The sequence below is a fragment of the Ranitomeya variabilis genome, chromosome 1 (genome assembly GCF_051348905.1).
Source record: "Ranitomeya variabilis isolate aRanVar5 chromosome 1, aRanVar5.hap1, whole genome shotgun sequence".
In the NCBI taxonomy this organism is placed as follows: Eukaryota; Metazoa; Chordata; class Amphibia; order Anura; family Dendrobatidae; genus Ranitomeya; species Ranitomeya variabilis.
This window is the reverse complement of record NC_135232.1, coordinates 637,789,785-638,033,577: the sequence shown is the minus strand read 5'-3', so window position 1 is coordinate 638,033,577 and position 243,793 is coordinate 637,789,785. Positions and strand designations below refer to the sequence as shown.

At 44.3% G+C, this 243,793-nt stretch overlaps 1 protein-coding gene and 1 long non-coding RNA gene across 2 annotated transcripts; both read right to left on the bottom strand.

The window, feature by feature from the left end:
* Window positions 1-1,513: 1,513 nt before the first annotated feature.
* Window positions 1,514-127,814, bottom strand: COCH (cochlin). Its single transcript, XM_077260936.1, has 12 exons — window positions 127,731-127,814; window positions 122,386-122,434; window positions 119,318-119,356; window positions 60,335-60,491; window positions 56,943-57,076; window positions 54,820-54,882; window positions 32,684-32,728; window positions 22,704-22,851; window positions 21,003-21,106; window positions 18,590-18,816; window positions 13,285-13,801; window positions 1,514-2,641 (listed from the first exon to the last, which is right to left on the bottom strand). Exons 2-12 carry the CDS (start codon window positions 122,414-122,416, stop codon window positions 2,466-2,468), a joined length of 1,641 nt encoding a protein of 546 aa, XP_077117051.1. The 5' UTR covers window positions 122,417-122,434; window positions 127,731-127,814; the 3' UTR covers window positions 1,514-2,465.
* A 33,086-nt stretch (window positions 127,815-160,900) lies between these two features.
* LOC143814435 (uncharacterized) lies at window positions 160,901-161,841 on the bottom strand. The gene is made up of 3 exons (XR_013223630.1): window positions 161,810-161,841; window positions 161,405-161,466; window positions 160,901-161,285 (listed from the first exon to the last, which is right to left on the bottom strand). It is a non-coding gene; the product is annotated as an uncharacterized LOC143814435 (long non-coding RNA).
* Window positions 161,842-243,793: the final 81,952 nt, after the last annotated feature.

Genomic DNA, 243,793 nt, shown 5'->3' with positions numbered 1-243,793 from the left:
CCGCAACAAAATGCAACATGTTGCGTTCTGCGCAGTTTGGTGCAGCATCAAAATGATGCAGGTGGAGGCATCCGCATACATTAGCATGGCCTGCGTACCCAATGTTAAAGATAGGACGCATGCCGACGTAGGCGGAGCTGAATGGAAGAGGTGCATCAGTGGGCAGGGCTTAACGGAGGAACTACGCAGCTCTCCGCAGCTCTGCCATATGCTAGTGTGAAACCAGCCTAAGGAAATCCGGACTGATGCAAACGATGTAAAAATGGAAACATCCTCTACTTTTAAAACATCTCGATTTATTCAGTATGAGCAGAAATCTCCATACTTACACGCCTTGTCTGCTATCAGTGAGTTCATTAATGGTTGTCTGAGGAACATTCTGCCACGATGAATGCACTTGGGCAAATCCTCCAAGATCCACTGCTGGCAGCTACCTTTGCAATTGCCGACTTCCCAGATGTGCTCAATGGGTGCCAAGGCCAGAGTCGCTGCAGGTCATGTTAGCACGTTTATACCATGCATGCTGCTCATTGTAACTAGCAATGGGCGAACGTGCTCAGATAAGGTGTTATCTGAGCATGCTTGGGTGCTAACAGAGTGTCTTCGGTGTGCTGAAATAATACGTTGGAGTCCCCGCGGCTCGTGGGTATTCAACAGCTGCAACACATGCAGGGATTGCTGGTTTGTTAGGAAATCTATACATGTGTGCTGGCTGTCGAACAGCCGGGAGACGTGCAGCAGAGGGGACTCGAACATATTATTTGAGCCATGCTTGGCATAGGTGGTCTTCCTTTATTGGATGCTGCCCTTCCCGTGGTTGTTCCTTCCCGGAGAAAGGCCTGGCTATTCATTGCTTGCGTTGAGAAACACGTGATGGTGTCTCCGCAGCTTACTTTACATGCGTTTGCAAATTTCCCATAAGGGATGGGGGCAGTGTTCTGGATCACTGCGTTGAGAAACACATGATGGTGTCTCCGCAGTGTTGGATGTTTTGGTCTCCCCGAGGTCATTCATCTGTTCCTTCATAGCCTTTCACCAGGCACTGCTCCTAATAGCCAGTTTCCTACTCCACACTGATGAGGGGCAAAAACCCCGAAACAGCTGTTTGTGGATGGATACCATGCTTGGCATAGGTGGTCTTCCTTTATTGGATGCTGCCCTTCCCGTGGTTGTTCCTTCCCGGAGAAAGGCCTGGCTATTCATTGCTTGCGTTGAGAAACACGTGATGGTGTCTCCGCAGCTTACTTTACATGCGTTTGCATATTTCCCATAAGGGATGGGGGCAGTGTTCTGGATCATTGCGTTGAGAAACACATGATGGTGTCTCCGCAGTGTTGGATGTTTTGGTCTCCCCGAGGTCATTCATCTGTTCCTTCATAGCCTTTCACCAGGCACTGCTCCTAATAGCCAGTTTCCTACTCCACACTGATGAGGGGCAAAAACCCCGAAACAGCTGTTTGTGGATGGATACCATGCTTGGCATAGGTGGTCTTCCTTTATTGGATGCTGCCCTTCCCATGGTTGTTCCTTCCCGGAGAAAGGCCTGGCTATTCATTGCTTGCGTTGAGAAACACGTGATGGTGTCTCCGCAGCTTACTTTACATGCGTTTGCATATTTCCCATAAGGGATGGGGGCAGTGTTCTGGATCACTGCGTTGAGAAACACATGATGGTGTCTCCGCAGTGTTGGATGTTTTGGTCTCCCCGAGGTCATTCATCTGTTCCTTCATATTATTTGAGCACACCGAAGACACCCGAGCATGGTCAATGTGATGCTGAGCTGTTATCTCCTCTGAAAAGAAGGATTTCTGTGCATGGAGCTCATACTCAATGAATCTAGATGTTTTGAAAATTTTGTTTCCATTTTTTTTAATTATTTCCGGATTTAACATGTCTATCCATCCTGTGATTTTTACAATTTATGATTTTTTCACTGTTGAGGCATAAATATGTATATGCATATACCGCCGCATAGCAACACTAACCGGCCACGTCAATACACTGGAGACAGAAACTGTGTAGTACACAATAGTGCATTCAATAAACCTACCCTCTATAATGTGTGTGCAGGTATATATGGCGGGAGGCTGATCAGATAATTGGTGTATAATCTGTATTCACATGGCCAGATTCCTGTACATTGTGTCCGAACCAGGATCTCAGCCGATCAGAGCAGAAGTAAGTGAACCTTTCCTATGGGAACGATGTCCCTGCTTCTCACACGTATGGTAATGGTTGTGTGAATACTACCTAAGCAAGAACAGTGAGTGGATTGTGTCAATCTACCTTTTATTGTGTAGTTGCCGTCATATATGCAAAGGTCTTAATGAAAGCCTAGAAAGATAGTTAACATTTTACAAATGATGCCAGCTTTCCTGATATCTCTACATATCACCTTTTCCGCTAAAATGTGTAAAGCTGCCTTTTTAACAATTCTCTCTAGGGAGATGTTTGGCCTCGTAATTTCACTTCTGTGAATCCAGATAATCCCTACAGATCCCACGAATAATGCTGGAATAGATTTGCTCCAGGCCGGGGAATTCTCTGGTGAAGAAGGTGTGGGAATTCTTGGGCTCTGATGCCATATCCTTCAGGTCTTCTAAAGGCGCCCATGCAACTCCCACAGAATACACTGTTACTCCTGTAGGAACATAGAAAGAGAAGACAATATGCAGGTTAGAAACAATACTAGTGTATACAATGTGGCAGATGATCAGTGAACGCAGCTTCCTTTTTAATAAGAAGCAACTCTACTTAATGGTGAGGGTCTTCCAGATCAGATTTTCTGGCTGATCATCAACATGAGCTTTCAGAGTTGCATAGATTGGAAAAAAAGATTTAGGTCCATCAAGTTCAACTTTTGTGACTCTGCATAAACGTAGCACTATGGTGTTGCTCCCCTTTCAGTCAAAAAATTTAAAATATTTCTCTTCATGTCTCTGTTTTTTATGAAAATTGTTACAATAAAGTGATAAATATATTACATCATTTGCTTTATTATCCATTTTTTCTTTTGGTTACTTCTGTATTTATGGATGAGCTCCTTTTTTGACCGAACCTACTTATTTGGGTTTGTTGGCACAACTATTAGAAAATGGAATAAACGCAAAATGACTGTCAATCTTCCTCAGTCTGGGGCTCCATGCAAGTTCTCACCTTGTGCGTAAGGATGATTCTGAGAAAGGTCAGCAATCAGTCCAGAACTACACAGGAGGATCTGGTCAATGACGGGAAGAGAGCTGGGACCACAGTCTCAAACATTACTGTTAGTAACACTATGCTCATGCCAGCATATGTCCAGGCCTGTTTGAAGTTCACCAATGACCATCTGGATGATCCAGAGGAGGCTTGGGAGAAGGTCATGTGGTCAGACGAGACCAAAAGAGAACTTTTTGGTATCAACTCCACTTGCCGGGTTTGGAGGAAGAAGGATGATTACAACCCTAAGAGCACAATCCCAACTGTGAAGCAGAGTGGGGGAAACATCATACTTTGGGGGTGCTTTTCTGCCAGGGAGGGGGGGACAGGATGACTGCTCCATATTGAAGGGAGGATGGATGGGGTCCTGTATGGCGAAATTTTGGCCAACAATCTCCTTCCCTCAGTTAGAGCATTAAAAATGGATCGTGGTTGGGTCTTCTAGTGTGAGAATGAGAACTAAGAAGTGGCTCCATAAGAAGCATTTCAAGGTCCTGGTGTGGTCTAGCCAGTCTCTAAACCTAACACAATAGAAAATCTTTTCAGGCAGCTGGAACTCGATTACCCAGCAACAGCCCCGAAACCTGAATGAATCAGGAGAAGATCTGTATGGAGCAGTGGGCCAAAATCCCTGCTGCAGTGCAGTGTGTGCAAACTTGGTCAAGAACTACAGGGAACGTCTAACCTCTGTAATTATAAACAAAGATTTCTCTACCAAATATTAAGTTCTGTTTTTCTATTGTATCAAACACGTATTTTCCCAACTGTATAAATAAGATCTTAACTTTTGCAACCTCTGCTCATATGAGAGGTCTCCAGCCCTTGTAATAATCTAGTTGCCGCCTTTGAAGTGACACAGATTTCAAATATCCTTTTTAAAATTTGGAGCCAAAAACTGGATTCCATATTCTAGATGTGGCCTTATGACAGTAAGTTCCCCATTTTCTTTTATTTCTGTGACATTAATCAGCTTCTCCTCTTTACTGCACCCTAAGTTGACTTGCTATTTAGGGTCTGGAACAGCTGCTTTTCGTTCTTCCAGGAAAAATGTATTGTCAACTATTTATGATTGCAGGTTCCGACTACATGATCCCCAGCAATTATAAGAACGGGTGTCCCCATGTGAATGTGTGGCACCCCAGGAGTTCGAGTACCACAGTAGTGCTGCCTTCCTCTTGGGGAGGGTAGTGCTAGGCCTGGAGACAAGTGAGATTCCCTTTGGCAGGTTATCACACACACAACACCTTCTAAATCCAGGCCAGGAGGGGGAGCTCAAAACCCTGTTTTAGGGCAGCTTCCCTGGATAAAGATCCTGGTTTGGAGGAGGAGTCAGTTCCGTTTGTACAGACAGTCTGTGAGCGAGGACAGACAGGAAAGGAGCAGAGGAGAGATTCAGGGCTCAAGGAGGCTGAGAATAGGCCTCCGAGGAATCAGTGCGCAGAGACCGGTTATCGGGAGCCCGAGGCTAGAGTGGAACTACAGGACACTCCACAGAACCGGAGGGCATAATATCATACAGACATTGCCCATACTACGCCTGTGGCACAGCAGCATCCTGGAGCCTGGAGTCACCGTGTAGAGACCCCAGAGAGTACGGCTCAAGCTGCCTGCCATACAGGTACCTGTCCCAGGACAGGAGAAAGAACCAAAGGAATTAGGACCTTGTTTGGAACACTTCAGGCAGCAAGGGACTTTAGCAAGTGCAGAGTAAAAGGCTACTAACCTGACTTGCCAAGGGGATTCCGCTTGTTTCCAGGCTGCCTGGACTCCTATGTATCTGTTGCCGGTGGCCTGCCAACTACAGTAAACCAGGTAAAGACTTACAACTTGTGTCCTTTACTCGTTTCCCGGCAACCCTCATCACCACCATACACCTTAGGACCCCTGGGGACCCCGCTTCACCTGTGGGAAGTGTACCATCAGTGCTGCAATAACATCCCCCAGAGGACCCCTTTAATGCAGCATCGGTCCCACTATTGACCAAACACCACAGTTGGCATCACAACAGACTTATTTACTGTTACAGAACCCCCCAGCACCCAGAATATGTTATGCAGCTATTTGCATATATAATAGGTTCCATGTGAGATATATGTCCCTAATGCATCAGCCACAGGCTGCGCCCCTGGGCAGAGGAGACAAGATATCCCCCTTCTGACCTCCCCCACCTTTGTAATTCCCACAGTAAATATCAGCAGGCTCCGGCCACCTGCGGCTATTGTAATGTATGTCTGGCCTGCCGCTTTTGAATGGGCCTGCCCTCTGTATCTGTTGTGATATACACTCACCGGCCACTTTATTAGGTACACCATGCTAGTAACGGGTTGGACCCCCTTTTGCCTTCAGAACTGCCTCAATTCTTCGTGGCATAGATTCAACAAGGTGCTGGAAGCATTCCTCAGAGATTTTGGTCCATATTGACATGATGGCATCACACAGTTGCCGCAGATTTGTCGGCTGCACATCCCAAAGATGCTCCATACAAGGCAGGATGGATCCATGCTTTCATGTTGTTTACGCCAAATTCTGACCCTACCATCCGAATGTCGCAGCAGAAATCGAGACTCATCAGACCAAGCAACGTTTTTCCAATCTTCTACTGTCCAATTTCGATGAGCTTGTACAAATTGTAGCCTCAGTTTCCTGTTCTTAGCTGAAAGGAGTGGTACCCGGTGTGGTCTTCTGCTGCTGTAGCCCATCTGCCTCAAAGTTCGACGCACTGTGCGTTCAGAGATGCTCTTAGGACTACCTTGGTTGTAACGGGTGGCGATTTGAGTCACTGTTGCCTTTCTATCAGCTCGAACCAGTCTGCCCATTCTCCTCTGACCTCTGGCATCAACAAGGCATTTCCGCCCACAGAACTGCCGCTCACTGGATTTTTTTTCTTTTTCGGACCATGCTCTGTAAACCCTAGAGATGGTTGTGCGTGAAAATCCCAGTAGATCAGCAGTTTCTGAAATACTCAGACCAGCCCTTCTGGCACCAACAACCATGCCACGTTCAAAGGCACTCAAATCACCTTTCTTCCCCATACTGATGCTCGGTTTGAACTGCAGGAGATTGTCTTGACCATGTCTACATGCCTAAATGCACTGAGTTGCCGCCATGTGATTGGCTGATTAGAAATTAAGTGTTAACAAGAAGTTGGACAGGTGTACCTAATAAAGTGGCCAGTGAGTGTATATTCTGTGTTCTGTGAATAAAGTGTTGTGAGACTGGAAATACGTGGAGAAGCAGTCAGCTTTTATATGCTCTCATGTTATCAAGGAATTCCAGCCAGCGTCCTTCATTCAGACTCCAGCCAAAGCAAAGTGGACCTCCTGAAACATGGGGTGGTACTGAAAGAGGTACCCCAGCTTGGTAGACCCCGTTACATTTACAATATCCCTTTAAAGACCGTTTCCCTTTAATTGGGCACAGACCGGGTCGCATCCACCGTAACATCGCCTTTAAGAAGCAACCGGACCCGGTGCCGAGTACTCCAGGCCCTGGTAGGGGGACTCAAATGTATGTGCCTGTGTGACCCCAGCACCGTACACAATCAATGCTTCCATGAATCCATAAAAATGAGTGGGGGCTCTCGGACATCTGCTATTCTCATATGTGTGAAGGAAAAGTCCATTCACAGTTTGAGCTGCGCTAAACGAAATGAAGATCCTTGATCCAATATATAATGAACTGGTTTTTATTCCACAACATACAGTACAGACCAAAAGTTTGGACACACCTTCTCATTTAAAGATTTTTCCGTATTTTCATGACTATGAAAATTGTACATTCACACTGAAGGCATCAAAACTGTGAATTAACGCATGTGGAATTATATACTTAACAAAAGAGTGTGAAACAACTGAAATTATGTCTTATATTCTAGGTTCTTCAAAGTAGCCACCTTTTGCTTTGATGACTGCTTTGCACATTCTTGGCATTCTCTTGATGAGCTTCAAGAGGTAGTCACCGGGAATGGTCTTCCAACAATCTTGAAGGCGTTCCCAGAGAGGCTTAGCACTTGTTGGCCCTTTTGCCTTCACTCTGCAGTCCAGCTCACCCCACACCATCTCGATTGGGTTCAGGTCTGGTGACTGTGGAGGCCAGTTCATCTGGCGTAGCACCCCATCACTCTCCTCCTTGGTCAAATAGCCCTTACACAGTCTGGAGATGTGTTTGGAGTCATTATCCTGTTGAAAAATAAATGATGGTGCAACTAAACGCAAACTGGATGGAATAGCATGCCGCTGCAAGATGCTGTGGTAGCCATGCTGGTTCAGTATGCCTTCAATTTTGAATAAATCCCCAACAGTGTCACCAGAAAAGCACCCCCACACCATCACACCTCCTCCTCCGTGCTTTACGTGGGAACCAGGCATGTAGAGTCCATCCGTTCACCTTTTCTGCGTCGCACACGGTGGTTGGAACCAAAGATCTCAAATTTGGACTCATCAGACCAAAGCACAGATTTCCACTGGTCTAATGTCCATTCCTTGTGTTCTTTAGCCCAAACAAGTCTCTTCTGCTTGTCGCCTGTCCTTAGCAGTGGTTTCCTAGCAGCTATTTTACCATGAAGGCCTGCTGCACAAAGTCTCCTCTTAACAGTTGTTGAAGAGATGTGTCTGCTGCTAGAACTCTGTGTGGCATTGACCTGGTCTCTAATTTGAGCTGCTGTTAACCTGCGATTTCTGAGGCTGGTGACTCGGATAAACTTATCCTCAGAAGCAGAGGTGACTCTTGGTCTTCCTTTCCTGGGGCGGTCATCATATGAGCCAGTTTCTTAGTAGCACTTGATGGTTTTTGCCACTGCACTTGGGGACACTTTCAAAGTTTTCCCAATTTTTTGGACTGACCTTCATTTCTTAAAGTAATGATGGCCACTCGTTTTTCTTTACATAACTGCTTTTTTCTTGCCATAATACAAATTCTAACAGTCTATTCAGTAGGACTATCAGCTGTGTATCCACCAGACTTCTGCTCAACACAACTGATGGTCTCAACCCCATTTATAAGGCAAGAAATCCCACTTATTAAACCAGAGAGGGCACACCTGTGAAGTGAAGACCATTCCTGGTGACTACCTCTTGAAGCTCATCAAGAGAATGCCAAGAGTGTGCAAAGCAGTCAAAGCAAAAAGTGGCTACTTTGAAGAACCTAAAATATAAGACATATTTTCAGTTGTTTCACACTTTTTAGTTAAGTATATAATTCCACATGTGTTAATTCATAGTTTTGATGCCTTCAGTGTGAAGGTACAATTTTCATAGTCATGAAAATACAGAAAACTCTTTAAATGAGGTGTGTCCAAACTTTTGGTCTGTACTGAATTTCCATACCGGACTAGCCTCTTTCTCTAGTGTAAAAAACGAACCGTACAGTGCACACAGGGGCAAGGGGGAGTTTAAAGGGATATTCCCATCTCCAAGATGCTATCTCAATATGTAGTAGATGCACGGTAATAATAATATTATCAAATACCTTCAATTAGAAATGTGGTATATTTTTTCTGATTCGCTATGTCTTTCCTCAAGTGCAGGCATTGCAAGACCTTAGGTATCAATGGTTATGACCACTGATATAGTGATAGGTAATTTGCTAGTTGCTAGTGGTCATAACCATGGATACCTAGGGTCCTGCAATGTCTGCACATGAGGAAAAAGACAAAGCGAATCAGAAAAACTATACTACATTTCTAATTGGAGGAACCGTAATTTGCTAATATTATTATTGCACCTATAACATTGGGATAGGTCTTGGATAAGGGAATACCACTTTAAATATTAAGGATAAATTCTCCTTCCTTTTTAAACCTGAATCCTTTTTATGTATGCATGTATGTGTGCGTATATGTATATATACATACATACACAAACATTAAAAAGTGGTTAGGATTTAAAAAGAAAAGATTATATATGTGTATATGTGTATATATGTATATGTGTGTGTGTATGTGTATAATATATATATTACACAGGTGCTTCTCACTAAATTAGAATATCATCAAAAAGTTAATTTATTTCAGCTCTTCAATACAATAAGTGAAACTCATATATTATATAGTCATTACAAACAGAGTGATCTATTTCACGTGTTTATTTCTGTTAATGTTGATTATTATGGCTTACAGCTAATGAAAACCCAAAAGTCATTATCTCAGTAAATTAGAATAATTAATAAAAAAAACACCTGCAAAGGCTTCCTAAGCGTTTAAAAAGGTCCCTTAGTCTTTTTAAGTAGGCTCCACAATCATGGGGAAGACTCCTGACTTGACTGATGTCCAGAAGGCAGTCATTAGAAATAAAACTAAAAAGGGGCGCACCAATCTATAATATCAAAATAACTACCAAGGGGTGCAATACTTAGTCTACATGTAGCACATGAACATATGGGAAGAGAAAGGAGTAGACTAAAAAACGTATGCACAACCCAAAAGAATTGCAAAGACAATGACTAATTACAATAAGCAAAAGCACCTTTATTCAACACCTCAAAAGACATTTAAAAACATTTAAAAACAAATATACAAATACCTATGCCCACCATGTCCCATGATAGATAAGAGTCCCATAAATGGGGAAATGATGATATCCCACCCTGGGTCCACCTGATCACATGTGTAATCCAGAAAAGATGTGCCTATATAGGCCACAGCGGACTGAGCCACCCTATGTCAATCTGCACTGCTGTAAGCCATGAAGTAATAAAGAAATAGGAACTGACATGCAATGCATCATCCCAAGATAAAGATATGACATGCAATGTAACTGCTGCAAATACAACCTGTCCAACGTCAATTCAGGTCTGTAAAAGTGCAGCAATGTCCAAAGGCACAAGGCACCACAGGGATAAAGTCCATATGAAATCAAGGAGCGTAACGGTCCCAAAAATGGCACCAAGGTGGGAAGGAGGGATAAGGTGGCACCTTCAGCATCACTTCCCCTGACGAAGCTGCAGAGGCAGCGATACGCGTGGGGTGCGCTCCCACCTTATCCCTCCTTCCCACCTTGGTGCCATTTTTGGGACCGTTGCGCTCCTTGATTTCATATGGACTTTATCCCTGTGGTGCCTTGTGCCTTTGGACATTGCTGCACTTTTACAGACCTGAATTGACGTTGGACAGGTTGTATTTGCAGCAGTTACATTGCATGTCATATCTTTATCTTGGGATGATGCATTGCATGTCAGTTCCTATTTCTTTATTACTTCATGGCTTACAGCAGTGCAGATTGACATAGGGTGGCTCAGTCCGCTGTGGCCTATATAGGCACATCTTTTCTGGATTACACATGTGATCAGGTGGACCCAGGGTGGGATATCATCATTTCCCCATTTATGGGACTCTTATCTATCATGGGACATGGTGGGCATAGGTATTTGTATATTTGTTTTTAAATGTTTTTAAATGTCTTTTGAGGTGTTGAATAAAGGTGCTTTTGCTTATTGTAATTAGTCATTGTCTTTACAATTCTTTTGGGTTGTGCATACGTTTTTTAGTCTACTCCTTTCTCTTCCCATATGTTCAGAAGGCAGTCATTAACACACTCCACAATGAGGGTAAGCCACAAATGGTCATTGCTAAAGAAGCTGGCTGTTCGGAGTGCTGTATCAAAGCTTATTAATGGAAAAAGTGATATATATGTAGTGATCTTCCTATATATAATATATATATATATACCGTATATATATATATTATACATACATATAGTATATGTGTGTGCGTGCATGTATTATTTAATATTTTTTACATATAGTCCCTTTTTATCATATATCCAAATCTTAATTCTCAAACAGTCCCTGTGGAATAGCCTATGAATTCAGTTAAATTGATTTGTTAATCCTATTAATAGATTTAACGTGTTTGCCTATATGTTTGTTTCTTTTATTGATGGTACTTGCACTTTATTCCATTATACCCTAGATATGCCAGTAGTTTATTCCCTTTTTACCCCTTGATGCCACTACTTGTTGTTCCCCTTCTCATAATGACTGTAGCTCTTATCCCCCCCTTTTTTCAACTAGTTATTATTTTACCATTTTTTTTTAAAGCACTATTTATTTTTTCAATTTCCTGTTCACATTTTTTTTCCGGTATGCATCCTTTTACAATCTTTCTTTTGCTCATTTTTTTTACAATCCCCTCTTTCTCCAATTTACTTACTTTTTCCCCACAAAAGTACACTTTTCCTCATATTATTGCTTTTCTCTCTCCTTCTGTATTCTACCTGCTGATCGCGGAGCTCATGTACTTGCTCTTTCCTTCACACTATAAGTTTGATATAATTCTTTACCAGTTTTCCTTATCCTTCACCTCTCCACTCCCTTCCCTTCTGCCTTTGCGGTTCTCTCCCTTATCTAAGTGAAATTATCCCAACTATTACGTGGCTCTACTAGATTATTCCCCTTTTTGTTTTTTTCAACTTTCCCCTGCTTTTCTACAATTGTGTTCTTGCCATCTTTTTTTCACCATTTTTTTTTACATTTTCTCTCTGGATGTCCTCACTGTGATGACACTGCATTTTATCTTAATTAACCACACATCTATTTTCAGTAAGCCAGGAGGAATAGACTGTTATCTATAAGTTGACTTTTGAATTTGTGCTTGTTCTTTGGTTGGTCAAGAAAAGACAGACTTTTGTTCGTATAAGCCTATAATATTGACTTTTAAGTTGCCGTTTGTTGTAACATATTGTGCTGTTACCCTTCATCTCTGTCATCCAGGATATTTGAACAATAATGTTTGCTGATATGTTGATTACACATTATCCCGGCCAGCCAGTTTGTTGGCTTGCAAAACAGAGGAGGAGAAACTATACAAATAGATTAAATAATCAAACAATGCGAATTAATCTCATCAACCCTTCCCCTTTACCCATGAATGATGGCTTGAGGAATAGTTTTGAACTTTACAAGGGGATATATGCCTCTGTAACAGGACACACTGACAGCCAAAGAACCAGAGACTCTTTACAAGACCTCATGGCTCCATCACAAGGGACACAGATTTGTCATTTTACAAGATGCCTGCTTAGGGCACCATGGCCCCGGCTGAAAGAATACAGATCTGCCCCATTGATGATCAGTGAACCCATGCATACATTTGGGGTAGTCAGGATTTGGACCCACTGGTCACTTGAGACCCATGGATACGTTTGTGAAAGCCAGGAATGGGACCCACTGGTCACCTGGCTCCATGGAGATGTTCGGATGAAGCCAGGTTGTGACCCTCTGGTTACCTGGCCTTGTATCTCAATGGACTGTCAGCTTCCTAAGCTTGTCGTTACTTCCTCTCTGTGCGTGGGACAGGAGGGGATTGTTGGCCCTGGAAGCTCTGAAGTTGCAGCTGCTCTAATCCCGGTGAGCCAGTGGAAGAGTGAGTCTCTCTATAATGTGTACCATCATGGATACTTGCTGGGACTGTTCTATGTTATTGTTTGCTGGTGCCTCAATAAATTATTGCCACACTGTTTTATCATCATCCTGTGTTTTCTGAGTAGTATTATGCCCACGGGAAAGGAGGGCGGGCATTCAGTGGGATGATCCCTGGTCCATGAGGTCTCGAGACAACTCCCACCTGGACTTAACTAAAGTTAACTCATTAAGTGTCAAATATTTGATTGCTAATATCTCCACTGTTGAGAGATGAAATTAAAACAAAATTAAAACTTTTCATTCCATTCTGCAGCCATTATTACATGCTGTGTCCAGTTCAGAATAAAAAATGTGGTATGCAAAAATGACTCGCTGTTCATGTGCTTTGGCTTTTGAGGTTCATTTAAAAGCTTCAGGCTTTCTAAAGTTGCTAAGAGTTTAAAAGAAGTAACATGTACACTATTCTGACATGTTCCACTGGGAAGGAGCTCAATAAACATTAAAAAAAACACTAATGAATGGAGCAAAAAAAAAAAAAAAAAAAAACTATAGTAAAAAAGTACTTCTGGTTGACAAAACTCAAGAGAAAATGAGTGATTGCCAAAGCATATTATGCTTTGGACATTTTTGACCACCGGAAAAAGATTGCGTGTGAACATACCCTTACATTATTTTTTGGACACTGCCTATAGAAAAGCACATTGCATTACCACATTGAAAACCAGTTACCTGATCTTTGTGCTGTGATGGCTGGACCCCTGACGTCATCGTACGACTGCCCATCTGTTATAATAACCAAGAAGTTTTTGTTGTGTCCATCCTTGGTCGGCTGGAATACGTTACGAACAGCAAAATTGATGGCATCCCCAGTGGCAGTGCCTCCGCTCATGTATCGGATATTGTAAATTGCTTTTAGAACGTCATCCTTGTTGGGGTAATCGTTCAGACTGAACTCTAAGCGTTGATCGTAGGTGAACTGGATTGCAGCTACTTTTGCCCCCACGTCAGAGACTTCAAATGAACGCACAATGTTACTCATGAATTCCAACATGAGACGGAAGTTTTGGTCGCCAACGCTACTAGAGCCATCAATCAGGAAAGCTATGTTGACGGAGTTGTAACAGGTCTTGCTGCAGAAAAGCTGCTCATGTGTGCACAACTTCTGGGCCAGAGGCTTTGCAAACTTTGCAGTGCCAAACCAGTTTTGCATGTGGAAGGAGAAAAAACTGTTGTTCTTGCAGACAGCCTGCAAAAAATAATGCAACGGGATTTAATAGTTAAACAAGATCCCAGATTTTTAAATAACAGTTGCAGAACCGTGAAAAGCAACATGCAATCACAGCCCTTCTGTGGATTTACCCTTTTTTATGTAGGGGGCATACTGTAGTGATTTTATTTTTATATAGGTGGCATATTGTATGAATTTTTTATTCAGGGTCAAGCTTGTGAAGCATATTTTGTACATATTTCTTATTTATAGAGAATATATTGGTGACATTTGATATTCAGGGGCACATTGAAAAAAGATACCCAAAACTGTGATCCCAAATAATAATATGATTCACAAAGGCACATTATAGAGTATATTTTTTATACATAGGCACAATAAGAGGCATACATTTTTTTTTATTCAGGATATACTATTTATGACATTGGCATGCAGAAGATATACAGTTGTGTGAAAAAGTGTTTGCCCCCTCCTGATTTCCTTTTTGTTTGCATGTTTGTGACACTTAAATGTTTCAGATCACCAAACAAATTTAAATATTAGACAAAGATAACTCTAGAAAACACAAAATGCAGTTTTTAAATGAAGGTCTTCATTATTAAGGAAAAAAGAAATCTAAACCTACAGGGACCTGTGTGAAAAAGTGATTGTCCCCTCCTTAAAACATAAGTTAATGTGGTTTATCCAATCTTTGGGAAGCGGAGTTCAAATACCCTAGCCATACATAGGCCTGATTACTGCTACACCTGTTCTCAATCAAGAAAGCACTTAAATAGGACCTGCCTGACAAAGTGAAGTAGACAAAAAGATCCTCAAACGCTAGATATCATTCCGCAATCTAAAGAAATTGTGGAACAAATGTATCAGTTTGGAAAAGGTAATAAAGTCACTACTAGTGCTTTGGGACTCCAGTGAAACACAGTGAGAGCTATTAACCACAAATGACGAAAACATGGAACTGTGGTGAACCTTCACAGAAGAGGCTGGCCAACCAAAATTACCTCAAGAGCGCAGCGATGACTCATCTAAGAGGTCACAAAAGACCCCACAACAACATTCAAGGAACTGCAGGTCTCAATTGCCTCAGTTAATGTCAGTGTTCATGACTCCACTATAAGAAAGAGACTGGGCAAAAATGGCCTGCATGGCAGAGATCCAAGACAAAAACTGCTGCTGAGCAATAAGAGCATAAAGACTCGTCCCCAAGAAAACATGCCAGAAAACATCTTGATGATCCCCAAGACTTTTGGGAAAATACTCTGTGGACGGACAAGACAAAAGTTGAACTTTTTAGAAGGTGTATATCCCATTATATCTGGCTTAGGAGTAACACAGCATTTCAGAAAAGAGACATTATACCAACAGTAAAATACGGTGGTCGAAGTGTGATGGTCTGGGGCTGTTTTGCTGCTTCAGGACCTAGGAGACTTGCTGTGGTAAATGGAACCATTAATTCTGCTGTCTACAAAAAAATCCTGAAGGAGAATGTCCGGCCATCTGTTCGTGACAATGCGGGTTATGCAGCAGGACAATGATCCAAAACACACCAGAAAGTCCACCTCTGCATGGCTTAATAAAAAAAATTGGGACTTTGGCGTGGCCTAGTCAAAGCCCTGACCTTAATCCGAGTGAGATACTGTGGCATGACCTTAAAAGGTGGTTCATGCTCAGAAATCCTCCAATGTGTCTAAATTACAACAATTCTGCAAAGATGAGTGGCCAAAATTCCTCCAGAGCGTTGTAAAAGACTCATTGCCAGTTATCGCAAACAATTTATTGCAGTTTTTGCTGTTAAGGCTGGCCCAACCTAATATTAGGTTTAGAGGTCAATCACTTTTTCACACAGGGCCGTATAGGTTTGGATTTCTTTTTACCTTAGTAATAATATGGCCTTCATTTTAAAACTGCATTGTGTTTACTTGTGTTATCTTTGTCTAATATTTACATTTGTTTGGAGATCTGAAACATTTAAGTGTGACAAACATGCAAAAGATAGGAAATCGGGAAGGGGCAAACACTTTTTCACACAACTGTATATGCTGTTTAACTTGTGTCTAGGAGAAGTATTTGTAAGCCAAAACAATAGTGGGTGAAAAATGCATATTATGCTTTTCCTCCAATTGTTTAACTCCTGGTTTTGGCTTACAAATACTGACCAAATACTGAATGTAGCCAAAAAGAGCAACTCCAATCAGAGAAGATTTTGCCTGTCAGATGTCACTGAAAATCATTGTTTATTCTGTCACGGACACCCTGACTGTTTACTATTAGTAATGTAGTTAAAAGTATGGTCTGCATAGTGCTGATTGGTGATACCATTCTGGTTTATGACACTGCAACTCTCAGCATGCCCTTTCTATTATTAGGGTATGTGCACACGTCAGGATTTCTTGCAGAAATTTTCCTGACAAAAACCGGACATTTCTGCCAGAAAACCGCATGCGTTTTTTTCGCGTTTTTTCATGCGTTTTTGACACGTTTTTTGTGCGTTTTTTTCCAAATGCATAGAATTGCGGGAAAAACACGGAAAATCCGCAAAATTAATGAACATGCTGCTTTTTTTTTACAGCGATGCATTTTTTTCACACCATGTGCACAAAACATGCAGAATGCATTCTAAATAATAGGATGCATAATGTATGCAACCAATCAGCGGCGTGGGATTTCCGTGACCGACAGACAGACAGACAAATAGACGGAAGTGACCCTTAGATGATTATATATGTATAGATAGGTGAAGAAACGCGTAGGGAGGCGTCACATACATTTGGTGGGGGGTGTCCAGAGTAGAGCTTACTTGGGCCTGTCCTTGTGAGGACAGGAGTCTGATACTGGGGCAGGACAGGGTAATAGGTTCCTGTCCCCTTCATTACTCTACTGTGTGGACCCTCCCTGGGATCATCCGATTCACCGTTCTGGAGATCCCTTGTCCATAATTGGTGAGATCAAGCCAGTTTTTTATCTTGAGCACAGTTTTCGGCGTGAGCACTTATTTGTTTGTTATGGTTTGTTTCAAATTTTAATACTATTTAGTAAAGGTTATGTTTTAACTAATGGGGATTTACTCTTCCTGCTGATATCTGTGTATATGTATAGATAGTCAAATCTAACATTTTGACTGAGGGCCAAACTCACTTGCAAAAACTAACTAGTTCTTTCTATTTCTGGGCTGATTTCCCATAACCATAGTAATAACAACGCTGGAATCTGAAGATGTATTTTTCCTGTTAAATTCAGGTGGTCCCTATCTTCTTTAGGTGGTCTTCCCAGACTTTTGCACGAAGCAATTATCCAACCAAGGGATTATATTACAGAAGGATTATTTCTATATACTGATGATGAGCACCATGTCTGTATATTGCCTATTTCCGGTCCACAATACCAGGTGCATCCTCTAGTCACACATGGGGGAAGGGGGAATGGATCCCGGTTTCTAATCCTATATAACCCCTTTAAGTATCTATCTCGTATCACCATTACAGGAGTAAATCATTATTATAAGTTTCTACTTCTTTAAAGGGGTTTTCCATTTACAAGTTTCTTCGCCTATAGGCTTGCACTTGCTAAAAAAATAAAATCAGTGTTACTCCCAATTCCCTACTCCAGCACTGACTATAGAGAAAGTTTGTTGTATACAAACCCCTGTAGGCATCTGTACCGGATTACCAGTGGCGTAACTACAAAGTTATGGGCCCCGGTGCGAACTTCCAAATGGGCCCCCCCCCACCCTACCCCCGCGACGCCCCCCCCCTTCCCCCGCGACCCCCCACCCCCTTCCCCTAGATAAGCCTCGGACTGTTGCAGGAATCTCCTGCACTGCAACATGGTGTTGGGTGCCAGCACAGCCCGCACAGTGGTATATCCAGCACAGCCCGCACAGTGGTATATCCAGCACAGCCCGCACAGTGGTATATACAGCACAGCCCACACAGTGGTATATACAGCACAGCCGGCACAGTGGTATATACAGCACAGCCCGCACAGGGGTATATAGAGCACAGCCCGCACAGGGGTATATACAGCACAGCCCGCACAGGGGTATATACAGCACAGCCAGCACAGGGGTATATACAGCACAGCCCGCACAGGGGTATATAGAGCACAGCCCGCACAGGGGTATATAGAGCACAGCCAGCACAGGGGTATATAGAGCACAGCCAGCACAGGGGTATATAGAGCACAGCCCGCACAGGGGTATATAGAGCACAGCCCGCACAGGGGTATATACAGCACAGCCCGCACAGTGGTATATACAGCACAGCCGGCACAGGGGTACATACAGCACAGCCAGCACAGGGGTATATACAGCACAGCCAGCACAGGGGTATATAGAGCACAGCCCTCATCTCATCTCCCCCCCCCCCCCCCCCGATAATGGCTTCACAGTCCGGTTAAAAAGAAAAAAAAAACTCCTCACCTTTCCTTTTGCCCGCGCTGCTCCTGGCGGCTGAAGTCTGCCCAGGACACTGCAGGTGCGCGATGATATGACGTCATCGTGCACCCGCAGTGTACTGTCAGAGGCAGAGCGGGGAATGATGGGAGAGGGAGCGTCAGGTGACGCTCTCCTACATCATTGCATTGAACTATACCGGTGTCATAGACGCCGGTATAGTTAAATGCGGCGGCGGCGGGGGGGAGGAACAGTGCAGCGGCCCACTACTGGCATCGGCTCTTCTGGCATTTGCCAGAAGTGCCCGATAGCCAGCCCGGCCCTGCTCTGACCTGCCGGCCCGGGGCCCCTGACCTGCGGGGCCCGGTCGCAATGGCGACCGCTGCGACCGCGGTCGTTACGCCCCTGCGGATTACCTTATCTATAAATGCCACGTCCTGCACCATTCCAAGCTCTTCTGGAGCTGGGGGAGCCACAGACACAATGAAGACATTAATGCCATATTCACGGGCTATCATGCCCGCCTCTTCGATGTTGTCAGAGGGCCAACCATCTATAAACACAACCATGACTTTTGGGATTCCTTTCCGTACTCCATTTGCATTGGTGAAGAAGCTTTGGGCAGTGTGTTTCACTGCTTTTCCTTTAAAAAAAAAAAAAATAGAAATGAAAATTCATCAGAAAATAATATTTTTCATTATCAAATTACACAGAATAATTTTAGAACTTAAGTCAACCTGTAGATAATTAAAGGGAATCTGTCACCAAGTTTTTCTACCCCACCTTAGAGCAGTATAATGTAAAGGTAGAGACCTAGATTCCAGCGATGTGTAAATTACTGGGCTGTTTTGATAAAATCCCTGTTTTATCTGCTGCTGCTGATATAGCAGTTCTCTGAATGAGCTCTGTGTAACCCTGCCTCCACCACTGACTGGCAGCTTTCTGTGTACACTGTTCATAGGCAGAAAGCTGCCAATTAGTGGTGGGGCAGGGTTGTACTGAGCTCATGCATACGTACAACTGCATAACAGCAGGGTTACTAGTCCTCTAGTGATCTTCTGCTAATAAATCAGTCATTTTATAAAAACTACAGCAAGCAGCCTAGTAAGTAGCACATCGTTGGAATTGGGGTCTTTCACCATACAACATGCTGCTCTCAGATTAAGTAGTCATAGAATGGTAGAGTTGGAAGGGACCTCCAGGGTCATCGTGTCCAACCCCCTGCTCAAAGCAGGATTCACTAAATCATCCCAGATAGATGTCTGTCCAGCCTCTGTTTGAAGACTTCTATTGAAGGAGAACTCACCACCTCTCGAGGCCGCCTGTTCCACTCATTGATCACCCTCACTGTCAAAAAGTTTTTTCTAATATCTAATCTGCGTCTTCTTCCTTTCAGTTTCATCCCTTTGCTTCTAGTCTTTCCTTGAGCAAATGAGAATAAAGATGATCCTTCTACAATGTGACAGCCCTTGAGATATTTGTAGACAGCTATTAAGTCTCCTCTCAATCTTCTTTTTTGCAAGCTAAACATTCCCAGATCCTGTAACCGTTCCTCATAGGACATGGTTTGCAGACCGGTCACCACCATTCTAGTAACTCTTCTCTGAACTTGCTCCAGTTTGTTGATGTCTTTTTTAAAATATGGTGCCCAAAACTGGACACAGTGTTCCAGGTGAGGTCTGGCCAAAGAGGAGTAGAGGGCAATAATGACTTCACGTGATCTAGACTGTATGCTTCTGTTAACATATCCCAGAATTGCATTTGCCTTTTTTTGCTGCTGCATCACACTGTTTACTCATGTTCAGTCTGTGATCTATTAGTATACCCAAGTCTTTTTCACTGGTGAAAGATTTCTATTTAAAGAAAACAGCATAGGTATCATTATACTCATGGAGGGAATTTAATTGAAAAAATGGTGTCATGGAAAAATAGTACACTTGCCCATAACAACCAATGCAAGATCTGACTACACGAGACATGTTTGTGGTCTGTTACCGTGGCACATCAGCTATAGACACTAAATGATAGTAGATTTAATCAAGACTACATTTTTATTGCATTGAAGTAATAGGAAAATGGTTGTGAAGATGGACAAAGCTTTCAGGCTTCTTTCTATACAACAGAGGAGACGATGCTGATTAATTTTTTCCCAAAATATTCTGAATATATACATTTTATGATAAAGTGGATCAGCTAAACACTTTTTTACTAGTGATGAGCAAACGTGCTGGAGTAAGGTGTTATCTGAGCATGCTCTGGTGCTAACCGAGTGACACCAAAGACACTCGATTAGCACCAGAGCATGCTCAAATAACACCTTACCCCAGCACTTTTGCTCATCACTATTCTTTACTAATGCATCATGTGTGGCCCCCAGTATATAGCTAGCGGCTGTGTAATATTTCTCATCTGCTAACATATCATTTCTAGTGATGAGCGAGTGTACTGGTTGCTCGGGTTTTCCTGTGCACGCTCGGGTGGTCTCCGAGTATTTGTGACTGCTCGGAGATTTAGCTTTCATCGTGGCAGCTGAATGATTTACAGCTATTAGCCAGGCTGAGTACATGTGGGGGTTGCCTGGTTGCTAGGGAATCCCCACATGTAATCAAGCAGGCTAATAGCTGTAAATCATTCAGCTGCCGCAATGAAAACTAAATCTCCGAGCAGTCACAAATACTCGGAGACCACCCGAGCGTGCTCAGGAAAACCCGAGCAACGAGTGTACTCGCTCATCACTAATCATTTCCAATCATGCTCTAGGTGAAAAGAAAATCACTGAGACTAACATTTTTCCAGTTTTATGTCTTCTCCCATTTCATGCATTATTACCTATGTTGGAGTTTCCTCCTCTGAAGCTGATCTCCTTTACTGCAAACACCACATCTTTTGCAGAGGTGAAATTTTTTAGATAGAACTCAGTCTTTGGTTGCTCACTAGGTAGGATAAAGAAATCGCAGAATTACACTTTTGTGGATAAAAATATTAGGATGCACTTTTTAATCATTAATTTAGGGTTTTTCAGTTTGTCCCATTGACACTGATAGGAAGTCACTGTTGCAGCACCTCAGTTTGTTCAATGTCTTCACTCCTAAGGAAGCATAAATGTCACCAATGCTCTGCTGACTATGGAGTCAAACCTACACTGGTGGTATTAAAGGGGGTGTCTGGTCTTGCAGACTTGTAGCTTAATCAAGGTACTCTGTTAGCACAGAGTGACTGTTTATTTGTTGAAACTAAGACCCACAAATGGGTGCTTCATGGCGTAGCCAATCATTTCTATACATACACCTTCCAACCTGCTTGTTTTCCCTCTATCTCCACTCCCCTTCTTCGATTGACAACTGTGGCTTCATACAGCCAGAGAAGGGCAGAGGCAGATGGAAATCAAGCAGGTGGGTAGGTGTATGTAAATGACTGGCCCCGCCATGCTGCACCAAGCACCTGTACTTGGTTTGAACAGTCCCTTTAAGAGTGGACAACCCCTTTAAAATCAGCTAAAAAGGCCACAACAGTGTCTGACATCACGAAAGGATTTTCAGAATAAATGGGAAAAAATTTCCACAGACACTACAAAAATTTTGTAGAAATACTTACCGTACCTTAAAAGTGAGCATTGTTTCAGCTTCAAAGTAGGGATCAACTCCATATTAACCCCTACTCAACCTATGATATACTGGTCCGTCATATATGGGGTGCCTGTGTATGGAGCGGGTTTAAGAGCTGAGCCTGCACCATAACCGGCACATGCTGGCTGAGTTACATAGCCAGCATCTGTCTGTATTCGCACCAATTGAGAGAAGAGAAGATGCAATGGCTGCTGTTAACCTCTTAAATGCCACTGCATATGAGGTGCAGAATGGGAGATGGACTGGTTTGTGCATCCACAATCCGCCCCCACCCACCTGCTGTTCCAATCTGATCCAATAAGTTGCCATAGCAGTTGGGGTGCTACTGAAGGCCCCCATGGCTGCCATGTTGGAACCCCTATGGAGACCAGCTACAGGGTGAGCTTTACAGAACACCATGATTTTAGCTATATTCTACAATACTATAAGATAATATGGAGAACAAGAAGTTAGACGATTGCAAGCTCAAGTCCGCTAATGGGACACGAGATGTTTCTTGTGTGACACCTTGGTAATGAGACACCTTTTTTATAGGCCATCAGTTGAACCAGCTGATATTATTTGTCAGTAAATTACAGAATTGCTTTGTAATTACTGATAGATTCCAGCTGATGTCCTGACTTTCCATGGATTTTCTTTGTGTGCAATACTTTTTCCATGTCATTTCCCATTATTACACAAAATTTATGAACCTCTGTGGTGATTTCTTTGCCTGTGTAGATTGGATGGGTTGCTACCGACTTCTGGGGAGAATTTCATGTCAATAGCACCTTAAGATATACATTTACTTAGATAATTGATGATGTGCTCAATACTTATTTCATCCGCTGTATGTAGTAAACAAATGTTTCAGTGAAGGCTACACCCAATATATAGTTCACCTGTGATATTAATGCCATATTACCTGGCCTGTACCACTCCCATATGAGGTCCTTCTGTTCCAATCCCCAGCATAACAGCTACTTTAGCTATAAAGTTCTTCTGTAGGTTGAAGCGACGCTGTCCAATATTGCTGCTGCCATCTAAGAGGAAGGCAATTTCTGCTTTGCAGTCTGTGGGCAAAAAGGTCAAGAAAAAACAGTCAGAGTGATTCATTATGTATTAAAGGGAACCTGTCACCTGAATTTGGCGGGACCAGTTTTGGGTCATATGGTCGGGGTTTTCGGGTGTTTGATTCACCCTTTCCTTACCCGCTGACTGCATGCTGGCCGCAATATTGGATTGAAGTTCATTTTGTGTCCTCCGGAGTACACGCCGGTTGTCCACTACTAGGTTGTCCACTACTAGGACAACCCCTTCTTAAACTTAATGTTCGGTCTCGATAACTTACTAAAGCCCAAGGGCGGACATACTGCATGTGCAGCCTGTGCGGCTGCAGCGGGGCCCAGAGGTGGAGGGGGGCAATCTGGCTCCTCATTATTGCCCTCATATGCGGCGGGCAGGAAGAGATCCCTGGCCACTCCGCTGCCCACAAGAGAAAATAGCAGCGGAGCTGCAGCGATCTGTCTTGCTTCCTGCCGACGCTTCCTCTCACATAGACAGCAGTGCCACTGGATGATATCATCATTCAGCAGCCGGCTGTGCCAGAGAGAGGAAGACGACGGTGATGCTGCAGCAGAGCATGCGGAAGGGTGAGAGGTCCTGTGTCTGTGTGTACATGTGTTGTGTGTGTTCGTGCATGTGTAGAGCTGTGGGGGAATGTGCAGAGAGGTGAATGGTGCTGTGTGTGTGTAAGGGGAGGAGAGGGCAATGATGGGGAGAAGGCGATGATGGGGTGATGGAGAGGGCAATGATGGGGATGGTGGGGGAGGAGGAAATGATGGATGTGGTGGAATGGGCAATGATGGGGGTGGGGGAGGAGGAAATGATAAAGGTGGTGGAATGGGCAATGATGGGGGTGGGGAGGAGGAAATGATTGAGGTGGTGGAATGGGCAATGATGGGGGTGGTGGAAGGGGCAATAATTGGGGTGGAGGGGGAGGAAATGATGGAGGTGGTAGAATGGGAAAGGATGATAGTGGCGGAAAGGACAATGATGGTGGTGGAGGGGGAGAAGGCAATGATGGAGGTGGTGGAAAGGGCAATAATGGGGTGGAGGGGGAGGAAATGATGGAGGTGGTGGAATGGGCAAGGATGGTTGTTGTGGAAAGGACAATGATGGTGGTGGAAAGGACAATGATGGTGGTGGAAAGGGCAATGATGGGGATGGTGAGGGAGGATCAAATGATGGATATGGTGGAAAAGGCAATGATGGGGATGGTGGGGGAGGAGGAAATGATGGAGGTGGTGGAATAAGCAATGATGTGGGTGGAAGGAGGACGTATAATGAACTTAGGAAAAGGGGAGGTGTAGGAAGACATTATTATCGCTTATTATGTCTAACACAGTCCCTTAGTATAGAGTGTACGTACTAATTCTGTATAACACCATCCTTAGTTTCATAGTTTCCTCTTTTATTATGTATAACACTGTCACTTATTACGTACCATCCTCTCTAGTTATATATGATGCCCTCCTTTATTATATAGCTTCCTCTGCTGTTATGTACAGTACTGTCTTTTACATAGTGTATTCTTGTTAATTTTCTTATTCACAGCGCCCTCTTTTATTACATAGTCCCCTCTCTTTTTAGATATAAAGTGACTGCTGATGGAGAAGGCGGTGACCAGAAGACCAGTCTATCAGCTCCTCCATTAGAAAATAAGCTTTCCCATCCTCCATCAGCCATCATTACATTATACAGCTAGCAAGACAGGACGGTATGTAATAAAAAACAGGGCTCTATATAATCCAATATGTAAGGGACAGGACTGTACATAACAAGAGAGGGCACTGTGTAATAAGGGACGGAAATATACATAATAAAGGAGACTATGTAATACATATACATGTATGTGTGTGTGGCCATATACAGTATATATATATATATATATCTACTATATAATTGTCTAAGGGTCACTTCCGTCTTTCTGTCTGTCTGTCCTTCTGTCTGTCACGGATATTCATTGGTCGCGGCCTCTGTCTGTCATGGAATCCAAGTCGCTGATTGGTCGTGGCAAAACGCCCACGACCATTGCCACGACCAATCAGCGACGCGCACAGTCTGGAAGAAAATGGCCGCTCCTTACTCCCCGCACTCACTGCCCGGCGCCCGCATACACCCCTTCGGTCACCGCTCACACAGGGTTAATGCCGGCGGTAACGGACCGTGTTATGCCGCGGGTAACGCACTCCGTTACCGCTGCTATTAACCCTGTGTGACCAAGTTTTTTACTATTGACGCAGCCTATGTAGCGTCAATAGTAAAAACATCTAATGTTAAAAATAATAATAATAAAAAAAATGATTATATACTCACCTACGCCGCCTTTCCCGCTCCTCGCGATGCAAGCGGCACGTTCTGGTGGCAAGGATGGTCTGGCAGAAGGACCTGCCATGACGTCACGGTCATGTGACCGCGGCGTCATCACAAGTCCTGCGCGCAAAGGACCTGCCATGACGTCACGGTCATGTGACCGCTACACGGTCATGTGACCGCGACATCATCACAGGTCCTGCGCGACAAGGACCTGCCGTGACGTCACGGACATGTGACCGCGACACGGTCACATGACCGCGACGTCATCACACCCTGGGACCGGAAGCTGCCGCCTGCAGCCCACACAGGCGACAGAGCTACAACGCGTCTGCAGAAGGTGAGTATATGTCTCTTTTTTATTTTTTTAACCTGTGTCATACGTGGCTGGGCAATATACTACGTAGCTGGGCAATATATTACATGGGCTGGGCAATATACTACGTGGCTCTGTGCTGTGTACTACGTCACTGGGCAATATACTACGTTGCTGGGCAATATACTACGTCACTGGGCAATATACTACGTAACTGGGCAATATACTATGTGGCTCTGTGCTGTATACTATGTCACTGGGCAATATACTACGTCACTGGGCAATATACCACGTAACTGGGCAATATACTACGTGGCTGGGCAATATACTACATGGCTCTCTGCTGTATACTACGTCACTGGGCAATATACTACGTCACTGAGCAATATACTATGTGGCTCTGTGCTGTATACTACGTCACTGGGCAATATACAATGTAACTGGGCAATATACTACGTAACTGGGCAATATACTACGTGGCTGGGCAATATACTACGTGGCTGGGCAATATACTACGTGGACATACATATTCTAGAATACCCGATACGTTAGAATCGGGCCACCATCTAGTATATATATATATATATATAGCTTTGTCACCATAAAAGGAGGGGGCCTATACACATTTCTTGCACAGGGGCCCCAAGCTGTCAGTGTCCGTCCCTGCTAAAGCCTATACCCCATTTATAAGGCAAGAAATCCAACTTATTAAACCTGACAGGGCACATCTGTGAATTCAAAACCATTCCCGGTGACTACCTCTTGAAGCTCATCAAGAGAATGCCAAGAGTGTGCAAAGCAGTAATCAAAGCAAAAGGTGGCTACTTTGAAGAACCTAGAATATAAGACATATTTTCAGTTGTTTCACACTTTTTTGTTAAGTATATACCTACCTACACGCAACCTCCGATCCTCACAAGATCTCCTTCTCTACTCCCCTCTTATCTCCTCTTCCCACAATCGTATACAAGATTTCTCTCGCGTATCACCCCTACTCTGGAACCTTCTACCACAACACATCAGACTCTCGCCTACCATCAGAATCTTCAAAAAGAATCTGAAGACCCACCTCTTCCGACAAGCCTACAACCTGCAGTAACCACCGATCGACCAAACCGCTGCATGACCAGCTCTATCCTCACCTACTGTATTCTCACCCATCCCTTGTAGATTGTGAGCCTTCGCGGGCAGGGTCCTCACTCCTCCTGTACCAGTTATGACTTGTATTGTTTAAGATTATTGTACTTGTTTTTATTATGTATACCCCTCCTCACATGTAAAGCGCCATGGAATAAATGGCGCTATAACAATAAATAATAATAATAATAATATAATTCCACATGTGTTAATTCATAGTTTTGATGCCTTCACTGTGAATGTACAATTTTCATAGTCATGAAAATACAGAAAAATCTTTAAATGAGAAGGTGTGTCCAAACTTTTGGTCTGTACTGTATTTTTTCATGCACTCATATGAACTTTTTTGTTCAGAATAGTCACTATATTTTAAGATCTAAAAAAAACAAAAAAAAAGTTTTACATTTTGTTGTAACGTACCCATATATTTAGCGACTCAACATAATCTGCGAACAGCCTTATAGACTCTAGTCCTCCCTAATTCAATTTTTAGTTTTTATTTTTGTTAATAGAAAATGTAAATTTGTCTATCCCATTTTCTTAACTTATATTCCCAATTAGAATGAATACAGAAATCAGTGAATTTGTCTATCCTATTTGTCCATGCTTGTGTAACGCCCCCACTACCGCAGGGCCGAGGGGTACCCGGTACCGGGCCTCTGAGTCTCTGTTCTGGGGTTGTCACGGTGGCTAGACCCGGTCCGTGACCCTGCTGAGGGGCGTACAATGAAAGTGGAGGTATGGTGATGATGTTATGGTGCGGTGAAGTGCCGGTCGCAGTAAATAACGAGGACACCAGGTTGCAGTCTCTTTACCTCTTTACTGAAGGCTTCAGGGTCCTCAGTCCGGAATACGGTTAACCAGGCTGCGCAAGTCCGGCCGGTCCGATGGCACCTCCAGAGTTCCCTTTGCAGGTGGAAATCTGTGCCTACCTTCTAGCGCTTGTGTGTTGTGGTCCTCCCCTGCTGTGCTTACGGGATAGTACCCCACAACTGTTGTGTCTGTTTCTCGTGTTCCCTCACAACTCGATTCTGATGTTCTTCCACGTCCCCCAGATCTTATGGTTAGGACGCACCCGTATGACGGGGAGGCTCGGAGCTCTTCCGGGACTCTAGCGTCGCCCCACTCCTGTTGTTACCCCCCTGTGTCTTCCTAGGTCAATTGGGTGAGACAGCCCGCCTCTAACTGACTGTCCTGCCGTAGGTTTGAAGTTTGGCCTGGAGCTCTATACTTCCTCGGCGTTCCGGCCACCGGTTATGCGCCTCAATAGGATGTTGCCTCGTCTTACAGCACGACTCCTACTGGTATTCTCATTGTTGCGTTGATCTCGTTTCTCACTCAGCACAATAAACCTCGCTTCTTATCCTTTCTTGGGGTACCGCCGCTATATCGTGCAGGCGCGGTCCCGTAACGTTCTCTCTGGTTGCTAGGCCTCTGTCAGGATCCCACCCCTGACAGGGACCCCTCCGAATCTTCCCCTACAACACCCTCTGCCACAAGGTGTTGCCTGGTTCCAACCCAGTCAGCTTTCTCATCTAACTTCCTGCCTAACCCCCAGTTTTATCAGATTGTGAGGAGTGGCCTAATACATAGAACCCTTAGCTCCCCCTGGAGGCCAGACTGTGAAGTGTATTGGTGTCTGTGATACCTGGTCAGATGAACTCCTTCAGTGCCATCAGACGTACCATAGCTCCCCTTAGCGGCGGAGCTCCAGTACTGCAACGACCAGGACTCTGGGGCGCTGCACTCCCCCCCGGTTAAATCCAGTACTCCTGGACTGGGAAGAGAACAACAATACATGTCAGCAAAAAGACATACAATTTTGAAAATGCAAGTACAAGTAAACTTTTTAACAGAGCTTCCCTTTATGGGAGGTGAGGACACTTGAACGTTACAAACATAGTTAAATACTTTAAATAACCTTGCTATGAATAACTTTTCTTACCCAACCGGGTATTCTACTAAGTGCAAATTCTTTGAACAATAATTTAACTTTGCCTTTAAGGACGTACTCGCTAAATCCACTAAAGACCTTCTTATAAAACATTATAAGGCTAATCAACTTTTATGCATTCTCCTTCTTTACACCTGCAGGACCGCCTGTCCTAACTGCTCCAGGAATACTGCCTCTCCTTTCTGTTACAGGACCGCCCCTTTCTGCCCGGGCCTACTGCCTTTCTACTACTATACACAGTATAGAACATATCATCCATCTTTCAGTTCAGGATTACTGAGCCATCTCTGTATGGCTCCTAGGAGGACTCACTGACTAACCCCGTACGGGTTCACTTTCTGTCCTCATTCTTCTATCAACATTATTAAACATTTCTTACAATTAACTAGCTTTCTACATATAACTTTTACATATCAGCATTATTACTTCTTCTTTTAAAGCATCATCATTCCTTAAGTGCTATCGATGAACATCCCCTTTAAGAGGGGACCAAGTCTCTATGAGGTAGTGCAACTTCTCAAGCTGCAAGCCCGTATGCAGCAAGGACTCCGGTACTGCTTCCAGGAACAGTTTCTTCGCAAAGAGTCCTTTCTTTTATAAAACCAGTAGAGAGCACCTTTAAGAAGGTGCAAACTATTTACAACATCAGTTTTTGAATCATTCACCGTCCATGATTCGGCAGTCTCTTGATAACTGAGGCAAAAAGTAGAAACAACCAAAAGGCAATAGGGATCCCGGGTCAACAAAGGGATCCCTTTAAGAGTTAACCCTGGACGGGTTTTAGCAGCATAACAGCAGAAAACAATGAACTATTTACAATCAATAAAGCATTTTTGCTTACTCATTACTCAGTTTCTGGCAGCCCCCACCGAGGCTTTACCTGGCAGGTGGCCCTCTGCGGCCCAGACAGGCTGGACTCCAAGTTTACTCCCGCGGCCAGGTGTACCCCGTGGGTTCGGGTCTTCTGCACGACCAGGTCATGCGCTGCGATGAGTGTCTGCGTGTGTCGATGGATGATGCTGGCGGTGGCGGAGGCTGCAGCAGCGGCTTCAGCGGCAAGCTCCTCCCCCTCGGTTCGGGATACCGCTAGAACGGCCGTGCAGCGCTGCATATCCCGGGCCCACCAGCTGCTCCCCTTTAGGTGCCGGCGATACGTTACCACATCCCCCGGCTTCAGGAAGGACTTGGCGCCGTCTCCACACAGGCAGGGCTCCACTTCGTCCCGGGTGATGCGGACTCTCAGAGCCGTTCCAATCTCCTGCACAAAGCCCTTCCCTGCCTGGGGCTGGTAAACAATTACGACGCCCCACTTCGGCAGGGAGCCCTCCAGCAGCTCACCACGCGCCTCCCGCTCCACCTCCCGCTGGAACTCCGCAATCAGGTGGTTCCTGTATTCTCCCCAAGGGAAGGGCCCCATGTCTGGGCCCCCCGGTTCTTTGGGACCAGGCGGCGGGAATGCTGGGGCACCAGTGGCCGTGGCGGCGGCCGGGTCTGGTGCAGAGGTGGGGCGGTCTCCCTGGGGGTCGCGGCACTCAGTACCCCTACCTGGGGTGACTCCTCCGGCATCACTCCATTCCCCTGGGGGAGGCACACGGGCTGGGGACCGCGCAGGCAAAGGATACCCCATCGACAGCTCCCACGGATCCAAATCCTCCAGCGGGGGCATATCGGAATAATCCTCTGGTGACGGGGGTCGATGCGGGGCCATCCTTTTCTGCAGGCCTTCTCTGGTCTCCAGTCCCACCTCATCTGAGTCATAGTTTCGTTTCTTCGGTCTCCGCCCGCCATAGAAGATCAGGAGGCGGATCTCCCCTGTTGACGGGCACGTCCTCAGGATGCAACAATATTTAAACTGGGCGGCCATTGTCTTTCGCGCCCTTCAGCTGGTCCACGCCTACTCCACGCCCCTCTTCTTCTCCTGCACTCTCAGCGCTGTAATGGCGGCGGATTTTGGCGGCAAGTGGCACAGCACAGTCTTTGCAATAAGTCACAGTTCAAGTATAATAAATCACAGTTCCAAGGCACACATGACCCGATTTTTCAGGCTTAAGTAGATCCTGTTCGTGACGCCAAGTTGTAACGCCCCCACTACCGCAGGGCCGAGGGGTACCCGGTACCGGGCCTCTGAGTCTCTGTTTTGGGGTTGTCACGGTGGCTAGACCCGGTCCGTGACCCTGCTGAGGGGCGTACAATGAAAGTGGAGGTATGGTGATGATGTTATGGTGCGGTGAAGTGCCGGTCGCAGTAAATAACGAGGACACCAGGTTGCAGTCTCTTTACCTCTTTACTGAAGGCTTCAGGGTCCTCAGTCCGGAATACGGTTAACCAGGCTGCGCAAGTCCGGCCGGTCCGATGGCATCTCCAGAGTTCCCTTTGCAGGTGGAAATCTGTGCCTACCTTCTAGCGCTTGTGTGTTGTGGTCCTCCCCTGCTGTGCTTACGGGATAGTACCCCACAACTGTTGTGTCTGTTTCTCGTGTTCCCTCACAACTCGATTCTGATGTTCTTCCAAGTCCCCCAGATCTTATGGTTAGGACGCACCCGTATGACGGGGAGGCTCGGAGCTCTTCCGGGACTCTAGCGTCGCCCCACTCCTGTTGTTACCCCCCTGTGTCTTCCTAGGTCAATTGGGTGAGACAGCCCGCCTCTAACTGACTGTCCTGCCGTAGGTTTGAAGTTTGGCCTGGAGCTCTATACTTCCTCGGCGTTCCGGCCACCGGTTATGCGCCTCAATAGGATGTTGCCTCGTCTTACAGCACGACTCCTACTGGTATTCTCATTGTTGCGTTGATCTCGTTTCTCACTCAGCACAATAAACCTCGCTTCTTATCCTTTCTTGGGGTACCGCCGCTATATCGTGCAGGCGCGGTCCCGTAACGTTCTCTCTGGTTGCTAGGCCTCTGTCAGGATCCCACCCCTGACAGGGACCCCTCCGAATCTTCCCCTACAACACCCTCTGCCACAAGGTGTTGCCTGGTTCCAACCCAGTCAGCTTTCTCATCTAACATCCTGCCTAACCCCCAGTTTTATCAGATTGTGAGGAGTGGCCTAATACATAGAACCCTTAGCTCCCCCTGGAGGCCAGACTGTGAAGTGTATTGGTGTCTGTGATACCTGGTCAGATGAACTCCTTCAGTGCCATCAGATGTACCATAGCTCCCCTTAGCGGCGGAGCTCCAGTACTGCAACGACCAGGACTCTGGGGCGCTGCACTCGCATGGTGGAAGCAAAGCTGAACTTTGGGATCCTGAACAATGCAGCAAGAAAAGCAGGAAAAAAAAAAGCTAGCAAAACATGCTTTATGTTTGCAGCTTTTTACTGTAAATAGATCAGGTTTGGGATGCAGGAAAAAAGCAGCGAAAAAGCAAAGTATGAACATAGCCTAACACTCCTTGCTCCTGTTTTAACAATAAACTGGTGATGTGGACCCACAAGGTAACTAAGAGATTGTGAGTCTTCATCCCAAACACTTGTAAGTTGGTGTGGACTTTATATCAGGAAATCCCCAGGTGAATTTCCGTGGAGAAGGCATAGATGAAAAGTCAATTCCAAGAAATCATAGTAAGGGCTTGTTTCCACTTGCGAGAAACACGTCCGTATCTCGCATGTGGAAACCAAGCTCTGGCGTCGGCACTCCAGAGTGGAGCGTGCGGCCGCATAGGAACACATGGAGCTGCACAGCTCCGCTCCAAAGTGCCGACGCCAGAGCTTGGTTTCCACATGCGAGACACGGACGTGTTTCTCGCAAGTGCAAACAAGCCCTTAGACAGAGCAAAGCAAGTAGAGTTGGGTTGAAAATAATAGACTGGCGAAGGTGAGGGTGAGGAGCAGAAAGGTAGGCAATGTCATTACCATTAGCGGGGGGTCAGTAAGAGGAATATCAGGAGACAACACACTTTATCAGATAAGAAGGAAGCTAATAGACCTTATCTCACTGTGACCCAGAGAAGGCAGAGGGTCCCTTAGAAAATCCAGGTCATCAGAGCGTTAATGACAGCAGCACTGGCCCTTTATGAAGCCATACTTAATGGGTGCAGTCCAAAGCAGGACAGGGCAACATGGCCAAGTAGACGACATGGAGCAGAGTGACACCAGTATTTACTGCTTTCACTATTGCATTGTACCTTTATTGCCAGTTGACTTCTCTGGTGTCTTCTTTTGGCGCCGTGCTGCAGAAACCACAAAAGACAGTACTTAAAATTGTATGTCCTTCTCCATAATCTGCATATTGTAAGCTAATAATTAAAATTACATTATGTTTAATTAAAAAAAGTCAAAGGCATAAAATAAGCATGAGAGCTACACTGGCCCTGGAAAATTCTTATGGGTTTCATCTTAAGGTACCTTCACACGAAACGACGCTGCAGCGATAGCGACAATGATGCCGATCGCTGCAGCGTCGCTGTTTGATCGCTGGAGAGCTGTCACACAGACCGCTCTCCAGCGACCAACGATGCCGAGGTCCCCGGGTAACCAGGGTAAACATCGGGTTGCTAAGCGCAGGGCCGCGCTTAGTAACCCGATGTTTACCCTGGTTACCAGCGTAAAATGTAAAAAAAACAAACAGTGCATACTCACCTGCGTGTCCCCCGGCGTCCGCTTCCTGCACTGACTGACTGACTGAGCGCCGGCAGTAGCAGGGCACAGCGGTGACGTCACCGCTGTGCTGTGCTTTCACTTTCAATTTGCGGCGCTCAGTCAGTGTGGGAAGCAGACGGCGGGGGATGCGAATGTAAGTATGTACTGTTTGTTTTTTTTACATTTTACACTGGTAACCAGGGTAAACATCAGGTTACTAAGCGCGGCCCTGCGCTTAGTAACCCGATGTTTACCCTGGTTACCAGTGTAAAATATCGCTGGTATCGTTGCTTTTGCTGTCAAACACAACGATACACGGCGATCGGACGACCAAATAAAGTTCTGAACTTTATTCAGCGACCAGCGACATCACAGCAGGATCCTGATCGCTGCTGCGTGTCAAACTAAACGATATCGCTAGCCAGGACGCTGCAACGTCACGGATCGCTAGCGATATCGTTACAAAGTCGTTTCGTGTGAAGGTACCTTTACTAAAGTACCAGATCCCACTGATAACATTACAATGTATTTTGGACTATAACATGCACATAAGACACACCCCAGATTTAGACAGCAGAAAATAGGAAAACATATCTGCCATTAGTTAAGACGTCCCTGGAGGTGTAAAGAAGTGGAGAGATCAATATCACCAATATTAATACTGTAGGGTAAAGTAGGAGGTAATAGATTTAGGGATCCTCCGCAGCATGTGCATTGTACACACATTTCTTAAGGCCGGTTTCACATTTGCGGTTGTGTCCGCAACGTTTCTTCCGCAAATATCCGCATGCGTTGTGTATTCCTATATTTAACATTAGGGACGCATGCGTCTGCGATCGGTTGCTTTTTGCCGCGTTTGATGACGCGTTTCATCGTCTGCAGTTTGTCACGGAAATGCAACATGTAGTAATTTTTAGAGGCGTCAATTTGCCGCCTAGAAACGTATGCGGTCGATTGCGAAAGGAATGCGCCAAAAAAACGCATTGCTGTCTATGTGAATGCATGCGTTTACAAGCACATGCGTTTACTTGCGTTCGTGAACGCATGCGTTGCACGAGAGAAAAACATGTCTAGACACTGATAAGCCACCCCCCACATACAAGGTGATAAAGGGAGGGAGTGGACATTTGCAGGTCACTACTCAGCAGACAGCCAAGCAGAGCAGACAGACCACAGCACCTTGGAGCAAACAAGCCTCTGAACAATGTGAGTATATCCTAGCCAATGCCTTTATTTTCTATTTTCTGTCTCTACATGTCCTAATTTCTGCCATTTCTTTCTTTCTGCATGCATTAGAATGTCTTCTTCTTCTGATGAGGAGCAACGTCCAGGGCCTTCTGAAGTAGAACATGTCAGTGAAGTGAGTACTCACCTCCTCAGATTGGTAAGTATTCACTGTCACATCTACACATATGACAATTTTTGTTTTTCATTTTTTTAGAGCACTTCTTCTACTGCGGCAGAGACTGGGCAGGAGCAGCGGAGTCACGGTCGAGTGGCAAGGCGGCAGCGTGTACGTATACAAGGCTGACTGTTTACTGTATCCTCACTGTAGTATTCTTGAATCTTCCTTTCTTTACATTCCTATTTCTTTACATTTTTCTTCTGGAATCCTTTTGTATCTTGACTTTCCTTATTCATGCCATTTCTCAGCCTCTGTTTTCTTTCTTTTCCTTATGTTAATGTATCCAACATTAATGTCTTTATTTAATTTTTAGGTTCCAGAAAGGGATGAAGACCTCATAGAAAATGACCTCCTCATCTCCCTGGTCCAGGAGCGAGTCCCGTTGTGGAACACCTGGGTTCCACAGCACTCGGACAATGTGACAATTCGGCGCCTATGGAATGAGGTGGCAAAAGAGATGTGGGATGGCTGGGACAACGCCCCGACTCGGGTCCGAAATGCATTTGGTAAGTATTGCAATGCCGGGTGAAGCAGCAGACACCTTGGCCGTGCTCAAACAACTGTGTGTGATGAGATAAACTCTCAGGAGTTTCTCTCATCACACACAGTTGTGTGAGCACGGCGAAAAGTCCATTGTCTGACCATTATGTTTTGTTTTTTCAACAGTGGCCAGAGTCAAAACACGTTGGCGTTCGATGAAGGACCGCTTCAACAAGGACCTGCGTCAAGAGAGCCGTGTTCCCAGTGGTTCAGGAGCAAGGATCAGAAAGTACAAATACCATTGCGTTCTGGCATTTTTAAGACCGGTCCTTGCCCAGAGAACGTAAGTATTTCTTCTGTGCATTAGGTTGTGTTGTATTGCCATAATCTGTATGTTTCTATTCCACAGGAGTTGGCGTCTGGTTAATTTTTGTTATAAATTTTTTTTTTCCTTTTTTCACAGCACATGGAGCAGCACTGTTGGCCCAGGTTCTGGAGCGGTCCTTCATCAGACAGCCACGGACCCGTCCCAGCCATCCAGCAGCGCTGCAGCAAGTGGGCCTGCCACACAAACTGGAGACCAGGAAGCTGGTCCATCAGGTCTTCCCCTTTCCCAGTCCTCTGCCACTGCCCCTTTTTTTGTGGGCTCCTCCCAGCAGCGGCAGAGGGCATCGGACAGGTCCCTCATGCCCGAGTTTTTGCACTTGAGCTCGGTTTTTCACGAAGGACTCAAGGCTTTGGGTGACCGAATGGATATTTCACTTAGCCACATGAATACACATATCCAGGAGGTCACCAAAAGCCTTGACCAAGTAAAAGCCGACCTCCAGAGGCCAGCACATAACTTTTTTAACCAAATTGAGCAGGGCATGTCGGAACACCTTACTCCTGATCTCCAGCTTAGTGTCATGCAGGCCTGCAATGCTGCTTACGTGCAGGCTATGCAGCAGAGTCGGTATTTTCAGCAGACAGTGGTGGCATATCCACCTGTGCCTTCACTGTCACGTTTAACCTCAATGCCGAACTCTGCTGCATACCACTGCACGGCCACTTCTATTCCTAGCACTGCCGGATACCAGTACAGCACCACCACCATGCCAAGTGCTGTTGGACAGCCCACTGCCACCACCATGACAACCGCTGCTCCTGCTTGGACCTCCTCCACTGACACCACGATGCAGCAGGACCCAGGCATGGCCTTCCGTACCGCCACCACCACGATGCAGCAGGACCCAGGCATGGCCTTCCGTACCGCCACCACCACGATGCAGCAGGACCCAGGCATGGCCTTCCGTACCGCCACCACCACGATGCAGCAGGACCCTGGCATGGCTTTCCGCTCTACAAGCGCTATGGACTCTGGCATGGCTGCACGCTCTACGAGCACTATGGACTCTGGCATGGCTGCATGCTCTACGAGCACTATGGACTCTGACACAGTGCAGCCGGACCCTGAGAGGTCACCCACCATGACCATGCCACGACATATGAGCCCACCAAGGCTTACCAGAACCCGGCAATCCCAGAAAGGAAAAAAAACAAACAAACAGCGGACTCTTAGTATTCCTCCCCCTTCACCTCCCAGTGTGTCTGTAATGTCAGGTTTGTCTCACCCTTCCAGTGCATCTCAAGCCTCTCATGTGTCAAGCCCTATCCCCGAACTACCAGAAGACCCCACAAGTTTCATTGCTTCTTCTCCTGCCACCTCTGCGTTGTCCACGGTTAGCCAGGCCTCACTGCTTCACACCCCCCGTTTACATCACTCTACCCCAAGCAGGCGCAGTAAATAAAAATTTTGTCTGTAACAAAATAAATAATATTGTTTTTTGCCCAAATTAGGTGTGGTTTACTTGTGTATTTCACCACCGTCAACACACCGTGCGCCGAACACTTAATTTTGTGGCCACATCATAGCTCCAGTAGTTAGCAAATAAAAGACTGCAGCTTTGTGTGTCTTTAGTATAGAGATATGAGGTGGGCCAAAATATTTATACTTGTATTATCTCCATAATCTCTTCCTTCTGCTTAGTCTGTGACTAGTGTTGCAGAGTGAAGAGAAAATGGCGGAAATAAAATGCAGAACTATACTCAAAAGGTCATGTGTCCACAAACTCATTAGTTTTAGGACACCTGACCTGGTGAGTGGAGAACTGCCTTGTATAACCTCCATTTTCTCTTCTGTGTATGTAATCTATTTCACACAAAAGGAAGGGACGATGGTGGTCATACACAGCATGTCTATGCTCACCTGCACAGGTGTCAGAAATAGTGAATTCATGAGGCTGTTATATGTGCATCATGAATTCATTATTTCTGACACCTGACTTGATGAGTATAGATCTGTTTTGTATGACAGTCATTGTCTCTTCAGTCTGTGTCCAGTAGATACTGCAGAACAGAATCCGGACGCAATGACATCAACAACCTTTAAAACAACATGGCTGTCGTCACATTAACAGTATGTGGTCAGTATTTTATATCAGTAAGTCAAAACAATGATTGGAACAATTAGAGGAAAATGTTAAGAGGAAAATTATAATAATAACATATCTAGCACCTCAGCTATTATCACCCACTCCTGGTTTTAGATTAAAAATACTGATATGAAATACAGACCAAATACAGCTAGTGTGAGGACAGCCTTGGTTTGTAGAGGACATAGGAGACACGGTCAAGACACCAAAAAAGAAAGTTTATTGACGAGAAATATTAGTAACATTTTAGAAAATAACTGGTACAGATAAAATCCCAACAGGACATTTACACAACATTGTCCTGCCATGACACACGCCCAATATCCGAATCAAAAAAGGCAGCAAATTGGTCCCGCATGTGGCCAACTTCAGCTGTTGACCGCAGCGGGTGACGTTGGTAATCGGGCAGTGGGTGTTCAACTGGTTCATCCAGTTCAATGTTGGGTCGCTCCTTAGCCATTATGTAATTGTGCAGAACCACACAGGCTTTGACCACCTTGTCGACTGTCTCCATTTTTAGATTAATGGCTGATGCAAGAATGCGCCATTTTGAGACCAGAATCCCAATGGTACACTTTACTGTTCTTCGTGCCCTGGTCAGTCTGTAGTTAAAAATCCTTTTAGTGTGGTTCAAGTCACGACTGGAATATGGCTTCAGTAGGTTTTCACACATCTGAAAGGCCTCATCACCAACCATAACAAATGGCATTGGTGGACCTTGAGTGTTGGGGAGCGGTCGTGGCCGTGGAAAATTTAAATTTTTGCCATACACACGGCGGCCCACATCAGAGTTCTTAAAAGTCTGTGAATCGTTGCCACGGCCAGCTCCAATGTCCACGGCGATGAAGCGACAGTCCGCATCGGCTATTGCCATGAGCACAACAGAAAAATATTTTTTGTAATTGAAGTACTCCGATCCTGTTCTGGCTGGTTTGATAATGCGGATGTGCTTTCCATCCACCGCTCCCAAACAGTTGGGGAAATCACACACACTCCAGAATTTTTCCGCAATTTCAGGGGAATAAACTCATCCCGGAGTACATTCCACAAAGCCCGGCAGGTGTCCGCAACTATTCCAGACAGGGTGAAATTTCCAAGCCGGTATTGGAAGTGGAGGGATGATAAACTCTCTCCGGTTGCCAGAAATCTGGGGGAAAAAAAAAAAAATCAATTACAATCAATTCTATTTATGGTGTTGTTATGCTAAAAACATAAAGGAAAATACAAAAAAAAAACATGTCAGAACACCAAAAATTAGCACTGCCATTGGTTTAGATTTGTTACGTACCTTAATGTAACTAGCAGACTTTCCTCCGGTGGAATCGCTCTACGGAGCTGGGTGTCCTGTCTACGTATGGCTCCTTGGACACGAGCAAGCAAATCCCGGAACGAGTCTTGTGACATCCTTGTATATTCTGGGAATTTGTCCGGGTTGTCATTAAGCTCGCCATACAGCGTGTGATAGGCTCCACGGCTCTCACGTAGTTCGATAATGGGGTGTCTCCAAAAACGCCTACGACGTCTCCTTCTCCATCTTTCGCGATTTCTGTCTTGCTCCCAAGCAAACGCACAGGCAAGAAACAGCTTGATGCTTAAATCCAGGTTGAAATAAAAGCTCTCCATGCGAAGATCCATCATGACACAGGATACAGGAGCAAAATCTGAAGATTTCAGCTGTTCAAGGGTCTATATAAAGATATCCCATAATACATGCCCTCTGTAGTCCCATTGGCGGTGTCTGGTTATCTAGATTTTTCTCCTGTAAAATTTGTCACCATGCGCACCAAAAACGCAAACGCAGGAAAAAACGCATTGAGAAGCGTGCAAACGCGGCGTCTTTTTAACCGCATGCGTTTCCGCATGCGTCTAAAAAACGCCGCGTTTGGACGTGTTGCTATGCGTTTTTTCCTGCACTTGAGCATGCGGATTAAACGATGCGGATTCTAACGCAAATGTGAAACTAGCCTTACTGCATGTACATTTTGTACAATATCTGCAGAGCACACACATACACAACACTGTTGCAAGCACAACACATACAGTGTCTTGCAAAAGCATTCACCCCTTGGCAATTTTTTGTGTTTTTCTATCTCACAATCTGGAATTTAATTTTTTTTTAAGTGTTTGCATCAGCTCATGTAAATAACATGCCTTCAACTGTGAACATTTGGTTTTCTGTTTACTGTGAAGCAAACAACAAATAGGACAAGATAACTGAAAACTTCAGTGTGCTTTACCATTCACTAGTGATGAACGAATATACTCGTTACTTGAGATTTCTCGAGCATGCTCGGGGGTCCTCCGAGTATTTTTTAGTGCTCGGAGATTTAGTTTTTATTGCCGCAGCTGAATGACTTACATCTGTTAGCCAGCTTGATTACCTGTGGGGGTTGCCTGGTTGTTAGAGAATCCCCACATGTACTTATGCTGGCTAACAGATGTAAATCATTCAGCTGCGGCAATAAAAACTAAATCTCCGAGCACTAAAAAATACTCGGAGGACCCCCGAGCATGCTCAAGAAATCTCGAGTAACGAGTATATTCGCTCATCACTACTTTTCACCCCCTATAGTCAGTACTTTGTAGAACCGCCTTTTGCAGCAATTACAACTGCAAGTCACTCTGCTACATACACACACACAGCTCTGCTACATACTCACCATAGTTTTGCTACATTATTATTATTATTATTATTATTATACATCAACATACACTCACATACTCAACCATGTGTGTACATTAACCCTTTTTTGAACTTCCAGGCATGTGACTGATCACATGACATAAGAGGTTCTTCAGCTACTCAGGACCTGCAGCATCCATACAGCTTAAATGAAGGCAGGTCCTGGTAGCTTTCTCTCCTGCCCTGCACCGATCAGACTGATTACTGTTGGGCTGGAGGAGAGAGAGTTGTGTTGCTGCATAGTTCTTTCAATGATCGACACCGTCAGTGTTTTCCGCCATTATAGGAAGCTGCCTCTGAACTATAAGATGTAGACTTTTTTGCAAGTTTTTTTTCTTGCTAAAAATTGGGCCTTATAGTCCAAAAAATCAGTAATCTCCATTATCCTTATAGATGAGGATCCCAGAGGTGACCTTTATGGCTTATGTTTTGAATGTTAACTTCACATGCAGTGAGCATAGCAGGAAAAACCTGTGCCAACATTCAGTCTTACCACAAAGTTTCATGATTCTTAAAGTGATTGTTAAAGGGATTGTCAGTTACTTAACAACCCCTTAATAATAGACCCAGGGAGGGGAAAATAATACAAAAAAAGTTTTGATACACATTTTCTGGACTGGCTCTGCTCTCCCATACCAAGCCTTGCATCTCCCATCAATCTGCTAAGCTGAACATCCAACGGGGGTGTCGCATGAGCATTGCAGCAGGTCATCGACTGCTGATTGGCTGCAATATACACATTTCATCCAAGTGAAAGAAACAGACTTTTTTTCTGCCTCTGAAAAATGCCAATGTTGCAGCCAAAGTTTGGCTGCAGTACTCGCATAATAACCCTGCTGGATACTGATGGGTATGGAGGAGCAGCACCAGTCAAGGAGAGAAGGTTCAATTTCCACTAGTGGACAACCAAAGGTCACATAATTTTGCAGCAATTTTACCTGCTAAACCACATGGCCTTTAACAATCATGTCTGAGGTTTTTTTTAGCTATGTCTCAGCAACACTGGCTGCATCTCTGAGGGGAACTATTATTTTCAACAGGTTCTGAAGGTCTTTGAGTGTTAGAGCAAGCGGGGGTTTTAGGAGTGAGTCCCATGGAGGGCAAAGGATTGACAAAACTGAAAAGAAAAAGCTTTTCTTTCATTATCTAGTACACAGTTGTGTGGGGTCCATTATACTGTGTGGAGTGTTGTGTGGGGGTCATTATACAGTTTGCAATGCTATGAAGGGGGCCATTATACTGTTTGGAGGGTTGTATTAGGCTCATTATACTATGTGAAGGGTTGTGTGAGCGTCATCATGCAGCGCCCCCACTGCCGCAGGGCCGAGGGGTACCCGGTACCGGGCCTCTGAGTCTCTGCTCTGGGGTTGTCACGGTGGCTAGGCCCGGTCCGTGACCCTGCTGAGGGGCGCTCCAAATAAAGAATAGGTGTGGATGGTGTTGGTAGTGCGGTGTAGTGCCGGTCGCAGTTAATAACGAGGACACCAGGTTGCAGTCTCTTTACCTCTTTACTGAAGGTCTCCAAGTCCTCAATCCGGAATACGGTTAACCAGGCTGCGCAAGTCCGGCCGGTCCGATGGCACCTCCAGAGTTCCCTTTGCAGGTGGAAATCTGTGCCTTCCTACTAGCGCTATGTGTTGTGGTCCTCCCCTGCTGAGCTTACGGGATAGTCCCCACAACTGTTGTGTCTGTTTCTCGTGTTCCCTCACAACTCGATTAGATGATCTTCTGCTAATCCTCCGTCCCTCCCTGGTGTTATGGTTGGGACGCACCCGTATGCCGGGTAGGCTCGGAGCTCTTCCGGGACCCTAGAGTCGCCCCTCTCCAAAGGTTGCCCTCTATGTCTGCGTAGGTGATTTAGGTGAGACAGCCCGCCTGTGACTGACTGTCCTGCCGTTAGTTTGAAGTATGGCTTAGAGCTCTGTACCTCCTCGGCGTTCCGGCCGCCGGTTGTTTGCACCTCAGTAGGATGTTGCCTCGATCTTACAGCACGACTCCTACTGGCATTCTCCTTCTTGCTTTGATCTCGTTTCTCACTCAGCACAATAAATCTCGCTTCTTGTCCTTTCTTAGGGCACCGCCGCTATGAAGTGCAGGCGCGGTCCCGTAGCTTTCTCTCTGTTTGCCAGGCCTCTGTCAGGATCCCACCCCTGACAGGGACCCTACCGAATCTTCCCCTACAACACCCTCTGCCACAAGGTGTTGCCTGGTTCCAACCCAGTCAGCGTTCTCCCTAACTTCCTGCCTAACCCCCAGTTTTACCAGACTGTGAGGAGTGGCCTAATGAATAGTACCCTTAGCTCCCCCTGGAGGCCAGACTGTGAAATGTATTGGTGTCTGTGATACCTGGTCAGATGAACTCCTTCAGTGCCATCAGACGTACCATAGCCCCCCTTAGATGCGGAGACACAGTACTGCAACGACCAGGACTCTGGGGCGCTGCACTCCCCCCCGGTTAAATCCAGTACTCCTGGACTGGGAAGAAAACAACAATACATGTCAGCAAAAAGACATACAATTTTGAAAATGCAAGTACAAGTCAACTTTTTTAACAGAGCTTCCCTTTATGGGAGGTGAGGACACTTGAACGTTACAAACATGGTTAAATACTTTTTAAATAACTTTACTATAAATAACTTTTCTTACCCAACCGGGTATTCTACTAAGTGCAAAATTTTGAACAATAATTTAACATTGCGTTTAAGGACGTACTCGCTAAATCCACTAAAGACCTTCTTATATCACATATAAGGCTAATTAACTTTTATGCATTCTCCTTCTTTAAATCTGCAGGACCGCCTGTCCTAACCGCTCCAGACCTACTGCCTCTCCTTTCTGTTACAGGACCGCTCCTTTCCGCCCGAGCCTACTGTCCTTCCACTACTATACACAGTATAGAACATTTTTCTTTCAGTTTAAGAGCACTGAGCCATCTCTATATGGCTCCTAGGAGGACTCACTACTAACCCCTACGGGTTCACTTCCTGTCCTCATTCCTCTATTAACATTATTGAACATTTCTTACAATCAACTAATTGGTTACATTTAACTTTCACATATCAACATCATCAATACTTTCTTTTCAGGACATTATTGCCATTCAACCATCTTAAGGCAACACTGTTCATAAGTGCAGGATGTGAACATCCCCTTTAAGAGGGGACCAAGTCTCTATGAGGTAGTGCAACTTCTCAAGCTGCAAGTCCGTATGCAGCAAGGACTCCAGTACAAGTTCCAAGAACCGTATCTTCGCAAAGAGTCCGTCTTTTATATAAAACCAGTAGAGAGCACCTTTAAGAAGGTGCAAACTATATACAAGGAGTTTGTATCATGCATTGTTCATGATTCAGCAGTCCTGGATAACTTGTGCAAAAAGTAGAAAACAAACAAAAATAAGAAACAATAGGGATCCCGGGTCAACAAAGGGATCCCTTTAAGAATAACCCTAGACGGGTTTTAGCAGCAAAATAGCAGAGGAAAACAAGGAACTATTTACAGTCATTAAAGCTTACTCACTACTCAGTTTCTGGCAACCCCCACCGAGGCTTTACCTGGCAGGTGGCTTTCTGCGGCCCGGATAAGCTGGACTCCAAGTTTACTCCCACGGCCAGGTGTACCCTGTGGGTTCGGGTCTTCTGCACGACCAGGTCATGCGCTGCGATGAGGGTCTGCGTGGGCCGATGGATGATGCTGGCGGCGGCGGCAGCAGCGGCTTCAGCGGCAAGCTCCTCCCCCTCGGTTCGGGATACCGCCAGAACGGCGGTGCAGCGCTGCATATCCCGGGCCCAACAGCTGCTCCCCTTTAGGTGCCGGCGATATGTGACCACATCCCCCGGCTTCAGGAAGGACTTGGCGTCGTCTCCGCACAGGCAGGGCTCCACTTCATCCCGGGTGATGCGGACTCTCAGGGCTGTCCCAATCTCTTGCACGAAGCCTTTTCCTGTCTGGGGCAGGTAAACAATCACAACGCCCCACTTCGGCAGGGAGCCCTCCAGCAGCTCGCCACGCGCCTCCCGCTCCACTTCCCGCTGGAACTCCGCAATCAGGTGGTTCCTGTACTAAGGGCCCCATGTCTGGCCCCCCCGGTTCTTTGGGAGCAGACAGCAGGAATGCTGGGGCGCCAGTGGCCGCAGCGGCGGCCGGGTCTGGTGCAGAGATGATGTGGTCTCCCTGGGGGCCGCGGCACTCAGTACCCCTACCTGGGGTGACTCCTCCAGCGTCACTCCTTTCCCCTGGGGGAGGCACACGGGCTGGGGACCGCGCAGGCAAAGGATGCCCCATCGACAGCTCCCACGGATCCAGATCCTCCAGCGGGGGCATATCAGAGTAATCCTCTGGTGACGGGGGTCGATGCGGGGCCATCCTTTTCTGCAGGCCTTCTCTAGTCTCCAGTCCCACCTCTGTTGGGAATTCTGTTTTTGGCTCCCTCTGGTGGCTACTGGTGGTACTGGCTTACTTTTGTCTTTTATTTCCAGTGCACCTGTTCCCATCAGGAATTGGGAGTTTCCTATTTAGTTTGGCTTCTCAGTCATTCTAGTGCCGGCAATCAATGTTACCAGAGCACCTCTGTTGCTTGCTACCTGCTCCAAGTCTGCAATTCAGCTAAGTTGGATCTTTTGTATTTTTGTGTTTGTTTGTCCAGCACGCATTAATATTCTCTTGCTGCTGGAAGCTCTAGTGATCTGAAATTACTACTCCGGTGTCATGAGTTGATATCGGAGTTAAAGGTAATTTCAGGATGGTTTTTTAGGGTTTTGAGGTGACCGCGAAGCCCTCTTTCGTATTTTCTGCTATCTAGTCAGAGGGCCTCTCTTTGCTGAACCTATATTCATACTGCGTACGTGTTTTCCTCTTACCTAACCGTTATTATATGTGGGGGGCTACTATCACTTTTGGGGTTTCCCTGGAGGCAAGTCAGGTCTGTGTATTCCTCTACTAGGGGTAGCTAGATCTCCGGCTGGTGCGAGACGTCTAGGGATAAAACGTAGGCACGCCCCCCGGCTACTATTATTTGCGTGTTAGGTTCAGCATCGCGGTCATCTGAGATTCCATCTTCCTAGAGCTAGTCCGTTTTTACCTGAGTCCCTGCCATTGGGAACCATGACAGTATTGCCGGCCATAATGTATTAAAGGTATTGGCTGAAGAAAGAGAGAAAAAATAAGTTTCTGACAATTTTTTTTTTTTTTTACTCAGAAGTTCTGTCTAGCCATAATTGCAATCTGCTGCTTTTTTCTCTCCTCTTAACCCCTGAATGGCTCAGATCTCAGCTGTTGAGAAATGGATATCCAGAGTTTAGCTTCAAACCTGAATACTCTTGCTTCTAAAGTTCAAAATATCCAAGACTTTGTTATACATGCTCCTATGTCTGAACCCAAGATTCCTATACCTGAGTTTTTTTCTGGAGATAGATCTCGTTTTTTGAATTTTAAGCACAATTGTAAATTGTATCTTTCTCTGAGATCTCGCTCCGCTGGAAACCCCGCTCAGCAGGTTAAAATTGTTATTTCCTTGTTGCGAGGTGACCCCCAGAATTGGGCATTTGCATTGGCACCAGGGGATCCTGCGCTGCTCAATGTGGATGCGTTTTTTCTGGCACTGGGGTTGCTCTATGAGGAACCTAATTTGGAGATTCAGGCTGAAAAAGCCTTGATAGCCCTCTCTCAAGGGCATGATGAAGCTGAAATATAATGTCAAAAATTTCGAAAATGGTCTGTGCTTACTCAGTGGAATGAGTGCGCCCTGGCGGCGAATTTCAGAGAAGGTCTCTCTGACGCCGTTAAAGATGTCATGGTGGGGTTTCCTACGCCCACAGGTCTGAATGAATCCATGACTATGGCTATTCAGATTGATCGGCGTTTACGGGAGCGCAAACCTGTGCACCATTTGGCGGTGTCTTCTGAGCAGGCACCGGAGAATATGCAATGTGATAGAATTCTGTCCAGAAGTGAACGGCAGAATTATAGGCGTAAAAATGGGTTGTGCTTCTACTGTGGTGATTCTGCTCATGTTATATCAGCATGCTCTAAACGTACAAAAAAGGTTGATAAGTCTTTTACAATTGGCACTTTACAGTCTAAGTTTATTTTGTCTGTAACTTTGATTTGTTCATTATCATCTTTTACCGTGGATGCCTATGTGGATTCTGGCGCTTCCTTGAGTCTTATGGATTGGTCCTTTGCCAGGCGCTGTGGGTTTAGCCTAGAGCCTTTGGAAGTTCCTATCCCTTTGAAGGGTATCGACTCCACACCATTGGCTAGGAATAAACCACAATTCTGGACACAAGTGACTATGTGTATGACTCCTGACCATCGGGAGGTGATTCGCTTCCTTGTGTTGCATAACTTGCATGATGTCTTAGTGCTTGGATTGCCATGGTTGCAAACCCATAATCCAGTCCTTGACTGGAAAACAATGTCTGTGTTAAGCTGGGGATGTCAGGGGGCTCATGGGGAAGTACCTTTGGTTTCCATTGCTTCATCTACTCCCTCTGAAGTTCCGGCATTTTTGTCTGACTATTGTGATGTTTTTGAGGAGCCAAAACTTAGTTCTCTCCCCCCTCACAGGGATTGTGATTGTGCTATAGACTTGATTCCTGGCAGCAAGTTTCCTAAGGGTCGTTTGTTCAATCTGTCTGTGCCTGAGCATGCTGCTATGCGAGAGTATATTAAGGAGTCCTTGGAAAAGGGACATATCCGTCCATCCTCATCCCCTTTAGGAGCAGGTTTTTTTTTCGTGGGTAAAAAAGATGGCTCCCTGAGGCCCTGTATTGATTATCGCCTGTTGAATAAGATTACAGTCAAATACCAGTATCCTTTGCCACTATTGACTGATTTATTTGCTCGTATTAAAGGGGCAAAGTGGTTCTCTAAGATTGATCTTCGGGGTGCGTATAATTTGGTGCGGATTAAGCAGGGAGATGAGTGGAAAACTGCATTTAATACGCCCGAGGGCCATTTTGAGTATTTGGTAATGCCTTTTGGTCTTTTTAATGCCCCTTCAGTCTTTCAGTCCTTTATGCACGATATTTTCCGTAAATACCTGGATAAATTTATGATTGTGTATTTGGATGATATTTTGATTTTTTCGGATGACTGGGAGTCGCATGTTCAACAGGTTAGGAAGGTTTTTCAGGTTTTGCGGGCCAATTCTTTGTTTGTGAAGGGTTCAAAGTGTATTTTTGGGGTTCAGAAGATCTCTTTTTTGGGGTACATTTTTTCCCCTTCTTCTGTTGAGATGGATCCTGTCAAGGTTCGGGCTATTTGTGATTGGACGCAGCCTACTTCCCTGAAGAGTCTTCAGAAATTCTTGGGCTTTGCTAATTTCTATCGTCGATTTATAACTGGGTTTTCAAGTGTTGCTAAGCCTCTGACTGATTTGACTAAGAAGGGTGCTGATGTTGCCAATTGGTCCTCTGCGGCTGTGGAGGCCTTTCGGGAGCTTAAGCGCCGCTTTTCTTCTGCCCCTGTGTTGCGCCAGCCTGATGTTTCGCTCCCTTTTCAGGTCGAGGTTGATGCTTCCGAGATTGGTGCTTCCGAGATTGGAGCGGGGGCGGTTTTGTCGCAGAGAAGTCCCGATTGCTCAGTGATGAGACCATGTGCATTCTTCTCTCGAAAGTTTTCGCCCGCCGAGCGAAATTATGATGTCGGTAATCGGGAGCTCTTGGCTATGAAGTGGGCATTTGAGGAGTGGTGTCATTGGCTTGAGGGTGCTAGACATCAGGTGGTGGTCTTGACTGATCACAAGAATCTGATTTACCTTGAGTCTGCCAGGCGTCTGAATCCTAGACAGGCGCGCTGGTCGTTGTTTTTCTCCCGGTTTAATTTTGTGGTTTCATACTTGCCGGGTTCGAAAAATGTGAAGGCAGATGCCCTTTCTAGGAGTTTTGAGCCTGACTCCTCTGGTGATTCTGAGCCTACGGGTATCCTTAAGGATGGGGTGATTTTGTCTGCTGTCTCCCCAGACTTGCGACGTGCTTTGCAGGAGTTTCAGACTGATAGGCCTGATCGTTGTCCGTCTGGGAGACTGTTTGTTCCAGATGAGTGGACCAGTAGAGTCATCTCGGAGGTTCATTCTTCTGTGTTGGCAGGCCACCCTGGAATTTTTGGTACCAGAGATTTGGTGGCCAGGTCCTTCTGGTGGCCTTCCCTGTCTCGAGATGTGCGTACTTTTGTACAGTCTTGTGATGTTTGTGCTCGGGCCAAGCCTTGCTGTTCTCGCGCTAGTGGATTGTTGTTGTCCTTGCCTATTCCAAAGAGGCCATGGACTATGGACTTTATCTCGGACCTCCCGGTTTCTCAGAAAATGTCCGTCATTTGGGTAGTGTGTGTTTTTCTAAGATGGTTCATTTGGTACCCTTGCCCAAATTGCCTTCTTCATCGGAGTTGGTTCCTTTGTTTTTTCAGAATGTGGTTCGTTTAAATGGTATCCCGGAAAACATCGTTTCTGACAGGGGATCTCAATTTGTGTCTAGGTTCTGGCGAGCGTTCTGTGCCAGGATGGGCATTGATTTGTCTTTCTCGTCTGCATTCCATCCTCAGACTAATGGCCAGACGGAGCGAACTAATCAGACCTTGGAGACTTATTTGAGGTGTTTTGTGTCTGCTGATCAGGATGATTGGGTCGCCTTTTTGCCATTGGCAGAGTTTGCCCTTAATAATCGGGCCAGTTCTGCCACTCTGGTTTCTCCTTTCTTTTGCAATTCAGGGTTTCACCCTCGTTTTTCATCTGGTCAGGTGGAATCTTCGGATTGCCCTGGAGTGGACACTGTGGTGGATAGACTGCACCAGATTTGGAGTCATGTGGTGGACAATTTGAAGTTGTCTCAGGAGAAGACTCAACAGTTTGCTAATCGTCATCGTCGTGTGGGTCATCGTCTTCGTGTTGGGGACTTGGTGTGGTTGTCTTCTCGTTTTGTCCCTATGAAGGTCTCTTCTCCTAAGTTTAAACCTCGGTTCATAGGTCCTTATAAGATTTTGGAGATTCTTAATCCTGTATCTTTTCGTTTGGACCTACCAGCATCTTTCGCCATTCATAATGTCTTCCATCGGTCGTTGTTGCGGAGGTACGAGGTACCGGTTGTTCCTTCTGTTGAGCCTCCTGCTCCTGTGCTGGTGGAGGGTGAATTGGAGTATGTTGTGGAAAAGATTTTGGACTCTCGCGTTTCCAGACGGAGACTTCAATATTTGGTTAAATGGAAGGGATACGGTCAGGAAGATAATTCTTGGGTGACTGCCTCTGATGTTCATGCCTCTGATTTGGTCCGCGCCTTTCATAGGGCGCATCCAGATCGCCCTGGTGGTTCTCATGAGGGTTCGGTGCCCCCTCCTTAAGGGGGGGTACTGTTGTGAATTCTGTTTTTGGCTCCCTCTGGTGGCTACTGGTGGTACTGGCTTACTTTTGTCTTTTATTTCCAGTGCACCTGTTCCCATCAGGAATTGGGAGTTTCCTATTTAGTTTGGCTTCTCAGTCATTCTAGTGCCGGCAATCAATGTTACCAGAGCACCTCTTTTGCTTGCTACCTGCTCCAAGTCTGCAATTCAGCTAAGTTGGATCTTTTGTATTTTTGTGTCCAGCACGCATTAATATTCTCTTGCTGCTGGAAGCTCTAGTGATCTGAAATTACTACTCCGGTGTCATGAGTTGATATCGGAGTTAAAGGTAATTTCAGGATGGTTTTTTAGGGTTTTGAGGTGACCGCGAAGTCCTCTTTCGTATTTTCTGCTATCTAGTCAGAGGGCCTCTCTTTGCTGAACCTATATTCATACTGCGTACGTGTTTTCCTCTTACCTAACCGTTATTATATGTGGGGGGCTACTATCACTTTTGGGGTTTCCCTGGAGGCAAGTCAGGTCTGTGTATTCCTCTACTAGGGGTAGCTAGATCTCCGGCTGGTGCGAGACGTCTAGGGATAAAACGTAGGCACGCCCCCCGGCTACTATTATTTGCGTGTTAGGTTCAGCATCGCGGTCATCTGAGATTCCATCTTCCTAGAGCTAGTCCGTTTTTACCTGAGTCCCTGCCATTGGGAACCATGACACACCTCCTCTGAGTCATAGTTTCGTTTCTTCGGTCTCCGCCCGCCATAGAAGATCAGGAGGCGGATCTCCCCTTTTGACGGGCCCGCCCTTAAGATGCAACAATATTTAGACTGGGCGGCCATTGTCTTTCGCGCTCTCCAGCTTGTCTACGCCTACTCCATGCCCCTCTTCTTCTCCTGCGCTCTCCTCAGCGCTGTAATGGCGGCGGATTTTGGCGGCAAGTGGCACAGCACAGTCTTTGCAATAAAGTACAGTCCAAGCACAGTAAATCACAGTTCCAAGGCACACATGACCCGATTCTTCAGGCTTAAGTAGATCCTGTTCGTGACGCCAAGTTTGCATCGCCCCCACTGCCGCAGGGCCGAGGGGTACCCGGTACCGGGCCTCTGAGTCTCTGCTCTGGGGTTGTCACGGTGGCTAGGCCCGGTCCGTGACCCTGCTGAGGGGCGCTCCAAATAAAGAATAGGTGTGGATGGTGTTGGTAGTGCGGTGTAGTGCCGGTCGCAGTTAATAACGAGGACACCAGGTTGCAGTCTCTTTACCTCTTTACTGAAGGTCTCCAAGTCCTCAATCCGGAATACGGTTAACCAGGCTGCGCAAGTCCGGCTGGTCCGATGGCACCTCCAGAGTTCCCTTTGCAGGTGGAAATCTGTGCCTTCCTACTAGCGCTATGTGTTGTGGTCCTCCCCTGCTGAGCTTACGGGATAGTCCCCACAACTGTTGTGTCTGTTTCTCGTGTTCCCTCACAAGTCGATTAGATGATCTTCTGCTAATCCTCCGTCCCTCCCTGGTGTTATGGTTGGGACGCACCCGTATGACGGGTAGGCTCGGAGCTCTTCCGGGACCCTAGAGTCGCCCCTCTCCAAAGGTTGCCCCCTATGTCTGCGTAGGTGATTTAGGTGAGACAGCCCGCCTGTGACTGACTGTCCTGCCGTTGGTTTGAAGTATGGCTTAGAGCTCTGTACCTCCTCGGCGTTCCGGCCGCTGGTTGTTTGCACCTCAGTAGGATGTTGCCTCGATCTTACAGCACGACTCCTACTGGTATTCTCCTTCTTGCTTTGATCTCGTTTCTCACTCAGCACAATAAATCTCGCTTCTTGTCCTTTCTTAGGGCACCGCCGCTATGAAGTGCAGGCGCGGTCCCGTAGCTTTCTCTCTGTTTGCCAGGCCTCTGTCAGGATCCCACCCCTGACAGGGACCCTACCGAATCTTCCCCTACAACACCCTCTGCCACAAGGTGTTGCCTGGTTCCAACCCAGTCAGTGTTCTCCCTAACTTCCTGCCTAACCCCCAGTTTTACCAGACTGTGAGGAGTGGCCTAATGAATAGTACCCTTAGCTCCCCCTGGAGGCCAGACTGTGAAATGTATTGGTGTCTGTGATACCTGGTCAGATGAACTCCTTCAGTGCCATCAGACGTACCATAGCCCCCCTTAGCGGCGGAGCCACAGTACTGCAACGACCAGGACTCTGGGGCGCTGCAATCATACTATGTAGAGGCCATTATACTTTATGGAGGGCTATGATACTGTATGTGTAGGGGCCATTATATTGTGTAGATGGCTGTCGGGGCCATTACATGGTGTGTGGGGCACTGTAAGGCCATCTTACTGTGTTGGGGTCACTGTGTGGGTATCATACTTTGAATGTGTGGGGGGCTTACTGTAGGATCAACATACTGTGCTTCTGTGGGTACTGTGAAAAAATTCACTGCAAGGGTATCTTATGGTGCTCGAGGGGCACTTTTGTTGTCACCATACCTCATGGGGACCATGAAAGGGGGTATATTAGTAAGTGGGAACGCAGGCTTCAATAGGGGCAATATTACTTTGTAAGAGCTGCAAAGTTGTGAGATATGCTCTTCTGAGCCCACAGTACTTTTTTTTTCTGGCAGAGACCCAATTAGGACTTCTGCTGTAGGGCCCCATGATTTCTATTGTAGGCCCCTGGTGGCAGGGCTTGGTGGGAAATAGAGCCTGAGTGGAAGTGGCTTTTAATAAACTTCCATGCTCTGAAAGAACTTTAACCTTTTTGTATATAGATTTAAATACTGATTTCTCAGTAACGGAGGACTGGACTGGCAATGTAACGGTATACCTGAACTCGTCTTTGAAAGAGCTACAGGTGCATATAAATAGTTTGTGAGTTGAAATCCTGCTGACAGATTGGTTTAAAGGGGTTGTTTGGGCTGAAATAAAGTCTACAGTCATTCTATATGTGATGTACACACTGTCACGACTGCCCTGTGTAGACTGTGTGGCGGGTGGTTACATGACCCCATGTGTGTAATTTTCATACTTGCATTCACATGCTGACTACGTTTCAACACTTCTCTCAATTCTCTGTTATTAAAAGGGAACATTTCACCAGAAAAAATACTATTATCCTGCAGATATGGGGTTAGTCTGCAGGTTAATAGCGCTACAAACCTGCCTGGCGCCCACACTGCCGAATGCTGAGGGGAGAAAATAAACTTTATTTTTCCTGGCAGCATCCGGTTTCAGTCATGCGGCAGCACCAGTGTGGGTGCAGTCACTGCTCTGAGTATGCAGAGCGTCTACTGTAACTGCGCCCTGGGCCCTAACATTGGCTCTACATTGAGGCCGGCTGTCACTCAGGGCCAGAGGCACAGTTAAAGCCACCGCTCTGTATAATTAGAGCAGTGACTGAGCCCACGCCACCACCACCCCATTGTGACTGAAACCTGTACACTGCTGGGAGGAATAAAGTTACCTTTCTCCCCACAGCATTCAGCTACGTGTGGGTGCTGGACAGGTTGGTAACGGTATTAAAACTATAGACTAACCCCATATCTGCAGGTTAATAGCATTTTTTTCTGGTGACAGTTTCCATTTAAGAGAAGCTGGGGAATACAGGGGAATTGCAGAAGTATGCACATCACACAAGGTCACAATTTGGCAACTGCAGACTTTCATTTCAGCTAGACAGCACATTCAACATACCTCTCAACATTTGAAGAAGGCAAAGAGGGACAAAGGTAGCGGCACACGCAGCGGCAAATTTTAGGCCACGCCCAATACTGTGTAATGGCCACACAGTGCTCCATACTGTATAATGGCCACACATGATGCTCAATACTATATAATGGCCTCACAGTACTCCATACGGTATAATGGCCCCACATGATGTTGCGTACAGAATAATGGCCACACATGATGCTCCATACTGTAATATGGTCACACAGTGCTCCATACTGTATAATGGCCCCACATAATGCTCAAAACTGTATAATGGCCACACAGTGCTTCATATTGTATAATGGCCATACATGACAATGCCAGTGTACAGTCGGGGCTGTAGATGTGTCCCAGCAGCTCTGCTTACAGTGCAGGCAAAAATTTCACCACCTGTCACTGTCCACACTGCTGCCTCACAGATCCTGCACATTGCAATGTAGCCCAGCTCTGCGAACTCTGCATGCACTCAGGCAATACCACTATCTAGTGGCTCCACTCCATAACTGCTGTAGTATATATGTGCCTATGACTAACACTGGATTGCTCTATCTGCTGCCACTACTCCTGGTTATAATGCCTTGTACTGTAAACACAGCAGGGCCAGCTGCATGTATGTGTGCAGTACACACACACACGTACCTTAGAATGTCCTCTATCCCTCTCTGAACCACCGCCCCAGAAGAAGAAGATACGGGAATGGTCGTGGCCTAATACAAGGGGCGTGTCGGTTGCTTGTCCTGCTGGAGCTGTGCGGGAGAAGTAGAGTCCCGTGCCGGACTGTGGGGCACAGCCTCAAAATCGGGACAGTCCCACAGTATGAGGGACGGTTGGGAGCTATGTATTCAATGTGAAATACTCATCAAGGAATCTGCCCAAATGGCAGCAGGCATGAGGAAGAATTGTTTTAATTTGATAACAAATTGCATCTCTGATTTAAAGTCTTTTTCTGTTTTGGATCAACTAGGCATTCTAAGTATAAAAAAGGTTGAACTTAATGAACCTAGGTCTTTTTTTTCCATCAATCAACTAAATATTTACCGTAACTATGTTGGCATGGCACTCTCCACAAGGAGAAAAATTCCTAGTCACAGGACTCTCACCCACCAAATCAAACTTCCTTCTATGCACTGATAAGGGGCAAATAACCTGAAACACTTGTCTGCAAATAGTGTCTTGCTTGTCTTCTTTTCTTGGCCATATGGCAAGGTTCATTAAAGGGTGGATCTTAAGTTCAAGTTCTCTTCCTCACTGAAGAAGATATTTGCATATTTAAAATCCCTTAGAGCAGGAAATCTCAGCACAATGTGAAATGCCATTCATCTGGTTTCTCTGTGGTGCAGCTGAAGAAACATCCTCAGACTTATTATAGCCTCCCACACACTGAAGAAGGTGCACTTCTTAGATAAGCTGCATGTACATTGGAGGTGGGGGTGTGGGTGAAACTTCCATTTTTTGGGAAACTGTTGCCTTCTGATTCTAAAACATTATAAAATTTGACTTTTTGAAATTCAACGTGACTGACCCTAATTTTTCTAAAATCAACTGTCTGGGAATAGTTTGGATCCCATATACATTACGCTAATTTACATTAATGGCGGATGAATTGCACATGACCTATTACTCACATGCAGCAGATGCCTTAGTGGATACAGGTTTCCCAGAGACTTCCATTTCTCGAGTCTTATACTCTATTAGAAAAAAACAACAAAATAAACTGTATTATTATCACCAAGATGTTCTTAACTCTTCTAAACTTGGCTTCGACATATCACTCATTATTGTAAGTTTCCAGATTAACTTCTTCAAATCAATTTGGAAATTATTTTAATGGCATGGCAGACCAAAGACATGACACTTCATGAAAAACGTCAAAAGGGGATGATATTTGCAGCAATTTTGGATACCCATCTGCAAGGGGTATTACTGTTGACAATTACAAATTTGCAAATGGCCCCTTGTCTAAAAGGTATAAAAGCATAACATGAAAGGCAATAGCATAGCCTAATTAAAACTCGTCGTTTATTATCTAGAAGATCCACAAGAATATCTATATGCTAAGGGTGTGTTCACACTGCATCATTTTTCAACTGCAAAAGCTCTAAAAATGACACAAAAAAAGCACTAACAAAACATGCAAAGGGTATGTGCACAGAACGTCTCTTGGGGTATGTGTCCACGTTCAGGAAACGCTGCGTTTTTGATGCAGCATTGAGCCACAGCGTCAAAAACGCAGCGTCCAGATGTTACAGCATAGTGGGGGGGATTTAAAGAAATCCCGTCTCCACTGTGCATTAAAAAACGCATGCGTTTTTCCCACAAAAACGCACATGCGGTGCGTTTTTTCAGAACGCAGCATGTTTCTACAATGAGCAAAACACGCAGGAACACCGCAGGTGACCTGCCAGTGACCTCAGGTGCATTTTTGGTCAGGATTTTACCTGCATAAAATCCTGACCAAAGCCTGAAGCAAACCTGAACGTGGACACATACCCTTGGGCGTGTACAAACCCATCAAATTTTTCAAGGGTAAGACGCTTCAGGATACACCTTCCCCTTTGGCCTGAAGCAACATTTTTGTCGTCTTTTTGGTCATTTTTGAGCCACCCGAAGAATGGACCAGAAAACTTTTTAACTGCTTTAAGTCTTTGGTAACCTGAAGTGGTTAAAAGAAGTTCAGAAGACTGAACATATGAACAGTAAGTAATTTTTACATTGCAGTGCACATCATTGTTTTTAGCTTTTATTTAGTGCTTCTTCAGGTAAGTTGCAGAACGAAGCTGACTGTAAAAGACGTTGTGTGCACATATGCAAAAGACTGTACAAATTGATTTCTATGTAAAAACAAACTGCTGTTTGTGTATTCAGGCTTTTGAGCTTCTTTTAAACAATTATAGTTTTCAAATGACCCGAAGAAAAAAGTGACGTCTCTATTCTTCTGATGCTTTCCGCTAGGAAGGCGCTCAATATTTAGAATTCAAGACAATGGAAAGGGTTAAAAGACAACTAAAAAAAAGTCCATTTATTTGCTCTATTTTTTAGCGTTTATGATGCAAAAATGCCACTATTTGCTTAAAGGAGCTCAAAAAACACCCAGGAAAAATCCTCAGATAATGACCACAGAAACGTTGAACAAATATATTTTTATGTAAAAACAAATTGCTGTTCATGGATTAATGCTTTTGAGCTTCTTTTATATAATTATGGCTTTCAAAAGGCTCGAAGAAAAAGTGACGTCCATTCTTCTGACGTTTTCTGCTAGGAAGATGCTCAATATTTAGAATACAAGACAATAGAAAGCAAAATGTTCAGGAATTTATTTCTGGTATTTTTTATTGTTTCCAGTATAAAAATGATAGTTTTTTTTATTGCTTAATGGAGTTCAAAAAACACCCAGGTAAATAATTTTGATAATGACCACAAAATCTCTAGCAAGAGACATTTCAGGTTTGACAAATCAAGATGAAAAGAGTAGAATTTTCTGAAGTGTCTTCTTCTTGTAAAATGGAAATGAAAAATTCTCCCAAAAACTCCTCAAAGGGTATGCGAATATGAAGTGTGCACATACCCAAAGAAGGAGCGTTTCCTGAAGCAATTTTAGGAAGTACATATATTACTATATTAGTAACACTCACCAATTATTCTTCTTAATTTGTGTTAATTTTATCATCTTTTTTATACAATAAAAGTTACAGAATTGTGTGGAATAAAATTAAAACCAGCTGCTTGCAAATGAATGTACCGTACTCACTGGATACAGAGAAGGATGAAGACCACTTGCTCAGTGACTGGGACTGCACTCCATTTGCATAGAACGCATGATAATTTTGATTTCCAGGAAGCCGACGTAGCGACACTGTTCCACCGTTGCTGCCTATAACCCCCCTAGAAAAAGAAAAAAATGTTTTCTGTTATGTTACATTTTATTTATTGTTCAATAATTTTCTTCAAGAGGAAATAGAAATTAATTTTGAACGCCACGGCCACTGGTGAGTTTTTGATGTTGCAGATTTTCTGCATCATTTCTAAACCTATTGCTCAGCACCACCCTACATCTCCTCTCTGGTCTCAGTCTACCATCCTACCCGTGCCCTCCGCTCCGCTAATGACCTCAGGTTAGCATCCTCAATAATCAGAACCTCCCACTCCCGTCTCCAAGACTTTACACGTGCTGCGCCGATTCTTTGGAATGCATTACCCAGGTTAATACGATTAATCCCCAATCCCCACAGTTTTAAGCGTGCCCTAAAAACGCATTTGTTCAGACTGGCCTACCGCCTCAACGCATTAACCTAACTATGCCTGTGTGGCCTAATAAAAATAGAAAACAAAACCAAAACACATAATCAGGTTCCTCTCATCATGTTCTCATACACTTTATGCAGTTAATAGCCCTCTGTGTCTGTACTGATACACACTTAGGCAGTTAACTGGTTCATGCAGCTTTACATGAACACCCGAGCCTTACACTATGGCTGGTCCAAATAACTAAAGCAATTGTTACCATCCACCTCTCGTGTCTCCCCTTTTTCCTCATAGTTTGTAAGCTTGCGAGCAGGGCCCTCATTCCTCCTGGTATCTGTTTTGAACTGTGATTTCTGTTATGCTGTAATGTCTATTGTCTGTACAAGTCCCCTCTATAAGTTGTAAAGCGCTGCGGAATATGTTGGCGCTATATAAATAAAAATGATTATTATTATTATTATTATTAGCTAAATTACATTGCTTGTGCTTTTTTCATTGCATTTTTTGGTTTGTTTTTTACATGGGTTTTTATCAGAGGTTTTTTTGTCATGTCATTTTTTTTAAATACTTCCTGGTATTTAGCTTTCACAAAACCATGACTCACCCGGAAGAAGGCACTCCAGCCGAAACGCGCGTAGCTGTGGTGGCACCGCAGGTCTGAGGTAACTTACCATCTTCATGTTCCTTTTGCCATCAAATTTCTCTATATCTTTTTCGTATATGTCTAATACTGGTCTTATTATTTTTTTGTTTCACATTAATTTAACACTTACCCGTTACATAGATGTACTCATGTAATTCTAAACAGGCAAACTGAACCTTCTCCTTCCTCTTTTCCTCTGACCTGCGGTTCCACTCTTTTGGTATTCCTCACTGTCAAACTACCTTTTGTTTTGGATTAAAATAAGTGTATCTTTTAATACAATCTTTGTCAATAAAATATGCTGTTAATCACTTCCGGTTCTGTTCCGGTATGTGCATTTTTCTCTATATATATTTTCACCTTATCAATGCAGTCAAGTGCGCAGAGGTAACACACTAAAAACTATTGTTTTTTACCTGCTCATTTTCCGCATCTGATGCAAGTCTATGGGGTAAATCCACACATAAATCTCATTGTGCTTGCAAGAAAAATTGATGTTATGGATTTGAAAACGAACCGCAGGTCGGTTTAAGGCTATGTGCACACGTCATGATTTCTAGCAGAAATTTTCCTGACAAAAACCGGACATTTCTGCCAGAAATCCGCATGCGTTTTTTCATGCATTTTTGACGCGTTTTTTGTGCGTTTTGTTTTCCAAATGCATAGAATAAAAACGCGGAAAATCCGCAAAATTAATGAACATGCTGCTTTTTTTCCGCGATGTGTTTTTTTCAGGGAAAAAAACGCACCATGTGCACAAGACATGCAGAATGCATTCTAAATGATAGGATGCATAATGTATACGGTTTTAATAAGTTTTTATAGCGCTTTTATCGCAAAAAATGCAAAAAAACCTGAACGTGTGCACATACCTTGAGCCTCATAAAAAAAAGCAGAGTTGGCAGGAGATTTGCATGGCGAAAATATGCAGCATCTAAAACTCATCATGGAAACTTAACCTTATTCTGTTAGTGCATTTACTGGAGTGAACTGAAATTTGAAACTTTAGTTTTCCATGTGAAATAAAAGTAAATTTCGAGACTACTCAGGTCTCTTCATCAGGCATAGACTAATACAAAATCCGAAGAATCACATATTGGCCATTAAAAGGTATCAACCACTGAGGACTCTCGATTGTAAATATTTTTCTATCTACTGGCTAACACGGTACAAATATACGTATATCTTTCCTGTAAAAAAAAAAAGAAATTCGTACTTCTCAAGAAATCAGGAAGATGAGTTAGGAAGTTCTGCTGGAACTTCTGCTGCAGCAGAGAACAAATGCACGCCTATGGTGTCACTCTACACTCCTAATGGAGTCAAAGAAAATCTTTGAGGCCACGTTCATACGTTCAGTATTTGGTCAGGATTTTACACCAGTATCTATAATACTGAACGTATGAACTTGGTCTGGCAAAGAGATGGAGGATATTGAATAAAAACAGCTGGAGTAACATTTCTGGTGCGGAAAGCACACCCACATTTGATGACGGGGGGTGTAGACACACCTTCGCCCTGCCTCTTACCCAGCTCTGTCCATTTTCGTGGAGCTGATCCAAAGAGGAGTGAAATCGCCAAAATTTTCAAATTGTTTTCGCAAGTTTTTTCAAAGCTTTTATGACACTCTTGTGGCTCAAGCGCTTTACTGAATCAACCCCAATCAGTTTTCCAGTAGAAACTGCATCAAGAAATGCGCCTTCATTGGGGAACTTTTGGAGGAGTTTTTGTTTTGTTTCCTGAAGTGCCTTTGAAGTGTTTGAGAACAGTTTTTTCTCAAGCATTTTTTGCAGCCTTTTGATTAGCTAATGCCTAGTTTGGAGTGTATTCCATCAATAGCCGCTTCAAAGTAGTGACATGCACTTTTCCCCCCAATAGGTGTTTTTCGAAGAGACAGAAACAAAAGCACTCAAAATACTGAACATGAGGGCAGCAAAGTAGTTTTACTTTAGAAATTAATAGGAAGAGCCAAGTTATTTTGAAGCAGACCCGCTCCAATATAACTCCTTAAAGAACTCTCTTTGCACATAATTCTGCAATTATTTTTGACGATTTCAAAATGGCTGATGAAGTGAATTAGAGTTTTTACTAACTTTACATGCACGACACAATTATTTATAAAAATAAACTACATTTTATTAAGCTTAAAATCTTTTTACTGCTACATTTTTCACAAAAGAAACTTCTGAGTAGGAAACCCAAATGTATTGTATAATATCAATAGTCTTAAGACAAAATATCCAATATATGCAACATACCGGTGAATTGCGGCTCCACATATGCTGGATACTGCAGCATAAATTGCATTTCCATATACAGAGAGTTGCTGCTCGGTGCACCCTGGGGGACATTGTACTTGGGCAGATTCGCTTTTTAAATCCATTCCTCTCATGGAGCAGGTTACAGGCACTGGAGCTGAAAGTAATATAGACGTGTTATAAGCTTGGTGATGCATCAGAATTAGAGATGGGCAAACCTGAAGAGAAATGTTCGAGGTTCGTACCGGGCAGTGACTGTTCGGGCCTTCTCTCTTTTCCTTTCTTACCAGTTCGGGTAACTGTATTTTCAATGGGGTTCAGGTTCTGGTACCCAAACCAAACTTTCTAAACAGTTTAGCTCAGGTACGCTGTCCGGAACACCCAACAGTCTGCCCATCCCTAATCAGAATAGTTTATAATAATGTATATACATCATCCTACTTTTTATTGCTAAAGGCAGCATGGTGCTCCCAAGCACTGTTCCCTCAAATCTAAAAATGATAGTTAAAATGCTAAACCCCTTATTAATAATAATAATAATAATAATAATAATAATATGTTTTATTTATGTAGCATTATCATATTCCTACAATTCAGTGGGGCGAGAAAGATAATGAAAACTATACAGCATAAGACATTTCAACAATTACAGGTGGAATGAGGGACCTACTCGCAAGCTTACAATCTATGAGGAAATAGGGGATACACTATAGGTAGAATGTGTTATGTACAGTCTAGCCATCATTATTATAATAACGGTTTTCATATTAAGCTGCATGATCCGGTCACCAGCCAGTATCTGTCTAGGTACAGTTACCGTGGCTATTGGAATAGGAGGGACCAGATTCCGATTAACATTTGGAAGGAGGGAACAGGGAAAGTTAGGTTAGTAATAGTGATGAGCGAACACTAAAATGTTCGGGTGCTCGTTGTTCGAGTCGAACATCTCCCGATGTTCGAGTGTTCGTTTCGAATAACGAACCCCATTGTAGTCAATGGGAGACTCGAACATTTTTCAGCGGGACCAAAGCTCTGCACAGGGAAGGTCGCCTAAAAACCTGGGAAGCTCAGAAAATGATGGAAACAACACTGGAATGGACAGGAAACAGCAGGGGCAGCATGCATAGTTGCCTCTGAGGCTGCCCAAATGCACCATTACGCCAAATTATGGCCAACAGCTTTGTGGTGACAGAGTGACCCACTTTGATGAGGTAGCAGGTGAAACACACCGAAATTGAGCCTGACACAGCATGGCAGCTATGGGCACGGCATGCGGAGGCAGCATCAGGCCGGAGAGCGGCACAGTGACGGACCCTTGAGGAGGCGGCAGCAGCATCATTCCTTACACATTGAGGCCACAGAGTGGCACAATTACATAGTTTGGAGGTAGCGAAGACCCAGCATGTGGAGGCGTCAGCACGGAGAGTGGCACGGTGACGGACCCTTGAGGAGGCGGCAGCAGCATCATTCCTTAATCCTTACACATTGAGGCCACAGAGTGGCACAATTACATAGTTTGGAGGTAGCGAAGACCCAGCATGTGGAGGCGTCAGCACGGAGAGTGGCACGGTGACGGACCCTTGAGGAGGCGGCAGCAGCATCATTCCTTTCACATTGAGGCCACAGAGTGGCACATTTACATAGTTTGGAGGTAGCGAAGACCCAGCATGTGGAGGCGTCAGCACGGAGAGTGGCACGGTGACGGACCCTTGAGGAGGCGACAGCAGCATCATTCCTTACACATTGAGGCCACAGAGTGGCACAATTACATAGTTTGGAGGTAGCGAAGACCCAGCATGTGGAGGCGTCAGCAGCGTCAGCACGGAGAGTGGCACGGTGACATGACAGACTTCAGTTTGAGCTGCTTTAACACGGTGGCGAGTGGAAATCTGTAGAAATCCATGCTTTATTCATCTTGATAAGCGTCAGCCTGTCAGCGCTGTCAGTTGACAGGCGTGTACGCTTATCGGTGATGATGCCACCAGCTGCACTGAAGACCCGCTCTGACAACACGCTAGCGGCAGGGCAAGCCAGCACCTCCAAGGCGTACAGTGCCAGTTCTGGCCACGTGTCCAGCTTTGAAACCCAGTAGTTGTATGGAGCAGAGTGATCATGCAGGACGTTGGTATGGTCACCTAGGTAGTCCTTCACCATCTTTCTGTAAATCTCGCCTCTACTCTGTCTAGACTGTGGATTGGTGGCATACTCTTGCATGGGTGACATAAAACTGGCAAAGGCCTTGGAGATTGATCCTCTGCCAGCGCTTGACAAGCTGCCTGCTCCCCTCCTCTCCCTCGCTTGTTGGCCCTCAGAACCACGTCCTCTGCCGCTAGCGGTGTCAGATGGGAAGGCTATTTTCAGCTTGTGCACCAGGGCCAGTTGGTATTGATGCAGTCTCATACTCCTTTCCTCTATAGGAATTAGAGTGGAAAAGTTGTGCTTGTACCGGGGGTCCAAGAGGGTGAACACCCAGTAATCGTTGGTGGAAAATATTTTTCTCACGCGAGGGTCACGGGAAAGGCAGCCTAACATGAAGTCAGCCATGTGCGCCAGAGTCCCAACACGTAAGAATTCCCCCTCCGCAACAGGCCGACTCTCCATTTCCTCCTCCTCCTCCTCCTCCAACTCCTCCTCCTCAGCCCAAACACGCTGAACTGAGAAGAGGGAATGGGTACCGTCTTCAGTCTCGCCCACAGTCTCCTCCTCTTCATCCTCATCTTCCTCCTCCCCCTCCTCAGTTACACTCTGAGAAACAGACTGGCTGGTGTTCTGGCTCTCAGTCAACTCTTCTTCCCCCATCTCCTGTGACAATCGATGCACCTCAGACTTCATGCTGAGCAATGATTTTTTCAGCAGACAAAGCAGCGGGATGGTGACGCTGATTATGGCGTCATCCCCGCTGACCATCAGTGTTGACTCGTCAAAGTGGCTTAACACCTTACATATATCAGACATCCACGTCCACTCCTCATTGTAGATTTGAGGAAGCTGACTAACTTGACTACCGGTTCTGGTGGAAGTGGTCATCTGACAGTCTACAATGGCTCTGCGCTGCTGGTAAACCCTGTTTAACATGTGTAGGGTGGAATTCTATCTCTTTGGCACGTCGCACAACAGTCGGTGAGCTGGCAGTTGTAAGCGCCGTTGCACTGCCCTCAGGGTGGCAGCATCAGTGGTGGATTTGCGGAAATGGGCACAGATGCGTCTCACCTTGGTGAGCAAATCTGACAGATTGGGGTAGGTCTTGAGGAACCGCTGAACCACCAGATTGAACACGTGGGCAAGGCATGGAACGTGTGTGAGTCTGCCCAGTTGCAGAGCCGCCACCAGATTACGCCCGTTGTCACACACGACCATGCCTGCTTTCAGGTTCAGCGGCGCCAGCCAAAGATCCGTCTGAGCCGTCATGCCCTGTAACAGCTCCTGGGCAGTGTGCCTCTTGTCACCTAAGCTCAGCAGTTTTAGCACCGCCTGCTGGCGCTTGCCCACTGCGGTCCTGCTGCGACTGCAGCTGCCGACTGAAGGTGGCGTGTCCACGGATGGAAATTTACAAGTGGTGTTTGTGGAGGAGGAGGAGGAGGAGGAGGAGGAGGAGGGGGGAGAAGTATAGTAATCCTGGGAAACAGTCACCGAGGTAGGCCCCGCAATCCTGGGTGTGGGCAACACATGAGCTGACCCCGGTTCAGACTCTGTCCCAGCCTCAACCAAATTAATCCAATGTGCCGTCAGGGAGATATAGTGTCCCTGCCCCCCAGCACTGGTCCACGTGTCCGTGGTTAAGTGGACCTTTTCTGTAACCGCGTTGGTCAGGGCACGGTTGATGTTCTGAGACACGTGCTGGTGTAGTGCTGGGACGGCACATCGAGAAAAATAGTGGCGGCTTGGGACGGAGTAGCGAGGGGCAGCCACCGCCATCAGGTTGCGGAATGCCTCCGTCTCCACCAGCCTGTAGGGCAGCATCTCCAAACTCAGGAGTTTGGAGACGTGGACATTTAAGGCCTGTGCATGTGGGTGGGCGGAGGCATATTTGTGCTTGCGCTCAAATGTTTCATGCAAAGACAGCTGAACACTGCGCTGGGACACATTGGTGGATTGTGGGGGGGATGGTGAAGGTGCAGGGGTGGTTGCATGGCGGGAGTCGCTGGTGCCGGGCTCCTGGGCTGGGGAGTTACTGGCAGAGCCAGCATGTGACACAGGGGAAGGAGCAGCGGTGCGACCAGAAGGAGGTGAACGGCCTTGATTCCAATGAGTTGGGTGTTTAGCACTCATATGCCTGCGCATGCTGGTAGTGCTTAGGTTGCTAGTGGTGGCTCCCCTACTGAGCTTGGTGTGGCACAGGTTGCACAACACAGTCCGTCGGTCCTCCTCACTTTCTTTAAAGAAGCTCCAGACTTTAGAACACCGAGGCCTCGACCAAACTGGTTCACTTGTTGAACCTCTGTCTGATGAAATTACTCTGGCCCTGCCTCTCCCTCTGGTCGCACGTCTACCTCTTGCAACGTTTTCTGATGTTACACTTGCCTCCCCCTCCGAAGCACTCTCTTGACTAGGCCTAACAACCCAGCTGGGGTCAGTCACCTCATCATCCACCGGCTCCTCCTCCTCCCATTCATCAGCCTGCTCCCCCCTGGGAATTACTGCACTGACAAGCACCTCACTGTCTGACACCCGTGTCTCATCCTCAGACACCTCTCCACAGACTATTTGTAAATCCCCACTTTCATCACCCACAGACTGGGAAAGCTCTCTATTTTGGGCATCGGGACAGACCCACTGGTCAGGTTGCTGCTCAGCAGTGCTTTGTGAATCTAGGAAGGGTTGGGAAAACAGTTCCTGGGAGTATGCAGGATTTGAATCACTAATTTCCAAGGAGGGGCCAGGCTGGGCGGGAGGAGGTTGAGCTGAAAGATCCTGAGGTCCACTCCCTTGGCTAGCGTTGGTGGACTGCGTGGAAGACTGGGCGGTGGATAAACTACTGGATGCATTATCCGCTATCCAGTTGATCACCTGTTCGCACTGCTGGGGATCCAATAGGGGTGTGCCACGTGACACTGTAAATTGGGACAGGAAGCTAGAAAAGGGTACTCTGCGGCGTTCCAGTGCTCCATCAGAAGCAGGTACTGTGTCACCCTGCCCAGGACTACGGCCTCTGCCTGCAACCTCACTTTGACGCCCACGACCACGTCCTCATCCTCGTCCCTTACCCCTGGGGTTCACCATTGTAAAGGTTATGCTAGAAAAGCTAGTTATGAAGGTGAAATACACTCTATTTGTCCAAACAGAGGATATATTGCGTGTTGCAAAAAGGACTATTCGGTAAAGAGCGTATTTTATGCAACCAAACCTTGGTTTACAGCAAACTGATGTGTATCAGTAACAGATATAAAACTGTGTTTTATATTTGTGGTATTTCTTCAGATCAAATACCCCTTCTTTATGTAACTATTAGATATGGCGTGCACAAAACTGGCCACAGGCCTAGTCACTAAATACAGAGCGTATTTTTGGACCACAAAACTTGGGTACCAGTAACAGATATAAAACTGTGTTTATATTTGTGGTATTTCTTCACATCAAATACCCTTTATTTCTTTAACTATTAGATATGGCGTGCACAAATCTGGCAACAGGCCTAGTCACTAAATACAGAGCGTATTTTTGAACCACAAAACTTGGGTACCAGTAACAGATATAAAACTGTGTTTATATTTGTGGTATTTCTTCACATCAAATACCCTTTATTTCTTTAACTATTAGATATGGCGTGCTATAAAAATGCAATTTTTATCTAATGCGGTTTTTTGGACACACAAAACCTTGGATTAGAATGTAGGGTATTCTATACTATATATATATATACTATATATGTGGCAGAATTGCGTATTCTGTACACTGCGCTTATGTGTACGCTAAACAAATATTTTTGGGCCAGGTGTGGTATATCTGTATCACTCAAAAATGCATTTTTATATCTTATGCGGTTTTATTTTTAGGCCGCAAATATTTCCTTTTTTAATTTATTAATTATTGTTATTAATTAATATTATTATTATTAAATGAGGTGACAGCGTGTGCTGTACCACTCTACGGAGTCTGAGGCACTACAAGTCCCAGACAGCAGCACAAATGAGGTTACAGCGTGTGCTGGAGTCTGAGGCACTACAAGTCCCAGACAGCAGCACAAATGAGGTTACAGCGTGTGCTGGAGTCTGAGGCACTACAAGTCCCAGACAGCAGCACAAATGAGGTTACAGACAGCGTGTGCTGGAGGCTAAATGGAGTCTGAGGAACATCCAGCAGCCGATATTCTAATAGTGCGGCGTTCGCCCAAAATGGCGGACGCCGCACTATAAAGCCCAGCCTAATGCACACACGATCCCTGCCTAATGCCTATAAAGATTGACTTGGAGACTGAGATTGAGACTTGGCACTGAGACAGTGAGTGCGCAGCTAAGATGGCGGCCGCTGCACTCCTGGTCCCAGCTGCCACACAGCTAGCCAGCAAATACAAGAGAGGACTAGTAGTAGTAAACGTAGATTAGCCCTGACAAGGGCTGTTGATTTCTGCACCCTGCCTGCCTGATTAATTCTGGTCTTTGTCCCTGCTCTAGTCCCTATCAATTCCCAGTCCCCCCAGCACGTCTGTCCCTATGCTCTTTCACACTGCAAATGGCTGAAAGCGCCGAACATAATGAAAGCAGTCTATTGGCTGGTCAGGTCACCTGATCTGGCCAGCCACTCACTGCTCTCGTCTTGTACATGTCCCTACGTCATGCTAGTAGCTTAGAAGGCTCACCTAACATGATTGGCTCCTTGAAAAACCGCCAAAAATGAGAAAAACAAAAACGAGATTTCACTCAAGTACCGCGAGATGTTCGGCCGAATACCGAACACCTTCGAACGCCCTAATGTCCGATCGAACACCAGGTTCGAGTGAACACGTTCGCTCATCACTAGTTAGTAAGTTAAGGTGATAAGGCTGTCTGAAGAGGTGTTTTTAAAGCATGCTTAAAAACATGGGGGCTAGGTATTAGTCAGATTGTTTGGGGTAGTGCATTCCAGTAGACTAGCGCAGCACAAGAGAAGTGTTGGAGGTTCGGATTACGGAGGATGTTAGTCTTAGATCAGTTGCAGAATGGACGGGACATGTAAGGCAATAGACATAAATGATGGAGGAGATATAGGTGGTGCAGAACTGTGGAGAGCTTTGTGGGCGAGAAAGATGAGTTTATACTGGACTCTGTAACAAATGGTTAACCGGTGCAGTGACTGGCACAGGGTTGAGGCATCGGTGAGGCAGCTGGATAAATATATAACTCTGGCTGCTGCATTCAGGATGGCTTCTAAAGTTTGATTAGAGGGAGACCCATCCAAAGAGAGTTTTATAGTAGTCCACACAAGAATGAATAAGAGTGACAGTAAGAGTTTTTGCAGTTTCAAAGGTGAGAAAAAAGGTCAGATTCTGGAGATGTTTTTAAAGAGCAGGTGACACAATCGAGTGAGCAATTGGATATGCGGAATAAAGGAAAGTTGTATGTCAATCATGAAGTGCAAGACAGCGAGTTTACCACTTAGGAGTTATGATTGAAACACCCAAGGAAATTTTAAAATCTGGTCTAGGTAGGTTAGTAGAGGGAGGAAACAAAAGAAGCTCTGTTTTGAAGAGATGGTTTCAGATAGAGGGAGGACGTGATGTTAAAGACAACAGGCAAACAATCACTGGTATTTTGTATTAAAGTGTGGGAGTAAGTGTTCAGAAGGGTGTCATCACCAGCGAGATAACACTGGAAACCAAATCTACTGATGGTTTGACCAATAGGGGCAGTATATAAGGAGAAGAGGAGAGGGGCCTAGAACTTAGCCTCAAGGAACCCAGATAGTAAGGGGAAGATTAGAGGCTGGCAAAAGATACTGTGACAGAGCGGTTAGAGATATAGGAGGAGAACCAGGGGAGAACAATGTCCTTGAGGCCGATAGAGCGGAGCATGGTGAGGAGGATCTGGTGATCCACAGTGTCAAATGCTACAGAGACAAAAAACAAAACCAAACAAACCCTTCTCTACTCACCCTTCCCAGGTCCAGCATTGAGTCTCTGCTGCTGCTAGTTTCTGCTATTGTTTACAGTGCTGATGTCATGTTGACAGCACTGCAGCCAATCAGTGAGCTCAGCGGCTCTGAGCTGCTTGTGCCGTGCTGCTGAGCTCACTGATTGGCTGCAGTGTTTTCAACGTATCATCAGTGCTGCAGGCAATAACATATCTGGAGCGGCGACTCAGTGCTAGACCATGGGAGAGGGAGCAAAGAAGAGTTTGCTTTTATAAAATCAACCTGCAGCTTAGGACAAGAAATCACCTGTAATATTAAATTAAAGAGACTACTGAAATGATCAATAGAATTGAGGGTCAACAGGATGATCTAATATTCTAGTGGTGGGAGTCTTGTGGAGGACGTTCAGTGCGACATCTGTCTTAAAGGATTGCTGGGCTCAGTTTCTTAGAAACCAGGATGTTAATGAGTCTCCTGGAACTCTGCCACATGGGCTTACAATGAAGATAAAGACTGCCTGAGTCTGCACATACACATAGACAGGGCCGGCGTTAGCGGCAGGCAGACCAAGCAGCTGCCTAGGGGCCCTGCTCCCCCAGGGGCCCCAAGCCAGTGGCGTGCCGCTAATAGCGGCACATCACGCAGCCGCTATGCGCTATGGGACCCGTGAGTCAGGGGGGCCTGCCTGCTGCCAGCGCCGATTCCCCCCCGCCGCTGCATTCAACTATGCCGGCGTCTATGACGCCGGTACAGTTCAAAGCAATGATGGAGGAGAGAGCGTCAGATGACACTCCCTCTCCCATCATTCCCCTCTACCTCTGACAATGCGGGTGCGCGATAATGTCACTTCATCGCTCACCTACTGTGTGCCGCCGCTGAGACCGGAGCCGAGCCTGAAGCAGCATGGAGCATGAGGAGAGGTGAGGATTGGATTTTTAAAAAAAATATATATCAGTGAGTGAGGACTGGACTGTGAGGCCATTCTGGGGGGAAGCTGTATTCTATGGGGGGGCGGGCCACATTATTTTCTATAGGGGACTGTATTATATTCTATGAGGGAGGATTGCATCATAATCTAATCTTTGATGGGGCTACATTATATTCTATGGGGAGGTGGGCTGTATTATATTCTATGGGAGGCTACATTATTTTCTATGGGGGTGTTATATTATATGAGGGAGGATTGCATCATACTCTGAGGGGGCTACATTGTATTCTATGGGGGCTACATCATATTCTATGGGGGGCTGCATTATACTATATGAGGAGGGCTACATTGTATTCTATGGAGGTGCTACATTATACTATATAAAGGGGCTGCATTATATTCTATGGAGGGGCTGCATTATACTGTGAGGGGGGCTACCATATATTCTATGGAGGGGCTGCATTATACTATATGAGGGGGGCTGCATTACATTCTATGGGTGGGTTATATTATATTGTCTACCTTGAACTGTCCTCCCATCTCTCTTCTTGCTCCCTCTTTGACCGCTTACAATCTGGCTTCCGGTCACACCATTCCACTGAAACTGCCCTAACTAAGGTCACCAATGACCTCTTAACTGCCAAGAGCTAGAGACACTACTCTGTCCTCCTCCTCCTCGACCTGTCGGCTGCCTTTGACACAGTGGACCATTCCCTATTATTACAGACCCTCTCATCCCTTGGCATCACAGACTTGGCCCTATCCTGGATCTCATCATACCTAACAGACTGGACATTCAGCGTAACCCACTCACACACCACCTCCTCACCTTGCCCCCTATCTGTCGGAGTCCCACAAGGTTTAGTCCTAGGGCCCCTGCTCTTCTCCATTTACACCTTTGGCCTGGGACAGCTCATAGAATATCATGGCTTTCAGTATCACCTCTATGCTGATGACACACAGATCTACATCTCTGCACCAGATATCAGCTCCCTACTAACCAGAATCCCTCAATGTCTATCCGCTATTTCATCCTTCTTCTCTGCTAGTTTTCTGAAACTTAACATGGACAAAACAGAATTCATCATCTTTCCCCCATCTCACGCGACCCCCCCAATGAACTTATCCATTACAGTAAATGGCTGCCCACTCTCACCAGTCCCACAAGCTCTCTGCCTCGGGGTAATCCTTGACGCTGATCTCTCCTTCAAACCACATATCCAAGCCCTTTCCACTTCCTGCCGACTTCAACTCAAAAATATTTCACGAATCCGTACATTCCTCAACCAAGAATCTGCAAAAACCCTAGTCCATGCCCTCATCATCTCTCGCCTTGACTACTGCAACCTCCTGCTCTGTGGCCTCCCCTCTAACACTCTCGCACCCCTCCAATCTATTCTAAACTCTGCTGCCCAACTAATCCACCTGTCCCCCCGCTATTCCCCGGCCTCTCCCCTCTCTCAATCCCTTCACTGGCTCCCCATTACCCAGAGACTCCAGTACAAAACCTTAACCATGACGTACAAAGCCATCCACCACCTGTCTCCTTACATCTGTTACCTCGTCTCCCGGTACTTTCCTACACGCAACCTCCGATCCTCACAAGATCTCCTTCTCTACTCCCCTCTTATCTCCTCTTCCCACAATCGTATACAAGATTTCTCTCGTGTGTCACCCCTACTCTGGAACCCTCTACCACAACACATCAGACTCTCGCCTACCATCGAAACCTTCAAAAAGAGCCTGAAGACCCACCTCTTCCGACAAGCCTACAACCTGCAGTAACCACCGATCGACCAAACTGCTGCATGACCAGCTCTATCCTCGCCTACTGTATTCTCACCCATCCCTTGTAGATTGTGAGCCTTCGCGGGCAGGGTCCTCTCTCCTCCTGTACCAGTTATGACTTGTATTGTTTAAGATTATTTTACTTGTTTTTATTATGTATACCCCTCCTTACATGTAAAGCGCCATGGAATAAATGGCGCTATAGCAATAAATAATAATAATAATATTGTATGGTGGGGCTGCATTATACTCTTGAGCGGGCTACATTATATTCTGTGGGGTGGCTGCATTATATTGTATCAAGGACTATGGAGAATACATTATACTATGGGAAGTGAATTGTACTACATGGATGACTATGGCGGTGCATTATACTATATGGAGCAGTATGAGAAGTATATTATACTATATGGAGGACTGAGCAGTGTATTTTAATTTATGGAGGACTATGAGGAGTGTATTATACTATATGGAGCACTATGAGGCGTGTATTATACTATATGGAGGACTGAGGAGTGTATTATACTATATGGAGGACTGAGGATTGTATTATACTATATGGAGGACTGTGGAGTATATTATACTATATGGAGGACTATGGGGAGTGTATAATACTATACGGAAGACTGAGCAGTGTATTATACTATATGGAGGACTATGGGGAGTGTATAATGCTATATGGAGCACTATGAAGAGTGTATTATACTATATGGAGGACTATGGGGAGTGTATAATACTATACGAAGCACTATGAGGAGTGTATTATACTATATGGAGGACTGAGGAGTGTATTATACTATATGGAGGACTATGGGGAGTGTATAATACTATACGGAAGACTATGAGCAGTGTATTATACTATAAGGAGGACTATGGTGAGTGCATAATACCATATGGAGCATTATGAGGGGTGTATTATACTATATGGAGGACTATGGGGAGTGTATAATACTATATAGAGCACTATGAGGAGTGTATTATACTATATGGAGGATTGAGCAGTGTATTTTAATATATAGAGGACTACGAGGAGTGTATTATACTATATGGAGGACTGAGCAATGTATTTTAATATATAGAGGACTATGAGGACTGTATTAAACTATATGGAGGACTATGGGAAGTGTATAGTACTATATGGAGGACTATGGGAAGTGTATTATACCATATGGAGGACAATGGGGCACATTGTATTGTATGGAGGACTATGGGATGTGCATTTTACAATATGGAGGACTGTGGTGCACATTATAATATATGGAGAACTATGGGGTGTATTATACTAAACAAGCAAAATGCTGCGTATTCATCGAGTGATTGGATTGTTTATGCTGAAAAAGAAATCATTGTTCCCAGTAGCACATCACCGGTGTAAACTGTAGATGTGCTGCTGATAACATGATACTGTGTGGGGACAAATTGATCTACTAGTGATTGTTCTGTTCCCATCATTCTTTCTCAGTTGGTGTAAAGAAGCCAGAAAACAAGAGTTGAACGACTTCAATATTGTTGATCACACTCGTTTAGCGGCCTGAACTCAGCACATATAAATACAACCGAAGTGCTTCTGTGTGATGTGCAATATGTTAGCATTTGGGGCCCCATTTTAAACTTTTACCTAGGGCCCCACTTTGCCTAAAACCGGCCCTGCACATAGAGATATGCAGAATTGCAAATTCGGAATGGTATCCAGTGATTTTGCATTATTCTGTACTTTAACTACAGTATGTGAACAGTTCTTATTTCTTAAAGGCCACACTTTCATGTACTGGGATTTCTGGCCTCTTTTTTTATTGTATTTCCTGTAAAATCCATCTGAAGTTTGGTCATTGGAGTGCAAGCACGAGCAAAATTCTGCTTGTAGGATCATATGTTCTGCTCCAAGACCACGAGCTCCAGACACTGATGCAACTGTCTGGAGATATTCATTGTTCTTGATCATAATCTTTCTGTCCTACATGAAGGTGCGGTCGGGATGGTTCATATTTCTTGCTACATGGATGTCAATATTGTTAGGGTTGGCAGAACGCACCGAGTATATTTATATATGTATTATTTGGTGCGTTCGCAACCCGGGGTCCACCGTGCAGGAGAGGAACCTGCTGCTGGCAAATGGCAGCGCTATATGGTGGTATAAGCAAACTCTTAACTCCACAGTTGCTAGGAACAAGATGCTGTGCCATGCTAACCTCACAGAGGTACACAGCTACCAACCAGAGCAAACTGTGGTCATGCAGTCAGAGAAAACAGACAAACAACTCCTCACCGGAGGTGCCGGTATTCTAGCGGCTTATTTCAGCGAAGGCCCTGAATACACTCATACAAACTCCTCACTGGAGGTGTCGGTATTCTAGGGGCTTATTTCAGCCAAACCCTAACCGCATCCAGACATGACCACACTGGCGCTGAGCTCATAGACATTGGTTTGATTCTAGCGCATGGCCGTGCGGCCATGCGAACCTTTTATAGCTGCAGCAACTTCAGGACCTTCCTAGAGGACCAATGGGAGCTGCTGCGGTATCTGAGCATGTGACCCCCGACCTCCAATGAGAGGTCTTACCCTGGGCATGCTCAGAAGGCGAAAAGCAGGACTTAGTCCCAGAGCCATCTGCTCGCTGCTGACCAGTACTGGCTACAAAGGCAGAGCCTGGAAGAACAGTAGTAACCAGTCGCCCAGTATCAGCCTGAGCCAGATGCTGGGACCGATGTCTCCGCTGAGCAGGCTCCACTGTGGCTGGAGTAGAATGGGAGACCGCAGCGGAGGTGGCTCGAGATTCCCCCTGTGCAGAGGCGGGCACTCGACACCTAACAAATATTTTGTTAAATATGGGTTTGAGAATTTGACAAGAAACAAGTATCTTCAGTGTCCAATTTTCTGTGAACTAGGAATTAGATACTTGCATAAAGGAGCCTCTGTATAAAACCACAAGCACAGGTGCAGCCAGACTCGTACTCTCCACCCAGTGCCAGTTGCTCCCACTTCCATCATGGCAGGGACTAATTTGACTTTTTGTGTAGCCCATAGCAAAGGCCTGAAGGGCGGCAACAGTTTAATGGTCTTTCCTTAGGTCACTCTCGCACGTTTAGCATTTGGTCAGTATTTTACATTAGTATTTGTAAGCCAAATCCAGGAGTGGGTGATAAATACAGAAGTGGTGATGTGTTTCTATTATACTTTTCCTCTGATTTTTAGGCAAATGTTCAATTTAGGCCACGTACATATATTGAGTGCTTGGTGAGTTTTCTACCTCAGTATTTGTAAGTCAAATGCAGGAGAGGGACAATCAGAGGAATAGTATAATAGAAACACGTCACCACTTCTGTATTTCCCACCCACTACTGGAGTTGACAAATGCTGAGGTAAAAAAGTCACCAAATACTCAATGTGTGTAACTGGCCTCAATGATTTTTGGGCAAATGTTCAATTAAGCCACGTACACTCGTTGAGTGTGTGGTGATTTTTTTTACCTCCGCATTTGTAAGTCAAAACCAGGAGAGGGACAATCAGAGGAAAAGTATAATAGAAACACGTCACCACTTCTGTATTTATCACCCACTCCTGGTTTTGGCTTACAAATACTGAGGGAAAAAACTCAACTTGTGCATGTGATCTTAAATGTTACAGGTCCCTTTATTTGAATAATAATAAATAATAATAATAATAAAAACACATGGATTAAAAAATCTAGCAAAATCAGTATGTAACCCAAGAGCGACATATCAGAACTCCGCAAATTTTGATAGGGGACTGTAAAATATAAGCATAAAGAGCACGATTCATCAAACAGGTTCCACCAGAAAGTTGGCATAAAACTTCTTGAAATGTCGTCATTTTTGTACCACTCATATTTGAGCAAAAATGTTGCAACTTTTGGAGTTTTACATTGGTACCAGACAGTTCCATCAACTATTTAAAAAGTGGGTAAAACATAACCAGGAGGGGTCTTACATGGATATGTATATACATTGATATATCCTGATATAGGTATTTTTTCATCATGTCCTTATTGTCAACTTTTCACCCCACCTGGAAGATGTTAGTTTGGTTCTGGCTTTCCAACCATAAGTCCGTGGTCTCCAGTGACATCCCTACATTTGTCCCAGGAGGAAAGGTGGTCAAATAATACTGGTGTGAGGTGTTTATGGAGTGCCCCCAGATGCAGGGCCGCGGGGTACTCAGTACCGGGCCTCTCTGTCTCTGTCTTGGGGTCGTCACGGTGGCTAGGCCTGGTCCGTGACCCTGCTAAGGGGCGTCCAATGAAAGGTGATGGTGCGTGGTGCAAGACGCGACGAATAACGAGGACACAGGGTTGCAGTCTCTTTAACTTTTTACTGAAGGCTTCGGGGTCCGAAATCTAGAGCACCGTTAACAGGGCTGGCTGAGACCGGCCGGTCCGAAGGCACATCCAGAGTTCCCTTTGCAGGTGGAAATCAGTGCCTGCCTCCTAGCGCCTGTCTGTTGTAGTCCTTCCCTGCTGAGCACCACGGGATAGTCCTCACAACTGTCGTGTATGATTCTGTTCTTTCTCTCTCCGTCCCCCAGATGAAAATGGCTAGGACGCACCCGTATGACGAGGTAGGCCTGGAGTTATTTTATATGGACCCTAGAGACGCCCCTCTCCCACAGTTGCCTCCTTTGTCTTTGTTAGGTGTAAAGGGTGAGACAGCCAACCTATAATTAACTGTCCTGCCGTGGTTTGAAGTAATATGTAGAGTCTGTTACTTCCTCGGTGCTCCGGCCACCGGCTACGCGCCTCAGAAGGATGTTGCCACGGTCTTAAGGGCACGACTCCTTCTGGTTCTCTCGCCTCTGTGCTATGATCTCGCTTCTCACTTCTCCGCAATATACTCCGTTTCGTGTCCTTTCTAAGGAGCCTGCCGCTATACCTTACAGGCACAGCTTCGTAACGATCTGTCCTTTTCGCTAGGCCGCTGTCAGGATCCCACCCCTGACAGGTCCTCTCCCGAACTCTCCCGGGCTGCTTTCTCTCTCACTTCCTGTCCAACCCCCAGTTTTACCAGAGTGTGAGGAGTGGCCTAATAGATAGAACCACCCCCCCTGGTGGCCGGAGTGTGGAATGTAGTGTGTCTGTGATACCTGGTCAGGTGAAATCCTTTGTGCAATCAGACGTAACATCACTCCCCTTAGTGGCAGAGCGACATTACTGCAACGACCAGGACTCTGGGACGCTGCACTTATGTAGGTGTAAGGGGTAATACAACTTTGGTGTTGTATATAATTATATATATATATATATATATATATATAAAATGTTCCTGATGCTGCTATGTACATATATGTATATGTTGTATAGATAGGTAAAGTACAGTACCTCAAGATGGACGCTAGATGGAGTACAACAGTGTAAATGGTTTACATAGGAGGAGCCAACCATGGATAAGATAGAGGGTTTTCCTGTTCCTAGTCAGTAGGGGGCCATAGAGCCCAGTGAGGGCAGTCGCCTCCGTAACGTTACAAGCAAAGAGCCCAGCCGTCCAGGGAAAGTGGGCCAGAAGTGCAGCAGACTAAGTACGCAGGTCGCTCCAAGATGTGGCAGAATTGTACATGGGCCCTCATGTCTGGTTTGAAAAGGACAAGGGAACTCCTGAATGTAGTGAAGCTGATCAGGGAGTACGAGTACGCTGCAGTACCGGTCGAGATGGGACGAATCGGGTACAAACTAAAGGACATAGGGAAGAGCACAGGGAAAGTGAAAGATGTGAACGGTGCAGAACTCTGTGTTGATGCTGTAACTGATGTGGACGTGCTGCGATTGAAAACGAGTAACGTTCTACTTTTAAAGTTGGAATTGGACTCTGTCTCTTTATGTGCCAGATCAAAGGAAGGAGTGTCTCTGCATCTAAGGGAGGCCTCGGAGAACCAGGCAAGTGAGACAGTGGGACTGTATATACAGCTCTGGCAAAAATTAAAATTTTCAGTTTGTCTTATTTTTCTCTTTATAGGTATATTTTTGAGTAAAATTTAAATTGTTCTTTAATTCTATAAACTACTGAAAACATGTCTCTGAAGTTCCAAGCAATAAATTTTGTATTTATTTTCTGAAAATGAGGAATAGTCAAAATAACAAAAAAATGCATTGCTTGCAGACCTCAAATAATGCAAAAAAACAAGTTCTTAATCATTTAGAAACAACAATACTAATGTTTTAACTCAAAAAGGGTTCAGAAATCAATATTTTGTGGAATAACCATGATTTTAAATCACAGTTTTCATGCATCTTGGCATGCTTTCCACCAGTCTTTCACACTGCTTTTGGGTGACCTTATGCCACTCCTGGTACAAAAATGTAAGCAGTTGTGTTGAGGAGAGCCATAAGATCAAATACTTAATTAACCTCAACACATAAGGTAATTGAGGGAAGCAACCTATAACATGTATTGTTTAACCTTACATAAGTTTTCCTCAGACAAAGTAAGACACTTAAGATGGCTGCCATCTCCTATACCAGAGCCATGTGCTCTGGTATCCAAGATGAACAATGAAGACACTGAAGATGGCCGCCATTTCCTGTTTTAGCATGCCGCATGGTCTGGTATCCAAGATGACGCCCATCCTGATGACCTCATGGATCCACCCACAGCGACGCCCACCCTGATGACCTCACGGACCAACCCACCTTGATGACCTCATGCATCCGCCCATGGACTTGCTCATGCCCAACCCACTAACCAATGGAATACATCCGATCACTCCCATTTTAGAGCTAACCGAGCCCCCTTACAGGAGATATATAACATTGTGTTTGACTAATAAATCTCTTCTTGGAGCTGAGCCACACATTGATCAAGGAGAGTTACAGCTGACTGTGTCTGGTGTATTTCTTTAGTGCACATGATCAATATCCATTAGGCCAGGAGTAGGCAACTAGAGAATTGAACATTTATATTAATTGTTCAACCCTAATATTTGGCCGCCCAACCTGGGGCCAGCAGAGGAGAGCCCTGAACCCTGTAAAACCGGCGGGTGGAACAGCTGGATGCACTGAGTACCCCGAATCTGGAGACTGATCACCTCTTTAACAGAACACGGTAAGTCTGCTGATTTTTTATAATCTGTAGTCTTTACCTGTGTCTTTCGGGGTATCCAGTGCAGATTGCCTGACCGTGTCCGGTTTTCTTGGTATCTGTAAGACGGCAGAAAGGGTATCTCCGCTGCTGGTCATTTAATTGCAAGAACCGTCACATGTTTTAGTTGCCTACTGCCTGTTACATGTTGTGAAGAGGGGAGATGAATAGTAGTTAGAAAAAAAAAAAAAAAAGCAAGTGTTTACAGAGGGCTAGAGGCAAGTGATAAAACAGGAAAAATGGGTTTTTACACTGGTAGTTAGGAGAAGCATTGTGCTTGGAACAGGACAGGTTTCTAGGAAGGAATAAGCAAGTGTTTACAGAAAGAAAAGCATGTGGTAGGACGGGAAAAACAAGTTTTTTTTTTTTAGGGAAGGAAAGCAAGCGAGTGTAGAAAAATAATTTTTGTCTGTGGTATACGGTTGTCGCCTGTGATAAGATTTTCAGTTCTGTACAAGAGAGACTAGGACCTGGAGTGAATTGACTCGGCCTAGGAAGGCCCGGTAAAGCTTGGAGCGAATTGGCTCAGTTCGGGCATAATAAATTGTGTAGCGGCTCATTGAAACTTGGAGCGAATTGGCTCAGTTTGAGCCAATTAAATTTATAGTTTTTCTTTTTTTTTGCCCCGTGACATCGAGTGAGTTGACTCTGCACGGGGACCGGTAAGTTAGGGAGCAATTTGACAAAGTAGGGAATAATTGGTTTGTAAAGTACGGAGCACGGAAGTCAGACAGGGACCACGTGACAAGAAGCAATAGGAACTGAGTACTGCAGACTCAGTTCCCTTTAGAATCTCAGGTTTGAGTCATCTCCCCCGTCTTATTGTTTGTTTGGTGTTTGTTATCTTGATAGATATATATACTGTATATCTATAGAAAGATGGAGAAATTAATGCAGTTCTGCCGTATGGGCACTAAGCCAAATTCAGATGGCAAGTTAGACTCATGCACATTAGTGGAAATTGTGTGGAATGCCAGAAGGGGGGATGGTTACAGCCCCTGGAGTGGAAGCTTGTCTTGAAAGAAAGAAAAGGTATCCTAGAAGATAATGGATTGTTGTCTACTGCTAGGGCATGGGAAAGAGTCTCTGAAAGTCTGTATAGAGAAAATTGGATAGAGGAGGAAAGGAAAAAAAGAGGTAGAGTTTTGACCTATGTGTATTACAAAAATATATCCTGTGAGCGGCCACCACCGTATAATGGTGGCCCAGAGCCATGTGGTAAATGTAATGGTGGCCATTTTGTTAATGGCGAATGTGTTAAATGTAATAGCAGCCAAAATGGTGGCCCAGAGCCATGTGGTAAATGTAATGGTGGCCATTTTGTTAATGGCGAATGTGTTAAATGTAATAGCAGCCAAAATGGTGGCCCAGAGCCATGTGGTAAATGTAATGGTGGCCATTTTGTTAATGGCGAATGTGTTAAATGTGATAGCAGCCAAAATGGTGGCCCAGAGCCATGTGGTAAATGTAATGGCGGCCATTTTGTTAATGGCGAATGTGTTAAATGTGATAGCAGCCAAAATGGTGGCCCAGAGCCATGTGCTAAATGTAATGGCGGCCATCTTGTTGGTGGTAAATACAATTCTGATGGCGGCCATCTTGTTGGTGGTAAATATAATTCTGATGGCGGCCATCTTGTTGGTGGTAAATACAATTCTGACGGCAGCCATCTTGTTGGTGGTAAATATAATTCTGACGGCGGCCATGTTGTGGATGGCGAATGTGCTGGTTCTGGTGGTGAACATCTCAGACTAAGGCTACACACCACATCACCAAATCCTTGTTACCCAGTAATGACCACTAACGGCCAATACTATATTCCTTCGGGAAGTGAACAGGCTTTACCCATGTTTCCTATCTCTGTTGTTTCCAATGGGGCACCAACCCTTTCCTCTATCACTCCTGTTGTGAATCCAACAGTCCTCCCACCTGGATCGTCCCCAGCACCTACCCTTTCTACTGTCACTTCCACTGCCAATTTAGCCGCACACCCACATGAGATGCTCCAAGCAGCGGCCTCTCCTCCCAATGCTTCCACAACAGCACTCTCACGCAGCCTACATAACCCTATGCCCAGTACCTCACAGGCTGTCTCGCAGCCAAGCGCACACCTGTATGGGACGGTGGCGACTGTATCAAGGGGGGGCTCAATGTGGGAGGGGGATACCAATAGCACAGGAAGCACAAAGGGGAGGGAATGTTGGCAACCTATTTTTGAAAAAGAACTTCCTGAGGGACCCTTGTTAGTGGTGGGAAAGGGTGACATAACAACAATGGAGACAGACGCTATTGTTAATGCTGCCAATTCTCGGTTAGAGCACAATGGAGGTGTAGCTAGAGCTATAGTGGAAGCAGGAGGGGCGACTATTCAAGCTGACAGTCAAATCATTGTTGAGTCACGTGGTCAGATAGCTGTTGGGGACTTAGCGGTGACTAAAGCTGGCAATCTCCTGTGTAGAATGATCATACATGCTGTGACCCCTACTTATGACCCTATTCATCCAGACGTTAGTGCTCAACAACTTCGTGACTGAAGTAGTCTGCAGATATGGGGTCCCAGAGGTAATTGAGAGTGACCAAGGACCTGCGTTCACTGCAGCACTGACTAAGGAACTATGGACACTGGTGGGAGCGGATTTGGGTTTACATACTCCATATCACCCTCAGAGCAGTGGGAAAGTAGAAAGATTGAATGGCACCTTCAAAAATAAATTACTGAAAGCCAGTTAGGAGGTCAGATAGACATTTTGCCCGTTGACTTATACTCAGTCAGAAACACTCCAAGGGGTTCCACTAAACTCACACCATTCGAGATTCTTTTTGGGGGGCCTCCAAGATTGGGTCAATATTTTCCACAACAGCTAGCCTTGGGAAGTGATACTCTTGTAAATTCTGTAATTGTTGTTAATTGTTGTTACTAAAGAACTGTCAGTAACACATGTACGAGTTTTTTTCATCCATTCCAGGTCCAGATTCCAGTGAAGGTACCCATACTTTCTAACCTGGTGACTACATGCTGGTAAAGAAGTTCATCAGAAAGACATCCCTGGAGTCGAGATTTAAGGGTCCCTACCAAGTGCTCCTGACTACTCCTACTTCGGTCAGGGTTGCTGAGCGCCTCCTGGATCCATCTCTCACATTATAAACTTGTTAGACAGTTAGGGACAGAGTAGGATCTGACCTGCTTGTCAAAGTCCAGCTACAAAGGGAGGTTTTCCACAAGGGAAAACTTGTCTCAAACTGGTGAAAACTCCAATTCCCCCTCCCGGGCAAGACGGTCAGATCTAGGATGTGTACAACAGGGTTAGTCGCACATGTGTATTTTACTCTAAGTAACCATGGAGATGGGAGATTGGAGAGTAATAGATCCAGCAGGTTGGAAAGTCCCGAGGACATGGGTAACGCGCTCCGATATACCTCCTCAGTATACCCATAATCGGTCACACATTCTCTGGTGTCTATAGCATCCATATTGTCATGAAGCCTCTGATGTCATAATAACACTTAACATTGATGGGTTAGGGAACCACGGTGGGATCAAGATAAAAGAAAAGGTTAATAAAGTATTTAGGGGGGACTGTTGAGGAGAGCCATAAGATCAAATACTTAATTAACCTCAACACATAAGGTAATTGAGGGAAGCAACCTATAACATGTATTGTTTAACCTTACATAAGTTTTCCTCAGACAAAGTAAGACACTTAAGATGGCTGCCATCTCCTATACCAGAGCCATGTGCTCTGGTATCCAAGATGAACAATGAAGACACTGAAGATGGCCGCCATTTCCTGTTTTAGCATGACGCATGGTCTGGTATCCAAGATGATGCCCATCCTGATGACCTCATGGATCCACCCACAGCGACGCCCACCCTGATGACCTCACGGACCAACCCACCTTGATGACCTCATGGATCCGCCCATGGACTTGCTCATGCCCAACCCACTAACCAATGGAATACATCCGATCACTCCCATTTTAGAGCTAACCGAGCCCCCTTACAGGAGATATATAACATTGTGTTTGACTAATAAATCTCTTCTTGGAGCTGAGCCACACATTGATCAAGGAGAGTTACAGCTGACTGTGTCTGGTGTATTTCTTTAGTGCACATGATCAATATCCATTAGGCCAGGAGTAGGCAACTAGGGAATTGAACATTTATATTAATTGTTCAACCCTAATAGTTGTTCTTTGTTTTATGGCTTGTGACTATCCATCTTCCTCTTGATTACATTCCAGAGCTTTTCAATGGGGTTCAGATCTGGAGATTGAGCTGGCCATAACAGGGATTTGATGTGGTGGTCCTTCATTCACACCTTGATTGATCTAGCTGTGTGGCATGGTGCATTGTCCTGCTGGAAAAAACTGTCCTAAGAGTTGGGGAACATTGCCTGAGCAGAGGGAATCAACTGTTTTTCCAGGATAACCCTGTATGCGGCTTGATGGCTTGATTCATACATCCTTCACAAAGATTAACCTGCCCAATTCCAGCCTCGCTGAAGCATCCCCAGATCATCACCGATCCTTCACCAAATTTCACAGTGGGCGCAAGACACTGTGGCTTGTACGCCTCTCCAGGTCTCCATCTAACCATTAGATGACCAGGTATTGGGCAAAGCTGAAAATTAGACTCATCAGAGAAGATTACCTTGCTCCAGTCCTCTATGGTCCAATCCTTATGGTCTTTGCCAAACTTCAGCCTGGCTCTCCTTTGCTTCTCATTGATGAAAGGCTTTTTTCTAGCTTTACATGACTTGAATCCTGCCTCTAGGAGCCTGTTACGAACTGTTCTTGCCATGCATTTCACCCCAGCTGCCATTTGCCATTCCTTTTGTAGGTCACTCGATGTCATCCTGTGGTTGCTGAGTGACATTCGAATAAGATGACGGTCATCTCGGTCAGTGGAGAGTCGTTTTCGCCCTTTGCCGGTCTGTAGCTTTGTTGTCCCCAATGTCTGCTGCTTGACCTTGTTGTAATGGATTGCCATCTTAGAAATTCTAAGGATGGAGACAACACGATGTTGCTCACTGTGTCCTTCTGCTAGTAAAGCCAGAATTGAGCCCTTCTTTTCCTCACTCAAGACTTTTCTTTTCAACTCCTTTGGCATGGTTAATGTTATTTTAGTTATTTTTTCATTTCTATTACTTTTGGGATATTACTAGCACTTGTTTTGCCATCCAGCATGTCCTATTGCAAGAGGATTGTGAACACCACAGCAGTGTTTTTTATGCTTTCCTTTGTTAAATAAGATTTGGTTCAGGTGATCACCTAATCAGAAGCACAGTAAGTAGAATGAGGTGTACTCTGGTTGGAATTCAACTGACACTGGAATGGAATGGCTGTCAGACATGTAGAGAAGCTGATTTTTATAAAACTGTGCAGTGGTCTCTTAATTTTTGCCAGAGCTGTATGTGATGAGGGTGGTCAGGGCGTGCTAAAGCAGACACCTATGTGGGCCATGACAACGGCCCTGGCTGCCGCTCACATAGGGGTGATATATGTGGGTGTGCATGACATTTGTTCACTGTATGAGGTTTATAGATGCAGTGTCCACAGCTAGATAGGTATCTTTATATTCCCAGGCGGTGGGTAAACTGTCAGGCCATGTGCACACGTTCAGTATTTTTCGCGTTTTTTTCGCGTTTTTTCGCTATAAAAACGTGATAAAAACGCGAAAAAAACGCTTACATATGCCTCCTATTATTTTAAGTGTATTCCGCATTTTTTGTGCAAATGTAGCCTTTTTTTCCGCGAAAAAATCGCATCGCGGAAAAAAAAGCAACATGTTCATTAAAATGCGGAATTGCAGGGGATTCCGCACACCTAGGGGTCCATTGATCTGCTTACTTCCCGCACGGGGCTGTGCCCACCATGCGGGAAGTAAGCAGATTATGTGCGGTTGGTACCCAGGGTGGAGGAGAGGAGACTCTCCTCCACGGACTGGGCACCATATAAGTGGTCAAAAAAATAAGAATTAAAATAAAAAACAGTCCTATACTCACCCTCGATGTCTTCCCGCCTCCACTGCACGCTGCCGTTCGGTTCCTGTAGCTGGTGTGCGGCGAAAGACCTGCCGATGACGTCACTGTCCTGTGATTGGTCGTGAGCGGTCATGTGACCGCTCACGTGACCGTGACGTCACGGAAGGTCCTGTGCGCACAGACCAGCTATAGGAAGAGGAGCCGGACGCCGCTGAGGAGATGTCTGGGTGAGTATAAGCATTTTTTTATTTTTTTTATTATTTTTAAACATTCTATCTTTTACTATAGATGCTGCATAAGCTGCATCTATAGTAAAAAGTTGGTCACACTTGTCAAACGCTATGTTTGACAAGTGTGACCAACCTGTCAGTCAGTTTTCCAAGCGATGCTACAGATCGCTTGGAAAACTTTAGCATTCTGCAAGCTAATTACGCTTGCAGAATGCTAAAAAAACGCGAAAAAAACGGAAAAAAAACGCAAAAAAAAAAAATGCGGATTTCTTGCAGAAAATTTCCGGTTTTCTTCAGGAAATTTCTGCAAGAAATCCTGAACGTGTGCACATACCCTCAGGCACATAGGGAGCTGATCCTTATCATTCACAAAAACAATTCTTTTGTGCATCCAAATCACACCTTGTGGTAGCAGCTTGGGGACAGCCATAAACAACAGAATACAATGATGGCATATTACAGCTTTCCTTATTTGGACATACACAAACATATTCCATCAGAATAAAGTAAAGAGACCAATCAGGACAAGACACATTATAGTCAAGACTGAAATGTAGAAAAAAACATGGCTCAGGAGGTAGACAAAGCTCAGGTCACCACATGAGCTGGGGAGATGGACACAGCTCAGGACACCTAGGAACCTCAGGTCACAGAAGGAGTTCAGGGTACTCACAGAGTTCAGGACACCCAGGGAGCTCAAGAACAGACACACTGGAAAAGAACAGAATCCACCAGAACCACCTCCTGGACCAGAAGCAGACTTGCATCTTCATAAGTATCAAACTCAACTCTTCTGTCTTTCACACCTAACCCTTTCTTATACCCTGAACCCTGAGTCCCCTTAGGAACAGGGACAGCTTGTATTGTCAGGTGGGGGAGGCTGTTTGTGTTAGTGTGTATGTCTTTATAAGTGAGTGGGTGAAGGTGCTTTTACTGATGTTTTCATATATAGCAATCATGTATAAATTTTAGTATATAGATTTCACATGGATTCTAATAAGTATTGACACATGCTAATATTATACTATTTACTGTTATTTAAGCATTGTCTTGTTAGTCAATAAACTTGTTACAGTATATTTTATTATAACAGTATTTTGAATCCTTGCCTTCACATACCCTTTCAAGTGAAAATATTGGAAATATTTTAGTAAAAGGTGGGAAACTACTAAACCACTAGAGACCCATAAAGAGAGGGAAAATACAAATTATTATAATTTTAGAATTCTGATTCCCCTTTAACATTTTTCACCTTTATCAGCAAATGTTGCATTTTTCTACCACAACTGACTCCTGTCTCTGCCTGAGTAGAGTAAGGTTTCTACATGAGCTTTCTATTTCGTGCAATATTATACAAACGTGTAACTTTTTAAAGGTTTTGCGACTTTCAGTGGTAGAAAGCCATAAAAACTGGTTAAGAGGGAAAAAAAAAGCATTTTTGATTTTGCACCAAATTCGTGAACCGTGTAAGGAGGTGGCAGAAACCCTCGGCTGCTCCCTCTCTCCTTCCCTGATGTGGTTTCCCCCCAATGCGGTGTTATGACAGTAGTTTGTGCCTTAATGTGTTAGTGCTGTGTTTGTGTTGTCCTAATATGTATTTTCTTACAATGTGTGTGGAAGGAACAGGCTGCCAGGACTGTCAGGCAGTGGGCACAGGGACTGGATGTGTACCCCACCAGAGATTTTTGGAGCTGGAGCGCCTACTGGGATTTATTGCCTGGTCTGCTGCAGCCGTTGCTGGACATAGTGACAGCTTAGGAATTGTACCTCTTTCTCTTCATCACCTTTATTAAATATCAGTTGCCACTGTTAGGCCCTGCAACGCCTGACGTGTGGTGCGTCTGTTCCAGTATGGAGAGTATCCAGATGTCTGAGGTAACCCACTGTGTCTCAGGGCTGGGACTAGAACTGCCTATTCATGTGCAAGGGGCCGGGGTGCTCACTGACTGTCACCTAGTGAACTCAACCATGATTACCACCCCGTGCCACCTTGTTACATTTGGCATAGTCGGCAGATCGACCCCAGCAGCCCTGCAACCCTGAAACTGATTGAGAAGGTTTCTGAGATCTGTGAGTTGTTGACCGCCCTGAAAGAGTTAAAGGTGGGGGCTGACAGTGATTTTGAGATGCTGATATAGAAGACTCCCGAGATTTGTGAATTGTTGACTGCCGTGAAAAAGCTAAAGATGGCGGGTGACAGTGATTTTGAGATGTTGACCACTGTGAGAAAGTGAAAGATGGCGGCTGACAGTGACTGTAAAATGGCGCCAATGACAAGAAGTCAGAGGCAGTGGCGTGAAAATGGAGGATGCCACCTTTCGTGGGCATCATGCCAGAGATTTGGTGCCAGAAAAAGCACCCCCACCCCCGCCGCAGAATCAGGAGAAAGGGTGGAGCCACAGGAAGTGAACCCACCCACGAACAGGAGGAGCCTGGCAAAGAGTGACTACACGCTAATGGACGATATGCCATTGTTGGACATGATGGAGAGGCGCAGCACATCTTTCCGCAGCGGCATCCGCCGCCAGGACTGGAGGTGATTTATGGCCCAGGCAGAGACGGGTCTGCGTTTCAAGGCCTGGTGGTCAGAGGAGTTGGAGGAATGGCATCCTTTCGGACAAGTGGCCAGTGGAGAGCTAGGAACCTGCGGAATTGAAAGAGCCAGAACCAGAAGGAGCACGGAGGACATTTGAAGCTTCACTGAGGGGGATTGTTGCGGCTGCAATCACTGGTTCCCATGGTTGCGCAAGAGGACTGTCACCGGAGGCAGTGGTGGTGAGTAGGAAGTATCTGTCAGAATGACCTACCGCCCCGACTGCTGCCCCTGCACCTCCTGTGGCCCCACCATCTCCAGACATGCCCTGTCTCCTGACACCACCATCATCCCGGTTTTGGTGGCATCTATTTCCTCCTGGCCTGCGCCTGGCCTGTCCGGCATCAGCGGTGCGCACGTGGAGGAGCCCCAGTGGGTCGTTGCCGGTGAGGCTCAGTGGATCTGGAGCGTGATCCGGGAAAAGAAATAGCGAAAAGCGAGAGCGCCACATTATCAGAGAATTACAGCACCCCGGCGGGGGGAGCTGTAACTGGCCGGATGACCAGTGGTGTGGTCCGGCATCTTGATATGGCCTGAGGATATAGCTTCATTCAGGTGGCCAATACTGGAGAAAAGATTTACATAAATGCTGGGTCCATTGTCTCCTGGGGTCCCCTGCAGTTATGGGACCGTGTAACCTTCGTTAAGGAGCAGGGGCCCCAAGGGCCATATGCGGTGGCCATGAGGAAGGCCGCTGATCGGGAGGACTACCGACAGCAGGAGGTACAGCATGGAAAACTGATTGCCGCGGCTGCAGGTCCTGCCGCTAATCAGGAGAAAGCGGCGCCTGGATGCAGTGAGTCGGCTGCAGATGTAACAACTGAGCCGGAAGCTCTGGGAGCTGTGGGACTGCCACTGGAGGAGACACAGAGCTGGAGAATTAGTGGTGACTCCTCCTCCAGCGGATCCTCATCCCACACATATATTGTGGTGCATGGCCCGCATGCAGCCCATTACAGTAACCAGCGGCTGTGTGTTGAGTGACATGACCCGTTTAAGAAAAAAGTGTGTATGGTGTCAGTTGCACCTGGGAAAAGTACCAGGGACCATTCTGCTTTCCTGAGAAGGCAGTGAGCCTTGTATGGCGCCAAGGGACTGAGGCGTCAGGAGTGGCCACCGCGGTCACAAATGAAGAACTGCGTATTGTTTTCCCCCTCCTCCCAGTTTGTTTGCACCCGTTGGTGCACCCCTTGACAGATCGCAGGGCTGTAACCCCACAGGGGTTGATAACGGTGGACTATGTGGGTGGTTGCTTCAGAACTGGACTGTGTTGCCCCTGTTTTTTGCCCCTGGACTGGCCCCATGTTATATGCAGCCCCTCACAGTCAAAAGCCCATGGTCCACTAAAAGGAGGGAGGGGGAGACCTTGATCAGGAGGACCCGAGGACCAAGCCAGGTCAAGACTGTCTGTCGAGTCAGCCATCGGTCCGGGATACAAGTTTTATTGGTCCCAGGAGCAAGAGGACCGGGGTCAGGCGGACCCACTTCAGGAGAGACTGAGACTCCTTGTCCTGTTCTTACTTTTTTTTTTATATACGTACTGTCTTAACCCTGTTGCGGTCTTCATGGTTGGGGAAAACCATATTTTAGGAGGGAGGGGTGTAAACAGGTGGCAGAGACCCTCACCTGCTCCCGCTCTCCTTCCCTGATGTGTCCCCCCCCCCATGCGGTGTTATGACAGTAGTTTCTGACTTAATGTGTTAGTGCTGTGTTTGTATTGTCCTAATATGTATTGTCTTGCAGTGTTTTCTATGTGTGTTAATGCAATGTGTTATGCTGAGCTTAGGGATAGGAGATAGCTAATTTAATCCAGGGGGCTGGCTCAGCAGCCTTCAAGCAGACAGGAAGTCCCTTTCTGCAGAGCAGAGCACGGCATTTGGTGGTGCTTCTGTTCCAACATGCAGAGGAGCCAGATGTCTGAGGTAATCCACTGTGACTCAGGGATGGGACTAGATCTGTCTATTCATGTGCAAGGGGCCGGGGTGCTCACTGACTGTCATCTAGTGAACACGTCCATGACTACCACCCCATGCCACCTTGTTACAAACCGAACACACCATTTTAAAGAATATTGATCAAAAATGATATAAACAAGAAAAATAAGAAAAGTGACTTCAAGAAATCCTGAGTGTAAAAAATGGTTCAGAGTTGCATCCAGAAAACTCAAACAATTTTTTTCTCGACTGTCATTCGTGTGCAGTCCGTATACAATCAGTTTTTTACTCAGCAATTCTTAATCATTTCCAGTTTTTTATTTTACAGAAATGCAATGTATCCATAAAAATCAGATGTCATACTGTGGCTCTGTATGGGATCCGATTTTTTTTTTTCCACATCCATAGACTTGAATGGGTGAGTCTCATTCAATTTTTGGAAGAAAACTATGCATGCTGCAATTTTTTCATATGAAGATTCAATCTGTGAAAAAAAATCATTCATCTACCCCACTGAATAACATTGGTCTGAGAATGATCCATTTTATTTTTTAACGGATAGCACATGAACCGAAAATACGGTCATGTGCACGAGCCCTTAGGCCTTATTTGGATTTCAAAGTTGCACATATATGTTGCATACTTTTTTTCATGGATATAACATGGAGCGCCCCCACACCGCCGCAGGGCCTAGGGGTACCTGGCACCGGACCTCTGGGTCTCAGTCCTGGGGTTGTCACGGTGGCTAGACCCGGTCCGTGGCCCTGTGTGTCGGTGAGGGACGTCCGGTAGAATAAGTGGTGGTGTAGCGGTGCAGTTGTGGGGTGCAGGTCGCGGTAAATAACGAGGACACCAGGTTGCAGTCTCTTTACCTCTTTACTGAAGGTTTTGGAGACCTCAGTCCAGAGCGCTGTTAACTGGGTTGTCAGAGACCGGCCGGTCCAAAGGCACATCAGAAGTTCTCTTTACAGGTGGGAATCAGTGTCTACCTTCTAGCGCTGGGTGTTGTAGTTCTTCCCTGCTGAGCTCCCGGGATAGTCCTCACAACTGTTTCTGTCTGTCTCTATTTGTTCGTTCTCTTCGTCCTCCAGGTGATATGGTAGGACGCACCCGTATGACGGGGTAGGCCTGGAGTTCTTCCGGGACCCTAGAGTCGCCCCTCTCCCACAGCTGCCTCCGTTGTCTGCTTAGGTGTTAAGTGAGACAGCCAACCTGTAATTAGCTGTCCGGCTGTGGTTTGCAGTGTACTTAAAGTCTCTTACTTGCTCGGCGTTCCGGCCACCGACTGTTTGCGCCTCAGAAGGATGTTGCCTCGGTCTAACAGCACGACTCCTTCTGGTCCCAATACTTCTTTACTGTATTCCCGTTGTGCACTGGTTAGTTCTGCTCTGAGGAGTCTGCCAGGATCCCATCCCTGACAGGTCCTCTCACTAGCTCTTCCCAGCTACTTCTCCCTGTCTTCCTGTCCAACCCCCAGTTTTACCAGAGTGTGAGGAGTGGCCTAGTAGATAGGACCACCCCCCCTGGTGGCCGGAGTGTGAAGTGTAGTGAAGTGTTACCTGGTCGGAGAAACTCCTTTAGTGCAATCAGACGTACCATAGCTCCCCATAGTGGCGGAGCCACAGTACTGCAACGACCAGGACTCTGGGGCGCTGCAAACACATACCCGTTAAAATCTATATTGCTATTGACATGTCTTTTGTTTCCGGCAGTAAAGATATTAAGGGCCAACATAAGTCAATGGGTCTGTGAAAAAAAATGTACAGCACACGGATCGCATCTGTGTGCCGTCCATGTTTAACGTTGCAAAGTATAGGAGAAGCTTTGTAGCATATTTATTTCTTTTTCCATCCATTTCTTTATCCGTGAAAAATACTGATGACCACACTGATGGCAAAAAAAGGACACACAGATGAAACACACATCAATGACGGACGTGTGAATGAAGAATGAAGAAACAACCCAGGTGAGCAGACACCTTCAGGTTAATCTTTCTACATAAATTATTTCTATGCACTTCCTCACATGAGTTGTCCTTTTCCTAGAACATATAGAAAACAGACGACACCGATTCTTGACCTAGACAACCCTAACTTCTAGTCTGTAGAAATAAAATATACTAAGTACTGAGTGAATACATTGACTGCGTGGTACTCTGGGCCATGTGTTGGCATCCATTCTGCCACTTCCTCTCTCCGGCGCAGATGTATTTTACATTGATGGGTTGTCTTTCTGAGCGGATACGGATTGGTTTCCTTTATTTTTCTTCTTTTTCCTGTGCTGCTGTTTTTTTCTAAGTAACGTGTCTCCTGCAGTGAGCTCTCTAATGAAAGCTACTGGCAAAGAAAGAGCCCTGCACTGTTTTCTATATTTATACATTCCTTTTTTCTATGAAAAAAAAATTCACCCTGGATAAAATTACATCTGATCGTAGCATGAAAATAAATCTCTGTCCTGATGGTATTGGAAGGAAGAATTTTCATTCTTACAATTAGAGATGAGCAGACCAACCTGCGAAGGGTCGAATTCTAAACAAATTTCCTGAAATCCACTGTTTCACTCATATTTAAACATACTGCGGCTCTATTAGCGAGGATCGGCAATAAAAAAATAATGCCCAGCATTTGCACAGTAGCACAAGCTTCCCTATAATGACCTGCAGAAATCCGATCACGTGGTGTAGCACAGCCAGTCAGAAGGGCTATCATAGGCAGTATAAGACAATAGAGCCATACAAGGAACGCAATGTTATAATTGTACAGTATAGGATATGACGTTCAGAGCACACAGGTTAGGGATAGATAAAGGCCTAATGATATAGTGGTGATGTGCCAAATTGAAAATTGGAGAGAGAGCCTCAGTCTTTGAGTAGAAATCCAAGATTCAAGTGATATACAGTGAACTGTTGTAGCGTCTCATCATCAACACTCAGTGTGTGACTGTAAATTACTACATTTGTTATGTAACTAGATGGTGGCCCGATTCTAATGCATCGGGTATTCTAGAATATGTATGCGTAATGTATAGCACAGCCCACGTAGTATATTGCACAGCCACGCAGTACATTGCGCAGCCCACGTTGTATATTGCGCAGCCCACGTTGTACATTGCGCAGCCCACGTTGTACATTGCGCAGCCCATGTAGTATATTGCGCAGTCCACGTAGTACATTGCGCAGCCCACGTTGTACATTGCGCAGCCCACGTTGTACATTGCGCAGCCCACGTAGTATATTGTGCAGCCCACGTAGTATATTGCGCAGCCCACGTAGTATATTGTGCAGCCCACGTTGTATATTGCGCAGCCCACGTAGTATATTGCGCAGCCACGTAGTATATTGCGCAGCCCACGTAGTATATTGTGCAGCCCACGTTGTATATTGCACAGCCCACGGAGTATATTGCACAGCCCACGTAGTGCATTGCACAGCCCACGGAGTATATTGCACAGCCCACGTTGTATATTGCGCGCCGCAGCCCACGTTGTATATTGCGCAGCCCACGTTGTATATTGCGCAGCCAACGTATATAGCAATGTGGGCATGATATCCCTGTTAAAAAAAAAAAAAAAGGATTAATATAAAAAAATAGTTATATACTCACCTTCCGTTGGCGCCTGGATCCAGGAAGCGGTTACCGACGCTTGGGATCCTGCGAAGCTCCGCCGAGCCGCTCGCGCCGGCCGCCATCTTCCGTTCCCAGGATGCATTGTGAAATTACCCAGATGACTTAGCGGTCTCGCTACCTAGATTTTCTGGTCTCATCCTATTTTGTAAAGGGACATGGCAATTTTTTCAACTTTAATATTAAGGGTCTCTTCTTATTTTTGGAATTCCTGTTTTAACCCCATCATGACCTTTGAAGTATCCATACGTCCAGGTTGGCTGGTACTTACCGAACTTGGACGTATGGATGCCTCGTGGCGATTTTGCATCGACACAGGGTGGCAGCTGATTCTGGCAGCTGACACCGAGCACTCAGTGCAGGAGCAGTGCCTGCACCGCTCCCAGCACTTTTATACCCTCCTAAACACTGTGACCGCAGCATTTAACAGGCATGCAGAGGGAGGGAGCCTCTCTGCACTCCGATCGGCGCTCCCGCGATGTCATCGTGGGGTCTGATTGTTGCCATTGTGACCCAATGTCATCGTCTATATACATAATTGTCTAAGGGTTTTTCTGTCTGTCCTGGAAATCCCGCGTCTCTGATTGGTCGAGGCCGCCAGGCCTCGACCAATCAGCGACGGGCACAGTATCGACGTAGATGTCATAATGGTTGCCATGGCGACGATGATGTCATAAAGGTTGCCTCGACCAATCAGCGACGGGCACAGTCTGCCGCAAATTCTGGAATCATCATTGTCCATATACTACGGGGACATGCATATTCTAGAATACCCGATGCGTTAGAATTGGGCCACAATCTAGTGACAACATATGGGTCACCAGGCACTAGCAAGTTAGTTAAATCATGTGCAGTGCATGATCTAACAAACTTGTGTCTCCAGCACTGACAGTTCTAGTGCATTGCAATGAATTAGAACTGCCATCAGACTACAGAAAGTGAAAGTCCCATAAAGGGACTTAGTAAAAAAGTTAAAAAAAAAAAAAAAAGTAATATAATAATATCACAAATAATAAAAAAATATATTGTACCCATAAATATTTTTATGCAAAAAAATAAAAATAAACAAAAAAGTACACATATTTGGTATCACCATGTCTGGAATGACCCATCCTATAAAACTTTCCCACCAGTTAACCCCTCCAGTGAACACTGTAGGAAAAAAATGAGGCAAAAAATTATGCTTTTTCATTATACCACCAAACAAAAAGTGGAATAATACGTGATCGAAAAGACAAATGTAAATAAAAATGGTACAGCTAAAAACGAAATCTTGTCCTGGAAAAAAAACAAGCTATCATACAGCTCCATCAGCATAAAAATTAAAAAGTTTTAACCCTCAGAATAAAGCGATGCACAATAATAATTTTTCTATAAATTATCTCGAAGAATAAAGCTGCCTTATCAATTTTACCACACATGGAAAGGTGTTTAAAAAAAAAAGAGACAAACAATTTCTGAATTGCTGGCACTTGTTCATTCTACCTCCCAAAAATTAGAACAGAATGCGATCAAAAAGTGCTATGTGCCCTAAAATGGTACCAATAAAAACATCAACTCGTCCCGCAAAAAACAAGCCCTTACATGACTCTGGGTCGAAATATGGAAAAATTAAAGCTCTCAAAATATGGCGATGCGAAAACTTGTTTTTGCAAAAAAAAAAAGTGTTTTTTAGCATGTGACAGCAAATAAATAAAACCTGTTCTTCACCTACTGTTCAATTGTTAATTCTGCCTCCCAAAGATCGTAGTAAGGCTTGGCGCATATTTATCCTACGTTCTGCGCTGAGCGCTTACACCAGGGTTTCCATGGTAAATCTCTGAAAAACGTGATTCAAATGGAACCCCTGGTGGAATATTCCCTATAATAAGGACAGTGTCTGTCCTATGATCCTACCGTGTCCATCTTTTTAGGCGTGCATAAAAGTGCCGTCGGTCACAGTTTTGAGCACCTCTGAAAAGAGGGACATGGCTGAACAGAGGCCATACAGAGTTTAGAGTAACTCTGCTGCCTCATTATAGTGAATGGATCCCTCAGGGGTTTCATCTGAATCACATCACTTGGAGCTTTAGATGGAAACTCCGATCTACAGTGGGTACGGAAAGTATTCAGACCCCTTTAAATTTTTCACTCTTTGTTTCATTGCAGCCATTTGGTAAATTCAAAAAAGTTATTTTTTTTTTCTCATTAATGTAGACTCTGCACCCCATCTTGACTGAAAAAAACAGAGATGTAGAAATTTTTGCAAATTTATTACAAAAGAAAAACTGAAGTATAACGTGGTCATAAGTATTCGACCCTTTGATCACTATTGAGTAGAAGCACCCTTTTGACCTAGTACAGCCAGGTGTCTTATTGGGAATTATGCAACAAGTTTTTCACACCTGGATTTGGGGATCCTCTGCCACTCTCCTTGCAGATTCTCTCCAGTTCCTTCAGGTTGGATGGTGAATGTTGGTGGACAGCCATTTTCAGGTCTCTCTGGAGATGCTCAATTGGGTTTAGGTCAGGTCTCTGGCTGGGCCAGTCAAGAATGGTCACAGAGTTGTTCTCAAGCCACTCCTTTGTTATTTTAGCTGTGTGCTTAGGGTCATTGTCTTGTTGGAAGGTGAACCTTCGGCCAAGTCTGAGGTCCAGAGCACTCTGGAAGAGGTTTCCATCCAGGATATCTTCGTACTTGGCTGCATTCATGTTTCCTTCAATGGCAACCAGTCATCCTGTCCCTGCAGCTGAAAAACATCCCCACAGCATGATGCTGCCACCACTATGTTTCACTGTTGGAATTGTATTGAGCAGGTGATGAGCAGTGACTGGTTTGCTCCACACATACAGCTTAGAATTATCCCCCAAAAAGGTATATCTTTGTCTCATCAGACCAGAGAATCTTATTTCTCATCGTCTGGGAGTCCTTCATGTGTATTTTAGCAAACTATGTGGGCGCTTTCATATGTCTTGCACTGAGGAGAGGCTTCTGTCGGGCCACTCTGCGATAAAGGCCTGACTGGTGGAGGGCTGCAGTGACAGTTGACTTTGTGGAACTTTCTCCCATCTCCCTACTGCATCTCTGGAGCTCAGCCACAGTGATCTGGGGGTTCTTCTTTACCTTTCTCACCAAGGCTCTTCTCCCACGATTGCACAGTTTGGCTGGACAGCCAGGTCTAGGAAGACTTCTGGTGGTCCCAAAATTCTTCCATTTAAGGATTATGGAGGCCACTGTGCTCTTAGGAACCTTGTGTTCTGCAGAAATTCTGTTGTAACCTTGGCCAGATCTGTGTCTTACCACAATTCTGTCTCTGAGCTCCTTGGCCAGTTACTTTGATGTCATGATTCTCATTTGGTCTGACATGCACTGTGAGCTGTGAGGTCTTATATAGACAGGTGTGTGCCTTTCCAAATCAAGTCCTATCAGTTTAATTAAACACAGCTGGACTCCAATGAAGGAGTAGAACCCTCTCAAGGAGGATCACAAGGAAATGGACAGCATGTGACTTAAATATGAGTGTCTGAGAAAAGGGTCTGAATACTCATGACCATGTGATATTTCAGTTTTTGTTTTTTCTTACGTTTGCAAAAATTTCAACATTTCTGTTTTTTTTTGTCAAGATAGGGTGCAGAGTGTACATTAATGTGACAAAAACTTTTTTGAATTTACCAAATGGCTGCATTGAAACAAAGAGTGAAAAATTGAAAGGGGTCTGAATACTTTCCGTGTTCAGCGTACAGCACAGGACAAATGTGATCCCAAATGTTATGTAAAATGTTCAGAACAAAATCTTCAAATCAATCCACAAAAAAGGCAAGTCCCCCACTCACTGTGGTCCATCATCTGTCAATGGAAATATGGGGTGCTTCAATGTAACTGGTAGTAAAAAATCTCTGGAAATGAAAAATGGCTCCTCCCCAGCAAGAGAAATCTAGTCAATTCTGCACTCCCAAATCCAAATGCCCCTCTGCTTTCTGAGCCCCGCAGTGTGCCTAAACCACATTTAGTGTCTACACGTTTGGCATTTCTGTAGCGATGAGTGCCCGCCTAATTTACGGGTGTGTGTCTCCAGAAGCACGAGCTGGGCACAATGTACTGGTCACTACAGCGTACTGCTCACTTCAGAGGCAGATTTGCAATTTTCACTCAGCAACATCCACTGCTTGTTTCTGGAAAACACCCATGGAGTCAAAATCATTACTACATCTGTAGATAAATTCCCAAAGGGGTATAATTTCCAAAATCGGGTCACTTGAAGGGGAATTCTTCTTTTTTAACTCTTAGGAGTTCTGCATATGGAGTCCGCAAAGTATTCTAGGAAAATCTGCATTCCAGGAGGCAAAGAGCGCTCCATTCCTCCCAAGTCTCTCCATATGGCTAAGTAGTACTCTACAGCCACATATGGGGGTATTGCCACGTTCAGTAGAAGTAGTGGGACAAATTATGGTGCCATTTTTGCTCATTTCCCTTGTGAAAATGTAAAATCTGGAGCTAAAGCTAAATTTTGGTGATAAAAATGTAATTATTTTTTCTTCACTGCCCAATGGTATAAAATTCTGTGACACACCCGTAGTGTCAAAATGATCACTGCACCCCTAGATAAATTAATTGAGAAGTGTAGTTTGTAAAATAGGGTCACCTATGGGGGGGGGTCTGTTGTTCTGGCACCTTAGGGGGTCTGCCAATGTAACAAATGCTGACAAAGCAACTGTGAAACGCATGTGGGGTGCCTTGTAGATTTCTTGGAATCCTATTCCCCAATTTGGATTTTCGAACCAGAGATGAATCCTGCTTATCTAAACTAAATTTATTCATTTCAATTTACAGGCACCTGATGTCGCTCAGAGGGAGTTCTTAACCCCTTCACCCCCAAGGGTGGTTTGCACGTTAATGACCGGGCCAATTTTTACAATTCTGACCACTGTCCCTTTATGAGGTTATAACTCTGGAACGCTTCAACGGATCTTGGCGATTCTGACATTGTTTTCTCAAGACATATTGTACTTCATGATAGTGGTAAAATTTCTTTGATATTACCTGCGTTTATTTGCAAAAAAAATGGAAATTTGGCAAAAATTTGGAAAATTTTGCAATTTTCCAACTTTGAATTTTTATGCCCTTAAATCACAGAGATATGTCACACAAAATACTTAATAAGTAACATTTCCCACATGTCTACTTTACATCAGCACAATTTTGGAACCAAAATTTTTTTTTGTTAGGGAGTTATAAGGGTTAAAAGTTGACCAGCAATTTCTCATTTTTACAACACCATTTTTTTTTAGGGACCACATCTCATTTGAAGTCATTTTGAGGGGTCTATATGATAAAAAATACCCAAGTGTGACACCATTCTAAAAACTGCACCCCTCAAGGTGCTCAAAACCATATTCAAGAAGTTTATTAACCCTTCTGGTGCTTCACAGGAATTTTTGGAATGTTTAAATAAAAATGAACATTTAACTTTTTTTCACAAAAAATTTACTTCAGCTCCAATTTGTTTTATTTTACCAAGGGTAACAGGAGAAAATGGACCCCAAAAGTTGTTGTACAATTTGTCCTGAGTACGCCGATACCCCATATGTGGGGGTAAACCACTGTTTGGGCGCATGACAGAGCTCGGAAGCGAAGGAGCGCCATTTGACTTTTCAATGCAAAATTGACTGGAATTGAGATGGGACGCCATGTTGCGTTTGGGGAGCCCCTGATGTGCCTAAACATTGAAACCCCCCACAAGTGACACCATTTTGGAAAGTAGACCCCCTAAGGAACTTATCTAGAGGTGTGGTGAGCACTTTGACCCACCAAGTGCTTCACAGAAGTTTATAATGCAGAACCGTAAAAATAAAAAATCATATTTTTTCACAAAAATTAATTTTCGCCCCCAATTTTTTATTTTCCCAAGGGTAAGAGAAGAAATTGGACCCCAAAAGTTGTTGTACAATTTGTCCTGAGTACGCTGATCCCCCATATGTGGGGATAAACCACTGTTTGGGCGCATGGGAGACCTCGGAAGGGAAGGAGCGCCGTTTGACTTTTCAATGCAAAATTGACAGGAATTGAGATGGGACGTCATGTTGCGTTTGGAGAGCCCCTGATGTGCGTAAACATTGAAACCCCCCACAAGTGACACCATTTTGGAAAGTAGACCCCCTAAGGAACTTATCTAGAGGTGTGGTGAGCACTTTGACCCACCAAGTGCTTCACAGAAGTTTATAATGCAGAACCGTAAAAATAAAAAATCATATTTTTTCACAAAAATTATCTTTTCACCCCCAATTTTATATTTTCCCAAGGGTAAGAGAAGAAATTGGACCCCAAAAGTTGTTGTACAATTTGTCCTGAGTACGCTGATACCCCATATGTGGGGGTAAACCACTGTTTGGGAGCATGGGAGAGCTCGGAAGGGAAGTAGCACCGTTTGACTTTTCAATGCAATATTGACAGGAATTGAGATGGGACGCCATGTTGCGTTTGGAGAGCCACTGATGTGCCTAAACATTGAAACCCCCCACAAGTGACACCATTTTGGAAAGTAGACCCCCTAAGGAACTTATCTAGATGTGTTTTGAGCGCTTTGACCCACCAAGGGCTTCACAGAAGTTAATAATGCAGAGCCGTAAAAATAAAACAAAAATTTTTTCCCACAAAAATTATTTTTTTAGCCCCCAGTTTTGTATTTTCCCGAGGGTAGCAGGAGAAATTGGACCACAAAATTTGTTGTCCAATTTGTCCTGAGTGCGCTGATACCCCATATGTGGGGGGGAACCACCGTTTGGACGCATGGAAGGGCTCGGAAGTGAAGGAGCGCCATTTGGAATGCAGACTTAGATGGAATGGTCTGCAGGCGTCACATTGCGTTTGCAGAGCCCCTAATGTTCCTAAACAGTAGAAACCCCCACAAGTGACACCATGTTGGAAAGTAGACCCCCTAAGGAACTTATCTAGATGTGTGGTGAGTGCTTTGACCCACCAAGGGCTTCACAGAAGTTTATAATGCAGAGCCGTAAAAATAAAACAAAAATTTTTTCCCACAAAAATTATTTTTCAGCCCCCAGTTTTGTATTTTCCCGAGGGTAACAGGAGAAATTGGACCCCAAAAGTTGTTGTCCAATTTGTCCTGAGTGCGCTGATACCCCATATGTGGGGGGAACCACCGTTTGGACGCATGGAAGGGCTCGGAAGTGAAGGAGCGCCATTTGGAATGCAGACTTAGATGGAATGGTCTGCAGGCGTCACATTGCGTTTGCAGAGCCCCTAATGTACCTAAACAGTAGAAACCCCCCACAAGTGACCCCATTTTGGAAACAAGACCCCCCAAGGAACTTATCTAGATGTGTTGTAAGAACTTTGAACCCCCAAGTGTTTCACTACAGTTTATAACGCAGAGCCGTGAAAATAAAAAATCCTTTTTTTTCCCACAAAAATTATTTTTTAGCCCCCAGTTTTGTATTTTCCCAGGGGTAACAGGAGAAATTGGACCCCAAAGGTTGTTGTCCTATTTGTCCTGAGTACGCTGATACCCCATATGTTGGGGTAAACCCCTGTTTGGGCGCATGAGAGAGCTCGGAAGGGAAGGAGCACTGTTTTACTTTTTCAACGCAGAATTGGCTGGAATTGAGATCAGACGCCATGTCGCGTTTGGAGAGCCCCTGATGTGCCGAAACAGTGGAAACCCCCCAATTATAACTGAAACCCTAATCCAAACACACCCCTAACCCTAATCCCAACAGTAACCCTAACCACACCTCTAACCCTGACACACCCCTAACCCTAATCCCAACCCTATTCCCAACCGTAAATGTAATCTAAACCCTAACCGTAACTTTAGCCCCAACCCTAACCCTAACTTTAGCCCCAACCCTAACTGTAGCCTTAACCCTAGCCCCAACCCTAGCCCTAACCCTAACCCTACTGGGAAAATGGAAATAAATACATTTTTTTTATTTTTCCCTAACTAAGGGGGTGATGAAGGGGGGTTTGATTTACTTTTATAGCGAGTTTTTTAGCGGATTTTTATGATTGGCAGCCGTCACACACTGAAAGACGCTTTTTATTGCAAAAAATATTTTTTGCGTTACCACATTTTGAGAGCTATAAATTTTCCATATTTTGGTCCACAGAGTCATGTGAGGTCTTGTTTTTTGCGGGACGAGTTGACGTTTTTATTGGTAAGTTTTTGGGCACGTCACATTTTTTGATCGCTTTTTATTCCGATTTTTGTGAGGCAGAATGACCAAAAACCAGCTATTCATGAATTTCTTTTGGGAGAGGCGTTTATACTGTTCCGCGTTTGGTAAAATTGATAAAGCAGTTTTATTCTTCGGGTCAGTACGATTACAGCGATACCTCATTTATATTATTTTTTTATGTTTTGGCGCTTTTATACGATAAAAACTATTTTATGGAAAACATAATTATTTTTGCATCGCTTTATTCTCAGGACTATAACTTTTTTATTTTTTTGCTGATCATGCTGTATGGCAGCTCGTTATTTGCGGGACAAGATGACGCTTTCAGCGGTACCATGGTTATTTATATGTCTTTTTGATCGCGTGTTATTTCACTTTTTGTTCGGCTGTATGATAATAAAGCGTTGTTTTTTGCCTCGTTTTTTTTTTTTTTCTTACGGTGTTTACTGAAGGGGTTAACTAGTTGGCCAGTTTTATAGGTCGGGTCGTTACGGACGCAGCGATACTAAATATGTGTACTTTTATTGTTTTTTTATAATTTAGATAAAGAAATGTATTTATGGGAATAATATTTTTTTTTTTCATTATTTTGGAATATTTTTTTTTATTTTTTTTTTACACATTTGGAAATTTTTTTTTTTACTTTTTTACTTTGCCCCAGGGGGGGACAATACAGATCGGTGATCTGCCAGTTTGCATAGCACTCTGACAGATCACCGATCTGAGAGAAGTGCAGGCTGCTTCACAGTGCCTGCTCTGAGCAGGCTTCTGTGAAGCCACCTCCCTCCCTGCAGGACCCGGATCCGCGGCCATCTTGGATCCGGGTCTGGAGCAGGCAGGGAGGGAGGTAAGACCCTCGCAGCAACGCGATCACATCGCGTTGCTGCGGGGGGGCTCAGGGTAGCCCGCAGGGAGCCCCCTCCCTGCGCGATGCTTCCCTGCACCGCCGGCACATCGCGATCATGTTTGATCGCGGTGTGCCGGGGGTTAATGTGCCGGGAGCGGTCCGTGACCACATAGTGCCGGATGTCAGCTGCGATAGGCAGCTGACACCCGGCCGCGATCGGCCGCGCTCCCCCTGTGAGCGCTGCCGATCGCGCTGGACGTACTATCCCGTCGGTGGTCATACGGGCCCACCCCACCTCGACGGGATAGTACGTCTGATGTCAGAAAGGGGTTAAAGATGTTTGGTGGAACCAGGTATCTTTGGAAAATTATGTCAGAAACAAAAGGATTCCTCGTGGTCTCCATATACAAGTTTTTCCTGCATATGCTATTGATGACATTGAATTTAAAACAAAATGGGAAGAATCCTGTACAATATATTCTACTAAATTTTCACATAAATGCCAGTTATCTCTTTGGAACTAAAAATATCTACATTACAGCAACTACTGACTTCTGTGTTATGAACTATACTTTTTGGCTCCCTCTTGTGGTCACTAGCGGTCTGGCTTTTGGATGTTCTTTCCCCAGGTTGGTAGTCACCTGATTCGTTAGTCCCTGGGTGTTCCTATTTAAACTTCCTGGATTCTTAGTCCATTGCCTGGCATCAATGTAATCAGTCCTTGTCTGGTTGCTCCTGTCTACTGGTCCTGATTTTTGCAACATAAGCTAAGTCCTGCTTTCTTGTTTTTTGTTTATTTGTATATTTCTGTTTTTTGTCCAGCTCGTTCATAATGTGATTCCTGATTTTGCTGGAAGCTCTAAGGGGGCAGATATTCTCCCCCCACACCGTCTAGTCGGTGCGGGGGTTCTTGGATACTCTGCGTGGATATTTTTGTAGGGTTTTTCGCTGACCACATAAGTTCGCTTTCTATATTTCTGCTATTATTTAGTGGGCCTCTCTTTGCTGAATCTAGTTCACACTTACGTTTGTCCTTTCCTCTTACCTCACCATCATTATTTGTTGGGGGCCTGTATCTACTTTGGGGTACCTTTCTCTTGAGGCAAGTGAGGTCTGTATTTTCTCTGAAAGGGTTAGTTAGATCTCCGGCTGGCGCGAGACGTCTAGAACCAACGTAGGTACGTTCCCCGGCTGCTATTAGTTGTGGGCTAGGATCAGGTATGTGGTCAGCTCAGTTACCACCTCCCTATGAGCTAGTTTTTGTTTGCAGACTTTGTTGAAGACCCTGAGATCCTTTGCCATTAGGATCACAACAGTATGCCAGGCCAGTGAATAGTTAATGCATTGCAGAAGTGGGATTAAAAGAAAAGAAGTTCTGAGTTTTTTTTTTTTTTTTTTCTTTCTTCCTTCCCCTTTATCTCTGAATGGCTTGAAACTCTGCTGCAGACATGAATGTGCAAACTCTGATTACTTGTGTGGATCAGCTTGCTGCTCGGGTGCAGGGTATTCAGGATTTTGTTACTAGCAGTCCTATGTCAGAACCTAAGATACCTATTCCTGAGCTGTTCTCTGGAGATCGATTTAAATTTAGGAATTTTAGGAATAATTGTAAATTGTTTCTATCTTTGAGACCTCGTTCGTCTGGAGACTCAGCTCAGCAAGTTAAGATTGTTATCTCCTTTTTGCGGGGCGACCCTCAGGATTGGGCTTTCTCATTGGCACCGGGAGATCCGGCATTGGCGAATATTGATGCGTTTTTTCTGGTGCTCGGATTGCTTTATGAGGAGCCCAATCTTGAAATTCAGGCAGAGAAGGCTTTGCTGGCTATTTCTCAGGGCCAGGATGAAGCCGAAGTGTATTGCCCAAAATTTCGGAAATGGTCCGTGCTTACTCAGTGGAATGAGTGTGCTCTGGCCGCAAATTTCAGAAATGGCCTTTCTGAAACCATTAAGAATGTGATGGTGGGTTTTCCCATTCCTACAAGTCTGAATGATTCTATGACGCTGGCCATTCAGATTGATGGGCGTTTGCGGGAGCGCAAATCCGCTAATCCTTTGGAGGTGTTGTCTGAACAGGCACCTGATTTAATGCAATGTGATAGAATTCAGACTAGAACTGAACGGCAAAGTCATAGACGTCAGAATGGGTTGTGTTTTTACTGTGGTGATTCCACACATGTTATATCAGCATGCTCTAAACGCCTAACAAAGTTTGTTAGTCCTGTCGCCATTGGTAATTTGCAGCCTAAATTTATTTTGTCTGACTTTAATTTGCTCATTGTCTTCCTACCCTGTTATGGCGTTTGTGGATTCAGGCGCTGCCCTGAGTCTTATGGACTTGTCGTTTGCCAAGCGCTGTGGTTTTGTCCTGGAGCCTTTAGAAAATCCTATTCCTCTTAGAGGAATTGATGCTACGCCATTGGCGGAGAATAAACCGCAGTATTGGACACAAGTGACCATGTGTATGACTCCTGAACATCGGGAGGTGATTCGTTTTCTTGTTCTGCATAAGATGCATGATTTGGTCGTTTTGGGTCTGCCATGGTTACAGGCTCATAATCCAGTTCTGGATTGGAGGGCTATGTCTGTGTCAAGTTGGGGTTGTCAGGGAATTCATTTCAATTCCCCGTCGGTGTCTATTGCTTCCTCCACTCCTTCAGAAGTTCCTGAGTATTTGTTTGACTATCAGGATGTATTCAGTGAGTCCAGGTCCAGTGCTCTTCCTCCTCATAGGGACTGTGACTGCGCTATAGATTTGATTCCTGGTAGTAAGTTTCCTAAGGGACGATTATTTAATCTGTCGGTACCTGAACATGCCGCGATGCGTTCTTATATAAAGGAGTCTTTGGAGAAAGGACATATTCGTCCATCCTCTTCCCCTCTTGGTGCGGGATTCTTTTTTGTGGCCAAGAAAGACGGATCTTTGAGACCTTGTATAGACTATCGGCTTCTGAATAAAATCACGGTTAAATTTCAATACCCTTTGCCACTATTGTCGGACTTGTTTGCTCGGATTAAGGGTGCCTGTTGGTTCACCAAGATAGATCTTCGTGGTGCGTACAACCTTGTGCGCATTAGGCAGGGAGATGAATGGAAAACTGCATTTAATACGCCCGAAGGTCATTTTGAGTACTTGGTGATGCCTTTTGGGCTCTCTAATGCTCCTTCAGTGTTCCAGTCCTTTATGCATGACATTTTCCGGAAGTATCTGGATAAATTTATGATTGTTTATCTGGATGACATTTTAGTTTTTTCTGATGATTGGGATTCTCATGTAAAGCAGGTCAGGATGGTGTTTCAGGTTTTGCGTGATAATGCTTTGTTTGTGAAGGGCTCAAAATGTCTCTTTGGAGTGCAGAAGGTTTCCTTTTTGGGTTTTATTTTTTCTCCTTCTACTGTGGAGATGGACCCAGTCAAGGTCCGAGCTATTCATGATTGGACTCAACCCACGTCTGTTAAGAGTCTTCAGAAGTTTTTGGGTTTTGCTAATTTCTACCGTCGCTTTATTGCTAACTTTTCTAGCGTTGTTAAACCTCTGACGGATATGACCAAGAAAGGTTCTGATGTCGCTAATTGGGCTCCTGCGGCCATTGAGGCCTTCTGGGAGCTGAAGCGCCGGTTTACTTCGGCGCCTGTTTTGTGCCAGCCTGATGTCTCACTTCCCTTTCAGGTTGAAGTGGATGCTTCTGAGATCGGTGCAGGGGCTGTTTTGTCGCAGAGAGGCTCTGGTTCCTCTGTGATGAAACCATGTGCTTTCTTTTCCAGGAAGTTTTCGCCTGCTGAGCGGAACTATGTTGTTGGTAATCGGGAGTTGTTGGCCATGAAGTGGGCATTTGAGGAGTGGCGTCATTGGCTCGAGGGAGCTAAGCATCGTGTGGTGGTCTTGACTGATCACAAAAATCTGATGTATCTCGAGTCTGCTAAACGCCTGAATCCTAGACAGGCTCGTTGGTCATTGTTTTTCTCCCGTTTTGACTTTGTGGTCTCATACCTGCCTGGTTCGAAAAATGTGAAGGCTGATGCTCTCTCTAGGAGCTTTGTGCCTGACTCTCCTGGAGTCTCAGAGCTGGCTGGTATTCTTAAAGAGAGAGTGATTTTGTTGGCCATTTCTCCTGATTTGCGACGTGTGTTGCAGAGATTTCAGGCTGGTAGACCTGACTCTTGTCCACCTGACAGACTGTTTGTTCCTGATAAATGGACCAGCAGAGTTATTTCCGAGGTTCATTCCTCGGTGTTGGCAGGGCATCCTGGGATTTTTGGTACCAGAGATTTGGTGGCTAGGTCCTTTTGGTGGCCTTCCTTGTCACGGGATGTGCGTTCTTTTGTGCAGTCCTGTGGGACTTGTGCTCGGGCTAAGCCTTGCTGTTCTCATGCCAGCGGGTTGCTTTTGCCCTTGCCTGTCCCGAAGAGGCCTTGGACACACATTTACATGGATTTCATTTCAGATCTTCCGATGTCTCAGGGAATGTCTGTCATCTGGGTGGTGTGTGATCGTTTTTCCAAGATGGTCCATTTGGTGCCCTTGCCTAAGTTGCCTTCCTCTTCCGATCTGGTTCCTTTGTTTTTTCAGAATGTGGTTCGTTTGCACGGCATTCCTGAGAATATCGTGTCTGACAGAGGATCCCAGTTTGTGTCCAGATTCTGGCGATCTTTTTGTGCTAAGATGGGCATTGATCTGTCATTCTCGTCTGCCTTTCATCCTCAGACTAATGGCCAAACGGAGCGAACTAATCAGACGCTGGAGGCTTATTTGAGATGTTTTGTTTCTGCGGATCAGGATGATTGGGTGACCTTCTTGCCATTGGCTGAGTTTGCCCTTAATAATCGGGCTAGTTCCGCTACTTTGGTTTCGCCATTTTTCTGCAACTCTGGTTTTCATCCTCGTTTCTCCTCGGGTCATGTTGAGCCTTCTGACTGTCCTGGGGTGGATTCTGTGGTTGATAGGTTGCAGCGGACTTGGAATCATGTGGTGGACAACTTGAAGTTGTCACAGGAGAAGGCTCAGCGTTTTGCCAACCGCCGCCGCGGTGTGGGTCCCCGACTTCGTGTTGGGGATTTGGTTTGGTTGTCTTCTCGGTATGTCCCTCTGAAGGTTTCCTCTCCTAAGTTTAAGCCTCGCTTTATTGGTCCTTATAGAATTTTGGAGGTCCTTAATCCGGTGTCTTTTCGTTTGGATCTTCCTGTGTCGTTTGCCATTCACAATGTGTTCCATAGGTCTTTGTTGCGGCGGTACATTGTGCCTGTGGTTCCTGATGTTGACCCTCCTGCTCCGGTCTTGGTGGAGGGCGAGTTGGAGTATGTGGTGGAGAAGATCTTAGATTCTTGTCTCTCTAGATGGAGGCTTCAGTATCTGGTCAAATGGAAGGGCTATGGTCAGGAGGATAATTCCTGGGTGGTCGCCTCTGATGTTCATGCGGCCGATTTGATTCGTGCCTTTCACGCTGCCCATCCTGATCGCCCTGGTGGTCGTAGTGAGGGTTCGGTGACCCCTCCTTAAAGGGGGGGTACTGTTATGAACTATACTTTTTGGCTCTCTCTTGTGGTCACTAGCGGTATGGCTTTTGGATGTTCTTTCCCCAGGTTGGTAGTCACCTGATTCGTTAGTCCCTGGGTGTTCCTATTTAAACTTCCTGGATTCTTAGTCCATTGCCTGGCATCAATGTAATCAGTCCTTGTCTGGTTGCTCCTGTCTACTGGTCCTGATTTTTGCAACATAAGCTAAGTCCTGCTTTCTTGTTTTTTGTTTATTTGTATATTTCTGTTTTTTGTCCAGCTCGTTCATAATGTGATTCCTGATTTTGCTGGAAGCTCTAAGGGGGCAGATATTCTCCCCCCACACCGTCTAGTCGGTGCGGGGGTTCTTGGATACTCTGCATGGATATTTTTGTAGGGTTTTTCGCTGACCACATAAGTTCGCTTTCTATATTTCTGCTATTATTTAGTGGGCCTCTCTTTGCTGAATCTAGTTCATACTTACGTTTGTCCTTTCCTCTTACCTCACCGTCATTATTTGTTGGGGCCTGTATCTACTTTGGGGTACCTTTCTCTTGAGGCAAGTGAGGTCTGTATTTTCTCTGAAAGGGTTAGTTAGATCTCCGGCTGGCGCGAGACGTCTAGAACCAACGTAGGTACGTTCCCCGGCTGCTATTAGTTGTGGGCTAGGATCAGGTATGTGGTCAGCTCAGTTACCACCTCCCTATGAGCTAGTTTTTATGTTTGCAGACTTTGTTGAAGACCCTGAGATCCTTTGCCATTAGGATCACAACACTTCTGATCTTTCCTCGGAGGAAATTAAAACTTTCAAAAAAGAATTGGGTACTAGTGTGGACTAGTATGGATGAATGTGACAAAGAACTCCAATCAGCTAAGAGTAAGAAGCTCCAACGACATCTATCTAATTTTCAGAATAACAAGGTATATCGTTGGAAAAATCAGGTAATCAGCTACTCCGATCATTCTCTACTGCTTCTGTGGTATCACCAAGCACGGAATCTAACATATCCACAAACAGTACTATCCATTCAGAAACAGGATGTGCTAAATGAACTCATAGGGATCTAATGTTCTAAAGAAAATTGATATATACAAGAAGATTTATTTCAAAGAAACCCATGATAACTTCTTTCCCTCAACCATTGAACAAAAGGCTCTTAATGACCTAGAAGAACTATTACAGGAACTAACAGACCAGGAGGGAGACTCATTGACTTCTATTTGAAACCCAGTGTCGAATCTTTGCCTTCATATATCAAAGAAACGGGAAATGTACTCTTAAAATTGGACGGTCTATATATTGAGAAAGACATGTTACTTGCTACATGTGATGTGGAATCGCTCGATATCTCAATTAGACATCAAGATGGAACAGAAGCGGTGATGAATCTGGCTACCTGCAAACTGACATCTACTGTACAGAAAGTAAACTGCGGCCAATACACTTCTTCACATCTTCTTCATTTAATCAAAAATATTCCGACGGGTCAATTTTTGCAGGTCCATAGGATTTGCTTGGATGACCTAAGATATGACTGACAGGAATTGGAATTGGAGTTGACCAGTCGCTTTCTGGAACACGGGTATAGTTGGCAATACATTGAGAAAGCAAGGAATCAAGCCGAAACACTAAATGCCCAGATCTCCTTGTCTCAAAGAGAAATCAGAATAATGATATGGACAATATTCACTTCATCTGTGATTTTCAGTTGCGACATTACCAGATTTATTCACAGCCACTTATTTCCCCCACTGTAGGAATCAATATTCGATCCCTTGCTGATTTTGTAAGTTTGCCCACTGACAAAGACATGAACAGTCTATAATTTTATGGGTAGGTTAATTTTAACATTGAGAGATAGAATATCAAAAATAAAATCCAGAAAATCACAAGTCACATGATTGATGGACCTTCAGTCGCTCTGTCGCTATGATGCATGGGTCATCTGACGCGTGATGCGACCTGGTAAGAGATGTGTGCCTGTGCGAGGTGCTTCAGCATATTGAACCTGTGACAATGAGCATGATCATGGCCATGAACTGGATTTTGCCAGGCTGCGTCGTGCTTACGCGCACCATGAACTTTGTCCGCGTCACCATGTGACTTGACTGTCACGTGACCAGATGCATTCTTTTAGCGCATGCATGACATCCCTTTATGCAGGCATAATATCTGATGGATCTGCCCATGCACCGTTGTCAGCGTGCACGTTTGTAGATACCTGGTTGTTTAGCTGTGTTCATTATATGTTATTTGGTACACCTGTTCTCGATTTTAATGTTTTTTGATGTATGTTTCTGATGTACTTTAAAATGTTAGGTCAGTAACTCGCCAGTCGCCCCTGACGAAGCAATTTTGAAACGTGCATTGGGTGCCGGGTGGGTGAGTATCTCTGTTTATATTTTACTTTAGATTCAATGTACTTGGCAACCGATATAATTGGGTATCTGTATCCCTTTAAATAATGATTCCTTGCATTTGATATATTCAGTAATGTAATAGAGTATACCATCTGTGTCTGTGGGATTCACTTCTTATTTTTTTTTATGTCTATAAGCATAACTTCACAGTGACCGTATGACTAGTCATACTGGAGACATCTCTCTATACTAAGTAAACACTATATTGTTTTGTCACCTCATACTTTGGCATCTGAAAACGCTCAGGGTTCCCACAATCCAAATAGGTTTCTTGCCCACTGGACTGTCTTCTTTGTAATTCTTGGAATTTTATAAGTTTTTTTTAATTTAGATCTAATTTAATTATTATTATTTTTTAATCACTTCATAATTATTGTTCTGGCATAATATTTCTGTTTTGGTATTGCCATGGTTGCAAGGGCCTTGTGGGGGGACCCATTACCTATACTTGGACTTACAAGTTTTTGATGTCAATGTGACATGGCATCCGCAAACCAGTCCAGAAAAATCCTAACTCCAATAGGGCGCTCCTTCTCTTCTGACCTTTGCACTGTACCTCAAAAGTAGTTTTTGACCACATATGGAGTATCGGTGTACTCAGGAGAAATTGCACAACAATTTTTGGGGTTCATTTTGTCCTTTTACCCTCTTGAAAATAAAAAAATTGGGGCTAAAATAAAATTTTTGTGGGAAAAATGTGATTTTTTTTTTTTTTTTATCTTCATGGCTCCACGTTGTAAACTTCTGTGAAGCACCTGGGGGTTCAAGGTGCTCAGCACACATCTAGTACATTCTTTGAGGGGTCTAGTTTCCAAAATTGGGTCACTTGTGAGGGTTTACATTGTTTAGGCACATCAGGGGCACTCCAAACACGGCATGGTGTCTGCTAATTATTCCAGAAAATTTTGCATTCAAAAAGTCAGTCCTTCCAAGCCCTGTGTGTCCAAACAGTAGTTTTCTCCCACATTTGGGATATTGGTATACTCAGCAGAAACTGAAAATTCCAAATTTGGAGCTAAAATACTTTTTTCAGGGAAAAATTAGATTTTTTTTATTTCCACAGCTCAATGTTTTAAACTTCTGTGAAACATCCTAGGGTTAAAGGTGCTCACCACACATCTACATAAGTTCCCTGAGGGGTCTAGTTTCCAAAAATGGTGTTATTTGTGGGCAGTTTCCACTGTTTAGGCACATCAGGGGCTCTCCAAATGTGACATGGCGTCCGCTAATTATTCCAGCAAATTTTACATTCAAAAAGTCAAATGGTACTGTTTCCCTTCTGAGCCCTGTCAGGCACCAAAAGAGGGGTATCTGCATGCTCAGAAGAAGATGCACAACAAATTTTGGGGTACATTTTTTCCTGTTACCCTTGCAAAAAAAAATTGTGAATAAAGTGAATTTTTTTTTAAAAAAAAAGTTAAATTGTTCATTGTTTCATTCCATATTACAAAAATTCCTGTGAAGCACCTGAAGGGTTAATAAACTTCATGAATGTGGTTTTGAGTACCTTGAGGGGTGCAGTTTTTAGAATGGTGTCACTTTTGGGTATTTTCTGTCATATAGGCCCCTCAAAGTCACTTCAAATCTGAGGTGGTCCCTTAAAAAATTGTTTTGGAAATTTTATTGTAAAAATGAGAAATCGCTGGTCAACTTTTAACCATTATAACTTCCTAATGAAGAAAAATGTTGTTTCAAAAAGTGTGCTGATGTAAAGTAGACATGTGGGAAATGTCATTTATGAACTATTTTGTTTGACATATTTTTCTGATTTAAGGGCATAAAAATTAGAAAATTGCTAAATTTTCCAAATTTACACCAAATTTCCGATTTTAACACAAACTATCAAAGAAATTTTACCACTAATGTGAAGTACAATATGTCACAAAAAACATTCTCAGAATCACCGGGATCTGTTGAAGCGTTCCAGAGTTATTACCTCTTAAAGGGACAGTGGTCAGAATTGTAAAAATTGGCCCGGTCATTAACGTGCAAACCACCCTCGGGGGTAAAGGGGTTAAGCAGATCTGTGCAAACCTTCTACTTGACAGATTCAAAGGGATTTGTTCCAGAAGAGAGATGCTGGGTACTTAAAAAAGGATTTCATAGCAAGATTTCATAGCAAGCATCCTATTTCTTCTATTATTGACTCTTTTGAGAGTGCCCCTAAAAAGGGGTGAACTGTTATGTCCCTGTCTCAGCTCCAAAGAAAAGCTCTGCCTCCTTCACCTATGGCTGCTGTCCTTTGCTGTGCTCAACGTCAGGTTTCACAAGTTGTTTGGTAAACTCCAGTGACATCACCCAAGGCATTTTAAGGCAGTCTTGCGTACTTATATGTGTCTGAGTATTACCGGTAAGTGGATTTGTGTCTTAGAGGTTTTCTTCACTAAATCTCTCTGGAGCTGTTCATACTACAAACGCTCCCGTAACTCCTGGACTGAAAGCTATACATCTTTAGTTCCTGTGTATGTCTACATTCCTGGCTCTATATCTTCTGGTGTACCCCACTTCGCTTGTCTGCTTGTTGTCCTAGTTCCTGTTGTTCCACGTGCCATACGGCAAGTCCTACCAATGTGCCATCTCCGTCGTTCCGTGTTGTCCACCCTGACCTGTGGCTTAGATAATCCACCTCACCAGATGAGCCCATGACAATCACCTTCGACTCTGCATCTATGCATGGAGATTTTAAATTCTGTATAATAAAGAAAACAAACAAGCTCCAATAGCTATAAAAGAAGTGATTTCAATTCCGAGGTATATGACAACAATTTTGGTGAGAAAAACTTTTTAACATTGTTATTTTTGCTTGAAACACTTTTGGATTATTTACAGAAAGCATCACTTGTTTTGTTCTAGAATATTTATCTTTATTGTTGAGATTTTATAGACCTGAACCATCTGCACACTGGGAAACAGACAAGTAGTGAAGTCCCAGATTATACACATGGAAGCAGTGCCTGATTTTGGTGTTGGATTACAGATTGTACTTCACACACATTATCCATATTCATTCCCCGATTATATTCACAGAACCTTGAAAATTGTTGACATTAGACAGGCTCCCTGCAGTTCATGGAAATAGTTGCTTATACTTCCAAGTTTACTATTATCCTTGGAGAGCTGCAGCTGGATCCAGTATTCGTGCTTTGCATCAGCTTGTATTTATGAATGAGTTTTTCATTAAAGGCGTTGTCTAGTCTAAATTGATAAGTCTGCAGTCACTCTCATCTCACTCCCCCCCCCCCCCCTCAGCTCCTGCAAAATCTCCAATCCCCACCATCCGCAGCTTTTAGAGCAGGTCTCCTACTCATGGTGCTCACTTTACTTAGCCATGGGCTTGTTTATTTGCCCTGTTATCTCTATATGCAAGTATTGTGACAGCAGTGTATACTCCAGAGCAAGCCACTGATAGATGAATGTGTTATAGCAGAACTTGTGCTGAGCTTTAGGCCATGTGCACACGTTCAGTATTTTTCGCGTTTTTTTCGCATTTTTTCGCTATAAAAACGTGATAAAAACGCGAAAAAAACGCTAACATATGCCTCCCATTATTTTCAGTGTATTCCGCATTTTTTGTGCAAATGTAGCCTTTTTTTCCGCGAAAAAATCGCATCGCGGAAAAAAAAGCAACATGTTCATTAAAATGCGGAATTGCAGGGGATTCCGCACACCTAGGAGTGCATTGATCTGCTTACTTCCCGCACGGGGCTGTGCACAGCATGCGGGAAGTAAGCAGATTATGTGCGGTTGGTACCCAGGGTGGAGGAGAGGAGACTCTCCTCCACGGACTGGGCAACATATAATTGGTAAAAAAAAAAGAATTAAAATAAAAAATAGTCCTATACTCACCTTCGATGTCTTCCCGACTCTCCGCTGCATGCTGCCGCTTCGGTTTCTATAGCTGGTGTGCGGTGAAGGACCTGCGATGACGTCGCGGTCTTATGATTGGTCGAGACTGGTCATGTGACCGTGACGTCATGGAAGGTCCTGAACCACACCGGCATCTATAGGAACGGACGCCTGCAGGTGAGTATAACCATTTTTTTTATTTTTTTTAAACCTTCTATCTTTTACTATAGATGCTGCATAGGCAGCATCTATAGTAAAAAGTTGGTCACACTTGTCAAACGCTATGTTTGACAAGTGTGACCAACCTGTCAGTCAGTTTTCCAAGCGATGCTACAGATCGCTTGGAAAACTTTAGCATTCTGCAAGCTAATTACGCTTGCAGAATCCTAAAAAAAGCGAAAAAAACGGAAAAAAAACGCAAAAAAAAAAATGCGGATTTCTTGCAGAAAATTTCCGGTTTTCTTCAGGAAATTTCTGCAAGAAATCCGGACGTGTGCACATACCCTTATAGTTCTACTAACACTAACGATCTGCTACTCACCAGAACTGTCACTCAAGGGGTAGTGCCAGCCCTGCCAGACACCAGGAAGTGAGGAGACTGCAAAGCTTGGAGCTGCACAAGAGACAACTAGAGAATAACCATTTAAAGGAAATAATCAGAAAATTACCTAGGTTTTATTTTTTTAAAAGGTGTAATTTGCAAAAGTTCACAGTTAATTATAATTTTTCTGGTAGTTCACAAAATGATTTAGTTTTGTCCTGTTTTTTTCTGCAGCCTGGGTTCTCTGGTTTAGAAAAGTAATTTTTGCGCCATTTTCCCTTGCTGCGAAAAAATGGTCTTCTTGGAGTGATGAGCTGTTTTGGTTAGATTTTGGTCTCATCTGATGACATCACCTTCCACCATAAATTTGGGGAGTCTCCCACATGTATTTGGCAAATTCAAAATGAGCCTTACAATTTTTGTGAGTAAGTAAAGGCTTTTTTCTGCCACCTCTATGGAGTGTACGGCATATTGTGGTCATATGGACAGATACTCCAGTCTCTTCTTGGGAACTCTGCAGCTCCTTCATGGTTACCTTTGGTTTGTTTGCTGCCTCTCTGATGAATGCCCTCCTTGTCCGGGCTGAGAGTTTTGGTGGACGGCCCTCTCTTGGCAGGTTTGTTGTGGTATCATGTTATATCCATTTGATGATAATAGATTTGATGGTGCGCCGGGGATCATCCGAGATTGGGATATTTTTTTAGAACCCAACCCTGGCTTGTACTTCTCAGAAACGTTATCCCTGACTTAATACACATAAAGAATCGCCCAATAACATTTTGGATGGCGGTATTACATAATAGTACACCACCAAACCCAAAGCAACTTAAACGCCATAAATGTGATGAACATTTCTGTTTTTGTGGATGTATTCAGACTTTAATAAAATTTGTACTTTTTTTTATCTTATTTACTCAATACTCCGTTTTTCTCCTGCTTTTATCCCTGACTTGTTTGGAGATCTCCTTGGTCTTCATGGTGTTTGATTAGTGGCGCCTCTTGTTAATGTGTTGTGGCCTTTCAGAAAAGGTAAAATGTATCTACTGACAGACATGTGACACTTAGATTGCACACAACGGGGGGACGTCCTGTCAGTAAGCATGTGACCAGGGGCGGATTATCAGAGGGTCAATATGGGCGGTAGCCCAGGGCCCAGTGGCTTGGGGGGGCCCTGGGCCACCGCAGATTGACCCTCTGATAATCCGCTGGAGTGTGACTGAATGCCCGGCCCGCCGGCATTTATGTGCCCCGCCCCCCGGACCCGGTGGGCAGAGAGAGGGGGTCCGCATCGGGCCCCTTCTCATCTGCTCACCGGGCCCCTTCCGGCGCTGCGGCGCTTTCCTATTGAGGTGCGTGCGCGCGCCCGCACCTCAATAGTTGACAACAGCCGCCAGCCAGCCAATTGGAGGCTGGCAGCTGAAGTCGGCCACAGCTCACACGTCGCCGGCGTCTGACGTCATTGTCAGTCGCCGGCGAGTGTGCGCTGCTGGAGGGAGCTCGCCGCGTGGAGCGCTGGTAAGGTGAGGAGACTGTTTGTTTTTTTTTGTTTTGTGTTTTAATAAGCTAACGGTGGACAGTGGACACACTGGGGGAAATGCTGGAGGACACACTGGGGCAATGCTGGAGACACTGGGGCAGATTGCTGGAGACACTGGGGCAGATTGCTGGAGACACTGGGGCAATGCTGGAGACACTGGGGCAATGCTGGAGACACTGGGACAATGCTGGAGACACTGGGGCAGATTGCTGGACACACTGGGGGTAATGCTGGAGACACTGGGGCAGATTGCTGGAGACACTGGGGCAGATTGCTGGAGACACTGGGGCAATGCTGTAGACACTGGGGCAGATTGCTGTAGACACTGGGGCAGATTGCTGTAGACACTAGGGCAGATTGCTGTAGACACTGGGGCAGATTGCTGTAGACACTGGGGCAATGCTGGAGACACTGGGGCAGATTGCTGGAGACACTGGGGCAATGCTGGAGACACTGAGGCAATGCTGGAGACACTGGGGCAGATTGCTGGACACACTGGGGCAATGCTCGAGGACACACTGGGGCAGATTGCTGGACACACTGGGGCAATGCTGGAGGACACACTGGGGCAGATTGCTGGAGACACTGGGGCAATGCTGGAGGACACACTGGGACAGATTGCTGGAGACACTGGGGCAGATTGCTGGAGACACTGGGGCAGATTGCTGGAGACACTGGGGCAGATTGCTGGAGACACTGGGGCAGATTGCTGGAGACACTGGGGCAGATTGCTGGACACACTGGGGGCATGGGCAGAATGTAGACACGGGGCAGAATGAAAGACATGGGGCAGGATTGGATCATGGGGCAGGAGAATACGATGGAGACAGATGGGGCAGGATGGGGAGATCACATGGGGTAGAATGGATACTCATGAGTGCAGGATGGGAGAACATATGGCAGGAGCCAGGAATGAGACACACGGGGCCAGGGTGGGGAATATTATTACCATAGGGACTAATTAAGGGATATTATTACTGCAGTGATGTATTTATTTTATTTTTTGAGTATACTGTTTTAAATGGGGGGGCGGTCCTGTTACTGTGCAGAGTGACTCTATATTGCCTTTTTTTCTCCATGTGTAATGTAGAAGTTGTGAAAAATTAAGTAATGTGTTCTGCAAGCAGAGCTCGAGATAACTGTGTTATTTCCTGCAGAAACGAGTCCTGGCTGGAAGAAATGATGGCGGTCTGTGCTGGATGAAAGATGAAGGACTTCACCTAGAGACGTCATTGGTGAGTCAGTGTTACCTATACATTGACACTATATACACTATACTATATACAGAGGTCCTGTGTACAATGTCACCAGTGATCACTGTATTACCTATACACTATATACAGAGCTCCTGTGTATAATGTCACCAGTGATTTCTGTATTACCTCTACACAGACACTGCATACTAAGTATAGATCTCCTGTGAATACTGGCACTTATGGTGATAGTATTGTGTTGTTTTTTTTTATTATTACTGATCAGTATTGTAGTATTCAGTCACTATGTGGTGGTAATATGTGGTCTGGAAATGGTGTTGTGGTATTTGTCCCTTGAATGTGCTATTTGGTCACCAAGTGGTGGTAATATGTGGTCTTGACCTGGTGCGGTGGTATTTGTTCCTTGTATGTGATATTATTCGATCACTGTGTTTGTAATTTGTGGTCTGGTCATGGCACGGTGGTATTTGTTCCTTGTATGTGATATTATTGGTCAAAATATACCTAAATTATATTGCAGATTTTAACAAATATTTAATAGGTTACAGTAGAGTAGGGCCCGGCCATTTTTCTGGAATAATCTGGTTCGGGTATAATATGACCCCCCCCCCCATCACATGACCCCCCGTCACATGACCCCCCCCCCGTCACATGACCCCCCGTCACATGACCGGGGGGGCCCACAGTGTCTGAACAGGGGCTTCAAAACAAAAGGGTGAATACATATGCACATGACAATTTTTATTTATTTGATCCCATAAATTTAATTTATGCCTATATTTTTCTCATTTCACTAACTATTTAGCGCTGATGGATCACAGACAAATCGGATTACAAAAATATGTAAACACAAGTTGTAATGTAACTCAATAGATGAAAGGCAAGGGGGAATATATACTTTCGCAAGCCTCTGTATTGGCCATTATATGTAGAATACAGGCTTAACTACACAGAATTTGTGAATAATTAAGGTTTCTTTCACTATCTCACAAACCGCTACATGGATAAATCCCTTTCACTACAGAAAATGAATGGAAAATAACAAATCATGTATCAGGAACTAGTCATATTATATACAACATGGGTATATACACATAATAATGTAATAATGAATCATGATATTTCACATAGCAATACATGAAATGCAAAAATCCTATAGAAGTTGTTATTCAAGCAGTGCTCTTGAAGCAAAAGATATCTAGGTCCTTTTGAACATATATTTCATAAAGAAGCCCAAAAAATAAATACTTTTTATACAGTCTTTGTTCTTCAGCAATAATATTATATTAAATGTTTAGTGTCGCACATCAAGGAGAGAGCAGGGAAGGAGATGTAACTGCAAAAAAGAAAAAAGAAAATGTTCCAGCTCCTGGTAAAATTTTCAGAGGAATCTTTATTCCATCCAAAAACAATTAAAAAAAATAGAGATGGACAGGAACAGAAGCAAGCGACGTATTTCGAACACGGTTGTTCTTTACCTAAGATGGGTGCACAGTACCTGCAGATTGCTTATGTGTCCCATCATTGGACGTAACATCCCCTCCCCCGTCACCTCTTAATGCAAAAGTAAATACAGAAGGAAAAACTTTAACATTACATTTCATGTTATGTATCAAATAATGTAATAAAATAAAACAATTTTTTACAAAGTTAGTTATATTTTTAAAGCTTTGATTTAAAGTATTGCATGCTTAAGTGATGGGCTGTGTATGAAATTTCTAATGCCATCGAAAATGCATTCTTTTTGCGTATTTCCTAAAAATTGAGGTTTTGACTTCTGTCAAGCTCAGTATACTTAAAGGAGTAGTCTGAAGGCAAAGTAATTTTCATTCTAAATGGATATCTATTTAGTGTCATAATCTAAACTATTTTCTAATATACTTTCATTAAAAATTCCTTATCATTCCCTCTCTCCACTATCCAAGTGCTATTCTATTTTTTTCCTCTTCTTCCTTTCTGTTTATTCTTCATTTGAGAATCCCAGTGCATGACTCATTAGGGGCAAAGGCTATGGTCACTGCTGCAGCCTCTGACCCCACCTTGCAACAAAGCATAGTCAGTGATGGTCATTTCAGGGGCTGCGCTAGTCCCTGCTAGATGTGCACTGTGCAATGTGCACAATGACAGCGTGCTCTCTGTTGCTGGCTTAGACCAGCAGTAACGAGCCAGCAACAGTGTGAGTTGTCAGAATTCTTGGCATGCAGAGAACAGCGTTACTCTCGCAAGAGACATCACTCTTCTCTGCACGCTGGCTATTCTGCCAAAGCTCTGTTGCCAGCTCGTTACTGCTGATTTGAGCCAAAAACAGAGAGCGTGCTATCATTGTGCACATCGCACAGTGCACATTACACTAGGACTAGCGCAGCCCTTGAAACAAAGTTCACTGATGACGCTCGTCAAGGGATCAAAAGCTGCAACAATGATCCAGCCTCTTCCCCCTGATGACACTTCATTTGAGTATTCCAGCATGCACTGGGATTTGCAAACAAAGCATCATGAGAAGGGAAATAGGGAAAAAATAGAATAGCAGTTAGATTAGTTAGGGAAAGGTAGGGAATTTTGAATGCAAGTATATTACAAAAATAGTTTAGATTATGTCACTAAAAAGATAGGGATTTGGAATGAAAATTACTTTGCCTTCGGACCAACCCCCCTTTAGCTTCTGTAGTGTACTAGAAAATAAACTTGGCACACTCACATTCTCCTGGATCAGCGTTTGTTGATTGCACCAGAATGCCTAAAAAAGGAATTATCAGATTTTTGTCAGATAACATATAAACATAGTTTTCTTAACTTTATAATACATTTTAGGATAGGTCACCAATATCAGATTGGTGGTGGTTGGCTGCTGGCTCAAACTGCACAATCTTCAGTGATGCTAGCACAGGCAGTTTTGCCTGTGTAGCATCGGAGTGATTTGGTCAGCTTCAGAGCAGCGATGTGTCACTTACTGGGCTGCTTAGTGTAGTTGTCATAAAATCACTGTTTTATCAGCAGGATATTATCACTTGAGGACTAGTAACCCAGCTGCCACATAGCCCATCCAAGACCTCACTAATGATTGGCAGCTTTCTACCCATGCACAGTGTACACAGAAATCTACCAATCAGTGGTGTGGGTGGGGTTATACACAGCTCAGCATTCAGAGAATTTCTAGATCTGCAGCAGATGAAATTGAGATTTTAGCAAAATGAGAGCAAGCAGCCCGGTAAGTGACACATCGCTAGAATCAGGGTTTCTCCTTTAACATTATGATGATCTCAGAGGAGTAGAAAAAACATGGTGATAGATTCACTTTAACTGAATTGCTATGTGAAAGAAAGCAGGGGATTTGGATCAATGTAATAAAACAAAAGTATGTTAAACAGTTTTGTAAGTTATCTATATAACGTGAACTGGAATCATTCAAACGTATTGTTTTCACATTCTGAAAAATCCATGGCAAAGCAAATGCCTCATACTTCATATCTTGATACGTTTTATGCATACGTTTACATCATACATTCAATTTTAAGATGTCTTTTTTAATTTAGATTTAAAGAATTATGATTAATGCTATTGAAACTAAAAAGGCTTTAAACATAAGGTAATATACGTATTCCAAAGCCATAACATTTTTTTTGTTATCAATGTAACTGTATAAAAGCTTGATTTTTCTAAATAATTTGTATTTGTTAATTGCACCATTTTAGGCAATGCAGGGATGCTTTTTCAAGCTAAATATTCCATGATTCTGATGTTACTTTCTGCAAATTACTGTCTTTCATGACATGTGTAAGAAGGTGGACAAAAAGAGAGGTTCCCGAAGAGGAAGAAGCGCGAACCACATCAGCAGGAACTTTAAAATAACATACATGGTTTCTGAGGGTAAGAGGTTGAAGGAGACACCAGGTCAGGTGGTAGCTGTGGATCAGTTAATAATCATAAAAAGCTCAGGAGGGCAGTGAAGAGGAATCATTGACACCTGGACCTGTAGCAGGACAGACGTGTGAGTTCATGGAGTTGGCTTATATCCGACAGTTTGAGAGACCAGATCCGAGTGAAGGAAACGAAAGACCAGATCAAAATGAAGGAACCGAGAGACCAGAGCTGGGAGACCCAAGCCGAGTAAGCAGAACCAGGTTGCAGAAAAGGGATGTCCCTGTGAGCTGCAATCTCCAGTGCAGATTTACAGTACAAAAACACATGGAAGGAGCGGGCGTGCAAAGTGACTCACAGATCTGAGACTTGCAGGATAATGGTGTAGTACCGTTAGGGCCTGTATCACGATTCATATTGCCTAGACTGACGATGGTTACGAACCCGATAGTCAGTGACGCACTTAGGTTTAAGACATTAGGACTAAAATGCCTTTGACGATACTAGTGTTTAGTTGTAATAATAAGAATAGGAGTGTGCAGTCAGAATTGTGTAGCCAAATTTTCACTCTTTATTCATTGATTTTGTGCCATAGGCACCAATTTGAGTATGTTAATAAAATAAATAAGTGTTGGTTAACTTGCCACGGTCTCCTCATTCTCTGCCCTGGTGCAACCGCACACCTGTTAACCCATGCACCATGTTTACTATGTGTTTTAGGCACTTTTTCAGTCTTGGCCAGCAAGGGTTTGTGGCATTACAGGAAAGTCTGTGGTTTACCAGGAAAGGGGTGTAGTCTGACATGTTACACCATATGGAAAAAAAATTGGCATAATGTAAGCAAATATCATGAAACACTTTGATAAATCTGGCATATCTTAGGACTGCCTAGGTAACGTTAAAGATTAAATAGTCTAAATTAATTTGCCCAATGTTTACAGTTATTACAGTTTAGCACTTTTGCACAACATGAGCTATTAGTAAAGTAATTTTTGTATTGATGAATTATAACTTAAATTTTGGGAAACATGTAATTTATTGAATAATTTGGATAATTTTTTTACGGAAAAAAAAAAAAAAACAGCAAATCCATGTTAGTTTTTTATTTTACTGAATGTTTCTATTTTACTAGAGAACTGTTAGAGGATGCAGTGGATGCTTAAATAATGCCTTATAATACTCAGTTATTTTTGTCAGGGTAATATTGCCAATCTCTTAGGACACACCTTTGCATGGTCTAATAAGTAGATCTGTGAACATTTAAAGGGCCCAATGCTAACCCCTCATCACCTCCTACAATTCTGTCATGACTAGACGAGCTGTTTCTTCGCATCTTAGATTCTGTGGTCACCATTGAACATAAAATTAAAAAATGCATTCACCATCATTCAATCCACATGATGGAGGATAAATGTATGATTCAAGTGACCCAACCTAATCACTAAAATGCGACTCCCATTATTTTATACACCTGGAACCAATTAGCAACATATATTCTGATACGTCACAGCCTCACTGAGTTACACGCGCAGATACCCTCCAGACTTATTCCACTAAACCTTATCTGAACAAAGCCTAATAAAGCCATACAAATAATGCAGTGGATTACTTATTGTGGCAGTAACTTGAAAAACTATCAGTCCATTAAATTCTTTGGATCAATTAGACAAATTGCACAATCATTTTTACAACATTTGGGCAAATCAACCTGTCCCCATAAGGTGCTTTTGATAAACAGGACAAGATAGTTTAGAGACTGATGCACTATAATTAAATCAATTAAGGGGTATTTCTATTAAAGGGACCCTGTCAGCTGATTGATGCTTCCAAAACCATGAGCAGAATGAATCGGAGACCGTCTTCTGCATTGTAAACACTGAGGCATTTCAAGAAAAAAAGCTAACCTACCAAAGATCACCAATCCATAGATGGAATGCATCCTGTTTGTGTGGGGGTCCTGAAAGAAAAAAGGTCAGAAATGGTTAACTATATGTAACATGAGCATTGTATGTACATATAATATACAGGTATAGTAACTACAGACTTGGCATAAGTCACACCAGAAAACCTATTCCAGTGTGGATTCACTATTTATTCCATTCTGTCTATTTTATCTGTGAGAGTCCACCACCTCTAAATTTGTAACTTTGTGTTTTACTTGAGCAAAAAAAAGTTTTCTGGAAGTCTACATGGTAAGTTTAACAATAAAGACAGCCTGTACGCACCTCCAGTGTCGGCGCCATTCCGGTGTAACAGACATCTGGAGGAAGTCAGAGAGCAGTTCTCACTTCTTCCGGTTGTCAGTTTCATCTGAAGGAAGTGAGAGTAAAGCGACCCATTAAGTGCCGCTAATTGGCTGGAGGGCTTAAGTGTCATAACAATGTCCCAAAGAGACCCAGCACTGTTGTCACCGGAACCGTACCTGCACCGGAGGGGAGCACAGGCCATTTTTTTTTTAGGGGGGATATAGTAATTGAAAAGGGGTTATCTGAGTAGTGAATGCCCATTTTAATGTCCACACATGTTTTTTTAATCAATTTTTCATTGTCACATTTCAGGAGCCATTCAGGATATGTTAACTGGCTCAGACCAACCGCCCCACGATTCCGTGAATTGACAGAGCCTGGGAGGCAAGAAGGGCACTTATAGGAAAATCCAAAATACTTGGCTTCAAAGTAACATTAGGATTTATTAATACTGTAAGGCAGTGGTGTTTCCACCAATGAATTTATAGAGACAGTGACCCAGGCAAGTTTAAAAAACGTCCTTTATTGTCCAAATAAAATACTTCACACGTGGAATTGTTCATCCCCGGATCAGAGGTAAATAAGGTCCAGTGCCGATGGCACTTGCACCCCCGTAAGGCTCACGGGTGCTATTGTGGTTGTCCATGTCGCTGGCTCTGGTCTGTGTAAGCCTCACACATCCAGGCATACAGCCACAGCACCTTTTGTTCTGCTACATGTGAAAATCCAACACAAAAACTGACATACCCAAACCATTACTGCAGGTGTAAATGAAAACCGTGGCCATGGGCCACTTACAAGACCCAGACTGGAGGGAGAGATCCGTCCCACTACCATCCTACAGATTTCTCCAAAAATAAAAGCCCAAGACAGGTTTTCCTAAACTGACTTGGTCAAATGAGTTAACCCAGTCCACACTTTTATTTTGCATGGTAACCACAGCCGTGGCTGTGATTATAATGCACTCCACCAGGTTCAGTATGCTTCTAAGCCCATTTTTGGGTATACATAATGGCCCTCGTATATGATTTGCCTGACTGTCTCACAACACATATTAAGGGACTATGAGCAACATCAGAATAGATTAACCCCTTGTGAATATTTACTATTTCAAACTCAAACATTTTCAACCGTTCTTAGGCATGGTACCCATGTCACGATTCATGACTAAGAACGTTTAAGTTTAAAACGCACGAGTTTACTAAGGAATAGTCTGTTCTGATGTTGATTGTTGTCCCTTAACCGGTTCAAGACTGAATCATTTACACCACTTCCTGACCATCTTATTTTGTTTTTTTGCACATGCGATATAAATGGTTTCTAAACTGTGACCCTATGCACTGACGTTTTACAACATCACTACGGAATAGGACCATAGGACCAGGACCGGCCCAAAAGTTTAAAGTCTATGGGTGGTCCAGAAACAGTTAACATGCGTTAACAGGTTTTTGGACTGATAAACTAATGTGGCTGTAAAGCTGGATATTTGAGGATTTTTCTATTATTTCATGAGCCATAACGTCTTCTTGTAGACGTAGTTACAGGGGAACTTATTTTCTTAGGGATATGGTGCATTTGTCAGTGGCACCATTTTGTGGTAGAAGAAAAATAACTTTTATTAAGTTTTTAGAGAAAAAAAGAGTAAAAAACCCTACAATTCTGCTTTTGGTTTTAGACATTTGATATTTTATGCTTTTCATTTGCTGCACAAACTAAGTATTAGCTTTATTCTTTTTGTTAGTACTATTATGTTGATACCACATTGATGTAGGTTAATTTATGCGTTATTACTTTTTTGCTCTGTTTGAAAAAAAAATATTTCCGAGATTCATAACTTTAGCATACTGCATTTCTGGAAACGTATCTGTATGAGGCTTTATTTTTTGTAGTTTTAAATGGTCCTATTTATGGGTACACATGAGTTTTTAGCTCTTTTTTATGACAGTTAATGAGAGAAAGTATGAGCAAAAAGGTAGTACTTCTTGATTTTTTTCTTTTTAATCAAACTCACCATTTAGTAATTACCATAACACTTTTTTTCTGCAGATTGATACAATATTGAGATTACTACACTATTTTTTTTATTTGTTTTATTACTTTTGCTAAGAAAGAAAACAATTAATAAGCACTTTTATTTTTTCTTGTCAGTTTAATTTTCTGAGGGACAAGCTATAGTTTTCACTGCCATCATTTTTGGGTTTATATGACTACTGATCATTTTTATTTTATTTTTTTTGCAGTGGGAGTGGAAAAAAATTGCAATTCTAGCCTGTTTTTTTTTTGCATTTTTTTTTTGTTGTTCTCCATGTTGGATTAATAATGAAACAGTTTTGTAGTATGGGTTGTTACGATGACAGGACTACACAATTTCTATAGCTTGTTTTATGTTTTAGTACTTTTGCACAAGAATTTTTATTTTTTGCATGTTATTCTGTGAGCCATGACAATTCAGAGCTCAATGAGGACTTTCTTCTTGTGTAAGGAGCTGGGGTTTTAACTGCCACCATTTTGGTATACATATGACTTTATGATCATTTTTAACTTCCTTTTAATGTGACGTAAGATGGACAAAAATGACAATTTTGTTGTAGTTTTCTTGTACTGTTTGATACAGATATGGTGATACCAGATATATAGTCTTTTTTAGGACCGTTTTATGAGATTAAACAACTTTTTTACTGAAGATAGTTTTTTGGGGGGGATGGGGTAGGGTTTGTTTAAACATTTTTTAAACACTAAAAATATTTCCAATACTTATTAGTCCCATAAAATGACTTTAACACTCAATCCCTTGAATTCATTGATAATACACTGCACTACTTATGGAATTCAGTGCATAATCTAGCAGGTGAATGTTGTGGCTCGTGCATACGACCAATTATATAGGACGAGTGCTGTCTGTTGTTTTCATGGATAACACTCATGCCCATGATATTCTATGGGGTGACGCACGTGTACATTTTTTTTCCTCTGACCGAGTGTCAGATCAAAATGTAACATCAATGCAAGACTATGGGTCCGTGAAAAAAATTGGACCGCACTCGAATGACACACAAGTACAGTCCACTTTTCACAGACTGAGAATGTTGAGGGTGGAGAAACATTTTTTTTCTCTCCACCTCCGAGAAAAACTGATGCCATACTGATCAAATTCTGATCAGAATAATAATCAGACCATTTTTCTAGGGCGAAGAGAAAACGATTGTGTGCACCTACCCCCTAGAGTGACAGGCTGCCTAATGGATTGTGCCTTTTGTACAGTCTATTAGGCTACGATATATGGAAGACATTGTTTGGCCTCCAATTGCTACAGCAATCATTGGCACCAGTTGATCGCACTGCAGGGAGGCGATGGAGTGACAGAGGGAGGAAAATGTAAAGCCTGACAGCGCTCAATTCAATCTGCTATATTTTTGTTGGCAGGTGGGATTCAACATTGTTAGTTAAGCGACAGTCCCAAGTTAATGGTCCTAACTTTAAAGTAGGACGATTATAAGTACGTGAAAAGCCAGTAAGGTGACGGGGTGGGGTTTGACACTACATTACACTACTATGGACACCATCATTTTATGTATTACTAATATGTTTTCTCATCCAATAGAATATAGAATTCTACTTTTCAGAAATCTATCATTTGTCACTACAGATGTGGGCAGGTTGTGTTCAGATATCTATCTATCTATCTATCTATCATCTATCTCTCTATCTATCTATCCCACATCTATCCCATACCTATCTATCTATCTATCTATCTATCTCATATCTATCCCATATCTATCTATCTATCTATCTATCCCACCCCACATCTATCCCATAACTATCTATCTATCTATCTATCTATCCCATATCTATCTATCTCACAGCTTTCTTTCTATCTATCTATCTATTCCATATCTATCTCTCACAGCTATCTATCTATTTATTTATCAATCTATCTATCCCACATCTCTCTATCTATCTATCTATCTATCTATCTATCTATCTATCTATCCCATATCTATCTATCTATACATCTATCCCATATCTATCTATCTATCTATCTATCTATCCCATATCTATCTATCTATCTATCTATCTATCTATCTATCTATCTATCTATCTATCTATCTATCTATCTATCTATCTATCTATCGGATAGGGAAACTAGACTTTGCAATCCACTGGATGGGAATCATGTGAAAGGATTCTTGGAACACTCCTGCAAAACATAAGCTATAAGTGTATGGTGACAAGTTGCGGACTTTCTGTGACTGTCCCATGCACTTGCTGCAGAAAAAACACCATTCAGATGTCCACATTTTCAGTGACAGAACATTCTGCATCACATCTATTGCTTGTTAACACTCCCTACAAGTACCCCGTAAGTAAATTAAGCCAATGCACTTTATTAGCTTTCGTTACAGGCAGTTTAACCTGTTCTTTTGTAAATATTTAAAAACTGAAGTTTTAAGTCATAGTAAAAACATTTACTGTTTCAGTCAAAGCGAAACTTTGCTTTTGTCGTTTCTGTACTTTTATACAATTCTCTTATTGATCATAAAGTAAAATATAAGGAACAAATGTTTCCTCTGTGTGCGGGAATGTTCTAATCTTTTAAGTCATCTACTTTAAAAATAACCCAGATTTCCCTACTTTTTCTACATCTCATCCGCACATTGGACTGTCGGGCACACATGGCATAAAGCTCAGCATTTTACTGCACACCATAACAGAAAAAAAAGCCTATAAAGACCTCTAAATATTCTGAATGTGGATATTATGAATGATGACTTATTTGTTCAGACAGAAATGGAAATAAAATTCTAGATATAATGGAAGTAGTGAATGACATTAAATAGGTCATAAATTTGCTTTACATTTATTTTTCAACATCTCAAGTGCCAAGAAATACTTATGACACCAGAGCACTAAATTGTGGTAGTAATAGAACAGCCTGCACACCTCCCGGCTGGCTCTCTTCTCTCTGTCTTAGGACACACCAAGGCCAATGTCAGTGCAAGCACTCACCTGTGCTATATGCTGCTGCGGTCAGATGATGTGGAGCAGGGTGTATACGGTCTGTTGTGTCCTTGCTGATGTATCATGTGTGCTACTTATAAGAACATCAGGACCACAGTGAGGAGGGCTTGCAGGGGGAGGCACTATGATGGGGCGGAGGCGATGAAGGTGTGCTGCACCCCTCTAAAAAAAAAATGTTTCTAGAACTTTAACCAAATTTATTACGTAGAACTGTTTTTAACTATGCAGTGTAGTTTCGTATTGTATAATGCATTATATCGCATGTAATATGCATACATAACATTGTAACCGGACCTCATGTCTGGATATAATTACTGTGCTACAGTCAGATATAATGCAGTAGGCAAGCGCTCTCTGCCCTGTATTGTATGGATGCAGCATTATATCATTCTATAAAGCACACATATGGGAATATTTTTGATGCAGTTAATATAACTTGCTTTGTGTTTATAGTGTCATAATGAGCGGCGGACAAATCAGTAATGTGTTCAGTGCAAATACAGTTCACACATATAGTATGTACCATATTACATACAAAAATGGTAGTCAGGTTTTCTTAATATAAGGTACTGCCACCATCTTTACCGACTGTTTTACAGCATCCTAGGAATATGTATATGAGTCTCCAACCCCCTCTGCACAGCCCAAAAATGCCTTTTATAATGGCCCCATACTGAGCAGTCCGACCTGATGAACATCTCTGGTCTTGATCCGGCGCCTCCTCTCTGGTTGCAAACACCATCTTTCTTACCTGCAGAGACCCCAGAAAGAATGGCTCAAACTGCCTATCATACAGGCACTGTCCCAGGACAGAAAAAGGACCAGGACCTTGGTAGGACCTTGGCAGGACACTTCAGACAGCAAGCGAGCGCAAAGTGGAAGGCTCCCAACCTGACTTGCCAAGGGGATTTCACTTGTTTCCAGGCTGCCTGGACTCCTTATATACTTGTTGCCGATACCCTGGACTGAGGCCTGTTACAACTTCAGTAAACCAGGTAAAGACTGCAAGGTTGTGTCCCTTACTCATTCACCGGCATACACCATCATCACCATTCACCTTAGGAGCCCTGGGGACCCAGCTTCACCTGTGGGAAGTGCAGTGCCCCAGAGTCCTGGTCGTTGCAGTACTGATGCTCCGCCGCTAAGGGGAGTGATGGTACGTCTGATGGCACTGAAGGAGTTCACCTGACCAGGTATCACAGACACCAATACACTTCATAGTCTGGCCTCCAGGGGGAGCTAAGGGTGCTATGTATTAGGCCACGCCTCACAATCTGGTAAAACTGGGGGTTAGATAGAAAGTTAGACAGAAAGCTGACTGGGTTGGAACCAAGCAACATCCTGTGGCAGAGGGTGTTGCAGGGAAAGATTCAGGGGGGTCCCTGTCAGGGGTAAGATCCTGACAGAGGCCTAGCGAACAGGAAAGAACGTTAAGGAATGGCGCCTGCACTACATCGCGGCGGTATCTCAAGAAAGGACAAGAAGCGAGGTTTATTGTGGAGAGTGAGAAACAAGATCAAAGCAAAAAGGAGATAACACCAGTAGGAGTCGTGCTGTAAGATAGAGGCAACATCCTATTGAGGCGCGTAGCCGGTGGCCAGAACGCCGAGGAAGTATTAGGCTCCAAGCAATACTTCAAACAGAGGCAGGACAGTTGATTTTAGGTTGGCTGTCTCACCAAAATCACCTAAGAAGACATAGGGGGCAATTGTGGGAGAGGGGCGACGCTAGGGTCCCGGAAGAACTCCAGGCCTTCCCGTCTTACGGGTGCGTCCTATCCATATCATCTGGGGGACGGAGAAGAACATCAGAACAGACATAAGTTGTGGGAAATAACATCAGAAACAGACACAACAGTTGTGAGGACTATCCCGTGGTGCTCAGCAGGGAAGTACTACAACATACAGGCGCTAGAAGGTAGGCACAGATTTCCACCTGCAAAGGGAACTGTGGAGGTGCCATCGGACCGGCCGGTCTCTTACAGCCCTGTTAACCGTACTCTGGATTGAAGACCTTGAAGCCTTCAGTAAAGAGGTAAAGAGACTGCAACCCTGTGTCCTCGTTATTCATCGCGACCTGCACCACGCACTACCATCACACCTTTCATTGGACGCTTCTTAGCAGGGTCACCGACCGGGTCTAGCCACCGTGACAACCCCAGGACCGAGACAGAGAGGCCCGGTATTGAGTACCCCGCGGCCCTGCGTCTGGGGGCACTCCAACTACAAGTCATAGACAGCAAATCTCGGTTTTAATGCTTCAGGAGACACATTTTAAAACTGGAGCTATACCGCAATGCATTTCAAAATATTATCCCAAATGGTACCACCATAGTTCTAACCCATATGCCAAGTCCAAGGGAGTCTCAATCGCTTTCCATAAAATTTTTATGCCTGAGGTGTTGAATTCTTTAATAGACCCAGATGGTAGATATATCTTTTTAAAAATTTCTTGGGCTGCACATCAGTTGGTCATAGCTAATGTGTATTTTCTGAATCAAGGACAACAGAATTTCGGGGCAGAGTGCAAAAGACACCTTGGGGAATTAGCTGGCTCCTCTCCTGTGATACTAGGTGACTTCAACATCCCCATGAACCCTGTGGTAGACGTCTCCTCGGGTAAGACTTGATACTCCTCCTCTTCCATTGGTCGAATAAGGAAACAGATGCATGGCTTGAGACTGGTGGACATATGGAGAGTTCTCCACCCTGACACTAGGGACTATAGCTTTTCACACAAATATACAATACATATAGCAGAATAGACTATTTCTTCATATCACACAGCCTATTGGACCTACCGGTGGAGGCTAAGGTGGGCTCGATACTGTGGTCGGATCATGCCCCAATTTACTTCTCAATCTTGTTACATCCAAGTGCAAAATCGGGCTTCTCATGGCGTCTAAATGAGAATTTACTCCAAGACGTATTATGTAAGTCCGAAGTAGAAAAAAACGATCTCTAATTTTATAACAGACCATGGTGGCGACTCCACATCTCCTCCTATAAAATGGGAAGCTCTAAAAAGTGTAATAAGGGGTGTACTTATTTCACATGGTGCACGTCTGAACAAAAGAGAGAATTGCAGAAATAGCTAAATTATCGGACCAGATCCATAAATTGGAAACACAGCATAAGAAAGATCTTAAAGGGAACCTGTCACCACGTTTTTGGAAGATGGGATAAAAATAGCGTTAAATAGGGGCAGAGGTGGGCGTTATATTAGTGTGTTTGTTATGCGTTTATTACCCACCTAAGTTGCCGAAATACCTTTGCAAAGTCTCCGTTTTCGCCTGTCAATCAGGCTGGTCTGGTCAAAAGGGCGTTGTCTTCCCCCAGATTTTGCGTAGTTTTCCGTTGGTGGCATAGTGGTGTGCGCATGCCCAAGGTCCCGAATCCACTGCCAGGGGATTTAAAAGAGCGCGCTGTTCGTTATTTCCTTGGTGATCGGTGGGCGCGGCCATCTTCCTTTGGCCGCGCGTGCGCAGAAGCGGCGCTCTGCTGGCCGCGGCTTCAGGAAAATGGCCGCCGCGATATCCATCTGCGCACGCGTGGCATCCCGCAGCCATTTTCCTGAAGCCGCGGCCAGCAGAGCGCCGCTTCTGCGCACGCGCGGCCAAAGGAAGATGGCCGCGCCCACCGATCACCAATGAAATCACGAACAGCGCGCTTTTTTAAATCCCCTGGCAGAGGATTCGGGACCTTGGGCATGCGCACACCACTACGCCACCAACGGAAAACTACGCAAAATCTGGGGGAAGACAAGACGCCCTTTTGACCAGACCAGCCTGATTGACAGGCGAAAACGGAGACTTTGCAAAGGTATTTCGGCAACTTAGGTGGGTAATAAACGCATAACAAACACACTAATGTAATGCCCACCTCTGCCCCTATTTAACGCTATTTTTATCCCATCTTCCAAAAACGTGGTGACAGGTTCCCTTTAATGCGGGCACATTCGCACATCCTTCTACAGCAAAACAAAAGTTGCTCGCCATATTAGATCAAAAGTCACGATGTCTTAGAGAACGGCTCAGGAACCGTTTTTATCAATTGGGAAATAAAAGTGGCAAGCTTTTGGCCAGAACCATTAATCCACGTAGCCCAAACACATTTGTTCCTTTTATTAAGAACAAAGAAGGAAAGAAGGTGCATAGCACTAAAGACATTCTTTTGGGCTTTAGCGACTATTACAAAGCTCTATACAACATAGCTGGGCATTATAGAGACATGTCAACACCTTTCTTCCACAGTAAAATAAATGCATATTTACAACAGAATAACATACCCCACCTACCAGCAGATAAGCTGTTGGATCTAGAAAGGGACTTTACATTAGAGGAGATGTCTGAAATTAAGGATCTAAAACAAGGAAAAAGTCCAGGCCCGGATGGGTATACAGCTGGTTTCTATAAATTGTTCAATACATCACTAAGCCCAATTTTCCTTACAGTGTGCAACTTTGTCTCCTTGGGTGGCTCCTTTCCTCCCCAGGCACTAACTGCTCACATCACAGTGCTACCGAAACCTGATAAAGACCTCTCCATGTGTAGTAATTATCGCCCAATATCTTTAATAAATCTAGATCTTAAAATATATGCAAAAATGATTGCAAACAGGTTGGGTCCCCTTCTTCCAGATTTAATAAATCAAGACCAGGTTGGTTTTGTCCCAGGGAGGGAGGCTCGAGATAACACTATACGGACCATCTCATTAATAGATCGGGCGGGAAGGGAAGGAGATCCCATATGCAGCCTGTCGATTGATGCTGAAAAAGCCTTTGACAGGGTGCACTGGGAATTTATGTTTCAGGCCCTGAGGAGGATTGGTTTGGGGGAGAACATGCTCCATAGGATTAAGGCATTGTATACCTCTCCCAGCGCACAGGTAAAAGTTAATGGTGCTCTCTCCGACGCCTTTCTAATTAGGAACGGCACGAGGCAGGGATGCCCACTTTCCCCTCTTATATACATCTTGACGATGGAATTCCTGGCCACTGCAATATGCAACAATCCCTCCATCAAGGGAATTAAATTAAGATCAGAGGAGCATAAGCTGGCTCTCTTTGCAGACAACATTCTTTTATATATCACCTCTCCGATTACCAGCATACCGAATGTTGTTTCAGAGCTGCATAAGTTTGGTCTCTTGAGCAACTTCAAAATGAACTCGCATAAATCCGAGATCCTAAATATTTCACTACAATTATCTGTGGTAGATCAGTTGCGTACCTCTTTCCCTTTTAAATACGTTATAATAGATGAATGTGGATAAAATCCGCACTGCTGTGACAAATAATGGATCCAGATATAGTTGTAAGGTGTTTGGGTGGTTTATTCAACGCGTTTCGAAGCTCATGGCTTCTTCTTCAGGAAGTTTCCACACAGAGATACCTCTGTGTGGAAACTTCCTGAAGAAGAAGCCATGAGCTTCGAAACGCGTTGAATAAACCACCCGAACACCTTACAACTATATCTGGATCCATTATTTGTCACAGCAGCGCGGATTTTATCCACATTCATCTATTATAACGTCTCTAAGAGGTCGCAGCGCCGACCTGTGGATCTGCAGCAGCTGACAAACTACACGCCTTTACTGTGTACCACCAGGTGAGCAGTTCTCTCATAATTGATTAGAAGCAATCCTGAGGATAAGACCCTATTTGCGCTTTTTTTGTCTCCTACGTTTCTATACTAGTATTTCCCTTTTAAATGGCATTTTGATTCACTTACATATTTGGGAGTTAAGGTAACAGCTGAAGTCTCTGGGCTATATGACGCAAATTTTAAAAATGCGCTACATAAAGCAGAATTAGACTTAGAGAGGTGGCACAGACTTCAGTTGTCTTGGTTTGACAGAGTCAATATTATCAAAATGGACCTATTGCCACGTCTCCTATATTATTTTCAAACGATTCCATTATACTTACCTGCTTCTTTTTTCTCGCGTCTTAAGAAGGCAATCATTCGATTTGTTTGGTCACATACCAGACCACGTTTATCATATTTTTTACTAAGCAGACCTAAGCAACTGGGGGGAATTGGATTACCAGATTTTTCAGTTTATAGCCGCGCATCAATAGGAACTTGTATCTTGGACTTATATCATAGCAGGAGCAGTAAGAAGTGGGTTAATCTGGAAAATGACCTTAATAGGTGCGACCCCCCAAAAATCCTATGGACCACAAAGGGAGGAGAGGGCCTTATATACCCTTTATGACTAAAAACATGATCTTATTTATCCAGCAGAGCAGTAGGGGACTCCAAACCTCAACATCACCTGGGCCACTAACCCCAATATACGACAACCCTAATTTTCCCGCCGGGTTCCACAGGGAGACCTACTTAAACAAATGTAGACCTGCTTCAAGACCTATCATTTATGATAGGAACTTGGAAAAGTTCCCACGCTCGAGTTCATATGAGTTCATCCACCAGAGGGCGCCTCACCGCAACTCAATGTAAGTACAGATCACCCAGCTTTCTTTTCAGCACCCGGGGTTTATAGGCACGAGCGAGTGCTTTAGCACAGCTCCTGCCTGTAAAATGATTTAACCCCTTCAGATGGATTTACTTCGTGGGACCTGACAGTTCATCAGAAGGTATGTATATTGTTGGTTTATTATTTTGCCAAGCGAGGTCTTACTGTGCTTTTTTGTGTCTTCAAGTTTCTTGGTGGTGTGTGAACATGTTCCTACAGACTAGTTCACTGTGCAAGTAGCCCATGTGTTCCTGTTTCCATAATTGTTCTCTTGTGTCTACAAGACTGGGGAGTTACCCACCACTCCTTGATGGCCATTTGCACAAAAGCTGTTCCATTCAGTGTGTCCACATGGACATTTCCTCTCTGAACCCTGCTTATACAGGTAATATACAGATGATCAGGTTTTTAAATACATCAGATAGGGATTGCATACATCAGTTAGGACTGCTCTACATGGGTATACCTTGACGTTTGGTGGAGCAGCTTAGTATACATTTTTTGCAAAAAACGTATCAACCAAATACCTTGTTTTTTCCATCTTTTTACTAGCACTTGCTTATTACTGTGATTTTTTTGCAACAGAGCATTTTTGGTCTTACTGTGCTTTTTTGTGTCTTCATAATTTGGGTACAGTAGTTCAATGCAGTTTGTGGGAAATATTTTTTTATAAGAATTTGGGAAAATTATGAAATGTCCTATAAATGTCTATCCTATTGCTGATCTAAGGTCTAGACTTTTAGCTGAGATGAATCTGTGCTGCAGTTTATGTTCACGATAAATAGTGAAGCTCCTCCTCTACAGATAAGGAGAAAAAATAAATACACAGGGAAGGAATGCCTGCATTCATCTCAGAATTTCTGGAGAGAACAGGAAAGCAGGATTAAAGAAGGTAAGTACTTCCTAAAGCATATCTAAACTTTCAATAAACTGTGCTTAAATCAATAGTCCAGCATACAGTATGTTGTCTCTGTATGCTTGATGTTTTAGTTTGTTTTTCCTCTTAGCTCATGTTTGGAGAAATTAGCTGCTCTGATGACTTATATACCCTATACATAGAATATAAGGGGAAAAATGTTTTCTAACATCTCAAATTCAGAAATACAGTAACAGGATCGATGAGGATATATATATATATATATATATATATATATATATATATATATTTGTGTTTGTGTGTGTGTGTTCTGCAATATGATTCAGCAAAAACATGCTCCCTCCCTCTCTCCTCCCCTCTTCATAGACTATGAAGAAATATGATGTGAAGCATTTAGTGAGCTGTACCCTGCTGAGACAAGCCTTGACATTGAAAGTTCAGAGTAAAGCTATTTAACAACACATTTTACAAACTTTATACTTATCATCTGTCCTATTGATTTATGCAAAGATTGTTTTATTTCTATCCCAAATTATACAGTGCATGATTTCCTATTCTTGCAAGAATTATAATATACTTTATTGTTTTATAGGACAAAATTATTTTGAGAGCAAATTTACAGAATTACAAAATGTCTAAGAAGCATCTTATGAAGTCAGCTGTATTTGAGCATTTCACAGTGACTCAAGATAATAAACATATTGTGTGGTGTCAGTGTATAAGTGACCCAGATAAAAGCAAATGCTGTGATGCCAAAATCAGTGCACACTCAGGCAGTGATAAAAATGCTCCTTCAAGAACTTCCAATCTAAAAAGACATTTACAACGCTGCCACGCAGAAGTTTACAATGCTGTAACTGAAAAAGATCACAGCAGCACCAAGAAACCAAAGACCAGCACTTCCCGCCAGGCAAAGGAGGAGGAAAGAGCATCTCAAACGTCAGTTACAAGATATCTTGTAAGTGACAAAGTTACTGTAACAATGACAGCAGATGTGTTTAAAAGACAGTTTATCGAACTTGCTGTGAAGTACTGTGCACCATTATCATTATTTGCGCGACCAGCTTTTACAGAGAAATGGCTCGCAAACTTGGTGTTTCTCTGGAAAGAGAAAGTATTAGAAAATTAGTGATTGAAGAAGCCCTTAACCAAAAGGAAGATCTTAAAAAGACTCTCAAGAGACACTTTGCATTTCTTAAAATGGATGCCTGCAAACGTCACAGAGTGAACTATTTTGCTATCAATGTTCGATATGTTTGTGACAAAAAAAAATTGTTACTAAGACACTGGCAGTAAAAGATACTAAAGCTCATCACAGCAGCCAGTTTCTCTAGACCTTGGTGGAAAAAGTTCTGCAAGATTATGAACTACAAAAAGAACAGGTTCTTGCTATTGTAACTGATAATGCTTCAAATCTAATAAGTACAATTAAGCTGATGAATAAGAATAATGAAGGTGAACAGCAGCTAGAAGAACATTTCATATTCAGTATGTTGGAGATGGAAGGCCACAGTCCTGTTCCCATAATGGAGGAGCAAACAGATATTACTACAGAACATGAAAAAGATTCTTTACCATTGGATGATCTTGTTGAAGCTGCTTCACACCTCTTTCCTTTTCATCACATGTACTGTGTTGTGCACACGCTGCAGCTGACAATAAAAGATAGTCTGCAAGAGGGACATGCTGGAACTCTTGATTACCAAAGTGAGGAAATTGTCTATTGCTGCCAGAACCCATTTCATCTTGAAGAGACGTGCTGGAAAAGGGGCAATTGTGGATCAAGCCAGTCGGTGCGGCAGCACCTATTTAATGATCATGCGATTGCTTGAGCTGAAACCCTTCCTTGTAGATATGGCCAACCCTCAGGTAACACTACATGAAGGTCAATGGACACAGGTGGCTGAATTGAAGGGATTGCGTCATCACCCATTTACAGTGACTAAAATGTTACAAGCTGAGGATTTAACTCCTGGAATTTTTATAAAGGAGTGGAAGAACTTGTTGTTTTGCCTGTCCCAAAGAGGAGGTTTAATCGCAGATGGCATTGATGCTTCAATGAAACGGAGAGAGACACTGCTATTAGAAAATAAACTTCTTCTGGCAGCGGTTTATGTGGACCCGAGTCATTGTATTTTGCTGGATGATCAACAGCTTACTAAAGGAAAAGAAGCTTTGATTGAGGTAGCAGTTAGGATGAGTGGACTACAGGACGGCCAAGAGCAAGAGGACTTGGGTCCTGCCAGTGCTGCTGCCTTTCCTTCATCCTCATCAGAATGGGTGTTTAATAAAAGAGGGCCAAAAAGTGTGTGTAATTAATTCATTATAATACTTTATTCTAATGTCTGTGTGCTTTATTAACCTTTTAATACATTGGCTTATTAATGGATAGGTGTCTTATTGACACCTCACCATTATTAACTGGGCTTAATGTCACCTTACAATAGCAAGGCGACATTAACCCCTTATTACCCCATATACCACTGCTACATGGCTTTGGGAAGAGAGAGGCTAAGTGCCAGAATTGGCGCATCTTACAGATGCGCCTTTTCTGGGGTGGCTGCGGGCTGGTGATTGTAGTCGGGCGGGAAATATCTATGGCATCTTCCTAGGCTATGAATATCAGCCCGCAGCTGTCTGCATAGACTTTCTGGCTAATAATTTTAGGGGGACCCTATGCCATTTTTTTTGGGGTCCCCCGTTTTTATAGCCGGTAAAGGCTATGCAGACAGCTGCGGGCTGATATTCATAGCCTGGGAAGATCCATGGGTATTAAGCCCTTCCCAGGCTATAAACATCTGCAACCAGTTGCTGGCTTTCCCTCTCTGGTGCATAAAATTGCGCGGGAGCCCACACAATTTTTTTTATAACCCCTTTTGTGAACACCATAAAAAAAAGGAAAAAAAAAAAGCTATAAAAACCTGATATAAAATAGTAAATCAAACCCTCCCTTTTATCACCCCCTTAGTTATGGCAAAATAATAAAATAATTTTTTTGTATTTATTTCCATTTTCACATTAGGGTTTGGGTTAGGGTTTGGATTATGGTTAGGGGTGTGTTGGGGGTTAGGGTTGGAGTTAGAACTGGGGAGTTTCCACTGTTTAGGCTCTCCAAACATAACATGGCATCTGATGTCAATTCCTGCCAATTTTGCATTTAACATTCAAACGGCGTTCCTTCCCTTCTGAGCTCTGCCTTGCGCCCAAACAGTGCATCACCCCCAAATATGGGGTATTAGCAAACTCAGGACAAAGTGGACAACTTTTGGGGTCCAATTTCTCCTGTTACCCTTGGGAAAATAAAACAAATTGGACCTGATGTGATTTTTTTGTCTAAAAAGTTAAATGTTCATTTTTTTTAAACATTCTAAAAATTCCTATGAAGCACCTGAAGGGTTAATAAACTTCTTGAATGTGGTTTTGAACATCTTGAGGGGTGCAGTTTTGAGTATTTTCTGTCATATAGACCCCTAAAAGTGACTTCAAATGTGATGTGGTACATAAAAAAAATTGTGTTTTAAAAATGAGAAATTGCTGGTCAACTAACCCTTCTAACTTCTTGACCCTTTAATCCCATTTGACGTTCCATCCCATCAAGGTGACCTGGGAGTTAAGTCCCAGGGACGGGATAGTACATCATAGCGATCGGCCGCGCTCACAGGGGGAGAGTGGCCAATCGCGGCACATCAGGGGCTCCCTAACGCAACATGGCCAATTTTGCATTGAAAAGTCAAATGGCGCTCCTTCCCTTCTGAGCTCTGTCATGCACACAAACAGTGGTTTACCCCCACATATGGGGTATTAGCGTACTCAGGACAAATTGCACAACAGCGTTTGGGGAACAATTTCTTCTGGCAACCTTGGGAAAATAAAAAATTGGGGATGAAAAGTTCATTTTTGTGAAAAAATATTATTTTTTATTTTTATGGCTCTACATTATAAACTTCTGTGAAGCACTTGGTGGGTCAAAGTGCTCACCACACATCTAGATAAGTTCTTTAGGGGGTCTACTTTCCAAAACGGTGTCACTTGTGGGGGGTTTCAATGTTTAGGCACATCAGGGGCTCCCCACCGCAACATGGCGTCCCATCTCAATTCCAGCCAATTTTGCATTGAAAAGTCAAACGGCGCTTTTTTCCTTCTGAGCTCTGCCATGCACCCAAACAGTGGTTTACCCCCACATATGGGGTATCAGGGTACTCAGGGCAAATTGTACAACAACTTTTGGGGTCCATTTTCTCCTGTTACCCTTGGTAAAATAAAACAAATTGGAGCTGAAGTAAATTTTTTGTGAAAAAAATTAAATGTTCATTTTTTTTAAACATTCCAAAACTTTCTGCGAAGCACCAGAAGGGTTAATAAACTTCTTGAATGTGGTTTTGAGCACCTTGAGGGGTACAGTTTTTAGGATGGTGTTAAACTTGGTTATTTTCTATCATATAGACCCCTCAAAATGACTTCAAATGTGACGTAGTCCCTAAAAAAAAATGGTGTTGTAAAAATGAGAAATTGCTGGTCAACTTTTAACCCTTATAACCCCCTAACAAAAAAAAATTTGTTTCCAAAATTGTGCTGATGTAAACTAGACATGTGGGAAATGTTACTTATTCAGTATTTTCTGTGACATATCTCTGTGATTTAAGGGCATAAAAATTCACAGTTGGAAAATTGCAAAATTTTCAAAATTTTTGCCAAATTTCTGTTTTTTTCACAAATAAACGCAGGTAATATCAAAGAAATGTTACCACTATCATGAAGTACAATATGTCTCGAGATAACAGTGTCAGAATCACCAGGATCCGTTGAAGAGTTCCAGAGTTTTAACCTCATAAAGGGACAGTGGTCAGAATTGTAAAAATTGACCCGGTCATTAACGTGCAAACCACCCTCGGGACTTAAGGGGTTAATAAAAAAACAATTTGGTTCCAAAATTGTGCTGATGTAAAGTAAACATGTGGGAAATGTTACTTATTATGTATTTTGTGTGACATACCTCTGTGATCAGGGCCGGACTGGCAATTCTGGCAAATGCCAGAAGGGCCTGTCTGGTCAAGGGCCATCTTGTCTGCTACATTGTTAACAGAATCGGTGTTCTCAAGGCACCCATACTGTTAAGGCTGGGTTCACACTGCGTTGAACCCGTCCGTTAGATGGACTACGTTACACCGTGGCATAAACGCGGTGTAATGTAGTCCGTAACACCACCATTAAGTTCTATGTCGGACGCATCGCTAGCGCACGCCCACAATGGGCGTGCGCTAGCCATGTGCCGTCATTGAGTGACGGACCCTAAGATGTGGGCTGCAGCATTTCCGGGTCCGTCACTGCTAGTGCAGATAGAGCTAGCAGATGCTCTATCTGCGCTAGCGATGGTGCCAAGTCAGCACGTGCGTTACAGCAGCCCGTTTAACGTATGTGTTGAACGGGCTGCTGTAATGCAGTGTGAACCCAGCCTTAGAGTTGTGACGGAGCACAAACTCGTTGACTCCGTCACTTACCCCAGCAGGCCATGGGTATTATTAGAAATATTTGTCTTAGAGCTCATACTCACATGAGAAAAACTCTGATGAGTCTCACATGTCAATACCCGGCAGTGCACCCGGCACTCAGATCGGAGCATGCGGCTGCATAGCAATACATGCAGCCGCACGCTCCGCTTCTGAGTGCCAGGTGCAGTGCCGGGTATTGACGTGCGAAACTCATCCGAGTTTCTTGCATGTGAGTATGAGCCCTTATAGTGAATCTTGCTTTCCTCCATGCAGGGTAATATTAGTAATATATCCCATCTGGTGCTTGGGGACGGGAACAGCATGGGCCTGTGTGGTTTCACATGCCAGGGCTGAATTTCATCCTCAATCCGTAGCTGTCTGTGATAGATAGATATACGGTATATAGATATATATTTTTTTCCTTTTTTTAATATTATTTGTGTTTTGAATATCATATCTAATGACATTATTGTATACATTGTAGGTAAGGGATATTCCAGCTATCTGGGACCTGGCAGCAGAGTCCTACAAGGACAAATTCTTTCGGGACATTTGTTGGAAGAGTATTTTGTGAGGTTTTTGATGCTGCAGATTTTCTGCACGATTTCTGTATACATTAATTAGGTTACTTGCATTTTTTTAAAATTACGAAGCATAAAAAAACTCACTACAAATTCATCATGGGAACGTAGCTTAAGGATAGCTTCACACTATCGTTCGGCAGGGCTGGAAACGGCAGCTTTCTTCCTCCGTGAAGCCCCACCCACTGCCGCGCCTCTTCCTTATGCTCTGCCTATGTCTGCATGCGTTCTGTGCACCCTATCTTTAACATTGGGTACACAGGCCATGCTGGTGCCTCGCATGCTTCGTTTTGAAGCTGTGCCCACCGCAACAAAATCCTAACATGTTGCGTTTGACGCAGGTCAGCGCAACCTCAAGACGACGCATGTGGAGGCATCCGCATACATCCGCATGGCCTGCCAACACAATGTTAAAGATATGGTACGCAGAACGCATGCAGATGTAGGCGAAGCTGAAGGAAGAGGTGCGACAGTGGGCGGGGCTTCACAGAGGAAGAAGGCTGCCGTCCGCAGCCCTGCCGAACTCTAGTGTGAAGCCTGCCTTAATGAAATAAAAAAACACAGGTAACCTAATTTAGCTAACATGCAGAAATGCTACACAAAATCTGCAACATCAAATACTCATCATGGGATGGTAACCTAATGCAATTCTATAGGAAAAATTCACACTTAAAATTTCAGCATACCCGCAAGAGAAATTGACATGCTGCGGATTTGAAATACGCACCACAGGTTACTTTATGCCGCAAAAAAAAAGCATAGTGGGCAGGAGATTTTCTGTTAATCCCATCCAAAAATAACCAAGAAACCTCACAATCTTTCAAAGCATTGCATGTGTAGATTTTTCAATAAATTGTTATATACATTATACAGTGAAATTTTGCTGCAGTATTTTTGACTCCAAAAATCTATTTAAATACGCCAACAAAGGTGCCGCAAAAACTGCTACGCCAGGTATGAAGCCAATCAAGTTTAATATCTCTGGGTTAAAGTGAATCTTTCAGCACGATTGTGCTCAGTTACCTACAGACAGTGTCAAGTCAATACCGTTATACTGATTACAATGATACCTTGGTTGATGAAATCTGTCTTGTGGTTGTTGTTTAATCTTTATTTTCAGTTTTGAGTTAATGATATGCTCGTGCTCCTGGGCGACCTGGAGGGGAGGTCTGCATATGGTGCTCTGATTAGCTATTCATCTGTATGGCGTCTGACAGGTCACTAATCCCTCATTGACCTGTCCCTTATTTTACATAATGAATATATACTGTGTATATATATATATATATATACTTGATGGCAGCCCGATTCTAAAGAATCGGGAGTCTAGAATCCATATATACTTTATTTATTCAAATGTAAGAATAATACAATTAATAAATAATAGTAAGAAAGAACAAAAAATGGCTGCACTCACCAGCTCTTGACAATTCTTGACAGCACAGCACATTTCTGATTGGTCGCTCGCGGCAGGCGGCAACCAATCAGAAAAGTGCCGCGCACCACGAAGGCATATATCTTTGTTCACCCTGAGCGGGTGTAGGACGCTGGTGACGTCACTTATCTCCGGACATTATCTCCGGACAAAGCCACGGAAGTTGGCACAAATTGCCGGAAGTAGTATTCTAGGCAATTATATATTAGATTTTAATGTTATCAGTGTTTACCTTTGAACGTTTATATTGTATTGTCCTGTCACCAGCCATGTGTACGATTATCGGCCGAAAGCCTCTCTGGAACCAATAATCACCCCATGTAAAGGTATCTTTATAAGTTAAAGATTCAGAATACTATGACTTTTATCATATCCTGAACAGTCAAGTTTTTTATGAACCGTTAAGGTTTTCTGGTTGAAGTAAAAAAAACTCTGAGTGTTTACAGTTTGAAACCATAAAATGTTGAAAAATTATGTCATTCTTGAGTATATCACTCAATGGTGCTCATAAACGTGTCAAATTTGATCTATAATATACTTTAATATACGTTACTTTAATCTTTAATATACTTAAGAACAGGGCCCCAGACATCACACAGGGGGTCTGAAACACCGCACAGTGGTCCAAAATATCGCTGTGCTCTGCCTGGGGCCCCATATGCTGCCTGGGGCCCCTGTGCTCTGCCTGGGGCCCCATATGCTGCCTGGGGCCCCTGTGCTCTGCCTGGGGCCCCATGTTCTGCCTGGGGCCCCTGTGCTCTGCCTGGGGCCACTGTGCTCTGCCTGGGGCCCCATATGCTGCCTGGGGCCCCTGTGCTCTGCCTGGGGCCCCATATGCTGCCTGGGGCCCCTGTGCTCTGCCTGGGGCCCCATAGGCTGCCTGGGGCCCCTATGCTCTACCTGGGACCACTGTGCTCTGCCTGGGGCCCCATATGCTGCCTGGGGCCCCTGTGCTCTGCCTGGGGCCCCTGTGCTCTGCCTGGGGCCCCATGTTCTGCCTGGGGCCACTGTGCTCTGCCTGGGGCCCCATAGGCTGCCTGGGGCCCCTGTGCTCTGCCTGGGGCCCCATATGCTGCCTGGGGCCCCTGTGCTCTGCCTGGGGCCCCTGTGCTCTGCCTGGGGCCCCATATGCTGCCTGGGGCCCCTGTGCTCTGCCTGGGGCCCCTGTGCTCTGCCTGGGGCCCCATGTTCTGCCTGGGGCCCCATGTTCTGCCTGGGGCCACTGTGCTCTGCCTGGGGCCCCATAAGCTGCCTGGGGCCCCTGTGCTCTGCCTGGGACCACTGTGCTCTGCCTGGGGCCCCATATGCTGCCTGGGGCCCCTGTGCTCTGCCTGGGGCCACTGTGCTCTGCCTGGGGCCCCATATGCTGCCTGGGGCCACTGTGCTCTGCCTGGGGCCCCATATGCTGCCTGGGGCCACTGTGCTCTGCCTGGGGCCCCATATGCTGCCTGGGGCCCCTGTGCTCTGCCTGGGGCCCCATATGCTGCCTGGGGCCCCTGTGCTCTGCCTGGGGCCCCTGTGCTCTGCCTGGGGCCCCTGTGCTCTGCCTGGGGCCCCTGTGCTCTGCCTGGGGCCACTGTGCTCTGCCTGGGGCCCCATATGCTGCCTGGGGCCCCTGTGCTCTGCCTGGGGCCCCATATGCTGCCTGGGGCCCCTATGCTCTGCCTGGGGCCCCTGTGCTCTGCCTGGGGCCCCATATGCTGCCTGGGGCCCCTGTGCTCTGCCTGGGGCCCCTGTGCTCTGCCTGGGGCCCCATGTTCTGCCTGGGGCCCCTGTGCTCTGCCTGGGGCCACTGTGCTCTGCCTGGGGCCCCATATGCTGCCTGGGGCCCCTGTGCTCTGCCTGGGGCCCCATATGCTGCCTGGGGCCCCTGTGCTCTGCCTGGGGCCACTGTGCTCTGCCTGGGGCCCCATAGGCTGCCTGGGGCCCCTGTGCTCTGCCTGGGACCACTGTGCTCTGCCTGGGGCCCCATATGCTGCCTGGGGCCCCTGTGCTCTGCCTGGGGCCACTGTGCTCTGCCTGGGGCCCCATATGCTGCCTGGGGCCCCTGTGCTCTGCCTGGGTGTAGGACACTGGTGACGTCACTTATCTCCGGACATTAGCTCCGGACATTATCTCCGGACATTAGCTCCGGACAAAGCCACGGAAGTTGGCACAAATTGCAGGAAGTAGTATTCTAGGCAATTATATATTAGATGGGCATTTCCTGAAGGAAATACATGGTGCTTGAACAGCGCTACCAGCTTTACAGCAGCACTTTTCACACACGGGACTGGGGGGCGTGCTTAGTTTTGCACCCGGGGCCGGGGGCGCGCTTACTTTTGCACCCGGGGGCGCACTTACTTTTGCACCCGGGGGCGCACTTACTTTTGCACCCGGGGGCGCACTTACTTTTGCACCCGGGGGCGCACTTACTTTTGCACCCGGGGGCGCACTTACTTTTGCACCCGGGGGCGCACTTACTTTTGGTGGGCGGGGCTCCTCGGCCTCCGATTTGGTGGGCGGGGACCCCCGGCCTCCGATTTGGTGGGCGGGGACCCTCGGCCTCCGATTTGGTGGGCGGGGACCCTCGGCCTCCGATTTGGTGGGCGGGGACCCTCGGCCTCCGATTTGGTGGGCGGGGACCCTCGGCCTCCGATTTGGTGGGCGGGGACCCTCGGCCTCCGATTTGGTGGGCGGGGACCCTCGGCCTCCGATTTGGTGGGCGGGGACCCTCGGCCTCCGATTTGGTGGGCGGGGACCCTCGGCCTCCGATTTGGTGGGCGGGGACCCTCGACCTCCGATGTGGTGGTCGGGGACCCTCGACCTCCGATGTGGTGGTCGGGGCCCCTCGACCTCCGCTTTGGTGGGCGGGGCCGGGCCCCTCGGCCTCCGCTTTGGTGGGCGGGGCCGCTCGGCCTTCGATTTGGTGGGCGGGGCTCCTCGGCCTCCGATTTGGTTGGCGGGGCCCCTCGGCCTCCGATTTGGTGTGCTCTGCCTGGGGCCACTGTGCTCTGCCTGGGGCCCCATATGCTGCCTGGGGCCCCTGTGCTCTGCCTGGTGCCCCATATGCTGCCTGGGGCCCCTGTGCTCTGCCTGGGGCCCCTGTGCTCTGCCTGGGGCCCCATGTTCTGCCTGGGGCCCCTGTGCTCTGCCTGGGGCCACTGTGCTCTGCCTGGGTGTAGGACACTGGTGACGTCACTTATCTCCAGACATTAGCTCCGGACATTAGCTCCGGACATTAGCTCCGGACATTAGCTCCGGACATTAGCTCCGGACAAAGCCACGGAAGTTGGCACAAATTGCAGGAAGTAGTATTCTAGGCAATTATATATTAGATATATATATATATATATATCACCTTCTGCAGAGAAGCAGGCCGGTGGCACCTGCGCTGCAGCATGATTGTATTTACAATGTGCATTTAATAATTATTTGTTGATATACATTAATTCATAAAAAAATCCGATAGCTGTTACTTCGCAGGCGCCGGCGGCGCCATCTTGCTAGAGAAGAAAAAATTGTCTCCTCCAAGATACAACCTCCTGTGCAGGAGGTTCCATCGGATCACCGATAGATGCTACTGCGTAAGTGCCAACATGCTAGAGGGAAAAAAAATTGACTCCACTAAGATGGCACCGGGGGACCGATGCACCTGCGCAGTATCAGGTATCAGCAATCCGATAAATGCTACTGCACAGGCACAGGCAGTTCCATCTTGGAAGAAGCAAATTTTTTTGGATCTCTGATAGATGCTACTGCACAGGTGCGGCTGGTGACATTTTCAGACTGACTTTTTTTAATGAATTAATGTATACCATAAAAAAAAAATTAAATACACATAGACGTGATCATACTGCAATGCAGGTGCTCGCACCTGCCTGCAGAAGGTGTGTTTTTTTTATATAATATATAATATTCATTATGTAAAATAGGGGGCAGGTCACTGAGGGAACTGTCAGAAGCCATACAGATGGCTACATAAGCACTCACCATTACCAAAAGTGGAAGTCTTTATTTCATGGATAAAAAGCATAGGCTCGGGAGTAATGCAGAGAGTGCGGACAACGGCCGTTTCACGCTCCTGCGCTTTAACGGCCGTTGTCCACACTCTCTGCATTACTCCCAAGCCTATGCTTTTTTATCCATGAAATAAAGACTTCCACTTTTGGTAATGATGAGTGCCTTCCTTTTTTCTTGTACTGTGCCATTGGACTCTATATTCATACAGGATTGAGCACCTGTTCCTTGGGGTGTGTGCCGTTAATATAGTGTGTGAATGGTCTCTGCAGACTTGTTCAAGAGCCCATGGTAGTGCAACAGTGCCGAATTTGCTTTTCTCTGTTTTTGGACTTTATTCAGATGGCTACATATTCAGAGCACCACATGAAGACCCCCCCACAGGCCACCCCGGAGCATGAGCATATAATTAACTCAAAACTGAAAAAAAAGATTAAACAACAATCACAAGATGGATTTCATCACCCAGGTTTCATTGTAATCAGTATAATGACGCCAACCTGACACTGTCTGTAGGTTACTCAACACAATCCTGCTAACAGGTTCTCTTTAAAGGGAATCTGTCAGTAGGATCGACCCTCCTAAGCCGTCTATATGGGCATGTAAGCATAGGAAGCTGATTAAAATTATACCTTGATATCTGATCTGATGTCTTAATCTAGAGAAATCCATGTTTTTCCTAATTTGTAAATCAACTACTAAGATCTATGGGCCAGACATAGATCTCCCTGAGAATCTGCCTCCAGAGATTATTCTAAATGAAAGGAGGCGTTACCAGTGTGAGACATGTAATGACTGACAATTATAATAACATTTATAAAAACTGATCTTTGTTTCATTACAAACATATCTACAGCTACAGTTGTGCTCTCACGTTGTTGTCAGCTCTGCTGTGCCCGATTTCAACTTTCATTCAAAATAATCTCTGGAGGCAGAGTCTCGAGGAGATCTATGTCCGTCCTGTAGATCTTGACTCCTTTACATATTAAGAAAATGGGGATTACTCTAGAATAAAAAAATTGGATTGCAGATATCAAGGTATCATTTTATTCAGCATCCTATGACCTACATGCCCATATAGGCAGCTTAGGAGAATTAATCCTACTGACAGATTACCTTTCAGGCATAAAACCTATTCTTATAATCCATGTACAAAACTTTCTATGGGAGGATACCTGCATAATACAGTATCCAAAGCATTTTTAGGGCTGTTGTGTTACAGATCAGTATATATTAAATCTCTAATAGGGCAAGGAAGACATATCTATTTAGCATTTTACTGGAGTTAACAGTGGACCTTACTTTCTGGGCCTAAGAGCAATACTTCAGAAGAGGGATGCCAGCTTATGTTTTGAATTTTCTGGCACTACAACTTTGGTCATGGAAATCCAGTAGCTAGTCAATAATTGCACGATGATCTGTATGGTTAAATAACAAACTGTTATTTCCATATGAGAATATCTTTCCAAAACAGCAAGCGCTGTTGGTAATCCCTGTGTAAAGTGGAAGAAACATGCTCCTTAGTGCAGGGATGCTAATTTCCTGCAGTAGAGAATTGATGAAAGAGGTGATGGCAGTTAGTAATAACATCCTTCAATAGGCTTTTCATTTGAAAGTTTGTACGAAGGATTCTGGATACAGTAAAAACATTAAACACCAATCCTCAGCAGAAATGTGTCAAAACTGAAGAATAAATGCTAAGGGTATGTGCACATGTTGCAGATTTGCCTGTGGATTTTTCTGCACTGATTCCGCATCTCTTGGCAGAAAATGCAGGTGCGTTTTTGATGCATTTTTGGATGCTTTTTTTTTATGCAGTTTTTGCGCGTTTTTATGCGTTTTTGAAGGCTAAATAAAGATGTATTATTGAAAAAAAAAAAGATTTGTGATGTCATTTATTGTCCAACCTCCTCTTTTACATTTGTCCAACCCACACTCCATTACACACACAGATAGATAGATAGATAGATAGATAGATAGATAGATAGATAGATAGATGGATAGATATTTTTCACAAAAGAGAAAAAGAGCCAGAATGGCACCAGGTTATTTGGCTGATTATATCGAAGATACAGTCTATGTACTCCTTCATTGGTGGTAGTATTTACACTACTGCAACGTGGTGCTCAACATCATGTGACAATGAATATTTCCATGCATAGTAGAAAAAAGAAGAAAGATGTGGCACTCACCAAGTAGTGTTGCAGCAAAAGTCCTTTATTTGCTCTTGTTTGGCTTGAGCACATTAAGCGGAGATGGCAGGGTAGGGCAAGGGTGCAGGATCGTGAAGGTGAACGATGGCAGTTTCGCGCAAACTGCGCTTCGACGGGTCCAGGTGTGTGATGAAAACTGATGTAATTTCCTTTATAGGGAGTATCGACAATCATACATATCTAAACAACATTAATTTTGTGCAAATCATGTAACAATACACAATGATAAATAAAAACAAAATCACATTACCATTGCAGAGTAATCGTATGTTATTATAATAAAAAGACCGACATATCTAATCTGTCGTTTAATCCTACTGGACCTTGAGCATTAGTTTTCATTATCTATCTAGCTTCATGCTGTAATAGTATCTTGTTGTGATTTCCACCTTGCGGGGGATATTTAACTATTTCCAGACCAGCGAATCTTAGTAATTTGGGGTTGGCATTATGTTGCTCCTGCATGTGTTTTATCAGTCTCAATGAACCTTTGCCAGAGGTAATGGAGTTATAGTGTTCCCTAAATCTTGTGGTCATGGGCCGAATTGTTTTTCCTATGTAATAAAATAAGCAAGGGCAATATAAAATATAAACCACATATTTACTTTTACATGAGATGAAATCTCTGACTCTATGTGTAATAGGACCAATTTGCAGAGGATTCTCAATCTCAATAATACGAAATTGACAGTAGTTACAGTTACCACATTTGTGATTGCCTTGAAGGGAGGCTTACTTTAGCCAATTATTCTCCATCGGTAAAAGTCGATTATGTACCAATACATGTGCTAAATTCTGTGTACGCTTGTATGTGAACTGAGGATTATTGGTGGTTATTTTCAATAAATCTCTATAGGACTGTCATACGTGGCAATTTTTTCTTATAGATGCGTGGATCACTTTGTCCATGGGACTGTGTTTAAAGCTAAATATAAACTTCTGTTCTGAATTGTCTTTTTTGACACATTTTTTCTGTTTATTTTTCTGTTTCCTTAGTAAATCTATCTGTTAAAAACTTTCAACCCGTTTTTCTGCATCCTGTAATAGGGATCTCGGATATCCTCTGTTCATAAAGCGTTCTTTTAATTCTCCAATTTCTTCCCTGTAATCATCATGATTATTAATGATTTTTCAGTATCTTACCATTTGACTAAAGGGTAAACCTTTTTTTGGTATGAATAGGATGTGCGCTACCATAATGCAGCATGTTATTTGTTGCTGTAATTTTTCTGTGTACCTAAGTGTTAATTTTGCTATCAATTATATCAATTTTTACATCTAGAAACTCTTTTCACCAAAGCACAACGTAAATTTCATATTTTCATTATTCACCTCCTTTAGATATACCACAAAATTATCGAACTCTTCTTTAGAGCCGTCCCATGTGATAAATATGTCATCCACATATCTCCAAAAACTACGAATGCGCTTGAGATGCGGATTAGAGATATTAGTAATATATTTTTCCTCAAAAACCGCAAGAAAAAAATTTGCGAAAACGCATGAGACAGGTGTACCCATTGCGGTACCAATTTTTTTGCAAGTACCATTTATCTATACATTTAAATGCATTATGGGAGAGAACAAATTTTAATCCTTCAAGAATAAAAGAGATCCGATCAGGATCTTCATCACTATTAGTCAATATTTTATATATAGCTTCTATACCTTTATCTTGGGGAATTCTTGTATATTAATTGACCACGTCAATAGACTAATGAAAAACTGGTTTGCCAATCAATTTCCTTTAGAATTAACAAACAGTCTCCAGAGTCTTTTATAAAGGAAGGTATTTTCTGTAACAATGGTTTTAATAGCCAGTCCAGATATTGAGAAAAGGGTTCCGGATATTACTGGACGTCCGGGAGGCGGTTTCGTGCACTTATGTACATTCGGTATGCTATACCAATGTGGAATAATAGGGAATTCTGGAAGCAAATTTTCTTTTTCGTAAAAATTCCTTTTTCCACATATTTTTTAAATAACATTCTCAATTTCTCTTTATATTTTGTTGTAGGGTTACTATCCAGAGGTATATAAGTGTTCGAATCATTTAATTGTGTCAAAGCCTCCTTTATGTAATATTCCCGATCTAAAATTACTAAATTTCTTCCTTTATCCGCCTTACGAAATATCACATCTTTCCATTTCTGCATGTCTTGTAATGCCTTAAGTTCATTATTAGATAGATTCATGTTTGGGGAGCGATATAACACAGCCTCTACTTTTTTATCACTAAATCATGAAATAAGTCAATGACATTGCCCGGAGAAATAGGGGGCATATAGCTGGAACTTGCCCCTCTTTTAAATGGTTCAGTACTGGACTGCTCTACATTAAGAATTGATTGTGGTTCTTCACCGCTGTATAAATTTGTCAGCAGCAATGTGTCCTCAATATCCTTACTATCTGCGGGTGGATATATCATAAAACCCAAAGTTCCAATGGAGACTGGACTTTCCATTTTATTGGAACATGAAGCATTCAAATCTTTATTTTTGCTGTTAGCAAAATGTTTTTGAAGGTTGATGTTTCCTGGTACTTTTGAAAAGATCAATCTTAAATTCGGTTAAGTCACATTTTTTTATGGTATGCAGAAATTTAATCCTTTTGTTAATACAGCGATGTGATCTGCTGTTAGAGTTTTCTTAGACAAATTTAGAATTTGAAGATCATCATTAGTTGATTTTATTTCCTCCAGGAGACCTGTTTGCGTTTTCTCCAAATATTTGCATTTTCTGCCACCCCGTCTGATCTTACTCCTAAAGGGGGTATAGGTTTTGAGGAAGTCGTGGCTGTTTCATGATCTTCAATTTGATCTTCTGTGGCACTCGACTCTGAGTCTGTTATCTATCCGTCCGTGCGTGGTTTACGTTTTCTCATAGTTTTATTAGTCCGATTTCTAAAAAATGATGATCATTTTTTATTTTTGTTCCATGTAAAAATATGTCCATTTTCAAAATCCTTCTTATCTCTCAAACATTTTTCTTTTTTTCTTTTGTTTTGTCTCAGTTTGAATGAGAATTAATTTCTTTCCTAGTTTTTTGAAAAAATTATTATTTTGAGTTTCTGTTAGTTGAGAAGATAATTCTGATTTGGATTTTTCTAACTGTGTGCATAGATCCAAATATTTATTTTCATTTTGCTTTATGACTAGTTCTAATAAATTCCGTGAACATTGTAAATGTATCTGTTCCCATTCCTTTTGAAAGTTTTGATCTTCTTTAAACTGTGAAATTTCTTTAAACACCCGAAGTCCTCTGGGCACTCGTTCACATTCAACATAAGATTTCAAAGATTTTATAGTCCCGAAGAGGCGGATTTCTCTCTCAGCTAGTGAATAAATTTTCGTTTCTAATGTTTGTCTTCCAATTAGTTCTAATTGGTCTTTAAGATTACATTCTGCAAAAAAATTCACCTGCACCCTCTCGTCCTGCCATTAGTCCTTGATTTTCTACCACCTGTACAGTCAGATTTGTATTATCTTGGATTAAAAGCAATAAAAAATATGTAAAAAACCCTCTGATATGTACTTTTAATGTTATTTAAATGCAAGCAATTAAGTAGGTGCAAGTGAATAACCAGGACAGTGGTGTTACTACCTTTAGTGGTCATATTTGTGACACTTTGACCCGGAGGGGTTAATTGTAACATTTAGACACTATGTGACTCCCGGAGACAGCCTGAATAAGGTGCCGTCCGGTGCGTCAGGGTGGGATCATACACCTACTAAGTCCATAAGGTAATTAACACTGCACGAAGAAGGCTTGCATTGAATCAGAAATTGATTAGAATATGTGTGCATATCGCGTATGTATTGATAACTTTGAAATGATGGATAATGGGAGAGAACGCGTTATAATTAAAATGCCACAACAAATATGGCGATTCAGATCGTATGGGCGCATGTGCAGTCTGTGAATGCCACACAGAGGAGCTTATTGGTTAGGCTACGTTCACATTTGCGTTGTGCGCCGCAGCGCACAACGCAAACAAAAACGCGGCAAAACGCACGCTAAAACGCTGCGTTTTGCGCCGCATGCGTCGTTTTTGGCCGAAAGTTGGACGCAAAAAAAATGCAACTTGATGCGTTTCTTGCGTCCAATGCTTGCGACCATGCGGCGCAAAACGCAGCACAACGCATGTCCATGCGCCCCCATGTTAAATATAGGGGCACATGACGCATGCGGCGCCGCTGCGGCGCCCGACGCTGCGGCGCTGACCGCAAATGTGAACGTAGCCTAAGTAATCCATTCCAGGATGATGACGTGCTCGGACATGCACAATAGGTTAGGTAGAACGCCGGATAATGGATACTGCGTCCTCCATGATCACCATGCGTCCTCCAGGGTGAGTGTAAATATAATGTAATAAATACAGCGGTTTATTGTGCAACATAAAATGCAATCTGAGGAGGCAATAAGAAAAGTATATGATATTTTAAGTGAGTACTTGAACACCAAGCACGTTTGCACTGATGCACTTTATATCAATATGGTAATATGTAATGATGCACTTTAACCCCTTCATGACCTTGGGATTTTCCGTTTTCCCGTATATAACTTTTTTATTTTTCCGTCAATTTGGCCATGTGGGGGCTTATTTTTTGCGGGACGAGTTGTACTTTTGAACGACATCATTGGTTTTACCATGTCGTGTACTAGAAAACGGGAAAAAAATTCCAAGTGCGGTGAAATTGCAAAAAAAGTGCAGTCCCACACTTGTTTTTTGTTTGGCTTTTTTGCTAGGTTCACTAAATGCTAAAACTGACCTGCCATTATGATTTTCCAGGTCAGTACGAGTTCATAGACACCTAACATGACTAGGTTATTTTTCACCTAAGTGGTGAAAAAAAATTCCAAACTTTGCAAAAAAAAAAAAAAAAAAGAAAAAAAGCGCTATTTTCCCATACTCGTAGCGTCTCCATTTTTCGTGATCTGGGGTCAGGTGAGGGCTTATTTTTTGCATGCCGAGCTGGCGTTTGTAATGATACAATTTTGGTGCAGATACGTTCTTTTGATCGCCTGTTATTGCATTTTAATGCAATGTCGTGGCGACCAAAAAAACATAATTCTGGCGTTTCGAATTTTTTTATCGTTACGCCATTTAGCGATCAGGTTAATGCTTTTTTTTATTGATAGATTGGGCGATTCTGAACGCGGCGATACCAAATATGTGTAGGTTTGATTTTTTTTAATTGATTTATTTTGATTGGGGCGAAAGGGGGGTGATTTAAACTTTTATATTTTTTTTATTTTTTTCACATTTTTTTTAACTTTTTTTTTTTTTACTTTTGCCATGCTTCAATAGCCTCCATGGGAGGCTAGAAGCAGGCACAGCGCGATTGGCTCTGCTACATAACAGCGATCATCAGATCGCTGCTATGTAGCAGAAAATCAGGTGTGCTGTGAGCGTCGACCACAGGGTGGCGCTCACAGCTGCCGGAGATCAGTAACCATAGAGGTCTCAAGGACCTCTATGGTTACCATTCTAAAGCATCGCCGACCTCCGATCATGTGACGGGGGTCGGCGATGACGTCATTTCCGGCCGCCCGGCCGGATGCGGTAGTTAAATGCCGCTGTCTGCGTTTGACAGCAGCATTTAACTAGTTAATAGGCGCGGGCTCGCGCAATCGCAATTGCGAGATCGCAATTCTGCTTTGATGCGGGCTCACCGCGGAGCCCTGCATCAAAGCAGGGGAGCTGACTCGGACGTACTATCCCGTCCGAGGTCAGTAAGGGGTTAATAAGAATGCTAAATGCACTTTTTGTAATGTATATTATAATTAGATATAATTAAGGATGGTTAAGATACCTATAAATATACACTATGTGGATACACCCACTGCTTGAGAAAAGCTCATTTGGAGCTGAAACGTCGCCCAGACATGTGGGTTGATTAAATCCTGCACGTTTTGTCACTGAAACAATGGATTGCTGCCACTTTTTTTGAACTTTATGAAGTGTGGACAATCATTGGACAGATTGCCGGGGGGGCTTGCACCCGAAGATAAGTATAATATTGCGCTGTTCCTCTTTTTTTCTATATCTATAATATAACGCTGGGAGCGTCACTCTGTCCGAAGCCTTTATAGACTGCGCAAGCGCAAGCGCCAGCGCAGTCTGGACCCCACAGAGTGACGCTCCCAGGAGATCGCGGTATGCGTAAGCACTGAACGCACACCGCGATCTCCAACGGAGAAGCAGGTACGAGCCAGGAGGGGGTGAGTATGCTATATTTACCTGACTGTCCCGTTCCACCGATGCGCGCTGCTCCATCCTCTGCTTGTGATGTTCAGTTCAGAGGGCACGATGACGCCCTCTGACTGAACAGTCACAGCCAGAGGATGTGGAGGATGGAGCAGCGGGCATCGGTGGAACGGGACAGTCAGGTAATTATAGCAAGTGCCGGGGGCCTGAGCTAGCGGCGACTCCGGCACCTGACCCCCACAGCGTGCCGGTGTACCCGCCTGCTCAGGCCCCCAGCACTCGGCGCCCAGCACAGCCACGCACAGCCGCCCGCACTCACCACAGCCACGCACAGCCGCCCGCACTCACCACAGCCACGCACAGCCTCCCGCACTCACCACAGCCACGCACAGCCGCCCGCACTCACCACAGCCAAGCACAGCCGCCCGCACTCACCACAGCCACGCACAGCCGCCCGCACTCACCACAGCCACGCACAGCCGCCCGCACTCACCACAGCCAAGCACAGCCGCCCGCACTCACCACAGCCACGCACAGCCGCCCGCACTCACCACAGCCAAGCACAGCCGCCCGCACTCACCACAGCCAAGCACAGCCGCCCACACTCAGCACAGCCGCCCGCGGGCAGTAGAGCCGGAGAGAGAAAGATGGGAGCAACATATGGCAGAATGGAAACAGGAACAGGCAGAATGGGAGCAGCACATTACAACAGAATGGGGGTGCAGGATGGGAGCAGCACATGATAGAATGGGGGCACGGGATGGGAGCAGCACATGACAGAATGGGGGCGCGGGATGGGAGAAGCACATGACAGAATGATTGCGCACGATGGGAGCAGCACATGACAGAATGGGGGCACACACATGACAGGATGGGGGTGTAGGATGGGAGCACATGACAGGATGGGGCGCAGGATGGGAGCACATGACAGGATGGGAGCAGCACATGACAGATTGGGGGCACAGGATGGGAGCAGCACATGACAGAATGGGGGCACACACATGACAGGATGGGGGTGTAGGATGGAGCAGCATATGACATGGATGTGGATGTGGAGGATGGAGCAGCGGGCATCGGTGGAACGGGACAGTCAGGTAAATATAGCAAGTGCCGGGAGCCTGAGCTAGCGGCGACTCCGGCACCTGACCCCCACAGCGCGCCGGTGTACCCGCCTGCTCAGGCCCCCAGCACTCGGCGCCCAGCACAGCCACGCACAGCCGCCCGCACTCACCACAGCCACGCACAGCCGCCCGCACTCACCACAGCCACGCACAGCCTCCCGCACTCACCACAGCCGCCCGCACTCACCACAGCCACGCACAGCCGCCCGCACTCACCACAGCCACGCACAGCCGCCTGCACTCACCACAGCCACGCACAGCCGCCCGCACTCACCACAGCCAAGCACAGCCGCCCGCACTCACCACAGCCACGCACAGCCGCCCGCACTCACCACAGCCACGCACAGCCGCCCGCACTCACCACAGCCAAGCACAGCCGCCCGCACTCACCACAGCCACGCACAGCCGCCCGCACTCAGCACAGCCACGCACAGCCACCCGCACTCAGCATAGCCATGCACAGCCGCCCGCACTCACCACAGCCACGCACAGCCACCCGCACTAACCACAGCCGCGCACAGCCGTCCGCACTCAGCACAGCTGCGCACAGCCGCCCGCACTCAGCACCGCCACGCACAGCCGCCCTCACTCAGCACCGCCACGCACAGCCGCCCTCACTCAGCACCGCCACGCACAGCCGCCCGCACTCAGCACAGCCGCCCGCACTCAGCACAGCCACCCACACTCAGCACAGCCGCCCACACTCAGCACAGCCGCCCGCACTCAGCACAGCCGCCCGCGGGCAGTAGAGCCGGAGAGAGAAAGATGGGAGCAACATATGGCAGAATGGAAACAGGAACAGGCAGAATGGGAGCAGCACATTACAACAGAATGGGGGCGCAGGGTGGTAGCAGCACATGATAGAATGGGGGCACGGGATGGGAGCAGCACATGACAGAATGGGGGCGCGGGATGGGAGAAGCACATGACAGAATGATTGCGCACGATGGGAGCAGCACATGACAGAATGGGGGCACACACATGACAGGATGGGGGTGTAGGATGGGAGCACATGACAGGATGGGGCGCAGGATGGGAGCACATGACAGGATGGGAGCAGCACATGACAGATTGGGGGCACAGGATGGGAGCAGCACATGACAGAATGGGGGCACACACATGACAGGATGGGGGTGTAGGATGGGAGCACATGACAGGATGGGGCGCAGGATGGGAGCACATGACAGGATGGGAGCAGCACATGACAGATTGGGGGCACAGGATGGGAGCAGCACATGACAGAATGGGGGCACACACATGACAGGATGGGGGTGTAGGATGGAGCAGCATATGACAGGATGGGGGCACAGGATGGGAGCACATGACAGAATGAGGACGCAGGATGGAGCAGCACATGACAGGATGGGGCGCAGGATGGAGCAGCACATGACAGGATGGGAGAGCAAGATGGGAGCAGCACATACCAGGATGGAGACCATATACCAATATAAATGCTCACCACCCGGGCGTAGAACGGGTTCAATAGCTAGTAAATATATATAGATATAAATATAGATAGATAAATAGATCTATAGATAGAAGGAATGAGATGGATAGATAGATCTATAGATAGATATATACATACATAGATCGATAGATATTATCTATCTATAGATCTATCTATCATCTATCTATATATCTATCTATCTCATTCCTTCTATCTATTCTATCATCTATCTATCTCATTCCTTCTATCTATCATCTATCTATCTATCTACCTATTTATCTATCTCATTCCTTTTATCTATCTATAGATAGATAGATAGAAGGAATGGGATAGATAGATATCGAATAGATAGAAGGAATGAGATAGATAGATATATGAATAGATATATCTATCTATCCATCTCATTCCTTCTATCTATCCCATATCTGTTGTATGTATGTTTAATGTGTCAATCACTGTCACTGTAGCAGGCATAGTCCGATGGGACACAGCCCCGGACAGCCCATAGACCCCCCGGACAGCCCTGCAGACGCCCCGGCAGACCCTCGGACAGCCCACAGACCCCGCCTGCACACACATACACGCACACAGTCACCGCCCACACAGTTCCCTCCTCCCGATCTCCAGCGTTTCACCCGCAGCTAAACCGCAGATCTTTTTTACATCTGCGGTTTTGCTGCGGATGTGCCTGACTCAATGCAAGTCTATGGGTGCAGAAAAGCTGCAGTTCTGCACAAAAGAAGTGACATGCTACGGGAAAAAAAAGCTGCGTCTCGGTGCGGATTTTTCTGCAGAATGTGCACAACAAGTCTGCGGTTCCCATAGACCTACATTGGTTGTGCACTACACTGAGGATTTGATGCAATTCCGCGCCGCAAAAAACGCTGCGGATCCGCAATCAAATCCACAACATATGCACATAGCCTAAATGTGTGACACAAAGAAAGAAAAACGGGGACATGTACCAAGTTATTCCTAGCATACTACTATAGTCAGTTGGAGCCCTTAGGGCTCGTTCCCTCCCACTTGCGATGAAATCGATCAAATGCAATCCGATGAAAAATTGGATTGAATTCGGACCAATGTTATTCTATGAATGTGTCTTCATCTGCGTTTTTTTTCCAGCTCAGATCGGCTCACGATTGGAATTCGGACCGCATCCCACAATAGAAGTCAATGGGTATGAGAAAAAAATCACACAGCACTTGGACCATGCGAGTGCTGTCTGATTTTACACACCGATCGCATTTGAAAAGCCGGCAATTCATATGCGGGTACAGTAAAATCACACTGACAGGTTAGAATAGAGTAGATAAATATATACACATAGAATATATATATATATATATATATATATATATATATATAATATAATATAAATGTCAGTGACACACATCTATACGTATTTATATTAGAAGAAAAAAGTGGACAAGCCAGCTCACCGGTTGTTGGAAGCACGGAACTCCGTCTTGAAAGGCAATGGATTCACAGCAGAAAAAAACACATGTTCCAGCTTCTTAGAAATAAAATTGCAGATTTATTGAAAAATTCTTAAAAAGTGCATGCTCCACGGATCTCACAATAGCCCCGGGAGGAAAGCGACGCGTTTCGACTGCAACCGCAGTCTTTATCCAAGCTGATCTATCCCAAAGCCCATGCGGACATATATAGTACTATGCACCAATAAACAGGAAGTAACACATCACATGATTAAAAGGTCCTGAAAGGCTATAGCAATTACATACAAATGAACACATGAGAAAAAAAAAAAAACACAAATAAATTTCTTATAACACAATATAATATTGATTACTGAATTTTACACAGATTTCAATAATGAAACATTATCTCATTTCTACGATTCAAGCCGCCCGGAAAACGTGTGCCCAAAACAAAAATCCAATAAGCTTCCCGGGTTAATAACATTCTATGGATATCTCCACCCTGGTAAGGTTTTTTTATTTTCTCCAGACCCAATACACGAAAAAATGAAGTATTCCGTGTGTGATGATCAATAAAGTGTTTAGCTGCAGATGAAATGTTGCGATTTGTATTTTTTGTAATGTCATATAGATGTTCTGTAATGCGATTTTTTCATTTTCGTCCAGTACACCCTATATAGGACTTGTCGCATGCGGTACAGTCAATTTTATAAAATCTTGTATTTGGAAGGAGTTAGTATGCTTATAATTTTGAAAAGACTTCATAGTAACCATGTGTTTGCATGTCGAACAATTAGTTGTGTAACACTTTAAACAGCCTTTGCATTTTAGCCATGTAGATTGCGGTCCATCTGAGACAAAAACACTTGGTGATAAAAGGCTCCCCAAAGTGGGTGCTTTTCTGGCAACAATATTACAGCCATTGTGTAAAATTTTAGCAAGGGTTGGGTCCTCAAATAAAATTGGTAGAGACTTATGAATTATTTTTTTAATTGCATTGAATTGTGGGCTATACTGCAGACATACAAAAGGTTTTTCCGCATATTGTTTTTTGATACTCACTGGAACACTATTACCAGCAGGAGATTTTTTTAGATCGTTATGATTTTTCTTTGACACAATACCAATAGCGCGGTTCAACATCCAATTTGGATAGCCGCGTTGTTTAAGTCTGGTGCAAGATTTGACCAGATCCTGTTGCAGAGCAACCTCATCATTACAGTTGCGTTTTAGTCTGGTAAATTCTCCTACCAGAATTGACTGAACGGTGTGCTTTGGATGGCTGCTGTTTGTGCGTGAAGAATGGTGTTCCCTGCCAACGGTTTGGAGAAAGTGCGGGTGGTAATTGTATGTTTGTCTACTCCCGTGAGTTCCAGATCTAAAAAAGTAATTTTGAAATTTTCATGAACATATGTGAATCTGATATTAAATTCATTATGATTAATGTAATCAACAAAATCCTGTACGACTGATACATCCCCCTTCCAAATTATAAGGGTATCATCAATATATCTCCCGTACCAGGCAATGAAAGGAACAAATTTATTAGATGTACTGTACAGAAAATGAAATTCCCAAAAAGCCATAACTAAATTGGTTAAGGATGGCGAGAACTTGGCACCCATCGCCACACCCGTGTGCTGTAAATAAAAATCCCGATTGAATGAAAAAAAATTATGTGTCAACAAAAAAAATGTAACCTGTAAAATATATTTAATTAAATCTTGGGAATAACCGCTGTATTTCTCCAAATGAAATCGTAGAGCTTTTAATGCTATGTTGTGGGGTATGCAAGTATAAAGGGAAACCACGTCACAACTGAGCCAAGAAAAATTAGATGACCATTTTTGGGGGGACAAAATGTTACATTACATAGATAGAAGAAAAGCTGGCAATTCAGCAGCCGCATAGTGTAAAATCACAATCACTTGGCACTCAGAGATTTTTGTTGCAAGAAAAAATGAACATTCCGTTTATTTGTGCATCCAGTTCAAAGATTTAAACGTTTTCGGTCCAATCACAAGACCTTCATCAGAAATATCTTTAACAAAACTGAAATACAGGTAAAGCATCAAATACAGATTAGTGACAATATCCACATGATGCACAAAAGAGAGAAAACAACGGAATTATGGTAATTCTGTTCAAATCCGTCCTATAAAAGAGAGAGGTGAGCAACCGTGGTGGCCAGAGCAAATCCAGGTTGGTGTCCCGTGAGTCGTGAAGATTCCAATTATAAAGAATACAAAGCTGTGAGTATTGGTAAGGAAGAGAACATTACTGAAATGGAAGAAGACAGTTATGACACAATACAAAATCCTGTGAAGGGACTATATACGTGACTGAAGTCAATATAGCCTAAAGGATACTAGGTAGAAGGTATTCCGGTGCTTGATCAAAGTGCTGTAAACAGAGAGTGCCTAGTGACAACCTACAATGAAGATGTGATAAATTATGTTAGTAATTCAAATGGTCGTGTATATACCAGATATCAGACTATGAGGAAAATGTGACAGTATAACCAGTACGCTATATGAGCCCACTGCTGTACGTAACATGATATTTAAAGGATATGGTAATAGTATGCAAATAAGGGTTGTGATGGCAGAAAAGAAACAGTACAAAAAGGATGCCAAAAATTGTAAGGTGCAAAAGAGGGTTTGAGTGGCAACCACAAAAAGCGTCATGCTGTTGTACCGTGGGGCATTTGACTAAAACTTAACCGATTGCTCTAATTGTGTGTTTAAACTTGTACCATGAAGACAGAAAATTACCTGGAAGTAATACACAAAAGGGGTTGTAAAGGTCTGAGCTTAGGCAACCCGAGACCAAGGTGACACCTGGAGCGTCTAAGGGAAAAGTATATGCGTGCTAAGTCATAAATGGACAATCCCAGGGGCTAAAGTGGCAAGTGTTAAGGGCTAAAATACCTCAGGGATCCTGGAGAGATTCACGGAGGAAAGGTACTGAGGAGAGGCGAGAACACACCACTAGGGGTAGCGCTGTGGAGAGAAATACATATATATAGGGAAGCTCCCTTAATCCAATGCAAATAGGCGCTGTAATATAAGTAGGAGAAAGCGCTGTAGTGAAACCCCCTCTAGTTACCTTGGATAGCCAGGTCCGTGGCGCTCTGTCAGGTGTTCCCGGGGCCGCTGTGTAATGGTGATGCTTCCGGGTATATATGCGTTGTGTAATCGGGTCACGTGACCCGCCGCGTCATCGCGGTCATGTGATCGCGGCGTCAAGCGCGCCTGCGCATATAGAGCTGTATCGAGCTCAATGGGCCAGCATGAACAGGAATCTATGTGGGGGGAGCGCACTAAGTGAGATGTGTATGTGCGGATCAGGAACTCCTGTAGAGCTCGTAGAGATGAGCTGGTGAGCAATCCTGTTTAGACTGAGGCCAGTGTCATGGTTGAAAAAGGGGGCGATGTTGCCACTCAGCAGAGAGATTAAGCTCTCTCAAGGAGGGGATAATAAAAGGGTTCAAGGAAGAAGATGATGAATGTTAGTAAGTAATAACACATAAGGGAAAAGGTTAAACAGCCTGCGTTGTGGAACTCAAATCGCAGTACATATATACTCTACCATCTAGAGTGCCGTGTACAGCCACCAGTGCCATGTATGTGCCGTGAGACTATCGATTCTAAAGAAAAGAAAACATATCAAAATTAGACAAATACATTTAAGAGCTTGGTACACAAATTAAAACAGTCAAGAGCTTCACATGAATTAGATATGGAACGAACTACATTATAAAAATGCTGCTACGTCATAGTCCCTGTTTAATCCCTTTGGCTCTAGGGTCTGTAGGGTGAAGATCCAGAATGCTTCCCTTCTTTTAAGTGTTTTTATGCGATTCTGGCCTCTTCTTAGGGGGTCTATCTGCTCTAGTACCTGAAATCGAAGTTGGGAAATGTTATGATTTTTTTCAATGAAGTGGTGGGGGAGAGTTTTTTTGCACCGGATTATTATTATTATTATTATTATTTATTGTTATACCGGATGGTAGATTTCTGTTGGGACACTCTGTCCCGAATGGCTTGCGTAGTTTCCCCCACATAGGCGAGGCCGCACGGGCATTTGATGACATAGATCGCATGCGTGGACTCGCAGGTATAGAACCCCTTGATTGGTAGGGCTTTGCCTGTTTGTGGGTGAAATACTGTGGGGCCCTTTTGAACATTACTGCACTGTAGACAGTTTAGGCATGGGAAAGTACCCCTTCTTTGCGTTTGAAGGAAGGTTTGTCTAGCCAGGGTTGTTTCTGGGCCTATATCCGCTTTTACCAACCTGTCTTTTAAGTTTTTGGCTCGTCTAAAGCACGAAATAAATGGTGATTTAAATTCTGGAATGAGTGGATAACTTTTAGTCAAAATGTTCCAGTGTCTCCTAATGGTGGATTGCACCAGGCCAGAAAATGGGTGAAAGGTTGTGACAAAAGGAATTCTCTTGATGCTTACGTTGGACTTCCTCTGAGATGTATTTAATTTAGCCTTAGTGAGTACCCCCTGTGGGTAACCCCTATTAGAAAACTTGCCCTCCATTTCTGATAATCTCACTTTCTTCGTGTTGTCATCAGAGACAATCCGGTCCACCCTTTGAAATTGAGATTTAGGGATGGAGTTTTTTGTGGAAGGGGGGTGACAGCTGCTGAAATGAAGCAGACCATTGCGGTCTGTAGGTTTGGTAAACAAATCAATGGCCAGTGAACCCCCCCTCTCCTTATAAATTAAAGTGTCCAGAAAACTAATTCGATTTGTGTCATGCTGTATGGTGAATTTAAGTTCTGGCCAAATGTTGTTTATGTAATTGTCAAATGACAAGAGTGACTCGATTGGTCCATCCCATATGCAAAAAATGTCATCAATGTATCTCCGCCAGATTTTACAGTGGTCCAAGAACAGAGGATGGGTATAGACGAAATCGCTCTCAAAGGCTGCCATGTAGGCCACCGCGAAAGGGGGCGCTACATTTGAGCCCATGGCTGTGCCCTGCTGTTGAACATAGAAGGAGTCTTGGAACATAAAATAATTTTCCTTCAGTACCATGTCAAGAAGGTCAGCGCAAAAATGACGGATTTTAATATCAACCCCTGCTTCGCTTAGAAGCCTATCTGTGGCCTGTAACCCCTTCTCATGGGTTATGGACGTGTATAGACTGTTAACGTCCCAAGTAATCAGGAGGCATGTAGATGAAAGTGGGCCCAAGGATCTGATGACTCTAATAAAATCATTAGTGTCTAACAGAAAAGATTGGGTGGTTTTGACTAAAGGTGTGAGAATCTTCTCTAGTACAATAGCCAGTGGTGATAAGACACTAGCAAGAGTGTATAATATCTAAAAAAAAATAAAAAAAAAAAACAACAAAAAACAAAAAAAAACTTACTTTTGCATTATGGGCATATTAAAGAGGTACAAAAATGCCATACTTTTCAGAAATATGCATAAGCACAATGAAATTAAATCTATCACATTGGTTCAGTCCATGAAACCTATTTAGTTTTATTCTAAAATTTGTAAATATTCCCAATCAAATCCAGCCTGCTGTGAATTCTCCAATTACACAGAAAACATGGGATAAAACAATCCTGACAATTTATTCATGTTTCATATGAAAAATTATTTTAGAATGTAATCATGTTCTTATGATTCAGTTCAATTTAATGTATTTAATGGATGTAATGGATTTAATGGATTTAATGAATTTAATGGATGTGCCATTTCTGGGATGGCTGAGGTCTGGTGTTAGGCTATGTGCACACGATGCGGATTTGCTGCGGATCCGCAGCAGATTTTTCCGCTCAGAAAAGCTGCAGATCTGCACTGTGATGTACAGTACAATGTTATTCAATGGGGGAAAAAAAAAAGATGTGCAGATGGTGCGGAAATGTGTCCCCTCACACCGTGTAACCGTCCCAGAGATGGGACTTTCCTTCGTAATGGGACGCAGCACAGCTGTCACAGAAGACGGCCACCAAATGATGTCAGAAGACGGGCAGCACTAACTGCGCATGGCCAAGGGATAACATAACAGCGCAGGCTCCGGGACAGAATCAAACAACGCTGAGGAGGCAGCGCACGTCGCCAAGGGGGGAGGAATGACGGCTGTGCTGCGTCCCATTATGAAGGAAAGTCCCACCTCCGGGACGGTCTCACGGTGTGAGGGGACACATTACATAAGTGTCTAGTTTTGCGTTTGCAAGGAACATAATAAAAAGAGCCACCTTTTCCTTTTCCAGCATTAGTGCTGTACAAGATGGCTCTTTCAGCTACAAACGCCTGGGGGGGGGGTTAAAGGTTCCCTTTCAACTTGCTCCAATTAGGCCTCGGCTCCTCCTTGATTCCCTGGGCTCTAACACCGCCAGTTGGTGCTCGGAAGTGCTGGCTGCACAGAGAAAAACACTCGCCACTGTGTCAGTGGGGTTCAGTAACGTCAGCTGTTCCCCTGCTGTGTAGCCAGCAACGTGTCCTGCAAACGCCACGCAGACACAACAGACACTAAGCTGCCTCTAGTGCAGGCTTTGGCCTACACTCTGCTCCTCCTTGATTCCCTGGGCTCTAACACCGCCAGTTGGTGCTCGGAAGTGCTGGCTGCACAGAGAAAAACACTCGCCACTGTGTTAATGGGGTTCAGTAACGTCAGATGTTCCCCTGCTGTGTAGCCAGCAACGTGTCCTGCAAACGCCACACAGACACAACAGACACTATGCTCCTCTGCTCCTCCTTGATTCCCTGGGCTCTAACACCGCCGGTTGGTGCTCAGAAGTGCTGGCTGCACAGAGAAAAACACTCGCCACTGTGTCAGTGGGGTTCAGTAACGTCAGTTGTTCCACTGCTGTGCAGCCTGCTGCACAAGGTGGCTCTTCTACTTACTAACGCCTGGAGGGGTTTAAAGGTTTCCTTTCAATTTGCTCCAATTAGGCTTCGGCCTACACTCTGCTCCTCCTGCTGACCCTGGGCTCTAACACCGTCAGTTGGTGCTCAGAAGTGCTGGCTGCACAGAGAAAAATGCAGCGCCCCAGAGTCCTGGTTGTTGCAGTAATGTCGCTCTGCCACTAAGGGGAGTGATGTTACGTCTGATTGCACTAAAGGAGTTCACCTGACCAGGTATCACAGACACACACTACACTCCACACTCCGGCCACCAGGGGGGTGGTTCTATCTATTAGGCCACTCCTCACACTCTGGTAAAACTGGGGGTTGGACAGGAAGTCAGGGAGAAAGTAGCTAGGGAGAGCTCGAGAGAGGACCTGTCAGGGGTGGGATCCTGACAGCGGCCTAGGACAGACAGAACGTTACGGAGCCGTGCTTGAGTGTTACAGCGGCAGACTCCTAAGAAAGGACACGAAAGCGGAGTATATTGCGGGGAAGTGAGAAGCGAGATCACATCACAGAGGAGATAGAACCAGAAGGAGTCGTGCCCTTAAGACCGTGGCAACATCCTTCTGAGGCGCGTAGCCGGTGGCCGGAGCACCGGGGAAGTAAGAGACTCTACGTATTACTTCAAACAGCGGCAGGACAGTTAGCTATAGGTTGGCTGTCTCACCTAAATCACCTAACGAAGACAAAGGAGGCAATTGTGGGAGAGGGGCGTCTCTAGGGTCCCAGAATAACTCCAGGCCTACCCCATCATACGGGTGCGTCCTAGCCATATCATCTGGGGGACAGAGAGAGAAGAACATCAGAAATAGACACAACAGTTGTGAGGACTATCCCGTGGTGCTCAGCAGGGAGGTACTACAACACACAGGCGCTAGAAGGTAGGCACTGATTTCCACCTGCAAAGGAAACTCTGGATGAGCCTTCGGACCGGCCGGTCTCAGCCAGCCCCGTTACCAGTGCTCTGGATTGAGGATCCCGAAACCTTCAGTAAAAAGGTAAAGAGACTGCAACCTTGTGTCCTCGTTATTCATCGCGCCTTGCACCATGCACTATCCCCTTTCATTGGATGCCCCTTAGCAGGGTCACGGATCGGGTCTAGCCACCGTGACAACCCCAGAACTGAGACTGAGAGGCCCGGTACCGAGTACCCCGCTGCCCTGCATCTGGGGGCGCTCCAAAAACACCCACCACTGTGTCAGTGGGGTTCAGTAACGCCAGCTGTTCCCCTGCTGTGTAGCCGGCAACGTGTCCTGCAAACGCCACGCAGACACAACAGATATTAAACTGCCTCCAGTACAGGCTTCGGCCTACACTCTGCTCCTCTGCTCCTCCTGCTGACCCTGGGCTCTAACACCACCAGTTGGTGCTCGGAAGTGCTGGATGCACAGAGAAAAACACCCGCCACTGTGTCAGTGGGGTTCAGTAACGCCAGCTGTTCCCCTGCTGTGTAGCCGGCAACATGTCCTGCAAACGCCACGCAGACACAACAGATATTAAACTGCCTCCAGTGCAGGCTTCGGCCTACACTCTGCTCCTCTGCTCCTCCTGCTGACCCTGGGCTCTAACACCACCAGTTGGTGCTCGGAAGTGCTGGCTGCACAGAGAAAAACAACCGCCACTGTGTCAGTGGGGTTCAGCAATGCCAGCTGTTCCCCTGCTGTGTAGCCGGCAACGTGTCCTGCAAACGCCACGCAGACGCAACAGACACTAAGCTGCCTCCAATGCAGGCTTCGGCCTACACTCTGCTCCTCCTGCTGTCCCTGGGCTCTAATACCGCCAGTTGGTGCTCGGAAGTGCTGGCTGCACAGACAAAAACACCCGCCACTGTGTCAGTGGGGTTCAGTAACGCTAGCTGTTCCCCTGCTGTGTAGCCGGCAACTTGTCCTGCAAATGCCACGCAGACACAACAGACAATAAGCTGCCTCCAGTGCAGGCTTCGGCCTACACTCTGCTCTTCCTGCTGACCCTTGGCTCCAACACCGCTAGTTGGGGCTCTAAGACGACAATCTTGAATAGGTCCCCCTGGTTCCAGTACCGTCAGCTGGTTCCGGGCAGAGCCTTTGGCTTAGGTGCCTCCTTCTGGGTATCCAAGTTCCACCAACGTCAGGTGGTCCTTGGTAGTGCTTTCTGGCACGGGTACCTCCTACTTAGTAACCGGGTTCCAGTAACGGCAGCTGGTCCTCGGTAGTTCCATTGGCTCTTGGACCTTCGGGTAGCCATCCGAGTTCCAGTTCCATCAGCTGGTTATCGGCATTTTCTCAGCCTTCTTGTACCTTTCTTACTACATTTCCAAGTTCAAGACCCTAAAGACGACGACCTGGAAGACCGAGAAGCAGAAGAACAAGAGGCTGAAGAACAAAGAGCAGAACAACATTAAGCACAAGACTAAACATCAGAGCAAAATATATTATCTAAATTATAAGCAGAAGAAGACTAAGCAGTGTATGGGGGTGAGTCCATTCCTCCTCGTGGTGCCCCTGGAAAAAACCTGCTGCTGCAGGCCTAACTGAATGCGGACAAATCCTGTTGATACTCTTTTGTGACAGGCAGAATGGAAGGTGTAATCTTCAAACTGTTATAGATAACTACTACAGGAATGCCTGCCACAAATAAGAATATGATGAAGAAGTAGAATATGAAGAAGAATAATAGTTTAATAAAAAGAATATGAAGAATGTAACAAAAAAAAATAATAGGTAGAAGATGAAGAAGAAGATGAATAAGGTGAAGAAGAAGTTGATGTCAAAGATGCTGCTGCTGAGGATGATGAAGAAGAAAGAGTCGGAGAATTAAAAAAGAAGGTGAAGGGCATGGAAGTAGTGAAACATCAATATCTGACAAAATAAAAAAAATCTTAACATAGTCAATATCTTTGTAACTCCGAACGTCTTAAAAACAAAAATTAAAATTCCTGCTATTCTATTTGATTGGGCTAAACCTCTATGCCTTTAATATCTCCTCCACCTCCCCCAATACATCCTACATTATTCTTAGTTGTTTTCCTTCATGTAGAATGACCTACAAGGAAAGAAAGGGTTTATTTTAATTCCAATATTTTGGTCCCATTGTCTTGCATTGGTATCGGGTATCGGTATCGGCCATAGCCGATATTTTTTTAATATCGGCTGATCCAATCCGATACCGATACTTTCCGATATCGGAAGGTATCGCTCAACACTAAAAATTATTCTAACTATTGGTAAAGGATGAAGGCCAACAGTGAAAATGTTAATTGTTAGTTGAGATACAGCGCTTTGGAGCGACACTGGTATTCAGTCCAATTAAATCTGCAGCTTGTTTCCGCTAAAACTTTTATAAGATTTGAAATTGTCCTCCATGGATTTTGCTATTTTCATCTTGGCTGGATGCAGAACTGTTATAAATTGCTTCCTTGGACAGATTCCTGCGAGCTGCACAATAATTTCAGGTCACTGGGGTGGAAGCTGATAGCTTCTATTTTTGTTATCCTATTATTAATCAGATTTTAAACTAAAGAGCCACATACAGGCATCCGCAAGTCAGACTCGATAGGAAATTATTAATGCATCGCGTGTAGATGACATATCGGCCTCAATGTAAGGTTTGTTCATCTTTCATAGCCTGCTGTTTGCAAGACATGTTACTAAGTTTATTGGAAAAGTTTGACTCATCATCAGTCCAGTGACGTGTGTAAATGTTTTTGACAGATTCTCTATTATATAAACATACTTTTTTTTGAATATACATTTAAGAATATAATCCACAATTCCTCATTTGTAGGGGGGTTTTGAGTCACTTGCTTCTTTTTGTCTTTTGGTATTCGTTGCACTTTTGCACCAAATTCGTTAAACTGGCACATGGAATTCATAAATTTTGCGCAAAGGAAAAATTGTGTTTTGCTTTAGTCTTTCACTTTTTTGCAACATTTTAAATAAAATCGCTGTACGGGGGGAGGAATGCATTTCTGACAATTTTATAGCGACATTTCAAAAAGTCACAAATGGTGAAAACATCTGGAAAACTTAAACTCCACCTATAATGGCAAGCATAAAAATAAATTAAATAAAATGAAAAAAAACAGACAAACACATATAAAATGGACTGAAAAAGGCAAAGATAAACGGCGCAAGCAAAAAAGACGCAAAACACTAAAATACTGAAAACTCAACAAGAAAACTGCAAATGCAGTAATGAATCAGGCCTATAATCTTTTTATTAACTGATAGAACCAAAATAAAAAACAGCAACAACAAATTATACCCTGACACCATTGCAATACCAAATACACCTTTGTACAGATGTTGCACTGTTTTGACAGAAATCAGCTATGTATTTCTAATCCCGGACGACTATTGTGTATTGAGGGCCAAAAAAATATCCTTCTTCAAGACATATTAGAAAAATAGAGGTGCAGAGGGAAAACAAATGTGATGATTTATGCCACTTACCCAACATCAAGAGAGGGCTTAGAGTTTCAGCCAATGTTGCCATTAACCTTCATGAATTTATGGTTTGTCTGACAAACTCCATACTCACTATCCTGCCATAAATTAAGATATTATTTTTATTTTTTTCACTTTTAAAAATGTTGTAAATTTGTTTAAAAAAACATAATTTGGCTAAGAGTGTTTCAATGCAATGTCTTATTTTGTTTTCTCTGTTTTAAGTAAAAGTAAGAACAGGATGGGCCATTTATATGGATACACCTAAATAAAATGGGAATGGTTGGCGATATCAACTTCCTGTTTGTGGCACATTAGTATATGGGAGGGGGAAAACTCTTCAAGATGGGTGATGACCATGGTGGCCATTTTGAAGTTGGCCATTTTGGATCCAACTATTTTTTTCAATGGGAAGAGGGTCATGTGACACATCAAACTTATTGAGAATTTCAGAAGAAAAACAATGGTATGCTTCGTTTTAACATAACTTTATTCTTTCATGAGTTACTTACAAGTTTATGACCACTTATAAAATGTGTTCAAAGTGCTGCCCATTGTGTTGGATTGTCAATGCAACCCTCTTCTCCCACTCTTGACACACTGATAGCAACACCGCAGAAGAAATGCTAGCACAGGCTTCCAGCATCTGTTGTTTCAGATGCTGCACATCTCGTATCTTCACAGCATAGACAATTGCCTTCAAATGACCCCAAAGATAAAAGTCTATGGGGGTCGGATCAGGTGGCCATTCAACTGGCCCACGACGACCAATCCACTTTCCAGGAAACTGTTCATGTAGGAATACTCAGACCTGACACCCAAGATGGTGCACCACCACATTATGGGTGTCACATCCGAGCATTACAACAAATATTTTTCAAACTTTTCTCTTTTACTTTTTTTTACCTAGTCCAACTATGGAACTTTAACTTTTATTACTCTGATCATTGGTATAATGCATTGAAAGGCCACCATAGATGGAAGTCCCAGGGTCGCCATGATGACAATTGGGCCCTCACGATGACAGCGCAGGGCACCAATTGGAAAGGACAGGAAGCCTGCTCACTGTCTCAGCCTCTTAAAGGGAATCTATCACCTCATTTTTCGCATATAAGCTGTGGCCACCGCCATTAGGGGCTTAACTACAGCATTCTGTAATGCTGTAGCTAAGCCCCCAATGTAACCTGAAAGATAAGAAAAACAAGTTAGATTATACTCACCCAGGGCGGTCCGGTGCAGTCGCAGGTCCGGCACCTCCCATCTTCATGGGATGACATCCTCTTCCTTGCTTCTGTCGCTCATGCGCAGGTGTAATTCTCTGCCCTGTTGAGGGAAGATCTAAGTACTGCAGTGTGCAGGCGCCAGGAAAGCTCAGAGAGGCTCAGCGCCTGCGCACTGCATTACTTTACTCTGCCCTCAACAGGGCAAATCAGTACGCCTGCGCAGGAGCCACAACATGAAGCAAGGAGGATGATGGCATCGCATGAAGATGGGAGGTGCTGGACCCGGACCGCACTGGACCACCCCTGGATATCTTGGGCAGGAAGAGGAGGAGGGTGACTCCAAGGGCAAGGAATGTGATAACACAGAGGGTGATGGGGTGTTAGATCCCATTAGGCATGAACATAGAGGCACACAGCTGAGTAGGTCATCTGAGGAGGAAGACGAGGAGGTTATGCTGCGCCGCACATTGCAGACACGTTGAGCATTGCATCCTCAGCCACAACTGTGGCTGTTACCAGCAGTGTCCGCAGGTCTACAGCTCGCAGGGTTGGCAAGGGTTGCCTAACCTGGGCCTTTTTTTTACACTGCAAAGGATGAGCCAACTCATGTAATCTGCCAACTTAGCAAAAAAACTGAGTCGAGGTAAAAAGTGCAATAATTTGACTGTTACATGTATGAACCTTCACATGCACAATCAACATGCTCTAGACTTCCAACCTCCAGTACGTCAATTCGTCAATGCCAAAACATCATCAACAGCAGTGGTATAAGTGGAAGAAGCAATTTCTGTGAGTCCTTTGACACTTTATCTTAGTGCACCAGCACAAGTTCTTGTCTTACACGTGGTGAACGAAAGGAGAGGATAGTGCAGGAGTATCTAGAACTGAATATCAATACCATCAGGGAGGGTTTGGACCCTTTCACATTTTGATCTTTCAAAATGGATGAGTGGCCTGAGCTTGCCTCACATGCCTTGGAGGTTTTATAGTGCCCTGCAGCCAGCATTCTCTCAGAACTAGTGATGAGCGAATGTGATCATTACTCGAGATTTCTGAGCATGCTCAGGTGGTCTCCGAGTATTTTGGGAGTGCTTGGAGATTATGTTTGAGTCGCCGTAGCTGCATGACTTGCGGCTGCTAGACAGCCTGAATACATGTGGGGGTTGCATGTTTTTTAGGGAGTCCCCACATGTATTCAGGCTGTCTAGCAGCCGCAAATCATGCAGCTGCGGTGACTCAAACATAATCTCAGAGCACGTCCAAAATATTCAGAGAGCACCCGAGCATGCTTGGAAATGTCGAGTAAGGTGCACACTGGCTCATCACTACTCAGAATGTGTCTTCAGCACTGCTGGTGGTGTCCTGACTGAAAAGCGCAGCCGGCTGTCCCCTGAAAGTGTAGACTGCCTAACTTTCATCAAGGTGTACAAGTCATGGACCTCCTAGCACTTTTGCACCCCAATCGCAGACTGTACAGACTAGGTGATATTGCATTTTTAGTGTGATTCATTAATGTCACGTAACTGCACTCTGTGATATCTTTAGTGTGGCTTCTGTGCCTGCTGTGGCTGCTGCTGAGGTTAAAGGTACCTTCACACTAAGCGACGCTGCCGCGATATCGACAACGATGCCGATCGCTGCAGCGTCGCTGTGTGGTCGCTGGAGAGCTGTCACACAGACAGCTCTCCAGCGACCAACTATGCCGAAGTCCCCGGGTAACCAGGGTAAACATCGGGTTGCTAAGCGCAGGGCCGCGCTTAGTAACCCGATGTTTACCCTGGTTACCAGTGTAAATGTAAAAAAACAAACACTACATACTTACATTCGCGTCCCCCGGCGTCCGCTTCCCTGCACTGTGTAAGCGCCGGCAGTAGCAGGGCACAGCGGTTTTTTTTTTTATTTTACAATGGTAACCAGGGTAAATATCGGGTTACTAAGCGCAGCCCTGCACTTAGTAACCCGATATTTACCCTGGTTACCATTGTAAAACATCGCTGGCATCGTTGCTTTTGCTGTCAAACACAACGATACACGCCGATCTGACGACCAAATAAAGTTCTGAACTTTCAGCAACGACCAGCGATATCACAGCAGGATCCAGATCGCTGCTGCGTGTCAAACTCAACGATATCGCTATCCAGGACGCTGCAACATCACGGATCGCTGTCGTTATCGCTGCAAAGTCGTTTAGTGTGAAGGTACCTTAACACAAATTTGTGGAAATGTGAACAGTCATGGTTGGTCTACATCTGTTGGGTTAGCTGTAGTGGAAGACGTGTCGGTCCCAATTATACTGTTTCTATTCTTGTGACAGTTACTCAACTCTGGTGGTGTCAGGCTGTTAAATATTAATTATTGATTATTACACTCAATTCTGTACTGAGCCTCGGGGAAGGTTTCGCTGACATTACATTTGCTATTTCTGTATATTTAGCTCAGAGTAAAAGTTAACACCATATAGAGAGAACATGTGCTCTGTGGGACATATATCCAGGGCTCTTAGGAGGGGGGGTTGTCACTTGGGGCCTCCTCCTTCACTCTCTACGGACTTCAGACTCCACACAGATGGAATGAACAGCTGGTATGTGAGTTTACAATGATGACTTCTACCATACTCCATGACAGAGACAGACGCCATTTACCATTCAGAATATCAGGAAAGATGGGGAACAACCTATTTAATGTTTTGCTGCAATGATGCTTTTTGGTGAACAATCCAATAAACCACTACATTTTCTTTAGAGTGTCGCATCTGGTAAAGAGTCCTGATTAAATAAATATATGAAATAAGCATATTTAATACAGGCCCTCATTTTTTAAAATGTGAAAACTCCAGGTTGGATGTCCATCTGCTGCATTGAGTGTAGTCAGTAAAAAATTGGAAGAAAATAAAAGTGCAATCTGGGTCTTATCTGGGTATAGGGAGATAAATTCTATTCAAATTTACTCACCAGATCGAACCCTTAGGCTATGTGCCCATGTTCCAGATTTTATAGCTTTTTGTAGTGTTTTTGCAGCTGTTTTCAGCCTAACCCCTCCCCCTTTTATGACCTTTTGTTTGACTCTGAACATGTGTTCTGGCCACACACCCCCACATGCACTCACAGCTGAATCCTCTTACCAGCACATATATTCAGATGCAGGAGTCTGCTCCAGACGTAGTCTGATCCATGCATCTTTCCGATTCCATCTTTTAAATTACATATTTTTAATTACTTTGAATTAGACTGAATTGGACTGGAATTGACTGGAAGGTAACAGAATACCAAACCACTACAATGTTTCGGTTTCTTTTCTCTTTCACCCCCATATCACTTTCCCTCTTACAAACTCCTGCAATCCCTCCACCTAGTAAAGAACTAGTAATTTCTCCCTCCTTCCTCCCCAGCCATCTCACCTTCTCCTCAGAACTATTCCTCCACATACAATCCTTTTTCTCCAGACACGGCTGCATGTCCTATCCTGCTCCCACCTTCTAATGCTCTGTCTGCTACTCCTCATCTCTGGTGACGTATCCCCAAATCCCGGCCCTCCTCAACACATTCCCACACTCAATTCTAACCCCCTGCCACGATCCTCTGCACATTTTCCCAACCATGATAACCTCATACCCATTCATGCAGCCCCCACTCCCCTGGCCCCCCTACCTGGAGCATTATGGAACGCACTCTCTGTCTGCAACAAACTGCCATTTATCCATGACCTCTTCATCACCAACAAACTCTCCTTCCTTGGCATCACTGAAACCTGGCTCACCCCCTCGCCCCAGCAACAAATGTGGTGGATGGGTTGGCTTGCTCCTGTCCGACACCTGCTCCTTTACTCCAATCCTGCTACCACCTTCCGCTACTCTTCCCTCGTTCGAGGTACACTCCGTCCGTATCTATTCCCCCTCCAACCTCCAGCTGGCTGTCATCTACCGCCCCCCAGAACTAGCCATCTCCACCTTTCTTGACCACATCACCACCTGGCTACTTCATTTCCTCTCTGATGACGTCCCCACTATCATCATGAGTGACTTCAATATCCCCATTGACACTTCCACCTCAGCTGCCTCTAAACTTTTATCACTGACTGCCTCCTTTGGCCTCAATTAATGGTCCTCTGAGGCCACTCACAAAGATGGCCACACGCTGGACCTCATCTTCACCTGCCTGTGCTCCCTAACTAATCTCACTAGCTCACTCCTCCCCCATCTGACCACAACCTACTGACATTCTCTTCTGTTGTGAATTTGGATTCTGGGCTCCCCCGGTGGCTACTGGTGGAATTGAACTGGTGTCTTCATCTTCTCTGTTCACCTGTTCCCATCAAGATGTGGGAGTCGCTATATAACCTTGCTGCTCTGTTAGTTGCTTGCCGGTCAACAATGTTATCAGAAGCCTCTCTGTGCTTGTTCCTGCTCCTAGACAACTACTAGATAAGTTGGACTCTTGTCCATGTTTGTTTTTGCATTTTTGTTCCAGTTCACAGCTGAAGTTTCGTTACTGTGTCTGGAAAGCTCTTGTGAACAGGAATTGCCACTCTGGTGTTATGAGTTAATGCCAGAGTTTTAAAGTAATTCCTGGATGGTGTTTTGATAGGGTTTTCAGCTGACCATGAAAGTGTCCTTTCTGTCTTCTGCTATGTAGTAAGTGGACCTCAAATTTGCTAAACCTATTTTCATACTACGTTTGTAATTTCATCTTAATTCACCGCCAATACATGTGGGGGGCCTCTGTCTCCTTTCGGGGTATTTCTCTAGAGGTGAGCTAGGACTAATATTTTCCTCTGCTAGCATTATTTAGTCCTCCGGCTGGTGCTGGGCATCTAGAATCAACGTAGGCATGCTACCCGGCCACTGCTAGTTGTGCGTTAGGTTTAGTTCATGGTCAGCTCAGTTCCCATCTTCCAAGAGCTAGTTCCTATATATGCTGATGCTATGTTCTCTTGCCATTGAGATCATGACACTCTTCCCTCTCCTCTCCTAGTGTGCAACCCCCACTCCACAAACACTCGCAGAAATCTCAAACACCTCAACTTACAATCACTCTCTGAGTCCCTTCTCCCTCAGACATACAGACATAGCCTCCCTTCATGACACAGATATTGCTGCCACTTTTTATAGCACCACAATAACAGCAACACTCGATTCGGCCGCCCTGCACATGCATAGCAAAACTCTTACACTCAACAGGCAGCCCTGGCTGACCAGCCTGACCAAAGAACTGAGACAAGCTTCCAGGATCACTGAGCGGAGATGGAAGCGATCCCTCTCTGCTGAACACTTCACTGCATACAAGCAGTCCCTCGCCAGCTTCAAGTCCACGCTCACTGTCGCAAAACAAACTTACTTCTAATCTGTCATATCCTCCCTGTCTCACCACCCTAAACAGCTTTTCAACACTTTCAATTCTCTACTCCATCCCCCCGCACCCCCTCCCTCTCCTCTCATTTCTGCTGAAGACTTTGCCTCTTTCTTTAAACAGAAGATCGATACTATCAGAGAAAGCTTTGACCCACAGCACCCAACACCCCTCTTAGCTGCTCAACCCTGTTCCTCCAAAACCAGCTTCTCCACCATGGCAGAAGATCAGCTCTCTACCCTCCTGTCAAGATCACACCTCACCACCTGCACGTTTGACCCGCTCCCGTCCCACCTCATCCCTAACCTTGCCGCAGTCTTCATCCCAACCCTCACACACCTCTTCAACCTCTCACTCACAACAGGTGTCTTCCCCTCCTCCTTTAAACATGCCAAGATCACACTCATCCTCAAAAAGCCCTCTCTCGACCCATCCTCTGTGTCTATCGCCCAATATCTCTTCTCCCTTATGCCTCAAAATTACTGGAACAACATGTCCATCTTGAACTGTCCTCCCACCTGTCCTCCTGCTTCCTCTTTGACCGGTTACAATCTGTCTTCCGACCCCATCACTCAACTGAAACTGCCCTAACTAAAGTCACCAATGACCTACTAACTGCCAAGAGCAAGCGACACTACTCTGTCCTCCTTCTCCTGGACCTGTGTTCTGCCTTTGACACTGTGGACCACTCCCTTCTGCTACAGATCCTCTCATCTCTTGGCATCACAGACTTGGCCCTATCCTGGATCTCGTCATATCTGACAGACCGAGCAGTCAGTGTCTTCCTCCACCTCCTCACTTCGCCCCTTGTCTGTCGGTGTTCCTCAAGGCTCTGTTCTAGGACCCCTGCTCTTCTCGATCTACACCTTCAGCCTGGGACAGCTCATAGAATCCCATGGTATGCAGTATCATCTCTACACCGATGACACGCAGATCTACCTATCCGGATCTGACCTGACCTCCTTACTTGCCAAAATCCCACACTGTTTGTCTGCTATCTCGGCCTTCTTTTCTGCTCGCTTTCTAAAACTGAACATGGACAAAACAGAATTCATCATCTTTCCCCCATCTCACTCTACCCCTCCACCAGACCTATCCATCAATGTCAATGGCTGCTCACTTTCCTCAGTCCCACACGCCCGGTGCCTTGGGGTGATGCTCGACTCTGCCCTCTCTTTCAAGCCACATATCCAAGCCCTTGCCTCCTCCTGCCATCTCAAACTCCAAAATATTTCCCAGATGCACGCATTCCTTGACCGCGACACCGCAAAAACACAAGTGCATGCCCTTATCATCTCCCGCCTTGACTACTGCAACCTTCTACTCTCTAGCCTCCCCTCTAGCACTCTGGCACCACTCCAATCCATCCTACACTCTGCTGCCTGACTAATCTACCTGTCTCCCCACTATTCCCCAGCCTCTCCGCTATGCCAAGCCCTTCACTTGCTTCCTATCACCCAGAGACTCCAGTTCAAAACCCTTACTATGACATACTGTACAAAGCCATCTACAACCAGTCTCCTCCATACATCTGTGACATGGTCTCCCGGTACTTACCTACATGCAACCTCCGATCCTCTCAGGATCTCCTTCTCTACTCCCCTCTCATCTCTTCTTCCCACAACCACATCCAAGACTTCTCCCGTGCTTCCCCCATACTCTGGAACTCTCTACCCCAACACATCAGACTCTTGCCTACCATAGAAACCTTCAAAAAGAACCTGAAGACTCACCTCTTCTGACAAGCCTACAGCCTGCAGTGATCCTCAACCTACTGAATGGCCACACAACCAGCTCTACCCTCTCCTAGTGTATCCTCACCCATCCACTGCAGACTGTAAGCCCTTGCGGGCAGGGTCCTCCCTCCTTATGTACCTGTGTGCCTTGTTTTTTGCTCATGTTTAATCTATTTGTCTATATTTGCCCCCTTTATCTCATGTAAAGCGCCATGGAATAAATGGTTCTATAAAAATGTATAATAATAATAATCTTCTACTCAAACCAAGTTTTCTTACACTAGGTAGGACATTTTGCTCTAAAATCTCTTGATAATTCACTGATTTCATGATACCTGTGATACGGTCAAGGCCTCCAGTACCAGACGCAGCAGAGCAACCCCACAGCACTACGGATCCTTCACCATTCTTAACTGTTGGTAGGGTGTTCTTTTCCTTATAAGCTTCATTGCACAGAACATTTTCCCAGAAGGATTGTGGTTTCTCAAGGTACTCTTTTGCAAATAATAATAATAATAATCTTTATTTATATAGCGCCAACATATTCCGCAGCGCTTTACAGTTTAACAATTTCAAACACAACAGTCATAAGTAACAATGTTAACAATACAATAATTAAAGCAAAATAAGACGACCCTGCTCGTGAGAGCTTACAATCTACAATGAGGTGGGGGAGATACAAAGTACAGGTGTGTATTTACAATGATGTATTTACAATGATGGTCCAGCCATCTTCAGGAGGTGGGGGAAAGATTCAGATAGTGAATGAGCTACACACACACAAACATAAAATGACTGATTAGGGAACGTGATAGGCCGCTCTGAACAAATATGTTTTGAGGGAGCGACTAAAACTATGCAAATTGTGGATGGTCCTAATATCTTGGGGTAGAGCATTCCAGAGGATTGGCGCAGCACGGGAGAAGTCTTGGATTCGGGAGTGGGAGTTACGGAATAGTGCAGAGGTTAGTTGAAAGTCGTTTGCAGAGCGCTGTGGTCGGTTAGGCCGATAAACAGAAATGAGGGAGGAGATGTAAGGAGATGCTGCACTGTGGAGAGCTCTGTGGGTGAGAACAAGTACTTTGAATTGTATCCTGTAATGAATGGGCAGCCAGTGTATTGAGTGGCGAAAAGCGGACACGTCTGAATACCAATTAGCTAGATGGACAACCCTGGTTGCTGCATTAAGGATAGACTGGAGAGGGGAAAGTCGAGTGAGGGGGAGGCCAATTAATAGAGCATTACAGTAGTCCAGGCAGGAGTGGATCAGGGCAACAGTGAGGGTTTTTGTTGTTTCCATGGTGAGAAAAGGGCGGATTCTAGAGATGTTCTTTAGGTGTAAGCGGCAAGAGCGGGCAAGAGAATGTATATGGGATGTGAAGGAGAGATTGGAGTCAAATATAACACCCAGACAGCGCGCCTGCTGCTGGGGTGTTATTACGGTGCCACCCACAGAGAGGGAAATGTCAGATTTAGGGAGGTTGGTAGACGGCGGGAGCAGAAGAAGTTCAGTTTTGGAGAAATTAAGTTTCAGATAGAGTGCGGACATGATGTTGGAGACTGCGGACAGACAGTCACTGGCGTTCTGTAGTACAGCGGGGGTAAGGTCAGGGGATGATATGTATAGTTGTGTGTCATCGGCATAAAGATGGTGCTGAAAGCCAGATCTGCTGATGGTCTGTCCAATTGGGACCGTGTAGAGAGAGAAGAGAAGGGGGCCAAGGACTGAGCCCTGAGGTACCCCAACAGCAAGAGGAAGAGGAGATGAAGTGGAGCCAGCAAACAAAACACTGAAGGAGCGGCCAGAAAGGTAGGAAGAGAACCAGAAGAGAGCAGTGTCCTTAATGCCTAGTGACTGGAGCCTAGAGAGTAGGAGAGGGTGGTCAACTGTGTCAAAAGCTGCAGAAAGGTCGAGAAGAATGAGCAGAGAGTGGTCACCATTGCATTTTGCTGTCAGAAGGTCATTGGTCACTTTGATGAGTGCAGATTCTGTCGAATGTAGGGGGTGGAAACCGGACTGTGAAGGGTCTAGGAGGGAATGAGTAGAGAGGTAACAGGTAAGGCAGGAGTAGATCAGGCACTCCAAGAGTTTAGAGATGAAGGGGAGATTGGAGACTGGTCTGTAGTTATTTGTGCAGGATGGGTCGAGGGCAGGTTTCTTTAGTAATGGTTTCTTTTGCAAAGATGGGTCATTCTTCAGCAATGGTTTCTTCCCTGGTCTTAGCCCTTAATGCTCCGCTTGGTTTAGTGTGCAGCGTATGGCACTTGTTCAAACCATAACCCCAAACTGTTGCATTTTGGCCTTCTCGTCTTTGGGTGTTTGACATGGTGTTTTTTCCACCATTTGCATCAACCATCTCTTGTCAATGTTCCTCTTTCTCCCACATCCAGGGAGGTTCTTGACTGTTATATGCTTGGCAAACTTCTTAATAATACCAACTTCTTGGAATACCAAGTTCTTTGGAGATGGCCTTATACTGTTTGGAAGTCTTGCATTTGCTAATAATAGCAGATCTGATGTCCTCAGACAGCTCCTTTGTCCAAAGGAACAGGACCTACCATGTGGCTTTTTAAAATACTGAAGTCATCATTCATTGGTTAATTCATTTCACATGGGCACCAACAATTAATCACAGGTGATTCTCATTTGTGATTTACCATAGGTGAGTTAAAATGTGTTTCCATTCTAATTAAATGTAAAGTGTGCCAATACCAGTGTCACAGCAAGATTTAGCGGATTTCTATTTTTCCCTACCATTGTCTTTTGTTTTAAATTATTGTTTATCATTTGGTCTTTTTATTTAACACCAGTGCTCTATACAAAAAAAACTTCCACTTGATTCATTGTTTTCAGGAGATATTCCGCATTATGTACTTAAATTTCATGGGTGCCAGTAAAGATGAGCAGGACTGTATGTCCCCATAGCCAGCTCCTTGTGTGCCCATAGCCAGCTCCTTGTGTCCCTATTGCCACCTCCTTGTGTCCCCATAGCCAGCTCGTTATGTCTACACCGGCCCTATGTATAATAGCCACCGTTTATTAGGAAAATAATTGAAAAAAAGAAAAGGGTATACTTGCTAATCCAGGCTTCCTGGGAGCTAGACGGCACGATAACGTCACCACATAGCGACATCCTCAGCATGTGCCGTAGGGAACTGATTAAAGCTCCACTGTCCCTGTCCCAGGTGGCAATGACATAAATTGTATTTGCATCTGTAAAACGGGAATGCAATTCAGTGTGGGAAAGGAACCACGGAGCAGGCAGAGAAAGGGGTGAGTGGTGACAGTGACTGACATTCCTCCCCAATGTGCCCGCTCCCCAGCTATCACTGTGCTGAATGCCTGCAGCCGGAGGAAGGTTACGGGTGGGTGATGTCTTTTTCCGGTAGGTTTCAGAGCAGACTTGCTTGAAAAAGATGTCATGTGAACATACCCTTAACACTGCTACAACAAAAAAGGCCTTAAATGTAATAATGTTCAAAGCACACCAATAAAAAAACATGAATTCGTGTTACCAGATGAAAATTACATTTCCAGTAAGTTAAAGCTTTTTTTTTTTGTCAAACAAAATATGCTTGAATTCATGGTGGTTAACTAGATGAAAGTGGGACCAGAAAATTACAAGGAACAGAACATATCATGCTACATGTATAAAAAGGATCACAGTTACAAATCAGCTTCTCTGTATTTATTGGACTCTTAAATGACATTTAATGTTTGCTTTCTGAACTGTCACCAAACCTTCTGCAATGAAAAACAATCCCAGCACATTAATACTATTACATGGAGTGTTTTCTATTCTGACGATAAACAGTACTTGCCTACTAAAGCATCAGCATCATTCTCCTCTGCGCCCTGATGGGCTTGTTGATAGGAATGCAGCAATTATTTCATCTCTACAGTACATGACGTGAGGGGCAGGGGCGGACACAGACAGCTTAGGGCCCCTGTGCAAGAAATGTATCTGGGCCCCCCTCCTTTCATCGCGACCAAGCTACAGATATACATATTTTTTTTACAGTCTCCTCTCATATATATTGCAACCCTTATTACACAGTGCTCTCTCTTTATGTATAACACCGTCCCGTATCATATAGCTCCCTCTTGTTATGTACAGCACCATCCCCTACATATCAGATTCTCATTATTTTTGTTATTTATACCTCCCTGTTCTTTATTACATATCATCCACTCCTGTTAGATATAAACTGAAATGATGGCTGATGGAGCATGGGAAAGCTTCTTTTGTGTTGGATGCGTCTGATGGACTAGTCTTCTGGTCAGATGTTGCTCCCTCAGCAGTCATTTTACAGGAGAGGACACCATGCAATAAAGAGAAGACGTTGTGAATAACAAAAATAATGAGAATACTCAATGTAAGGGACGGTGCTGTAGATGGCAAGAGATGATACTTGGTAATAATGGACGGCGCTCCACATAACAGGACGCTGTTAGTGATGACTGATGAGCGAATCTACTCATTACTCGAGATTTCTCGAGCATGCTTGGGGGTCCTCCGAGTATTTTTTAATGCTCGGAGATTTACTTTTTCTTGCCGCAGCTGAATGATTTAAATCTGTTAGCCAGCATAAGTACATGTGGGGATTCCCTAGCAACCAGGCAACCCCCACATGTACTTAGCCTGGCTAATAGCTGTAAATCATTCAGCTGAGGTGATGAAAACTAAATCTCCGAGCACTAAAAAATACTCGGAGGACCCCCGAGCATGCTCGAGAAATCTCGAGTAACGAGTATATTCGCTCATCACTAGACGCTATATAATAAAGGACGGCACCATACATAAATAGGATGTTACGTAATAAGGGACGGGAGGGTACCGATACCGCAGATGCGATTTCAGGATACGGTCACCGCCCGAAGCAGTCACAGGAAGCGAGCACTAATAACAGTAAACAGGGTATGGGATATGGGATACTATATCAGACTAGGGATGGGGGACCTGGCAACATACAGTTGCATACACACCAACTACCTAACATACTGTAACTACAGGGATTGCTCAGGCACCTCGCTACTGAGGAGGGTGCTTTTTATACAAGATGTCTCCACGCTTTTGGCTGGGAGACACGTTGCAAGTGAACACACATTTAACTAAATGCTTCCCAGCTGAGCATTTACCATGTGTACGTGCTGCCCCTTTTAGAACAGGGGAGTGCACACAGATGCACCCTAGGCACCCCATCGGGACACAGTGCAGCATGCATAGTGGAGGTAGAAGGCAGGAGCATGCTGGAGACAGTGCCATGGGCCGGTGATTAAGCTGGTGTCCCTGCATAGAGGGAGGAGGGGACACCATGTCAGGCATAGCGCTACATGCCCCTTTCTGAATTTGTCTTGTTCTTCTGCAACACATGGAATAAAACTCGATTCTACTCACCTTTCTCCACTCCCATGCCACACGGCGTCCTCTTCTGCAACCGGCGCAAGAGCCGCCAGCTGACTTGTCTTCACTGCCATATGCCCCCCAGTCATGGACACACCGAGGTCAGGTGCTGGATGCAAATTGGTCAGCGGCGTGTACTGCAGCGGAACTGGCGATCACCGGTGCTGCAATATATTCAGCTGAATGTGCGTCCAAGGATGCAGATCGAGCTGAAATATTCGCTGGTGTCAGTGGCCGCACTCCACTTCTGGGCCCAATGCAGCTGCGACTTGTCTGGCCCGGGAATGCCCCGCTAAAGGGAACCTGTCACCAGGTTTGGCAGATATAAGATACAGCCACCACCTTTCAGGGCTCATCTATAGCATTCTATAATGCTGTATATAAGCCTCCGATCCGACCTGTAAGAGAAGAAAAATAAGTTTTATTATACTCACCCGGGGGCGGTCCGGTCTGATGAGTGTCACAGCTCCGGGTCCGGCGCCTCCCATCTTCTTATGATCGCTGCCGTGCTGCTTGCATCATGGCTCCCCGGCTCCTGCACAGTCGTACTTATCTGTGCAAAGTACTGCAGTGCGCAGATGCGAGGAAAGAGAGGCACAGCGCCTGTGCACTGCATGACTTTGCTCTGCCCTCAACAGGACAGATAAGTACGCCTGTGCAGGAGCGCGATTCTGGGGAGCCATGAAGCAACAGGAGGACAGCATCGCAAGAAGATGGGAGGCCCCGGACCCTGAGCTGCGACACCCATCGGACCGGACCGCCCCCCAGGGGAGTATAATAAAACGTATTTTTCTTATCTTTCAGGTTGGATCGGGGGCTTATCTACATAATTACAGAATTCTGTAGATAAGCCCTGAAAGGTGGTGGCCGTACCTTATAGCGGACAAAACTGCTGACATGTTCCCTTTAAGTGATATTTACCTTTACACTTACTACCGTGTCTCAGATACTAATATATATATATATATATATATATATATATATATATATATATATATATATATATATATTGTACATACATGCATAGATAACCAAAGTACACATCAATACATGAAAACACTTTGGCCATGACTGTGTGTATGTGTGTGCATTATATGTAGCATATACAGTATACTGTATATATATAATTATAGACACACAGATAACTACTGTTCACTCAGGTTCTAATACACACACATACATATATATATGTATACATATATATATATATATATATATATATATATATATAGTGTACTGTGATTACAGATACATACAGATACATATGAGCACTGTGCATAGGTACATATACATACACTAGATGATGGCCCGATTCTAACGCATCGGGTATTCTAGAATATGCATGTAGTGCGACGTAGTATATAACACAGGCCACGTAGTATATTGCCCAGCCACGTAGTATATTGCCCAGCCACGTAGTATATAACACAGGCCACGTAGTATATTGCCCAGCCACGTAGTATATTGCCAGCGACGTAGTATATTACCCAGCCACGTAGTATATTGCCCAGTCACGTAGTATATTGCCCAGTGACGCAGTATATTGCCCAGCCACGTAGTATATTGCCCAGCCACGTAGTATATTGCCCAGCCACGTAGTATATTGCCCAGCCACGTAGTATATTGCCGTGACGTAGTATATTGCCCAGTCACGTAGTATATTGCCCAGCGAGGTAGTATATTGCCCAGCCACGTAGTATATTGCCCAGTCACGTAGTATATTGCCCAGCGACGTAGTATATTGCCCAGCCACATAGTATATTGCCCAGTCACGTAGTATATTGCCCAGCCACGTATATTGCCCAGCCACGTAGTATATTGCCCAGCCACGTAGTATATTGCCCAGCAACGTAGTATACAGCACAGAGCCACGTAGTATGTTGCCCAGCCAAATAGTATATTGCCCAGTGACGTAGTATATTGCCCAACCACGTAGTATACAGCACAGAGCCACGTAGTATATTGCACAGCGACGTGGTATAAAGCACGGAGCCACGTAGTATATTGCCCAGCTACGTAGCATATTGCCCAGTCACGTATGTCACAGGTTAAAAAATAAAAAATAAACATACTCACCTTCGGATCCGAGGGCCCCTTGTAGTCACCATTCTCGTCGCTGCTCCTCAGCGTCCTGTCTCTCCGCCTCCTGGGATCCAACGGCGCTGTGCCGATGGGCGCGAAATCTTCCGTTCCTAGCGAGACCACTAGGTCTTCTGGGTAATTTCGCAAAGCATCGCTGGGAAAGGAAGATGGCGGCAGGCGCGAGCAGACAACGGAGGGTGAGTATAGCAGGTTGTTTTTTTTTTTAACATTACTTTTTTTACTATTGATGCCGCATAGGCAGCATCAATAGTAAAAGGTTGGGGACACACAGGGTTAATAGCGGCGGTAACGGAGTGCGTTACCCGCGGCATAACGCGGTCCGTTACCGCCGGCATTAACCCTGTGTTAGCGGTGACCGGAGGGGAGTATGGAGTGGGCGCCGGGGACAGTGACTGCGGGAAGCATGGACCGGAGCACCGGGGACAGTGCGGGGAGTATGGACCGGAGCGCCAGGGACACTGCGGGGAATATGGAGCGGAGCGCCGGGGACACTGACTGCGGGGAGCGGAGATAATGGAACAGATCGCCGGGGACACTGCGGGGAGTAAGGAGCGGCCATTTTCTTCCAGACTGTGCCTGTAGCTGAGTGGTCGCGGCAGCCATGACAGGCAGCTGGTGAGACCAATCAGCGAATGAATAACCGTGACAGAAGGACAGACAGACGGAAGTGACCCTTAGACAATTATATATACATATATATAGATACTTATATATAGACTTTTACAAACAGGTACACAGAAGTATGGTAATACACATAGGTGATAGTAAGTCTGTACACATTTTGTTACTTACACGTGCCGTCCCTCTGGCAGGTGCATTCTTCCATCTCCAGCAGCTCCATCCTGGAGGTCTTCAGTCCTCCATCAGCAGTTTGTAGCCAGATCTCCAGCTCTCGCCAGTCCTCCTGCCTCTTCACTACCTCTGATAGCTGCAGAGTGTTCTCCCCGTAGTCAGTGGATCTGAGACTTCTTCCTCCTGAGAAGTTCTGTCAGGTGCCTGACCCATGTGAACATCGTCCATCACATCAACCTCCCCTCCCCCGTAGCCACTTACCACCCCTGTACTGAGGGGTCTTTACTGGGCCACTCTTCAGCATTCACACTGCAGCTCCTGCATCTGAATGGGCCAGTGCCGCAGTTTTACAATAAAGCCCCCTCGGTACAGGTGGAGGTAGCTACAGGGGGATTGATGTGATCTCTCATGTGAACATTGATCAAGCAGTTCAGTTGTCAGAACTGCTCAGGAGGCAGCAGAGGTTACAGATGTACTGACTGCTCAGGGCCTGCCTGCCCTGCACGAACCAGGAAGAGAAGCTGGGGGCGTGTCCAAGGATTCTGGGGGGGCGTGTCCAGTGATCCCGGGCTCCTTCATCATATCAAAGAGCCAGCGGCAGCATCAACTCAGAGGAGAGGAAGAGGCCCCTCTCTGACAGCAGAAGACTCGGGTACGGCCCCTTCCTCTCCTCTTAGTGTAGATGCAGCCGCTGGGTCTATGAGAGAGTAAGATATTTGAGCAGCTGATCAGGCCCCCTGTCCTCCTGGGCCCCTGTGCAGCTGCACAGGCTGAACATGCAGTGTGTCCGCCCATGGTGAGGGGTACATGTGACTCATGACCGCCTTACTACCGGCCTAAATACCCAAAACTTTAATGACGATGCAAACGACTTATCAAAACTTAACCACCATACTAAAACCCAAATAACTGACATGATACTGAGTTTTGGATTAAATTGCCACAGCAGCCTTTTTATTAAACATAAAATACAAACCCCGTGGAGGGGTGGTCCTCGAAGCCTCAAAATAAACACAACATATATGCAAATTTTTTACCTTGGCCTCCAGGCTTAGTCTTACCCCCAGACACTATGCACCAGCTCGGAGGCAGATAGTGACCAAACCCAGCCAAACCAACCGATTACCAAGCCCTTTAATCATCCCTTCCATGGATCTACCACATCCACTCGAAATCCACTCAGGGGGAGTCCAGGACCACTAGAGATCCCCCCCTACAGTCCACCTTTTCACCATCTTCGAGGACCTCCCTCCCCTGCCACACTGCCATGACACAGTTCAACTTCTACGTATTCAACCCAAAATAGATCCCATTCTTACCTGTAAAATAAAGGGAAGGGTGGGTGGGAGCTTCATATGCTTCCCAAGAATGAGGTAAGTATAACGGTTACCTCTGTAGGATGGCGGGCTTTTTCTGTCAGCCAATCACTATAACCCGCCTCCCATCCTCCTACCTCGCCCCCAGGCTACAACCCTCCCCTTCTTCTCAAAAGCTGGCTAAGCCCAAATTTAACCCCCAAAATGCCCAATTAACCCAAGGCTCCTAACATTCCCACGCTACCCCATCATCTTGGCCTCCCTTGAGGGCCAGGGGCCCAGTACGGCCTCTCTTGACGTGAGGGGTACACGTGACTCATGACCGCCTTACTACGGGCCTAAATACCCACCACTTTAATGACAATGCACACGACTTATCAAAACTTAAAGGGACACTGTCACCTGAATTTGGAGGGAACAATCTTTAGCCATAGGGGCGGGGTTTTTGGGTGTTTGATTCACCCTTTCCTTACCCGCTGGCTGCATGCTGGCTGCAATATGGGATTGAAGTTCATTCTCTGTCCTCTGTAGTACATGCCTGCACAAGGCAATCTTGCCTTGCGCAGGCGTGTACTATGGAGGACAGAGAATGAACTTCAATCCCATATTGCAGCCAGCATGCAGCTCCCTCCCAAATTAATTACCACTACATCCGGAGCCCTATCTAAACGCACAAACTGGTGAAACTCCGGTAAAAACCGATTCCAAACCATCCCGCATTTTCCGATCCAACGTAGAATCGCTGTCTCTCGCGGGAACCCAAGCTGCCGCCCTTCAGGCTGAACCGCTGCTCGCAATGCTAAAAAACTAAAGAATGGCCCATAATCCAAACAAGCCGGTGCCCGCAGCCTGCAACAAATAACAAAACATTAAGTAACAATAACCTAAACACAAACCATCCTCAAGCTAGATTCGGGCGGATGCAAGATCTAAACCTCAATGACTCCCACCGCCCAATTCTCTTCACATCTTCCCTCAGTCCCCTTTTGGCCGCCTCTGTCGCTGCGCCGATCCTAAATGAATGCCCACTGTAATCTACTGGCAAAATTCCCCCTGAAACCAAGCATTGTTTGAATACCACAAGGAACTGGAAACGGGATAAAAAAGAATCATCTTCATGAACCAATAAAGGGTTAGACAAAAACCCACCCCGTACTGTCACGACTCCGCACCTCTGCCACCAATATGTCACGGATTCACACCGTGACCGTTACCCCTACGTCACGGATCGGGGTGACTTTAGGCCAACAGTTGGCTATCACATGTGCAGGGGGCTTATCTTAGTTATCCCTCCACTGCTACAATGTGATGAAAAACACACACAAGGCTATTGACCTCTTAGCTTACAGCAGGGGCTTATTTTAGGTATCCCACTGCTCTTCAATATACCACGAACTGCAGGGATTTATGTATATCCCGCTTACAGTTTCACTTGAAACCTGCAGCTCTCTGGCGCCCCCTTTACCCTCAGGTCAGATTAGGTACTGCACCTAGGATAATTAGTTGCCAGAAAGGTTGCCTGCTATGTATTGGTTATTGGGCACGCTGCAGCGAGGCGATTTAACTACTCCCGCTCAATGTCGCCGTCGCTACAACGACTCCCAAAGGCACAGTGCACGATATTGCTGCCACCAGCTTCGATTAAACGGGTCCGAAGCTAACCCAAAACAGTAGCGTAATTCCCTTCAGAAGACTTAGGGTACGTTTTAGAACAGGAAGAACGAACTAGTATTAAATATTATACTCCATAAAGTTTAGGCAGTGTTTATAGAAAAATATTACAAGGATGTTACAAAATGAGACAATTGCAAATATGTGCAAGGTAATTATAACATAAAGGGATTAAATGAGAAAAGGTAAAACTCACATGTTCTCAGTTCATTTCAGGCAACCAGGCTAGTGGGCGGAGTTCCCAAATGTCCCAATTCATCAGGGCTCTGGAGTAAGTTCAGGCTCACACAGACTCCAGCAGACAGACAGCAGGCTGGGGTGCCTGGCAGACTTATAGCTCAGCCTGATGACATCATAAAAAGGTTGGTTTTCCCAGACCCTCCTATCTCTTCAGTTTAACTAAATTCAACCTAAATTTGTCTAATGCCTATAACTCTGCTACAGAACATGTCATAGTCATAACAAACCCAGCATTCATCTCGTATTAACGTTGGCATTCTAATGAGATCAAATATGTCCTATTTGTGATGCCTAATTACAGAGAAATCCCTATTTTTTACCTGATGGAGTTAGAAGCACATGTTTAGAGTTGCTGATAGGTCCGCCGAAGGACATTAACAATATGTATTTATTATTTTCTTAGCCTAAATGGTTGGCCCAATATCTTACTAAAACAAAACAAAGACCATCATGGATTAAAAGGGAGATCAGACCAGTTTCTGCTAGCACAACTTTTCCACTGTAGTGGACATCTTTCTTCAATAAAACTCTCCCACATACATTGACAAGGCGAGCTCTTGGCTGAGTGAAAGCCTGGGCTAACAAGAGAAACTAAACTTATATGATATTTCATACAATATCGTGACACGTTCCATAAAATTCTTTATGCATAAAACAGGACACAGAGGAGAACCTGCTACCCTAAACATCACCACTTTACAACCCTTTCCTTGCACATCTGTTTTGGAAGATCGCAGAAACACTACTACTCTATCATTATATACATCCACCTCTTCTCTCAATACGCCCCCTTTTCTAAATTTAGAAGGGCTAACCAATTCCCCTAAGCAAAAAGCTCCAAAGAAAGCTAGCGCAAAAGCCGCCTTAAAAAGATCCACCTCCCACCGTGATAAACACACAGCTGACAGCTGCTTGCCCAAAATTAGTAATACTTCGTAAGAGTCAGGGCGTCTCTTATCCATTACCGACCAACCCTTTCTCCATCCTTTTAACGTTTGAGTCACCAAAAAGGATTTTTGTCACATCTCTGAGGCCTCTAGCTTTAAAATCAAATGCAAGACCTGCAAATAATTTATGAAATTTTGACACAGACCAACCCGCCTCTTTGCAATGACCGATCAACAACAGCAATCTGCTCTCATCCTGCAAACCCCCGCCCAAAGATACGGTCCATTCTTCCCAAATACCTCATGCTTGCTCATATTGCCTCCAAGACCTGCACGACAAAGAATTTGCAAACAATTGATCTACACTCCGCCAGGAAGATTCCACAGTTCCACTGGACATTCCAAGCCTTCCGAATCTGCTTGAGGTACCAGTTCTCGACAACGATCCCCCTGGAGATGAGAAAGAGCAACGACAGGGTTAAGTGCCATCGGCCTGACCTCTGCCATGATCCACAAATTGAACGATAACCCCAAGAACACCAGACGTTGCAACACCTTGACCACAGCCGGAGAAGCTGCCGACAATGAATTTAATGCAACAGCCACACCTTCGGCCACACATGGAAAATGGATCTTCTTATTTTAAACCCTAGTGCCCCACACAGATAGCGCGACAACAATTGGAAACAAATGAAGCAAAACCCGATTCACCAACCATCCCAGCTCTCTCCAGAAAACTGGCCACTCAGCCAACAACCAACTCCCCTGAAAAAACAAACCAAAACCGCGATTGTCCACCACAGTGATGAACAAACCTAATGTCTCAGCATTCACTACCGGATTGATCCAGATAGATTTTCCGTTATAGCTCTGCAAAAGTTCTGCCCAAACTGCCAAATCGCCATGCAATTCTTTCTTTAATCTGATGAAATGAACAGGCGATCTGATGCCTACAGTTGCCAATGATAACCTTCGACAGAAAGCTCGGCCCATCGGCATGATCCGGCAGGTGAAATTCAACCTGCCCAGCAAAGATTGTACCTCTCACAGTCTTAACTTTTTTGCCCTGCGCGCTATCAACACTTCTTCGCGCAACGTGATAACCTTGTCTGTTATGATCCCAGTGGCTTAGGATCACAAATCTAACCAGGTAAGTCAGAGAAAATAGGACAAGCTCTGGGGATGTGGTAACTGGACTGACCGCAAAACCTGATCCTAACCAAACACACTAAAGGTAGCCGTGGAACGTTTCCTGAAATCCTAGACGTCTCTTCACGGCCTGAGAAACTGACTACCCCTAGAGATAAAGTAAGACCTCACTTGCCTCAGAGAAATAACCCCAAAGATATAGAACAGCCCCCCACAAATAATAACGGTGAGTTAAGAGGAAAAGACAAACGCAGAGATTAAACAGGTTAAGCAAATGAGGCCCGCTAACACTAGATAGCAGAAAATAGCAAGGGATCTGTGCGGTCAGTAAAAAACCCTATACAAAAATATCCACGCAGAGAATGCGAGAACCCCCACACCAACTAACGATGTGGGGGGAGCAACTCAGCACCCCAGAGCTACCAGCAAGCAGAGAAATCACATATTAGCAAGCTGGACAAAACTAATAATATTCTAGGAAACATATTGAACATAGATGAGCAAGAATAAGCAAACAGAACGTAGCTTCTCATGGAGAGACTGATTACGGATGTAGACAGGAGCAATCAGAATAGCACTGAATACAACGACAGCAGGCATAGACTGAGAGTCCAAGTGAGCTTAAATAGAAAACCAGCCCACAGATAACGAGACAGCTGATGCCAGTCACAAACCTGCAGAAAGACAGCACTCACACAGTACCACTTGTGACCACAAGAGGGAGCCCAGAAATAGAGTTCACAACACTTGTCGTCGGGTAATCTACAAACCATCTCTATGGTATCAATCTCGATCCCCAGAAAACTCAAAACAGTGACTGGACCCACAGTCTTGTCTGCAGCTAATGGAACCCCAAAACTATTAGCCACTCTCTCCATCGTATGCAATAACAACGAGCAATCAGCAGTCTGTGCCGAACCTATAAATAGAAAGTCGTCTAGATAATGAATACACGATTCCCATCCCGACACATCCTTAACCACTCATTCCAAAAATGTGCTAAAGGTTTCAAAATAAGCGCAAGACAGAGAACAACCCATAGGAAGACAGCGGTCAACAAAAAATCCTCCCTCCCAGTAACAACCCAATAGATGCATACTATTAGGATGAACTGGCAGTAGCCTAAACGCTGCTTCAATGTCTGTTTTTGCCAAGTTTGCACCTTCACCACATAAGCGGACCCAATCCATTGCCGTATCGAAAGAGGTATAAATCACTGAGCACAATTGAGGATCAATACCGTCATTTACCAATGACCCTTTTGGAAAGGACATGTGATGTATGAGTCTGAATTTATAGGTTCCTTCTTAGGGACCACCCCTAACAGGGAGACCCTCAGATTAGGCATGGGGGCTGTCGGGAACGGACCAGCCATCCTACCGAGGGTGACTTCTTTCTTTAACTTATCTGTGACTACCTCAGGAAATTGTAATGCCACTTCAAATTCTTTGTGGAAAAACTCGCTGTTGACTCAACAAATGGGATCCGAAAACCCTCCCTAAAACCCCCTCCCAACAGAGCAGCTGCCTCTGCATCAGGGTATCTATTTAGAAAGTGCACTATCTTTTCCAGACGAATTGGAGTCGCTCCTTTTTTCAACTCCATCCCCCCTTTGTCTACCTCCCTTAAAACATTTTGATGAGCCATGTGTGCCCCCACATGATGCACACTCGTGTTTGAATTTACATTTCGCACCAAATCTGCATGACCCTTCATTAAATGCGAAACACAGTCCTCTCTGCATAGCCGCTGAGTGTCCCGACTGTCCTGAACCCCCAGCGTTCCCTTGAAAAGACTGGATACCTGACCCCAACCGAGATGGGACCATTACCCTCATCCAAAGAGCTATGTCTTTGTGGTCCCAACTAATGTTAGGCCTGATCGCCTTTCGTTGACTAAATTGTTCATCGTATCTCAACACCCTTGACCCCCGTAAACCCGATAAACTTCCCCATGGCATCCATATAACAAAAAAGGCCTGAACAATTCTCAGGGGCCCTCTCACCAATAACACTAGCCAAAATGGCGAACGCCTGGAGCCAGTTTGAAAAAGACCTGGGGATCAGTCGGTACCTCCTCTTTTCCTCATCTTCCTTTTTAGAATCGTCTTTCCACAATCTATTTCAATTAAAACGATCCAAGGGGAGTAAAGAAAATATTTCAACGTACTCCCATTTCCATATTTTTTTCCCTCATCTCATTTTTTAGATGTGCTCCCAATGGGCCTTCGAAACATACATATACTTCACCCCGTGCCGCATCATGTAAGCGTATTGAAACCTCTTTTTCCTTCTCCCCTTCCGATGCATTAACCGACGGCAAACTGACACCCGACACTACATTATCATTCCGTGAACCCTCTGACAGACCATCTCTTGAGCTTACGCTACTGCCCAGTGGACCCCCAAAACCTGAAGTCTCTCTGGGATTCCCGATCCACGCCGCAGACGGTGGCGCCCCTACTTGAGCAATCCCGGACCCCCATAGTGAAGCCAAGTCTCTAAGCCCCTGCATAATTAAACCCAAACCCCCGCCAACTCCCCCTGTAAACAAATCCCTGCTACTATTCACAGAGGAAGTTAACACAGGAGTATAAGAGAAAAAACGTTCGCTTTCACCTAGCTGCCCGAGTGATGTGGACCTGGCAGCCGCATATCCTGAAGCCTGACGTCGTTGGTTGTCTTCCGGACTCCCTCCACGCTGGTCCCCTGTTAATTTAGACAGCCGACCGCTGTCCTGCGGTGCCCCCTCCAAGCAAAGTGAGGCCCCTGCTGCTGGTACGCCTGCGTATTGGTGCCTAGGCCAGCATAGCGCTGCCCGTGCTGATAATCGCTGCTTGCAATGGAGGGTGAGTTGGGGCCGCCAGACCGCCGCGCCAAAACTTCATCTGGCCTGTGTAGCTGCGCCAAGGTCTGCCCTGATGCTCCCTGCTCTGTCTCCTGCAGAGCGCTGCTGACTGGGCCGGCAGGACGCCGCCCACTAGATGCTCCCCGCCGAGAGGCCTGATAATAGGGCCCCCGTCTCCTGGGTCCACCCAATGATCCCCGCCGAGCAGGCTCACCTGTAGTGGTGCTACCCGCCGCTCCAGCTCCGGATACCCAGCACACACTTTCAGAAGAAGGGGAGGCCGACACCTCCCCCTGTCGCAGGCCCCACCGTGCTGTTGGATTCCTCCCAGCTCTGCCGCGGGCCGGCGCCAGCCCGCTGCTTGCATCACCAGCCAGTGGGTCCCTGGAGGAGCTCCTAATTCGGCGCCGGGCTCGGGGGATGACCTAGGGGCTCAGGCGCGCTGGAGGCCTGGACCTCTGCGGTCGGCATCCCCCCGCAGGAACCTGGGCAGATCCCATCACTGCCCCACCGAGAAGGCTACTTACAGACTGCTGTAGCCAATCTGTGCCCTGAGTGGCTGCCGCATCGCGCAAGCTTTGCAGCAAGGCCTCCACCTCTCTGCTCGCCATATCTCTGCAGAGCTTCGTACGCTTCCCAACAATGAGGTAAGTATAACGGTTACCTCTGTATGATGGCAGGCTTTTTCTGTCAGCCAATCACTATATCCCGCCTCCCATCCTCCTACCCTGACCCCCCGGCTACAACCCTCCCCTTCTTCTCAAAAGCTGACTAAGCCCAAATTAACCCCCAAAATGCCCAATTAACCCAAGGCTCCTAACATTCCCACACTACCCCATCATGTTGGCCTCCCTTGAGGGCCAGGGGCCCAGTACGGCCTTTCTTGACCGCTTGTCCCCAAACAAGTTAATAATAAGTGCTCTGATCTGCAGAATAAAGTTCTCAGGTAATTTTTATTAAGTAGCAAATGGGGTAGCAGTGGAGCCCGAGAAACGAAGGTTGGGCTTTTGTTCTCGATTTTACACCACACAGAATTCATTCCCCATGCTTTTCTATACATTGTATGGTAAAGTAAATGTCTCTCAAAACTAAAACTCATCTTGCTAAAAAGAAGTTGATGCATACAGTGGGTACGAAAAGTATTCAGACCCCTTTAAAATGTTCACTCTTTGTTTCATTGCAGCCATTTGGTAAATTCAAAAAAGTTCATTTTTTCACATTAATGTACACTCTGCACCCCATCTTGACTGAAAAAATAACAGAAATGTAGAAATTTTTGCAAATTTATAAAAAAAGAAAAACCAAAATATCACATGGTCATAAGTGTTCACACCCTTTGCTCAGACACTAATATTTAAGACACATGCTGTCCATTTCCTTGTGATCCTCCTTGAGAGGGTTCTACTCCTTCATTGGAGTCCAGCTGTGTTTAATTAAACTGATAGGACTTGATTTGGAAAGGCACACACTTGTCTATATAAGACCTCACAGCTCACAGTGCATGTCAGACCAAATGAGGATCATGAGGTCAAAGGAACTGACCAAGGAGCTAGAAGACAGAATTGTGGCAAGGCACAGATCTGGCCAAGGTTACAACAGAATTTCTGCAGTACTCAAGGTTCCTAAGAGCACAGTGGCCTCCATAATCCTTAAATGGAAGAAGTTTGGGACCACCAGAAGTCTTCCTAGACCTGGCCGTCTAGCCAAACTGAGCAAACGCCGGAGAAGAGCCTTGGTGAGAGAGGTAAAGAAGAACCCTGAGATCACTGTGGCTGAGCTCCAGAGATGCAGTAGGTAGATGGGAGAAAGTTCCACAAAGTTAACTATCACAGCAGCCCTCCACCAGTCGGGCTGTTATGGCAGAGTCGCCCAACAAAAGCCTCTTCTCAGTGCAAGACATATGAAAGCCCGCATAGAGTTTGCTAAAAAACACATGGTCTTCCAGACTATGAGAAATAAGATTCACTGGTCTGATGAGACAAAGATAGACCTTTTTGGTGATAATTCTAAGCGGTATGTGTGGAGAAAACACAATCCCAGCAGTGAAACATGGTGGTGGCAGCATCATGCTATAGGGGTGTTTTTCAGCTGCATGGACAGAATGACTGGTTGCTATTGAAGGAAACATGAATGCGACCAAGTACTGAGATATTCTGGATGAAAGCCTCTTCCAGAGTGCTCTGGAACTCAGACTTGGCCGAATGTTCATCTTCCAACAAGGCAATGACCCTAAGCACACAGCTAAAATAACAAAGGAGTGACTTAAGAACAACTCTGTGACCATTCTTGACTGGCCCAGCCAGAGCCCTGACCTAAACCCAATTGAGCATCTCTGGAGAGAGCGGAAAATGACTGTCCACCAACGTTCACCATCCAACCTAACGGAACTGGAGAGGATCTGCAAGGAAGAATGGCAAAGGATCCCCAAATCCAGATGTGGAAAACTTGTTTCATCATTCTCAAGAAGACTCATGGCTGTACTAGCTCAAAAGGGTGCGTCTACTCAATACTGAGCAAAGGGTCTAAATACTTATGACCATGTGATATTTCAGTTTTTCTTTTTTAATAAAATTGCAAAAATTTCTACATTTCTGTTTTTGTTTTTTTTTTCAGTCAAGATGGGGTGCAGAGTGTACATTAATGAGAAAACAAATGAACTTTTTTGAATTTGCCAAATGGCTGCAATGAAACAAAGAGTGAAAAATTTAAAAGGGTTTGAATACTTTCCGTACCCACTGTAAATTAAAAAAAAAAAGTTATGGCTCTTAGAAACTGGAAAAAAAGGTAAAAAATGAAATTTGGGAGGGTTCAAAATTTCAGGTGAATCAACTTATGTTATGTATTGTCCGAAGTCATTTGTTCTGAATTAGCTCCAATTGGTTTTGACTTTTGATGGATCTTTGATACCCATAACTGTGGAAGAATTGTGGACCACTAGAGAATTCAATCATGGAGACTTTATTCACTAATTATCTCTGTTGGACATTTTTTACTTACCAAATGGAGAAATGTCTGTACATGTAGTAAAAAAACAAGCAAACAAATCAAGGTCCTTGTAAAAAATAAAAAATTAAATTAAATAATGATGAGAAATTGAGGCAATGAACAGAGTAGCTGGTCCATAGCATAGTCAGTCAGTGAACATAATCCCTTAAAAAGCTTTGTATATTCCCAGAAATGTTCTGTAAATGTTAAACTCCAGTCTGGATAGTTTGATATATTGTTGGCTGCTTTAGGGGATGTGATGGTCACCAGTCAGATATGTCTATGTAAGAAATAAGTGGCACAAAGTCCGTTTATGCAGCTGGTAACCTGTTTAGATTGGTGCCAGGCTGTGGGTGACTTTTACGTCTATACTCCATATGATGATGCCAAGAGTTCCCATATCCTATAAACATAATTATTTCCATGAAAGACATCTGAGCCTAAGTGTTACACCATGGTCACAAATCATCTTTTGATTAATTCAGTAACTTCTGCCACAAAGAACCATCACACACCCTTAAATCTCCCCTTTTACAACTTTAGCAGATGTGACATTGAAAACACTAAACACGCACTTGTGGCATATGTAATACAAGATCTTATTTTACATGGAAGCTCAAAAATATATAGCATATATAAAAACAAGTGGGTTGTTTCCCTTTGGGGACAATTGTGCATAAATTTGGGACCAAAAATTATTTTTTGCAATTGCGTTTCATTAAAAATATTGTACCATTTGGCTTTTACAGGCTCTTTGGTTTTCTGAATTGTTGAACTCTGATGATGTCCGTGGCCATAAATCAGATGGAGCTCAGAAAAAGACTGATAAAAAGTTACAAACTCTCCTGTCAAAGCATTAGAATGAGCTGACTGATGGATTCTCAGTTATCTTATTCTGAAGCCAGCAATAGACAGTGAAGCCTAGAGGCTATGGAAGGCAAACCGTGCAACAATTTTAACGAAACCCAATTGCAAAAATAATTTTTAGCTCCAAATACATGCATTTAAATAAGAATAAATTAAATTGTCCCCAAAGTCGGACAGCAACTTTACAGAAGCACTCCTATTATTATTCTTATTATCATTTTCCTTCCATAAACCTGTGCGAATATTAAGGTACTACAATGCCAGTGTGTTTATATACTCACCGCTCGTCATTTTCTCCGATATTCAGCACCATTTCGCTCCTCTTCCAGGTCACTTGACAACGATTCATAATCTACAAATCACACTGAGCTCTGTGTAACCCGGAAGTGGCTTTCACAATGTAAGTCTGTGGAGCGTCAGAACGAGACTCCATATCATAAGAGACATCCGGCTCACAAAGTGGAGTCTGAAGAGCGGTGATGTGACTCAGAAGAGGAGTGGAACGGCCCTCGATTTCATAGAAAGAAGATGGCAATAGTCTTGAGTATATGAATACACTGACACTACGCTAAACTAACATTTGCATAGCCAAGGGAAGACGGAAGAGACGGCACATCCAAAGGTGAGCAAAAGTCAAGAATTCTTTAATCTTGTATCCATTAAAATGACACAAGGAATTTAAAACCAACGCTTTTCGGTGAGTCACTGGCCCTTAATCATGGTATAACAAATGTATTACAACGGTCTCATTTAAAACACAATGAAGCTAATACATGACACAAATGACACATGACAGGAGAGTCACACGACTGGGAACACACCTGAAGTTTCTCACAGTTTTTCCATGTATTTCATGATTCATTGCTTTAACATCTGTTTAAAATTTTGGAACATATTTCAGGGCACAGAACTTCCCTCTTTTGTAATTTTGCATACATGATCTAAACCCCACATTATCGTTCAGGTGTGTTCGTTATTGCTGTGCTGCACCAGGCTGAGACATGGCACTCTTCGGTCCGATCCTCTTCCCTTTCTCCTTCATAGCCTTTACACAAATTTAGGGAAGAAGAAAATGAACTGAACTTCTTTAAGTTTATTATTTTTTTTAGTGAAATATATTTTGTTTAGTTCTGCAAAAATGTATGTTCAGTTGTGATGGAAGTTTAGGATTTGTCAGCTTTCTTTACATGTCGGTATTGGTAAATTCCTTTCAAAGTAATCTATAGTTCAGCCTCATTTCTTTGACTATATTAACATTTCCATTTGTTTTATTTTTCCGTTTAGAGGATCAGACAAACAAGTCATGTGAAAAATGGATCTATTGCAGAATTGAAGCAAATTAAAGCAGAGGGGCTCCATTGATTATTATGGGGTCCATCTAGGTTCTGCTTTGTGGACAGAAGACAAAGTTGTCCATGAGGTGCTGTTTGTTCCATTCTAAAAACTTGCTCAATGAACCCTAAAATAATCAAAGAGGCCCCTCTGCTTCTGTTTGCATCAGTAATGCAATATGTCCATTTTGCAAGTGAATTTTATTTGTCTGTTCCTTTAAAAGGAAAAGGTAAATGAAATGTGCAAGTGTAAATGTGAATTTACAATTGTGCATTGTTCCTCTCCTCTGGTATTCTGTATGAATAAAGGAGTTCACAGCAGTTTCGGTGTGCTGAAACACATACTACTGACAGGCTGAATGGTAGCTCTCAGTTGCCAGTGCTTTTATACATTTCCACAAAGGTATAACAGAGGAGCACCCAATCCAAACTTCTCAGAGACAGTGCATCAGATTTATTAGGGTTTTTGGTTGGAGTATGGGGGGAATATAGGTGTATAGTGCAATAGACTTGTCAGGAGAGCAGCTACAAATATTGCATGTTTCTTATTTACATTTTTAGTATTATTTTAAAAGTTAGATACATCTACAGTACAGACCAAAAGTTTGGACACACCTTCTCATTCAAAGATTTTTCTGTATTTTCATGACTATGAAAAATGAACATTCACACTGAAGGCATCAAAACTATGAATTAACACATGTGGAATTATATACTTAACAAAAAAGTGTGAAACAACTGAAATTATGTCTTATATTCTAGGTTCTTCAAAGTAGCCACCTTTTGCTTTGATTACTGCTTTGTACACTCTTGGCATTCTCTTGATGAGCTTTAAGAGGTAGTCACCGGGAATGGTCTTCCCACAATCTTGAAGGAGTTCCCAGAGATGCTTAGCACTTGTTGGCCCTTTTGCCTTCACTCTGCGGTTCTGCACACCCCAAACCATCTCGATTGGGTTCAGGTCTGGCGTAGCACGCCATCACTCTCCTTCTTGGTCAAATAGCCCTTACACAGCCTGGAGGTGTGTTTGGAGTCATTGTCCTGTTGAAAAATAAAATGATGGTCCAACTAAACGCAAACCGGTTGGAATAGCATGCCACTGCAAGATGCTGTGGTAGCCATGCTGGTTCGGTATGCCTTCAATTTTGAATAAATCCCCAACAGTGTCACCAGCAAAGCACCCCCACACCATCACACCTCCTCCTCCATGCTTCACGGTGGGAACCAGGCATGTAGAGTCCATACGTTCATCTTTTCTGCGTCGCACAAAGACACGGTGGTTGGAACCAAAGAGCTCAAATTTGGACTCATCAGACCAAAACACAGATTTCCACTGGTCTAATGTCCATTCCTTGTCTTCTTTAGCCTAAACAAGTCTCTTCTGCTTGTTGCCTGTCCTTAGCAGTGGTTTCCTAGCAGCTATTTTACCATGAAGGCCTGCTGCACAAAGTCTCCTCTTAACAATTGTTGTAGAGATGTGTCTGCTGCTAGAACTCTGTGTGGCATTGACCTGGTCTCTAATCTGAGCTGCTGTTAACCTGCGATTTCTGGGGCTGGTGACTCGGATAAACTTATCCTCAGAAGCAGAGGTGACTCTTGGTCCACCTTTCCTGTGGCGGTCCTCATGTGAGCCAGTTTCTTGGTAGCGCATGATGGTTTTTGCAACTGCACTTGGGGACACTTTCAAAGTTTTCCCAATTTTTCATACTGACTGACCTTCATTTCTTAAAGTAATGATGGCCACTCGTTTTTCTTTACTTAGCTGCTTTTTTCTTGCCATAATACAAATTCTAACAGTCTATTCAGTAGGAGACTATCAGCTGTGTATCCACCAGATTTCTGCACAACACAACTGATGGTCCCAACCCAATTTATAAGGCAAGAAATCCCACTTATTAAACCTGACAGGGCACACCTGTGACGTGAAATCCATTTCCGGTGACTACCTCTTGAAGCTCATCAAGAGAATGCCAAGAGTGTGCAAAGCAGTCATCAAAGCAAAAGGTGGCTACTTTGAAGAACCTAGAATATAAGACATATTTTCAGTTGTTTCACACTTTTTTGTTAAGTATATAATTCCACATGTGTTAATTCATAGTTTTGATGCCTTCAGTGTGAATGTACAATTTTCATAGTCATGAAAATACAGAAAAAGTTTTGAATGAGAAGGTGTGTCCAAACTTTTGGTCTGTACTGTATGTATGTCCATTGGGTGTGGATGGTGCTCTGGTGTATCTGAAGCAGCTACCTGGATAAACTCTTGTAGGGATCTGTAGGTTGGGGTCGGCTTGTGTTCATTGTTACTCTTTTTTTGCATCTATCTGTAGGTACAGTTTCGCACAGGACACTCATAGAATAACGTTGGGTATGTGCACAAGTTCAGGATTTCTTGCAGAAATTTCCTGACAAAAAACAGACATTTCTGCCAGAAATCCGGATGCGTTTTTTGGGCGTTTTTTTCGTGTTTTTCCCCAATGCATTAAATAGCATCATGTGCACCAAAATTGCAGAATGCATTTTAAATGATAGGATGCATATGTATGCGGTTTTTATGCATTTTTATCGTGTTTTTATAGCGAAAAAACTTGAAAAATCCTGAACGTGTGCACATGCCCTCATTGTTACTGAACTTCTGTCTTACCACAATACTGATGGTCTCTACTGACTTTGTGATTACACTCCATTTATTGGAAGGTCCACTGTATACTTTGTACACACACCTGTAGGACCATATGCATACTTCTCTTACTATGGGAACTATTCTTCCTGTCTGTTAGATATACTAGTGATTTCGTTTTATGGTTTCACTGACCAAAAAAGATAATATATACAGATGTAATCAAAGTTATTCAACCGCCATTGCACATTAGATTTGTTAGCAAAATTCACAAACTTTCTGCAGTGTGCAACATATCAAACAAGAACAATGTACATACATGGCTCAAGACAACTAAAGTAACGAGTGGTTAAATTCTACATTTAATGTCAACTACGGTCTCAGAATTATTCAACCCCCTTCATGACAAGCATCTTTGGCTGTTATCATCTGCTGCGAACTGGATGCGTATCTGGATGCTAGTTTCTGGCAGCTTTTGTGAGTTTCTTAGCTTATTCTTCATGACCAATTAACTAATTTAAATTATTTTTGTTTCATTGATTTATTTTAAACCTCTATAGGTAGACTATTCATGCAAGCTGACAATACAGGCTACTATAATAGTATACACATATAATTAATAAACACAGGAAACCAAAAATTAACCAACCTGTTCATAGCCCGTAAGTGTCCATATGTACTATGGCTGGTGATGGTATCCAACGTTTGTAATCTGCCGTATAAGTCCATGAAATGTATGTGGATGGTGCTCCGGATGGTGACACTTTCCACAAATATCGTTTTTTCAAATAATGGAGTTGTAGATTCTTGTGTGACATCACAACTAAGGTACTGTATCATGCACCAAATAATCTGACGCATTTCCGAGAAGCCCTCTCTCCATCATTGGGGGAATAAGAATACTATTCAGCTGAGGGTGCAGATTATTAATAGCACCAGTCGACAAAATATATATATTGTGAAGGAACTAATTAAGAAAGATTCTCCATTTTGTGCTTTTGACTCCATTTTCTTGTTGCTTAAAGATAAATTCTGTTATTTAATTAGGTAAAACGTTATAGCTGTCATGAAGTAACTTTATCTTGTTGTTCACAAGTCTGTTATTCAACTAGGCTATTGTTCATGTTCTGCTACAAGGCCAGAGTGTTCTAACTTGAACCAGATAAGAGACTTGGGGGTGTATCGCTATACAAGACTCTGAGGCACCTGTTGGTATGCTTTTTCTATGCCAAGTAGACACGACCATATATGTAGTTTCTGTTTTTTTCTGTATCCTCATAGGTTAAGTTTTTCCTGCATTTTTATAGGTTAAGTGCTGAAAGTGTGTTCTTATGCTGATTGGTTGAAGTATAACTTCTATGATTATGAAAAGTGATATACAATAAACGGAGCCAGAGATCTGCTCGATCCTCCCAAACAGAGACACATGTCTCCATCTGGTCATTTTCAGTTGCCGGAAACGCCCTGTTAATTAATTTGAAAAATCACTAGGTCAACCGTGAAGGGTCACTTTAGATCCTCCCTCAACAATATGTTTATGTATAAAACCTAATTTGCAATATGAGTTATATAATTTTGATTGTAAGTGTATTCGTAATACTTTTTGTCTAGTACTTTTTTATCTTTTTTTGGTAGTTCAAATTATAATCAACTCAACCATTTATAAACATGACTAAGGCTAGTTTCACATTTGCGTGTCTTCTGCAACCTTAAAAGCACGATAAACTGCATGCAAACACGTGCAAATTCAGCGGTTTTTAGACGCATAAGCTTACACTTGCTGTCAAAAAAACGCAGCATTTGCATGTTTTTTCATGCGTTTTGCATGCGTTTGCATTTTTTGTGCGCATGGTGGAAAATTATACAGGTGAAAAATCTAGATAAACAGACACCGCCAATGGGACAACAGTGGGCGTGTTTTATGGGATATCTTTATATAGACTCTTGGACTGCTGAAATCTACAGATTTTGCTACTATATCCTGTGTCATGATGGATCTTCGCATGGAGAGCTTTTATTTCAACCTGGACTTAAGTATAAAGCTGTTTCTTGCCTATGCATTTGCTTGTGGGCAAAAAAAAATAGAGAAAGACAGAGAAGAACACAGCGTCAGCGTTGGAGACACCCCATTATTGAGTCCGCGAGAGCCGTGGAGCCTACCAAACCCTATACAGCGAGCTCAATGCCAACCCGGACAAATTTCCGGAATATACCAGGATGTCTCAACAGACTTTTCTTGATTTGCTTGGTCGTGTCCAAGGAGCCATCCGAAGACAGGACACCCAGCTCCGTAGAGCGATTCCTGCAGAGGAACGTCTCCAGGTCATGCCTGTCATAATTATTATTGTTCTGCCTTGTATGAATTTTTTTGTCCTCTATCTGTTTAACTTCTTGATTTATTTCTTTCTCTGTTTGGCAGATTCCTGGCTACCGGAGAAACCCTATCGTCGCTCCATTTTCAGTACCGGCTAGGAATTTCCACCCTGTCTGGAATTGTTGTGGACACCTGCCTGGCTTTGAGGAATGTTCTCTGGGATGAATTTATCCCCCTACCCACCGCGGAAATGTGGCTGGAAATTGCCAACAAATTCTTGCGAGTGTGTAATTTCCCCAACTGTTTGGGAGCAGTGGATGGAAAGCACATACGGACTACCAAACCCGCCAGATCTGGATTGGAGTGCTTTAACTACAAGAAATATTTTTCTGTAGTGCTTATGGCAATAGCAGATGCGGACTGTCGCTTTATCGCCGTGGACATTGAAACTTTTGGCCGTGGCAATGACTCCCAGACTTTTAAGAACTCGGATATGGGCCGCCGTTTGTATGGGAAAAATTTTAATTTACCCCTGCCACGACCTCTCCCCAACACTCAAGACCCACCCATGCCATTTGTTATGGTTGGGGATGAGGCCTTTCAGATGTGTGAAAACCTACTGAATCCATATTCCAGTCAGGACTTGAACCACACTAAAAGGATTTTTAACTAAAGACTGACCACGGCCCGAAGAACTGTTGAGTGTACCTTTGGGATTCTTGTCTCAAAATGGCACATTCTTGGACAGCCATTAATCTAAAAATGGAGACAGTCGATGAGGTTGTGAAAGCATGTGTGGTTTTCCACAATTACAAAATGGCTAAGGAGTGACCCAACATTGAACTGGATGAACCTGTTGCAAACCCATTGCCAGATTACCAGCATCACCCACCGCGGTCAACAGTTGAAGTTGCCCACATGAGGAACCAATTTGCTGCCTACTTTGTTTCTGACATCGGACATGTGGCATGGCAAGATGATATTGTATAAAATGTTCTGTTGGATTTGGGTCAGTACGAGTCATGTTTAAAATGTTCCTAATGTTTGTTGTTAATAAACAACGTGTTTTGATACCTGTACCGAGTCTCCTATGTGTTTCCTCTCAAAACCACTTATGATGTCAGTGGTATGGTAGTTGACATCATTACATCCTGCGTCTCTTCTGCAATAACTATTGAACGCAGACTGAGGAGAAGATGGAGATATAATATAAAGCAGATCAATACTCACCAGGTCAGGAGTCAGAAATAATGAGTTCATGATGCACAAAACCCAGCAAGGCATATCTATACTCACCATGCCATTTTTCAGAAATAGTGAGTTCAGTATGCTGGGTTTTGTGCATCCTGAATTCACTATTTCTGGCAGCTGTTCAGGTGAATATAGATATGCCTTGTATTACCTCCATTGTCTCTTCAGTCTGCATCACATAGATTAAGCAGACTGAAGAGATTCTGGAGAAAATACAAGTCATATTAGTTTGTGACAACTCATAGATCCATACCAAACACAAGAAGCAAAGCTGCAGTCGTCTACTTTTCTCACTCCTGGAGCTATGAGGTGGCAAAAACACAAAGTGTACGGCGAAGTATGTTTAGTCGGCGCACGGTGTGTGTTGCCGGCGGCGAAACACATAAAGAACCAAACAGTATTTGGGGCAAAAAAAAATTACTTTTATTTTTTTACAAAAATTTAACTGCGGCGGCTTGGGGTAGAGTGACAGAACTGGGGGGTGTTGAGCTGTGAGGCCTGGCTGGCTAAAGAATATGCAGGGGTTGCAGGAGAAGGGGCTGTTAAACTAGTGGGGTCAGGGAGTTCAGGGATGGTAATGGAGGCATGGGACGGGAGAGACACACTGGAAGGGCGAGACAAACCTGACATCACAGACACATTGAGAGGTGAGGAGGGAGGGATTGCGATAGTCCGCGTTTTTTTTACGTATTTGGGATCTGCGTTGCTGTCTGGGAAGCCACGGTGTACTGTGTTCCTGTGGCCCGGTGATGGTGGCCTGCCTGTCATGGTCTGGGTGCTGCTGCATGCTGGTGGTGAAGGGCATGCCAGGGTCCGAGTGCTGCTGTTGCTGCAGCTGGGACCTGGTGATGGTGGTCGGCCTGTTATGGTGGTGGTGGTGAAGGCCATGCCAGAGTCCAGGTGCTGCTGCATGCTGGTGGTGGTGGTGAAGGCCATGCCAGGGTCCGGGTGCTGCTGCAGCTGGGACCTGGTGATGGTGGCCGGCCTGTCATGGTTCGGGTGCTGCTGCTGCATGCTGGTGGCAGTGGAGGATGTCCAAACAGGACCAGCAGTTGGTATGGTGGTGGCGGTGGGCTGTCCAACAGCACTCGGCATGGTGGTGGCGCTGTAGTGGTGTCCAGCAGTGCTTGGAATGGTGGTGGCCATGCAGTGGTATGCGGCAGAGCTCGGCATTGAGGTCAAGCGTGCCAGTGTTGGCACAGGTGGAAATGCCACCACTGGGTGCTGAAAATACTCTGCTGCATAGCCTGCATGTAAGCAGCATTGCAGGCCTGCATGACATTCAGCTGGAGATCAGGAGTAAGGTGTTGCGACATGCCCTGTTCAATTTGATTGAAAAAATGATGCGCTGGCATCTGGAGGTCGGCTTTCACTTGGTCAAGGCTTCGGGTGACATCCTGGATAAGTGTCTTCATAAGGTTGAAGCAACTATCCAGTCTGTCTCCCATCGCCTTGAGTCCATCATGAAAGCTCGAGCTCAAGTGCAAAAACTCAGGCATGAGTGACCTGTCCGAGGACCTTTGCCGCTGGTGGGATGAGCCAAAAAAAAAGAAATAGGCAGAAGCAGAGGACTGGGACAGGGGAACACCCGATGGACCAGCTTCCTAGTCTCCAGTCTGTGTTGCAGGCCCACTTGCTGCTGCGCTGGTGGATGGCTGAGATGGGTCTGTGGCTGTTCGATGAAGGACATCTCCAGAACCAAGCTCAAGAGTCCAGTTGTTATGAAAAGAAAAGAAAAACATTAGCACCAAATATTTACAATAGTAAAAGCACCAACTCCTGTGAAATAGAAAAATACAGATTAGGCAATACAACACAATCCAATACACCACAAAAATACTTACGTTACCTGGGCAAGGACCGGTCTCAAAAATGCCAGCATGTGGTGATGTTTATATTTTCTGATCCTTGCTCCAGAACCACTGGGAACTCTCTTGACAAAGGTCCTTGTTGAAGCGATCCTTCACTGAACGCCAACATGTTCTGACTTTGAGCACTGTTTAAAAAAATGGTTACACAATGCATTTTTGTCCGGGATCACACAACTGTGTGTGATGAGAGAAACTCTCAGGTGTTTCTCTCATCACACACAGTCGTGTGATCCCAGCCAAGGTCACTGCTGCATCAAACCGCATTGCAGTACTTATGAAATGCCTTGCGGACCCGAGCCTGGGCGTCGTCCCATCCATCCATCATCGCTTGGGCCACCTCATTCCATAGTCGCCGGATCGTCACATTGTCCGAGTTCTGTGGAACCCGGGTGTCCCACAACGGGACTCGCTCATGGACCAGGGATATGAGGATGTCATTATCAATGAGGTCTTCATCCCATTCTGGAACCTAGAAAAGAAAGAAAGACATTAATGTTGGAGAGATTAAAATAAGGAAAAGAAAGAAAACAACAGAGACAAAAAACAGGAAAGAATAATTAAAGTCAAGAAAAAAAAGGAGTCAAGCAACAAAAAGGTAAAGAAATAAGCAAAGTGAAGAAATGTACAGGCAAGAATAGTACAGTCAGGATACAATAGACAGAGTACAATCAGTCAGGTATACTTACAAGCCGCCTTGCCACCCGAACTTGTCCATGCTGCTCCTGCTCGGCCTCTGCTGCAGTTGAAGAACTGTTCTGAAAAAGAAAACATTTGTAGATGTGACAGGGAATACTTATCAATCTGAAGAGGTGAGTACTCACTTCACTTTCGTGTTCACCATATTCAGGGCCAAGACGCTCCTCTGAAGATGAAGACGACGATATTCTGATGAATGCAGCAAGAAAAAAGAGACAGAATTTATTACTACATACTGTATAAAGAGAGAAAAAAGAAAAGACACATTGACTTTTATACTCACACTAGATGGTGACCTGATTCTAACGCATCGGGTATTCTAGAATCTGCATGTCCACGTAGTATATTGCCCAGTCACGTAGTATATTGCCCAGTCACGTAGTATATTGCCCAGTCACGTAGTATAATGCTCCATGCAGTTATGGCCCCATAGATGTCCCATATAATGCTCCATGCAGTTCATTATGGCCCCATAGATGGCCCATATATTGCTCCATGCAGTTATGGCCCCATAGATGCCCCATATATTGCTCTATGCAGTTATGGCCCCATGGATGCCCCATATAATGCTCTATGCAGTTATGACCCTATAGACGCTCCATATAATGCTCCATGCAGTTATGGCCCCATAGATGCCCCATATATTGCTCCATGCAGTTATGGCCCCATAGATGCCCCATATAATGCTCCACGCAGTTATGGCCCCATAGAGGCCCCATATAATGCTCCATGCAGTTCTTTATGGCCCCATAGACGCTCCATACAGCATTGTGCCACATGTAATGCTGCTGGTGCTGCTGCTGCAATAAAATAAAAAAAATCACATACTCACCTCTCGTCGCTGCTCATCAGCGTCCCGTCTCTCTGCACTGACTGTTCAGGCAGTGGGCGGCGCGCACAGTAACACGTCATCGCGCCCTCTGACCTGCACAGTCACTGCAAGAGGACGGGAAGACGGAGCGGCGCCCGGCGGGTGGAACGTGGACAGGTGAATATGAAATACTCACCTGCTCCTGACGCTGTCCCTGCCTGTCACATGGTACCGCAGCTTCTTCGCGCCTGCAGGTCCCGGTCACATGACCGTGACATCACGGCAGGTCCTTCTCACGCAGGCGTGCAGGACGTGTGATGACGTCGCGGTCACATGACTGTAACGTCATGGCAGGTCCTTCTCCCAGACCATCCTTGCCACCGGAACGTGCCGCTTGCATGGACGGGCCGGAGCATCACGAGGAGGGGCAAAGGCGGCGGAAGGTGAGTATATAATGATTTTTTTTTTTTATTATTATTATTTTTAACATTAGATGTTTTTACTATTGACGCTGCATAGGCTGCGTCAATAGTAAAAACTTGGTCACACAGGGTTAATAGCGGCGGTAATGGAGTGCGTTACCCACGGCATAACGCGGTCCGTTACCGCCGGCATTAACCCTGTGTGAGCAGTGACCGGAGGGGTGTATGCGGGCGCCGGGCACTGAGTGTGGGGAGTAAGGAGCGGCCATTTTCTTCCCGACTGTGCGTGTCGCTGATTGGTCGTGGGCGTTTTGCCACGACCAATCAGCGACTTGGATTCCATGACAGACAGAGGCCGCGACCAATGAATATCCGTGACAGACAGAAGGACAGACAGACAGACAGACAGAAAGACGGAAGTGACCCTTAGACAATTATATAGTAGATTGTCCAAAGTGGAGATTCCTCACAGGTTCAGAGCTAGCTTCTTCTTCCCAATCTCAGAGCATCATCCAGTCTGCAGAGTTGTGGACTGCTCCCTCTTTTTATCAGTTTGTATGTGGGGGATGGCTAATTAGTGTCTAGACAGGTTTAATGAAGAAAAACACATGAGTTCACAAATGCAAACAAACGCGTGTGCTTGCGAACGAATGCGTTCTCATAGACTGAAATGCATTGTTTCGACGCATTCCTTCCTCAACAACTGCATAAGTTTCTAGGCGGCAAATTCATACCTCCAAAATTGCAACAGGTTTCATTTACTGCGCCAAGCCGCAGACAACGAAACGACGCATGCGTCATCAAAAGCGACAAAAAGCATTCAATCGCATGTACCTGCGTCCCTAGTGTTAAAGATGGGAAAACACACCGCATGCAGAAGTATGCAGCATAAACGCTGCGGACACAACCGCAAATTTGAAACCAGCCTTAATACATCACGCTACTGATTGAAAAACTTCCATTCTGTTACTATCCTCCCTGCAATCTATTGTACTTGTTCCTTTGTACATTTACATAATGTCGTACCAATAGAGCTGAATTATATCGGGGCACTATCAATCAAAATTTGCAGAATAGCAGGAGTACTAGTGTGTTATTGCTGATCACTTCTTACATTCCCATTAAAGGAAACCTGTCACCAGGTTTGGTTGATATGAGTTATGGCCACTACCTTTCAGGGCCCCCGATCCGTCCTACAAGAGGAGAAAAATAATTTTTATTATACTCAACAGCAGGGCAGTCCAGTCCGATGGGTGTTGCAGGTGCTGGTTCGGCGCCTCTCATCTTCTTGGGATGCCGCCCTTCTGCTTGCTTCACAGGCTCCATGGCATCGCACTCCAGAGCAATCATACTCCAGAGCAAGCAAGGTACTGCAGTGCACAGGCGCTGGGCCTCTTTAACCTTTCCCGGCGCCTGCGCCCTGCAGTACTTTGCTCTGCCCTCAACAGAGCAGATAAGTATGCTTGCTCAGGAGAGGGATGCCGGGGAGCCATGAAGCAAGCAGGAAAGTGGCATCGCAAAAAGATGGGAGGCGCCGGACCAGGACCTGCGACACCCATCAGACAGGACAATGCTGCAGCTGAGTATAATAAAAGTTATTTTTCTTCTCTTGCAGGTCGGACTGGGGGCTTATCTACAGCCAGGTCCGGTTTTAGAGAAAGTGGGGCCCTGGGCAAAAGTTTAAAGTGGGGCCCCAAACGCTCACACATTCCACATCACACAAACATTTTGGTTGTATTTACAAGTGCAAATTTCAGGCTGTTAAACCAGCATGATTGACAATAATGATGGCATTCGACACTTGTTTCCTAGTTTCTTTAAGAATAATGGGCACAGATAGTCCTTGATACAAAATAATGCAGGTTCCATATTGTACATATAGTATAATGCACTCTCCATGGTCCTTGATAAAGTATAATGCAGCCCCCTTCAGGGTATACTGAAGCCCCCTAAGAGTATACTGCAGCAACACACACACATATAGTATAATGCAGTCCCCACTAAGTATACTGCAGCCACACACACAGTATAATGCATTCCCCCCCACACACACAGTATAGCGCAGCTCCCCCCACACACAGTATGATGCAGCTCCCCACCAACACACAGTACAGTCCAGTTCCCCCAACACATAGTATAGTGTAGCTCCCCACAACACAGTATAGTGCAGCTCCCCAACACACAGTATAGTCAGCTCCCTCCCAACACAGTATATGCAGCTCCCTCCTAACACACAATATAGTGCAGCTCACTCCCAACACACAGTATAGTGCAGCTCCCCCCAACACACATTATAGTACAGCACCCCCACACACAAAGTACAGCTTCCCCAACACATAGTATAGTGCAGCTCCCCCCAACACATAGTATAGTGCAGCTCCCTCCCAACACAGTATAGTACGTATAGTATATATACATTTTTATTTTGTTACGTTTTCTCACAGTGAGAACACTCATGGCGGATATGTGTGGCCATACTGGTAAAAGTCAATAGGGGGATTTTGCTCTTATGAGCTAAGGAGATGCACACCAACAATGTTTCTATGAAATACCACAACTTATAATAAGGCTACGGCAGCACACGCTGCGGATTTTGCTGCGGATCCGCAGCGGTTTTGACGCTGCGGATCCGCAGCAGTTTTCCATACGGTGTACAGTACAAAAACCCTATGGAAAACAAAATCCGCAGTGCACACGATGCAGAAAAATCCACGCGGATTCTCTGCGGAAAAAAAGAAGGAGCATGTCACTTCTTTCTGCGGATTCCGCTGCGAATTTCAACTTGCACCAATAGGAAAGTGCAGTTGAAAACCCGCAGAGGAATCCGCAGAAGAAACCGCACAAAAATCCGCAGTGAAACCCGCAGTGGCTTTGCACTGCGGATTTTGCAAATCCGCGGCGGAAAATTCCGCAGCAAAATCCGCAGCGTGTGCATGTAGTCTTATAAGAATCAAAACATTACAACAATTTGCAAACTAAAAAAATAGGTAACAAGGCTTGGATAATGCAATGGATGCAGTGTCATTGCCATTTATTAGCCTCCTTAGGCTATGTTCACACGTTGCGTTTTTGCAGCTTTTTTTAAATAAAAAGTTAATTTAAGCTGCGTTTTAAGCTGTTTTGATTAGTTTTTTCTGCGTTTTTATCAGGGTACATTTGTCTTGGGCTTGTTTCAGCACCAAAAATGCAGCAAAACCTGAAATTTATGTTTTTTTGCACTACCCATTGCTTTCGATGGGTGAAAAAATGCTGAAAGAAGTGACATGCTGCATTTTGGAAAAACTCAGCTCTTTGACAAAACAGGAAAAAAAACAAGCTGTGCACATTAGATTTCTGAAATCTTAGACTTTGCTGGTACTGTAAAATGCAGATGAAAATTTGCATTAAAAAAGCAGCAAAAAAACACTGCATTCATGCAACATGTGAACAATGCCTTAGGGCAGGGGTCGCCAACCTGTAGCTCGGGAGCCACATGTGGCTCGTAGTCCCATGAATTGTGGTTCGCGGCTGGCTGCCAACTTGGTGCATTAGCTACAAATTTAGTAAACTGGTATGAAGAGCACATCTCAAAATGGTGTACTTTGTGAGTAGTCCTACAGAGAAGAGCAGACCTGGGTACACATCTACTGGTCTTGGGGGTTTAGAGATAATTTAAGTATGGTGTGCTGGAGACAGGATGATACTACCAGTCAGAGGAGGTGCTTGAAGATGGATGTGACTTTGTTGGGAGTGCGTGATGGGAGAATGCTGAATGTGGTGGGGTGAGGTGGGAACCCCTGGATCTTGGTATACTGCTTCGAGGTGATAGGTGTGGAAAAGCTATGCTTATCATTATAACCTTAGGCCGGCTTCCCATTGTGTTAATGCAGTTTATTCAACGCATAGCGTTGACGGGCTGCGTTAACGCTATAGCATACACGCCATCACGTTATGCTATACCGCAAGCGCAGATGATGCATTAAGTATTCGGTACATTTAGTTTTTCTAAAATCTGGAAACTAGTTTATCAGTCCACTGAATTGACTGTGGCACTAATTTGCAACTATAGAGAGGTCAGTGCAGCAAGTACTGTACACTTAGTTTTCTACATTATATACTGTGTTTTATTTAATCACTTTCCGACGTTGGGCGTAATACTACCCCCACATCAGAGTCCCTCCATTTGATGCGGGCTCCGGCGCATGTGAGCTGCCTTGAACAGCTGACATGTGCCTCTAACAGCCGCGGGTGGAATTGCGATGCACCCGAGGCTATTAGCTAGTTAAATGCCGCTGTCAGTCTATTGACAGCGGCATTTAACTCACCATTTCTGGAAGCGCGCCGGAAATCCCGCCCATCGGTGACCCTGTCACGTGATCGCAGGTCACTGATGAGTTGGCATGACAACCAGAGGTCTCCAGCAGACCTCTGTGGTTGTCATAGGCAGATTGCTATGAGCGCCACCCAGTGGTTGGCGCTCATAGCAAGTGAGCATTTCTACTACATACAGATTATATGATCATCGCTTGTATGTAGCAGAGGCGATCAGCCAGCTGCAGCTTCTAGTCTCCCAGAGAGACTATTGAAGCATGCAAAAAGTAAAAAAAATGTTTTTAAAAATATAAAAAATATATAAAAGTTCAAATCCCTCCCCTTTCACCCCATTCAAAATAAAACAATAAAAAGAAAAATCGAACATACACATATTTGGAATCACTGCGTTCAGAATCGCCCGATCTATCAATATAAAGAAAGAATTAACCTGATAACTAAAAGGCATAGCGAGAAAAAAAATCAAAATGTCAGAAGTACATTTTATTGGTCACCGCTACATTGCCACAAAATGATCATATCTACACCAGAATAGTATCAATGAAAACTTAATCTCAGTGCGCAAAATAAGCCCTCACCCAACCCAAGATCATGAAAAATGGAGATGCTACAGGTCTCGGAAAATGACGCCTTTTTTTAAACCAAAGTTTGGAATTTTTTTTCACCACTTAAATAAAAAAGAACCTAGAAATGTTTGCTGTCTATGAACTCGTAATGACCTGGAGAATCATAATGAAAGGTCAGTTTTAGCATTTCGTGAATATGGTAAAAAAAAAGCAAAAAAAAAAACAAAAAACAAACAACTATTGTGGAACTGCACTTTTTTTTGCAATTTCACTGCACTTGAAATTTTTTACCCGTTTTCCAGGATATGATATGTTAAAACCAATGGTGTCATTCAAAAGTACAACTCGGCCCGCAAAAAAACAAGCCCTCACATGGCCATTTTGACCAAAAAATTAAAAAAGTTACAGCTCTGGGAAAAAGGAAAGCAAAAAAACAAAACCTCAAAAACAAAAATACCTCTGGTTGTTAAGGAGTTAGCTACAAAGCTATAAAGTTCATAAAAATAACAGCTTAAATAAATAGAACAGACATCTGATAATGCACTGAAATGTCCTAATTTTATGATCATATCTGCACTCGCACCATTGTGTTTCCCACACCACTTCATTTGTTAGCAGCATATTAATGCAGTAGATGGCTTACATTAGTAGCAATCAACATTCCCACAGGAGGACTTTGTTCCATCGCTGGTCTGAGTATTCTGCATCTTTACATCAAGGACAGATTATAAATCCCATCTTTGTTGTTTCATGCCGGCCATTATAATTGCAGTGTCATCCTTATAAATAAATATATTGCCTTTCCATATGTTTGATCTGGGATTCTTTCTTCATATTCTAACAGATGCTTTTAGGGAAGAAAAAAGACAAAATCATCTCCTTATGTTTTCAGGGAATATCCCTGTGTTTGATTTATGCATGCATTCCCCAAAGTCTGATCATCACCTCCCTGCCTACTCTTCAGTCTAAATCTCTTTAACTGTAGTTCTTTGCAGAGAGAACATAGGAAATCATGAAATATTGTGGCACCACCAGAGAAGAAGCATACTGACGAGATTGTAATACTCCTGCTACCCAACATCCTGTGACAATTAACACGAGATCTTTATCTGAAAATCAATGGCTGATCAAGATTATTTTGGCACCACCTGCTGTTGATCATACTGTGGCATGTAAAAGTTTGGGCACCCGTGGTCAAAATTACTGTTAGTATGAACAGTTAAGCAAGTTGAAGATGAAATGATCTCTAAAAGGCCTAGAGTTAAAGATGACACATTTCCTTTGTGTTTTAGTAAAACATATATATATATATATATATATATATATATATATATATATATATATATATATATAATTCAAAAAAGAAGGCAGCACTCCATTTTTTTCTTTACCAACTGTGCAGGATTTAATCAGACCCACATGTCTGTGCGACGTTTCGGCTCTGAATGAGCCTTTCGTCATGGACTCAGAGCAGGCGCTTGGTAAGCCTGCAGTGCTGTAAGTCAGATCGGTGATCTGACAGAGTGCTGTGCAAACTGTCAGATCAGCGATCTGTGATGTCCCCCCCCCCGGGACAAAGTAAAAAAAAAATTTCCACATGTGTAAGAAAAAAAAAAATAAAAAAAAATTTCCTAAATAAAGGGAAAAAAAAATATTATTCCCATAAATACATTTCTTTATCTAAATAAAAAAAAACAAACAATAAAAGTACACATATTTAGTATTGCCGCGTCCATAACGACCCCACCTATAAAACTATATCACTAGTTAACCCCTTCAGTGAACACCGTAGGAAAAAAAAAAACGAGGCAAAAAGCAACGCTTTATTATCATACCGCCGATAAAAAGTGGAATAACACGCGATCAAAAAGACGGATATAAATAACCATGGTACCGCTGAAAATGTCATCTTGTCCCGCAAAAAACGAGCCACAATACATCATCATAAGCAAAAAAATAAAAAGGTTATAGTCTTCAGAATAAAGCGATGCCAAATTAATTATTTATTCTATAAAATAGTTTTTATCGTATAAAAGCGCCAAAGCATAAAAAAATGATATAAATGAGGTATCGCTGTAATCGTACTGACCCAAAGAATAAAACTGCTTTATCAATTTTACCAAACGTGGAACGGTATAAACGCCTCCCCCAAAAGAAATTCATGAATAGCTGGTTATTTGTCGTTCTGCCTCACAAAAATCGGAATAGAAAGTGATCAAAAACTGTCATGTGTCCAAAAATGTTACCAATAAAAACATCAACTCGTCCCGCAAAAAACAAGACCTCTCATGACTCTGTGGACCAAAATATGGAAAAATTATCTGGCTCTCTTTAAGTGCAGTGTTTTTAAAAATAGGTGGTTATGGGCCTACTAACGGTGTCTGCCCCTGCCTGGTGTTGTCCTCAACTGAATAAAGCTGAGCTTCTATCTTCTGGCTCTGATTAAGCTTTTTTTTTTTTTTTTTAATTGCTGGATGGGGCCTAATACCTCTGTTTGCTGCTTCCTGGTGTTTGTCCTCAACTGAATAAAGCTGAGCTTCTACCTTCTGGCTCTCATTAAGTGCTGTTTTTTAAAAGATTGGTGGTTCCGGCCTACTAATGGTGTCTGCCCCTGCCTGGTGTTGTCCTCAACTGAATAAAGCTGAGCTTCTACCTTCTGGCTCTCGTTAAGTGCTGTTTTTAAAAAAATTGGTGGTTCCGGCCTACTAACGGTGTCTGCCCCTCCCTGGTGTTGTCCTCAACTGAACAAAGCTGAGCTTCCACCTTCTGGCTCTCATTAAGTGCTGTGTTTTTAAAAATAGGTGGTTATGGGCCTACTAACGGTATCTGCCCCTGCCTGTTTTTTTTTCTCCTCAACTGAATAAAACTGAGCTTCTACCTTCTGGCTCTGATTAAGCTTTTTTTTTTTTTTTTTTTTAATTGCTGGATGGGGCCTAATACCTCTGTTTGCTGCTCAAAATGTGGAGACGCAAAAACTTTTTTGCTATAAAAAGCGTCTTTTAGTGTGTGACGGCTGCCAATCATAAAAATCCGCTATAAAAAATGCTATAAAAGTAAATCAAACCCCCCTTCATCACCCCCTTAGTTAGGGAAAAATAATAAAATAAAAAAATGTATTTATTTCCATTTTCCCATTAGGGTTAGGGTTAGGGCTAGGGTTAGGGCTAGGGTTAGGGTTAGGGCTAGGGTTAGGGCTAGGGTTAGGGCTAGGGTTAGGGCTAGGGTTAGAGTTGGGGCTAGGGTTGGAGCTAAAGTTAGGGTTAGGGTTGGAGCTACAGTTAGGGTTAGGGTTGGGGCTAAAGTTAGGGTTAGGGTTTGGATTACATTTACGGTTGGGATTAGGGTTGGGATTAGAGTTAGGGGTGTGTCAGGGTTAGAAGTGTGGTTAGGGTTACCGTTGGGATTAGGGTTAGGGGTGTGTTTGGATTAGGGTTTCAGTTAGAATTTGGGAGTTTCCACTGTTTAGGCACATCAGGGGCTCTCCAAACGCGACATGGTGTCTGATCTCAATTCTAGCCAATTCTGCATTTAAAAAGTAAAACAGTGCTCCTTCCCTTCCGAGCTTTCCCGTGCGCCCAAACAGGGGTTTACCCCAACATATGGGGCATCAGCGAACTCGAGACAAATTGGACAACAACTGTTGGGGTCCAAGCTCTCTTGCTACCTTGGGAAAATATAAATTTGGGGGGCTAAAAATCATTTTTGTGGGAAAAAAAAGGATTTTTTATTTTCACAGCTCTGCGTTGTAAACTGTAGTGAAACACTTGGGGGTTCAAAGTTCTCACAACACAACTAGATAAGTTCCTTGGGAGGTCTAGTTTCCAATATGGGGTCACTTTTGGGGGTTTCTACTGTTTGGGTACATCAGGGACTCTGCAAATGCAACGTGACGCCTGCAGACCAATCCATCTAAGTCTGCATTCCAAATGGCGCTCCTTCCCTTCCGAGCTCTGTTATGTGCCCAAATAGTGGTTCCCCCCCACATATGGGGTATCAGCATACTCAGGACAAATTGGACAACAACTTTTGGGGTCCAATTTCTCCTGTTACCATTGGGAAAATACAAAACTAGGGGCTAAAAATAATTTTTGTGGAAAAAAAATAAAATTTTATTTTCACGGCTCTGCGTTATAAACGGTAGTGAAACACTTGGGGGTTCAAAGTTCTCACAACACATCTAGATAAGTTCCTTGGGAGGTCTAGTTTCCAATATGGGGTCACTTGTGGGGGGTTTCTACTGTTTGGGTACATCAGGGGATCTGCAAATGCAACGTGACGCCTGCAAACCAATCCATCCAAGTCTGCATTCCAAATGGCGCTCCTTCCCTCCCGAGCTGTGCCATGCGCCCAAACAGTGGTTCCCCCCACATATGGGGTATCAGCGTACTCAGGACAAATTGGACAACAACTTTAGGGGTCCAATTTATCCTGTTACCCTTGTGAAAATACAAAACTGAGGGCTAAAAAATCATTTTTGTGAAAAAAAAAAAAGAATTTTTATTTTCACGGCTCTGCGTTATAAACTGTAGTGAAACACTTGGGGGATCAAAGCTCTCAAAACACATCTAGATAAGTTCCTTAGGGGGTCTACTTTCCAAAATGGTGTCACTTGTGGGGGTTTAATGTTTAGGCACATCAGGGGCTCTCCAAACGCGACATGGCGTCCCATCTTAATTCCAGTCAATTTTGCATTGAAAAGTCAAATGGCGCTCCTTCCCTTCCGAGCTCTGCCATGCGCCCAAACAGTCGTTTACCCCCACATATGGGTTATCGGCGTACTCAGGACAAATTGCACAACAACTTTTGTGGTCTAATTTCTTCTCTTACCCTTGGGAAAATAAAAAATTGGGGGCGAAAAGATAATTTTTGCAAAAAATATGATTTTTTATTTTTACGGCTCTGCATTATAAACTTCTGTGAAGCACTTGTTGGGTCAAAGTGCTCACCACACATCTAGATAAGTTCCTTAAGGGGTCTAGTTTCCAAAATGGTGTCACTTGTGGGGAGTTTCAATGTTTAGGCACATCAGGGGCTCTCCAAACGCAACATGGCGTCCCATCTTAATTCCAGTAAATTTTTCATTAAAAAGTCAAATGGCGCTCCTTCCCTTCCGAGCTCTGCGGTGCGCCCAAACAGTGGTTTACCCCCACATATGGGGTATCAGCGTACTCAGCACAAATTGTACAACAACTTTTGGGGTCCATTTTCTCCTGTTACCCTTGGTAAAATAAAACAAATTGGAGATGAAATAAATTTTGTGTAAAAAAAATTTAAATGTTAATCTTTATTTAAACATTCCAAAAATTCCTGTGAAACACCTGAAGGGTTAATAAATTTCTTGAATGTGGTTTTGAGCACCTTGAGGGGTGCAGTTTTTAGAATGGTGTCACACTTGGGTATTTTCTATCATATAGACCTCTCAAAATGACTTCAAATGAGATGTGGTCCCTAAAAAAAATGGTGTTGTAAAAATGAGAAATTGCTGGTCAACTTTTAACCCTTATAACTCCCTAACAAAAAAAAATTTTGGTTCCTAAATTGTGCTGATGTAAAGTAGACATGTGGGAAATGTTACCTATTAAGTATTTTGTGTGACATATCTCTGTGATTTAAGGGCATAAAAATTCAAAGTTGGAAAATTGTGAAATTTGCAAAATTTTCGCCAAATTTCCGTTTTTTTCACAAATAAACGCAAGTTATATCGAATAAATTTTACCACTATCATGAAGTACAATATGTCTCGAGAAAACAGTGTCAGAATCGCCAAGATCCGTTGAAGCTTTCCAGAGTTATAACCTCACAAAGGGACAGTGGTCAGAATTGTAAAAATTGGCCCGGTCATTAACGTGCAAACCACCCTTGGGGGTAAAGGGGATAATATATGAGTTTCACTTCTTGTGTTGAAGAATTAAAATAAATTTACTTTTTGATGATATTCTGATTTTGTGAGATGCACCTGTAACTTTTTCTTCAGGACATATCCACAATTGTGATAATGTCCTGAGGAAGAACTTGAATAACTTCGAAACAAGTAGACATTATCGCAAACAACACCAAATGTGCAAGCACTGTTGTGCGCAGGCACCTGGAAAGGTCAGACAGGCCCGGCGCCTGCGCACTGCAGTATTTTGCTCTGCCCTCAACAGGGCAGACATAGTACGCCAGCGCAGGAGCCGGGCTTGTCTGACCTTTCCTGGTGCCTACGCACAACAGTACTTTGCTCTGCCCTCAACAGGGCAGACATAGTACGCCAGCGCAGGAGCCGCAGTGTGAATACAAGAAGAGGTCATCGTAAGAAGATAGGAGGCCCCGGACCGGACCGCGACGCCCATCGGACCAGAACCGGACCGGGACAGCCCCTGGGTGAGTATAATCTAACCTCTTTTTCTCATCGTTCAGGATACATTGGGGGCTTATCTACAGCATTACAAAATGCTGTAGATAAGGCCCTGGTGCTGGTGGGTTTAGCTCATCTTCGATTTTGGGGGTGACAGGCTCCCTTTAATCGGATAAAACCCAGCTCTTTGATTCCCAGTCCTTCCTGAACCTTAAAATTACGAAACTGTAAATCTGTGCTCCTGCACAACTCTTTCTGATAATGTTCCATGCTGGATATATGAATATGTGTGCAAAACAACATTCCTAAAAGTTTTATTTTTTTTGCAAACAAACCATGATTATTATTATTATTTTTGTTCATGGCTTGATTCACACTCACTTTCTCCATCTCTCACTCCACTCTGTGCTCAGCATAGATCTTCCTATGGAATTAATTAACATGAAATATACACATTGACGTTCTTCCAAGATTCAAATGAAGAGAAATGAATCCGCATTTTCCAAATGTTGGAAATTAAGTATAAATCTTCTCTTGTTTTTAAATGAATAAATCAACTTACTGCTGAGTGTACAGAGAAATATATTGCAGCAAAACCTTGATGGAAACATAAGCATCTTGTTTCAACATGCAGCAGTGACCTGTTCTATAGCCAAGTTCATCTGATTAGCTCATATGAGATTGATTAAAAATTAACTGATAATTTAATTATACACAATATATTTTAAACTAGCATTAATCTGTAGATTTTGCATGACTCAAGTTCTGTAAATTCTTATTAAAAAGGTAAAAAGTAGTAATTAAAAGCCCTAATCTGGACAGTTGTCATTGAAAAAAATTTATATGACCAAGAATCGGTAGGGTAGATTTCATTTTAGAAATTACAAATCGGCATTAACCTCTGAGGAAGCAAGATCATTATATGCGAAATGCGCGTTGGGGATTCATGCATCTGTGGTGACCTGTTGTGTTCTTTATACCATGGGTAAGGGACTTTTTTTGCCATGTACATATGAATGGTTCATGGTTATAATGTAGGTTTTGTTGACCACTATTTCTGCTATTTGCAAACCTGATACTGTCTATGTACCTATTCTGTTACATTATATGCACTGCTAGGTTGCCAGTATGCTGGAATTTGTGGCATTATATATTTTCTGACTACTTAAACAATATTTTATACATGCAATTCTAATAAAATCACATTTTTTTGCTTAAAGCTCCTTTTGTCTTGTTTTTTTGTATTATTTTGTTTTTATTTTACTTGGGGTCCTGAATAGATTTAGTTTGACCAACTAATTATGGACAACCGCTTTAAATATGTTACATTATATACAGTATAAATTCTAGAAGCCAGGGGATGTAATAACCTAGAGGATAGAGGGGGCAGAGCAATGTTTTACAGATTTCTAGAGTGGTCACTGGTGTAATAATCTGCAGAATATGTCACTATTTTTCAGTTAGGAGGTAGAGAGAGCAATGGTGGTAAAAGAGTTGAAAATAGGTCTACCACCTTAGGCTACGTTCACATTTGCGGTCTGCGCCGCAGCGTCGGGCGCCGCAGCGTCGCCGCATGCGTCATGCGCCCCTATATTTAACATGGGGGCGCATGGACATGCGTTGCACTTGCGTTTTGCGCCGCATGCGTCACTGCGGTGCCCGCGTCCGGGCGCAGAGGACGCAGCAAGTTGCATTTTTGCTGCGTCCAAAATCAATGAAAAAAAGGACGCATGCGGCGCAAAACGCAGCGTTGTGCATGCGTTTTGCTGCGTTTTTGTTTGCGTTGTGCGTTGCGGCGCCGACGCTGCGGCGCACAACGCAAATGTGAACGTAGCCTTACAGATATAAGGATTCTTGCCACTGGACTCTCATTACTACACACATTCTAACCAGGACTGTATTATACTTAGCTGTTTGCTATTTGTCACCATTAGCCCTGGTAGTATTACTTGCAAATGTAATTTTAAAGATAATCTGCTGTAATCAGGGCCGGACTGGGACTAAAATTCAGCCCTGGCATTTGAAGTTACACAGGCCCACTTGTCACATGGTGACTGTATAATATCTTTGTACACTTGTAGGTTACAAGAAGTGAGGGGAGTGTAACACGACTATATAACATATAATCACAGCTGTATCCAGCATTACAGCTCGATCCTATTTACACTGTGTTCCAAATTATTATGCACGAAGAGTTTAGGAGTGATAAGGTTAGAATTTTTTTATTTGTCATTTAAACTCACTGATAGTGATGTGTGTCAGGGCTCTTTATATCACTAAAAGCAATTGCAGATACCTGTGCAAATTAGTTTGGCAGGTGTGTCCAAATAAAGGCAAGACTACTTAAGAAGGCTGTTCCAAATTATTAAGCAGCCTACATTTTTTGCCAAAATTGGAAAGAAAAAGGATGTGTCGGCTGCTGAGAAGCAACAAATTGTGGAGTATTTAGGTCAAGGCATGACTACAATCAACATTGCCAAGACACTTCATCGTGATCATCGCACAATCAAAAAGTATGTAGCTGATTCCCAGCACACACGTGTGCGTGCTGATAAGGAAAAATTGAGGAGGTAAGGTTAAAAGAGTAGCTGCAAAAATGCCTTGTCATAGCAGCAGACAAGTTTTTGAAGCTGCTGGTGCCTCCAACGTCCCCAGAACAACAAGGTGTAGGGTCCTTCAGAGGTTTGCAGCTGTACGTAAGCCATCCTGTCGACCACCTCCATCCACTGCACACAAGCAGAAACGGCTCCAGTGGGCCACACGATACATGAAGACTGACTTCCAAACTGTTTTGTTCACCGATGAGTGGCGTGCAATGCTCGATGGTCCAGATGGATGGAGTGGAGGATGGCTGGTTGATGGACACCCCATGAAAACACGGCTAAGGCGCCAACAAGGAGGAGGTGGAGTAATGTTTTGGGCTGGAATCATGGGGAGAGAGATTGTCGGCCCCTTTATGATCCCTGAAGGGGTAAAGATGAACTCCTTAATCTATGTGGAGTTTCTAAAACAACACTTCCTGCCATGGTTCAAGAGGAAGAACCGTGCTTTCCGCAGCAAGATCATTTTCATGCATGATAATGCACCGTCTCATGCTGCAAAAAACACATCTGCATCTCTGGCTGCTATGGGCATAAAAGAGGACAAACTTATGGTGTGGCCACCATCTTCCCCTGACCTCAACCCCATTGAGAACCTCTGGAGCATCATCAAAAGGAGTGTCTATGGTGGCAGGAGGCAGTTCACATCTAAGCAACAGCTCTGGGAGGGTATTCTGTCCACATGCAAAACAATTGAAGCAGAAACCATCCAAAAACTGACAAATTCAATGGACGAGAGAGTTCAGAAGCTTCTTTCGAACAAGGGGTCCTATGTGCAAATATAACATCACCTAGAATAAAGTTTTCACTTGAAAACTGTTTGATTTCATTTTGTAATAAGCTGATAATGCTTATAACTTCACAATTGACCATTTTTTTGTTCAAAATAAAAAAAAAAGGTTGAAAACTCTGCTGTGCATAATAATTTGGAACATGCATTTTGAGTGTTTATTTTTTTTTAAAAGATACTGTTTTCATAGGCAGTTTGTTCCAAAACATTGCAATTATACTAGAATAGTAGATGACTGGAAAATAACAATGACTGCAATTCAGATAGGTAATTAAGAGAAAATATGAGGAAATATTATTTGCATAATAATTTGGAACACAGTGTATTGCTTTTAGATGCAGTACCAAGAAATGCCGCTACTTTACCTACATAACTGGATCTTGTAGATAATGAAGGGATGAGACGACCAAAGGCTATGGAACCTCATTCTGATGCTCCATACACTTTGCCTACAGCCACTTTTGGTTCCGCTGCGCAGCACGAGACCCAGTGACTCTGAAGAGCGGTGACATCAGTAACGTCACCGCTCTTCAGATATTCCGGTCTTGCGCTGAGCTCGGCGACTGTGAAGAGCGGTATTTTTACTACCGTCACCGCTCTTCAGAGTTGCTGGGACTCGCCAGGTCTGGGCTAGTAGTGGGGGTGTCTGATAGACACCTCTCCATTACTTATACCAGGGATTGATAGCAGCTGACATTACGCAGCTGACATCAACCCTAAAAATCATTACACATACCAGAATTAAATGCTTTGGCGGCTGGGAAAAGCAGTAGAGTTAGCGCTATTCCCAGGCGCCGGGTGCTAACTACAACTAGGGCCGGACTGGCTATCGGGCAGCTCTGGCAAATGCCAGAAGGGCCGGTGGCAGTCGTGGGCCGCTCGCCAGCGCCGACTCCCCCCCGACTCACCCCCCGCCAGCGCCGCCGCATTCAACTATACCGGCTTTGAATGCAATGATGGAGGAGAGAGCGTCTGCTGACGCTCCCTCTCCCATCATTCCCCGCTCTGCCTGGCGCTGACACTGCGGGTGCGTGATGATGTCATATCATTGCGCACATGCTGTATGACCGGGCAGACTGCAGCTGCTGAGACCGGAGCCAGGAGCAGCGCTGGGCATGAGGAGAGGTGAGTGGTTTTTTTTTTAATATACCACTGAGTGATAACTGGATTGTGGGGCTATTGGGGGGGATGCATTACATTCTATGGGGGCTGTGCTGTATTACATTCTATGGGGGCTGTGCTGTATTACATTCTATGAGGGCTGTTCTGTATTACATTCTATGGGGGCTGTGTTGTATTACATTCTATGGGGGCTGTGCTGCATTACATTCTATGAGGGCTGAGTTGTATTACATTCTATGGGTGGCTGGCTGCATTACATTCTATGGGGGCTGTGCTACATTACATTCTATGGGGGCTGTGCTGCATTACATTCTATGGGGGCTGTGTTGCATTACATTCTATGGGGGCTGTGCTGCATTACATTCTATGGGGGCTGTGCTGCATTACATTCTATTGGGGCTGGCTGCATGACATTCTATGGGGGAGGGCTGTATTACATTCTATGGGGTGCTGTATTATGTTCTATGGAAGGGCTACATTATATTCTATGGGGGGCTGCATTATGCTCTATGAGGGGGCTACCATATATTATATATGCAGGGGCTGCATTATACTATATGAGGGGACTGCATTATATTCTCTGGGGGGTTACATTATACTCAGGGGCTACAATATATTCTGTGGGGTGGCTGCATTATTCTCTGGGGTGGCATCATTATACTATATGTGGGCTGCATTATACTGTATCGAGGACTATGGGGAATACATTATACTATATGAAGAACCAAGGGGTGCATTATACTATGGGAAGTGAATTGTACTACATGGATGACAATGGTGGGGCATTATACTATATGGAGCACTATGAGGAATGTATTATACTATTTGGAGGACTGAGGAATGTATTATACTATTTGGAGGACTGAGGAGTGTATTATACTATATGGAGGAATTGCAGTGTATTTTAATATAGGGAGGTCTATGAGGAGTGTATTATACTATATGGAGAACTATGTGGAGTGTACAATACTATATAGAGGACTGAGGAGTGTATTATACTATATGGAGGACTGAGGAGTGTATTATACTATATAGAGGACTGAGGAGTGTATTATACTATATGGAGGACTGAGGAGTGTATTATACTATACGGAGGACTGAGGTGCACATTATAATATATGGAGGACTATGGGGTGTATTATACTAAACAAGCAAAATGCTGCCTATTCATCGAGTGATGTGGGAACAGAAATCCTTGTTCTCAGCAGCACATCGCCGGTGTAAACTGTAGATGTGCTGCTGATAACATGATACTGTATGGGGACAGATTGATCTAATTGTAATTGCTCTGTTCCCTTCATTCTTTCTCAGTTGGTGTAAAGAGGCCGGGAAACAAGTGAACGACTTCACTATTGTCGATCACACTCGTTTAGTGGCCTGAGATCAGCGCATGTAAATACAGCAGAAATGCTTTGCAGGGAGACCAGGCAAGGATGATGACAGTTGTAGTTAGCACCTGGCGCCTGGGAATAGCGCTAACTCTACTGCTTTTCCCAGCCGCCAGAGCATTTAATTCTGGTCTGTGTAATGATTTTTAGGGTTGATGTCAGCTGCGTAATGTCAGCTGCTATCAATCCCTGGTGTAAGTAATCTAGAGGTGTCTATCAGACACCCCCACTACTAGCCCAGACCTGGCGAGACCCAGCGACTCTGAAGAGTGGTGACAGTAGTAACAATACCGCTCTTCACAGTCGCCGAGCTCAGGGCATGACCCGGAATATCTGAAGAGCGGTGACGTTACTGATGTCACCGCTCTTCAGAGTCACCGGGTCTCGTGCTGCGCAGCAGAACCAAAAGTGGCTGTAGGCAAAGTTTATGGAGCATCAGAATGAGGTTCCATAGCCTTTGGTTGTCTCAATCCCTTCATTATCTACGAGATCCAGTTATGTAGATAAAGTAGCGGCTTTTCTTGGTACTGCAACTAAAAGCAATAATTAGGACTGAGCTTTAATGCTGGATACAGCTGTGATTATATGTTATATAGTCGTGTTACACTCCCCTCACTTCTTGTAACCTACAAGTGTACAAAGATATTATACAGCTACCATGTGACAAGTGGGCCTGTGTAACTTCAAATGCCAGGGCTGAATTTTAGTCCCAGTCCGGCCCTGGTTTTGAATTGTCATTGCAAGTTCAATTGGAGTGTTTAATAACATTTTTTTTTTACTTATTCCTCTTTTCTTTTTTGAAAGCTTCTCCCAAGCATATAAAATCGGGTGTTTATCAATATTATTGGGGTTTTTGTTTAGTATATATTGAAATAGAATTTCTTTTGGGGGTTTATTGTTATTTAAAGCATATTCCAAGTCTAACTGGCTTTGTTTGATAAGGTTTGTTAAATAATATGCAGATATATTAGGTAGGCCTACTGTATGCCTCCACCTCCAAAGGCTATGCATTTGTACAAAATACTAGTAGAGGTGCTAGCTTTTTTCTTATTCCATATGAATACATTTATTATCGATTGGAGGCTTGTAAGAAAGGAGGTGGTAATTTGGAGAGGAAGAGTTCTTAGTATATATAGCATTTTAGGGAGAATAAATGTCTTAATTACTAGTGTTCTACCCCACCACGACAAATCTCTTGTTCCGTAGAAGAGATCTCTATTTATTGTTTCTGAAAGTATTTTTAGATTTTTTTTTGTCATTATTAGGTTTAAATCTTTAGTAATAGTAATGCCTAGGTACTCAATTTATTTTTCTAACCAACACCATGTCGAAATATTGTTAATTTTGTTTATTTCCGATTCACTTATATAAAACTAGATGGTGGCCCGATTCTAATGCATCGGGTATTCTAGAATATGCATGTAGTTTATTTATGAAGATTTTAGAATAATACAACGAATACACAGAATTCGGCTGGCCGGGCCGACCAATTAGCGAACCGTGGTTCAAATCCCGCGCCAATTCGCAGCCAGAGTGCGCCTATCGCTGATTGTTCGCTGCCAGCCACGTAGCATATAGCACAGCTACGTAGTATATAGCACAGCCACGTAGTACATAGCAGCTCACATAGCATAAAACACAGCCACGTAGTATATTACACAGCTCACGTAGTATATAACAGCCCACGCAGTATATAACAGCCCATGTAGTGTATAACACAGCCCACGTAGTGTATAACACAGCCACGTAGTATATAACACAGCCCACGTAGTACATTGCACAGCCACGTTGTATGTAGCACAGCCCACGTAGTATATTGCACAGTCCACGTAGTATATTGTACAGCCCACGTAGTACATTGCACAGCCACGTAGTATATAGCACAGCCATGTAGTATATAGCACAGCCACGTAATATATAGCACAGCCACGTAGTATATTGCACAGCCCACGCAGTATTATTCCACAGCCACGTATATTACACAGCCCATGTAGTATATAGCACAGCAACGTAGTATATAACACAGCCCATGCAGTATAAAATACAGCCCACGTAGTCCCACATAGTATATAGCACAGCCAAGTAGTATATAGCACAGCCACGTAGTATATTGCACAACCACGTAGCATATTGCACAGCCACGTAGTATATTGAACAGTCCACGTAGTAGATTGCACAGTCCACGTAGTATATAGCACAGTCCACGTAGTATATAGCACAGCCCACGTAGTATATAACACAGCCACGTAGTATATTACACAGCCCACGTAGTATATAACACAGCCACGTAGTATATAGCACAGCCCATGTAGTATATAGCACAGCCACATAGTATATTGCACAGCCGATGCAGTATATAACACAGCCCACACAGTATATTACAGCCGCGCAATATATTACACAGCCCACGTAGTATATTTCACAGGCGACGTAGTATATAGCACAGCAATGTAGTATATAACACAGCCCATGCAGTATATAACACAGCCCACGTAGTCCCACGTAGTATATAGCACAGCCAAATAGTATATTGCACAGACCCGAAGTATATTGCACAGCCACGTAGTATATTGCACAGCCACATAGTATATTGCACAGTCCACGTAGTATATAGAACAGCCACGTAGTATATTGCACAGCCACGTAGTATATTGCACAGCCGACGCAGTATATTGCAGAGCCGACGCAGTATATAACGCAGCCCACGCAGAATATAGCACAGCCCACGTAGTATATTACACAGCCACGTAGTATATTACACAGCCCATGTAGTATATTACACAGCCCATGTAGTATATTGCACAGCCGATGTAGTATATTACACAGGCCACGCAGTATATAAAACTGCCCACGTAGTATATAACACAGCCCACGCAGTATATAGCAATGTGGGCACCATATCCCTGTTAAAAAAAAGAATTAAAATAAAAAATAGTTATATACTCACCCTCCGATGGCACCTGGATCCAGCCCAGGCCTTTAACGCTCCTCGCGCGCTGCTCCGGTCCCAAGCGGCCATAACACGTGATGATGTAGTGGTCTTGCGAGACCACTACGTCATCTCCAGTCATCGCTGCAATGCATTCTGGGGACCGGAGTGGCGCACGAGGAGCGGGAAAGGCCTGGGCTGGATCCGGGGGCCGTCGGAGGGTAAGTATATAATGATTTTTTAAATTATTATTATTTTTAACATTATATGTTTTTACTATTGATGCTGCATAGGCCACAACTGTATAATAGAAAGTAATGGTGATAAGGGACAGCCTTGTCTTGTTCCATTTGACATCTTAGCCTACTTTCACACTAGCGTTTTTGGCTGCACGTCGCAATGCGTCGTTTAGGAGAAAAAAACGCATCCTGCAAAGTTGTCTGCAGGATGCGTTTTTCCCCATAGACTAACATTACCGACGCATTGCAAAGCAGTGCCACATGTTGCAACCGTCGTCCGACGGTTGCGTCGTGTTTTGGCGCACCGCCGCCACAAAAAAAGTTACATGTAACTTTTTTTGTGCGTCGGGACCGCCATTTTCGACCGCGCATGCGCGGTTGAAACTCCACCCCCTCCTCCCCGGACCTTACAATGAAGCAGCGGAAGCGTCTTAAGACTGCTTCCGCTGCCAACGTCGGCCATTTTCTTCACAGTATACGTCAGTACGTTGGGCCGATGCAGCGCGACGGCCCCGTACCGACGCTAGTGTGAAAGCAGCCTTAACCGAATTTGATGAGTAGTTGTTCGAGTATATTCTAGCATTTGGCTTAAAATACAGCGCCATGATGCTTTTTATAAAATCCTCGTTGAAGCCAAATTTATCAAGTGTCGATTTTTTTATATAACCTGGAGGCAGATTCTCAAGGAGATCTATAAAGCTCTTGAATCCAATATATTTTGTTAAATATGAATTTACCTCTCTATCATATGGAACTTTATCTTTATTTGCAAAATATACACAATGTAACTTATGTATACATTCTTTCAAATAGTACACAGCACACTTTTCATTGAGTGAGATGGGTCGAAATGTCAATTTTGTCACTTGTTCAACCTTTATCTCATGTTATTTTTTTTCATGTGTTTTCATCATTGAATAAAACAGTTAAAATGTCACAATGGATTTTTCTACTTGAGTTCAGAGCTGATGGCACTGCTGGACATCTGCTGATTACAAAGAGAAGAAGGTGTGATGTGTCTCATGTGTTGTGCTAAGTTTCCTTGGCTGACCAGTGCATTAACAGTCCTCAGCTTTGCTTATATCTTGATGCTTGCTTCAAAAGAGCTTGAACAGAATATCTAGAAACTCTTGTCTGCTTTGAAATCTTTGCCTGGGAGAGACTTTGACGATGCCATATAACCTTGTGTCTTGATTCTGTGCTATGATCTGAAAGTGTCTTACACAACCTCAGAGTTTGGTTGCTCCTCACCCAGTTTTAAGCCTCCAGTACTGCTGCTTCTGTTCTGCTAATGACTGATAGAATGTCAACCTATATAAAAGTGATGATCATTACCATCCCATTTAGTATAATTGATTACTCATACATCTGACTATAATCCTACAAAATCCCGGACTTTGTGCAAGTGCACCTAGAAGTGATGTTGTTTTGAAGGTGTAGGGAGGTGGACCGGGCTAGTCGTCCCTCTTGCGTGCCTGGGCCAGAGCAGGCTGGGATATCTGACTGATGGGGCGGGTCTGACTTAAATAGAGCTGAGCGCGCCATGACGAGACTTTTGGCGGGGAACCAGCGTGTGAGTGCAGAGATGGTTGACTCCCTCTCGTCAGTAACACGCCAACTCACTGTGAAGCTTTATCCGGATAGAGACCCCGCTCAGTCAGACACTGCACAGCAGAAGGACATTCCCGCACTGTCCTTTTACCTAGACAGTGTCCATGAGACTGTTCCGCTAACCACCGCGGAGCCACGGCGCAGTACTATCCCTGTGGTGCATGCTGATTGCTGGAGTGAGCCTGCGATTTCTACTACAGAACTGAGGTGCTGCAAACTTGCCCCCGGACCACACCTCGTTCCAGGACCCGGAGACGACGTGCCGAAGGACCACGAGGTTTCCTCTGGGTACTCCGGTTTCCTCCCACATTCCAAAGACATACTGAGGGAATTTAGATTGTGAGCCCCATCGGGGACAGCGATGATAACGTGTGCAAACTGTAAAGCGCTGCGGAATATGTTAGCGCTATATAAAAAAAAAGATTATTATTATTATTCCTCACCCTGCAGAGACAGTGCTTATCGTCGTGACTGGATCAGAGACTTCTCGTGCCGCCTGCGGCGCCACCGAGGGATCTTTCAGCCACCGTCTTCCCGGTGCCAGAGACTGATAAGTTGATCCTTTACTTCCCCCTGTTGTCTTCCCTGCTCCCGTGAACTTGTACTCCAAGCCCCCATTTACACCCTCATACTCCCTGTTGGAAGAAACACTTCTATCTTTAATTTGTATAAAGATACTTGTTAACCCTTTTTCTGCCTCCTGTGTGTCACTGCATCCAATGCACCTGCTAGTATCCTACAAAGGCAAAGGGTGTCAAAGCAAATATCGATTTGAATTAAATTTGCTCATTCAGTTTCCACTTTGTCTTTTTATCAATTATTACCACTCACATTTTTAAAGCTTACTTAGGGTATGTGCACACGCTGCGGATTTGCCTGCGAATTTTTTCGCACCGAATCCGCATCTCTTGGCAGAAAACGCAGGTAAAAATCCGCGCATTTTTGGTTAGTTTTTTATGCGATTTTTGTGTGGATTTGATGCATTTATGATTCGTTTTTTGTATGCATTTTTGAAAGCCAAGCCATTTTTGAACAAAAAAAAAGATTTGTGATGTGAAATGGTTAAGTGATGGAACTATAATACTTCAACAGACTGCCCGCACAGTAAGTTTGTAATGCTAACACCCAAAAGAAACCGATGGCCATCAGCTTACCTATATGTGTTTGGTGCTGCGGCGTGCGGTGCGCTGCTGGGGAGTTGCTTGTCGACTGTATGCTGCAGAAGACCGGGGTCGCGGCACTGTTAGTGCCGGGTGGTGGAGCGCAGTGTGGGACCAGGGGCGCTCCGGCCGGTAGCGCTTCCTGGAAAGCACGAGGAGTAAGAAAAAAAAAAAAAAGTGACCGATAGGCTCCTCCTGCTTGTGACGTCACTTTCAGTATGGAGCGTTGAGGCGCTAAAAAAAGGGGGGGGGTAGAGAAGGAGACTAACCAACGCGTTTCAAAGAGGCTGCGCTCTTCTTCATCAGGGTTAACGCTGTCCAAACTCCCCTGCCCTATATACACTCCAGCTGTGATTGCGCCCCTCCCACCCTATTAACCCCGACCTCTCCAATAGGTGCCCATAACTCCATGTAATCTTATAGTGTACAAAAATAAAAGGTGGGAACCTTCATTGATCAAGCAAGAGACATATGTCATATTATATTCATAGTTACTTCACACGTAATTCTGCTGAAAATAGGTGCACGTATGTATTTATTAAAAACAAAAACAAATATACTATATTTATTTATTACTTCACACGTTAAAAGAGTAAAAAATATAAAGAATGCAATAAAAAATGAAATATACACTCGCAATAAAAATCCTACCTTTATGGCCAAAAAAAAGGGGGATAGTTTTAGTTCTTACCCAAGGACGATCCCAGAAACATGGGAAATATATATAGTACATTAGGATAAATGTTACATTAAGTAGGTAGCTGATTTAAGATAGGATTTTTATTGCGAGTGTATATTTCATTTTTTATGGAGATATGGGCACCTATTGGAGAGGTTGGGGTTAATAGGGTGGGAGGTGCGCAATCACAGCTGGAGTGTATATAGGGCAGGGGAGTTTGGACAGCGGTAACCCTGATGAAGAAGTGAAACGCGTTGGTTAGTCTTCTTCTCTCCCCCCCCTTTTTTGAGCGCCTCAGCGCTCCATACTGAAAGTGACGTCACAAGCAGGAGGAGCCTATCGGCCACTTTTTTTTTTTTTCTTACTCCTCGTGGTTTCCAAGAAGCACTACTGGCCGGAGCGCCCCTGGTCCCACACTGCGCTCCGCCACCCGGCACTAACAGTGCCGCGACCCCGGTCATCTGCAGCCTACAGTCGACAAGCAACTCCCCAGCAGCGCACCGCACGCCGCAGCACCCAACACATATAGGTAAGCTGATGGCTATCGGTTTCTTTTGGGTGTTAGCATTACAAACTTACTGTGCGGGCAGTCTGTTGAAGTATTCTAGTTCCATCACTTAACCATTTCATACCACTATTCCACCAGTTGGAGTAGTATTGTTGCTCTGTTTGACATTTATCCTGGGGAGTCACCCTATTTGTCCTTTTTCTTTTTTCCTCAAGCGCGGTTTCTACCTGGTTTTATTAGTTTCATGTATACAGGTGGGCACTACCCTGTTTGATTCCAGCAGCTGAGGAGGATTGTTCTCTAGGGTGAGCGCCAGTGTTATTCCATAGTTCTACTAGATTTGTGATGTAATTTCTTGTCCAACCTCCTCTGTTATATTTGTCCAACCCACACTCTATTACTCAGAGATAGATAGATAGACAGACAGATAGGCAGACAGGTAGATATGGGATAGATAGATAGATAGATAGATAGATAGATAGATAGATAGATAGATAGATAGATAGATAGATAGATAGATAATATCTATCGATCTATGTATAGATCTGTCTATAGATCTATCTATCTCATTCCTTCTATCTATCTATCTGTCTATCTCATTTCTTCTATCTATCTATCTATCTATCTATCTATCTATCTATCTATCTATCTATCTATCCTTCTCATTCCTTCTATCTATCTATAGATCTATATATCTATTTATATATCATCTATCTATCTCATTCCTTCTATCTATCTATCAATAGATAGATAGAAGGAATGAGATAGATAGATATATAGATAGATATATATATAGATATACTGTATAGATAGATAGATGTATAGATACATAGATATATCTATTCATATATCTATAGATATTTCTATCTATAGATATATCTATAGATAGATGTAGATAGATATATGGATAGTTAGATATATCTATGTATCTTTACTACTACTGTTTGGGAGCATGGCAGAGCTCGGAAGGGAAGAAGTGGCGTTTTGGAATGCAGACTTTGATGGAATGGTCTGCGGGCGTCACGTTGGGTTTGCAGAGCCCCTGACAGGGGCGGAACTACCGGGGTCGCAGAGGTCGCGGCTGCACCAGGGCCCGGGCCCAAAAGAGGGCCCGGTGCCGCCGCGACCTCTGCTGCGACCTCGGTAGTCCGCCGTGGGCGCAGCTTACCGGGCCGCCGCCAGGATGAATTGCAGGCTGAGCGGCCGGTCACTGTGGGGGCAGGCCGTGCGGCGTCACGTTCTTCGGCTCCTCCTCCTCCTTTTCGCGGGGCTGCCATGCGCGCGCGCGCTGCCTGGGGGACTTCGAGCGGTGAAGCCAAGGTACGTGCAGCAGCAACATGTGGGACATGTGGGGGGTGCGACATGTGGGTGCGCCATGCTCTTCCCAGGTCCCGGGCTGCCTGGCGATGCCGATCGCCGGGCCCCCGGCCCAGGTATGTCCGGGCGGCAGGAGCCGGTGCCATTATCGTTTAGCTGGGGGGGGGTGCCCTGCATAGTGCTATTGGTCAGCTAGGGGGGGGGGTGCCCTGCATGGTGCTATTGGTCAGGTGGGGGGCCCTGCATGGTGCTATTGGTCAGCTGGGGGGGGCCCTGCATGGTGGGGGGCCCTGCATGGTGCTATTCAGCTGGGGGGGGGGGCCCTGCATGGTGCCATAATGGCACCATGCAGGGCCCCCCGCCCCCCCCAGCTGAATAGCACCATGCAGGGCCCCCACCATGCAGGCCCCCCCCCAGCTGAACAATGGCACCACGCAGGGCCCCCCGCAGCTGAACAATGGCACTGCCATTGTTCAGCTGCGGGGGGCCCTGCATGGTGCCATTGTTCAGCGGGGGGCGGCGGGGGGCCCTGCATGGTGCCATTGTTTCGCTGGGGGGGGGGGGGGCCCCATTCAAAAGTTCGCACCGGGGCCCGCAGGACTGTTGTTACGCCCCTGGCCCCTGATGTACCTAAACAGTGGAAACACCCCAAAAGTGACCGTATTTTGGAAACTAGAACCCCTAAGAAACTTATCTAGATGTGTGGTGAGCACTTTGAACTCCCAATTGCTTCACTAAAGTTTATAACGCAGAGTCGTGAAAATAAAAAATCTTTTTTTTTCCACAAAAATTATTTTTTTAGCCCCCAGTTTTCTATTTTCCCAAGGGTAACAGGAGAAATTGGACCCCAAAAGTTGTCCAATTTGTCCTGAGTGTGCTGATACCCCATATGTGGGAGAAAACTACTGTTTGGGCGCATGGCAGGGCTAGGAAGGGAAGAAGTGGCTTTTTGGAATGCAGACTTTGATGGAATGGTCTGCGGGCATCACGTTGCGTTTGCAGAGCCCCTGATGTACCTGAACAGTGGGAACTCCCCATCAGTGACCCCATTTTGGAAACTAGACTCCCTAAGGACTTATCTAGATGTGTGGTGAGCACTTTGAACCCCAAATGCTTCACTAAGGTTTATAACTCAGAGCCGTGAAAATAAAAAATCCTTTTTTTTCTACAAAAATTATTTTTATCCCCCAGATTTGTATTTTCCCAAGGGTAACAGGAGAAATAGGACCCCAGAAGTTATTGTCCAATTTATCCTGAGTATGCTGATACCCCATATGTGGCGGTAAACCGCTGTTTGGGAGCATGGCAGAGTTTGGAAGGGAAGGAGCACCGTTTTACTTTTTCAACGCAGAATTGTATGGATTGAGATCGGACGTCATGTTGCATTTGCAGAGCCCCTGGTGTGCCTAAGCAGTGGAAACCTCCCAATTCTAACTCCAACCCTAACCCCAACACACCCTTAACCCTAATCCCAACCCTAACCACACCCCTAACCCGAACACACCCCTAACTCAAATCCCAACCCCAACACACCCCTAACCTCAACCCACCCCTAACCCTAATCCCAACCCTAACCATACCTCTAACCCTGACACACCCCTAACTCTACCGTAAACATAATCCAAACCCTAACCCCAACTCTAGCCCCACCCCTAACTTTAGCGCCAATCCTAACCCTAACTTTAGCCCCAACCCTAACCCTAACTTTAGCCCCAACCCTAACTTTAGCCCCAGCCCTATCCCTAACCCTAATGGGAAAATGGAAATTAATACATTTTTTAAATTTTATTATTTTTCCCTAACTAAGGCGATGATAAAGGAGGGTTTGATTTACTATTTATAGCGGGTTTTTATGTTTGGCAGCTGTCACACACTAAAAGACGCTTTTTATTGCAAAAAATATTTTTGCGTTACCACATTGAGATCTATAATTTTTCCATATTTTGGTCCACAGAGTCATGGAAGGTCTTGTTTTTTGCGGGACGAGTTGACGTTTTTATTGGTATCATTTTCAGGCACATGACATTTTTGACCCTTTTTATTCCGATTTTTGTTAGGCAGAATGAACAAAACCCAGCAATTCGTGAATTTCTTTGGGGGGCGTTTATACCATTTCGCGTTTGGAAAAGTTGATAAAGCAGTTTTATTCTTTGGGTCAGTACGATTACAGCGATAGCTCACGTCAGGGCAATGTGGTACTCGGTACCGGGTCCTTCAGTGCAGGGGATGTCACGGTGGCCTGACCCGGTTTGTATAAGGTTCATGACGCCACCTGTGGTATTCGGTTAGGGTGACCGACGATGCTTAGGGGTCCGCTGGGGTGATGTTATGGCAGCAAGATGCTGTACCTTCCCACAGGTGAAGTGTATCCCCAGGGCTTCCCAAAAGTGTAGATGGTGATGGTGGAAGTTGTAAGGCTCAGGAAATAACGAGGACACAAGGTTGCAGTCTCTTTACTTTTTACTGAAGGCTTCAGTGTCCACAGTCCAAGGCACTGGATCATGGGGTAGGCAGGGTCCAGCCAGTCTGAAGGCAAATCCAGAGTCTCCTTATTCAGGTGGAATGCAATAGCCTTCCTATGCGCACAGTATCTCAGTAGGTCCTCACTTGCTTAAGCTCTAATGAAGTCCTCACTGCTGTTACTCTTCTCTCTGTTCCCTGTGGTCGGATAGAACAAAACCCATATGACTGATGGCCTGAGGCTTATTTATAGGTACCCTAGAGACGCCCCGACCCCCACAAGTTGCCACCGTGTCTTCTTAGGTATTAAGGTCGGGCAGCCAACTTGGAATTGACTGTCCTGCCAGTCTCTGAAGTAATGGCGTAGAGCACTTTACTTCCTTGGTATCCTGGTTACCGGAACGCGCACCAGAAGGATGCAGCTCCTCACGTCTACTATCCTCTCTGGTATCCATTTGTTGCTATGCCTTTGTTTCTCACTCACTAGAACACGCTTCCTTTCAATGTCTCTTTCTTTGGATGCTGCTGCACGTGGGGCAGGCGCAGCTCCGTGAACCCTCGTCCTCCTCAGACCGTAGTCTGGAACTGGTTGGGCCTTGCTCCAGCCAGCTCGGCCTGGAGACCTTTCTCTCAGTCTCCAGCCAGGAACTCCGCCTGATGCTCACTGGATGGAATCCAGCTCGCTTCTCCTTACTTTCTAACCAACCCACCAGTTTTACCTAACTGTGAGGAGTGGCCTAATAGATAGAACCCTTTGCTCCCCCTAGTGGACTGGAGTGTGAAGTGTGTGGTGTGGCTGTGATACCCGAACAGGAGATCTCCTTTATTACCTTCAGACGTAATATCAGTCCCCCTGGTGGAAGAATGACATTACTGCAACGACCAGGACTCTGGGGCGCTGCAGCACTTTTATACAATAAAAACTATTTTATAGAAAAAATAATTATTTTTGCATCGCTTTATTCTGAGGGCTATAACTTTTTTATTTTTTGCTGATGACACTATATGGCAGCTCATTTTTTGCTGGACAAGATGACGTTTTCGGCGGTACCATGTATATTTATATCCGTCTTTTTGATCGTGTGTTATTCCACTTTTTGTTCAGCGGTATGATGATAAAGCATTGTTTTTTGCCTCGTTTTTTTTTTTCTTACGGTGCTCACTGAAGGGGTTATCTAGTGGGACACATATAGGTCGAGTCGTTACGGACGCGGCGATACTAAATATGTGTACTTCTACTGTTTTTTTTTATTTACATAAAGAAATGTATTTATTGGAACAATATACATTTTTTTAAAATTTATTTAGGAATTTATTTTTTTTTACACATGTAAATATTTTTTTTTTTTTACTTTTTCCCAGGGTGGGACATCATGCTATAGTGTCAGATCGCTGATCTGACACTTTGCTGTGCACTGTGTCAGATCAGCGATCTGACAGGCAGTGCTGCAGACTTGCCGGCACCTGCTCTCAACGGGCGCTTGCAAGCCACCTCCCTGCAGGACCCAGGAGCCATTTTGGATCCGGGGCCTGCAGGGAGGAGACGCTCGGAACAACGCGATCACATCGCGTTGTCTCGAGGGTCTCAGGGAAGCCCGCAGGGAGCCCCCTCTCTGCGCGATGCTTCCCTATACCACCGGAACACTGCGATCATGCGTGATCACAGTGTTCCGGGGGTTAATGTGCCAGGGGCGGTCCGTGAGGGAGGTTATTCCAAACATCTCGGAGAACGAACCACAGATATTCTGTCTCTTTATGTAATTCCACACAGACTGGATGGTATGAGATTGGGGCTCTGTGGGTTCATATCATCACTTCAGGACTCCTTGTTCTTTATACTGAAGAAATACAGGCAGGTACTTGTCCATCATGCTATACCATCAGGGAGGTGTCCGATAGGCCCCAAATTTATTCTGCAGCTGGACAACAACAGCAAACATCCAGTCAATGTTATTAAGAACTCTCTTCAGAATAAAAAAGAACAAAAAGTCCTGTAAGTGTTCCTTCAAATATGGTGTACAATAGGAATCTAGAATTGACTCTATGATGCTGTTTCGAAGGCAAATGGTCACATCAAATATTGATTTGATTTAGATTTCTCTTTTATTCATTCACTTTATTTTTGTCAATTAACAAAATGCTAATTATTGTCACTTCTGTTTTTGAAAGCATGCTTACTTATTTGATCAACATTACTGGTACAGGGCATTCAGATAAAACAACAACTATGTGCTTCTAAGGTCTCTCTAAGATCCTATCCCAATATGTAGTTGGACTAATAATAATAATATTAGCAAATACCTCCAATTACAGTAGATATGTAGAATAGGTATAGTTTTTTTTTATTCGCTATGCCACTTTCCTCGTGTGCAGGCATTGCAGGACCTTGGGTATCCATGGTCCTGCAATGCCTGCACATTAGGAAAGAGACATAGCTAATCAGAAAAAAAATATACTACATTTCTAATTGGAGGTATTTGTTAATATTATTATTATTACTCCTACTACATATTCGGATAGGATCTTGGAGATGAGAATACTTCTTTAAGTTTCTTCTGCCCCATTTAGAACACCGAAAATGGTCATCGGACAATCGTTATTCTATCTATATATACATATGTATGTCCTGTCTCATTATAGTAATTCATTTTATTTCAACTAGCTAACACATTGCCAAAACCTTTATTTATTTTTCTTTTTAGTAAGATATCTATGAAACTGCCCCAGCCCAAAATTGGAGATGCAAACCAGATAACAGCAGAGATCCAGATGATGAGAATGAGCATGGAAATCAAGTCTGTATCCATCATGTGAGCTAAGAAATAGAATTAGGAATCATGAACATTCACATAATGACTCTCACTCAGGACGCTTATTTGCTCCTTTTACGCTGGATCCACAGTTTGCCTGGGGTTTAACTTGGGAGGATTTTACACTGGAAACCTCAGATGAATATACAGTGGCATGTAAAAGTATGGGCACCACTGGTCAAAATTACTGTTATTGTGAACAGTTAAGCAAGTTGAAGATTAAATGATCTCTAAAAGGCCTAAAGGTAAAGATGACACATTTCCTTTGCATTTTAGGCAAAAAAATAAAATATATTGTCATTTTTTACATTGTAAAAATTGCAAAAAGGAAAATGGGCCTATGCAAAGGTTTGGGCACCCTTGGATATTTCTGTGGTAAAATAATTTTGACCAAGGTTTCAGACCTTAATTAGCCTGTTAGAGTTATGGCTTGTTTACTATCATCGTTAGGAAAGGGCAGTTGATGCAAATTTCCCAGCTTTATAAAAACCTAGCCACCTCTAACCATGTGCCAAAATACAACAGTCATGGGTTATTCTAAGCAGCTGCCTTGCACTCTGAAAATGAAAAAGGTGGTGGTCCACAAAGCAGGAGAAGGCTATAAGAAGATAGAAGCTTTTTCAAGTTGCTCTTTTCTCAGTTTGAAATGAAATTAAGAAATGGCAGTTATCAGGAACAGTGGAGGTCCAGATAAGGTCTTGCAAAGCAAGCAAAATTTCAGTGAGAGCTGCTCCTAGGATTGCTAGAGAGGCAAATCAGAACCCCTTCTTGACTGCAAAAGACTGAGAAAGATTTACCAGACTCTGGAGTTGTGATATATTGTTCTACTTTTCAGAGACACCTGTACAAATATGGCCTTCAGAAGAACACCTCTCCTGCATCCTCACTATAAAATTCAGCATCAAAAGTATGCAAAATAACATCTAAACAAACCTGATGCATTTTGAAAGCAAATCCTGTGGACCGATGAGGTTAAAATAGTACTCTTTGGCCACAATGATCAAAGGTTTGTGTGGAGTAAAAAAAGCACTGAATTTCAGGAAAATATATCTCTAACCATTAAGCTTGAGGGTGGCTCAATCATGCTTTGGGGTTGTTCTGTAGCCAATGGCACGGAGAACATTTCACGGGTAGAGGGAAGAATGGATTCAATGAAATTTCAACAAATTCTTGATGCAAACATAACACAATCTGTAAAAAAGCTGAAGTTGAAAAGAGGATGGCTTCTACAAATGTCAAAATCCACAACAGACTACGTCAAATGGTGCAAGGTGATGGTTTTACAATAACCCTCACAGTCCCCTGAGCTGAACATCATTGAAAATTTGTGGCTAGACCTCAAAATAGCAGTGCATGTATGATGACCCAGGAATATCACAGAACTGGAAGAATTTTCCAAAGAAGAATGGATGAAAATCCCTCAAACAAGAATTGAAAGACACTTGGCTGGCTACAAGGAGAATTTACAAGCTGTGATACTTTCAAAAGCGGGAGCTACTAGGTACTAACCATGCAGGGTGCCCAAACGTCTGCATCGGCCCATTTTCCTTTCTGTAATTTTTTAAATGTAAAAAAATTACAATATATATATATATTTTCCTAAACTACAAAGGAAATGTGTCATCTTTAACTTTAGCCCTTTTAGAGATCATTTTATCTTCAACTTGTTAAATTGTTCACAATAAAAGTTATTTTGACAAGGGGTACCCAAACTTTTACATGCCACTGTAGATAATGGGGGAATGCATAGGCCATCTGTTTAAGGCCACATTTACATGTTCAGTATTTAAGGTCAGTATTTGTAAGCCAAAACCAGGAGAGGAACAATCAGAGGAAAAGTATAATAGAGACACGTCACCACTTCTGTATTTATCACCTACTCCTGGTTTTTGCTTACAAATACTACATGTTCATAAATGACCAAATACTGAACGTGTGAACGTGGCCTAATAGATACATCAATTAAAAACAAAAGTAAAATTTGCTAATGTTAAAAAAAATTAGCGTTAAATGGGTGCTTGTAATTGATGCCATGGAATCTATAGTATCACCCGTAGGCTACCATATCAAAACCATGGAAATTGCACATTTTTACTGGATGTCTCTGGATTTGCATAGTGTAGTTTGCTGCCTTATTCTATGCAGACAAAAAAACTGAAACTATTATATGTTCTGGCCAGCCAGAAGTCAAAAGTAAACTCTTAGGGTATGTGTCCACGTTCAGGATTGCATCAGGATTTGGTCAGGATTTTTCATCAGTATTTGTAAGCCAAAACCAGGAGTGGGTGATAAATGCAAAAGTGGAGCATATGTTTCTATTATACTTTTCCTCTAATTGTTCCACTCCTGGTTTTGGCTTACAAATACTGATGAAAAATCCTGACCAAATCCTGATGCAATCCTGAACGTGGACACATACCCTTAGCTTCTGTCTGATAAGTTATATGTCCTCCTGGACAACTCATAAGAAATTCACCAATCATCAAATGTTAATACAATTGACAGACAGGAAAATATGAAATATTTCAAATTTGTTACATCAAGATTCAAGGAGGAGAAGACATGGGGTAAGTCAGAACTTGCACCACGAGCATCAATACTATACCTTGGTGGGGCTGGCCCCCCTTGAGATAGCGAAGAAGGCTGATTGCTGTAAGAGTATTAATGCTAATCAGGCCAAAGAGGAGGATCAGAAAGCCATCAACCTAATAAGGTTGAAAAGACAATCAGGACAGAGTACAGAT

What these genes read in the sequence shown, in the direction of transcription:
- COCH (XM_077260936.1), bottom strand. Translation starts at nt 122,416, where the DNA reads ATGCATTCCATCTATGGATTGGTGATCTTTG. An exon ending in CACTAAGGCATCTGCTGCAT is followed by an intron (nt 32,729 to 54,819) that starts GTGAGTAATAGG and finishes TGGTTTCTGCAG; the next exon opens with CACGGCGCCAAAAGAAGACA. An exon ending in AGGAGGAAACTCCAACATAG is followed by an intron (nt 18,817 to 21,002) that starts GTAATAATGCAT and finishes TTTTTTTTAAAG; the next exon opens with GAAAAGCAGTGAAACACACT.